Source organism: Pelodiscus sinensis, chromosome 2 (genome assembly GCF_049634645.1).
Source record: "Pelodiscus sinensis isolate JC-2024 chromosome 2, ASM4963464v1, whole genome shotgun sequence".
NCBI lineage: Eukaryota > Metazoa > Chordata > Testudines > Trionychidae > Pelodiscus > Pelodiscus sinensis.
The window spans coordinates 193,792,310-194,080,667 of NC_134712.1; the positions used below are offsets into that span (position 1 = coordinate 193,792,310).

The window sequence follows — 288,358 nt, forward strand, 5'->3', positions numbered from 1 at the left end:
TTGGCTCTTCTCTTTTTGGAAGCTGAACTCCTTTCCTGTGATGGGAAGTATTTGCATAGCAATAGCTCCTAATTGCTTTGAAGCCAGATATTCTTCAAATTCAATCTGTGATGTGCAATCTGTGGCATCAGCAACACACTGCCTAGCACCCAGGACCTGGGTTCTGGCGCCATTCATGACCTCACTTGCTTATTATGCTACTGGGAAAGCTGCACTTTCACTCCTTGCTCGCAGATTTAGTGCCTCTTCCCCATATGCTTTAACACCAGTATCAGAAAAACAGCGTAATTACATGGCCCCCTGATGTGACTGCATGCTGCTTTCTCACATAGTCAGAAAGCCAGACAAGCCATTGAGTGGGGGGAAATGATGAGGTACAGAAAGAGACAGAGAGAGGAAATACGCTGCAAATAATAAAGGGAAAACTCTAAGGAGAGAGAAGAACAGAAGGAAGGAGAAAGAGAAGAGGGACCAAAAGACAAGGTAAAGGTAATGGAAAACTTACACGAAAACATACTATACGTGGCTGCTTTATAGTTAAGAATAAGTAAGAGAAGCATTTTATACTATCAGTGTCATCTTTATTCATGTGTATTTGTCCCTGTACTTTAATCTTTTTTATTTTGTGTCTTCTCTACACAATCCCATCATTTAGAATAATGTTTTATATGTTGTTTATATCTCAAACCTTTTGACCCTTGTTTAGCCAACTCTCCGGACTGTGCATCGAGAGCTTGTATTTGGTAAAAAAGCTGTGACTTCTTCACTGGCAATGCTCATAATCATGCTTTAGCACCTGGCAGAAAAGTGGTAGGAGGACAGTTTAGTCTGGAGTTGTATGTGTGACTCGATCTCATGTATGCACATCAGCCTTAAATATTATTAGTATTCTGTAATCACGACCACAATATTGCACCTTATAGTACAGTTACTGCAGTGCTTTCTTTTCACAATAGAGTTTGTTTTCAATATTGGCAACTGGATTCCTGTTCTTTACATATATACTTGCTGTGCTCAAACAGGCAAATTTGCCTTTAAGAAGGCTCAAAGAATGTAGCAAGGAGGAAGGCATTTATTTGTAAGCCTGACTTGGGAAAGACTTCCATTGACATTAAAGGTCAAAGTGGACCAGGATATTTAAAAGTGTGCAGTAGTGTAGTTGAGGGTAACTTGAGTAAAAACCATTTACTGACTTCTCTGGAGGAATATGAAGTTTAGTTCAGGTATATTTAATCACTTCTTTTTTTCACCACTACACTGACTGTGCAGCTTCAAGGTGGGACTAAACTAATAATGGGAGAAGTTCCAGTCCAGACTTTGGCAAGGGAGTTAGACTTCATTGTGATAGGAATGGGGGGGAGGGGGAAGGGAAGTGTTCTAAGGCTGGCATGGAGAGTGGGGTTTGCATCTAATGAAGAGGGGGGCATTTCTAGACTGGCCAAGGTGAGTGGGGTTTCAGTGTGATAAGGAGGTAGTTCTAGAGCAGGCCAAGGGGAACAAGGTTTGAATGTAATTAAGTAATTCAAGAGCAGGCCAATGGGAGCATTGTTGAATGTGATGAAGGGGGCAGTTTTAGAGTCAGTCAAGCAGAGCAAGGTTTGAGTGGGACGAGCAGGAGCAAGTCTAGAGCGAGCCAAGAGAAGCAAGGCTTGAGTATGATGGCGGGAGGCAGTTCCCGATCAATGTTTCATTTGATGATGGGGCATTGGGTAAGTTCTAGAATGTCCACAGACATGATAATAATTGTAGACAAGCCAAAGGGAGCAGGATTTGGGAGCAATGATGGGAAAGGCAGTTGATGAGGCCCAGGAGAGCGGGGATTGGGTGCGATGATGGGAAGAGCAGTTGACAGGGAGGGCAATTGACGGGGCCCAGGGGAGCGGGGGTTGAGTGTGATGACGGGAAGCACAGTTGACGGGGCTGAGGAGAGCGGGGTTTGGGCACGATGACGGGAAGGGCAGCTGACGGGGCCCAGGGGAGCAGGGGTTGGGCACGATGACGGGAAGGGCAGTTGACGGGGCCCAGGGGAGCAGAGGTTGGGCGCGATGACGGGAAGGGCAGTTGACGGAGTCCAGGGGAGCAGGGGTTGGGCGCGATGACGGGAAGGGCAGTTGACGGAGTCCAGGGGAGCAGGGGTTGGGCGCGATGACGGGAAGGGCAGTTGAGGGGGCCCAGGAGAGCAGGGGTTGGGTGCGATGACGGGAAGGGCACTTGACGGGATCCAGGGGAGCAGGGGTTGGCACGATGACAGGAAGGGCAGTTGACGGGGTCCAGGGGAGCAGGGGTTGGGTGCGATGACGGGAAGGGCAGTTGAGGGGGCCCAGGGGAACAGGGGTCGGGTGCGATGACCGGGAGGGCAGCTGACGGGGCCCAGGGGAGCAGGGGTTGGGCGCGATGGCGGGAAGGGCCGCTGACGGGGCTCAAGGGGGCGGGGTGTGGCTGCGAGGCGAAGATGCCGTTCTGGCCCGGGTGGGGGAGCCCTTGGCAGGCAGGCAGGGGGCCGGGGGCCCGTGCGCTCTGGCCGAGGCTGCGGAGCGGGGCCGCGTGTGCCCCCGAGTTGGGAGGAAGAGGAAGTGCAGCGGCTCCGGCTCTGCGGAGCTGCCTGTCCCCGCCGAGGCGCCTCCCAGTCCCCGAAGCGGAGCCTCCCCCGGCCGCCTCCGCTCCCATCTCCCCGGCGGCACAAACTTTCTGCCCTGCCATGAGCCGGGCTGCGAGCGGCGGCGCCCGCGTGTCCCTGCCCGGGCGCTGAGCGGCGGAGCCTGCCGAGCCAGCCAGCTGCAGAGGAGCCCGCCCTAGGTAAGGGGACCGCTACCTCTGCCCGCCCGGCACCGCCCCGCTCGCTCTGCAGGCTCGTCCCCAGGCCCGCTTGGGCTCCCGCCGCGCCCAGGGCGGAGGTGCGAGGGCGCGGGGCGCTGCAGCCCCTGCCCCAGCCAGCGCCCGGGCTGGGGGGTGCGTGCCTGTGGCGGCCGAGGAGCCAGCAGCTCTGGGGGCAGCGGCGCCTTCCCTTCCCTGCCCTGCCTGGGGCGGCGGGGGGCAGCCCCCGAGCGGCGCGCGGCTCCCCCCCCCCTTTCCTCTTGAAGTTTGACAAGGGACCGTCTGCGCCGCCCCCTCCCCCTCTCTGCTGGGCAGGGCGCTGAGTTACAGGCGGCAGCGGTGGCGCGACGGGCTTTGACTGCTCGTTTTCCCCCTCGAGCCGCTGGGTGCCTGCAGTTCCACCGGGACATTTGGGTGCAGGGGGAGGATAGGAACTGGAGCTGGGCAGGAACCCCCCACCCTTCAGCTTCTCCTTTGTTTCCTTGTGCGAGGGCCTGATCCGAAGCCCAAATGAAGACAGCTGGGGTTTTCCAGATACTTTCCTGGGCTTTGCATCAGGCCCCAAAGAAGTAGCCAAGCACGTGCATTGGATTCAGCTCGGACTAGCAGTCCGGCATCACTTAATGGCAATGTTGGGCCTGAACTAGCAGCTCCGAAATACTCTTGGCTGAAAATGTCCACTTCAGTCCATGGCTAGCTTTTCTGAGTCTTTCAGGCTGTATGTCTGTGTTGTCAGGATGCTTCAGTTATAGCTTTATGGCTGGTAAGTCAGGTCACAGTTGTGAACTTGGTGGAGATACTGTATCCAGACCTGAATACACACGATAAAGGCCGAAATGAGGAAGAAATTGGAGAAATTTTTCCCATTAGGTAAACAACATAATGAGCAAAACTAGCTTACACTACAGTGTACATAACCTAAACTCTGTAATACAGCATCTCTCTGGCTTTAAGCAGAGAACTATGCTGTTGTGTGATGCCTGAAGACCAGTGTGATAATGGCTTGTTAGTCCTTCTGGCTAGAAATTCCTCAGTATGTTAATTGGGACTCAAGAACAGTGATACACTGATGTGGTATGGTTCACAGAGATTATGGACATCAGTGATATTTTGGCAGTGTAGGACAACAGTTATTGAATGTGAGTGTGCAGGAATGTGTTTGTGTGGATGTGAACATGAACTTGGGTAATCTAGAAAATGTGAATGCTGTACTTTTTTCTAGCGTTATTTAATATGCATCTTTGTAGGAGCTATTAGTGTTTCTGCTTGTCATTGTCCCAGTAACCCTACATACTCTTGGAAAAGTACAACTAGATGGCATGGGAATAATCTTCGCAATGTGTCCAAAGGATTTCTGTATAAGTCAGTATTCTCTTCCTGTGGCACTAATAGCCTTGATAGGGAAAACAAAAGGGAATGAGAGGTTGCTGAATGGCAAGAGCGAGCACCAACACTAAGCTCTAAATTAGGATGATAGATGTGTTTTATCCCAAACAAATTATTTATTGGGAGTAAAACTGTAAATATTCTATCATCTTGCAGTTTCCAATTTTTATTTGAAAACTTTAAAGGGCACTTTATCTGATTAAAAGAAATTGCCAGTTGTTCCATTTGGAACCCAGTGGTACTCAATTAACTTTTTTTTCCTTAATAGAAACAATAATTAACATTGCCAAGACATAAATGATCTTCATTTTACTAGGGGAAAATGTTGTTAATCTTTTTACATTTCCTTCATAATGCTTTTAATCCATTAGTTTCCATTTTTACATTAGTAATAAATCATGTGAATAATGTATTTTTCACAATATCAGCAGTCACATTTATGACTTTATTTCTGTCTACCTTCCTTGCATTTTTAGAGGAACCTTTACATTGGTATAATACATTTACTGTATCAGATATGGGGAATTCCCATTGGTATTCCCCTGGCCTGAGAATGAAAATGTAGTGCAGAACTGAATATGTGTAAATATTACTAAATATTTACAACAGCCGTGAGTTGTGCTGGGAAACATAGCTAAATAATTTGTGCTTTCAAATCATTTAGAAACCTAAATTTTATAAACCATTGGTTCTCAGTCAGCGATGTATGTAACTCGAGATACTCAGAGGTCTTTCAGGTACATTCACTCATCAAGACATTTGCCTAATTTTACATCAGGCTACATAAAAAGCCTGATGTAAAGTCAGTAGAAACTAAAATTTCATAAAGACAATGCCTTGTTTATATTTCTGTCTATATTATCAGCTGAAATATAAGTACAATATTTATATTGCAACTGATTTTATTTTGTAGTAAAAATGATGAAGAAAGCAATTTTTCAGTAATAGTGTACTATGACATTTTTGTATTTTTGTGTCTCGTTTTGTCAACAAGTAGTTCTTCAGTGAGGTGAAACTTAAGGGTACACAAGACAACTCAGACTCCTAAAAAGGATAGTCTGGAGAGGTTGAGAGCCATTGACATAATGTCCATTGTCTAGCTGTGTGGAACAAAGCTGCTTTTCCTATTATTCTTGTAAACATACTTATAAAACACATATACAGGAGGATCCCTAAGGGGAAGCAGGGCAACGCACCCTCCATCCTAGGCGTAGGGCCGGAGGAAATCCCCCTCACCCCAGAACCCATCCCACCTCTTCCAACTGCTGCCCTGCCTCTACTGCACCCCTTCCTGCCAAGTCCCACCATTGCTCTGCTCCCTCCCTTCCTCTTCTCCACTCTCTTCAGCCCCCATTGTACACCTTACCCAAAGCCTCCTCCCCTGAGCTACATGACCGAAAGGCTTACCTGGGAGACCTGGAGTGGGTCCCACACACTCACTGTGGCGACAGGAGCTAGAACAACTCAGCAGCCTGCTCCGCTTCACCATGATGGTGGCAAGCAGAGTGCCCTAGCCCCAGCCTGCTCTCCTCTGCTCCTCTGAGCCCTGCATCACTTGGGCTGGGGCTGAGTTGCTCCATTTGCCACTGCCACAGTGAAGTGGAGTGATTCAGCTGGGAGATTGGCAGTGGAGTGGAGCAGGCTGCTGGTTCGCTCTGTCTCCTGCCATCGCCGTGAGTGCAGGAGCGAACCCGACCCTCAGCTAATCCCCTGGGCCCTGAAGGTCCTGTCCAGAGGACTGTTGAGGCAGCCATTGCAGGGCCTCACAAAGTGTGGGACCTGAGGCAACCGCCCCAAACCATCTGATGGATGAGATGGCTCTGCACACGTAGATAGTTCAGGACAATTTCACTTTTATCATAGGAAGGACAGTCCTTAAAATTTACAAAGTGTTTTAGAGATTACAAATTGTAAAAGAAGGATGAATTCAAACACTTTGTGAGAACATGGTGGGAGTCAGCTGTTCTTTCTGCAGACCAATTTTCTATATAATGGGCTTCCTGCTTTTGTTGGTTGTTCACTCTATTTCTCAAGTCTGGTGCTGTCCATAATCTTCCCAAGTCTTGGTTCTTTCCCTGATATTTCTTGTCACTTTTCTACTTCACACTTTTGTTTATGGTGGAGAGAGGAATCTGCTTTCAAGCAAATCCTTTCTTCAGGATTTAGCTTTAAAAAAATTGAGTGGGCTTGGGAACTTCTTTACTTTTCTGCAGTCAGTGTAGGTAGAAGAGAACTGAGGCTGTGCCAACCCTCTCCAGGCTGACAGAGACTGAGCTAGGCTAAAACTTTGGCAGAGCCAAGCTGTTTTCACCAGTTTCCTCCATAAGAGCTGTTCTTTAAAACTGAACATCATACTTGGGGAGCAGCTCAGATGCCTCTTCTTCTAATGATGTGTTAGGCTAATGGCTGGCCAAAGCACTGAGCAGGGTCAGAGGCAAAGCCCTTTTTAGTATTGAGTCCAAAATGGGAGGATTAAAATTGTGGAAACTTTAAAAAATGAGTGGTCCCTGTGATTGCACAGCAAAGCTAAAACCCTGCAGTTGTTTTTAAGTCTTCCAACAGCCCTGTAAAGGAGATAAATATTGTCCCTGTCTTACAGAAAGGGAAACTGAGGCAGACAGCTGTGACTTACTCAGAATAGAGAGGGAGACACAGAGACCTGTAAATTGAATGAAGTGACCCTTACACTCACTACTAAAAACAAACTTCTGAGAGATATTATTAAAATATGTATTTCTTGCAACTGTAAGAACTCATAAATAAATCTTCAGTAGTATTCAGCAATCTTCATTAAATTTTGCCATTCAAAATTTTATTGAAGTACTTTTTAGTTTTCAGCTCTGTCCTCAGCAAGGAGCTGCTGCGGTAGCTGAGGGAGAAGTGCCTGTCTCCCAGCCAGGCAGCTCAGTGCAGGAGTCCCTGGCTGGTCAGGACTCATTAAGCAGCTGCAGGGCTGTGCTCCTGCACAGCTTAAGGAACACTGCCTCCTACCCCAGCCTTGAGTCCCCTCCTTCACTCCATACCTTTTTTCCACAGCCCCATATCAATGCCCACACTCCCAGGCTGTAGCCCTCCTCCCTCTCCTGCATCCAAACTCCCTGCCCCAGCTCAGTAAAAGTGAGTGAGAGTGGGAGAGAGCGAGTGAAGGAGGGAGCGGGGCTGGACGGAGTAGTGGCTGGGACCTCAGAAGTGGTGGGGTAGGGTGAGGCCTCAAGAAAAGCACAGGGCAGGGGGCAGGGCAGGAGTGTTTGGTTTTGTGCAATTAGAAAGTTGGCAGCCCTGATGGAACCTGTTTTTTTGTTGTTGTTGCTTATTTATCCTTTAAACTCCTGAGAAAATATCCTGTTTTCATACCTTTAACCCAGACATTTAAAAATACCTAAGAAAAAGAAAGGTGGGGACCATTAAGTCATTAAACTACATGTTAGGCCACCTCATTAGCAACTAAAGTTATAGCCATTGGGAAAACAATTATTCAGTGTGTCAGTATGAAAATAGTTGGCGGCCTCAATCCACTCACAAATACAAAGGTGTCCGCTTTGTAAAACTGTCCATAGCAAATGATTCTTTTGTTGGTGTTCTCAGCAGAGACATCAACATCTGTATGAGCATGAAGCCACAAATGATTGACCTTTGAGAACAAGATTGAGAAACTTTGTCAGGGAACCATGGGGAAGTTTGTGATGCTATACTGTTCTGTGGTAGGATACGGTTTTAATTCTCTAGGGCCTACAAGCCCAAGAAAAAATACAAAATTGTCTGCAATACTGAACAACATTATACAGAATGCATTTTTTCACAAGCTAACAGAGTCTTTAACAACCTCCTCTGCACCCCTTACACACAAGAAAAATCCTATGAATTTTCCTGGGACTTCTCACATGAAGACAAGCTGCAGACTCTGCACTAGTAATACTAACAATTTACATAGCACTTTTCACCCAGAACGCTCTATAAACATTTGCCTAGTTATATGCGCTCTACATAGGGATTATCTCATCCACCACTGAAATACAGCCAAATATTGATTTGCTTGATAAGACTTCTTACGGCCTTTGCCCTGATTCAGCAAGACACCTAAGCATATGCTTAAAGTCAGGCAAGTGAGTAGTTCCATTAAAGTCCATTGAAATACTCATGCTTAAGGTACAGGCAGGCTGCTTTGTCATACTGTTTTAACATATGGTTTTCTTTGAACTAGTTATATTGTCCTAAGATCCTTGTTGTATTGTTAATGGATGTAAAGAAGCAAAGCAAAGCAAAGGAATTCTTATTTGTAAAAGAAAGCTCAGTCATTGCATTACTTTGTTAAATATTTTTGGCTACCAAATATTTTTGCAGTGCTGACTATCATTATTGATCACAGACTCTATGCTATCAAAAATAGAAAAAATGAGCAATACTTAGTACTTAATTCACTAAGTAAAATATCTAATTCCAGCTTTATAGAAGTGATATAAAATAATGAAGTTCATGTAATTATGCCAAAATAAACAGAGAAATGTTATTTTTCCTGTAGGGTAAATGGCAAAAGACTTAAAGCTTGGCACAACTGATAACAAACATTTGTGTAACATTTCTCTTGGACACTTTCATAGCAAAGCTGCAAATCTTCTTTTTAGCACATGTTGATTTCTGTTTCCAATTTGTGCTTCGGCTATCAGCATTCTGCCAGCTTTTATTCTATTTTAAAGTTGGCTATCTAAGATTACTATTCTGTAGCTTACCCTGGAAAAGACCGGAAGGATGGAAGGAACACAGGATTTATTTTTTATCTTAAGTCCCATAAAAGCTGAAACATCTAGTTTCAAATACATGTTTCAATAAAACAGCTTTCAATAAAATAATAGTGTACCCGGTAATTTTATCTTTAAAAAAGTGAGTCATGCATGATGCATATACATAGCCTGTTTAATATCTGAACATTTATTAAATTAGGCTGTTTCATAATGATCTGTGGCTAGCATATTTTTAAAATTATACATAAATAATAAAAGCTTTGGCATATGAAATAGAAAAATGAATGCTGTTACTTTTTTTCTTCACTCTTCCCCTACCTCTTTGAATCAGCAGCTGTTGAAATGGGTTGTGGACTAAACAAATTAGAGAAACGTGATGAAAAACGGCCTGGTAATATCTATTCAACTTTGAAGAGGCCACAGGTGGAAACGAAGATAGATGTTTCATATGAGTATCGTTTCCTGGAGTTCACAACTCTGAATGATGGTAAGTACACAAGTCTTTTTCTTTTCACTTATTTTTGATGACACAGAGATGCCAGTCAGTTCATAATGCTTGTAACCAGCATGGTATATGTGAGTATTTAATCTCTTTAGTGTTAAATACATTAAATACATGAAGTCACAATGATCTTGATTATTTTACCATCTTGACAATATCTTACTCAACATTTTTTCTACTGTGGATTTTAAACCAATGCATAAAAATGTAGCTCTTCAGATTTTAGAAGGGATTCCTTATATTCAGTGTTTTTTTATATAAAGGATATGTTTATATTCTTTTACCTTTTACACTATCCAGATTTTATTTGGTAAAGTGATTCAGAGGTGTTATGTTGGATAATTCTCCATTGTTCCCCTCTCCCACTGCCACCCTTGATAGCTGTTTTAGAGGTTGAATTCAGTATAGCCACATTGCTGAGCTGTCATTCATAAACATCAGGATGTGACTAATGCCTCTGGGCTATCTTTGTTGCATTCATATGCCTGAAAAAATGGAAAATGGCAGAAGCTCACTTAAAAAAACAGTTGAAAGGCACAGAGTTTTGTAGTTTCAGTATGTCTAACAGTCCACGTCTTAATCCAATGGCTGCCTCATGAATATTCCATTTATTTTCCTCTTTTGTTGACATCTATGAACTCAGAAAGTCTTTCAACAATTCAAAGGTGAAGTGATCCATGCCTATTCTTTTTTCAAGATTAGGCTACTATAGTATACTCTTCTTTTGAAGTTGTAGTCAGTGTAGAAGGCTGTGGCCCGCTTCTTAATATACGATGGCTGTGCTTTGCAGATTGGCTATCTGTCGATTTCCAGACAGAGGTTAAAGTCATGGTTCTGACCTGTAAAGTGCTAAATGACTAGGGACCTGACTATCCGAGAGATCACTTCCTTCCTGGTGCAACTATGCCAATGTAGATGCTCAAGCTGGAAGTAACTTACATGTGAAAGGGCATTGCTGACAAGATGTTCTCCTTGATAGCCTCTTGACTTTAGAATTCATTTTTCATCCAAAATAGTATGCATTGTTTAACTTTTAGGACATAAGAACACAAGAATGGCAGCTTAGGTCAGTTAAACAGTCTAGCTAATCTAGTATCTTGTCTTCTGACAGCAGCCAATGCCAGATGCTTCAGAGAGAAGGCATAGAACATGGGCTATTATCAAATGCCTCATTCCCTATCATCCAGTCCCAACCTGTGTCAATCAGACATTTAGAGACTCTCAGCACAGGGAATTGCATCTGTGACCATCCTGATTAATAACCATTGATCAACCTATCCTCCATCCTGTAGAGCCCTTCTGTTTGTCCAGGCATTTGGAAAAAATTAAGGATTTGGATGGGGAATGTGGATTTGATGGAAATGGAGTTTGGTGTCTTGGAGTAGTGAAAATTTGGGCTTTGTGGACTGTTTTCTATTGTCGGAGAAAGGTTGTTGAATTTTTGCAGCTGTTTACATTTTAATTGGAATGTGTTTCTAGTTATTTGTTAAAAACATCCAGAGGCTGGGATAAGCATTCATTTTATATTTGTGTGTTGAAACTGGAGTAAATAAATACAAAACCAAGTCAAACAGCTCATTTTGAAATTCTGAGAGCCTTCCTGTCTGCACTTTGATTGTCTAAGAAATCTTACTTTTATATATTGCTGCTTTAGAGCTAGTGGAAATGAATTAGTATTGAGGCCATCTGTTTATTTATAGGCTTTTCTGTGTCACTCCTCAGCGCCATACCTGAGTGACTAAATATATCCTCCTAACCAGAGCTTAAATTCTCCTCAAGTATTCTCTGGAGCCATCAGACTCGCAGCTTGAGCGTGGTGGGGTTCGTCAAGGGTCCCATGGCTTTGAAAATATTTACTGGGGCTGTGCTCCAGGTGGCTCTGTCTGAATTTAAGCCCTATTCCTAGCACTCTGAGGTTTGGAGATGTTGTTACAGATGGGGAACTGAGGCACTGAATAGGGACGTAAGCAAGTAGTTGAGTCAAATACTCAACTACTTGCTTCCCCCCCACACCTTGCTGCCTCTGTATGAGGCAGCAAGAGAGGGAACAAAAGCCACTGCGGCAGGGAGCCAGCTTAAAGCCAGTTCCCCCCAGCACCATCTCCCCAGTGCTGCCTGCCTCCCAACCCCTCTACTGTCTCTAGTAGAGGCTCACAGTGGGCTGAGGCTTGCTGTGGGCAGAGGCTGCTCTGACAGCAGATACTGTCTTGGAGGGGGGCGTTCCAGCAGGAAGCTGGGCCCACCATGGATGGGGGCTGCTGCCGGAGCAGCCTCTGCCCACAGCCATCCTGGCCACTGCAAACGGGCTGCTGGATCTGGTGTGAGCCAGGGCTGAGCAGTCCTGGCTCGCACTGGTTTGGGACTGCTGCGGCTCTGTCCCGGCTCGTGCCGGTCTGGGAGCTACCTCCACTGTGGCGCTTCAGTTTAAATGTAGTATGAGACAGGCTGCCTGCACACCCAGCTCCTGCTACATTTAAACTTCAGAGCTGCAGCAGAGGTAGCTTCTGGACCAGTGTGAGCCAAGACCGACTAATCATGTAGTCGATACAAATTAACATCCTTAGCATAAAATAATGATGTGACTTGAGAATAGCCACACAGGAACCTATCACAGAGCCAAGAATAGAACTCACATTTTCTGCCTCCTAGTTTCTTAGCCACAAAACCATCCATCCTCTTATACCTTGTCTCTTGCTTAGCAGGTTCACACACTAGATCTTGTATGTAAAAGTCCTGCAACAGGAAAATATACAAGAATATCATGTGTTTCTTTGCAGGATCAGTTCCTTTATAAACACATTGCTGCACAGCTTGTATCCAAAAGAGGACATCAGAAATCTATTTTTTTTTTTTTGCATATTGTTTCACTAATCCCTATCTGGTGTCTGTGTTTGCATGGGAATGTATTCTTTAGTGTAACAGATAATATCTTTATAGTAAAAGAGAGTAGAATAAAAAAGCAAAGAGATAAAACATAGAAAAAGAAAACTGTTGAGTTATCTCCATCCCCTCGCCTTTACCAGTAATATGGTCTTAAAAAAATATTTCTGGTTTCTTACTCACAGGGTATGTCTTTACACAGCAGCGCTATTTCAGGATAATGTCTGTTATCCTGAAATAGCATTCTGTGTGTTTTAACAGCATGCCCATTATTTTGAAATATATTTGAAATAACTGGCTTTCTATTCTGACTTCCTGTAAACCTTGTTGCACAAGGATTAAGGAAGATGCCAGAATAGCGATTTATTTTGAAATTAGCATTGTGTAGACAGTGCCAATTTCAAAATAAGCTATTTTGAAATAAACGACACAATTTGCATAGCTTAAATTGCGTAGTTTATTTCGAGGTATGCACTACTGTGTAGACATACCCATAGTGTGCAATCCATAGTATGTGCATATGTCTTTCTGGATGTTAGATTATAATCTACTCAGAGAATGGACCTGTCTTTGTATATATCTTTAAAACTTGTGATATACTATTGGGAATGAGACCAGTAACATTTTTACATTCAATTACACTGTTCAAACAACAGTTGTTACAGACTTATTGAAGTCAATAGGTTTTTTAAAAAAAATTATGGCATAAATTAGCCTTTACAAGGTCATATTTTATGGTAAAATCAAAAGTTAAGTGAACCTTTACTACTGAAGTATACTTATATTAATATTGCATTTCAGTTATTGTCTTGACAAGGTATTTAATTTACCTGAGCAGGGTGTCACTGTGGAGAATCTAATTGTATTTGTAACTAGGATGTGGAAAGAAAAAGACGCAAATTTTCATCAACAAAAATGTATGTTTTCTGAAGGATATAGCATTTGATATTTACTTCATTGATTATCTTTCTTTGCTACCAGTTATTTTAATATTACATTAAACAGTTGTTTATGCCTGGTCTCTGCCTTCTGTTTCTTTTCACCATTCATTTTAAAAATTGTATTAGAGTATGTGGCTGCACATTTTAAAAAATACTGCAGTTGCAGCTGTTTTTATTTGATTTAAGCCTTGTAAAAACAACTTTTGTCCAGTTTAAGTTATTTTATTACCTACTTTCCTTTTATAAGTAGAAGTATCTAAAGGAAACAAGCATTCTAGTTTTGTATTTCCGCTTTACCAGGTAGGTTACCACCCAGTTTTTCTGGAAAATGATTAAATAAAGTTAATTTGGTAAAATATTATTTGTTCAGAGATGTTTATATATTTCTTCAGTGAGATCTTGCACCATATGTAAAACACAGATAAATTAGAAAGGAAATTACTTCTCATAACCTATTTTCCTTGCAGATAATTATTGAAAGATAAAATCCACAGACTGAGAGCAGTAATATAGGAAACAGAATATAATGACGGATTATTTATCTGAAAAATTTTATCACTCATGTATCTGTGTTTAAATGTTGTGGTTGCTGTAGGCTCTGATCCTGTAAACACATGTGTGCTCAACTTTGTTCATGCATATAAATCACATTGATTTCTTTGGGATTACATACATACGTCAAATTAAGCATTACTCTGTTTCCATTAATGAAATCACAATAAAATATGAAAGCAAATATTCTACTTTTTTGTCTTCTGACAATCATATCAAAATTTACCTCAAATGAATTATAGCTGCTCAAAGCAATCTGCAGTAGAAGGAGGTCTGCAGTAGAAGGAGGTCTTATCATTATTGGTCAAAGTAGCATCAAATTATCAGATTGGAGTAGTGCATGAAAAAAGTGCACCAAAAAGTCAAAAATAAAATTTTAAGCTAGCCATGTAGGAGAAAGATTGAAGGGCTAAATATGATTCATGGCAGTTGCTAACTGTTAGCCCTCCAATCTTTCTCCTACATGGCTAGCTTAAAACTTTATTTTTGACTTTTTGGTGCACTTTTTATTATTTTTAGTCTTTTGGTGCGCTTTTAGAAAGATCATTTTTTTAAAAAGTGTCAGTCCCTGCACCCCTCGTCCTGCCCGCATGGGCAGCCCTCTCCCCCAGCTTGCAGGCATGCATGGCAGCCTCCTTTGCAGGCCTTGTTTGGGGCTCTGTCTGCACCAAGGGCAGGGGGCTGCCTGTCTCAGTCGCAGTGGTGCTCGCAAACCTGGGCTGCAGGGGCATGGGCTGGACAGGATTAAGGGGGCACTTCGGGAGCTCGGGGGGTGAGGGTTGGATACTCCTGCTCCTCTACAGTCTCCCATTCCCCTTTGATCTGTGCCAGCACAGCTGCCATTGGCTGCCTGCTTGTGATGTGCGGGGACGTGGTTGCCCCATGTAGCAGCGCTGGGTTCAGTTGGTGTCCCTTTAAAGGCACCAGGATTGCGGGGGGGGCGGGGCAGCGGCAGAGCATTCCTGCTGTGTTGGCCAAAGTGGCAGCACCTCCCCGTGAGTGGAGTGCGCAGCATGGCACTGAGGCAGGCCGTGCTGGCGCATGCGTGCGAGCTACCGGCCAGCAGAGGTGGGCGGGCGGCAAGAGGCCGTGGCAGAGACTCTTGCTACGTTGGCCACTGCGGCAGTGCCTCCCCGTGAGTGGAGCTGTGTGGTGTTGCACTGAGCCAGGCCGTGTTGGCACGTGTGCAGGAGTGTGTGTGAAAGTTGAAAATCCCATGACAGACAGACAAGAATGGTGGCCGTTTAATAGAAAGAATATATGCAAACATTAGGGCTACGTCTACACTGGCATGATTTTTCGGAAATGCTTTTAACAGAAAAGGTTTTTCGTTAAAAGTATTTCTGGAAAAGCGTCCTGCCAATCTAGACGCGCTTTTCCGCAAAAAAGCCCCGATCGTCATTATTGCGATCGGGGCTGTTTTGAGGAAAACACTACTGTGCTGTCTACACTGGCCCTTTTCTGGAACAGTTTTCCGGAAAAAGACTTTTGCCCAAACGGGAGCAGCATAGTTTTTTCGGAAGATCACTGATGATTTTACATTAGATCGTCAGTGCTTTTCCGGAAATTCAAGCGGCCAGTGTAGACAGCTGGCAAGTTTTTCCGGAAAAGCGGCTGATTTTCCGGAATAACTTGCCAGTGTAGACACAGCCTAGAAGACTTGGTGTTGCCTGGGTTTGGGGCCAGCCCGGGATGGTGGGGGATGTGTGGCATGGTAGGCGACTGCTCCCAGCTGCTCCTAGGGGCTGTCCCAGAGAGTGGCATAGTGGGCAGCTTTTCCCTGGGGCCAGCTCGGGGTGGGACCATAAAGGCCACCCTCCGACTTCTCCTGGGTTCCATTTTGGAGCAGTGAGGGTCATTTGGCCCGGTGGGCAGCTACTTCCGGCTGCTTCCTGGGACTGGGCTGGAGCATCAGGGGCCACATGGCGTGGTAGGCAGCTGCTCCAAAGGCTGCAGGGGCTGTGCTGCCAGCCAACGGCTGCTACCCTGCACTGGGGTATTTGCTGCCCCCTTGTGCTCATTTGTGAGGATGACTGACCCCACTATCACACCTTTTTCTTTCCATTTGATGTGAAACAATCACATTCTGCTCACATCGCGTTGTCCTGACACAACCAAACCCTGACTTTGCTTTAAGTTATGGTAAGAGGAAGCTGCAAACCAAATTTGGAGGTCCTAGCTCTTACTGTTTAGGAGGAGTTCTTGAATAAACAAACTCATGGACGGACAGACACACAAACAAATGCACAAACTCACTTATATAATATTAATTCTGTTCTTTTGTTCTATTCAAATGTTTCTGATTGATAATAATCAGTGGGGTCTTCAAAGTCCTGTTTGTTGGGTTTTGATTTTTTATATCTACTTAGTTCCCTGTTTGAATTCTCATACCTCTTGACAAGGTATATTTTATTGATGATATATGCTAAGTATTCCAACAACATATGTCTTAAATAATTTCATCATTTTGTCTTTTCTTCTGATATTTTTCATGTATATAGCAGCTTTCATGCAAGGAGCTCTAAGCACTTTATGAACATCAATTAATAAACTATCTTAACAGATGAGGAAACTGAGTTATATGAGTAGCAAAGCTAGGAATAGAATCCTAAACTGATATCCAGTCCTGTATTTGACCTACGAGGTCATGTTCTTATCCACATATATGTTCATCAATGGAACTGAAGTAAGAAGTAGGTTAGACTTGACTTCTTACTCTGTATGCTATAAAACTTCTGTACTCAAGTCTTATTAATAATATGAAAATGCCCTGACATTTAAAAATAATTTGTGCACTCAACACCAAACTGCTCTGCAGAAATACTGTGTTGTAACAGGAGTTTTTTTGGAGAGCAGATGGAAACCAAACTATGATTTGGTGACTTCTTGTGAAGCTACCAATTGCTGATAAAAAATGTGTAAATATGCAGTTAATGATTATAAACTTTTGGTGTATATATTTGAGATCAGTGTTTCCAAAATTTAGGTCTATGACCCCTAGTGCTTTGCAAAGCGCTTGCTTCCTCCTGTCTGTGGGGAACTTTCTGGTCACATAGGTCTAATTTTCTTCTGTTTTCTATTTGTTAAATCATACTACATGATGCTAAAAATACATCAAGTAAGAGTGAGATTTTTCAGAAGTTCCTAAGGAAGTTAGTGTCCAGCTTCACTGAGAGTGAACTGATCTCTTAGGTGCTTTTGTACACTCCCAATCTAAATATTTCACTAATATTTTCAAGGTAAGCAATAGCTGTTGTTGCTGCAGGGATGCTACAAAATGACGCGTGGATGGGGTTGATCTGTACAAATGCATATGAAAGAGGAAGAAATAGCAGTAGGCAGATAGGACTCTCCTACCTTTTCTGATTCGTTGCTTCATATCTACAGTGAGAACTGAGCCTTTTTTAAAGCTGTAGTTTAACTCCTATTCAACTTTCTTAAAATTTCAACCTATTCAACCTTTCTTAAGAACGATCTGTTTCCCATACTGGAAAAGCAGTTACAAATCTATCTACAATGGAAGTTTTGTTTTTCTAAGAAACCTTCTTACCCTGTTAATAATTCAAGTATTGCATCCAATCTTCTTTGCTTTTTCGTCTGTTCGTCACTTTTATAATTTTTTCCAATCTTCATGAGGGTTACTGTCATGCTCCTCATGTTGATCAGAAGTCAAAGAATTGGCTGTCAATGGTAGAATGGTAGAAAATTCTGGTTTCTTATAAAATGATGAAAATTCCTCAACCGCTACAAGCCAAAAGGGCCTTGTCCTGTTTCTGTTCAGGTTAGTAGCAAGATGTCCACTGATTTAAACTGGAGTAGAATCAGACCTCAGAGTTGCTTGTAATTTGTTATGGATTAAATAACAAATCTATAATGGCTTGCTTTATCATGGAGCTGGGCTAAATGGGAAGGAACTCTGAGGTAAAATGTTAGCTTTTTCCACCCATAATTTTTACCTGAATATTTAGAGAAAAATATCCATTTTAATGGAGAAGTTCTGGATAGTTCACTTTGAGAACAAAGTTAGTTGATATTTGGCTGAAAATCTGTGCAAGTGTAGCCTGATGGATGGAAGGTTGAAATCAACTAATACTGAATAGTGACAGCCTCCCTGCTAAGAGAAAACAGAAAATCTTGGTGTCACCTTGTTCTTCACTAAGTCACTTGTCTTAATTGTACTGAAAAGAAAACCCTGGGGAGATATAAAAATTCTTTTAATTTGCATTGTAAACCCACCAACTAAAGGGGAAGTGAAAACCTCTCCATGAGAAAAACAACTTGGACCTTTAGCTGTTATACATGACAAGCCCATGAGAAAAAAACATAATTGCTTTTGAATGTGTGGGTGAACATTTTAGTCTTAAGTTCACAGGCTGCATGTGGTCTAGTGTCATCGTGTTGATGCCAGACCTTGTTCCTAAAACAGAATGGCATAGGAGCAAAATAATCCTACCTGTAACAATCTGTATACGTATAGCCATAGTCAAACAACTTGATATCCTGTATAGGCATAGTAAGCAAAAAGTTTTTTTTTTTTTACTCCATTGACAAATAAGGAACTCCACCATTTTAGTAATAAAAAGGAAGTGTTTAAGTGACTGCACAATAATTCTGTAGAACTTCTTGTTGGCATCTCTGAGAGTTCTGCTGGTGCAGTGGTTCTCAACTCGTTTCAGTCCATGGACCACTAGGCCAATCAAAAAATTTGTGTGGACCACCTCTTTTTTGAGACGTGATAAAAAAGAGCAGACAACGAACATTTTGGTTTGAAATTTATTTCTTACTAACAGATTTTTGGATTCTCTTCTCACTGACAAGCTTTTCAATGTTTGGAGTGGTACTTGCACAACGAATATCACTTTCCACTGCAAGCCAATTCCTCTGTTTGGACTTACTGTGCAACAAACACGAAAATCCAGTCTCACGCATATAAGTTGATGCAAATGGAAAAAGAAATCTGACTGCGTGTGCTGACAGATTTGGATAACCCCCGGTCACGCTGGCCCCAAATTTCTCTATGGTAGACGTGCTGGTACACGTCTTGAGCCACAAAAACATTTTTCAGATCCAAGCATTCCTCCTGCAGGTGACGCTATGGATGACGCGCCATGTGCTTGTGAACATGGCGTAAAACAGCCTAATGGTGGTACCTGCTCACGCCATGTGACTTTGGACAATGTTCCTGTGGACCACCGAAAAAGTCACCGTGAACCACCAGTGGTCCATGTACCACCAGTTGAGAACCACAGTGCTAGTGGATCACAGCATAGGCTGTAGAGATGTGAATGTTTAACTGGAAGCCCCACTGTTAATGGGAAGAATTACCAATTAAGGTTAACTGGTAGGAGTTTCAGCAGTTCCCTGCCTGCTGTGGACAGGGGGTTGCTCCAGCCGCACAGGGGGCCCACTGCGGGCAGTGGTTGCTCCAGCTGGGCCAGTGCAGTCCTTGCCTGAGGCTGGGCAGGGGAGGGTTGCTCCAGCCCACCTGACCCTTTAATCAGTTAACCGGTTAAACAATATGTTTAACAGGATTTTACATCTCTAATAGGTTACATTGACAGTTGCAGTGTTACGGTCAAAAGTGAAATGACTTCTCCAATACAATACAAGCTATCTGTGGTTTCAAATTCTTTTTCTAATATGATGTGCAGTTTTGAAATGAAAACCCCCCAAAAGTTAAGCAGCATAAAGTCTATTTTGATCCCATAAATGGAAAAATGACATTAAATTAAAATAAACATTGAAACATAAAATGAGAATTTTCTTTAACTAATTTAAATGTTGCTACTGTCACCCATTTTGCCTAGATAGTCACTTATGGGGCTGATAATGCAAGTTAGTGAGATTTTTTTGCTTGGGTAAAGAGTAGATTGGGCACCATAGTTTATATTAAGATGACCAGAAATATTATACAAAGCAAGTTATATATCATATTTGCATATTTAGTCTGAAGTGTTAACTCCACATTTAATGTAATCGAATATTTAATTTTTCAGGCTGTTCATTATTTTTTCCTTCACTTTTAGATATTTTAGGGTACTAGATAATTAGATAGTAGAATGTATTTAGGAATCTGAGAAATGTACATGAGAAGTCTGATGTATCCTCTGTGAATCAAATGTTTTGACATACATTTGCTTTTTATTAAACTATGGATTAAAAGTGACTGGAGTTAATAAATCTTGTGATTATGAATTTATTTTCTTTCAAGTTCTCTTCATATCCCAGTTGTGGGCACTAAATTTGCAAAACGTGGCTTCTGTTCTAGATGGCCACACTTCCATTACTTTGAACAGGACTGCAACCACAGACTGCCTTTGCTCACCATTTTCCTACAGCACTGACATGTGAAAGTGAGCCCTAGTAACAATGATCACCATTGTCTATTGCCTCCAATGGGACTGCAGATTAACTTCACACTAGGAGAGCATAAGTAACTGGTACCTTCCCAATTCGCCAGCCTTTCCCCACCCACACTCTGCCCCCAAAATGCATACCTTAGGCGTATTGGGAGTGGAGTGTTGCTGCCCCAAGCGCCTGCCTTCCTGGTACTGGAGATGCTAGGGTGGGCCCGGGGCACCCTCCTCCATTTCCTGGTGCTCTGGGGCTGGAGAGGCTGGACTAGGCCACGTGGCACACCCTTTACCCTCTCGCCAGTGCTCTGGGCTTGGAGAGGCTGGGCCAGGCCGTGCTGAGTGGTGCATCTTCCTCTGGGGCTGGGGATAGTGCTCAACTGCCCGCTCTCCTCCCTGTGGTTGGAATGGAGGAACACATGTGTAACACACCGCCCCGCCTCCCCATTTTGGGGAGGGACAGGAAAGGGGCAGGGCCTCAGCAGAAAGGGAGGGACTGGAGGTGGGTCTGGGGGCTTGCCTCCACCAGCCCTGCCTTCATCAACTGCCCATGCAGGAGAGTACTTGCCTCCTTGTTTTGTGGGGAAAGTATGTGGTGACAGGAGAATATAGTGGTAGAACATGTTGAGGGCAGGAGGATACTGAGGGAGTGGCAGAAGTCAGTGGAGTTAGAAATGGAGAACATGAGGAGAAAGGGAGGCACAATAATGGGACCACATGAATGTAAGGAGCAAGTGAGAGACAGGATTGCATAGGGGAAAACAGGGAGAATATGAGCGAGGTAAAAAAAGAGGAGAGAAGTGGGCAGTGCTGGGCCCAATTGTTTAGGCCCCTGAACAGTTCAAGGAGGGCCTCCTATTTGCTTTTATAGTAAGAGTTGAGTGTCCCCCCCAAATATTCTTGCTTAGGGTCCCCAGTGGACTAGTACTTCCTCCTGGAGTGGGTGACAAGATAGTGATGAGTATTGAGAGAGAATATCATCTACCCTCTTACCAGAGACAAGGAGAAGCTGAGTAATGTTCTGCTCCAGACAGTCAACAGGAAGGCACATAGCCTTGTTTGTGTTTTCAAAGTTGAATTTTGAACTGAAATGGTCACTCAAAAAATTAGACTTGATTGGTTTCCCTGTCTGGCTTAAAAAATTAAGACAAACTCAAACCCCTGCATTGTATTTTTTAATATTTTATCATTTTTAATTGATTACGTGAATTTGGGGGGGGGGGGTTTGATATATATATTTATGAATGTTTAAAGTTTTCAATGGAGAATAAAAATGAATTGCAGCACATGCTCCAGGGAAAATATTTTACTAGGAGGGATTAAATATCATTTTCTAATTTTACTGTATAATTTATACAAATTTTATGGACTTTTTTGAATTCTTTAATAAGATTTTCCATTTTATTCTTCAGTTAACATGTACTGATGCTAAAGCTTCACTCTAAATGGGACTTTCCAGTGCAGACTGCTAAGCCCACGGAGGTCTCAAAGACTCATAAGAGTCCATGATTTCAGATCATCACATTCCATGAGTGGAGCCCAAATGAAGAGACCATTGCTTGACATTGCTAAGTGTCTCATTTGTTCTTACAAGTGTTTAGCTCATCTACACATCAAAGCATTTGGCAGCTACTTTGGCATGCTCACATGCTTACATAAATGTACTCTGGGAAATGTGAGGCACTGTCGTGTGGGGTACATACAAGAAGACTTGTTGAACCAAAGCTGCAGTATTTGTAAATCTATCTACATGATGGAAAAATCTGTTGGAAACTCTTACAAGTGTAGCTGGACCTAAGGCTCTCCCAGCCATCACAACCAGCTGGTACAATCAACTTTCATAAACAGTTGAGCATGGCTGTTGTGTTAAGAAGTAATACATTGTACTGAAGCTACAAGTCAAGGCATTCCTACCAATAGTTTGTAAACCCTCTTTACCTAGTATGAGCAGACCTTTCTGTATAGTTAAAATAAATATTTTTTTTAAGAAATGCATGCATCAACTGTAGACTTTTCTTGAAAGAAACAATATCTTCAAGGGGAAAAAATTCTCATTAAGTCTTTGCTATGAACTGCAGCTCTTGATCATTGCACTAAAGACAAGCTTGACAGTCATCAGCTGCATTAAAAATGGCAGAAGTTCTACTTCTCTCTTAACCAGTCATTGCATAAAAGAATTCATCTCAACTGTGGAAATACAGAGCCCCTTTACATGGTATGTGCTACATAAAAAATTCAAGACATCAAGGACACGAGGAGTCCTAAAGATGCCATGTGTTTTTAAATGAAATGATAAAAGCCTTGATCTGAAAGGGAATCAGGTATGAGGTTTACAAATTAAATAGAATTTTGAAAAAGTTAAGAGAACAGTCAAGACATAGTTACTCTTGAAATATAAATAAACATCAGTTTGCTGTTGTTATTCTTTGGTTGCTAAGTTCTATATTGGTTCTCTTTTATTTAAACAATTGTTTGCTGAATTTCTAAACAACTGACACAAGAATTGACAAATGGTGCTAAATTGCATGGGTTAATTCATCACCACTTATTGTAGATTTTATTGAAAAGCAAAAAATTAGCATCTACTTGTATCTAACAACACAAAACGAAAGAACGAAAAGAGAGACCGACAAAATAAATGGTCTTTTGTTAAGTTATTGTTGTGTAAAGTTTGGAACTGTGTCAGAATCTTTTTTGTTTTGTTTTTGTTATTTATTTACTTAGGAATGCTAAGCTCAGATGCAGCATCTGTCTTTCTCTGTGGTCCTGCTTCTACCCATTTTTTTCCAGCTGGGTTGACTGCCTTGATGAAGCCTTTCAAATGATCAAATAGATAAAATTGTACATATTCTGCAGGATTGTTTTCATTGTTCTTCACCGCATGTGCACTGAATAAAATACTTTATAATTGTCAGACTTTTTGTTATCAAGCTGCACCCTTATAATATTTGTCAGTTTTTTGTTTTTGTTTTAGTAAATTTGAGGGAGAAAAATGGTCTGCTCAGCAGCCCATACTTCAAGAAGAAGCCTTTCCAGAACCAGTGGTAGAAGCTCAAATCCATCTTTCCTTTGAGTTTGGTTAATTACTCAGAGTGCACTATTTAGAAATCCTAACCAGATAGGAATATTTCTATACTTGTGGAATTCCATTATTGGGTAATGGAAGAATGTGTACTACTTAGAATCTGGTAGTTTTCTATACACATTGGGAGCAAATCTCTATTCCCATAGATGTTCACTCAGGTCAGGAATGAAGAGGAGGAAAAGTGGCATTTAAGCCACCTTTGCAGCATCTGGTTTGCTAAGAGACTTCTCCTCCTCCCTGCTTCCTGTGGAATTTAGAGAAGCTTTAGGGATGCTTTTCATTTGTGCCTGGGTTTCATGTGACCTGCTAAGGAATAGCCAAGACTAGTCAGAGCACAGTGTCACTCCTTCCCTGTTTAGTGTGCTTCCTTTCCTTATTTCTAGTATGTTCCTGTTATGCATTCCATGCTGGCGGCTAATGTTCAGTTGTTGTATTGCTTCTGCCATTGGCTGGGGAGACCCCTTATGCTGTTGTATCCTGCTGTCTGGAAAGCTCCTTTAACTTGAATCTGACCTTTATTTTTTAAGTAATGATATGCAAGTAGTGGGGTTATAAGATTAATTTCAATTCTAGTAATTGTCATAAAGGATGGTCAGAGCCTGAACATTTCATGGGGTGAGGAAGAGATTTATATTCTATTAAGATGGACTGCATGATGCTTCATGTTGACCATCTTCATAGTGCAGTAGAATCCTATGGGACATCCGTTATGTCTTTATTATGTGCATTTATTACTTTAGGATAAGATTATTATTATACATCTAGTAACTGATTCTCTGGCATTTTTATTTCCACCAAGTATTTTTACACATTGCATTGTTTTTGAAGGATCACGTAGACTCTTGACTGTACAAAGCAATGATGTTAAACTTCTTTTTTCTCATCACATATTTTGGGGAAATGCTCTATTATTCTTAGTTATTAAAAATAGTCCGGATTTCTGTTTTTGGTCTGCTAGCACTGATGTTTTCTTTGTTTCTGCAGTTCAGTTCTGTTCTCTGATTCCGAAGTTTATTACCATACTCCTATGACCCATATTTAGGGTTTATGAGGTGGTTTTCTAAGATACTTGCAAACTACTAACATAACTCTCTGAGAATTATTCACACACAAATTAATCTGGCTACATTTTTGTGCAGAAAGGGAGTAGAAGTTCAACTGCTGGAGGGCAACAGCAATGTTTGCGTTAAAGAAAAAAGAAAATAAATTTTTTGCCAACAAAAAAAAATATTTTTCCTTAGTGAATCCATCATCCTTGCTCTGGCTGGCTTGCTTAAAACCAAAATGGTACTCTTGGGAAGCACTTTGCTAACATTTCATAGAATACTAGAACTGGAAGGAACCTCGAGAGGTCATCGAGTCCAGTCCCCTGCCCCCCATTTAAATGCCTTATCTATTCTCTGGCTCCCAAGCAAGTTCCCCTGCCTACTTTGATATGATGTGGTACATTGGTGATGACATATCTCTCTCAGCCGGGCCACGGCCTCTTCCCCAATTATCATTTTCAGGATACTAAGAAAACCTTATCCCTGATAAATTGCAGTGCTAAAGAGTAAAATCGTGGAGACCTTTTTCCATGAATTAGAGATGTAATTGTGTAATAAGTTTATTTTTAAGTAATTATTTGGGAAGAAAGTGCTGAATAAAATAGGTAGTAGGCATCTTAAAAGGTTTATTTGTTTCAACATAGCCTAACTATTTTACCTAATAAGTTACATAATATATTTAACCAACATCTATCCTAAAAAGGGTAGGCACATGCAGCGTTGCCACTTTGGGTTGAATGTATTCTTGGAGACTTCATCACATGACACTTTTAATTAAAGATTAAGCTTTAATTAAATTCTTGGAGACTCCAGGACAATCCTGGAGGGCTGGCAACTCTAGGCACATCCAAGAGCATGTGTTTCTAATGTAGCTATTGTCCTTTATGGATTTTGCCTGCCCCTGCCATGATTCTAAAGGAAATAACTTAGTTTTAGTCCTAAATGTGTTGAATCCATTTTTTTCCTCTAGCTTGATGTTTTCTGGAATTAATTAATTAGCATTTGTGCTGCCATCATAGTAATCCAGGGCTGTGTTTCCCCCACTACATTTACATGTCAAACCCATCAAAAACTGCTGGGGGAGTGGCATCATAGGAATTATTACCACTGTGTGTTTTTTGCCTGTTCCTACACAATCTCACTTCTGCATGAGTCCACCTTGGGGGTCAGGGTTCTATGAGGATTTGTAGATAGAAGGAACTGGATGAGGGGAGCAACCATTTCATGACAAGTTTTCCTGCAAATATCTGATCAGCATTTACTTGGGTTGGGTCACTTCCTTCTGTGCTGCTGTGTAGCCACAGGGAAGACTATAGTTAATAGCTCCTAATGGTGTTAGGAGGCAATCACAGCCATTGTGGCAATGTCTACACTACGCAGAAAATTGATGCTGCCGGGGTCAATCTTCTGGGGTTTGATTTAGCGGATCTAGTGAAGATCTTTTAATTCAAATGGAGAGGGTGCCCCCGATGCCACAAGGAGTAAGGGAAGCTGACAGGAGCGTTTTCTCCCATCAACCTCCCGCTGTGTAGACAGTGATTTAAGATATGTCAACACCAGCTACGTAATTAATATAGCTGGAATTGCGTATCATCAGTTGACCTTCTCCTTTAGTGTATACCAGGCTTGTGTGAAGATGGTGGGTCTGCATGCGCCAAGATCTGCTGACAGAGTGGAAGTAAACCCTGCTCCTCTGACATTACAATAAGAATGAAACTCCAAAATGAAACTCACATCCTACCCCAACATGGGTGTTCCCAGCTATGGAAGAATACACCCATTAATAGTGCAGCTAGTCAGAAAAAGGGATAGAGATAAAAGGGAAATTACAAACAAATAAAAACATTTTGAGAAACTTCATTTGTTTTTCATCACAACTTTCCAATCAGCTGGAATTACTATAAAAGGGGGAAAAAAAACCTAACTTATCTTTCACTTGTTTATGCTGTTTATTTCACTTATTTTGCATTTCACTCTGGAAAATTGTATGAAACTAGATAGATCTGTTTTACTTTGTTTATAATTTACTTTATACTCTGGTTTGCATGCACAAGGCCATGATGTTGTTCATGGTCATATAACTTCAAGGGATCATTTTTAAAAAAAACAAAACACTGCCAACCTTAGTTTTCTCTAAGTGTAATTCCCTCCCCCTATGAACATGTTGATATTAGATGTCGTCATGACCCAGCCCCTCTTCCTTTTGCAAACAAAACCTAATTTGGACAAGTCTAGTATATGGTGATTTTAAATAAAACTTTGTTCTTAATTGTACAATGCTGAATGCATGCTCTATCTAAGTATTGCTGGCTGCATAGCCTATGACTATTTAATATAGCTACTAAAGCTGAAGCAAGATCATTTTCTTTTATGAGAAATCAAACAAAATTGCCCTAATAAAATAATCTGATTTGAAATCACATCTGCAAACATTTTATTCAAAATATTACTTTCTATCAAATGAAAATGTGAATAAATGTTAAAATAAAGAAGTTATCTAAAATTTGAAATATTTTAAACCAAGTAAAATAAAAGGAACTGCTATGCTTTATTTGATCTCATTAAACTATTAAGTGGTTGCTAAGTACAATTGCCTACACAGATAAAGCTCTTCACAGGTACAAAATTTGTATCCACCTCTGCAAAAATGAGTCACAGATATCTGCATCCATAACTACATATGTAGCTACCTGTGGATATAAAGTGGATATCCACAAATTTAAAGTGTTCTAGATATGAAATTTGTACCCACAAATATAAAGTATATATCAGTGGTTTTGCAGGGCACTGTTTATAGAAGAAAGAATGCTATAAATACATGCAATTGGGAACCTACATTTGAAACAGAGAAATGAACTGATAGTTGTAATAGGATTGGATTTAAAAAAACATTAAAAATATTCTGAACTTAGTACACAGTACCAGTATCATCCTAAATAATTTCTAAATTGCATTGAAAGATAACAATAAAAACGGAGAAATATATATAACAAACTGCTGATTTTTTATGAAAGGAAACATAAACCAGCAGGTAACATTTGTATGAACTCCTCAAACATTTATACAGCCATTTGTCCCTTTCTCTCTATGTAACACTTTGTAATACATATGAAATATATAGCCATAATGTGCCAAGAAGATTGTGGTTTCCCTGGAGGCTGTTGCACAAGTCGGCTTAAGGCCGCATTTCTCAAACTGTGGGTCCCAACCCTCCGGGGGGTCATGAGCAACTTAGAGGGGGGTTGCAGCAACTTAGAGAGGGGGGTCATGGTATCACAAAGTTTGAGAACCTCTGGTTTAAGGGATAAAGAGTATGTTGATAAATCCAAAGCTCTCTTCCAAGGGTGAGTGGGTGTGCTGTTTAAGAATGCAAACCATTATATTGGAGCCTGCATTAATTTAATGTATTGGCCAAGCCTTGTTCTCAGCTTTCATTTTAAGTGTACCATGAAAACTGTAACATCAATAAATGTCCTTTCTAAACATAAAGGCTCAAATCCTGCTGCTTCCTCAATCAAAACTATTGTTGACTTCACTCTCTGTTTCTCCATTTTTCATAAATTATTTGAAATTCTCTTGTCACCTTTTGAAACCGCCCCTGAAGCTTTGGTGAGATTTCTATGTACTAATTATCTTGTGAATATGGAAAACCCTCATAATATAATGCATATAACCTACTTAGTTCCTTTATGCTTGATTAAGAAAAAACAATAATACCAAGATTACACTCTGTTGGTTTGGATGAAATTTTTAGTCTGTTCTTTGTGCCTGTGCTTTTTAACTCCTCAAACAGTTACCAGATATCACCAAACCCTATTGTCATGAAAATGTGCTAATACATAAGAAGATCTCAAAAACTGTACATTTCCTTTTGGAAATTTTGTTTTCATTTGCTAGAGAATGCAATATGATGTATAAGGTCTGTATGGCTTACAATGTATTTCAAGCTGTAGTATGTGCACACTTGGTACAAATTTGCTTGTGACATTGCAAACATCTGTCTTGAGCCGAACTTCTTTAATTTAGATTTGGCAGAGATTCTTAATTTGTTTCTCTGTTGTCTTCACTAGAATTAGAATGTGGAGTAAAAACTTCCCAGGTACATGGTAGGAATGTAAGCAACTAGTTGACTACCCGATAAGCATATGCTTATCACGTAGTCGAGTAGTGACTTGACTAGTCGCTTCCCTCCCTTGATGCCTGTCAGAGAGAAGCAGCAAGGGGGGGAGTAGGAGATGGTGCTGGGGGGGAACCAGCACAGTCTCTGTAGTGGAATGGGGCAGGGGATGCAGAGGCATAGCTGGGAAATGGCGTGAGCAAAGACTGAAACAGTCCCTGGGGACTCTTGTTACATTTCAAAGGCAGAAGCACAGAGGGGGAAAATGGGGCCAGCGGGGACTCAAGCAGTCCACCCTGTGCTTCTGCCTTTGAAATGTAGCAAGAGCCTGCTTGAGTCCCTGCTCGGCCCATGTTCCCTGCTGCTCTTCTGCGTTTTAAATGTAGTAAGAGCCCTGGGTAGCTCTTACTTCATTTAAAAGGCAGAGATGCAGTTGGGATAGCAAGCATCCTACCTCCTCCTTATGGACTAATCAAGTAGTCGTTGGAAATTTCTTCAACTACTCGATCAGCTGATTGATTAAAATTTAGCATCTCTAGAACACGGAAAGCCCATTTGAAAAGGAGCCAGACAACAACAAAAATCATATGCCCAGATGAAAATTTGTGATCTGCACAAACAGGACAAGTGGTCTGAGGTAAATAGGATGAAATTCAATAAGGACAAATGCAAAGTACTCCACTTAGGAAGGAACAATCACTTGCAGACATACAAAATGGAAAATGACTTCTTAGGGCTACTGTGGAAAAGGATCAATAGTGTATCACCAGCTAAATATGAGTCAGCAGTGTAACACTCTTGTGACAGGATATGACTAACTGAATTATTGGTGTGAACCAATATGACAATTCCTAGATTTCTTTCTAAAGATGTTTAAAATCTTGAATGAGGTATATTGGTTGAAAGTAGGCTTACGTAACTTTAAGTAACATGACCAGTACACACCTCATAAGTCAGCCATTTACACACTTTCTCCTGTTTATATGGATCATATTTATATGTGGATGAAATGTTGTAAAATAGAACAGATTTTTCAGTTAAAACATAATTAGACTTCCATTTAACATAGAATTGTAAAATCATGGGACTGAAAGGAATGTCAAAAGTCATGCCCTGCACTCATGGCAGGACTAAGCACCATCTAGATGAGGGGTGGGCAGTCGTTTTTTCAAGGATGAATTTTGGTAAGTGGTCATGAATTGGTTTCAAACTCCCATCCCTTCCGGGGGGCCTGGTTGGGGTTGGGGACCCAGAACAGAAATAAAGAGACTCTCTGTGTGAGACAGACTTTGTGACACAGATTGAGTTTGTGTGGAACAGAGACTGGGAGATTGTGTGTGTGTGTGACAGTGATTGTATGTGGCACTCATATACCTAGCTTGATATCATCTATAAACTTCTAAGTGTACTGTCTATATTAGGGGTGGACATTAAGGCTATGTCTAGACTGCAAGCCTCTTTCGAAAGAGAGCGTCTAGACTGCACGCGGAACTTTCGAAAGAGCAAGCCGCTTTTTCGAAAGAAAGCACCCAGTGAGTCTGGATGCTCTCTTTCAAAGAAGCCCTATTTACATTCAAGAACGCCTTCTTTCGAAAGAAGCACTTTCGAAAGAAGGCGTTCTTCCTCGTGAAATGAGGTTTACCGCTGTCGAAAGAAAAGCCGCGTTCTTTCGATTTAATTTCGAAAGAACGTGGCTGCAGTCTAGATGCAGGTGAAGTTTTTTCGGAAAAAGGCTACTTTTCCCGAAAAAACCCCTGAGTCTGGACACAGCCTAAGATACCATTTCCACATTTTCTGTTATTTTCTCCTTTTCATCAAGTTGAGCCTGCCCTATCCTTGGTCTTCCTCTTGCTTCTAATCTATTTGTAGAATATTTTCTTGTTACCCTTTGTGTGTCTAGCTAATCTGATCTAATTTTTTGCCTTGGTTTTTATAATTCTTTCTCTACATGCTTTTTTTGGTTTTGTTTATATTCATCCTTTGTAATTTGACCTAGTTTCCACTTTTTGCAGGATTCTTTTTGTTTTTTAGATTATTCAAGATCTCCTGGTGTGGCATATAAATGTTTTACATGTGGCATGTAAATTAGCTTTCTGCCTCTACACGTCTTTTTCTATAGTCCTTATATGAGGAAAAACTCCCTATCAACATGGGCAATGGCAGCAAATCATCCCCTTCTTCAGGCTGTTATGTGGGAAGGGACACAACCACAGAATTCCCTTCACAGAGCTTCCTGTGAATTTTACTATTTAAAAGAATATAGTTGGACTATTCCTAACCTGTAGAACTGAGCAGGGTCATCTGAACTGGGGTACTATGCCTGTGCACCTGGCCTGGGTGACCCCGATTCTTCCAGATTCATGGGACATGAAGGTTAAATGCAATTCAGTACTGAATTTATCTCCAGCTCCTAGGCATAGAGATGGTCACAGAGTCTCTACAAGTGGCCCCTGCCTGCAGAGCCAGCTCAGCAGCTCCCATCGGCCAAGAACTGTGGCCAGTGGGAGCTGAGTGGGTGGTGGGGCTGTACACGCAGGCAGCGCACACAGCCACATTATCACATCTCCAACTAGGAGCGGAAGGGAGGTGCTGGCAGCTTCCTGGGAATCCATGCTACCACCCCATGCCCTGGTCCTGAGCCCCCTCCTTGATTCTGAACCCCTTGGTGTCAGCTGGGAGCCATCTCCTGCACCTCAAAACCCTTATCTCAGCCCCCCCAAGAGCCCATATCCCCAGTGAGAGCCCTCACTTGCATCCTGACCATCTGCCCCAGCCCAGTGAAAATGGGAGAGCCAGGATGGGAGAAAGCGAGCAACACATGGAGAGGGGAGAGATTGAGTGAACTCATCTGAAGAAGTGGGCTGTGCCCACTAAAGCTCATGATACCATCTATATGTTTTGTTAGTCTACAAAGTGCTATCAGACCATTTGTTGTTTTTTTAAATTTATCCTGCACAGACTAACTCAGTTACCCCCTGAACCTTCAGCAAAGGGGTAGGGCAATGATGTTTGGTTTTCTGCAGTAGAAAGTTGGTAACCCTAAGAGGCAACAGCTTTTTCAGTTGTGGAAATAGTGGCGTATTGGTAGGCAGGGCTGAAATAATCCTATCTTCTACTTCCTATGATGGGTCCAAAGAAGTTTGATTTACTATTAATTATTGGAGGCAGTTGCGTGATAGGATGCTGTTCTCAGGGTAGAGCAGGCATTGAAAAAATGTTATTTTTACTCATACCCATTGTCCTACACCTTTTTGCTTCTCCCTTCCTTAGCCTGTTCTGGTCTATTAAACTTGTGTATACTTTGCCTTCCAGCTTTCTCTGTGCCCCTGCTAGCTGGCATCAGATGAAGATACGAGACATACTAGCATAATTAGTGGGCCATGTAAATTAAATAGAAGCTGTAACAAGTTGTGGATAGTTGCAGGTAGAAGCATCAGATGAATTCCTCAGTGTCTCTTAAAAAAGCAAAACCAGCCCAGTCAGTGTGTGGTCACATATTTTTAATATTTTTTAGAGAACCTACTATGTCCCTGATAAACTCATCCTGCTAGACAGAGACTGTAAGAACAGGAGCTAGGGAGAGAGAAAAAATGCAGAAATTATGCACTTTTATAAGCTAAGTCCCATACCAACAAGAGTACATACATTCTTCTGATGTGGTACTTTATTATCTTATCTAATTAAATTTTGATAGGTAATCGGAACACATTCTAGATTTGACTAATAATGATGTCTCTGTTATTTCCTGGAGGTAACAGAAGAATGAATATATATTTATTTTAAAAGTGACCTTTATACTCAGTTTTTGCCTTCCTGAGATACTATGATTTTGCCTTTCAATGCTTTTGTTTAATTTTAACATTTATTAGATGTCATAAAAGTAAGCCTGCAGAGCTTATTGAGCATTCTAGCTTGTTTAAATTCCAGATTTCTCTTGCATATTCATCGCTGTTTTCTTTGATGGGAATATGTATTATACTGTCCTTCAAAGTCAAAAGAAAAACTACTCAGAATGTCACTTAACATAAATCAAGAAAACAGCATGAAATATTAACAACCAGTCTCTTGCCTGACTATGACGGAGCCTGAACTCTGCTTTGAGATTATTTTGCTTTGTGCGTCTTTAGAATTTTGGAATCTCCTTTCCCTCCATTTTCATCTCTTTAAAATAATAATAATTACTAATAAATAAGTCAGTAATGTATTTTATTGCATATTACTTTAAAACCATTGGGCTCATCTCATAGCAAGCTGCATTTTAATATTAAATGTCTGAAATGATTAAATCCGAGCAACGTAGTGTCAGAAACATATTATTTTCTTCTGTAAGTCTAATTAGTTTAGCATTTTGGACAGGGATGTTTACCTTCCCTTCAGTTCAAGAATTTGTAGGAATTTTTTTATTATTATTTTATAGTGCTGTCGAGACACAAGTACTCATGGGAAACGTGCTTACTGCTTTGTGTTTTCTCCTAGTTGGACTAACAATGTTATTGTTACTTAGCTATGAAGGAAATTCCTTGGCATATTGTGATTCTTGGATGACACTTTCAGTGCTGTTGACAGGAACCTTTTTGAAGCCTTAATGAGGAAATGCTTATAACAATTAAGATCAATTTGAGCATATGGCAAAACAATGCAAACTGCTCTTGTGCCAAAGAAAGATCAGCTCTGTAAAATGGGATAAAACTTTTTTTGCAATGGGTAATTGTTTTTTTCCTTATTCTTAGAATTAGTATTTAGAGCTTGCCCTACTGATGTCAGTGACAAAGCTCTCAATGGCTTTAATCATGTGGGTTCATGGCGTCAGAGAATACCAATATTTTGATCATGTTCAAATATAACTTTTGTAACCAGTCCTCTTCAGAATAACTAATTAGACTTATTGAAGGTTAATTGTTGGCAGGAGTGGATAAATGTTCAAAACTTACTATTAAATTAATCTGTGAAAAATACATCCTGATCGCATTACAAAACATTTAAATTTTCTGATTTATTAGAGGGAAAATGGACCCTTTTGGACCTATGCTGTATTATTACACCAGGCTATTACTGCTGGGACGGTCAATTTTCTATCACGTTGGCTTTCAACCTTTTTTCATTTGCAGACCCTTTAAAAATTTCAAATGGAGCACAGATTGAAAAGCACTTCTCAATCACTCCCCACCTTAATCCTGCAGAATGAGGTTAGGGCCTATGTGAAGTAGAAGTGATCCTCTGAGAGTTGTTTCTTCATGAAACTGCTAATGTCCTGACTGCAGAAACTCTATGTGAGTGTTGGGCAGAAAAAGGGGGAATGGGTAGGGAACAATGGGGAGAAGTCAGGAAGTAGTGAACCACATGTTTTTCTCCTAGGCTATGTCTAGACTGCAAGCCTCTTTCGAAAGAGGCTCTTTCGAAAGAGGCTCTTTCGAAAGAGAGCGTCTAGACTGCACGTTGAACTTTCGAAAAAGCGGCTTGCTTTTTCGAAAGAAAGCATCCAGTGAGTCTGGATGCTCTCTTTCGAAGAAGCCCTATTTACATTCAAGAACGCCTTCTTTCGAAAGAGGAACTTTCGAAAGAAGGCATTCTTCCTCGTAAATTGAGGTTTACCGCCATCGAAAGAAAAGCCGCGTTCTTTCGATTTAATTTCGAAAGAACGCGGCTTGAGTCTGGACGCAGGTGAAGTTTTTTCGAAAAAAGGCTACTTTTTTCGAAAAAACCCCTGAGTCTGGACACAGCCCTAATGTGGCTCTTGTCGGCATTCAAAACAATGTTGCTCAGAACCCATTAACTCCTTCTTTCAGGCCTGTGTTCACTGTTATTCACACGGAAGTGTCACTGAACACAGCTGTACCTTCGGAATGAATGACTATGGCAAAATTGCTGTTCAGGCTTAGGGGTGATTGAGAGGAACATAGAGGATAACCTCAGCTTCTTCTCAGGGATCAGTGGGTTTGGCCCTTAATAACTTGTGGCCCTTAGGAACACCTTCTGCCCCACCCACATTGCCTCTAGCATTGTAGTGCAAGGGAGGATACAGTGATGCTACTCACCCTCTTTTATGGCAGTTTTTCATGAAAGTGTTCCACTCTTGTACATTTTTACACAGGAGGGGAAATTAAGAGTCTAAAGCAGAAATCCTTGCTGAGAGAAACAACATGGCCCCCTTCACAAAATGGAAAACTGAAACAGTGTCCAGTAAAATCGTCTTTGTAAATTTTTAAATAATATTTACCAGGACAAGTTTTTTAATCTAATGCATTGCGAGTAATCACTGGAATTTGCCTTTAAAACCAAGCTGGACAGGTGATTTGGCTCACAGAGAAAAAAAAACTGTGATCCCCCCCGATCTCAATAAAGATTTTCAAGATTCTTTTGCTGAAATATGGGTTTTTCTGCAAAGAACAATTTCTCCCCCAGTTCTAGCATCGTCAGCCTGTGCTGACTTCATGTGGACTACACACTGCTAAAAGGCCGTATTAGCAAAATGCACCCTCAATACTTGTGGATAATTATCTACCAGACTTTCCATTCTGTGCGCAAATTAGAGCTGGTCGGAAACTAAATTTCTGTTTCATAGGAATTGCTGATGAATTTTTGTTTGATGCTTTGTTCTGAAACCGAGCAAAACAGCCAACATTTTGAAACTTCCCATGGAACAAAAGTTCTCCTAAGTTTCTAATTGGAACATTTAATTTCAATAATGGAACATTTCAATTTAATAATGTTGAATCATTTTGATAATGTCATTATCTTATAATATTTAGTAAAATAGTTAAAACAAAAAGAATCAAATTGATAAACTAGAAATATTTTGACAATATCAAAGCAGAAGTCTAAACAAAAGTTCTAGATTTTGTCCCATCTTTTTTGTTGAAATTAGCAAATTTCTGTCAAACATTTAGATTTTGATGAAACTGCCTTTTCTGTAAAAAATAGTAAGTATTGCAAATAAAGATTTTTTTGCACATACACATGGATATGCCCTCAATTATTGGAAGTGCTTGTTCAGAACTTGGACTCAAGGAAACTAAAGACTAGTTATTAGTAATATTTATTTAAATTAAGCAAAAGCGTGTGTGTGTGTATATGTGAGAGGGAGAGAGAGGAGTAAATATCAAATACAAGTACTCATCCTCATGCGAAGGTCTGGTCAAAGAGTTTGCAGGGCCAAAGGTAGCAGGCTGACAGCAGGGCCTGGCCAGTGGATTTTCTAGTTTAAGTCAAACCCAGTTGAGGGGTTAGAGTCCAGCCCGGGTATCACAAGTTGCTCACTGGATATATTCCACAACACATTGGCCAAGTCAGATTCTCTGCTGATCTGTGTGACTGTCCCCTCCATACAGATAATCTGCAGTAGATGGGGAGAAAGGTGAGTGGCTCGGGGCTCTATCCCAGCTCACTAGGACCAAACATAATCTAGAGCTTTCAACACACATGTGAGCCGAGCCAGCTCCTGCAGCCTTGCCAGTGCAGCTGGGTTGGAGCCCAGACACCCGCAGGGCAAGGCAGCAGGACCCCAGCCGGGATAGTGGCAGGACTCCAGGTTTCGGGGCTGTCTGGGTGGATACCTATGGAGATCTCCTGTGTGAAGGCCAGTGAGATGAGAAGCATCGGCGGCCCCACGGCGACACAGATGACCAGCTTGTCCAGCTGCAGCTCCTTGTACTTGGGCTTAGTGCAGAGCAAGGTCCTATAGGTGCAGACCCCCCCAGGCAATCGCCTTGCTTGGCTTGCCCTATGGCTGGGCCCGCTCATGCTAACTAAAGATCATGTGCTTTTCTCTGTGGCTCTACATATAGAAGATAGATAATTACATGGAAAAGTGTCATTCACCATATCTGCCTATTTTTCCCATACAACTTATGGGTTGTTACCAGAGATAGTGAATATGGCCGGGAATTCACACATAGGCCCAGGGTTTGTAAATAAAAAATGTCAGAAACCCTGGTAACATAGGGCTAATTTGTTCATTGTCCATGTCTGTACTCAGTTGTAACCCTCCCTGATCCTGGCCCTGGACTCTCTGCTGACTTCTGGATGTGCCACATTAGCTTTCTTTCAGCAGATGTGCAGTTGTGACCCCGTTAATGAGATTCACAGGATGCTAATGCAAACTGATGCTGACTTAGACTCTAGTCCTATATAACCCTGAGAGGCAGAACCAAACCTGGGACCTTTGGAGCTTAGTGCATGAGCTAGAAGTCAGCTGGCTCTCAGCTAAGACTGTAGAGCAGACTCATTCTTTCTCTCTGTAAGTGGTCTAAGTGCCATTTGATTGGACAGTACACTGCACCCCGTAGATGTGTGAGTTACACCTGTAATCAGCTCCTTGTAAGTACAGGAGTCAGATCTCCTCCTTTTTAAAACCCTGCAGAATGTCCATTGATGTGGCACGGTACACAGCAGCTTTCCTTGTGGATCATTGCCTTTGCCTGCCTTTATTCTCCAAGTGTGCGCCATGTTTTAGACATATGCTACTACCGACGGCTTGCCTTTGTACCACATAACAGAGAGATTTTTTGCCTGTCTGTCATAAAAAATTCTAAATAAACCACTTAATATTACACCACACTGCTCACTATGCAGCCATCTAGATCTTTAAGGATTTCATAATAATTGCCTAACAATGAGAAGGATTGCTGTAGGCATAAAAACTTCTGTACAAGGGATCATAAGTGAATTAAAGTGGGTCCAAAAAATAAACATGGATTTTATGCAACAATTTTATCAGCAGTGCTACTGTTACTAAAGGGTAAATTAGCCTCTCGCAGCTGTGAATGACTGTGACCAAGGGCTAAATAGGTTAATCAGAGAAGTATTTAAAAAGTGAACACTCAAAAGTTATATTAAGTAAATATTTAAGTAAATATATTTTAAAGAAAAATCCCATAATATAGGTTATTAAAACTTGTAGTGAAGCATTATGCACATTCTCCTTTTTAATTTTTTAAGTGACAGTTCTCAGAATTTGAGGCTGTAAATTTTGCTTATCTTAAAAATGTGATAACCTTGTTTAGGGGTTTCCTCTGATTTCCTAACAATCTTAAAAATATTTAAAAAATACTCTGCTAGTGTGGAGAGATTAAATAATTACATGTGCAGATAACTGATGAGTGTTGTTCCAGGGCTATGTCGAATCCCTTTATTATGTCATTCCACATGTAGAAAGAAAGAAAGAAAATGTTTACTTTAGCTGTGTTGGAAACAAGGTATGGAAAGGGGATATCACTCTTTGTCAGATGGGAAAGGTTAAAATTCATACAAAGACCAAACCAACCTAATAGCTTTCTTTGATAGGATAACAAATCTCGTAGATAAGAGCAAGTCATAGGTGTGCTATATCTTGACTTTAGTAAGGCTTTTGATTCAGTCTCAAATGACCTTCTCATATATAAACAAGGGAAATACAACCTAGATGAGCTAAAAATAGCAAACTCAGAACGATGTTTGCTATTTTTTGGCACTAGTGTTACACTCTTGGCATACATAAGGTTGGTGCATAACTAGTTGAAAAACCATTCCAGAGAGTAGCTGTCAGTACTTTACTGGTAGGGCATATCAAGTATGCCAAGAGTGTAACACTGGTGACAAAAAAATAGCAAACATCATTCTGAGTTGTACTAACAGGAGTATTGTGAGCAAGACAAAACAAGTAATTCTTCCGCTTCTGTTTCATGCCGATTACAGGAGTATTGCATCCACTTCTGGGTGCCACATATTAGGAAAGAAGTAGACAATTTGGAAAAAGTCCAGAGAAGAGTAAAAAAATGAATAGAAAACATGACCTGTGAGGGAAGACTGAAAGAATTGGGGTTGTTTAGTCTGAAGAAGAGAACCTGAGAGGGGACATGATAATACATTTTCCAAGTACATAAATGGTTGTTGCAAGGAGAAGGGAGAAAATTATTCTCCGTTAACATCTGATAAGACCATTGATGGTCTTAAATTGTAGCAAGGGTGGCTGAGGTTGGACATTAGGAAAAACTTCCTTTTAGGGTGGTGAAGCAATGGAATAAATTGCCTAGGGAGGGTTGTGGAATCTCCATCATTGGAGATTTTCAAGATCAGATTAGACAAACACCTTTCGGAGATTATCTAGTCTAGAATACTTAGTCCTGCCATGCGTACAGGAGACTGGAGTAGCAGACCTCTCAAAGTCCATTCCAGTCCTATGAATCTATGATTCTGTTATTATTTGCAGAATATGTTAAGATATTTGTATAATATGAGAAGTTTAATATAGCTATATAATTGTCCTGTTCATCATGGGTGAGAACTGGTATATTATTTCACAGAATTTCCTTATAATTCTTTTTTGTGAAAAGTGTAGATTGCAGCTTCCCAGAATTATTGTTTGATGCAGGTGGAACAGCCCACAGCATTTGTAATATTTTTCTCTCTTAATATGTGATGAAGGATGCATCTGTTTATCTCAACATTGACCCCTTGCACAGTTGCTAGAGATCATCTGTGGATGTTTTGGCTTAATTCCATGGCATTCTTAAGGGAATTGAAGTATTTATTAACATTGGTCAAGAGCTACAAAAAGACTCGAGAGTCTGTCACATTGAGCTCCATAATCCAACATTCAAATCTACACTCATCTACTCCCTAATTCTCTATGTGCCTAAAGTCCCTTGGCATCTCAGTTTCCACCATTAATGTTTCCTAGGCAAAGCCTACATCCTTTTTGTAGATTTAGCCAGTTGTCCTTTGGGACAGATTGTCTTGTGGTTCAGGGATAAGATTTGGGATAGCGTTAAGTAGGTGAAAACTGGGGAATTTTGGACATCACTAGTGCCATTTTCTAAGCTAATCGGGAGAGAGTATGACCAAATTAAATAATCTTCATGTCTTTCCATGGCTTCTGGAAGGATCGCTTTGGATAAGGCTAACCCAAAAAACAAAACAAAACAAAACAAAAAAACTAACCCTAAACCCTTGTTAGAAATCCATTTGCGGGCACGAGGCTTTGCAAGCTTTGGGGGGAAGAAGGTGAGGGAGTTGGGTACTGATCACTCTCTCTGGCACAATTCCATGCTAGCCTTTCAGAGTTTTGTTTCAAATTCCAGACAGAAGATAATGCTATTGGAAGCAGTGTTGGTTTTTGTGGATTCTCCTGCCCAGCTGCTAGTTTGCAGCCAAGAGGGGTTCACTAAATAGTAGCCTTATTCTAGAACGAACTCTACTGTCAGGAGATGAGGCCATCAGAACAGCTCTAAGGAGCTTAACTGTAGCCACCTCTTCATTTGTGAATCTCAGTTTTTGTTTCCAACAGCCTTTGCTCCACCAGAGGATCTGTACCTTCACCTTGAGCTGCCGCTCGGATAGGCGCAAGCTGAGGGGACAATGTCTTTTAAATTTTTAACAGTTCACCCTCTTGTGTCCACTCTGCCTCCCCTTGTTTCTCTGCAGGAGAGAGAAAATCTAAGATCTCTCCTATTAGCCATAGAGAATTTATGGGCTAACCCCAGACTTATAGACCCCAGGAAGCTCATGGCCTTCTGGATGCCAGATGGTTCATGAGGGAATGTTCTTTTCTTTCCATAGGGTCTGTAAGATACTGTTTAATCTGTCTGTAATGAATATTGCTGGAAATATTTGCAGCTTCAATTATCAGCCAAACAGCAATCTAATTTGCCTGGGAATCAGTTCCAAACACACCCACACTTCTGTTTCTACTTCCAACTTTAGCTAAATTGAAAAACATAGCATCTGTCATTTACAAGCTTCTCACATACTCATCTAAACCTAGACAGAATAAACAGAGAAATCACTGAGGTCAGGATGTGAAGTGTAACAAACACAGAAATGTGGAGCAGAATTTGCAAAAATGTTAGTAGAGTCACAGTCACTTTAAAATCAAGATTGATAAAAAAAAAAGAAAAACCTGTTCAGAATTTGAATGTTCCTTTGGCAGAATCCACAGGTTTGCCTTGCGTAATTATGATAAATATTGGAATTTTGGAAAGGTTTGCTCTGCTACCAACCTTCTGTGTGACCTTGGGAAGTCCCTTTACTTCACAGCTTCAGTTTTCCCACCATTAAAATGTGGATAAATCAGATGTCCCTTCCTTTGTAAAATGTTTAGAGATGTACAAGTAAAAAATGCTATCTGATATTGACAGCAGTTGGAATTTTCCCATTGACTTTAATTGGGGGTTGGATGTGGCTCTATGAGAATGTTAAAATAGATAAAAATAATATTAAGGTTGTAAAGTGCTTGTCTTGCGGCACCAATATGTTTGCTTTGACATTTTCCCATCATATATGGCTTTTGGGAGGAAGTAATTAGGCAACTGTCTGCTATGTATGTGCTGACCTTACACTAGACCCCCAAATCTTTCTTTTAGACTGTACGCAAAATAATCCATATACATAATGAAAGACACATTCGGTGTCCATGCCCAAGGCAAGCATGAGCCCTCAAAAAAAAACAACCCCTAAAATAAAAAAAATGGAGACCAGCAAACAAAATAAACATACTTAAATAGTATTCAAATCTCAGGCAAATTTAGAAAAGATTACAGGGTGCACCAAAAGATAAGTATGAATAGTTAAAGGTATGATGGTGCCATTTCTTGCATGTTTGTTTCTGAATAAGGTCCAAGACAAGAAGTGAGTTACTGCAGGGTAGAGCAACATTCTGGTCCTCCCACACAACATATTTCAAGATTTACATTCTGTTTTTTTAAAGTGTAGTCCTTGTAGAAGCAAACATAATAATTTTTCCAAATAGGAGCTGATACAGTATTGTCCTCCTGAATCTGCAAATTGCAATAAACAATAGCTTTCAGAAGAGAAATCACCCCTATTCATTACTTTAGCTTATTAACCCTGAAGCCCACAGAAGACACATCAATGTCAACATTAATTGTCAGCATTTTAACAGAAATGTTCTTCTAGTTAATTTGATATTTCAAAATAAAGTAGTGGAATAGATAACCTAGCTCCTTACTATCTGCTGGCTAGTATGCCATTGTTCTGTACTGCATATACTCCAGTGGTTTGTCTAGGTCAATTCTGAATTTCTCCACAGTAGGGCTCCCCCCATTCCCTTTGGGAAACTGGTCCACAATCTTGATAGAGCTCACTGTTAGAAAGATACTTGATCTTATATTTTCTTTTTATTAGTATCATTACTCTTGGCATGCTCCGAGGCGCACAGTGAGTAATCATTAGAAGTAGTAGAAGGGAGAGCCCTCCAGAGGAGGCATGACTTTTGAACATATAAGTTGAGTTTGGACACTGGGGCTTTTCCCTCCACTTTATTCCCTAACAGACCAATAAAATTACCAGTCTAGTTGATTATTTAAGTTTATTATAAATTATGTATTGGATAGCTCTTTTTATGAGTCCCAAATGATCTATGTGCTGTTACAGAACTTGGAGAGCTGAAATATCTATTGCCTTATACATTTCTTAGGTTTTACTCTTTATTTACATAATAAACTATGCCATATAGCCTTCAGTCTAAAGCTTCATTATCCTTTGTTGAAACATGTTCTTATATGCCACGTACAGTTTTTCTTAACACATAAGGCACAAACTATCCTATTATTATTTAAAGTATTCCTCACTATTATTGGTTTTGCATATTTATTAGTTTTTTTATAACTTCTTTCGTTATTCAGAAAGGGTACACACACACAATCTGATGGGAAATGCAAAACAATAAAACTTTATTTTGCATAAACAGCATCTTTCAACAAACTCTGTTCTGGTGTGATTTACAGCAAGAGTCCAGTCCTGCGGGGAGCAGAACATTTCCTGCAAATGTCTCAATACTCTTAATTCCCATTGATTTCAGTGGGTGTTGAGGGCACCATGGACCTTACCTCACAAAACTAGGGTTAGGTAAGGGATAAGCAAATTCCGACCTCTAGGCCAGATGTGGCTTCCCTAGGGTTAGTCCCTGGTTGGCCACCACTACTATATATTACCTGTGCCTCCACAATACAGGCAATTGCAGTTCCCATTGGCTGCAGATCACTGTCCCCGGCCAATGGGAGCTGTAGGAAGCTCAGTCCTGGTCTATGCTGTTTGCTACTGCTCCCATTGGCTAGGAATAGCAATTCATGGCCAATGGGAGCTGAAAGGTCCCATGCCTGCGGAGGCACAGGTAAATATAGCAGTGGTGGCCCATCAGGGGCTAATCCTGGTGAACCGCTGCCATTTTATTTCTCATCCCTGGTTTGGTTGTAGATAGCTGAAAAGATGATAGACAAGGGAGAGAGGAATTAAGCAGCAAAGCCAAGAAAGAAAGATGTATTTGCAGAACAGTGAGCTGCAAGTGGCTATACCTGTGCACACACAAATAAATAAAGTATTTGGCAGCCTGTCAGGGGTGAACCCTGCTGACCTGTGTTTGGTCTATAGGCCGCTTATTGCCCACCCTTGTCATAGTGGGATATAATAATGCCTCCTGAAACTTGGAATGGTGCTTGCTGCTGCATGTTTAATAAGCCTCCCTCCCCACACTATCCACCCAAAATCTAACAAACTTTGTGTTTTAATAGTAATAGATGTGAGTCTGACCCTCTTGCTGAGACCTGACATTTATGCAGTAATTAAACCTTTTGCAAAGCAATCTTTAAGAATTCTGGAATCAAGTAAACCTCAGTTAACAACAGATAAATCAGCTGTAATGGTGCACATCAGTGTGAAGTGTGCTTACCTCCAAAGAGGCTGGAATACAAAAAACGATAGTTTAATTTAGGATTACTGATCAATTTTTGTTTTTGTTCCCAGCTGAGCTACCAAGATCCTCTGCAATCAGGCTCTCTTCCTGGCGTGATCTTCCATCTCAGCTTCAAGAACTGTATCAGCAGGGTTTCATCTTGGCTGCTGTCCACCCTTTTGTGCAGCCAACTAATGAAAAAGAAAGGACTCCGCAGGAACAAATCTTCAGGGCTGTGCTGATCAGGAAAACAGAAAGGTAAAACACTTCCAGTGAGCTGGGATAAAAATAGACAATGAGATTTCCTGCTGAGTTTTGACCTAGATCAGGAAATTGTAGCAATGTCATTGCTAATGTTTGCTGCGCAAGGCTTGGATATTTACTCGTAGGCTTGAATAGGTTTGACATGTTCTTCGTGTTTATAATCCATCTACATTTTGTCAGCAAAGACAGAAAACAGCAAGTTGATATGTGCTTTACATTTTGGAATGTTATCATAAAAAAGCAAACAAACTCTGAGCCTTATAATTTGTGAAGGCAGTCCATGTCATGACCTTTCTTCTAATAATTTATTGTATTAAATTCAATTAGAAAAATATTTACTTTAAAGAAACATACAGCCAGTGGATAACACAATTAATCTGAAAATTGTAAAACAATGTGCATTTTTCTTATCTACAAACGTTACCCGCAAAACTATGAAAATACTTTTAATTTTTCAACGTAGTACAGCTCATTTTAAACCTATAGAAAATGAATCTGTTTGCTTTGTTCTGTGTTTTAAAGTGTATTGAATACCTTCATGAAACACAGTCAGAAGCTGGAGAAGAATAAATGAATGGGAGCACAGTTCTTCCTATATTTTCATCTCCCAATTGAATAAAAATCAGTAGATTGTTTTGTTTAGTCATACTAAAAAAAGAGAGAAATTGAGAACAGACATTCATAATAAAAGGGCACAGACTTTTAAAAAAAATAGAAATTTTAGTAAATAGTTGTAAAAAATAAATTTAGACTCATAAATGGTAAGGCCAGAAGGGACCATCATGATTATCTGACCTGCTCTCTTGCATGTTGCAGACCACAGAACCTCACCCACCCACTGCTGTGGTAGGCCTATAACCTCTGTCCAAGTTACTGACGTGCTCAAATTTTGATTTAACAACTTCAAAAGAATCAATTTAAAGCTTACTGTGGGCATTGCTGTCCATAGGCATATGAAGCTAACTGTCCATATGGGCAACAAAGCCAGCACATCCTGGTTCCTCGCTGATGGCCTGCCATTAGACTCAGTACTCAAGCCGAGTCTACGTGAGCAACATGTCACCAGTGAAGTCTTACAGATTTGTATATGCGGATGACCTTGGTTAGGCAATGGCAAGCAACCACCTTTAATGATATCAAGTCAACCTTGAAGGAGGACCTAAACACCATGGAGGAGTATCTCTGGAAATGGAAGCTCAGGCCAAATCCCCACACAATCTCAGTCACTTAATTCCATCCTGATAAGCTCACCCTGAAAGTGACCTTTGCAGCAACATTGGTCAACATGGCCCCTCTCTAGCTTTGTTTGCCATGAAGCTGGACTGCAATGCTAACCTTACATGACCAGCTGAAGAAGGGAGCCACCAAGATGAAGACAAAAGTCAACCTGGTCCAGAAACTGGCAAGTATAAGCTGAAAAGCATCCGTGCAGTGAACATAAATGATGGCCCCTGCGTATTCTGTAGCTGAGTACTGTGCACCAGTATGAACAGAAGTAGCCACACTCGAATTGTAGATGTCCAACTGAACATGCAATGTGGTGCATCATTGGAACCCTCAAGTTGATCCCAATACCCTGGCTGCCCATGCTATAGCACATTGCTTTCCTTTCCATATACTGCAATGCCACACCCCTCCAGGAAGACCAGCAAATCAAGAAAAATGAATGTTTCTTCATTCACTTGGACCTCAACCATGTCCCTTATCATCTCATTTCTGGTAGCCTACAAAATGATCATCAGATGGTAGTGACTTGACATCCCTACTAATTGCAAATAACTACTAACGGCAAATAAGGCCAAATTTGAGCCAGTGGCCTAAGGGAGAAAGGCTCCATGTTTCATTATTGTAGGCATTAAGCATCCCAGGAAGATTAACTTTTGAAAATAATTGTCAACTGATCTGTTTTGATTTCATAATTAAGGAACTTCATGCTGTTTTGCAGTCTACCACTACTCTTGGCAAAGGGGCCTGCAGTTTTGTGACTGAGACACGAGACCAGGAATAAGGAGTTAAGGAGTCTGCTCCTGTCTCTTCCACGTATGATTGGCTCTACCAAATTCACTGTTATGAAAAGCATGTCATAGATTGTGAAATCTGGTCTGCTCCATGAAACCTGGTGCTTTGTGAACTCTTAACCTATATTAAAATCTCACCAGGGAAACCAGCATTTCTCAAACTGGGAGGAGCAGACCCAAAAGGATGTTGAAGGGGAGCTGGATGGCCAGACAGTGACAGCTGATGACTAAGGGTCCAGCTGTGCAGTCAGCAGTGCAGAAGTAAAGGTGACAGTACCATACTAGAGATGTGAAAGTGTAACCTTGTACATTGTTAATCAATGAGCATGGGCTCATCAGTGCAGGTTATTTGCAGCCCCTTCCCGACACTGCTGCCTCTCTAGCAGAGGCAGCAGTACAGGGGAAGAGCAGGCGGTAGCTGGTATGTGTGGAGAGCCAGCTTTTAAGCTGGCTCCCTGCACGTACAGGCTTCCATGGAGCAAACTGCCCCACCCCGCACACTGCTGCCTCTGTTGAGTATCAGTATTACAATGCCCCCTACAATAGCCTTGCAACCCTCCACGAATCCTTTTTGGATCAGGACCCCCACAATTAGAACCAGGTGAATTTCAGATTTAAATAGCTGACATTATGAAATTTGCTATTTTTAAATTCCTATGAACATGAAATTGGCCCAAATGGCCTGTGAATTCGGTAAGGAAGGGAGGGCTGTGACAGCAGGGACAATTATACTCCCAAATGACCACAGGGGGCCATCGAGCATGAGAAAGTAGTCATAGTGCAGAATGACCATATGGAGGCAGCAAGCACCCCAGCCATGGGGAGCAGCCACTGCCTGGCCAGTGTAGCCCCCGCCATCCCAGGCCAGCCTAGGGAGCGGCTTCTGACTAGGCTGCACAGCTCCTAGTGCCCCAGGCACCAACAGGCAGACCACACAGCCCCCAATGTCCTTGGCCAGCCCCAGGGAGCAGCTGGCTAGGGGGCTGCATGGCTCCTGCTGCTCCATGCCAGCCCTGGGTAATAGCCATTGGCTTCTCCCTTCCCCCCCTTAACTCACACTCTGAGCTCCCCCCACATCTGAACCGCCTGCCCTGACTCCAGCACCCTGTGTGATGACTCCTGCATCCCCTACGCTCTGCTCTGAGCTCCTCCTCACCCCCCAACTCTGACTCCACACCCTTCAAGCCCCCCTCCTCCTGCCCTGAGCTTCCCACATTCCCGAGCTCCTGCACTGACTCTGACACCCCACACCTCCAGCCTCCTGTCCTGGGTAAATCTTCTAGTTTCCAATAAATAGAAGGTTCTGACTAACCAGAATTAGAATAATAGGGGTAAGATCAGTTATCTCTATGAATGACACAGAGGGAACAAAAGCTTAAATGAAGAGACTGTTAGTGGTCCGTATGTGGGAACTAACTATTCTTCTTTGGTATTTTATTTTCTGACTCTAATATTTCATCTCAGATCTTTTGTTTGGGTGTTCAGCACATTCTTAGGTCTGAGAATCTACTGCTGTTGTGTCAAACCTACTCCTAATAGAACAATCCTAACACTGGATTTTGAATGAATTTTCTGTATCAGCTCCATAGCACTGGATTAATGTTGTTTGTTCCCTGTTTTGCTCTCCTAACTACCTTTGGTGTGGCATGCCTGTCTAGTGTTCAGTAATTTTAAAATGAAATGTTATTTATGATATTTGCACTTCCCACACACTGACTAGTACGTGCCAAAAAGGAAGACATATTCCCCTCCGTTAAGAGAGATCTATATCACAGGCTCATGGGTAATTTGCTTAGAATAATTTGCTTAGTATCAAAAAGATTGGGAACCACTGGGTTAGAGGACTATCCTGGAAAGCAATGACTCTGACAAAGATCTGGGAGTCAAGGTAGATAATCAGCTGAACATAAGCTCTCAGTGCAACACTATAGCCAAAAAGACCAATGCAATCCTTGGGTGCATAAGCAGAGGAATCTCATGTAGGTGTAAAGAAGCTATTTACTTCTGTATTTGGCACTGGTGTAATTGCTGATAGAATACTGTGTCCAATTCTGGTGCTCCCTGTGTTTATGCATGCTCTTTACAGTAGTTAAGTGAGGTAGGTAGTCATAAATTGGACTCTAGTGAGGTCTTCTTTTGTCATACTGCTGAAAATCTTTAAGATCTGTCCTTATGCAGCTTTCAGCTTTAATAATTAAAACAATAATTAAGGAAAAAATTGCAATGAGGTTTAGAATCAGTGGTTTTATTATTTGAGGGGTACGTTTTCAAAGCAGAGCACTGGGTTTATCTCAAACTTTACACATTCTCCTTTTCAGTTAAAATAATGAAATCTGTTGTACAGTGACACACTTGATGAAATCACGCTACTTTGTTCTTCTTATTTCCCCACATTCCAAAACACAAGTATTCACAGTTTGGATTATATCAATTTTATTTACCTGCAAAGGAATCTCAAAGACATTGAGTTCACACTTCAAATAAAGAAGAATTTCATTCATTGTATGACTTGTGATTTATTAAGAAACAACAAAATAGCTCCAGATGAATCCAACTAACAGTCCATTGCTTGGTGTAATCAAGACTCTCTGGAAAGCTGGACCTAAGGTCTGTGGAATCTGTAGCAGATTTGAAATTTTGCTGTATCTTCATTTGAAGGTGGAAGTTTTTGTATGATTTACGTGAGCACATAAATAATGCAATTAATACAATAGTCACTGTTTATTGGTGGTGTTCCCACACTTTCCATTTTCAATATACACTAGAGATCCAGTCATAATGAGGAGTATATTGTATAAGTGGCTGAGGATGGGAAACACAGTTTGGACAGTTAAAGACAGGAGATTTGAGACTTTTCACATTTAGAAAGTCATGGACGGAAATATGAAGTTATGGATAAAACACATAAATTAAACGTTCTCTGTATGACTAGCTGTGAAATATTCCATGACTCTGACACCTATGTTTCATATTTGATAAAAATAGAGTAGATCACACCTTTCAGGAACATTGTCTATATACTCAAGAATATTTACACTGTGTTTACATGTTAAGGTTATTATCATAACTATGATGGCTAGAATCAACATTTTTAATGAGAGTTTGCATTCTAGAGCTCAGTTCTGTTGCAGGGAATAGAAAACCTGGCAAATTCTAGTTGTGGAATCCTAATCCTAGTATATATGGAACCTTGGGTAAATTCTTCAGATTACTTGGTACTTTAAATCTTCAGTTCATTTTAGTTACTTAACCTCTGAACCCGTTCTATGAGTTCAGTATGTATAATCCTGTCACAGGATTGTCTGAACTTGTGGAGCATCTCACGAGAAAAACTCCTTTTAATTTTTCAGCAGTCAATGAATATGCAATGTAAGATGGTCATCTGGGCTTTAAATTTTACAATGTGGAATCTGGATTGATTTTTTTTGCATTAAAATAGGGAAAATCCTTCCCCCCCTGTCCACCATCACCCAGAATTGTGCCTTACAAGATACAACAAACTACTTTTAGCTTTCTTGATGGGCTCCAGTTGTTGGCTTCTGTCTGTTGTGGCTTTTCTAAAAGCTAGAGAACTAATTCTTAATGGTCATGCTAGAATTTGATCCAGGGTGGACTTTTTAGGCAGCTCTTGCAGTTGTAAACTTTCAGCTCTTTTCCTGGAAAAGGACACCTTTGGTCAGGGAGTGCCAGAAAGTGGGGCTTCCAGCAGGGGACATCAGAAACTGATTCAACTCATGATGAGTCCCCATTTTACAGATGGGTAAATTGAAGCAGAGCAAGTCATAGATTCCAAGCCAGAAGGGGTCATTCTGGTCATCTAGTCTGATTTCCTGTATAACATGGGCCATAGAACTCAGCAAAATAATGTCTAGAACAGATCCTTTAGAAAACATCCAATCTTGATTTAAATGTTTGCCAATGATAGAGAATCTGCCATAAGCCTTAGTAAATTTTTCCAATGGTTAGTTACCATCACTATAAAAAATGTATGCCTTATTTCTGCCTGAATTTGTGTAGCTTTGACATCCAACTTTTGTTTTTTAGGCTGATAAGTCTGTGTCAAATATTTGTTCCCCGTTTAGGTAGTTATACCATGTGATCAAGGGCATGTCTGTACTACCAAGTTTTGCCAACAAAAAATGCCTTTTGGTGACAAAGTGAGAGAGTATATGCTGCAGTGGTACTTTTGTTGGAAAAAATGCAGTTTTGGTGAAAACTTTCCCACATGACAGACTTCTTTCTTTTCCCCTCCCTTTATTATCAACAAAGAGCCAGTGTGGACATGGCTGTTTGTTTTGTCTGCAGAACTGACTTTTGCCAGTATCCCACAATGCCTGTCCTGATAGCTCTGCACAGTGTTTTGATCTCTGCTGCCCTGCAGGCATGTGCCCCTCCCCTTTCAAAGATCTGTGCAGAATCTGATAGCTGAGCATACTGGGCCATTTCCGTCTATTGTGGGGGAGGAGATAATGCCTCTTGTGGTAAACTAGTATTTTACACTTGGTAATGCTTCTTCCCTTACTGTGGGTTTACAGACTTAGCAAATGTTTGTATAGTTACAGAGCAAACACTTATTTTATAAGGTGAGATGTAGACATTATAAGTAAGATTAATACTTGCCACATCCTACAAGCATTTCATAAAGTTTAAATACTAAACATATTCTTACAACTCTAATATCTATTTTAGCAATATTAACATACAGGTGACCCAGACTAGTTTCATTTATCAGGTCTTAGTGAGGCCTAGAAGGCTTGGCATAATCTGGCACTTGGTCTGCCAACATCACAGGGAGCACCAGAATTGGACACAGTATTCCATCAGCAATTACACCAGTGCCAAATACAGAAGTAAATAGCTTCTTTACACCTACATGAGATTCCTCTGCTTATGGACCCAAGGATTGCATTGGTCTTTTTGGCTATAGTGTTGCACTGAGAGCTTATGTTCAGCTGATTATCTACCTTGACTCCCAGATCTTTGTCAGAGTCATTGCTTTCCAGGATAGTCCTCTAACCCAGTGGTTCCCAATCTTTTTGATACTGGGGACCAGTAAACCCATTCACAAGCTTTTGGAGGTAACATTTATTTGCATATTCATTAAGCAAATGATGAATAGGCAAATAACTTGTGTCACTGGTCTTACCTGTCCAGTGGGTTGTTCTGCTCCCCCTCCTGGCCCCAATCCCAGCCGCTTTATGGGCTGGCGCCGGCTCCCCTCGCTGCATCCGGCGTTCTGCATCGGTGTGCATGGTGCCTGGCGGGTTGTTCCTCCCCATCTCCTGGCCCCAATCCCAGCTGCTTTATCGGTTGGTGCCAGCTCTCCTGGCTGTGTCCGGCACCGGGTGTTCTGTGTTGGTGCACATGGCATCCGGCCTTTTCCCTGGGTCCTAGTGCCCGCCGGGTCTAGCCCCGCCACCCAGGAGCATGCCTGGCAGAGATGCCGTGGTGGTGGGCTCTCTCCCAAGAGGGCTGCTGCTACCCCGTCACACAAATGAATCGGCTCGTACGTGATAATTTTTCTAAGGACCGGTATTTTTTTTCTAAGGACTGGTACTGGGCCACGGACCACACTTTAGGAAACGCTGCTCTAATCCATAAGTGTGGCTTACATTCTTTGTTCCCAGATGCATACATCTACATGTAGTCATATTAAAATGTATTTGCTTGTGCCCAGCTTATGAAGCAATCCAAATCAATCTGTATCAGTGACCCCTCTTCTTCATTATTTACCACTCTCCTGATTTGTGTGCCATCTGCAGACTTTGTCAGTGATGATTTTGCTTTCTTCCAGGAAACTGACAAGAATTTTAAACAGCATAGAGCCAAGATTTGATTCCACTAAAAACACACCTGCTTAGTATTGTTTCTTGTTTCCAATTGCATTTATCAATTAACTATCTTTTAATCTATTTAATGTGTGCAAAGTTGATTTTATATCATTCTAGTTTTTAAATCATAATGTCACGAGCTACCAAGTCAAATGTCTTTCAGAATTTTAAGTATGTTATATCAAAACCATTGTTATGATCAACCAAACTTGTAATTTCATTAAATATATTGAGTTGATTTCACAGAATCTGTTTTTGTAAACCTATGTTGATTGGCATTAATTATATTAGTCTCCTTTAATTATTTATTAGTTATGTCCCATATCAACTGCTCTACTTTCTTGCATGAGATCAGTGTCAGGCTGACAGGCCTATAATTACCTTGTGCTTCTCATTGCCTCATTTTAAATATTGGTACAAGAGTAGCTTTCTTTCAGGTTTTTTTTTTATTTCACTAGTGTTGAAAGGTTAACTGAAAATCAATATGAATACTCCAGCGAGCTCCTGGGCCATCTCTTTTAAAACTCTTGGATGCCAGATATCTAGTCCTGCTAATTAAAAAAATGTATATTTTTAGTAGATAATAGCCTGTGTTTTGGGGAGCCGTGGAATTATTGTTTTTATAAAGTTTAAAAACAAGGTTACTGTGATGAAATATGCAAACTTTTGCCAAAAAATGGTATTCTTTCATCAGTAACTTCAAAATAGAAATGCTGCATACAAGATTTCTAAAAAAAAAAAAAATCTAAATAGCCATATAAATATATGTCTAGCTATAGATGTAGATTTTCCATAGATTAATAAATTTAAACAGTTCCTATTAAATTCCTTATACAGCAATATTTTCAAGAAGCAGAGGTTATACATTCTACTGATATAACAGATGAAATGTCCTATATAACGGTGACCATTAAAAGAAAATATTTAGATACTGAAGTCAAGATTACAAAAAGACATAAAAATCCAACAATGTTTGAGTAAGAACTAATGCTGGTGTGAAATATCTTGCTTTCTATCTAAATATAGCTATTTACTTTATGAAAATGTGTGGGTTTAATATGCAGGAAGTGCAAGATTCATGATATTCTCAAATAAAAGGAGTAGTCCTGTAACACATGAAGGACTAACAGGCAGAAGCTTTTATGGGTCACAGCCACTTTGTCAGATGCAGATACAAAATTACTCAAAATAGTTAAGTCCTAGATAGACTGTGAAGCGTTACAAAGGGATCTCACAAAACTGGGAGTCTGAGCAACAAAATTGCAGATGAAATTAAATGTTGATAAATGCAAAGTAATTCACATTGGAAAACATAATCCTTAGGTGGGTTGAATTTTCTTTTGTGTACCACTAATATTGAGGTAGTGTGTTGATGTACACCACCAATGCAAACAAAACACACACACACACCATATGTACATTTTTTTAAGCAGTCCATATGTGTGGAATAAAATATATTAAAACAAGACACCTGTGACTATTTGCTGTGAGGTACACTTAGTGACTACAAAGGTGTTGTACAAAGGTAGGGAATTAGCCTTCTTCCACTGGAGGAAGAGTAGAAACCCCAGAACAAATTAACACCTGGTTTCAGGGTTTGTAGACAGATGCATGTTCCAAAGCACTTGCAAAGGAGGTTTCATCCTACAAAATAACTAGCATCACACCTAGTACTCGCTACTTCTAACTCATAAAAACTAGAACTCTTCCAGATAGCAAAGATCTGACCTTAATGCAACACAATTTACCATGTATTAATTAGTAACACAGCATTTTAAAAAATCATTAAGTTCAGAGTTTAAATAACTGCAACACTCCACAAAATTCTGTTAAAATTGAATGAATAGTCCTGCAGCACCTTAGGACTATTCACTATTTATTAATATTTTTTCAGCTACAGACTAACGTGGCTACTCCTCTGAAACTGTTACAAGAATCTTTTCTTTCTTATCTTAAGCCATTTACACCCTATATGCAAACTTTGTTTGAAATGTAATCATGTAAGTGTCCTCCTAGCAAACACACACACACTCCAGGCTTTTTCCCCTCCCTCCAAACCAGCCTGAGAGGATTACAGTGAGTCAGACACCCCAAACAAACTGTCCCCTACAGTCACCTCACTGCACAGTTGCCAGCCCTCAATCACTCCCTCTTTCCCCCACCTACCCCATGCAGTCAGCCCCTTTGACTCCCCCTTCCCAGGAGGATTGAAGAGACTGCTGGATTTCTGCCTCTGCCCCCCCCCCCCCCCGGCATCTTGGGGGGATTTCCCCCAAGCCAATTAATTACCCCTCCCCCCAGCCACTCATTCCCTGCTTATCTCAGCTGATTGACTTCCATTTGAAGCATGTGGCAGTTTAGCTGCAGTTTAGGGAGGTCCCATCCCTACCATTCAGCTGATTTCCCTGTCTGTGCAGGGAGCTTTGAGCCTCTGCATGGAGCTCAGAATATAGCAGCATGGCTGCTCCGCCACGCAGCTGAGAGGGAACTTTGGCTCCTGTCAGAAAACAGGATACTTAGCTAGGTGGACCTTTGGTCTGATCTAGTATGGTTGTTCTTCTGTTCTGTTGATTTAAGTAACATTCTTGGAGTAAGAGTTACAAAACTAGGGTCTCTGTGACTGTTTAACCATCTGTAAAAATGAGATATTAGTAACTACTTCAGAAGGGTATTATGAGACTTCTTTGATGTTTATAAAATGCTGTGAGATCCAGGGATGAAAAGTTTTGTGTGTTATTTATTTGTTATGTTGTGTGAGCTGGAAAATACCTACCCAGATCGACTCCATGATTTTCTCACAAAAATGGCACATTTTATATCCCTTATTCACTACAATCAACCACCATTCTTTTTGTATATGTGGAATGTCTTGGATAATGGGACAAATTAATAAACTTTTGACTCTTACCAAAAGGAGGCAAAAACTCTTCTTTTAAAAAAATCTGGCTCTTGGAGCCAGATAGGTGATGACAGAAGGGATTTCGCTTCTTTCACCTACAAATAAATCATTGTCCATAAAACACTCGCTCCTTTTGACTCTGTTCTTCTGTTAGATCTCTGTGATGTTTGGCTCTCTCACTTAGCTTGGGACATTATACTTGCAGAGAAGGGGGAGCTCATCCATCAAAGTGGTAACGCAGGCCTATTGTGCTTGTCCAGGTGAGGCCAGATCCACTGTCAATCCACTGGGGTAGAACCTGCCCCTTTCAAAGTTCAAGAGGCACTTGCCGGCTCTTACCTCCCCAGTATCATCCTGCGGACCGTAGTAGAGGCATAATACCTTGGTCAGATGAAGGGGTTAGGTGGCCACTCAGACATAACTCAACAATCATTTGGGGATAGCCTTGCATAATACATTGGTCTCTGCAGTTGTGGGCTCTCCTGAGCTATAAAGCTACATTGAATTCTGTGTAATAAGTGTGCTGCAACCCAAGGTTTGACTGAATGCTAGTTCTGCATGGAACCAATCTTTATTAAGGGCTAGTGCCTATAGATACTTTGGAATCTAATTTTAAAAGCTGTCTGTGTATTTTTCTGTCTCTTCAGATCTGTGAAAAGTGATGTTCAAAGTGAAGGATACACACTGGAGATAGAATCCTGCTTCTCCTCAGACCAACTCATGGACAAAAAAAAGATACCAGATTTTATTGAGAAAGTAAGTATAAGGAATAGGGATGTTAAAATGCATCTATTTTGGTAAACATGTAAGCTCTGAAAACTTGAGTAATTACAGGTCAGTGGGGGGAGGCACCTCTCTGGGAGCTGGTGCATGCAGGGAGTTTGCTGTTATGCCGGCTCCCCATGTATACTGGCTCTTGCCTGCTCCTCCTCCCCCCATGCTGATGCCTCTGTTTCAGAGGCAGCAGCACAGGGGGGAGTGGAGTGGGCTGTGTGTGACTGTGAAGGTTAATTGATGAACCTAAGCTCATCGGTTAACCATGTACACGTTTACACTTTCATATTCCTAATAAGAAAGCAAACTGGAAAGGACACAACACACCTAATGACTACTGCTAGCTGTGTCTGTCAGCCACTGCAAGTTCATCTTTCCTCTGCCTCCTCCCCACATTTTGAATATTTCAAACATTAACAAGGCTTCAGTTAATAGTTTGCTACTCTTTTATGAGTCTATATCTGGATAGCATCTCCTTGAGCAGTTACAGTGTTTGGTGAATCAGGTCATTGACTACTCTGTTATGAAAAAATTACTTTCAGTACCGCAGGGAGAGTGATCTCAAGCAGATGTTAATTAACTCATTTTACCACTGTACAATCTATCCCTGCACTGCTGTGCACAGTCTCAGCTAAAAGAATATATATTTCCACTGTAGTGCTAATTGTTTGGAATTATTTGAGTTTCACCCTTGGATAATACTGTAGATAAAGAGGCTCACAGCGTCTCAGAGTCATCCCTAGATAAAATTATTTTAAGTCAGAGGTGTTCAAACTTTTTCAGTTGTGCCTCCCCTCCCTTACCAGTAACAGAGTCTGTCTGTGTCCTCACTCCCTGCACTGCACAACCAAGGCTTGCTCAGGGTTGAACTACAGGTGGAGGAGGAGCTGAGGATAGAGCCAGAGCTGGTCTGGGGACAGGGAGAGAAAGAGGGTAGAGCTGGCTGGAGGCAGGGTCTGGAGGCAGAGAGGAAATGAGGGCAGAGTGGGCCCTGGAGGTGGAGAAAGACTGGGGGCTGAATGGGGTGTTGAGGGAGGAGCAAGGCTCCCTCCTCCATGGTCTTTGGCTCTGTGGCACATGGCTTGAATGTCCCTGCATGCCCCTCTCAAGGGTGCACCCCACAGTTTAGGGACTATTGTTTTAAGATACAGGTTGGACCTCCCTGGTCCAGCATAGCCCACACCTGACTGGTCCTGGGTGAGGGATTTTGCCAGACCAGGGCAGGTCATTTTTGGACCCCTGCCTTGGCCCCCTGGCTCAGCTACAGGCCTCCTAGCTGGTTCCCTACCTCCTGCTGGCCCCATTGCCCTGCTGGGCAGCCATCACTACCATGGCTCACCAGGCAGCCAGGTGCTGGGGCTCCAGGCAGCCGTGCACACTGTGGGCTGGGGCTCCAGACAGCCACAGATGCTGGGGGCTCCCTAGGCAGCCCTGCGCTCTAGGGCTTCTTGAGCAGCCACACACACTGCGCCCACCAGGTCTCCCAACCCCACTGGGCAGCCCCTTTGTCACATGCTGGATGGGCTTTCTGTCAGCTCCCTGTGGGCAGCCCACTGTCCTGCTGGCCCCGCAGTCCCTCTGGCCCTCCACCGGGACTCTCTGTTCCTGCACTATCCATGCTGGACCATGGGTTGTGCCAGACCGGAGCATCCTGGTTAAGAGAGTTTCAACCTGTATAAACATCAAGTAAGATTAGCACTTCCAGATAGGTCAATCATATCATTTGCCAGCCAGAAAAGTACTGGTTTCCACAAACTCTGATTCATGCTGAGGAATGTACAGAGAATAATTCTCTTGTGTGATTTGTTGCCTTTTTCCTACTACTTGTAATAGAATATATAATATAATTTAATTAATTTGTAAATTGATCAGATTGAATTCAATTTAGGGTACGTCTATACTTGCTCCCTATCTCAAGATAGGGATGCAAATGTAGCCGACCAAAATTGCTAATGAAGAGGGGATTTAAATATCTTGCACTTCATTAGCATAATCTCACCCGCGCGCTATTCTGATCTCCAGCTGATTCGAACTAGGAAGTGTGCTGCGGACTGCGTTAGTTCGAATCAAACCCCACAAACATACGTGCCCCCGGGAGTACACTTCCTGGTTCGAATCAGTTGGCCATTGGAATAGTGTGTGGGCAAAATTATGCTAATGAAGCGCAGGATATTTAAATTCCCACTTCATTAGCAATTTCGGTCGGCTACATTTGCATTCCTATCTTGAGATAGGGAGCAAGTGTAGACGTACCCTTAGTGAACACCATTTCATTGTTCATGATTGAGAGTCTACATCCTTTCTTATATTAGCCCTATACTCATCTGGAATCCAGATCTAACCGGAGTGATTTCTAGGAGTGTTTCTAACATTCTGAAAGAGTAAAGCTAAGAGAGAATGACTGCTCATCTTGTCATATATGCCTGGTTATACGTTTTAGATATTGGCTCAAACCAAAATCTAAACACAATTTATTTTGGGAAAATTTGGATCTGAATCGGAATTTTTTGTGTTGGAAGTTTTACATTTTTTCAGAAGTAACTTCTGTTATTTTAATCACACTTACGTAAACCAGAAGTATGTCAGTGGTGAATCAGTCTCAGTATGTTTAAATTTGTTCTTCAGTTCTATGAGCTGGGCTACCTACAAGACTGGTGCTCTGTGACCTGTTACCACTAGTAGTAATATATCAATGCACCCAATTCCAGTAAAGAAGTGTGCCTACCATGAAAGCAAACTGATGGTGCGCACACATATGCCACAAATAAAAAAGTTGTGACTCTCTCAAATGCTTTTTCCATGCTGTTCTCAGAAATTGTTCTTAATTATTGGGTTAAAATCTTAACACTTCCATGTATAACTAGCCCAGGAGGACGAGATGAAAATTATTTGTTTGAGAGTAGGAATTGATAGTCATGTTAACCATGTTAACAACAAAAAGGTCTTTTGCTTTTCAGAATGAAAAATAGATTTTAAACATTAAACAATAAAAAAAATAATATTTCTCATATAAAGGAATCAGGACAAAATGTAAACAATTGATGGTGGGGTTTGTGATGGATCCGTGGAACTGAGGTAAAATTGAGTTCCGTTTTACCAACCTGGGTTTCTTTTCACGCTGTGATGTTATGACAAGCTGCAAAGGCCTTGAAGCTTGCACTAACATCAGCTTCCACAGGCAGGGACCATACCTATGTGTTCACGAATGCTCTGCCAGCTACTGCCAGAAAGGCTCCAGCCAAAATATCCCCAGGTCTTCTAGAACTGTACTCTCCTGTCCTGATCAAAATTTGACCAGTATGAATTTATAACCCAATCTGTCCCTCCTTCAATGTGAAGAAGATAATGCACATGCCCTGGTAAACTGAGCTGAGATTTTTCCCCAAACAACTCACTCAAAAAACAAACTGGTAAAGAGAAAACATAATACAGATTTATTAACTACAGATGAATGTTATGGTAATCTACTTTGATCTATTTGCTATCATTTATAATCACTTAAAATCTAAGACTTGTTAGGATTTGAATCAAGCAGTATCTCATCCAGTTAGATAGTATAAGCAGCATAGCTTTTGCATGCACAGGCAGGCTTTCTTCTTTGCTGCCTGGGACCAGACTGAGCCTTCCCTTCCTTCCCAGTTTAGTCTTTTTTCCCCTCTGGAATTTTCGGGTGTTATGATGAAGGGAGGGTGAGGTCCAGTCATGATGTCCCTTTTCTGTCTTATTCCAACTTCCTGGAAAGGTCTCTTCCTGTGACCTGGGTCAAACAGCACCCATTTGTATAGTGCTGTCTCACAGAGGTTTCTATTGAACACAGTTCCTGGGATAATCCTTGTACTTGTGTGTTTCATCAATAAGCCATCAACAGTGTTTGGCCTATTCACTGTTATACCTGAAAGGCTGCTTGTGAGTGTTCTTAGCCTCACATGTTTCAATTCCACATACACAACCGAACTTCCGAACTTCACATACAATAACAACACATACAGTCTAATGCAATGGTGGGCAATCTGTGGTCTATGGGCCGCATGTGCCCCACTGGTGTTCCACCCGTGGCCCATGCACTCTCTATTGGCCTCCTCCCCCACACACCTCTCATGAATTGGTGCATTGGAGCCCCAGATTTCCTATTCCTCCCTCTGCCTCCCAGTGCTTTTGGAGCTCCAGGAATCTTCTGATTCATGCTCTGTCCTCCCTCCTCCCCAGAGCTTGAACGCCATTCATGGCACTTGGCAAGAGGTGGGCAGACAGGTGGTGCACGAGCCACAGGTGGAACCCCAGTAGCCTGCAGGTGGCAGTTTGCCTACCACAGGATCATGCAGCCTACTGAGCCAAAGGAGCCTACTCATGCAGCCCACTCACTAGTCTTGATTGCCCATCGCTGGTCTAATGAGATACTAATATATAGGATATCAAGACTTTTAGAATTATACCTCACAATGCATATCATTATATTATAGTGGTGAATGTAAGTTCCATGACCATGAAATGCAATACAGATTATTTAATTTATGATTATTGAATATTCAGATCTTCAGTCATGTGAATTCCTACTACCCCTTGTCTTAACAGTGACTTTTCTTGGAGTGGAGATTTTTTTCCAGTAATGCAATGATCTGTTTCAGTTTTATTATGCAATGCTCACTGCGGGTGATTAACTCTGACTTTAAGCAAAGGAACATCTTTGGTATTGTCTATGCTCAGTTGACATTCTGCTTCACTCCAGACACTAGCCATCACATTGCACACAACTGAACTATTTGCTACTGGAAAATGCAGGGGAAATTCCACTTTGTATAGCCATAGATCTTAAATAAGCATTGGTTGTTATAAAACGAAAACAAGTTTTGATTGATTGAAGAAAAACAGGATGTTTCACTTGAAAGACACTCCAAAGAGACTGAGATATAATGTTCTGTTGAAAACAAAACCAGAAGCTCAAGAAAATCCTTCAATCAAATCTATATTCTAGGTATATCTTGTATTGTGAATCCTCTATAATAGGACCTTCCTCCAGCCTCTCACTTTTCCTTATATCTTGGTTCCTCCTAAAATGATCTGGTTTGGCCAGATGCATGGAGGAAGTGTTATGGAGACAAGTGTTGAAGGAAATGTTGTGGAGTTATGTGGCAACAGAGGTGTAGGGAAGGGGAAACTAAGAAAGAAGACAGTTATTTTGGAAATGTCTGTGTGAATGCCAAAGTTTGCAAAATAGATATGCTGCTCTCAGAACTTTTGCTTTACACATCAATCTGTAATCCTCTAGAAGTTCAGTAACAGACATTGAGGTTTATACATTCCAGGTAGATTCTGGAAAGGAGTAAGGCATTCACTTGGCAATTGTGATTCATTTTTCTGCACCGTTGTTCTGTCAAAATTGCTAATGCACATCATTCTGCACCTTTGTCTCCTAGCCAAATAAGGTTCTAATTTGCAGAAATTTTTCACTTTTGATCCCACTGCAGAGGTTGGACAGCCTGCTTCTCTCTCTTGCCGCCTCTGAAATCAGTGTCCTTCACTGTTCCAATTATAACTGGTCTGGGGAAGGTTAAAGCAAAAACTGAAATATTAAACCCAGCAGTGGGCATCTTCTTTGGATCTTTCCAACCACACCTGAGTCTTACTCCATTGCTTTGTCCTCTTGAGCTGAAGTGGTTTATTCAGTGGCTACGTCTACACAGTTTTCCGTTAAAAGCATATTCTGAAAAGTTTTCCGTTAAAAGCATTTTCTACAGTTTTCCGTTAAAAGCATATTCTGAAAAGAGCATCTAGATTGGCAGGACGCTTTTCCGCAAAAGCACTTTTTGCGGAAAAGCGTCCGTGACCAATCTAGACATGCTTTTCTGCAAAAAAGCCCCGATCGACATTTTTGCGATCGGGACTTTTTTGTGGAAAACAGTACTGTGCTGTCTACACTGGCCCTTTTGCGCAAAAGTCTTTCGGAAAAAGACTTTTGCCTGAACGGGAGCAGCATAGTATTTCCGGAAAAGCACTGACAATCTTACATGAGATCGTCAGTGCTTTTGCGGAAATTCAAGCGGCCAGTGTAGACAGCTGGCAAGTTTTTCCGGAAAAGTGGCTGATTTTCCGGAAAAACTTGCCAGTCTAGACACAGCCAATATGTTTGGTCTTCAGCAAACCAAGCACTATATACTAGGGATGTTAAATATCAGTTAATTGAATAGTTGATTAACCTCGTGAATTCTTATTGGTTATTCAACTAGTCAATAGTCCCCGGTGGTGGGGCTGGCAGCCAGTACGCTCCAGCCCCACTCCTAAAAAGCTCCCTGCCACTCCGTGCTGCTGCCTCTGTATCAGAGGCAGCAGCGTAGGGTGCAAAGCAGGAGCTGGTCTGCGAGCTGTCTGCCTCTCGCCCCACGCTGCTGCCTTTGTTTCAGAGGCGGTAGCATGGGGTGGCAACAGCCCCTGTCTGGAGCGGGGGGGGGACTGAGCTCCTGGACCCCGCACAAGCCAGAACTGAGCCAGCCTGTCTGCCCACCTGGCTCCTAATACACTTTAAATGTGGAGCTGCAGCAGGGATAGGTCCCAAACCTGGCATGAGCCAGGACTGAGCCGGGCTACTGGTCAGCCTGCTAAAAAATTTACTGGCAAGGAGTGAGACAGAAACACGTGTAGTCTATAGCATTAGCCGATACGTTTTTGCTTATTCGACTACACTATTATATCCCTATTATATACAGGTTGGACCTCTCTCATCTGGCATCCTTGGCACCTGACTGGTCCCAAATGAAGGATTTTGCTGGACCATGGGAGGTCAGTTCTAGACCCCCTGCCACCAGCTCCCTCCAGCCTTGATCCCACTGCTGGACTCCCAGCCAGCTTCCCCCTCTTGCTGGTCCTCTGCCCTGACAGCTCCGCCACCTCTGCGCACACTGGGCTCTCGCTGCAGTGCCTGGCAGCCCCACCACCTCCATGTGCACCAAGCTCTCACTGCAGTGCCTGGCTCCTGCTGTCGTGCCTGGCAGCCCCAGAGCTTCTGCACACTCAGCTCCCGCTGCCCTGTTGTCACGTGTGGAACTCCCATTGCTCTGCTGGAAAGCCCTGTTGGGTGCTCGTCAGGTTCCCGCTGCCCTGCCAGCCTGCACAGCTCCCAATGCTAGCTCTCCACCACGACTCTCTGGTCCTGGAACATCCCCGGTTCTGCCGGACCATGGAAATTGCCTAACAAAAGAATCCCGGTTAAGGGAGTTACAACCCGATCATGGCTGTAACTCATGATTTAAATTCACTAGGTATTACTGAAATCTGGCTGGATGACACTGGTGGACCTGTACAAATAACTGGTGCCAAGTGATAACTTTGTGATGATTGACTCTAGAGGGGTCAAGGAAGAGGTAGTGTAACCACCACCTGGTGGATTTTAACCTGGGACCTTTGGAGCTTAGTATAGGAGCCTCTACCCTTTGAGCTAAAAGCCAGCTGGCTTTTAGCCTAGGTTGTAGAGGGCTCTTGATCTTCTCTGTTGCTGCAGTCTAGGTGCCACTGTATGAGACAGTGAAGCATACTAGGTGTGTGGATTACAGTAGCAGCTATAGTTTTGCACTCTCAACAGTGGACTACTTCAAACATGTTTGCCTGGTTAAAGTCAGAGTAGCCATATACTAGTTGTATATAACCACATTTCTGTAGATTTCCTGCTGTAAATAATCAAGCTGCAACCAAGCCTGTTATTAGCATTCCCCTGTAATCATGGTCTTGGGTCATTTCAGTGACCACACAGATAACATTTCCAACACTAGCTCAGAATTTATCCATGTTCAGTATGGGGTTCTTCTATTTGGTCTCCTGAGCAATACAGAGCCAGACGCATAATGTCTAAGTGCTAATTATACACTGTAAATTAATGCATGTTGTAACTCAAGTTTAGAAACTCAGGCTGAACTTTCCCATCTGTGTTGTTGAGAGGTGATGTACATCACTTCTAAGTTAGTCTGCTCTTCTCTGCTTTACCTGACTTCACTCCATCGGAGAGTGGCTGCTGGAAGAGCAGCTACACAATTTGGTACATAACAAGTGTGCAGCTCATACATAACGAGGTAGGTCTCCTGTAGTTCCCTTGGCAACAAGATTTTTTTTTCCAGGTCTTTTTTTTTTTTTCAAGCTTTCAATATATTTCTTTCTTTGCTTGACTTCATCCATGGCTGCTTTGCACCAGCTGAGAAAATTGCTATAGTCAGGATCTTGTTCTTTGTGCATCTATTCCTGGATTATCATCTCTAAGTGTTTTGGATCTTTAGTATGTGTTGAATTTTTGCATTACCGGGCCTGTTAGGCAAAGAAAAAAATGATCTTTGCTCTCTATGTTTCCTTAACTTTCTAGATAAAACCACAATTGGAGGATTTAGAAGGACATTGTCTTCTTCCCTGTGGTAATTTCAGAGCATCAACAGACAGAATTTAAGAGACTGATTCTATAGACATTTCTCTCAAAAGAGCAACTTCAGTAAAGGGTTTGGTTTCCTTAACCTATTTTGGTGCATGTTTTCAAGTATCAGAATGGGGATTTGTATTCCCACCAATGTTTTATTTGGTCAAAAATATGAATTATCTTATCATCATATACTGTTTGAAAATAAATAGTATGTTAACCTAGACTTTCAACCCCTTCTGGTGCTATGAGCACCTTTCTCCTTAAAGACATGAAAGGGGAAGGTAGATGGGAAAGACTGCAACTGTGTCATAGGTCACATGTGGATTTAGATAAGATACATGTATATTTACTGGAGAGGAGAAAAGGCTAAAGAGTTGCACTCAGTACTACATTTAAAACAACTTTGTTTTTAAGTACAAAGTACTCAAAGATTTTGATTTCTAATAAATTATGTATATAAAGTCTATAAAAACAATCTTCCAGGCAATTTCATTAGTTAGATGACTGTCCCTGATTTCTTCCAGTTTTGGGTCCTTTTATTCCATATCTCTAATTTGTCATTGCTAGTACTTTGGTTTGCACTTTAAGTTTCTTTTCTGCAGTCAGGAATAGAGTCTATTAATGCTGTTGCTGGGCTGGTTGATGGTTTGCTGCATATTGGTACAAAGAGCTCTTCTCAGTAGTCTCTGAATACATTGTCTCTGTTGCTGGCAAAGTTCAGTAGAATAATATTTTGTAAAACAAAAAATCAAATATTATAATGTAATTTAAACTAGCACTATTGATATGTTTTTGTTTAGAAATTCACTACAGAGCCTACCAGGTGATAGGCAGAACAGGTGGAAATAAAAGCTAGAAAGGAGGAAGAATTTGGACTGTGAATATCAATTGGAGGGGTCATTCTTCAAATAAATAAACAGTCTGAATTTACTTGGACAGCTGGGAAATGACCCCTCTAGAATATCATTTATCACCCATAGGATTTACGTATCTAGATGTGATCTGAAACTCTTTCAAATCATTTCCATCCTTCGGAAAAAAACTTCCCTTAGTTCTCAAGTGTATATACAAGAGAACAATACAACATTTATTTCTTTAGCACATTATAATGAAAACCATCTCAAAGTACTTTGTTTTCTGCATGCTTTTAGTGCAGAGTAACGTTTAATTTTTTTAAATGTGGGTTCCTGGTGTAGATATAATCTAGAAGCAAGGGTTAAAACTGGACAGCAATGGACCAGCTGTGTGCTGTCTGCTGCAATAATGATATTTGTTGAAGTGTGTTTTGTTAACATTTTGAAAGAATATGTAAAACAAAGTATGGTGAAAAATCACATATACTGTATGTTAAGCAGTATAGTGTGAAAGGAAACATCTGTTCCTGGTTAAACTTCTTTCACTGTGAGTTCTTTTGACTCAGCCATTTAACTGTAGTGTTGAGATATAAGCTCCATGAATGTCACAAAACTATTTTCATAGTGTTCCCAGGGGCCTTGATGTGCTTTTGGAATCTTTTGCCCAAGCAGATTTTGAGGTCATCCTCTTGACCAGTGTAAAAATAGATGGTGTAAAATATACAGTCTATAACTTCATCTGGAAAAAAAGGAAAATATTTGGTAACAATTGAACTGTTTGTATTTGATCTTGTCCTGAAGGGAGGTAAGGGCAAATTGTTCAGTGTTTTGAACTGCAGTTTCTGCTATAGATACTATATGGTTGCTAGGAGAACGCAAGGATGATTTTAGAGGGATAGTCTCAAGTTAAAAATAATGCTTATTTCCTGCAAATAACAATGTAGATCCCTACAACAAAGACAACTTTTAATATCTGATTTATGTCCATTACCCTTTATATTTTGAATTTTTCTCAGGTTGGACAATGAAGATACACTAAGCCAGTGTTTAGTATTGTGTTAACTGACTATAAGTAAATCCAGCATAAAACATAGTTTGTCATAATCTGCACTGACCACTGAATCATATTCCACCAGCTGACATAATGTTGCAAGCAGTGTTCAGACTTGTATTTGCATAAATCTTTATTTGTTCCCTCTTTATATTCGCCCATAAAAGCCTGAGCTTTTTAACAGAAGATTTAGATTCAATATGGTGTTTAAACTTCTAAATTACAATGTGTAATCTATACCAAACTATTAACAAGCCTTTAGTCACTAGTAAAATTTGATCTGTTATTATTAAGTATATGCAGAGGTTTCTGGGGACTAAGGAGAAGGGTGGTTAAAGCCTGGAGGACTCAGTAAGGCTGTGGCTACACTGAGGTTGTTTTCTGAAGTTTTCTGAAGTTCTAGCATTCATGCTAGCCGTAGAATACAGTAGCCACCGGAATTCTTATGTCATCCAACACTGCTCTAATGACATGGGTGTAAATACACTTCTGGAAAGTCTCCACTAGTTATCCTAAAATTGCTAGCTCTAATGGACTTTGCACGGCTGCCAAGACCAAACATTTCAGAAGAATCTTATTTCAGACAAAGTCGTAGACAGTACAGCTAGAGTGGTTGAGCGATATTGAGATGGGTAAATCTCTGAGCTCTGTTGCTGTACCACAATCTTAACTTTCAACTCCTGTTGCTATGTCAGTGCTTATTTAAACAAATCTTCTTTTACTTCAGTGGGAGTTTTGCTTGACAGGGCAGTGAGTTATTTGGGGCTCCTAATGCTGGAGCTTTTGCTGAGCAGAAATTGACAGTCATACTAAACTGTTTGATAAATTTGTGAAGTGAAAAATTCCTGTTTTCAGAGATTCTATTGCCATGAACCAACACCACGCATTCATATCTGAGAGCAGAATTTCAGTCCTAATGTGAAATCATCAGACTTGATTTGAGGTGGATGTAAAATAGACAGTAAAATGAAAGGTACTCATACACTGCCACCAGCAAGCTCTGTTTTGTAGTGCCATTTCATTGATCTTGGAGACATTGAACAAGTTGATAGGGAATTTGTAGTGCATTCATCACTCATTCCTTTTTGGGCACTGGTAGCTGGACACCAGTTGGTTGGTTAGTTGGTTGATTGGTTGGTTTTACAGCATTCTGCAGAGATACACATTAAAGAGCATTTATTTTACTTTATTTCAAAGTTCATTAGCATAAAAAATTCAAACTTAGATTTTAACTGCAAGCATAGAAGGAAGTTAGCTATTCCTGTGTAAACAGAGGAACTTGTCAACACAAGGCCAGAAATCGCTCTTATGTTTTGATGTTACGTGCATTGTTGCATGCAATTCGTCCTTCCAGTGTTTTGCTCTTGGTACCCTCTGCTGCTGTAGTTCAGACAGAAAGCAACTGTAGCTTTGATATCTGATTCCCCTGATTAAAACAATACAGAATCTAATGGGTGAATGTAAAGAGGGAAAATAAAGATGTATGGTGATGCAGGTTCTATAACAGAAAAAAAGAACATCAGCCAGGGTGGATGAGAGACTTTGCTGGGCCCGGGAGTGGGGGAGGGAGCTGACTCCGTACCTTGGAAAGGGCAGTGCCTCAAGCAGAAAGGTTGGGGCTGGGGGCTAGTCTCCCTAAGCCTGCCCTGCAGCAACACTGGGCTGCAGGGTCCGTGCTGCAGGAAGTTCTGGCAGCAATTTAAAAGGCCCAGGGCTCCTGGCTGCTGCTGCAGTGTCCCAAGCCCTTTGAAGTCCGTGGGGCCTGGGGCAGTTGTCCCTTTAGACCCTATCCCTGCCCCTGTTGGCGGCCCTGACTTCAGCCATGAAACATCCCCATCAGAAATGCACCCTATATGGGGCATCTAGAAAACCGGATAGAGCATTTAAAATTAATATAAACTATTGAGTTGGGGGGGGGGGGTCTCTTTGCCATTTGATAAATGTACCAGGGTGGCTCTCTGGTATTTCAGACTGTTGGTGAAATCCACACCTTCACAGTCCTGTACTGCAGTTCTATCACCAGTGTCTTCTCTACTGTCAGCCCCTCTACCGTCTCCCAGGACCTGGCAGAAACAGAGGGTCCTCGCCAGAGCTTCATCAGCCTAGGCTCAGCTAGCCCTGTTTACCTCCCCAGTGCTTCCTTCCTTTCTATCTGTCCCCAACTCATGGGCTAATTAATTATTTAGCTCACCTACTAGGTCAGCCTGATTTGCTAATTACATTGCATTCTCCAGTCAGACCACCTGGGAAAAACTAATTAGTGTCTCGGTGATCAAAGAATACTGGTTCACCTGCTAATTCCCAGATTGTAGATGGACACAATCCGATCCACCTCCAGAACTCAATAGGGGCTAGCTCCCAGCACTTGGTCACAGTGAGATTTCCCTTTCTGCATCTCATCATTCAAGATGCAAAAGTTTAATAGTGTTTCTGAGTGGCTATAGGAGTAACTAAAACTCTTCCTTTAGACCAGTGGCTGTGCTTAGCCTGGTTTATAATGAGCCTTAAAACCTGACTTATTGTTTCTGTTTTGGATGTGAGCATAAGGAGAGCAGACTTAGAAAATGTCCAAGAGTAACTAAAAGCTGCTTTTCATTTTAAACACCTCTTTCCTGAAAAAAGCACAGAAACCAAGATGACAAAAATGGAGCAGTTTGATATTGATGATAAAATATGCACCAATAAATCCTAATGAGAAATGATATAGCTGTAATTCTGTAGCCTTGAACAGCTTTTTCATACCAGTTCTTGATAATACAGTACATAATATCCTCCTTGCTTTCCACCAGCATACACTTTTTGCCTCAAGACCTTTGATGGTATGTCAGTTATCAGAGTACATTTTGTATGACTTGTGGGAAGGACTTGAGAGGTGACCGTGATCTTGCCTCTTTATATACATTAGATGTATGAGCAACAAAAATGATTAAAGGTCTAGAAAACATGACCTATGAGGGAAGACTGAAAGAATTGGGTTTGTTTAGTTTGGAAAAGAGAAGACTGAGAGGGGACATGATAACAGCTTTCACATACCTAAAAGGGTGTCACAAGGAGGAGGGAGAAAAATTATTCCTCTTAATCTCTGATGATAGGACAAGAAGCAATGGGCTTAAACAGGGCTGGCCTTAGGCCGATTCGACCGATTTGGTCGAATCGGGCCCCACGCCTAAGGGGGCCCCGCGCCCTGCACCCAGAAGTGCCAACCTGCCGGGGTCGACGTTACATTTCAGAGCCGGAGCCCTGCTCCACCACTATATGGAGCTGGGTCTCTCCCCCGGCTCTGCCCAGAGCAGGCCCTGAACCCCCCTGCCGGTCCCCCGCACGTCCCCCCACCCTCTGGACCCAGACCTGGACCCAGACCGTCCCGTCCCGTCCCATCCTGTCCCATCCCATGAGCAGCTCTGGGTGGCTTCCCTTCGCTGCCTGCTGCTGCCCATGCACGGCGTTGCAGGTGGGCAGGGCTCAGGCGTGACGTCACATCACGTCATGCCTGGGATTTTCAAAGTGCCCGGAGGCAGGCCGCGTGGCTGGCTCTGGGTTCCGACTGCGAGGCCTGAGTGCAGACTCTGGCTCCGCAACACGGAAGGTAGGGAAGGGGCTTTTGCAGCGGGGAAGGGGCTGGGGAAGAGGCTTGTGGGGAGGGGAAGGGGAAGAAAGGGGAAGGCACCAAGAGACAAACAGTAGGGGGCCATGTGCACTGCAGACAATGAGGGAAAGGGCAGGAGGGGAGGTGTCAGTGGGAGGGGGGACAGGGTGATGTGTGGAGAGGAGAGGAGAGGGGAAGGGCATTGGGGGCTAGCGGAGGAAGTGCTGGGAGAAGGCTTGAAAGAAGGGGTGCGCATGAGAAAGGTGGGGATGGAGCAAGTCATGTGTGAGGGCACAGGGGCATGAGGGAAATAGAGGGCAGAGGGTGGTGAGGGGGTGGCCATCAGGGAAAGTGGGCAAAGGGGAGCAGGAGCAGTAAGGGAAGGGGGAGGCACCAGGAGGGTGCAGGGCTAAGGGAAGGTGCATGTGCCAGGGGATTCTTGGGTGAAGCAGAAGGGCAGACACCTGCAGGGAAGGGACCAGCACCAGAGGAGAGAGGCAGGAGAGGTGTGTAGATGGAGGTGTTGGAAGAGGGGATGAGGAGGCATAGCTCACTTGATCAGAGCGGGGCTACTGGAGGAGTGGGCACAGGGGGGAGTGAAGGGCTGGTGGAGGGGGGCAGGTTGCAGGAGGGCTGAGGGCAGTGAGAAGGGCAGGAGTCAAGACAGTAGAAGAGGGTGAGGAGTTGGGGGGCAGCAGGCACCAGGGGAGATGATGGAGCAAGGAGAGGAGACATGGCAGCAGAGAGAAAAGGTAAAGGTTTAAAAATATTTATTAACGTGGTATGCTGCCCACGGCCAGTTTGTTTGTGCCCCATGGAGCAGTTTGGGTTTATGTGGGGATCAACACGTGGCCAGCGAGTGGGAGCCAAAACCAAAAAGTAGTCAGTGTAATGATCTTCTGTTGATATGTGTTTTAGTAGTTAAATTCTTGGACTGTCATAGCTCATGAAAAGTGCTGTCACATGGGTAGAAATTGGGTAAATATTGCGTTTTATTATCAGCAGAACTGACTTAAATGAGGCCTGTGTTTTGTGTTGTGTAGTCTTGCCTTAATCTTTTATATTCACGCCTGTCAGTGTGAGAGAAGCTATTTGTATATATTTGCTTGCATATGCAGCCACACTTAAGTTGAGGCCCTCAGCATGTTCTATAAGTATCAGTGTGGCCCCTGGGGCTTCCAAAGTTGAGTTGCCCTAGCTCATCCCTGACAGGTGTCTGTCTCACCTGGTCTTAAATATCTGTAGTTTAAGCCCATTGCTTCTCAGCTTAACCTCAGAGGCCAAGCAGAACAATTTTTCTTCCTCTTCCTTATGATACTCTTAAATACTTGAAAGCTGCTCTCATGTCCCTTTTTGGTCTTCTCTTTTCCAAGGTAAACAAGGCCAATTTCCTCAGCCTTGCCTCATATCTCTCATTCTCTAGACCTTTCATCATTCGTGTTGATCTTCTCTGGAGTTTCTCCATGTTTCCTGAAATGGGGCACCCAGAACTGGACATGATACTCCAGCTGGGGCCTAATGTAGATGGCTCATTCCCTGCCTAGGGGACGTGAGACTGGGAGGGTTAATTTTCCAATCCTCCTGTTTATTCTTTTCCTAAGCCAGGAGGGCACCGTAGTTCTGATGGGGGGCTCTGCAGGAAGGCTGCCCGCACTGCCCCTGCCTGAAACCTTGTGCAGGTGTTAAACAGCTGTCCAGCCCACCCTAGAGGTGACTGCATTTCAGCGTGCCTGAAGCAACACTGCACCAGCAATGGACAGGAGAATGGCTCCCGGGCATGGCTTGCTCGTGACTGCTTCAGTCCTGTTGATGGGCCGCAGCCTCTTTCCTTCCACTCCCCCGCTTTGCAATGGGGCTGTAGACTCTGGGGGAGAGGGGGAGAGGCAGGCAGAGGTGTCTCCCTGCGGCAGATGTAGACATGTCTCTGTATTAATCATTCTCTCATTGAAGTTTTTAGCTTTGTAGTGAGTCCTTTTACATGGAAACTTTGTATTACGTCTTGGTAAAAAGTCCCTAGGACAAGTGAGGCAGAGACTGTCCCTGTGGGGTGAATGAGGTGGGAATGGAGAAGGCGGAAGGTGAGCACCTCTGAGCAGTTGCAAAGGTTGGAGAGGGGATGGAAGCCAGATCCAAGATCAATGAGCCCTGGGAAGTGGGCCCATTGAAAGGAGACCGGACCTGTGGATGCTTTGGGGGTCTGCAACAAGGTCCTGCTTTGGGAAGCCCCCTCTTTGGAGGTGAATGTGGCAGCATTGAGACACCACCCAAAAGCAGGCGCCACAGACACTAACTGCAGATTCATGGGACGGCTCTCACAGATCTTGCACTTGCATAAGATGATAGATCTGCGGGGGAGGGGGCAGTGGCATAGTGAGGGGGCTGGAGGGGTCAGTTGTCCCTGGGAGAAAATAATATAAGATGGATCAAAATTATAGGTGCTTTGTGAATATGCTGACTTGAGAGTGGAAAGATTTCATATTGTCATGTATGATTCCTGGTAACTCATCTCAAATATGAAAAACTAGGTTGATACTTGTTCATATCAGGAGCTGTTGAATCCAGTTCACCATTTGCAGTATCTCATTAGGATGTTTAGTGGAGAAGATATTGTTGTTGTTTTTTTTTATTTATACTGTGGGCAAAGCATGGGCTCACAAGAATTCCTCCATTGTTTTACCATGAGTCTCAAAACATTTGGTGTTTTTCTAAAGGCCTGGAGTCAGTTGATTATGTAGGAATCTCAGCTTTCATTTAAAAAAAGTTCTCTATACTTCTGGGCTTTACAGATAAGGAGGAAAGCTTTAAAACATAACCCTAAATACTCAAGAAACAAAAGGCCAATAAAATTCCAACATGTTTTATTTTTAAAATATCTTATGATTTGTAGACCATTCTTATAACTGTGTAGGCGTTCCTTGTGATTTTTGGTTTGGCAATACTGCTCTTTGATTGATGAATTTAGAGAGGTCTCTCCTTTCAGTTTCTCTTTTCACCCTCCTTTTTTGTCACAGGTCATCAGAGAATCATAGAGACAATGGAGAGTAGGGTGAGTCCATGACTATGGTTAGTGACTGGTCAGGGTGACTAACTATTATCAGCCAGTGATCTGAATGAGCTATCTACTGCCATCTGTTAATCAACTGTAGGAAAAGGCTTCAGGAGCAGACCTTATTTATATAGACAACTTACTTTGCCACAGAGATCAGTAGACACACTTGCTGTGTCAAGGTGATCAATTTTGGCTCTTTTGGGTTGATATTCACTTAAGACTTGAATCTGGGAGAATGAAATGTTGTTATCCATATTGTATGATTAAAAGACCTGAACTTAATATGACCTGGCTTAGGGTCTACCATAACTTGAACACTAAGCAGAGGATAGTGAGTCACATCTAAGTGAAAGTCACAGAAGATGGAAACAGGTTTTATTTCTGGTGGTGTAGAGTCTATTTGGGAGTTCTCAATTATAACTGACACTTTACATCCAGTGTTTAAAGGCAGAGCGGACTAGAATCAATTGAGAGTCCTTGTCTTCTCTCCATAATCACTTGAGCAAAAAACATTGATAAAATCTTGTCTAGACTGACCTTGGACTCAACATGCAGGCAATGTGTTGAAGGGCAGTGCAAGGAGGCAATGGTGGTGAGGTACCATATTTCCTAGTGAAATCATTGGTGCTGAAATCACTAAGGACTGGAATTTGACCACAGAACTGATACTTTCTTAACAAAGACTCAATTTTTGCTATTTAAAAAGTAAATCAATGTAACAGAAAACTGTAATACTCTCTGGTAACTTTTTAAAAATCAAACTTTAAACTTTATAGAAAAAAATTGATAGTTTGCAATTGAAAATATTTGACCTACACTTAAGGCAACTGATTTAATTTTGTGTAAAATTTTGCATAATAAAGGATGGCATTTTTTTTTGAAAATGTTCAACTACATTTTGATCAGATCTACTTCTGATGTGATATTTGTGTGTGGATGTGATTTGTTGTGTGGGTGCATGTTTGGGTTTTTTGTTTTTGTTTTTTGCTCAACAAAAAATCCAGGGTGGGGGAGAGGGAGCCCCACCAAAGTGGTTCGAATTAGGCCCCGCACTTCCTAAAGCAGGCCCTGGGATTAAATTGCGGCAAGGGAGGTTTAGGTTGGACGTTAGAAAAAACTTCTTAACTGTCAGGGTGGTTAAGCACTGGAATAAATTGCCTAGGGAGGCTATGGAATATCCATCACTGGAGATATTTAAGACTAAGTTAGACAGACAGCTATTAGGGATGATCTACGGTTCTTGTTCCTGCTATGCAGGCAGGGAACTGGACTTGATGACCTCTTGAGATTCTTGCCTGTTCTAGTATTTTATGATTCTCTGATACATGATGCTGCACTGAAGTGTTATAAAAAGTTAGAAATATGTATTTTATTAAGTGGGACAGCCTAGACTTAATTTTGAAGTATCTGTTGACCAATTTGGCCAACCCATTGTTTCTAGTGCAGCATATTTTTTCATTAGCAGCACCAAGTAGCAATTTTCTATTTCTGAACTTCTAAGGGTACGTCTACACAGCAGTGTTATTTCGGAATAACTGACGTAATTCTGAAATAATATAGTTCACGTAATTCTGAAATAACATAATGTCAAAATAATGCTGAGCTGGAGGACTTCTTTCTCTAGCTCCTGTAACCCTCATTTTACGAGGAATAAGAGAAGTAGAAGGAAGAGTGGTCTTTCTCAGACTTCCTGCTGTGTAGACAGCACCAAAAACCGAAATAACTTATTGTAACTTAAGCTATGCAATTGATGTAACTGAAGTTGCATAGCTTAATTTTGCTTTAGCCCTGCTGTGTAGACGTGCCCCTAGAGACCTAACCTAAAGCATCTGGCTTCTGGAAAATTGGTTGGTTGTTACTAGGGAGTGACTTTTTTCCTCTGTCCAAATAGAGTTCTGCTTCATCTGTTCTCGGTAAATGTTTTCTCTTGTTTGTTTTGGATTAGCAAGAGTCCCCTTTCATTAGTTGCTACTACATTCACTGGGCACCCTATTCTAGCATGAATCATACAACAAACTTGTCTAAGAGCATTAATGAAATAACCACTCAGTTGTAATGACTAGTTTCTGAAGAATTATCACCTAAGTCCTCAGGGAGTCTCAACCTCAGAAACACTGTTGGCTGTGACGAATTAGAGTATACTGGCGGCATAGTATATTTTTACTTGGAATGCATGCCAAAAAATTCCAGCTCCTGGCATCAAAAACTTAAGAGGCGTTTAGAATATTAGTCTTATTAAAATCAACTGTGTTTCAAAACCCTTATGCAAGAGATGGACTTTAATTATTAAATTATTCCGTTGTAATTTCCATGCTTGTTGATTTAGATGAAGTACTGTTCTGGACTTGAAAGAAACATTTGACATGTAAATGTCATGGGAGAAATGTACAGCGTGTCATTGTGAACAGTTACAGAAATTGGCAAAAAAATATTATGCTACTCAGTGTTTATATCTGCACTCTTCGTGTTTCTATATTGAAAGCAGTGGTACTCCGTCCATTATGCATCAGAGATTATTTGACAGTTGATAATGGAGTTCTATATAGGCAATCTTAAGTGCATATGCCAGGAGATATCATTTAAATACTTTGAGAAAAATCCATTTATAAAACTATATAAATCCATTTATATAACAATGCCTAGCATTGCGAACTCTCCCGCACCAGACGGACCAGATGCCTTTGTCACAAATGCCATCCAGTCTGTCTAATCAGGAAAGTTGACAACCCTACCAATGCCCCAATCCCTAACATTTGGATTTCTATGATTGTTTTTGGTGATTGTAACTCAAACAGATTATTTTTTGAAAATAGCATTTTGTAAATCAGCTATGCCACTATGAAATGTGATTTTATTAAAGCTTAAAAGCAAAGTTGGGCCAGATCTGTAATAAAATAGGTCTCCACGGAAACCACAGGTGCCACAGGAAGTGATTCAGTATGTAACATTCTGATCTTTTTGCCTCAGCATGGTGTTTGGCCACACTACTCTGTGATGATAAAGATGCCTTTTTTCAGCTAAAGCATAAAACTAGAGTCCCAACCACTTAGGAAATAATACATGATGCTTTTCACAAGTGTTTGGAGGTGTTAGTCAAAGTGCCCTGGCCAAAATCCAAGATAAGTAATTATAGGAGAGATTTGATGGAAGGTCCTGTTCCTGAGTCCATGGGAGATTTACAATTTACTGACAGCAATGGGTAAAGCTGTCTGTTTTATTTTGTTTTGTTTTCCCTCAAGACACAATGCCATTGTTATTAAGCAAAATACACAGGAAACATTACATCCCAAAAATGTGTAGATTGTGGCTATATATGAAATGTGGACGTAGTTAAATGAAATCTATTTTTAGTTGATGTAATTAAATCAGTGCAAGTTCATGAATATAAGTCAGCTGTGAACTAATTTGAAATGTGTTGATATAGGGGTTTACACTGGTTTAGCTAAATTGGTTTGAAAATTCTAATTGAACAGGAATGAGTTGTATATGTAGACCAGTCCATACTATAATGGCCGTTATCAATTAAACAATGCTTTATAAGTTGCTAGAAATGTTTCTGTGTGTATCTAAGGAATGAAACAAGGAATTTCTGTGGGGTTTTTTCCTTATGGGGGTGTCCCTTTGAAAAATTCCAAGAATTAAAGGCTGACTTGCAGATAACAAGTTAAAAACACAACAAATTTTAATAAAAGCCTCAGTCAATCTGGATCATCTATTCTAGGGAAGCTTTTGTTGAGTTCATTCTGCCGCAGCATGATGTGCAGATGCAATTTCTATGTTTTTATGCTCTTGTTGTTTTTCTCATTTAGCAATACAGCATAATGTGAAAAGGACTTTTTACTATTTGTGCTGTGGATTGGCACATAAAGACAACAATTGTAATATTTGTCCAATCTGGAATACTTTCAGCACGAGCCTGCCAAAATGAAATAGTGTTCTTTTCATTCAGTCCAGCTTCACTCTATGTATTTCCCCCACATTGATTAAATTGTGTGTTTGCTGGAATATTTTCCTGAAAGGCTGGTATGTTGGAACAGATTTAATTCTCTGTATGATGCCTTGAAGGGTTAAAAAAAATGTGCATTGCTTTAAAGAATTTTGCAGCTGGCTTACAACCATCCTGTTCTATATAGTCATACAGTTTCTGGGCACAACTTGTCATGGTGTTGAGAAGGTTTTTTGTTGATATGGAGATATACCATAGAACTGGAAGGGACCTTGAAAGGTCATCGAGTCCAGTCTTCTTGCCCTTACATGAGGACCAAGTACCATCCATGACAGATTTGCCCCAGCTCCCTAAATGGCCCCCTCAAGGATTGAGCTCACAACTCTAGATTTAGCAGAGTTCTGTTTTTATAAGCCTCTTCTGTGACTTCTTGTAAGTGCATACTCTCATCATGCACACAGTAGATATGTCTAGACTACATGGCTCCGTCAACAGAGCCATGTAGATGAGTTTACTAGACATAGGAAAATGAAGTGGCGATTTAAATAATCTCCGCTTCATTTACATCAAAATGGCTGCCACACTGTGCCGATCAGCTGTTTGGTGGCACAGCGGGGCAGTCTGGACGCGCCTCATTTCATGAGGCATACCGGATCGGTCGACAAAGGTTTCCCTTGTCGACCGGAGCGCGTCCAGACTGCCCCGCTGTGCCGCCAAACAGCTGATTGGCACAGTGTGGCAGCCATTTTGATGTAAATGAAGTGGCAATTATTTAAATCGCCACTTCATTTTCCTATGACTAGTAATCTCATCTACATGGCTCTGTTGACGGAGCCATGTAGTCTAGACATACCCAGTGAGTTTTCATTTGACCTTTCTCCTGCCTCTGAAGTATAAGGCAGTGGCATGCAATGCTACCCTTTTGCTGTTTCATCTGACCTTTTGTGATAAAGGAAAGTTGCAGCTCTAGTACATGCAGCACTTTTTCTTTTTTCAACATGTATCCATACAAGTAGTTGTCATGGTAGAAATTATTAAGAGATCATATTCCACCTTTTGATAACTTGCTGAGGGGCAATGCTGAAGGCTTGCCCTCAGCCTGCAAGAGAAGCTTATATCTGGCTGTCCTTACAGAACAATTATAAATACAACATTTTACATTTACAACAAGGCCATTTATACTTGCAAAGTAATTTGTTCCAATTACCTACAACAAACTTTGCACATGTTTGCACAAGTTGAAAGCACTTCAGTCACCAGAACAAGTTTCAGGCTTTCCCCCAAGCACTTGCATATGTCCTGTCACCAACTCAAAACACATTTGGTTGGAAACATCAAACTTCAGATTATATTAGCAACCACACTAGCTCCAGTTTATTTCTTACAAAGTTTGGCTTTGTTACCTTCAGCTGTTTCCCAGTCATTCAGTCTAAAATTTGACATTCATGTTTTCAGCCTCAAAAGAAGTAGGGATTGGGGAAGTTGATGACTGTCTATTTTTAAAAACGACAACAAATAAAATTGCAGCTATGCTGCAAATTGCTTGAACGCATAAACATTCAGATTGCGGTGTTAAAAGTGGGTATTTCACTAATCATGTAGTTGATAGAATTTTTATCAACTACACGATTAGTCGATAAAGAAAGGCACTCAGTCCTAACTTGTGCCAGATCCAGGAGCTACCCATTCTGTGGCTATGCATTTAAATGTAGTAAGAGCTGGGTGGGCAGGAGCTGGGACCCCCATGAACAGAGCTGCTGCTGGAGCAGCCTCTACCTGTGGCCAGTCCGGGCCACCATGAATAGGGGCTGCTGTCAGAGCAGCCTCTGCCCACAGCGGGCCCAGACTTGCCATAAGGATAGGCTGCTTTGCGGCAGCCTCCCCTGCCCTCCTCCTCTGGGTGTGAAGGGGGGGTGGGCAGCACAGTGGACATGGTGCTGGGGGGGCTGGCTCTAGAAAAGTTGCACTGAGTTCTATAGGGATTAAAATATATTTTAAAAAAGTATAAAACAACCAATTTTACATGTTGTTATCAAAAACTGTATTGTAAACTATACTTTTGTTTCATTATTCTTAACAAATATGTACAAATTTTTTCCACTTCCAACTCTTGAACACGCAACAGAGTTGTCCATGTGAAAAGCAAGATGTCTCCAAATCAATTCCAACTACTTTAAGTCCTTGCGCTTTGTCAGTCTACATTGTTGAAATATAAGTTGACAGTTGATATAACTGAGGTGAGGAGCCTGAGGGGAGGGAGGGAGAAAGGAGCTGCGCGTCTGCCACCGGCGCCCGAGCCCGCTCTCTGCTTCCTTGTCCCTCCGCTGGCCTTAGTGAGCGACTGGCCCTGCCGCTTCCCCCGGGAAGCCGCTTCTCCCTGGAATGCCAAGCTCCGTGTAACGCCGGGGAGAGGTGTCGGTCTCTCATTTTTTCCCTCCCACAGTTCCTTAAAACCTTCTCCGGGATAAAAGGTTATCACATGCAAAGTTTGATTGCGGTAGCTTTTATAGTGTCCAAGTTATTAGCGCACAAACATACAAACATTCTCCTTTCTATATTAGATAAGTTGGAGGTATTTACATTTGAAAAATAATGATTGAATAAATGCAGTAATAACGTCTCAAAATGTGAGAGAATTCAATAAGTACTAGCTGTTTGAAAATGCAGCAATCAATCATGGCAGAGATGGTAAGACTCTATGCAAATGGATTAAGTTGATTAGTCTATTTAGACAACAAAACCTACATTTTTTATGGGTCTAGGTAGGTTTTTAAAAATAAAATAAAATTCTAAATTTAAAAAATGACTCATTTTGGAAACATAAAATGTTATGCTTAATTCTTTGACTTGTACCAAAGGTCCACATCAGGGCTACTCAACTTTGGAAGCCTGAGGGGCTACAATGATACTCACAGCACAATTGTGCCGAGCACCACAACTTAAGTGTGGTTGCATATACATGCGAATATATATGCAAATATATGTAAATAGCTTCTTTCACATTGATGGGCATGAATACAAAGATTAAGTAAGGCAAGGCTACACAACACACAGGCCCCATTTAAGTCAGTTCTGCTGATATTAATAAAATGCTATATTTACCCGATTTCCACCGATATGACATCACTTTTAATGAGCAATGACAGTCCAGGAATTTAACTACTAAAATGCATAGCAACAGAAGACCATTATATTGACTACTTTTTTGTTTTGGCTCCCACCTGCGGGCTGTGAGTTGAGCCCTGCATAAACCAAAACTGCATTGCAGGCTGCAAATAAACGGGCCGCATGCAGGCCACGTGTTGAGTAGCCCTGGTCTACATGTTTTTTCAGAGAGCAGGGAGCAAGCATGGTTGCAGTAAAATGATACATCTGTTGATGTGTCATACCTTTCATTGCATGGCTAGTGCAACACTTTCAGTTTCCCTGCTTCACTGAAATTAATGAGAAGCTTGCCCCAGGGATTTTATTGGGACCATGCACAATGGAAATTGAAATAAAGTGCTTTATACTTGTTATTGCTTTATCACTCTTTAATTTATTTATAAAGTGCCTTGAAATAAATTTGATATGGACTTTTTCTGTCTCTACCATATGGTTACAGACCTAGGGTTGATCATTATGAGAATATCTATCTTCAGTTCCTCTCTGTTCCTTCTGAAATCAAGAGCAGTTTTCCAAGAACAGATATTTCTAAGAAGAAACACTTTTTTCAGGATTTGCTGAGGCTTTTACACATTGCTGCAGAACCTGTGAATGCTGCTGTAGTTCAGTGCACAGGATGTTAGCCTGCTACGGGGTGACAACCAGTGTTCCAAGACCAGTAAATTATGATACCTGTATATGTGCTCAAACCCTGGCAGCTGACCACTAGTTAAATTATTATACTAGGGGGTCTCAACATTTTTTTTCTGAGGTCCCCGCTGCATGCTGTAAAAACTCCATGGCTCACGTACTGGTTTTTTGTATATAAAAGCCAGGGTAAGCAATGGGTGTATGCAGGACAAATTTCCGGAGCTCCACGCCATGATGCTAATTTGCTCAGGCTTCGATTTCAGTTCTAGATTGTGGGCTCAGGGCCAGGGAGTGGGGCTTCAGCCCCATGTGGTGGGACTTCGGCTTTCTGTTCTGGGCCCCCAAAAGTCTAATGCTAGCTCTGCTTGTCAGCCCCCTGAATCCTGCTCACAGGCCCCAGGAGTCTTGGACCCCTGGTTGAGAATTGCTGTACTACACAAATGCAATTTAGATTAGCACTAGAAGATGAAGAGGCTTTGTAATACTTGCTAATAATGAGTGTATTACAAGTATTTGTAAAATTGTAACAAGTCTGACACATTCAACGTTAGGCCTCTTAGGAATGCATCATAATATCTGCCTCCACTTGGATCAAGTGAGCAAGCCAGTCACACACAGACCGTCTTCTAGCCCAGTACAAATAACATGCTTCAGTTTATTTTTGGAGATCTGTAGTGCTGTCCAGCTTTCTTCTATTACATAGGCTACAGTAATAGCATTTTGACTTTCCTGTTAATTGAGATGAGGTTGCACTGTGGTAATTATCCCATTTTAACAATGAGTCTCACTCCACTCAGCAGCTCTTGTCCATCAGGCCAAACATCTGCAAACACATCCTGCTGACTATCACCCTGTTTCCCGGGGAACCATGCTTCAGTTCCTACCATCACGCTCTGAAGAGTTCATTAAACATTTTTTAAAAAGTGGCTTGAAAGAGGAAGTTCTCTGTGTTGATCAGATGTCACCTGTAGATTGTGTATATATTCAGCACAGCAATGTGACTGCCAGGAAATATATGATTCATTAAAAAAATTCAGGGAGTGGGAGCAAAATGGAGAAGTGAGCTGCTGCTTTTTTTTTTATTTAAGTGTTAAATGGTATTGTTAATGTCTCAAACTTCTTCCCCTACCCACGTCACTTCCCAGTTCCGTGGAACTCATGTGGCAGGTTCAATGCACAATTCATCCTTTCATTTGTAATTGAAAAGCCAGAACTGCTTTTATTTATGTTCATATTAATCAGGACTGGAGAATAACTAGGATGCTCTGACTCTGCTGGATTATTTGCCTTGAAAACACAGTATTAGTGAAAGGCTGAAGAACCCCTTTATTCTGGGGCCATTTCTTGTTATAATTTAGGGTTTTGCCTAAATAAAAATAACTAAGAATAATCACCACAAATCCACTAGTGTCTTTCTTCTCTTGGGGGGGAAGTCTGATGTATGAATCAGCAGCCAGTAACCTCTCCCTGTGACAGTTTAAAAGTCTGGTTTATGCTCCAGATTCTTCTCTCAGTTCAACTGGTGCAAGCAGATTGAAGTCAGTGAGGCTTTGATTCAGTAAGATTGTACCTCGGTACCTGAGAGGGAGAATTTCAACAACCACTTGCTGCTCGGCCATGAACCTTCCATCTGTTACTTGTACAGTCTCATTATCATTCTTGGACTCTTGCAGTTTCATTCCTATACTTTTCTATTACTCAACCTTATCTAAAGTTTTAAGAATTATAAATAAATATTAAATATGATTATTCATTATGCTTCTTTGTTTATGCCAGGGATGGGCAAGATAACCTCCATGAGCCGGATTTGGCCTGCCAGGTCCTTTGATCCGGCCTGCGGCCACGTTGCCACTTGAGACCTGGGGATGGGGGAGCACATGAAGTTTCCACCCCCCTTCCAGAGGTGTGCGGCACCTAGAGGGAACCGCCAGATTTTTGAACAGCTGGCTGTTCTCTCTAGACACCACAGGCCCCTGGCAGGGCGGGGATGAGGGACAAAGACTTCAAGTGCTCCCCTGCCCCCAGGCCAATCAGGGTCTGTGAGTAGGGAGCATGTGAAGTCTTTGACCCCACTCCCCGCCCTGGCCCTTCCGGGGCGGCCCATGACCACTTCTGAAATTCATGGAGTGCCCCCCCCTTCAAAAATTATCGCCCACCCCTGGTTTATGCACACAGACATTTTACTTAAAAAATATCTGTATCCCTAGCTCTAGTTTAAATACTAAAATGATGCAGTAACTTTGTTCTTTGAACTTTCATCATGTAAAGGTTCATCAATTGTTCCTAAATTTAAAATAAGGAGCTAGTAAAGGCATATAAGTGGCAAAGGAAATTTGTGGGACTTTCTCTTGCATATCCGTCAAGTAAACAGTATACGCAGCATTTTGTTTGGAGAAGAATATACAGTGTTGTTCAACTCCAAATGTCATTAAGCTGGCATTATAAAACTTGGGTTAGGAAAAGTTACATCTGCTAATGTGTCATAAATAAAGCCTTTCCAGCCCAGATATTGCTTTCCAATGAAGAAATCCAATGTGCCTGTCATTGCATAGGCCTTCCTCTTTCTCTTTTGATTTTCATGTTTCACAGACCGTTGAAGGCACTTGTGTCCTGTTTCTCTAGAATTTAATATTTTATGTAAAGCTATTTATGAGCATTTCTTATAGTAGCAGATAAAATAGTAAAATGACACATGAGTTCCCTTGAAGTGTTATTTTCAGAATATGTTTAGTCCTATAAGACAACCTGCAAATTAAAACTTAGTCTCCTTTGATTTGTAGATTCAAGAGGCAGCAAGTCAAGGCTTGAAGTTTGTTGGAGTTATACTTCAGTACAGTTCCCAAGTGAGCCTGCAGGCCAGCACCACTGTGGCACCCACTGGTAACAATTCTACACAACCACAGGATGTAAAAAATACATCAAACTCTCCAGAGGATCGTGCTTCACTAGATAGGAAGAAAGTAGATGGCGCAAATGGATGCAGTGCACCAGTCCCAAGTGAGGAAAACGCTGACCAGAGTAAAGAGCCCATTGAGGAAGGAGGAGGGGAAGAACTAGATGCTGGGCATCTGAGCTTAAACTCTGCAGGAGAGAATGGAGAGCAGTTTCAAGGAGAGAGTCCAAGTGTTTCACCAAGTCTCAGAGAAGCAACTGACAAGCAAGAAGGGGTAGCACAAAGTGACGCAGAGGCATTGCGTGCAGAACCACTTACTGAAAGTAAGTACAGCAGTGACCGCTGATATGAATAAGCAAGTTTTAAACTGCCCTTGTTATGTTCACAGCATCTTGAAAAAGTGAATGTAGCATTGCAACAGGGGAAAGGTGCACACTATGAATAAGAAAACCTTTTAACCCACTTTTTAACTTGGCTGCACACTTCGTGATCATTTAAGCATAGGTTTTTAAGCATTCGTAGGAGCAATAGACGATCAGGTGCAACTCCATTGTGACCAGTTAGGTTTTTCCTTCTGTACTCTTTTAGTGGGGGTTGTCATTTTCAGGCAGCAGCTGTCACCTCAGATTTGGACTTCCTTCTTTGGCTTGATTTTTGCCTCTATCATGTGGAAAGTTCATGTGCTTGCTGTTCACCTGGATGTGTTGCTACTGCTCCCTGCTTGTGATCTTAAAGCCCCCATCTTAAAAGGCAGTAATGTGCCTGAGAAGGCTTTATAGGTCTCAGTAATAGATTCATAGAATCATCGGGTTGGAAAAGACCTCGGGAGGTCATCAAGTCCAACTCCCTGCCCCAAAGCAGGATTAACCCCAACTAAATCATCCCAACCAGGGCTTTGTCAAGCCGGGACTTAAAAACCTCTAGGGCTAGAGATTCCACCAGCTCCCTAGGTAACCCATTCCAGTGCCTCATCATCCTCCTAGTAAATAGTTTTTCTTAATATCTAGCCTAGGCCTCCCTCACTGCAACTTGAGACCATTGCTCCTCATTCTGTCATCTGTCACCACTGAGAACAGCCTCTCTCCATCCTCTTTGGAACCTCCCTTCAGGTAGTTAAAGACTGCTATCAAATCCTGCCTTACTCTTCTCTTCTGTCACAAATGGAACAATCCTCAAGTCCGTTCAGTGTATGTCACCACCATGGTAGATGAACAGATAGCGGAAGATAAACCAGTCCAAGAGTTCTGAGAACACAGAGGATCAAGACTCTCGGATGGGTGTGGAGATGGTAGTTGTAGATCTCCATTTGGAACAGATAGCTGTAAGTGGAAAGGTGTTATTCATGGTAAATGTTTATTCTCATAAATTAATGACATTTGATCATTTTCAACTTTTTATTCTCATGTATTTGTTAGTAGAGGGTACTTCATCATAAACTATTTTCCTACATCAGATATGTTGTCCTGCAGTTGCACTCTTGTATTTTAAATGTGTCATTTGCACCACTAAAAACCCCCCACACCTTGGCAAGGAACTGCCCCTAGTATCACTATTTGAACTGTTTACTTCTGCATGAGGTATGCAATTGCTTCACCTGCAACTACAAATAAAGGAACAAGTTAGAACAAGTTAGAAATGCACAGTGTCATTGGAGGGAAGGAAGTGTTGATGCCTACCTTTTCCCAAATTATTCTGAATTGAAACTCATGACTAGCTATTAGACCTTACAATATTTTCCCCTTTCTTAGTTCTTATAAAACAGTTTTACATACTTTCTCATACTGCTTTGCTTAGTTGTCCATTTGGTATTAGTTACAACTTTGTTCAAAGATATTCCACCTAAATTATTTTCAGAACCATCATAATCTTGTTTGTCATTTATTCCACGCTCATCCAAACTGTTCTGTTCCTTTTAGGATTTTGTATGATATGGTGACAGTGACTTCTGAGCCTTTTCTATAGAATATTGGCCTGATTTCTTTTGCATTGGGAGGGTATAGGGAAGTTGCTGAATCAAATTGACCACTTTTTGCTGTACTTTCCTCATTATTTTAGGGTTTATACTAGGGAGTTATTTCAAAATAACTCCCCTTATTTTGAATTAACAAGTGGATCATCCACACTAGCAAGCCATTATTTCAAAACCCCTGCTTTCCATAAAGAATAATGCTAATTTCGAAATAGTTATTTTGAAATATCGGTAGTGTGGATGCTCCGATACCACTGTTTCAAAATAACTACTCCCCAGAGTAATCCAAACTAATTACTCCCCAGTGCTTCCTGTGGTTCTAAGTTGAGGTAGTGCGTCCATATTAACAGAGCCTCTTTAGGACTAATTTCGTGGCATTCCCACAGTGTAGACATGCTATTTTGAAATTATTATTTTGGGAGCTATTATTTCGACACAAGTTATTTTGAAATAATTTCCTAGTGTAGACATACCCCAAAGCAGCCAGTTTTTGCAAAGTGTATCCCAAAATGGTTGCATTTGTCTCTTATCCTCCACTGGCATAATTTATCCATATTTGTGTAAGGCACTTACACATCTCACTATTGTATCTACATTTGCAACTGCTTCTAAATAAGGGATACATCCAGTTCAGCCACCAGATTACTCTCTTGCGTGAGAGTACTTTTGAGAATATTCATTCCCATGTTTTCTTTTTCCTTATGTTTACAGTTTTCTACACTGAATTGTGTGAGCCTCTTACTGCATTTGCCCATTCTTGCAGTCTGTGCAATGTATTGTGAAGTTTATCAGGTCATTGGATACATAGAGTGAGGGAAAAAATGTTCCTGGTTTCCTGAAGGGCACCACTTGTCTGTCTGTCTGTCTGTCACAAACTATTTCCATTTCCTAAATTCCACCTGTCTTTGGACTCAGATAGTTCATCTGTGCTTTTTAAGGCCTTCTTGAAACCCCAGCCCCTGATTCACTAGACAAGATCTTCAGTTTTTCAATCTTTGCTGACATTCTTTAACTTCTTTCCCTGAGTGCTTTTTTATTTGAGAGTACCTCTCAGACAGTAGACAGGATGAGCAATGCTTCCATTATCCAAAAATGGGGATCTGAGAAAACAGTTTTATGAAGTAACTCACCTGTAGCTGGCTTTTTCTAAATATATTGTCCCCACCACATAGCTGATTTCTTTATTACTCTTGGGTGACCTTGAGTAGTTTCAGCACTTCCTTTTCCTTTCATGGAAAATGAATCTCAGTCTTTGGCATCAATCCTGCATCCTCCCTAGTGAACACCAAATCCTTCCATAATTGTTATGTTGTCTCCCTTTTCTTTCACCAGACAATCCTTGTTCTATCTTGGACTGCTTCTCCTGAATTTAGCCTTTTAGAGAAAAGTTGTAGTACTTGTTACAGTTTGTGCAGTCTTCATTTTCTTATTTAATTTAGGATCTGCCTACACTGTTGCTGGAGGTATCATTTCCAGCTTGCATAGTCTTACCCCAGCTAGCTTCAATTGAGCTAGTGTGCTAAAAACAGCACGGTAACTTCAGTGATAAGGGAGACGGGGGAAGCTATCTACTCAAGTACTTGGGTCTTGGTTGGGGTTGTACTCAGGCAGCTAGCTTGTGCCACTTCTGAAGCTTAATCAAAGCTGGCATTTGTATGTCAACTAAGCTGGAATAACATTTGCAGCTACAATATAAATGAACCCTTAGTGTTTCTCATTCTTGCTTTCTTCAGTGTCATTCTGATGCTTGCCAATCTGTGTCTTTGCCTGATATTTTTCTCATTTTTGTATTACTTTTTGCATATCTTTATTTATCCACATTGACCTTCTTCTATTCCCATGTGCATGTATTGCCAAAAATTCTATATATCCCACAGGCGCACAGTGCTTTCTTACAGGATATTCTTCCAAGTGCTTTTCCCACATCTTTGTTTGGTCATCTAGCTAATTTCCCTTTCACGTAGAAGGCTGTCTCTTAACTTTATTATCTGTTTCTATTGTTACATTCTTGAGCCAACATGCCTATTTTTATACCTGTGAAGAGCCAACTCCCAGCTTAGTTACACAATTAATATGTCGTAGTTGAACATCTCTCTCTCCTGATTTTTTTTTTTTTGCTGAATTCTGAATTTCAAAAGAAATGAGACACAGAATTCAGCAAAGAAAAAAAATTTCCCTTCTGTTTGAATACCTGTCAATAATTATGGCTTTCATCAAGGTGTCCTCCAAACCTGGAATAAAAATGATTTTAAATGCACATGTCATCAGGATAAATATTTTGAGTACTGTTTCAGAAAATACCATGCTTTCTGAAATTGTACTGAAGGCAATTTTGACCTTTTTATACTTTGTTACAAGTCATTGTCAACAATGGTCTTTTTCCAAGTGTAGACGGTACTTATTTTGGTATGAGGTTAGTTCTGATTAGTCACATCAAGGGCCTGTCTAATGTCTATTTAGGCTAATGACAGAATCCTCCTGACCACAAATGTGTGTAGCATCAGAGCTGCACAGCTCAAAACCAAATCAGAATAGCTTGCTCCCTACTTCCCCTTTTTACCAAGTTTAATCAATTATCAAATCCACACAAAATCTTCTCCATTTTTTTCTATCTTTAATAATGATGTCTATTATCTCTCAACAGTTAACATCTCTCCTGATTTTATTCATATTCTCTGTTTACAGGATCTTTTTGAGTAATACACTTTTTGAGTCACCTTATCATCACTTTGTTCTTTCTAAACAAATGGTGTGTATTGAGTGAATTCCTGTTAACAGCTCTTTCTCATTGCTGGTATTAACTTTGAGTTATATCTCTTCTCTGCATCTCCTTCCTCCAGGACCTGTTGTTTCCCAGCCTTCCTTTATATAGAGAGAGTACTGACCTCTTCTCTGGTTACATGCTCTATATTTGATTAAACCTTCACTTGCTTTTTGCTTCCCACCATGTTTACTTTAACCAGGCTTTAGTTTAGTCATTGGCATTCATTCTTGTGAAACCCAGCTCCATCATCCTTGTTCATATTGAGTACAGTAGTAACTTATTCTCAATTGTGCCTTTTTGCTTTGTGCTCTTTTAGGGTATGTCTAGACTGCATCCCTCTGTCGGCAGAGAGATGCAGATTAGGTAGGTCGACATTGCAAATGAAGCGGGAATTTAAATATCCCGCACTTAATTTGCATAAAAATGGCCACCACTTTTTGCCGGCTCAGCACTTTGTCAGCAAAAATGGCAGTCTAGGGAATCTGCTGAGAAAGAAAGCTTTTTTCGACAGATCCTGTAAACCTTTCTGCAGAAGGCACAAGGGATCTGTCAAAAAAGGCTTTCTTTCTCGACAGATCCCCCTCTAGACTGCCTCTTTTTGCAGACAAAGTGCTGAGTCTGCAAAAACAGTGGCTATTTTATGCAAATTAAGCGCGGGATATTTAAATCCCCACTTCATTTGCAATGTTGACCTGCCTAATCTGCATCCCTCTGCCGACAGAGGGATGCAATCTAGACATACCCTTAGGGTCCACAATGAGGCCTCCACGAGAGAGACCTATCAGAGTCACTCTCTGTTTAGTAACACCTGGGATTAGAAGATATTACCCTGCCAATATTGCATGAGAGTCTTCCAAGTAAATGGGCTTCCTGAATTTTTTATTATATTTATTTCCTTTGTAAAAATCAGTTCAATTGGGGCTCTTTCCTGCTGTGTTTGAAATCAATGGGAGATGTACCACTGACTTCACTGGGCCATTAATCAGGCTATTAATATGTATAATAACAACAATACATGAATATTTTTAATTTTAGAAATTTTACTGATGAGTTAGTGTTCCTTCCTTCCTGAGAATTTTGATTATATCTTTAATTTCTACTTAGTCCCAATACAGCAGATGTGTGTGATGATTTTGTTGCCTAAAGTGACTTACCTAATGATGAGATTACATTCACCGCTCTTCAGGTGGGATGGAAGCTATATCACATGCACCAATGTATAGCTACTATCCTCAACTTTAAGGATTTTCACAGTTCCACTTTTCTCTACTCAGCTGCTCATCTCTTACTGCTTTGCTTCTTCCCAGACACTGAGTAAATCAACTATATAACCCATTTGGCCTCCCTATTTGTTTGATTCACTGTGCGTTCCTGATTTCTATTTGCCATTTCTATGTGCAACCCATATAACATCAAAATAAGTCATATACTTCTTTAGTTGGAGGTCGCTTCATTGGAAATGCACCTTGCCCTAAATTTGCAGTAAAATCTCAGCTTACACAGAGGCAAACAAGTACAGTATACAGTTTGGGTGAATTTACTAATACTGTAGTATATTAATGCTACAATGATAAATTCTACTAATAAAGCTCATTTGATTTTACTCTGTTATGTATTTATGCTAGTAGACTTGTCCCTCTGAGAGGGAGCTCCATATAACAACTTGTAAATTTTTATATTTATGATAAAGCCACAGTCTGAAGTTGGGACCCCATTGTGCTGGGCATTTTTAAACATGTAAAGGAGATGACCCTGCTCTGAAGGGTTACAATAGAAAGACAAGCAGACAAGAGGGGAAGGATGTGATTCTGATAGCTATAAGAGGGAAGAATAATACTAATATCACAATATGTTTGTTATAGTATTATTGTTTATAAACCCTTTTTTAGCAATGGAAATATTTGCTATCTTCAACAAGCCAAAAACCCAACAAAGATGCTGCCAATACTACAGTGTGATGATACCTATGAAGATCTCCAAAAACGGGCAGATGGTCAACAACTTAGAAGCAAATTGGCTGGAGCACATGACAGATCACTTCAGGAAAGGAGGCTTGCTGGTGAACGCCATCTTCAGCCTTGGAATGGTAAATGGTATGGAATTTCCTGAAAGCACTACTCTGTGACTCTCTTTCTCATTTTCCTTTAAAGGGGCTTGCTATATTTGAAGAGAAGACATTTGGTAGGTGTTTTTAGAGTAAGCCAAAGCAGATTTTGTTTTGGATCAGCCTATTTCAGTGATGGAAATAGCCAAGTTTGGTTATTGACTAAGGAAACCTGAGATCATGCCTGATATTTTATATACATTGTAAAGATGCTTCTGCAATTGCAGAAGTACACAAACACAGATAGCATCAGCTTATTTATATGAGTCACTTTTTGATCCTTAAAATAGCATTTAACAAAGAATAGTCTGTTTTTTAACCACATTCTGGAATCACATGCCATATGTGCAGATTACTTGTATATTCCACCCCCACAGCAGCCTGTGAAAGAGTAGTATCTCAACGCTTTAATGCAGTTGAAATAAACTAAGGGAGGCATTTCTATAAACTGCCCTGCTGTACACTGCTTCTGGTCTGAGTGTAGATCACAGCATATACAGCATTGATTCTGTTTATTCATTATCTAATCAAGCTGGCTAGGTTCTTATGGGCACCCAGTACCTGAGTACAGGCAGTCCCCGGGTTACATGGATCCGACTTACATCGGATCCCTACTTACAAACGGGGTGAGGCAACCCCGCAGTAGCTGCTTCCCCCCAGCAGACTAGGGAGAAGCGAAACTAGCGCCTCCCCCAGCAGACCAGGGAGAAGCGGAGCGGCTTTTCTCAGCAGACACCTCAGCTTGAGAATAAAGGACTGAGAGAAGTGAGGTGTGGGAGAACAAAACTGAGCTCTGGAGAAATGTTTGGCTAGAGTTTCCCCTACAATATGTACCAGTTCCGACTTACATACAAATTCAACTTAAGAACAAACCTACAGTCCCTATCTTGTACGTAACCCGGGGACTGTCTGTACTTCACAAAATTATAAAATTTACATATAAATCTCTCTTTTACTTTGTCTTCTCCAGTCTGGAGTGTGTGATAGAGTGTTTTCTTGATAATACAATGAGAAGAGTAGATTAAAGAAATTGGTGGGGGGTTTTTTCTCAAGATTAAGCATCATGATCAGGATCTGAACCCTAATATCTTGGTACCATAACCAGTTCCTAGAAAAACATGGCTACAATACTTCACTTAAAGTTGGATCCTCAGCCCTGTTACAGAAAAGGACAGTATTGATTTAGGTGTCAGGACCCAGAATGGGTGGGAAGGAAATTATTAATACAAAAAAAGGGTTTCGATGATAGACAACAAACACACACTCTAGGAAGAATATGGTACTAGTCCTCTCCCAACTAGGGATGTTAAATATCGGTTAATTGAATAGTCGAGTAACCTCATAACATTTTATTGGTTAGTCGACTATTCTATAGTCCCCAAAGGCAGGGCCATCAACCACTGTATCAGAGGCAGCAGCATGGGGTACCAGGTGGGATAGGTTTGCAAGGGGAGCCAGTTTAAAAAACAGGTCCCCTCACAGACTGGCTGCCTATCGCCCTGTGTTGCTGCTTCTGAGAAGAAGGCAGCAGTGCGTAATGGCAGCAGTCCTTGTCTAGGGAGGTCGGAGCTCCTGGACATGGCGCAAGCCAGAACTGAGCCTGCCCACCTGGCTCTTAATACACTTGAAATGCAGAGCTGAAACAGGAGTAGGTCCTGGACCTGGCATGAGCCAAGACTGAGCCAGGCTGCCTGCCCACCCAGCTCCTAATACACTTTAAACGCAGAGTCGCAGCAGGGGTAGGTCCCAGACCCCTCGCAATCCAGGACTGAGCCAGGCTGCTGGCCAGCTTGCTAAAAAATTTACTGGCAGGGAGAGAGGGAAATGCGTGTTGTATATAGCATTAACCTATAAGCTTTTGCTAATCAGTTAATGGACTACACTATTACATCCCTACTCCTAACTAGAAAAGTAAGGGCCTGATTCTGTGAATGGTTAGTGCTTTTGTATTCTACTGACTTTGTTGAGTTTGCTTAACCTCTTATCAGTAGCTACTTGGTAACTCACTGGATAGAGCCCTGATTTGGGGGCACAACGTCTGTGGCAAAGTGAGACAAGGGCTGCTGCCAGAAGTTTTTCTTCCTCTTTTGCTGCTGAGAGAAGTCTGTTGGCCAATGATAAAATACAAGAAAATGTAATTTATCCTGTTAAAATTCAATTTGGACGTTAAGAGTCAGTCCTAATTTTTTATTCTGTAGCAAATAGCAGTGAAAAGAAGGTCCAAAGTTCACATGATGGAATGCTTTCTCAGAGCTTCCTGGCAAGTCCTATAACTGCTAGTTAACTTGTTTAGAAACAAATGGTCATTTATTTTGTGTATTTATATAAATTGCAGTTTATAAAGTATGAGTCACTGAACCTGATATGCCCAATTTTGTCTGCTTTTTAATACAAGTATTTATTCCTGGCCCCTCATCGGCGTACTGTTCAATGCCTTACATAAAGAATATGAAAAAAAAAATCTGTTATTTAAACATTAAAAGTGCTTTTACATAATATTGCTGTGCGGGAGGTTCATGCACTCAGAAATCATTGAGGAGTGCTTGGGAAATCCCTGCACATAGAGATGAAGAGGGAGTGGAGGATGAGTCTTAAATGTTGTTTGTTTCCTGAACAAACAGAATAGTAGAGTTATCTTAGAATTGTTTAAAAATGGCCAGACCCAGAGTTAAGCTAGACGCAAGATTGTAAAAACACCATTAATTTATAATATTATTAGAATTGTATAATTGTGAAAGCAAAAAGTTTGAAAATCAAGAAAAAGGTATAGAAATAATGAGTTTAGATCATTATTATCAACTTAATCTAAATGTCACAAGATTTAGAAAATAGTCAAGTGTCAACACCATCCTTAACTCTGCCCTTTATCTTTGATCACTTTCAGTTATGGGCCATAAACCGTAACTGTATAAACTGTGGCTAAACCCAGTAGGTTGCAGCTAGAGGCCTGTCCCTTCACTACTGTCATGGTAAAGTTCAAAGACTACAGCATCTAGGGTGCCCATGCATCACCATCAGATTGACTCTACCCATTTAATCTCACATATTGGTCAGAAACCTCATATTCCAAATACGGGTCAGAAGTCAATTCTTCTATATTTATCCATAACAAATTAGTTGTGTTCTCTTCATATTGTAAATCCCTTCTAAGATCTCCTGTGCCCAAGAAAAGTGGAGTTGGCTCTGGTACGCATTTGGCCTATTATCTTGCAATATTATCAACTAGTGGGGCTGGGATTCTTCTCACTTATGCTGAATTTGTGTGAGAGATTAACCAAAGGCTATGACACAGTTCAGATGCCAGGTAGAGTTTATGCCAATATCTTTCACTCAGTAAGAACAGTTGCAACATAAAGGTTAGCTTCATAGATGAAGTGGCATAATAGTTCTAAGACAGCAGTGGAAAAATTGTTGCCCACTAGTATAGCTGTCATGATAAAATAAGAAATCTTTTTTTCCATACCCTTCATTTAATTCACAAGCAAGAACATTACAACAGCATTTTGCCAACAAAACTGCATTAAATATTTATACGTTCAAGTGAAAATAGCTTTTTGTGCACAGTGGGGGAGAATCTTTACCTTAATAAAAAATGCAGTGATAATGGACCATTTGCTGGTGAAGGAGGGTGATTTAACCTTTGTATTCTGAGCCCTCGCTCTAAGAAAGAATGAAGTTACATGAGTTAGGAGAATGGAAAGAAAAAAATGACACCTTGAATCAGACAGAATTGAAACTGGGTTTGTTTTAATAGCATGACCAGCTATGCAGCCCAAGGAACCGTTGCTAATGGAAATGGCACAGTGTTTAACTGCAGCACCGGGCTTGCTAACTCAGTATTTGTGAACTCACTAATTGAATATAATACACTGACTTCCACGAGATTAATCACACTAATGAAGAGATTATTGAAAGATGAAAATAACACACAGACATGAGGGAGAAGATAAAATTTCTGGCTTGGCAGATGGTGTAACTACTGCAGACTACAGCAGAAATTATAAAAGAGAGTCTTTGTTGTGTGGACTGCTAAGTTTTGGATGGATGATTTTTTAGACTTGAGACATGATGGTTCTCTTCCAGAACATACATGTGTTTGCGCACTAGGGTAAATACTTAAACACATGAGAATGGCCATACTGGGTCAGACCAAAGGTCCATCTATCCCAGTATCCTGTCTTCCAACAGTGGCCGATGGCTGATATATGTACTGTATGTTGAGCTGGATATATAAATTCCAGCTTGAGGAGACATACCCATGCTAGCAGTGACCAAGTTAGTGTGCTAAAAATAGCGTAGCTGTAGCACTGCAAGCTGGAGGCTGGGCTAACCAACCCAGGTATGTAACTGTCCCAGATGCTCAGAATGTACTTGGGGTGTCTAGTTCCTCCTGCTGTCCCTGCTACTATGGCCATGCTCTATTTTTACTTTGCTAGCTCAATTAGAGCTAGTGGGGGTATATCTCCTCAAGTTGGAATTTACAACTCCAGAGCAAAGTGCAGATGTACTGTTAGTAGCTTCAATAGGTGGTGCTCATTGTACTCAGCAAGGGCTCCTTGTATCCCTCCATTTCCCCTGCCCCCAAGCTCCCTGTGTGATTCCCTTCCATCCTGCTTTATTTCAGGGACTCACTTCAGCTTCCTCCACTCCTTCCCCATATGCTGGCAGTATTATGTGTCCTCCATTCCCTTCTCCTCCCACAGCAGTTGCTCTGTGCCCCATGCTTCTTTTTCCTTCCCACCCTATCCCACATCCCCCCTTTCTTTACCCATGCCTGTCTCAGCCATCCTTCCATCACGCACATGCTATTTATCTTCTCCACCTCTGCACAACATGCCATAAGTGGCACATGACCAGGATTTATCACCAAATTTGGTTTGCTAGTTGAATCATTAGCTTCCCTGGGTTGGGCTGGGTACTGACGGGAAGTGCAATGTGAACGCTTATCCATGCCCCTTCCCCCATTTATTTGCATATGTGAGTGCTGTGGATTGTTCATGAAGAGACAGCTGTGCAGTGGAATGGAGCACAGATAATGATTTAAGAGTAGGCTCAGATGTGCATGTGCTGGTTTGTTCTGACCCCTCCAATAGGGGTCGGTGAACAGGTTGAGACCATAGTAATTCAAGATATGAAAAGGTATCTCATTGGATTTTTGTAGGGAATACACATAACCTGCACAAAGCATCTCCCAAATATAACCTTTCTCTTGTATCATTTAGACCAGGATATCATTAGTTCGTTGACAACACTTTGTTTTTTTGGCTATCCCCTCCATTATCATTGCCTGTTTGGCATCAGAACAGAGGGGTGACTAGAACTGTTTCTTTTTGACGGAAGAGGTTTTTCTGCCTTTGTGGTTTCAAAAAGTTGTATCTTTTCAAAAACTTCAATCAAAAACACGTATAATATTAACTCCATGTAAATCTCTTCCCTGCCAAACTTATCAGACTGAGTCATAGGAAAATCCATTTCCAAGGTTTGAGAAGTGAAATAAATCAGGGCCACAGATTTTGGAGCTTTCTTGCTGTGCATTCCATTTTATTTTTTTCCACTCCTCTACATGGCTCTGTTTATCCTGAAGTGTATTTACTGAGCCTCACTTAACCCCCTTCCTCCATTTTTGTTCTGTGCTTTGTTTACAATGTAGTAATCTGGCTAGTGGCTCCCTTTGGATACAGTTCCATTGCCTTTGATACTGTCTTCGGTTGGTGCTTTCTTGAATTCCAATTAGTGTAACTGTTTATAGGTGGCTCCCCATCCAAAAAAAGAGATGTTTTATGCAAAGAAGCTGTGCAGCTTGGCCAAAATGGAATCGAAAAGCTTCTGTTTCCAGTGCCTGGAAGAGGCAATACAATGAGGTTTTCCTAATATTTGCTCTGTGTTGGAGACATATGCCAATGTACAGGCAGATATTTTCCTTATATATACCGCCCCTCTTCTGTCTCACGGTTAAACTAGAATTGTAATAAATATTAAAACCTTGCACATATAGCTTAGAGAGCTTTTGCAGTAGCGTTATTATCCCCATTTTATAGATGGAATAAATGAGAGATTAAGTGGCTTGCCTAAAGTGCAGAGTGAGTCGGTTTGAGAGTGGAAAATAGGTCTTTTATATCTCAACCTTGAACTTTTCCTCGGATCTCTGTCTTGAAAAATTAAAGCATTTATTTATGCTTTGCCATTTATTCTGTTGCCTGATATAGGTTTGGCGTGTGCACTGTCTATACAAATTGGGTGATATTCTGCATCTAAATCTAAGGCCTATAAGTGCCATTTTTGAATGAAATATATATCATACTCCTTGGCCAGCCATGTACATATAGTGTGCGTTTGTCTAAGTCTCCTGTAGCCCAGCACCTTAGTCAAAAATTTCCTTTTTGTTGTTTGAACAGAGTGATCTACTTAAGGCCAAAAAGGAAGAGCCTGTTGGCCAGTCATTGCTTTGCAGTCCAGTTAGTCTAGTTTGCAGCCCTGTGTTTTAAGGACAGAATGAAACTTCTTGGAACCCTTTTTTAATTCTAAAAGGGATTTCAGGAACATTATGGGTGGTGGAAGAAACAGGTAAGTGAGGAAAATGACATGTTTCCCTGATGCTTTTGGCATCCCCAAAGAATCCTAAAAGAAATCACTAACAGGATGTTTACATATTTCTTCTTTAGGCCTAAGCTGACAAAAATAGCTTTTGTTATTCTGGGTGCGAATAATTTGCACCTGCAGTTGCACTCATTTAGAGCCTAATGACTTGATTGAACCTTTAAAAAAGAAAAACGTAAAAAACAAGGAATAGTTTTGCAGCACCTTAAAGACTAACAAAACATGTAGATGGTATCATGAGCTTTCATGGATACAACTCACTTCTTCAGTTGTGTGCCCACAAAGCTTATACTACCATCTACATGTTTTGTTAGTCTTTACGGTGCTGCAAAATTATTTGTTGTTTTTTATGTTTTTCCAATTACAGACTAACTCGGCTACCCCCCAAAGCTTTTAAAAACAGAGTACTGTATTTCAACGTGAAATAGGTGCAAAATAACTGGTGCAAATGCTTACACCTGCAGTTCCAGGACTAAAGAGTCCCAGTGGAGGGCTAGCAGCTGGGAGCCCTGTGGGCCATCTGCTCAGCAAGCTGCCAGCGGGACCAGGAGCCCGGTGCACCCCAGCAGGGCCGTGCCAGCAGGGCTGGGAAGCCTAGTGGGGCCGGCAGGGCAGCAGGGGCCAGTCACAGGCTCCAGCCATGACCAGGCCAACGTGGCGGAGGCGGTGGCAAGGGGACCAGAAATGACCTCCCGTGGTCCAGCAAAATCTCTCGTCCTAAACCAGCTAGGTCCCAAGTATGCTGGACCAGGGAAGTACAACCTGAATCTGAATTATTCTCATTCACTTTAGCTGAACTGTATGGTATGGAAGTCTCTGCACGTGTCTTTTATTATTAACATGCTGAAGGGAAAGATCAGATTTTTATAATTATTGAAGTAGAATGACTTGCTGTATGTAAGATGTCTACTACTAGGCAGCTTACAAAAACCTCTTGTTTTAGCAGATTCCATGCAAGGCTTCACAGATGGAGTGTTTGTCTTTGAAGATCTTTCCATGGAAGATAATAAAACTATACGGGGCTATGATGCTATTGTTGTGGAACAATGGACTGTCCTGGAAGTAAGTATATCATTTACTATATTTTTTCCACCCTCACCATATTGTAATATTTTGCTAAATCAAAACCCAGCGAGATGGTGTAGTAGACTTTTATATATGTCAGAAATACCATATGGTTTACTGAAGTAAAGGAAAGAGGGTCTGAAAATTGAGTGTTGTGGTAAGTTAACCATAAGTGGGATGCATACACAGCTTGATAAGATTATGCATCTCATGTTGCACATTGCAATTGCCAGCTATACTTAGGGGCATGGGTGGTGGTGACAGATAGAACCCGAGCCCCCTCTGTTTCAAAAACATATGCCTCTGCTACATGAACTATAAAGAGTCTCCATCAGTTGTCATGGCAACATAATCACAAATGCTAGCTCAAGTCCTAATATTACGTCCGTTACAGGGGAAGTGGTACTAAAAAGATAGCTGTCTTAGATAGACATAGATGCCAGGAGTACACATAGTGACTAGTAATTAGCTTTCTAGTGGCCAACACAAAAAGAACTGGCCAGACTGATGGTCAGCACACCTAGAGTTCAGTGTTTGCAGAAGGAGAGGAACAGGAATAGAGTGCAGAAAAACTTAGCATGCAGCATATTGCCTTTTTATTATGAAGCCAGTAGAAAGACACTTTGGACCAGGCCCAAAGGTGTAGTTCTCCAGGTACAGGCAAAACTGCATACAAGTATGCTAGTTCAGTTAACCTGAGCCTCCTCTAAAATGAAGGATCAAATGGAACAATGCATTTGTATTATTACTCACGTTTTACTTTAATTTGCCTTTTGTATGTCTGTTTCAGAGGTGCCAGAAAAAATAGCATGTATTTAAAAAGATAATGACTAAGGTTCTAGTTTGATATGCGGAGTAAGAGAGTATAAAATCCTGAGAGCAGCTTAAACAAAGCATGGTTCCACAAAAAGTATGCTTTAGCAAAAAATGTTGCTGGGCAACTACCAGTTTAAATGTGTAAAATTCTTACCAGCTAAAAGTGAAGTACCACTGTTGTTAGCCGTTTTCAAAAGATGAGCTCTGGCTTAGTGGAATGAAATGGCCATACAGTAATGTTCAGAGATCATATCAAAGAATAATGTGGGCATTCTGCTAATGGTTGGCCTTCTTATGGCTAAATATTTTTTGTCTTATGCTCACTCTTAATAAAGAGTCCTTTTTGCATTTGTCTATGACTAAATTGTGGCATTAAGTCAGAGCCCTGTGAAGAGTGTCCATGAGCCATTGCATCTCACAGAGGCATTGCATCCTAATGTGTACAATGCCTCCACATGTTCTTAGCAATTGACATTGCAGAAATTTTTATAGAAGCTGCGCCATCTGCTCCTTTCCAGGTTAAGGAGTTATGTCTGGTTTGAGGTGTCTGCTGCTTGTAACAGTACTACACAGAAGCAGTCCTCATACTAAGGAGCACACAGTAAAACTGTGGTCAGCCCTTATGTTTATGTAAGTGAGAGTCAGGGAGAGGGTTGTTTTTTTCTGACCTCAGTTGTCTTGCTTACTCAACTACAATGTAGCTTGCCTATGCTTTAAGAATGCATTTTAAAACCAAAAGCGACAAGGAGTCCTGTAGCACCTTATAGACTAACAGTTGTATTGGATCATAAGCTTTCGTGGGTAAAGCTTTCGTGTCACATGCATCTGACGAAGTGGGTCTTTGCCCACGAAAACTTATGCTCCAATACAACTGTTAGTCTATAAAGTGCTACAGGACTCCTTGTCGCTTTTGCAGATCCAGACTAACACGGCTACCCCTCTGATACTTTTAAAACCAAGTTATTTTGGCATTTATTTTTGAAAGTGCTTGACTTTTTTCTTGATAAATATTCCTAATATAGAACTCGAATTGTTAAGGAGAGGGTATATAAACAGGTAAAACTCTTGGAAAGGTACAAAGCCTTCCCTGTCTTGCTATAAACAATGCCTTACTTTGGTCTGCATAAATTTTAACTGTTCTGGATGTTAAGTATCAGGGACCTCAGAGAAAACAATAAATACTCATCTTGTGAATTTCCACAGGAAACTTTGGAAGTCTTACTGGTTTCTTTCAAGGTACAAACCTTAAAGCTGTATATTTTCTTTGCTATTATTGCTGTATAAATTTAAACATTTATTGCATTTTCTTTAATTCGATTGCAGCAAATTTGATCATTGATCATATCAGTTGAGTTTGTCTTGATAGATTTTTGGGTTATGTTTTCCTCATTGGATATGGCATGAGAACACTCCCCCCAAACCAACCAAGACTTTGAGAAGTGAAAATTGGAAGTGACTTCTGAAGGACTGGAAAGAATTCAAAAAACTTTTTAAAAAGGAGTAAGAAGGAACACATTTCAGAGGCCAGTGGGCCAACAAGCAAATACAACTCACTTAAAAGAATGCCATGCATATCCATATCCAGGGTGTGCTATTGTTTCAACCCTCACATTCTGCCTTTGTAATTGTCTATCAGACATAGTTGTTTTTCATGGGACTACATTGGGATGGGCTTTGGAGCCAGTGTTAATTGGATAATTTCTTCAAGTCTCTTGAGCACCCTTTTCTAGGGCCAACTTCTTCTCTTGAGCAAACACTTCATCAAAATGTAGAGTAAAATAGGTGCTTTGCATGTGGCATTGTTCAGGATACAGAAGAATATCTAGGCATAACTGTAGTATACCAGGTGTTAAAATCATCAGTATTCATACAGCAGGTAACAGGCATATCTGATGGGAATAACTGTCTGGGCCAAATTAATCCCTGGTGCAATTCCATTGAATTGATTGTAAAATGGGTCATTAATTAGTTAGGATGTGGATTTGAATTGGGAGGATCTAGATATGTATAACTCAGGTGCCATGGTTAGATTATCACCTGATATAACTTGAGATCAGGATGGCCTGGATGCTGTCGGGCAGCTCTGGTCCTCATGTTTATGTTGATCCTAAGAAACTCTTGCATCCAAACTAATTCAAGAAGATTAAGAGCCAATGAATTTATCATTTAAGTGGAAAAGTATCTCAGAGGTTTGCTGGGAAGCCATGTAAACTAGCTGTCCATGACATTCTTTCCCTTAAGAAAGCCCAGCATTGGTGTTCCTATCATTCTGACTGTTTTGCTTAAAATCCCTGACTGAGATTGGGGCTGTACTATGCTAGGTTCAAACATATTAAAAAGGCAGTCCCTTCTCAGAAGAGCATATAGCCTAAACAGACAGGCTACGTCTAGACTGGCATGATTTTCCGGAAATGCTTTTAATGGAAAAGTTTTCCGTTAAAAGCATTTTCGGAAAAGCACATCTAGATTGGCAGGACGCTTTTCTGCAAAAGCACTTTTTGCGGAAAAGCATCCATGGCCAATCTAGACGCGCTTTCCCGCAAAAAAGCCTCGATCGCCATTTTTGCAATTGGGGCTTTTTTGCGGAAAACAAATCTCTGCTGCCTACACTGGCCCTTTTGCGCAAAAGTTTTTCGGAAAAAGACTTTTGCCCGAACGGGAGCAGCATAGTATTTCCGCGAAAACACTAACAATCTTACATGAGATCGTCAGTGCTTTTGCGGAAATTCAAGCGGCCAGTGTAGACAGTTGGCAAGTTTTTCCGGAACAGTGGCTGCTTTTCCGGAAAAAGTGGCCAGTCTAGACACAGCCCCCAGGTAGAGAGTAGAAGTTGGAACAGAGGCAGAGAGAGGTAAAGTGAACGAGTCAGTGGAAAAGATAGTATGGGGCCTGGGACAGGCTGGAAAACAAAAAATCAGTTTGGGAAAAATGTTGAGGTTTTGATTTTGTTTTCGTTCCACATCAGAAGAAACTTTTATGAGAATGAGAGACAACGCCTAGTGTGGTGATTATGATGCTTACTTGGAATATGGGGTATCCAGGTTTAAATCCCTGCACTGTCTGCTTCAAAGCGGAGACATCCATATCCCAAGTACGTGTCCTAATCTTTTGGGCTTTTAGAGTTAATCTCTCACTCTCTTCCCGAGAGTGGTTTGGTAGTTGGTAGTTTGGTAGAGTGGTTTGGTAGTTGAAAATATTCAGTGGTTCAGTGAGATTGACTCTATAGCCTGATGGTGAGGATACTCTGCTAGTATGTGGAAGGATCCCAGTGTAAGTCTGCTAAATTCAGAGCCAAGAATTGAACCTGCCTCTCAGATGAGTGTCAAAGCCAATATTATGTTTCAGTGAATAGGCATTTTCTGACAACAAAAGTTATGTAAAATTTCCCACCTGGCTTTAATTAGAACCTTGGCTGCCTGGCTCCTATGCCTGTCCAGTAGACCAAACTGCCTCTCAACCACACATTTTTAGAATTTACCTCTGTTCTTAGACAAATGCAGAGAAATCAAGTGGCAGAGAAGGATATCTGGAGAGAGAGGGACTTAAGGACAAAGATAACAGAACTCACTCACGCCGTGTCTACGCTGGCATGTTGTGTCGCCAAAACCTGCCTTTTGGCAACAAAACAGTACGGGTGTTTACACTACAGTGCAATGTTTATCAGGAAAAACACTCAGTTTTTTGGCACCAAAATACTTTCATCCCTGGAAGGACTCTACTGTGTTTTGTCAAGAGAACTGGCTTTCGCCAGTATCCCACAATGCCTGTCATGATGGCTGTGCTCAGTGTTTTGTGATCTCTGCTGCCCTGCAGGCTTGTGCCCTTTCCCTTTCAAAGTTTACGTGTGTATCTGACAGCTGAGTGAGCTGCTCCGTTTGGAGAAAAACAAAAAACAAATAATGGGAATGCTTCTGTTTTGCTGCTGCAGGAGGAGGTCTGGAGTGATTGCTGTGCTGCTTTGACATTCCTTAGAACGGAGAGCTCACAGAGCTATGAGGGAATCCCAAGAAGCACAGGGATGAACTCTGCCTTCTCACAACACTGCACTGGGGGAGATTTACACACGTTGCTTTGCTCTCTATCTGTTGATAGGGGAGCTAGCAACATAGCCGCGAAATGTTGACCGTGGGAGGACTTTTGCACGTTGACAGCACTTTTGTCACCAAACCTTCCCAATGTAGACATAACTCCATTATGTATCAGGCTATCTGGAACCCTAATAAGTGATTTGCCTCTCCTACAGATACACCAAAGAATCATCATCAGAGTTTTCCAGAGGGGTGAAGTGTCTGGTTAACCCAAATTTTCTCATCCTAATGCAAACTCATGGTTTGAGCATTGTAGACTATTCTAATCTTTTCTAAAAACCCATCCTGTCAGAACATGTCTGTCTTGTACCAGGCAGGTGGAAGAAACACCACAAACAGTCAGAAATTCATGGATAAATTGACTCCCATTTCGGGCTTATATCAGACCTGTTTATCTTGAAGCCTCAGAATTTTTGGGATGGAATCAGAATTAAAAGTAAATTTCAGAGTAATTTCTGGAGAGCTTATCCAACTTCCGTCCCATGTTAGTGTTTCATCTGTGGATAAGAACTTGTTTATCAAATATGTTGTGTTTTTTTTAAACTGTGCTCCAATTTTAAAAAATCCAGCCACATCTATGAAAGATAAGATGTCATATGTCTTTAGTACAATCAATAATAGTAATAAATAAAAAGAAAATTATAACCTGCTTTTATACAGTGCTTTGCATCAGCAGATCTCAAAGCACTTTACAAAGATAAGTCACTCTATCGAGACTAAATAAAAGGTAAACTTTTTCAATAATCATAAAGGCAAATGGGGGGAATTGGCATGCCTCTCTGCAGAGAAAATGTTGCCTGTTTAATTGCTATTAAACAACAGTAATGCTTCGAAGTGTAATAGTGAGAACAAGCAGAACACTCTGATGCACTTGGTATGTGTGTAAAATGTCAGTTTGCAAGAGGATGTAAAGCTGCAGCTGTCACAGTATGCGGTCCGCCAAGCAACTGACAGGATGTAACAGCTCTGAGTTATTTAACTGTTTCCACTCAGACAAAATAGAACGGTGGTATCTTTGCAAATGTCCAGAGGACTCTTACTGATTAAATGCTTCCCTCAACCCTGTTGCTTTAACCCTAAAAATGTCAGGCCGCATCATTTCCACTACAGTCTGTGAGCTCTAGCATTAAAACTTCTTTGATGGCTTTAATTCTGCTTATGCAGGCAAATGTGGGTAGGCAGCTCTGATTAATCAAAGAATGGATAGCTTCCCTTCGCCCCAACTCTAATCTGTCACCTTCTCTTTCCTGCACCCAAGAAACAGAACATGTTGCCAGATTAACCAGCACTTCATTAAAATGCAGTGCTATAACTAATTATTTCAAATATTTGCATTGTTTCTTACTGGTGAGTAACGTTTATTCTAAAAATATTTTCCATGGCTAAAGTATATTTCCCCACTGTGCATCTTCAGCTCTCACTATCATGTTTTTTTCTTTTATATGTGTGCAGCGTCTTGATTGAAATTAGACTATGACCTTCCAGATATATTGTTATGTTGCACTGTCTGGTAGAATGGAAGTAATGTGATGTAGTATCAGCAGTAGGTGTGGTAAATGTTCATAATGTAGTATCTTCTCCAGTCCACTATTTCTTGCTGCTAAGCCTGGGTGACAAGTTTCCTTAATTCCGTGTTCTTTCTGGGAATTTCTCAGGACGTCTGGCCTTAATTTGGCTTTAAATCTGATTCATGTCAGATTCCAGTCAGTTTGGTGGGCTTGGTCTCCTCACTTTGGCTATACTTGTCGGTTTGTGGTCGTGAGAGAGACGTGGGACTAGAATAGCAGGAGCGTTGAAGGTGATGAGTACTAAATTCAGTCCTGCGAAAGGCCTGTTCCACATAGAAGTGATCTGCTGAGTGGGAAAAGTATTGGTGTTTTGTCCCTTTTTTGCTTCTTTCTTATATATATCTCGCTAAAAAGATTGGGAACAATGATTTTTTAAAAAGCTCTTTAAATCTTTATTTCTTGTCTTGAAAATATAACAAAAATGCCAAGTCTGACTTTCCCCTGGTTTTGCTGGATTTTAGTTGGGAAATCTAGAAATGTGGATTCAGACCTTTTTCAGCCCTTGATTGGAGAGATGGGAATATTAAAGTTCTAACAAAGACAGCGTTTCTTCTATTTATAAAGGGCTTGAGTTAAATAGAACAAGCAGACAAAATACAGAGTTTTAAACAGGCTTAATAATGATTACTTTCCTTCTCATTCATGTTTTGCTTTGGTATCTGTGATCTTGTCATAAACCTATTAGTTGTCCACGCATCCAAAGAGTCTTCAAGGAAAATAGAGAAGGGCAGACACACACCTGAATTTCCAATCTGGAAATGAGCAGGAAAAAAGTTCTTCTAGTCCTTTATTTTTCATAAAGAACCAAAAAGGCCATTGGATGCTGTGCATACCACTTCTCCAGACTAAGGATGCGTCTACACTGCACTGGTTTTCCAGAATAACAGCTGTTATTACGGAAAACAATACTAGTGTCCACATTTTAAAAATTGAAATAACGGTGGGCTTTTTCTGGCATTGCTAAACCTCATTCCAAAAGGAGTGACGCCTCTTCTGAAAAAGCTCTTACGGAAGAGGGTGTGTGTGGACACTCCACTGCTGCTATGTTGAAGTAGCTTGTCACCAGGGCCATTCTAAAGTTATTCCTTCGCAGTGCTTCCTGGGGCTCTAAATCGAGATAGCGCATCCACATTAGGGGACCCTGCCTCGGACTAATTTTGAGGCTTCCCTGTAGCATGGATGCTCTATTTCAAAATAAGCTTTTCCAGAAGATATCTTCCGGAAAAGCTTATTTCGAAAGAAGCTTCCAGTATAGACATACCCTCTGTCTGAATGGGCCAGTATGTTTGTGAGATCTTTGGAAGCAGGCCAGAGGATCCATGACTACACATATCCAGTGGCCCAAACCCTGAATAGAGGAGGGCAATGACTGCTCTTCCATTGAGTGAAATAGTGGTAATGGAATGAAGGGTCAGCTCTTAGCTCTGTGACCTGCCTAAAGAGAGGCTGGGTGGTAAATTTCATACTGGTGGACTTGTCATTACGAAGGCTGATTACTTAGGCTTTGTCAAGGGAGGAGGTTGAATTTCACTTTGGGTGACTTTCAATAGGAAGCTGTGTGGACAACATTGAACAGTGTGTGCTATGAAGTGTGTCTGGCTATCATCAGAGATACAATTTCTTGAGCAATAAATGAGCTAATTTTTTTTCTCAAAAATTTTTGACTGACAGATGATAGAACCAGTACCAAAGTAAAACTACGTGAGAGTCCATTAGTGCCTAATTAAACAGGTGTCACAAAAATGTAGCTACTGAAATACTCCAGATGCATTCTATGGTCTAGACAAATTGGTTTAAAAAAATACACTGATAAAAATTGTTTGATAATATTTCTCATGCCCTTTGGCTAAGAATGTGACAGTTTCCCACAGTACTGACTGTGAGACTTGCCACGGAAATGTTAGTTTAAAATATTTACTAAGACACTTCATAGTGAGAAGCGAACTGTAGTGGTGCATTAGCCACATGGAGCCATATTTACAGCTCTGCTCCACTGTGCAAACTGTATCCCTACATAAACATGCCTGTGCTTTGCAGGTACAAAAGCCAGGTGTGAGTGCTTGAAGAATCCTAGTATGTGTTCATGTATCGAGTTAAAATCTGCATCGACAAAACCTGCCAGGAGAGGAGATTTGCCTTTGACATGCACATAGGTGCTTGGACTGTTTGGCAGCACCGACAGTTTTGGAGTGGAGACATTTGGGTGCATTTATGAGCATGCAATCTGGGCCATTCACAGCGGAGCTGGGGAGTGAAGATATACCTGATACAGCAGAATTTGGCTCATCTTCATTTAGCTAATCTGCAAAGCCAATAATTCTTACAAAACAACTGGCAGTCTCTGATCCCTGATCTCATAGCCATGTGCTGTAGTGATTGGAAGAAGCCTTGTTACTTTCTCAAAATATACGCAGTGTTTATTTTTGTTCCATGAACTAGTGTATAAAACTAAACTACACCTATCTAGCATAATGTACAGAGGCTTCCCTGTGATTTTACTGTGTTTACTCACTGATGCCTAACTCCTGAAAACTCAGCTGCATGGGTAGATATCACTCATGCCAATTGGAAGTCACTGGGTTCTGTATGGATGCAGGGGTTTCTCCAAGCTGATGAATTTGCAGCATCTGTCCTAATTTACAAAGCTGGTAATCCATAGTAAACTTCCCAGTCAGTGCAAATTAGTAATGTTCTGTTGTGCTGTGTACTGAAATTCAGAAAGATCCCAAGATGAGCACAGGATAGTTCAACTTTTATTGCTGTACCATATACAAGCACACAACCTCTCTTTTGCTAATAGTAAATATCTTTTAAAAATAGATCAATAATCTTATAGATCAATAATCTTATATGATTAACACAAATGACTTGATGGGAACAGTGCAAAAATGGAACAGACAGATCATTAACAACTCCATAGAAGGGATTCTTTCACCTCATAATGCACCAAGGACATAAAACATTACCAGCAGACTTTCACCAGGTTATTCTCAGTGAGCCAGACACATTTTCATTCCTCTCTCTTTGTCTGAGGTGCTAGTTCTGCTCTCCCCACTTCCCCTTCCCATGAGGCTATAGAGTAGCATAATTCCAATGTGACTGGGGGTAGGCTGTCTGAATCTGAGACAGGGGTATGTGTTCTGTCTGCGGTTATAAGGCTTCTAGGTACTAGATAATATATATAATAAATAAAAATAATTGACAACCCATTTCCCCACACAGAGCAGGGAACAGTTACAAATTGTCTGCATTTTTTCTCCCCATCCTGATTTCTAAACCCTATAATTCTTCTCAGCACACAGCTCATCCCGATTTGCCTTAAGTGCTTTATTAAAGCTTATTTAATAGGATGCTCCATCTTTTATTCCTTAATCTTGGTCTGTTTTGTCTGCATGTTGCAGGAAAATATACATTAGGCAGTCACCAAAGTTCTCTCACTCGTAACTAAACTACATTTACTTAACGCAAGAAAAATTAATCATTTTGACTGAATTTTTTTTCAGTTGGACAAAAAGACATTTTGTTTCTTTATGTTGCTTGATGGTTAAAACTGCAGCTGTGGAAGAAAATGAGTATTATTAATACAGTATGTTGCACGATTCGCCCTAGATATTATCTTTATCTTATTTAACATCAAGTTTTAGACATTTCTAGTTTTCCTATGAGAGAGACTATTGTTGTGGAAAAGAAATGTTGAAATCAAACAACAAAACTATAAATAAAAATGAAATCTTATTATGTGCTATAAATCAAGGAAAAACACTGCTCAATGTGTCCTAGATTTTTGACACTCAAGGTGTGATCAGAGATTACATATCAGCCACAGGAGAGTGGGAAGTGAGTTAATTACAATTTTGCTCCCTTTCACAGAATGAAATGTCTCCCAGTTTGATACAGGGTATTATTTGTGCACCTTTTTTTTTTTCATTAGATCTCTGTCATGTAATTTCTACTGCTTCTATCTAACTAACCCTGAGCTTCAAAAGCATCCTGATTACAATAGTTTAATTTCGTGCTCTTCTGTGTCTGAAATTAATATAGCTACATTTAATATAAAAATACAAGCTATATTTAAATATAAGATTAAAGACAGTTTTTGGTGTGTGGCAAAATTGTGCTAACTTTTGTTGTGTATTTAGATGTTTTTTGTTTTGGAAAGAACCATAAAAGTGACCCTTCCACTCCACTACCACTTAGTCTTATTATCAAGATATGTATTCGAGTGTGTCTTAGTCAGCTTTGGCTCCTGTCGGAACACAAGGTCCAGCTGTGATAGAATTACACATCATGGCTGCTTCTAGCCCTTCTATATTAGTGCTTCTGTGGCTCTTGGTTCTAAAGCTACTAATGTTTATATTTGCCAATGAGGAGTTTGAGTTCCATTTGGGAAAAATAACCATTTATTTAAGGTGAAAAAAGGCTGCTTTCCTCTCCCCTACCTATCACTACTGAACAGAGCTAGCTGGGATGGGACAGAAAGTGTGTACCTGTAGATCACTGGCCTGGTGACCTAGGAAGAGGTACTTTGGCTGATTCCACAGAGGCATTGGATGATTTCCAACAGAGCTGTTAGGGACATGGAGATGACTCGAGGGCCAGATATGTACCTATTGTTTTTTCATGGGTACTAGAAATGTAGCTGTCGTGTGCACATCAGAAGGAATCATGAGACTAACAAAGAAACAGAAACCACCTTACAACAATTTCTATCCATCCTTTTTCCCTAATTCTTCCCTTTCAATTTTCTTATCTACTTCTGCCTTCTGAACTGATAAATCCCCTCTGCCTGTTTTTTTTTTCAGTTGCGCACTAACCTGTTCTTTTATCTCTCTAAGTATATGTTGAGAAATACAACATCACGTGTTACAGGTGATGTTACATGTCTGACAAGTGAGACAGGTCAAAATCCTGCAGTGGTTTCTTTGTTTTGCCACTGCATGAGCCTTCTGAGAAAACTGGCTGTGGCAGGAGACAGCGCATTGCTGAAATGGTTCGGCTACTGCAGCAGCCAAATGTGATTTGTGTTGTCGTGGTGCTCTTCCTGGTTGCCATAACTACTCTCAGATTTTGACATGTTTGTCACATTTCTTGATGAAACAGGAAGGCTCGCGTTGGTAATCTTAGCCCTCGGGTGCTGAATCTGAAATCTGAATCCTTCCTACACCATCAGACATTGCTTTGGGCACAAACAAGGCTTCGACATCCCTGTCTGTCCTGAGCCACGCTTTGCATGTCCTTTGTTGTTAAGTCCCAAAAGTTCTCCTGCTCATGGTACTGTGTGATAGAGGGCTTTTTTTCTCCCTTTGCATGATCCTCCAGCTGCCCAATGGCATGCCTGCCACAGCAAATGCACTGGTTTCATTCTTTATGTAACTCCTGGATGCTACCATCTTCTTTTCTGGATAACTCTGGAGATAAGGAGCTGTTGAGCTCTCTGACAAATCTCAGATTATATAAGAAATTCATTCCAAAGTACCTCGTATTTTCCCGAGGTACTCGCTTTCAAAGGCACTTGGACATTTGTCTGTAACTTTCATAGATTTTCCTCAGGCCCTGAGCTATTTTAAAAACTGTAAAGAGGAAAAAGTCAGTTTTGGCCGCTTGTGTTGTGAGTGGAGTGTGGGAGGACAAAGAGGATGAGGTTGGTGGTAGGGATGTTAAATTTAGATTAATTAACTAATCGAATGGTTGATGGGATTTCCATTGACTATTCAATTAGTCATTAAGAGTACCTCCCCCACTGGCTCCATGCTCCCTGCAGCACCTGAGCCTTTGAAATGTACAAGACCACACTGGGGCTCTTGTATATTTCAAAAGCAGAATTGCAGAAGAACCAGTGCGAGCGAAGACTGCTTCAGTCCCCGCTTGCACCATTTCCCGCTAGGCCTCTACCTCCCCTGCCCTTTGCAGAGATGGTGCTGAGGGGGAACCGACATTTAAGCTGGCTCCCCCCAGCACAAGCTCCTGCTCTCCCCTTCCTGCTTTTCTCTGATAGAGGCAGCAAGCGGGGCCGGGAGTGACTAGTCGCATCATTAGTCGACTAATCACTTACATCCCTAGTTCGTGGAGTCTCTGATTTGCGTGACTGGGAGGCTCTATAAACATGACATTTTTGCCATCGTGGTAGACTCAAAGAAGTTCTGATAAGCTTCAAAGGAAATGTGTCAGTGACTAAATTAGAATTTATCTTTTCTCTTGAAGACTATCTTCTTCCTTTCCTGTACCTTCCTGTTGTATTATATAAAGTGATGCTGCCTTGCAAATATGCCTTACCTCTGTTACTAGGTATATCATTGTGAGACTCTGACAGCTTTGGTGAAAAAACAAAGCAAGGTTAAAACAAGGTCTGTTCATATAAATATTTTAGGACAGATTTTCAAATCATAGATTCCCTTTCAAGGGGCACAACTTTGTTCCTTCAGTTAGTTGCATATATAGTTTAGATCATGTAAGTGATTAATTGCCCAAATACTCCTTTCAGTCATATAGACCTCTAAGGGTATGTCTACACAGCAGCATTATATTGGAATAACTAACATTATTCTGAAATAACAACTAGCGCGTCTACTGTGTAGAAAGCGCCAAAAGCCGAATTAAACTATTTTGACTTCAGCTATGCAATTGACATAGCTGAAGTTGCGTAGCTTAATTCGACTTTTGCCCTGCTGTGTAGATGTGCCATAAGTGACCTAAATCATATGCACAAAAAGGAAGCCCAGGTAAGACTAAAAATCAGACCTTCTAGTTATAATACTAGAGCAGGATGTAAATTAGGTCTGTTCAAATTATTGTTATTACAATATATACAAATTTTGAATTGAACTAGTGTAGCGAAGTAGAACTTTACTGTTTGACCCTGATAATCGGGGAAACCATTGTGCTTTAACCCTATTTTGAAAATTGGCAAGAAAATGAACACACACACACACACACACACACACACACACACACACACACACGTGTCACAGTATATACTTGTGCATTCATTTTGGCAAGCATATTTTGTAGTTATGAAGTGTAATATTTGTAGTGGCAAGTGTATTAGCATTTTATGATAAGTCAACAAGACTGGTGACACTGAAGAGTAGATGTGCAATAGATTATTTTGTACAACTAGTGAAGTTTAGGTAATTGGACACCTTCCTTTATCAGTTTTTACTGATACTACCGCTTGTTCCTTTTGAGAGAATTATTGGGTTTATAGATTAGCAGAGGGTGCATTGGCAAGAGGCTATTGTACAGTATCTCTGATTGAAGCTAGACTCTTACAGTGAAAGGTAACATTTTGGTCTCGCCCACATATTTCCTGATTCAGAATAACGAATAGGCAATGTTTACTTGCCTGTGGTGACAAAAAGAATAAAACAAATTGTACTCGTATTTTCTTTCTGCTGCTGGATGCAAATAACATGGGTTCATTACCACCATAATGTCATTTGACTCCCCATGAAATGCTTTGAAAGTGGAGGGCCAAATTTTGCTCTCAGCTCCACTGGTGTAAAGTAGAAGTTAACTTACTTGTTTTCAACAGAGTTGCTCATTACACCAGCATCGTCAAAAGCAGAATCTGGATCACACAGTGTAATGCATTTTTGTGTCACATGAAATATGTTTTGTTTACAAAGATGTAATTCTTTTTTTCTATGAAGATTGCAGGAGGCCACTTGTCCAAGGGAGTTCTAATAAAACAAAATGAATTAGTCCTTTTGCTCTGATTCATCAGCTGTCACATGTATGATTAGTAGCCCAAAAAGAAATTACATATTTGCATTGCTTAAACAAATGTATGTAATTGTTCAGCAAGAACTGTAGAATGGTCCTACATGCATTGTGTTTTCAAATATTTTTTTCCTGCTTTGCTTAACTTGCAAAAAGTAGCCAACTTTGTAAAGAAACAACAGAAAACACCCCTTTAAAAAAGCCATTTGTCACACATCGAGTGATAATCCTAACAGTTGATTTTTTTATTCCCCAGGGAGTTGAAGTGCAGACAGATTATATTCCACTGTTGAACTCTCTTGCAGTGTATGGTTGGCAGTTGACTTGCGTGCTCCCTACTCCAATTGTAAAGACAAACAGGTACTGTGGGTACTGCATTTTGGTTAAGAAAGTCTTTGTATAAGCATGATAGTTTGAGCTAACAGTTCATCTTCCTAGCATATAGACTTCTGCATATGTGTATTGCAGCTGCCACTAGGCCAATCTGATCGCTTCTGTCTCCCCCTCAGCTCTGCCACAAATCTTGCTGAGGAGGAAGAGGGTTTGGGGTTTGAATGCTGCTAGACTTGTGTGTGGTGTATTGGGTCAGAGGCGTACATTCTTAGCTCCATTTTTAAAAAATGGTGTTGCTTAATGGTAGAAGGCTTTCATATTGACTTTCATCAGTGGCCATCAGAACAGTGTGTGATGTTACGCATCATTTGCTGCAGTAGCTAGCAAAAGGGGGTAAAATAATACTATTGTATCTTTCAGTTGGAATTTCCTTTGCTGGTGTTTGGTCATTTTTTGATCTACTTTTGCCTCATAACTATATTAATAGCAGTGTGCATAATTTTAAAGCATGTTTAATGGAAGCTGGCTAAAAATAGTCATGTGACAGCATCTGATCATTACTACTTGCATGTTCCAGAACAGCTTTTCAAATAGGTGACTTCATCAGTCACGAATAAAAAAACTCAATATGCCAAGTTGTTGTTCATTAATGGACCAACATTGTGCTCAGTGGTGTATGAGACACAGATGAAGACAATTCCTGCTCTTGAATGCTCACAGTCTATAAAGATCAAAGATGCAAGGAAAACTAGTGGAAGGACTTATTCTAATCTAATGCTTTTCATACACTTTTCAATAAACCAGTGGATGAAAAATCACAAATAAAGATTTTTAAACCCTTTTTGCAATATTGTGCTTTGTCCTGTCTTCCTTCTACTCCTTTCTGTGAACCATTTTATAATTACCTCCATAAAAATGCTTCAGATTGGTCATTAGTGCTGATTAACGCACAGTCTGAGTGATGGAGGCATTTAGCTTTGCCTTGTGCTTCACTACACACTCGAGCTGTGGATTAATCAGTGCTAGAACTATAGGAGGACTCGTCATCTCTTATTGTTTGGCTAGGAAAAGCACACTGCAATCTGTAATTGACATGGTAGTGCACATAGAGATTATAGTGTATGTCACATAGACTTTTTTTTTTTTTACAAAAACTTTTTCTGTGCTGATATTTGAATTCTAAAACATTTAGCAGAAAAAAATGCAGTGATTGAACTGGGATTTGAAGTGCATCACATTAACATGAGGCTGATGGTACCCAACAACATCATTCTGCCCATACACACTTGAGACAATCGATTTTTAGGCCATTTTTGCCTAGTTTAAGTAAATGAATGAGATGTGTCTTGAATTTTGAATCCTATTTTGTATGAGCTTGATTCAATTTCAGGATTATGTTTTACAGGGAGGGGAATTTAGCCACTAAGCAGATTGTCTTTCTTCAGAGACCCTCTCTACCCCAGAAAGCAAAGAAGAAAGAATCTAAGGTAAATGACCTTAAATTCCTGTGTATGTTTATCTTGGCAAGACTCTAATATTCTGATTGAATCTCCACAAAAGTTTCAACATTTCTAATGACTTAGAAGGTTCGCTGAATATTATCAAAACACATTAAAACTATGATGTGGACTATTAAACCAAAGAAATAGCAACACTCGAAATGAAAGTTGCTTTCCTTTACTCTTCCTTGCATTGGAGGGAACTAGAGATTATTTGGTATAGTCAAAACAAAAACACAGCCAGGAATTGGACTGGGACTTTGGAATAGGATGTAGGAGACACAGACTCAATTCCTGGCTCTGCCACAGACTCCATGTGTGATCTTGAGCAAGTCACTTAATCTCTCTCAATGTTTGTTCATGATTTCTAAGATGGGGACAGCAATATTTTCTTTCTTTAGCCCTTTGTATTCCTTCTCTGTTTAGATTATAAACTCTTTGGTGTAGAGGAGAGTCTCTTGCTATCTTTTTGGATGTTCTACTACAGTTGAGTCTTAATCTCAATTGGAGCTTCTAGGTTCTTCTGTAATATGAATAAATACTAATATATGAAAGAGGAAGAATTTCACTAACTTATAAAAAGGAACCAAATCAAGCTAGAGTTAAAGGACCATACAGCTGACAACTGAAGTGGTGTGGAGAGGGTGAATAAAGAAAAGTTATTCATTACTTCCCATAATATAAGGACTAGAGGACACCAAATGAAATTAATGGGTGGCAGGTTTAAAACTAATAAGCGAAAGTTCGTCTTCACACAGCACATTGTCAACCTGTGGAACTCCTTGCCAGAGGAGGCTGTGAAGGCTAGAACTATAACAGAGTTTAAAGAGAAGCTAGATAAATTCATGGAGGTTAGGTCCATAAAAGGCTATTACCCAGGGGGTAGGAATGGTGTCCCTGGCCTCTGTTTGTCAGACGCTGGAGATGGATGGCACGAGACAAATGGCTTGGTCATTGTCTTTGGTCCACCCCCTCCGGGGCACTTGGTGCTGGCCACTGTCAGCAGACAGGTTACTGGGATAGATGGACCTTTGGTCTGACCCAGTACGGCCGTTCTTATATTCTTATGTAATTATCAGTGTATCTTCATTTTATTCCCATTTCCCTGAAGTATTTTATTTCCCTTTATTAAATGAGCAGCGTGCAAAAACCCTGGCCCAAACATGCCATATTTTAAAAAATAGGAGGAAACACAGAGATTTGTACAAGGTAAAAAATGGAAAATTGCTGACCTACAGGTTTCGTTCACATTTGTTTCACCTTTTCCATCCTGCATGCAAGGGCACCATACAAGTGAAGCATGAAAATGAAACACAACCCATCTAGTGAAAGCAAGCCATCAGAGGACAAAGGGGCTACTAGGGATAGATGACTACATAGGATGACACCTTGGGACCATTTAGAAGCTCAACTTAGTGCAAAATGTTGAACCCACTTCTTAAGTTGATTTGGTCAGTAGAGCTGGCCAATCCCCAAGATTTCCATTTCACAGGAAGTTTTGTAGTTTTAAAATTGTGTTCCATTCCAAATGGGAATGAATTCAGATTGGTTTTTATTTCCCATAAACCAGAAATCCTTCCCCAGAAAATGACGCATGGAGTTTCCCAAGTGAAATCTGCTCCCCAGTTCCAGATAGCTGAGGAGAATGAATGCTGGCATGGTGTCCTTTATTTTGGAATTCACTTCTAGTACTTGATCAGCCAGAGACCACATTTATTACTCTTCTAGGCATACCGCAAAGCCTTTCTTTTTCAGACTATTTAGGAGGAGCAGGGCTGAGGGTCAAGGTGTTTATCATCATGAGCAGTGCTTTTGTTTGCTTTGTGTGTTTTTAATTAAGAGGATGGGCAAATATAATAAATGTTAGTGTAAATTCAAATAGATACATCCATAACTAATGAGTTGACGGTAGTGACAGCTGCAAACCAAGAAGTCTGACTGAAAAGATTATTTTTATTTATAGCATTGAAAAGGTTCATTCAAATTTTATAAATCTCAATTGATAAGAGATTATTTACACGCAGGAAGTTTGAAATAATGTTGTACAAAAATACAAGTAATAAAAGATGAAGGTATCAAGTCAAAGGTTCAAGAAAAATATGGGAGAGATAGTCATCCAAATTCATACTAGTTCTATAAAAAGCTGTCATTGTTATTCTGCTGTTGGTAATTGCCTGACATAAACCACCTTACATTTGATTTAGCAGCTAAGCGTTCTGCACAGAATAAAGCAAAGGCTCTAAAATCTGATAGCTTCATTTAATTTTTTGTTATAATATGTCTAAAACTTTTTGTAGGTAAAAATATGAAGGGGTAAAATATGTGTTGCTGATAAGATTAAAATGAAACTGTGGTGGTGGAAACCAAATCCTTCATATGAACTAGTCAGGTGTTGTGCAGTTCATCCAGATGAATAGAAAGAAAATGTACAAGTAATTATAAAAACTGTTGTAAGACACAGATAAGTCTCTCTCTCATTGCCCCCATCACAGGCTGCAGATTTAATCTCATTACTCATAATATTTATCTTTTATGGTTCATTTCAGCAGAAAATAGGTTGGATGGACATTGAACCCTGTAAAGAATGGCCTTAGTTCAGAATAAACATTTTAACATTTTGGGCCTGATATGTAGCCTTTAGTCAGGGAAAGCTCTAAATGATTTAAATGGGAATTGTGGGAGCTCAGCACCTCTGATAATCAGGACACTTTGTTTCAAATGTTTAAATTTGGGCATTCGAGTTAAAAAATTGTGGTGTTCTCTTTAATATATTTATGTATGCAAGATAAGTTTGATGAAAGACTTTATCTAGTTTTAATAAAAGAATATAGGGTAAATCCAGCTACTGATAGGAGATTTTGTGCTTCATCAGAACTTGGGCTGCTGGAGCATTACTTCAGTATCATGAAGCCAGGATCTCTGGAAGGCCCCTGTATGCTTTCAAGCAATTGCATGTGCAGTTAATTGTGGGCATAACATATGGGATATACACAGCTGCCTTATTTGTGAACAAAATATGATCACAAACAGCAGACTTTCTGCTCACAGTAATTTGTGGGCTTAAAACTGTAAGTGTAGAATGGAAAGCTGGTTTTCAACATTTGATTTGGAAAAGTTTTCTTCTAAGATATGGTTTTGGGTGGTCCTCTTGTAACAGGAGTAGATTGCTAAGAAAGGCAAAAAAATTGTCAGTGTGAGCTGTCCTCTTGGTGGTCTCTGGCATAGAATTTTAGTACTGGGGAAATTATTTCTGTACTGCAGCAAAACAGTTGTATGAAAGTGCTAAGGTCCATAGTCTCCCCTATTTTATGCAGTATGGGTGCCAGAAGAACTGCAAATGTGTGGGGCAAAGTACCCCTCACCAGCCCAACCTTCCCAGAGCCCTTGAGGGAGCCCACCCCCAACAGCCTGACACTACGGAAGCTCTCCACGCCACACTGGCCTCACCTTCCTAGACTCCCTCCCTTCTCCCTGGACTTCTTATTTTGCCCTTCTTGCTGCTGAGCCTTCAGGTGATGGTCCATCCACTTCCTGGTTCTGCCAGTACCCAATAGCGACTGCTGCATTTTTTACAGCCGGCAGGTGAGGGCATGCAGCACGATGCAGAACAGGAGCTAGGTGTGGGCAAATTGGTGAGACAATTTGTTTAAATGGTTAAGTAACTAACCTCTTGAAAGTTTAGGCTGACTTTTCTTGGGAAGGTTGATTTCTCCTTCAGGGATGAGGCAGATAAATCCTTTGCCCTCAGACTAATTTTCAGACATTATAAACACGTTACACCAATTAGGGGTAAGGAAGGGATTCTCTCCTCCCTATTTTTTTTCATAGTTCTGAAGCATCAGGGATAGTCACAGCTGAAGATGCAACACTGGATGGAGTTGGCCAGTGAGTGCTCGTAGGTACTTTGTTTGTTGGTTCTTGCTCACATGCTCTGGAGCTAGCTGAGCACCATGTAAGTGGGGGCAGGAAGTAATTTTGATCTGATTAATACATTCTAAGGCTAGAAGGGATCATTATGATTATCTAGTTTGTTCTTGCACCATCCACAGAACTTCCCCAAACTAATTGTTAGAACAACCAGTCTTGATTTAAAACATTGACAGTGATGGTGAATCCACCACAACCCCTTGGTACATTGTTCCAATGGTTAATTACACTCACCATTAAAAATATACACTTTATTTCCAGTCTGAATGTGTCTAGCTCCATCTTTCATCCACTGGATTGCATTATGCCTGTCTCTGCTCAACAACTGAGCCTACTATTAAATACTTGTTCCCTATTTACGTACTTATAGGCTATAATCAAGTCACCTCTTCTTTTTAGACCGAGCTCCTTGAGGCTATCACTATAAGGCATTTTTTCTAATAATTTAATCATTTTTGCTGGGTTGTTTTGTAACCCACTCCAATTTATTAACATCCTTCTTGAATCGTGGGCATTTATAGTAGACACACTACTTCTGCAGTGGGTGCATGAGTATCAAATACAGAGGTAAAATAACGTCTCTACTCCTACTCATGATTCCCCAGTTTAGGTATCCCAGGATCACATTAGCTCTTTTGGCTGAGTGTCACTCTGGGGACTCATGTTCAGCTGCTAATCCAATAGTTTTTGGGGGGTCCTCTTCCTTTGCAGCATGTGGTCCCAAGTTGCCTGCCAGGTTCATCTGGGTACTTCTCAATTAATTTCCTGCCATTCCAAGGCCTTGGTACACGTTGGACCCTCCTGTTCTTTGCCTGTGGTACACAGTAGCCACCTGAGGGCTATAACCTTGATCTAATTTCAGTTGCGGGGTTCAGTGGTGCCAGTAGTAAGTAAGTGGTGATGGTGACCTGTGATATTTTGGAGGTCAGACTAGATAATTTGATGGTCCCTTCTGATCTTAATTGTATGACTATTGCATCAACATTTCAGGAAACCTGAATTACTTCTATTACAAGTCAAAATATAGCCTTCAGCAATAGGCAACATAGATCATCCAAATGCGGAGGGGGAGTGTCATAAGGAGCCCTGTTGTAGGAGTGTGGTCTTGTGCTTTCTTCCGTGGAAACTTTTGTACAATCAGCTCAGGATGCTTTGCTACTTGCGCTGCTTATCATTTAGTCTTTTAAATGCTCAATGTTTAAAACATTATACTGTAAAATCACTTCTGGATTCTACACTGCATATATGGCTGAGCAGAAACAGATCAGATTGTACATTTGGAATTTTTAATTTACAGATTGACTTGGAAAAGTTTCTGAAGGTTTCAGAATGTTGGTTTAATCTTGCAAATGCTGGTCCTGTGGGAACTGTGGGCTTCTGAAAACAAAAACTCTTTAGAGCTATTTTGTGGCATACTCCAAACAGTACCTAAGACTGGATTATGATACTTTTCTGTATGAGAGAGAATATTTGAGTAATATTCTTATAAAACTGTTTGCACAGTTTTTCCACGTTTTGGTTTTATATGAATGTGTACGTAATGCTTGTTTTATACATATCTGAAGACAAAGGATAAATAGTCATAAATGAAACAGTGGAATTCCACCTTAAAAGCTGAATTTCTAAATGTTCGGAGTTGATGTCTTCACACACTTGGTGAATGTGTGTGTTTTGTGTTATCAGTCAGGCTTTGTTACTACTGCCACTAACTTTTTGAAAAACTGGAATATTATTTCAGGCTTTCTTCCTCTGTTTGTCAACATTAGCACAGCTTTCCTTTTTTTTTTTTTCTTTCAGCAGAGTTTGGAATGTTTGCCAGGATGTTGTGGGTTATTACCTCAGCACTGAAATATCCTTCATCAAGAGACTTAGTAGGCATACAAAGCAGTAGAGAATGATAACTAACAAAAATTTTGTAAGTTTCAGGAGGTAGCCGAGTTAGTTTGTACAGGATAACTTAAAAAATAACAAATGGTCTGGTAGCACTTTATAGACTTTCAAAACATGAAGATGGTATCATGAGCTTTCATGGGTACAGCCCACTTCTTCAGATGACCAGAGTTTTGAGTTTAGGATGTGAAGACCCAATAAACATGTAACAATTTTAAGTAGTCTGGTTTACACATACACATATATATTTTGAGGTTGGATCCTTTGAGCAAATCAACCTTAGAACTGAAGTTAAATATTATTTCAGAAAGCAAACTTCTACTTGAGTTTTTATTTATGTTTAAAGTGACCTTTATCTTCCCAATCTTTTATTTATAGTTTCACTGGAGGTTCTCCAAAGAAGAGATGCACAACAAACAAACAAAGAAATCTATCAAGGCTAAACTAAGTTCGAGGGAGAAACAAGCAGCAGGAGAAAAACAGGAGTGTGAAGTTATAGAGAACACAAGAAATTTAGAAGTACAATTGTCAACAATTGAAAATGTTGGGAATTGCAAACCAGTCTTGAATGAACATCTAGATGGTGTCACAGACGAGACATCTGAGATACATGGGGACAAAGAAACATCTATTCATGACAATGAGGAATCAGAAGAAAAAGGGCAACCAAGTCATGACACTGATCAAAATGAAGTGGAAGTGTGTTTGAATCACAATGCTACATTGAACAACTGTGAGGATAAGATAACACATGAAGGAAGCTGTGTTCTAATAACTGACAGTTGTGGTGGGGACTATGGGGCAGGATCCATGGATGTTTCCTGTGATTAGTCACCTTCATCTCAAGATTACTGAAAGAGATGCAGATTTTTTTGTCAAACTAAAGAATAAGTTTTGCTAAATTGTATTAAGCAACAAAGTTAGCGAGGACAATTTTTAATTTGGCTTTATACATGCCCTATACGATTTTATTATCTCCAATGAACATACACACGCATTTTCAAATTCCAACTAACTGTTAGGTCCACTTTTCCTCCCACATAAGTTAATGGCAAGATTTTCTTTGGCTTTACTGAAAATGGAACTGGCTGTACTATTCCTTAGTTTCTAAAGGTACAGATGAAATGTGTTGTGATAACCAAGCAAGGAGTGAAAATAGAGTCATGCTTATTCTGTCACTCAAGAAAAACCACTTGTATTTAAACAACTCAGTGCTGGCTTAACAAAAACAGGTTTGTATCCAATATTTCATATTAGTTTAGGAGAAGCACTGTTGGTCACATGTATTATATAATAATTTTATCAAAGTATCATTGCTGAAACAGTTATTTTGTCATTGTTTTGTGTTGTTGAGAAAGTGGTGTTCGGGCTGGAATTGGGAAGTTTGATAAAGTGGCTGTAGCTGTATTTATCTTCCGTAATATAACTAGTCTTGACTTTAGTTATTGCTTTACAGATCTGCAAGAGTTAAGTAAACCATGAATATTGTAGGCACGTGAGGGGAACCTGATAGGGAAACAAACCTCTTGATGAATTTGTGTTGTGTGTTAAGCAGATGGTTCTAACAGAATGACCGTGATTTCCATTCTCTTATTTTGGTGTACTGGATTTTTAGGTTGCTAATCAGCCCTTTGGCAATACTTGGTGGGGTATCAAGAAAATGAAAACTGCATGTAAAGTGTAACTCATTAATTGTACATATACATATAACACTGGATACACTTGCCATCTGCTAGCACTGCTATTATGTGAGTTTTTATCATTTATCAACTGGAGTAGTATGTTTCACAGGGAAAAAAATTAACCAAATAGCTAGCAGGCAAATATCAGTGAAAGCTGCTGAATGACACTGAAGAATATAACCTAATGACTAAAACCTTTCTTCTACAACAGGTAACCATGTTTTTCAGCTGACATACAAACTTTATGATGTAAAATGGTCAGCATTTTCATGTTTGGAGGTATATTAAAATCTTTAAAGTAAAATATATGTGTAACAGGTTTTTTGGATCATATTTGAATCTACTCTTAAAAATTGCAGTCTGCTTAAACTATAACTTGTAGTAGTTTCTCTTTTCTTAATAAGCAATCCCCCTAAAGTTCTGGTTCACAGTTAAGCATTCCTGTATGGTGTTTTTAAAAATACCTTCTACTTTTCGTTTTCTGTAAACAAACTAATTCAATAAACAACAAAGTTTTTTGACATCTTAAATGACTGCTTCTTGGAGCAAGAATACCTGGAACCCACAAGAGTGGAGGCAATTCTTAATTTAGTCCTAAGTGACGCACAGAATCTGGTCCAAGAGGATAAAGCTGACCGTAGCTAAACTGCTTGGTGATAGTGGCCATAACATAATAAAATGTAGTATCCCTGGGAGGCACCAAATCAGCCCACCATAGTAATATTTAGTTTCATAAAGGGGAACTACACAGAAACAAGGAAGTTCGTTGAACAGACATTAAAAAGGTACTGTGCCAAAAGTGAAACCACTACAAGCTGCACAGAAACTTTTTAAAGACACCATAATAGAATCTATATCACCATAACAGAATATGTGTATACCCCAAATTAAAAACAGTAAAATAGCAAGAAAGTGCCACCATGCCTAAACATCATAGTAAAATATGTCCCTTAAAAAGTGAAAGTTAAATCCTAGTTAGGAAAATAGAAAGGAGCATTAAACTCTGGAAAGTGAAGTATAAGTATAGAACGAGGAAGGCCAAGGAAGAACTTGAAAAACAGTGAGCCAAAGACTCAAAAGTAATAGCAAAATATTTTAAAGTACATCACAAGCAGGGAGATTGTTAAACAAACAGTGGGACCACTGGACAATCGAGATGCTAAAGAAGCCTTCAAGGAAAATAAGGCCATAGTGGAGAAACTAAATTAATTCTCTACATTGGTCTTCACAACTGAGGATGTGAGGCAGATTCCTAAACCTGAGCCATTCTTTTATAAGTGACGAATCTGAGGAATTGTCCCAGCCTGAGGTACCATTAGAGGAGGTTTTGGAACAAACTGATAGACTAATCAGTTATAAATCACCAGGAGCAGAAAGTATTACAAAGGATCACCTATATGAAATTGCAGGATTACTTAATGTAGTCCGTAACCTATCTTTTAAATCCACTTTTGTACCAAATGACTTGAGGCTAGATAATGTGATGTTAATTTTTAAAAAGGGCTTCAGAGGTGATCCCAGCAATTACAGGTTAGTAAGCCTGACTTCAGTACAGCACCAGGTAAACTGGTTCGGACTATGGTAAAGAACAAAATTGTCAGATACACAGATGAACATACTTAGTCAGAGAAAAGTCTACAAGGTTTCTGTAAATGGAAATTATGCCTCACTAATCTACTAGAATTCTTTGAGGAGGTCAACAGCCCCAGGGCTCTGCGAGACATCTCCAGGGGCTCTGTGAGGTTGACAAACTGGAAACATCGATAGGTACAACACATACAATCAGTGGACCGCTGGGGCTCCACATATATTTTTACGCATGGTAAAGGGCTCCGGAGCCCAAAAAGTTTGAGGACCGCTTGACTAGGGGTATGGAATGACTCCTCTGTGAAGAGATGAATAAGACTGGGACTTTTCATCTGGTCAAAGAGATGTCTATGGGTTTCTGGATATAACAGAGGACTATTGGCATGAAGAAAAAAGTCTGAAGGGGAGCTGTGTTAATCTATAACTTTAAAAAAGAAACTTGTAATCCTGTAGAATAGTGATAGAGATGTAGCCGTGTTAGTCTGGGGTAGCTGAAGCAAAATGCAGGACAATGTAGCACTTTAAAGACTAACAAGATGGTTTATTAGATGATGAGCTTTATCCTTTGGTATATATGGTTGTGACTACTTTCTTCCACTATTTGATCTGAGGAAGTGGGTCTGGCCCACGAAAGCTCATCATCTAATAAACCATCTTGTTAGTCTTTAAAGTGCTACATTGTCCTGCATTTTGTAATCCTGTGGCACCTTAGGGTATGTCTACACTACAAAGTTAATTCGAACTAACAGACGTTAGTTCGAATTAACTTTGATAGGCGCTACACATGTGAACCGCTAGTTCGAACTTAATTCGAACTAGCGGAGTGCTTAATTCGAACTAGGAAAACCTCATTCCACGAGGACTAACGCCTAGTTCGAATTAACTAGTTCGAACTAAGGGCTGTGTAGCCACTTAATTCGAACTAGTGGGAGGCTAGCCCTCCCCAGCGTTCCCTGGTGGCCACTCTGGCCAACACCAGGGAAACTCTTCTGCCCCCCCTTCCGGCCCCGGAGCCCTTAAAGGGGCACGGGCTGGCTACAGTGCCCGCGCCAGGTGCAAGCCTGCCAGCACCCAGCCAGCAGACCCTGCACTTGGCACGGCTCGAGCCAGCCACCCGCTGCCACCCAGCCCTCCGCCTCTTCCCGGGACCAGGCTGGCGGCTCCCGGGAGCCTGCCCAGGTCCGCAAGAGGCGAGCGACCGCCTAGTCTAGTGCAGACATCGTGGACCTCATCCACGACCTCCGCACTAGGCACTGGAAAGTGGCTGTCTAGGGCAGGATAGCTGCCAGCCTGGCCACTCAGGAGCAGGTGTGCATGAAAATCAAGGTGGTCCACTGAGACCCCCGACTCTGAGCCCTGAGCTTCGAATGGCCGTACTGGGTCAGACCGAAGGTCCATCTAGACCAGTAGCCTGTCTGCTGACAGTGGCCAACACTAGGGACCCTGGAGGGGATGGACCGAAGACAATGACCTAGCTATTTGTCTCGTGCCATCCATCTCCAGCCTTCCACAAACAGAGGCCAGGGACACCATTTCTACCCCCTGGCTAATACCACTCTATGGACCCAACCTCCATCACTTTATCTCACTTCTCTTTAAACTCTGTTATAGTTCTAGCCTTCACAGCCTCCTGCAACAAGGAGTTCCACAGGTTGACTATTTGCTTTGTGAAGAAGAACTTTCTGTTGTTAGTTTGAAGCCTGCTACCCATTCATTTCATTTGGTGTCCTTTAGTCCTTATATTATGGGAACTAATGAAGAACTTTTCTTTATGCACCCTCTCCACACCACTCATGCTTTTATAGACCTCTATCATATCCCCGCTCAGTCTCTTTTCTAAGCTGAGAAGTCCCAGTCTCTTTAGCCTCTCTTCATATGGGACCTGTTCCAAACCCCTGATCATTTTAGTTGCCCTCCCCTCTCCCACCCTTTCTCGTCCCCCTCCCATCTCCTTTTCCCAGTCTCCCTGAGTTTTGTTCAATAAAGAGAGTTTCTATTTTTAAACACACGTGTCCTTTATTTTGTACATCAGGAAGGGGGGCTAGGGAGGGGTAAGTGGAAGGAGGTGAGGGAGGAATGGTGTATGAGCCCCCGATGGGAAGGACTGGGCTGGCTCTGCGGGCTCCTCGGGGTGGAAGCTCTCCTGAAGCCCCTTGATTGACTCCCCCCTCCGGATGGCAGCCTGCGGCAAGTGCAGCCGGGATGATGGCAGAGTGCTGTGATGTGCCTAGCGTGGGCACTCCAAGCCAGGACTGCTTTGCAAGCGGGGAACCCCTGAGAACTGTCTGTCCGGGGTGGGGGTCAGGTCCCTTTAAGCACAGCCCTCGGCTAGCCTGAGACAGCAGTTCCACTCTCTAAGTCCTAATCTGATGCTGTGCCGGCACTGCTTCTGGCCATCCTTAACCTCGGTTCAGGGTCCACTCAGTGTGGACATGCTAGTTTGAATTAGCAAAATGCTAATTTGAACTAGTTTTTAAGTCTAGATGCGCTAATTTGAATTAGCTTAGTTCGAATTAACTAATTCGAACTAAGTTAGTTCGAATTAGTGCTGTAATGTAGACATACCCTCAGAGACTAACAAAAATATATATAGTATCATGAGGTTTCATGGGCAAAACCCCTTCTTCAGATGAGCTAGATATTGGTGTGGAGAAAGTAAGTAAGGAAGCGTTTTTTACTCCTCCTAATACAAGAACTAGTAGTCCCCACATGAAAACTAATAGGCAGCAGGTTTATCACAAACCAAAGGAGGCATGTTTTCATTCAAATACACAAGCTTTGGAACTCCTTGACAGATGATGTTGTGAAGGCCAAGACTATAACAGGGTTCAAAGAAGAACAAGATCAGTTCATGGAAGATAAGTCCATCAGTGGCTATTAGCCAGGATGGGTAGCGATGCAAAATCATGATCTAAAGTCTCCTTAATCTCTGTTTGCCAGATCCTGGAATGAGCCACAAGAGATGGAGCATTCAATTATTACTCATTCTGTTCATTCCCTCTGAAGCACCTGACAGTCACTATCACAATACATGACACTGTGCTAGATGAACCATTGGTCTGAGCCAATACGGCCCTACTTATGTTCAAACTAGGTTATTTTCATAGGCCTGTTTCTGATTGGTAGGTATGAGGTTTTTCTTTGTACAGTGTTTTGACTCAATAAAATGTTTTCTACATGCACATCATGCATGTTCAAGCTATTTTTTAAACTACAGTCCACATCTAAAAGAATGCAATTTGCCAAGCACTGCCGGAGGGGAATAATCATTCAGCTTCAAATATTCATGTAATTTGGGTAATGATGGCTATCTTTAAATCACTCCATTTCATAGACAGAACACATGTTAATATCTTCCCCAATAACTGAAGATTATTTATTTTGGCTCCAACAGTTTAACTGAATATTAAAACTGTAAATAATTGTAATAACTTATGGTATTTTACAGTGAGTTCATTCTATACCCTGAGGCAAAGATATGGTCCCTTACCCTAAACATTCTTTCATTTATTCACTATTTTGAATACACAAACAGTGCTCTGGCTAGTTAGCAAAATTAGTTTGCAGGTTTTATGGGCACAGTATCTTTCACCGAGTATAAACTGGTTCTTAATACACAAATTGTGTCTTATGTTCACCAAATTAAAAAAAATAAGTCAATCAGCATTCTAGGAAATAGTTATAATGCAGTGAATGTGTATGTTAAACAGTGAATTTCTGCTGGAAAACATTTGTTTGGTTGAACATTATGACCTACTTTGCTCTAACTAGATGCCAAACATTTACAAAGCAAAACAACAACATAAAAAAGGTAGGCATTTTATTTTGCAGGTTACAATCTTGCCATTAGCTTGGTTTAGAAACAAGTACAACTACTCATGATTGTGTGTTATTCAAGCAATATTTTATCAAATTAGCATGAGTTGCTGTTGTAATAAATCTGGTTAACTAGGTCACTGGCTCCTATTTGAAAAAACTAAGGAGACACTAACAAAGTTTAGATCATCATTGATATTTAGGCTCCAAACTTTAATTGATTTTAATGAAAGCTAAAAGCCTAAATATCCATAAGTTTAAATCTGGTGCTAGGCTTAACTAAAGAAATTTAGCCAGATTAAAGGTGTGATTTAAAATTTATTTCATTAAACTAGTGCCATCCCAATGTGGGTGGTCTTATTACAATTTAAACTAGGTGAATGTGGTCTATAGTGAATTAATTAAGAAGCTGTTTAATTTAAACTGCAGTAAACCACTTGGAAACCACAAAGAGTTTGGACCAGATTAACTACATTGTTTTTAAAATTACATCTTCAGTAAATGAAGCCACTTCCTCCATGTAAACAAGGCTGAGGAGATAATGCCTCAATAGGTACAATGCCTTTCCCCCCCCCCCCCCCAATGGATGCACTTTTCAATCACTTGCTGGTTCACAGTGATGATCAGAAAAACAGTTTTTTATGGGTTTGTAATTACTGTACTGAAAATTTTAAAACCCCTTCTCTCAGAATTTTTAACTTCTTCATACCTTCAAGTTTGTGTGTACAGTATTATTTCCAATTCCTCAAGCAGTCCAGTGGTCAGCTATGGCAATGATTTCTGCTCCAAGAAAACAGTCATCGATTTTCCTTACTTACCAGTACCCTAGCCTAGTACAATGATTGAAATTTTTAAAGGCAAGTAGGGATTTAGTCACAAGTTTCATTGAAATGAACAGGACTTGTTTGAGTAAACTGTCAAGTTGACTTTGAAAACTCTCAACCTCTGCCCCAGCTGGCTGAAATGGGGATGGAAAAAGGGGGAGGGCGTGGTTCCAGTGATAAAATCATGCAATTGTTGGATACTGACAGCCTTAGCTCTCCTTGCCATATAGGGGCTTGAAAGAGAACATGACAGAGGTCAAGAAAAAGCTTGCTAGTTTAATAAAAATTGAAACTGACATCCCAGCTGCTATGCTTGAAACCTGGTTAATGGGGGTTGCTGGGCCAGAGAAGAGAACAGGAATTGCTAAGTGAGGAGCCTGACATGCCTCAACAATCAGTCATACTCAGTCTACCCTAAAAATGGTTGGGACTGCCCAGACATGGGTATCCCATCTAAACAAGCATGGTATTTGGGACAAGATAAGGGAGTTGGCTTCCAGCTGCAGGAGATAAGGCCTCTCTGTTGCTTTGTGCAGTGAGAGAGCTCCAGCTCATTTCTCAGCCACAGGAACAAAACCAACTACAAGCACTCAGCATCACAGCAGTGCCCCCACCCCCTTCCACTAGTTCTCCCCAAACCAATTCGCAAAGGTAAGAGGCAGGGAGAGAAGCTAGTTCGCATTCCTTCTCCCCTCCCCAATTCCTTGTTGTGCTGGGATAGGCCTGTGTGCTTCCCACCCCTAGGTATTACGCTCATCCCTTGGACCAGAACTCAAGGGAAGGCCAAGGTTGAACAACCTGGAGGCCTGCTTCATGCCAGAGGTTGAGTTGTGAGCCTTGTAAAGGGCTGATCTCACAACCATGGGGACAGGTTGCACAGTTAATAAAGGCTCCCAGCTGAGTTAAAACCCAGCCTGTTTGCTAGAAGCAATGAAAACTGGGCCAAAGGGAGTGCAAGAACCACAGCATGCCAGTGATGCACAGGGCTGATGGGACTATTTTTACATTACATTTACTTTTTATTAAACCAGCAAGCTTTCTACAGATTTTATGCAGAGTTTAATTGATTTGTCAAGTGCTGCTAATGGTGACATGAGTCCCATGTATGTGGGGCTAATGATCATGGCACAAAATTTTCATCAGCAAGAGTGTATTTGTGCTGTTCACTTAAGTCAACTGAAAGTTGAACTTCCCTGGTCTGGCACCCTTGAGACCCAACCGGTCCCAAACCAGGGAATTTGCCAGACCAGCCCCAATCAATGCCAGCGCTTTCTCACTCTGTCACTGGCTCCCAAGGCTCTTCTCCCAGCTGCTGGCCTGCCAGGTCTCCAGCTTACCCAGACTGTGCTGCTGGGAGGCTGGGGCTCCATTCCTGGCTACTGGCCCTTTGGGGCTCTGCTCCCAGCCTCTGGGGCTTTCCTTCCAGTCACCCACCAAGTCTCTGGATCTTGCTCCCCCTGACACTCCTCAGTGCCAGAACTCTGTTCCTGGATACCTGCAACAGAGTTTCCAGGGCTGCGCTACCTACCACCAGCCCCAGGGCTCCACTATTCCTTGGTCCAGCAATGCTCCTGGCCCCAGCCTGCCCGTTTTTCCCAGTGAATGCTCCAGCCCCAGAGCACCCATTGGGTGGCCGATGATGCTGGACCATGTGTGTTGCTGGACTAGGGAAGTCCAGATTACAGAGGTTCAACCTGTACCACGTTCAGCACTTCATCCATATGAGAAAAAAAAACATCATAATGGTTTAAGAGATTTAGTTGTTCCAAAACACCCTGTCAGCCGAGGCAGCGGATAGCTGTGATGTGATAATGGTAACTGGCCATAAACCATTTTCTATTTAATTAATGGCAGGCCCATAGAAGTATCTCATCATTCCCACAATAACAAATGAGCTCATGGTGACTAGTACATTAGGAATACATTTAATGTAATATAGTACCAGCACAAGGGAACTTAAAAACCACTTTCTAAAAAGAGACTATGTAAGAATGTATCAAACTTGTTTTTTCAAATGTCTCATTTTTTCCAGTAATGGCCCATCCCTCTTTACCACCCAAAGATTGCAGAACACTTTTCCAAAATGAAATGTGATGGTTCTTCAACATCATCAGCAGGATGTTTGTTGTTTTCCCTTTACATTGGTGCCCTTCAAATAGGAAACAGGCAGAAGCCTCTGCTATCACTCTGGACTAAATAAACACTATTGCTACTGGCCTGTATGTCTGTACACTGCATGAATAATTCTTCCAATTTCTTCAATTAAAATGGCTTCAGATCAAATGAATTATAAATTACTTCTGTGGTACGAAAATGCTGACATTTTACTATTAAACTAGTAAGATGCAAAAGATGCTAAACTATTCATCAGTAAGGCAGCACCACAAACAACTACTTAGTGTTGAGACTAAAGAATATAACGTACAGGCATCACAGAGATTTGTGGACCTCAAGAAATTTTTTCAGGCAAGTGAGAATTTTTTACAGCCATGATGCGTATGGATCTAAGTTGTTCTTTGGTCCATGTAAGGAAATCTGTGTGCTTGCCAACAGGCTAAAAGTTTGTCAGGTAAGAAAGCATGTATTAGGAATCTGATTTTTTTTCAAATTACATCTGTTAGTTCAGAGCCTACTGGTACAGTTAGTCAAATTGCTACAATTGTTTCTGTGATACTTGAGGTGTACATTACCTCTTACAATGAATAAGACCTGTCCTTTTTTTCTCACGCTACACAAAACATGTCAGGCCAAAGGCGTAATTGGGGAAGGGATAATTACAAGAGCAAAAGGATATGAAATAACTTTTATCAAGTGACTAGCTTGGTTTAACTTTCTGTTCATGTTTAAGTCTGAGGCAGCAGGGTGTGAAAGGGAGATGGTATTTGTGATACAGGGAGAATAAGCCTTATTGATATAGTATAAACCAGTTTAATGGCTTAAGAGTCCTGAGGAAAGTACATGTAAAGATTGACTTTAATGGAAAGCAGGTTGGAAACTGTCCGCTTCTTTCGGGCTCTAGCACTGCCAATATCACAGAAGCTCACTTTTCAGGAAGGTGACGGCTACCCTGTCTCACTCTCGGGTCATGGCTCCCGTCTGAACCCTTGGCTATCTGTTCTCTAGCCAACCTCTCCTACAAAGTGGCTTTCCTGGTAGCTATTTCTTCCACCAGATGAACGGTGGAACAGTGGACTCTTACTTCTGTATAGTTTTCATAAGGATATGGTGCGGCTGTGCCCCCATCCATCCTTTTTGCTGAAGGTGGTGTTGCCTTTTCATATCTATCAGGACATTTTTCTTCCTAAAAAATCCCATGCTACACACAGGGATAGGGTGCTGCATTCCCTGGACATAAGGCATGCCCTTATCTTTTGTACTGAGCACACTAAACTGTTCTGACGGTCAACACAACTTTTAGTCTCAATCATAGAATGTATGAGGGCCTCCTGATTAAGTCACAGCACCTGTCATCCTGGATCACTGTGTGTATCAAGCTGTGCTATGATTTGGCTAAGGTGCTATCTTCACCTATCACAGCGCATTTCACCAGGGCACAAGCCTTTTTGGTGGACTTTCTGGCACAAGTTCTGATTCAGGACATCTGCAGGGCGTGAAGTGGTCCTCCGTGCATACCTTCATTATTCATGATGCAATCACCCAGCAGGCATGGGATCATGCAGTGTTCAGTAGAGCTGTACTGCCCTCGGCAACAAGCTGAGGTCCGACCCCTCCTCCGTACAAACTGCTGATTAGTTGCATATTGGAATGCGCATGAACAATCACTCGAAGAAAAGTTACTTACCTTGTGTGATTGTTGCTCTTTGAGATGTGTTGGTCACGTTCATTCCAGACCCTCCCTGCCTTTGGCAAAAAGGAACTGAAGCAGGAGCCAGGTAGGCCAAGAGGTGTCACCACAGGAAAAAATCTTCCGATCATTATGCAGGCGGCATGTGCACACACATATTGGGTATGGACATGAGTAACGCATCTTGAAGAACAACAATTATAAAAGTAACCAACCATTCTTTCCTTCCCCAGCAAGAGAGGCGGTAGGAGTGCCAGTCATTAAATGGCATTGGAGTTTTGCATGAAGAAACTCATTTTCAATCTAGGGATTTTACTTCTCACATAATGCTCTACAGAGAGGACTGTAGCTTAACATAAGAACATAAGAACATAAGAACGGCCATACTGGGTCATACCAAAGGTCCATCTAGCCCAGTATCCTGTCTACCGACAGTGGCCAGCACCAGGTGCCCCAGAGAGGGTGGACCGAAGACAATGATCAAGCGATTTGTCTCCTGCCATCCCTCTCCAGCCTCTGAAACAGAGGCCAAGGACACCATTTTATCCCCTGGCTAATAGCCTTTTATGGACCTAACCTCCATGAATTTATCCAGCTTCTCTTTAAATAAAAGAGAGCATATGGGCAAAGCACTACCTATATACCTATATGATCTAATCTTTGCAACAATCAACCAAGGTCTCTCCTCACTGGTAATTTTTAAATTGAGCTGTTTTTCTAAGACATTCTCTAGGAATTATTTTGGGGGAGGTTCTATGGCCTGTGTTGTACAGATTCCAAAGCCAGCAGATGGACATGGCAAAGATTTTATATCACTGCTATAGGCAGCAAGAAGGAAATGAAGAACCGTTGGGCCTGCAACACCCTGAATCCCCTTTGTCTTGGAGGTGCAAGGACATTTAGGGCATAGATATGGTCCCCAAAAGAAACTGATAGTCAAAAGCATCTGATCTCAAAAGCATTCAGTGCACAGAGAGCAAGAGTGGAATCCATATGGATAAACACTAAGGATACATCTACACTGCACAGCTATTTTGGGATACCAGAGGAATCCCGAAATAGCTACCCCACGTCTACACAAGCCACCTGTTATTTCGAAATAACGGGCATGCTATTTTGCCATCCTGGTAAACCTTGTTGCATGAAGGATAAGGAATGGCTCGAAATAGCTCATTGCTTATCTTCTTTTGATCTTAGGGTGCTGCGTAGACACACCTTAAATAAGTTATAAGTTCCTCTCCTACATGTGAGGAAGCAAATGCAAGATAGACCGTGGTGATCTCTAGTTCCATGTATTTATCTTTAAGAAGGGATGTGTATATACACTGCAGGAAAAGAAAGTGTGAGTGTAGTCTTTTGCAGAGCTCTGCAAAAATCTTTGGCTATCTGCAGATATGGATGCATATGTTCACAGCTCATTTTTGCAAATATGGATGGAGATGCAGATACACATTTTGTATCTCGAACCCCACACATTTCCAAATATATACATCATCAGATGTGGATATCTATAGCTCACGGTTGTGGAATCAGAAGGGCTCTACAGTCTTATATGACTCCTTTTCTGTATGGATGTTGAGAAAATCAGTTTGCTCATTATTATGAAGACTTCTATTTCTTAAGCAACAGACAAATCACATGCATGTTTAAATATCTTAAATCACACCATAACAGAGTTTCAAACATGTCGGAAATGAGCAGAAACAACACTATGGTTGTTCTTTCAAAAGTTTACAGACAAAGACTGACTTAATGCAGCTTTGAAACTACCATGCCAAAACAAAACAAAAACCAACAATGCTTTCCTGTGGGTTTTTTTTTTTTAAGTAATTTACATTTAATCCAAGTGCTGTAATATAGTTGGTGCTTTTGGGGCACGAGGGGGATCTCTGCTACTTCTTGATTATGAACTTCTAGTTCCAAATGCGGTTGACTGGTCAGTTCATAACTCTGGTGTTCTATTATATGATGTGATTTATGTAGCACTTTGTTAGCCTCAAAACATTTCACATAATTAACAATTTATATTCATACCGGAGTATACTGCTCTTTCACTTACCACCAATACAGCTGGCAGTAGTATACAGAAACCCATCTAAATGGCTTTTTCCCCCTTATATAACAGAAAGTGAATAAGTAAATGATCCAATTAATTAAAAGGAAGTTTAGATAGCAGAATACAATTCAGAATTAGTCCAAGAGGCGGTGAAACAGTCTTTTGAAAATAGTTATAGGATCTTTAATACCCAGAACTGGTCAATAACTGTTTTAAATCTCATTCAAAGAACTGTAATCTCAGAAGAACAGCACCCTTCGCAGGCTACAGCATCAAAATAAGACTCTGGGGATTGTGCCAATATTGGTACTTGGTCAATATCACTATCTGCAGCAGCCAGGAGATGAGATCCTCAGGAATTCGTGACTCAGTCGGACCTTGCTTAGCTTACAAAATTATGGTCTGAATTAATATGTTACAGACTAAATCTGGTCATTTTTACACAGTTAATTACATGTTAACTTTTAGCCATAAAAATAGTATTTGAATATTTAAAAGCTGCCTTATTAACAAAGTATTATATAAAAATCAATAGCAAATGACTGAAATACAAAAATCAAATGGCTCGTGTCTTTAATATAAAATACATTATGCTTTTCTTCCAAAAGCAATAAAACAATAATAACCCAAATCAGAGTGCATTATAGAATAACTTAGGAACTGTTATGAAATACAAGAAGATTTCGTGTGCATATAGTGAATCTTGCAGTCAGTGAGATCATAGTAGAATCTATCTTCTGTGTATTTCAGGCATTTTTTATTTCTCAAAATACATAGATTAGTTTTTTTCAGTTTTTATTTTCTACTAAGTAGCCATTGCTACCACCACTTTTCAAAGTAAATGCAGTCTGTAGGAACACCAAAGTTTTCTAGTAGTTTGGATATAGATTCTATCATTGGAGGTGGACCACAGATGTACCATAAAGTATCCTTAGACACATGTTTTTCTAGTTCCTTTTCAGATATTCTTCCCTCTACCAAAGAGAATACACATAGATAAGAACAGAAAATTAATATGAAAATAGATATTTATATAGTCAAAAGGCAGTGGCTTAAAAGTTTCAAACATAATTTAGTGGTTCTGCACTCCAACACCCGTCCTCTGTTTAAGGTTGCTCAAGTTAGGAAACCACACACAGAAGTATACAAAACCACTTAGTTACCTGAAAGCTAACATCAGTTTTTAAAAAAACCCAGTGTTAATTTGCAAGACATTTGTTGTTCAATTACTAATAATAACAGTCATAATACTGTACAATTAAAATATCCCATATTTAATTGAGAATAGATCTCTTTCTCCCTCTGTGACAAGGACAGTGGAAATGATGATCCAACATCACTTAATAGCTGTGGATTTATCCTGCTTTGTCATTACAGCTTTGAGCAAAATAATATAAGCACTTAACACGCAGAGGAGAGGACTGGGTATGAAGTTTAAAAAGGACCAAAAAGTACATACAATTAGATTATTCATGTTTCTCAGGTACACATTTTCCCACTTATCCACTGGGCTCCTCCCCATTTTGTATGATAATTTGTTAGATAATATAAAACATTGGATTATGTACAAACATCTGTAAGAGTACTAAAATTCACTTCAGTATAGGCTGAACAACACTACAGTCATAATTCCCTCCAAACCAATTGCTTTAACATCTCTAGGCAACACCACAGTACATACCAGTGATATAGGGCTGAAGTTCTTCACTGATTTGTGAACTCTGTTGGGTAACATGGAAACTGCATGTGATCTTTCCAGGAAATTCATTCATCAAACCAAAGATATTATTCTGGAATATTAGACATACTTGGTCATACCACAGAGTCCATTAAATCAAAGCAGATGTGTGCACAGAATCCCAGAACACGGTTGACTGTACTATAGTATATATGCTATGATTCTGTACTGCAAATTCTCTTAATTTAAGAATTTGATTATTTGAGTTTAACAAGACAGAACTTTAAGCACTTTCGACTTCTTTATCTGGAATCTGAATATACTACCAATTATATTGCTGATGTTTTTCTCTGTTTCTGCAACTGTAATTTGTAATTAAACCACACTTGCATCTTATAACTATTTCCGCTCTTTTGTGGCTTCTCCTATTGCAGCTGTGAAGCTGTCAAAAAGGCAAACTGGTCTCCATTTCCTCCCTCCATTTTCCAGAAACCTGATGTTTTTACTTAAAAATGAACAAGTTGTGCATTTCAATTGTCCTTTTGGTACAAGTCTGGAACCACCTCCCCTTGATAATATACTGGCCTATATTTCAAGAAAAATTAAAACTACCCACAGGCTAAATTTTTAACCCTATTAAGGTTCTGAGTAGAAACTCATTAATTCTCAATTCTATAATCCACAAATTTGCTCATTCTCACCTAAATCCCAGTGGCCTCGTGTCAATGCTCAGTGAAAATTACTAGACTAGCACTGTAATGAAGTTTCACAACTACGACTTCATTAGTTTCTGATTTAAGCAACTTGGGACTTCTATAACTAAAGGTAACAGGCAAAGCTCCACAAATTAATTTTAAAGAAAGTAGATTATAGGATATTTGCTAGATTATGATGTAAATCCAAACTATATTCTGTAATGCAGTATCCTGTAGCTTGTTTACCCTCTAGTCTGAGTAATCTGTCATGGGCTTCCCGGTCAATGAGAACAAGCCTGGATTTAGAATAGATACAGAAATATATAGAGATGTCCTTTAACTCACTTTGAAGACTTTGGGCGAACTCTAGTGCTCATGAAAATAAGAGACCCTCAAATAGGACAAGGTATACAGATAGACAATGCTGCAAACAGCTCTGCCAATACCCTTGATACAGACCCAATTTTACTTCCATATTATTGCCAACTTCCGTTCACAAGATACTCGGGGAACTGTGCAGAGTTCTGTGATTTTTTTAGTCAAATCTTCTTCAAAAGATGAGAGATATCTGGTCCAGGCTAAGCAGGTTCATAAGCAAATTCACAGGCTGCCCCCTTGCTTATCAGGCCCAATGCAGCAGTGGCCAGAGCTCCAGGCCCCTTTGAACTGCCACCAGAGTGCTGCTCTGAGCAGCTTGCAGGGTTGGAGGAAGGGGGAGACTGTGGCCCGAGCAGTGCTGAGAGCTGGCTGCCCTCAGCCTTTCCCCTTTCGCCCCAGGCCTTGCCTCTTCTGGAGGCAAAGAGCTGCCTCTCCCCACCCCCACCTTGGCTCAGGGCCAGTAGTGGATGTTGACCTCGCTGCTGGCTATACATTCACTCTCAAGGAGTGCAGGCCATGATTCTTCACACACCTCAGTGCTAACAATGGGTGCTGACTGAGAAAGGCAGCGCTTCCCCAGCATCCTTGGGTCAGAGATGTTTTTTTCCTCTGTCTGTCTGAATCCGCCAGTTGACAACGAATGTACAAAATGGATATGGCAGCTGGACAAAAGACCTCTCTTCTCATAGTGACTGGAAGGTGGGAAGGGAAGAACAGTCACATTCACATTTAATGAAACTTGAGACAGCTATTTAAGCAGCAACTGGAAAAACACTACATTAATATGGTATAATTATATAGTGGGTAATATACCATAGAGCTACATTTTCAATGGGAGTTGAAGAATAGTAACTGCCTATGAAGTTGCTGAAGAGAATGCACAAGGGAAAATGTCAGAGCAATGAACTATTCTAGCATGAGAAGGTGATAAAGGAAGGCCTGCTTCACAAGCAATTTTTTCTTTGGGGTTAAAGGGTCCACCATATTCTTGCTGAAGCACTAAAGGTTTCCTGGGACGTTTAATATGGAGTAATCTCATAACAAGGAACACCAAGCCCCATATCCTGATTTACAAATCGATCAATGAATTTTTAGTATATTCTGAAAGCTAAATTTCAAGAGATCATGAAGAACACAGATAATAATTCATTAAAATATGGCAATGTAACCTGTAGTCATCTTATCAAACAGTTATTTTCCAAAATGCTGTAATATAAAGACTATTCTCTCACAAAATTGTAGAAGTAGATTTTCTAGAAAGTACAGGCATCCCCATCCTCATTAAAAACTGCATATATTTATTTATCAAGCACACAGGAACCTTTGCTGTTGCACTACTGCATGAAGCTATTGATGCAAGTGTGTTATTCTGCCCCCAGAAGCAAAGAACATGGGATGCGTTAGCAGAAGCAAATATCTTCTTTTACCCTGAAGGATGTATCTGACTTAATTATGCAATTCTGCAAGTAGAAAGAAAATTCTTTACTGAGTTGTGCAGACAATACACCTTTCATAATGCATAATGTTTGATTAATTTTGACTTGCCTAGCAAAATTGAGAAACAAGGATCATATAATTGCCACTTCCCCCAATTTATTTATTGTTTACATTACAATAAACTCTACAGTCCCCAGTGAGGGGGCCCTGCTGTGTTAGATACTACACAGATCCATTGCGAGAGAGAGTCTGCATCCCAAAAAACTTGTAATTTAGACATGACAAACTGAGGGCTGACTGGCAAGTATCACAGCATTTACAGATTTTTTTACTGAAAGAAACTGTAAGAAACGTTACCTTTTAATTTCATTAAGTGTCATAGCCATACTATACAATAGGGTTTTTGTAACTAAGAGGGGGAAACTCATCAATTCTTTGCCTAGTTTACGGTATCATGCCCATAATTCCTATCTCCGATACACGAAACAATATCACTATGCAATCAGTGGATGAAAGTAGCCCTGATTTTCCACTACCTATCTTCCTTGCCTTTGTAATCGTATCACAAAAGTGCTATGGTCAAACACAAAGACCTTCCATTAGATGAGGGCAAATCATTGCCAACTGTCACAACAACTTCTGCATTATTTTATTAATGTCATATGCAAGACATTATTTTATTTTAATTTGTCTCTGCAATGCGTGACTTGCGCAGATTGACTTTTTCTCGCTCAGGAGAATAACAGAAGTCAGAACCTATTGGCAGATACAAGCACTTTAGACAACGTTATACTAACAGGCTTCCCCTTATGTTTTATCTTGGATAATCTGTACAGCAGCCATCTTGCAGCTCAATCCCTTAATGTGTTTAAATACACCAGAGTTTCCTAAACTTGGTTTGCAAATCATAAATATTGTTTCACTGGAAGTTTTCACCCATTTACAGTCTACTTCCTTCAAGTAGCTTATTTTGAGCTAAGGGTGCTGTGTAGATGCACCCTAACAAGTTACATCAGTGACCTTACACCCAAATGCTGCAATACCTGATCCTTAAACTGTCACAAACATTCAGATGATGGCAAAGTATGATTACAAACTATAAACAATCCACATAGTAGTATGAGATGATGTTACAGCAACATGATGAAAACTAGTTCTGGGCAAGAAACACCGTACTAAAATCCCCACCTCCCACATCTATGTTTTCACACTTTTGAGCTAGAAAACAGAAGTAATTTTTAAAAATGCTTTTTAAAGAAAATTGATATAGGTACTTACACTTCTAGGATTAGCAAATTCTGAACACATCATAATTGCTAATATTTTTATCCTTAGCAACCCTTATGTTACAAGGACGCATAGCTTCCAGCTCTGTGCTACAATTTCTACATCTTCATTTTGTCTAATCTCTTCAGTAGAAATTTGACCAAACCCAGCATTTTAAATTCAAAATTGCAAAATTTCATGCCAAAAAAAGTGACTTCGCATTTTCAAATTATACAAGAAATTCTCAGTCAGGCCCTTGACATTTTAGGGTGTGAAATTTATATAACCAATTAAAAAATTGAAATTGAAATTTATAACTTTTAAACTTATTTTATCCAGCCATAATCAAAACACAGATGTCAATCTTGTTCTGAGACTTTTAGGGATTTTTTTTTTTAAACAATTAGGGAAGTTGGACTTCTCTCTACACCAACCTTCCCTTTCCCTCCACCTCAAGAAACCAAGACCTTTGACTATGGTCAAAGTCAGTAGTGGGGAAGAGGAAAGATGCCTGCCTATGCCACTTTATGGCCTTAATTATCTTGGTCAGTCCTCAGCCTGGACCTCCCTCACAGAATGATGCTCTTCTTCCCTTTCCTCTTTCAGTTCCCTCTCTCCTTTTCTACTATCACTGCCTCCTCCGGCCACTCTGGCTTCTTCTCTTCTGCAGACTCCATGGTAAGAGTTTAATAGGAGACAAGCTGCCGTGACTATTAATAAGGCCACTGCATAGGCTGTGTGTTGTACTCTAATTGCCCAATGTGGACCTTCCTGGAATACTCTAGATCGGGGTGGGCTAAAGGGCCTCCGTGGGCCGGATTCGGCCAGCCAAACAGGTTGATCTGGCCCATGGAGGTCCTGCTGCACCCCTGCGCCCAAGGCCTCGGTTCTGGGGGAAAAAGGGAATGCGCGAAGTCTCCTCCCACCCTTCTCCCACACTGCAAGGAGTGCACAGTGCTTAGAAGCTCTGCACGCTTCTTGCAGGACAGGAGGTGACTTCATGTGCTCCTCTTGCCCACAAGCCCTGATTAACCAGGAGATATGGGGAATGCGTGAAGTCTCCTCCCACACTGCAAGGGGTTCGGCACTTAGAGTCAATTGACAGCTGCTGCTCAGCTCGCGGGTGACTAAGTGCAGTGCTCTCTTGCAGGGCAGGGGCAGACTTTGCATGCTGCCCTTGCCCCAGGCCCTGACTGACCTGAGGGCAGGGTAGGGCAGGGTAGCGTGCGAAGTCTCTTCCCACTACCAGGGGTGTGGGCAACTAGAGGGGACAGACAGCTGTTCAGAACAGCTGGTGGTTCTCTTGGGGGTGGGAGGAGACTTCACACGCTCCTCCATGCCCAAACCAATGAGGGTCTGTGGGCCAGAAAGCACAGAAGTGTCCTGGCCCTGCCCCTTCTGGACAGCCAGATTTCTGAATTGGCCCCTTGTCAAAAATTATTGCCCACCCCTGCTTTAGGTACTTACAGCACATTAACATAGTCCAGCAGGCTACATGTGTGCCAGAGAGGGCATAATACAGCCTCTGGTTTGGGCAGTTGATTCAGCAGTTCTCCAACCTGTTCAAAACCATCACAACTTGCCTCCTATCAGACTCAGTGTCAGTCTGCAAATGTGCACTAGAGATGGTGATGGTGAATATCCATGCCCCCCAACTACAATGTTACTTGCTATATTCATTGGACCTGAGTGGTGGTTAGTAACACAGGCACACACTTCTTTTTAATATATATATCCCTGTGTGCGCACTTGCAAAATTGATAAATTTAAGCCTGAAATAATAATTTAAGTACGTATAAAAAAAATCAAGAGATTACTGAAAATAAGGGAGGGTTGGCATCTTTGACATAAAAGGTCACCAAAGTCATGACTATGAGAGAGCTGTTTAGTGGCATATGTTTAATATATTTCAATTCCTAGTGCATGTGTCCACATCACAAAAAACAGCAGCAGATTTACTGCCACCTCTGTTGGGAGGCCAAGAACTAAATGAAGAGAAACCAAGTGACCCTTTCAGCTCTGAATCAGGATTCTGACACACACTTGGGGGACATTATTGGCAACCTTGTGCTGCTGTTGCACACAGGTGCACACACTTGCACTAGGGATGTTAAAGACCAGTCGATTTCCCCACCCCCACTTGTTGCCTCTATGAGATAGAGGCAGCAAAGAGGGGGAAAGAGGTATTTCAAAGTGGCATTTCAGAGAAGCAGCCATGGAGCCCAAGGTCAGCTGGGGACTCCCCAACTGATCCCAGGTTCTGTGGAAATGCCATGCAGAGCCCGGGATCAGTTGGGGACTCCCCAGCTGACCCCAGGCTCCTCTGCCCCTTTGAAACATGCAGAGGTGGCATTTCAAAGGGGCAGCCGTGGAGCCCGGGGTCAGCTGGGAGTCCCCAGCTGGCTCCATGGCAGCCCCCAGCTGGCTCCATGGCAGCTGCCCCTTTGAAATGCCAGGGGTGGTGTTTTAAAGGGGCAGCCGCTGTACAGATAATCCTCAACTGTGGGGTGGCTGCCCCTTTAAAACACCGCCTCTGGCATTTCAAAAAGGCAGCTGCCGTGGAGCCCGGGGTCAGCTAGGGACTCCCAGCTCATCCTGGGCTCCATGCAGCAGTGGGAGCCCCTTTGAAACACACGGAGGTGGCATTTCAAAGGACAGTGGAGCCCAGGGTCAGCTGGAGAGTCCCAGCTGACCCAGTGCTCCATGTCTTTAAAATGCACAAGAGCCCCTGCTGGGGTCTCTTGTACATTTCAAAGAAGGCACCAGAGTGTAGCCCCGAGTCAGCAGGACTTCCTGCTGGCCCCAGGCTGTATGTGGAGTTCTGCATTCCTCCTTTGAAATGTGCAAGAGCCCCAGTGGGGGCTCTCGTACATTTCAAAGGAGGAATGTGGAAGTGCCTATTGACTAGTTGAATAACCAGTCAATTAACCACATTTTAACATTCCTAACTTGAACCTCTTCTGCATACTGAAAAATAATGCTGCATAACACATACTGCTGTTCTGTGCAGAAAAGATGTCAATATCCAGGGTTAACCATCTTAACAACAGTCATCAGCACGACATTTACTAAATCTTTTGAAACAATACCAATACATATGTTCAGCCATTTGATGTGCACAGATACACTCAATAGGATGTAATACTTCACTATTCAGTTTTGCTTTACATGGAGAAAAAATATTTTGAAGCAACAGTATTATCAGTTTAATTCTTATTCTATAAGCCAAGACTGTAAATCACATGATCGGAAAAAAGCTAAATCCTAGCTTCTCTGAAATTCCATCAGTAACTATCTGGTTCATTTTCAAAAGTAATCTCTAGCTTCATCTAGGGAGTTTTTAATAGCAAGGGTCTGATGATAGGTGTGATCAGCACCCAAAATTCCAGCTGAAGTTAATGAGTGCTCTTGAAAAAAAAATCAGTGTCTTAAGAAGAGTACTCAGAAATAGAGGCATCAAAATTTAGATGTGACTTTTGAAAAACTGGCTAATTGTCTTTAAGGAGCTAATTAGTATAAGCAGCATAGGTTTTTGAATAGAAATGTAGAAGGCTTATTTTGGAAATATTTGAGCTTTAACTGCAGCTGTGGTTAATGCCACAATACTATATTTCTTTAGATGTTCCTCCTCATGTACTGATATTGCTTCCTGACTATGCAATCTTTGTAAATGTGGGCACCTTGAAGATGCATGAAAATGTAATATAGGCCTTTGTGTAATTTTAGAAAGAATTTTTCAGAAGACATTTTCCATTAGAATTGCTTTTACAGATTGACTTGACAACCTGTGACTAGCTTTCAATTGTCTCTTTGGCAACCATTACACTGGATCATTAGGTCAGATGTTCCCAAACAGAAAGCAAATCAAAGATATTTAAGGTCAGTAAAACAGGAACAAGGGGGGATATGCAGAGAATTATAACAAAATTTACAATATAAGGCCTGATTTTGTACCATAGAAATCAACAGGAGCAAGAAAAAGGGTATACAAACTTCCTGGGGAATGGATAGTCTTTGTTCTGTGTTTGTAAAGCACTTAGCCCAAGAGGGGCCTGGTCTATGAGTAGCACTCCTTCTCACTACACTAATATAAACAAAAAGAACAATAAACCTTATGAAAAGGACAAAGAATTCAAGGAAATTCTAGTTTCCTTTTACTTACCTTAAATAAGAGTTCATTAGTGTTTTTTGCACTATAGTACAGCTTCACTGTTTCCATTTTATACCCATTTCCTTCACTCTCTTGATTCCTAAGAAAATCTGCTACATGTAGCAGTATAGAGAACAATGGGTTGATTCCTACGCCCCCTGCTATTAGCACAAGGTTTACAGAGGAGTCAGCAGGTTGAGGATCAAAGAAGAAATTGCCTCCCACTCGCAGAGCCACTTCTGAGTCAAGAGTGCACTAGGGATAGAAAATAAAATATTTTAGATTTAACTAAAAGCAAAGGACAAAAGCACAAGACATTTTTACATGGCTAAATCATAAGACAAGCTGGGTTTTAGGATAAGATAAGCATTGTTAGTTTTTACATATTTTACCAGTGAGGGAAAGCTCAAGTATTCTAAAACACACACTCAAAATTAACCCAGTTATCTGAAGTCAGTTGGTTGACTGCCCTGAAGAGGCCAGGTTTTTGTCCTCAGGCCAAGGCACAGCTGTAATAAAGAAAGACTGATGACATTTCCCCCTGAGGGCTAATGCAGAATATTTCAACTAAGGAGGGATTCATGCTAGAATTTTTACACAATAAAAACGTGTGCTGCTGTGAAGACCCAAGGTTAAAGTCTGAGATTTCCACTAAGTCCAGAGCTCTAATTCTCAGAAAGGCTCTTCTAAGAGAAAAGGAAGCAGGCCACTGGAAGAAGTCATGCTGCAGTAGTGTGGACCAAAAAAAGGACTTCCCCACTACCACTTCAAAAAAGGAGAGAAACCACAAAAAGAAACAGGGATATTTCTACCTGTTTTCTTAAAGTACTGCAAAAGCCACAAGGTTTGCTTTTCCCTTTCAAAATCAAAATTCAGTCATATATGAATAGAGGGTAGTTTCTGAGAACAACTCTGGAAATAAAATTTAATACGTGGAAAAATGAAACTGCCCTGAATATATCATACTTGAGGAATGCCCTCTTGGAATATGAGAAAGCTGTTTCAGTTCTAGACTGACACCCTTGCGTAAAGGAGGAACTGAGACCATGAGTTAGTAGCAGAACCTGGAAGAGAAGACAGAATTCCTGACCAGAACTGTATGTTCTCACTCTACAGTACACCACACAGAGGGGGCAGGACAAACCCAAAAAGCAAGAAAGGTAAAAAACAGAGAAGAAAAAAAAATCACTAGGAATGGCAATTCATCACAGATCAAAAAAGTGCTGCCTCTCAAAAGTCTCTTTTATTATCAGGAAATAGCAATTGAAACAGACTAGGCCAAATCACTTCACTTTAAGGTGAAGAAAAACAAAACAAAATATTGAGACAGGATGTTGAAAGACTAATTCTTATTTGCCATTTTGGTAGGATGCTATTACTATAATACCATTTAGGAAGTGAACCCGAAGACTAAGCTAGTCACTTGTCAGGCTCCAACAGACTGAGAAATTACAGTCTTAAGTGCTTTACAAAACAATAAGTAAAGCACGATCAAAAAGGTAACTCTTGGGCTTATAGTTAAGTGACAATGTCTCAAACAGGTCTACCACAAACAGATTTTCCATCAGCATCAGGCATGTATAATTAAGCAATGCTCCAAGCCCCAAGAGACTACCAGTAGAAAGATGAAGGAAAGAAAATTCTTTGAAGCAGAGATATTACACAGAACTGGGATTGTAAGGAAGCAAGCAAGCCTATAAAGTAAATAGCATCATTACCCTAAAACCCAAAATATTTCTTTCTTTGCTAACAACTGCAGTGTGTAACGTGGACAACTAGGTGAGTCCCTCTTATCCACCTGTCTAATAGTATTAGACAACCTTTGTGTGTGATTTTTGAGCCTAGTTCTTCATCCTCTTTCTAGCACACAGGCAGGCTCATTCCATTTTTCCATGCCTCACTGAGGCACCTTCTTCCTTCCAGGCCTCAGAAGAGGACAAGTACCACCTGGAACAGGGGAAGACAAACTTTCTCACAGAAAATTAAATTAAAAAAAAAAATAGGAAGGGACAAAAATACCCTCCCAGTTCACTTTGTAACCCTCATCACCGTGGTCTCTAGAAGAAAGTTTGGGTTTGGGACACACTGAGTTAGACACCAATGTTTTACACCAGCAGCCCCTCTATACAGTTCAGGGAGCAGTGGAATAATCTTAATGACAGATGAGGAAGACACACCTATGTATCTATCTACATGAGAAAAGAAGATTATTATTTTAAGAGTCATCATGTTAGTGAAGACTATTAATTATGGGGTGATCTGGTGAGGAAGCATCACTCTGTACCATATAACTAGCACACTCTACTAGTAGTAAATTGCCAACATTACACTGAAATGACACAGAGAAAAACAGAAAAGATGGATTCAACAGAAAAAAACCTACACTACAACTTTACCCGTAGAAGCATGTCTTCTTGAAGTTGTTAAAATTAAACAGGAAAACTCTATTTAAAAAATAAATCAGGTGCAGTAAGAAAATAAGTAATATTTAGCATTTCTACAGCATCCTTTATTCTGGAATCTCAACATGCATTCCAAATTAATTTTAATCAATTAAGTCTCTCAGCTTCCCTACCTAATAAATATCACAGGATTAAAAGAGGTCACTACATTTTCCCTTCCCCTTTCCTCATTACAGAAACAAAGCACTAGCTTAATAGGAAACTCAGCTCATATCCTCTTTAGCCTCATCTTTTGAACTAGTTTACACATGAACTGAGTATTTTCCTGTGATTTAATTGAGAAAATTCAATAGCAGTGTTAAGAAGGGAGCTATCAAAAATCTTCAGAGATGCCTCAGAGATAAAATATTAAGTTAGGCTTTCAATAATATGTAGTGAGCAATACCAAAGAAATAGGAAACCTCCATGCATACTCGCATTAAACGTGCAGCTCAGTGACACTGGTCCTACATTTTCTACACAGCCTTTCAAAACAAGTCATTTCATTTGAAGTCCAGTGATGCATGAAACTACAATGATTTAACAGCCACAGAAGTACAGTTCAAGGTCACACAGAAACTACTGGGTTAGGATCAACCTGGAGATTCCTGCTTAATTTTTATTGTCAATCTTCTGTGAATCTTGCAAACAGCTATTTTCTGAAAACACAATTTATGAAAAAATTAACAGTCCAGCAGCACAGCAGGGCTTAGGCAGGCTGCCTGCATGCAATGGCCCCTCACCACACCTGGAAGCAAGTGGTTGCCGGTACATCTCTGTACACCCCAGAGAGGAGACTGATGGGAGTGGAATGGCTCTGTATGTTGCCCCTGCCCCCAGCACCATCCTCACAGCTCCCATTGACCAGTTCCCAGCCAATGGGAGCTGTGGGAGCAGTGCTTAGGAGCATGGCAGTGCATGGGAGACCTGCTGCTCCTCTACCCCCAAGGAGAGTGCTAAGACCTGCCAGCAGCCAGCTGCTTCTGGGAGCAGGCATGAGGCCTTGGCATGTAGGCAGCCTGCCTGACCCCATCTGCACATCTGGCCAGGAGCCACCTATGGTAAGCTCCTCCTGGCTAGAGCCTGCATCTCACACCCCCTTCTGCACCAGGACAGAACCTCTTCCTGCACCCAAACCCCCTCCCAGACCTTGCACTCAATCCTGCACTTCAATCAGCTGACCCAGCCTGGGGCCCCCCCTCCTGCACCACACTGCCTTCCACAGCCCACACACCGATCCCTCTCCTGCACCCCAACAGTCTGCACAAGCCTGGAGCTCTCTTCTGAACCATATTCCCTCCTACAGCTCACATCCTCTGATGAGAGCTCTGATGAGGTAGAGCAAGGACAAGTGCAGAGTCCTGCACTTGAGATGGAAGAATCCCAAGCATTGCTACAGGCTGAGGATCGACTGGCTAAGCAGTTCTGCAGAAAAGGACCTGGGGATTACAGTGGATGAGAAGCTGGAGATGAGTTAACACTGTGTCTTTGTTACCTAGAAGGCTAATGGCATATCGGGGTGCATTAGTAAGAGCATTGCCAGCCGATCTAGGAAAGTGATTATTCCCCTTTATTTGGCACTGGTGAGTCTGGACATGATTGCTGGAAAGTTTCAGATACAGGAGGTTAGATATAGTTATGTAATATTACAAAGCTGTATCTAACAACTGACTTCAAGTTCTAAGTGACAAATAACGTGATCAGTATGTAATCATGTGCAAATATCATTTACCTGAGTGTGAATCCAGTGAGCAGGAGGATGGACAGTATGTTTTACTGCCAGTTCCAATACTCCCTCTTCTTCTAGTAGACCAGGGCTTGAACATATTGAGAATCCACCAACTACGGCAACATCAGGAATAAAGAAATCTACCCTAAGAAATAAACAAAAGAAACTTTAAAAACAAAGCCAGGAATGCTCAAATTTCCCCCAACACAGGAAATGTTGGTATCAGCTATTCTGAATTTACCAAAACATATATTCTGATTTCTATAAGGTTCAGAATCCAACAGAAATAGTGCAATAACAGGTTTTTGTATTTTTATGTTTCGATAATAAAGCTCAACAAAACTTTTTACAAAGTTGTATAACCATTTTTACTAGGTTAATAATAATAAGAATTTGTATCTGAACACACAGCTTGAGTAATGCCCTCAAATCAGAATTATTTTCACCTACGACTGTAAAGAGACGGGATTATTTCTTTTTATTTCCAGATCACCAGGAAGTAAAATACATCTATATTATATTGCCCTATTTTTAGATTGTTTTGGGGGCTTAAGTGCATTGCATAAAGAAGGGGCACTACACTTTTACATTAGTCATTTACTTGAGTTTAGCTATGTACTTAAAAAGTCACCAAGCTCCAAAGTGGAGGACTCAGTTCCCACCATTATCAACATCGCAGTTACTCCTTTTTATTTTTGAACTACTGTATCTTACTGGGAAATGATTTGGAAAACTAAATTAGGAAAACAGATTTAAATTACACATGCTCTCTTCTGGGGGTAAGAAACATGACTGTTAAAAATTATATACCTATTTAAGAAGGTATTTTTATACAAGAAGACGTATCTAGTATTACTTGGGTCCTTCAGGGCTGGAGGATGAAGAGGGGCTCAAGGCAGTGGGCTGAGAGTGTGTAGGTGTCAAGGTTGGGGTGAGGAGAGGCTCAAAGCAGGACTTGGAGGGCACAGGAGTCAGAACAGGGGGTTGGGAGAAGTGGGGGGCTCAAAGGATGGGGAGCAGATGGGGAGGCTGCTCCCCCCAAGAGTGGTGGGGGCCACATGCATCACCCCTGGCTGCTCTCCTGAGCTAAGGTGCTTGCTGCCCCCACCCATAGTCATTCTGGGGTATAACTGTCCTTCATGCTTGCTGTCCCCTGGCCATTTGTGAGTATAACTGTCCCTGCTCTCACATCCCTCTATTTCCGTTGGATGAGAAACAATCGCATTCCACTCACAACCCATTGTTCTAGCACCACCAAATTTGGACTTTGTTTTAAATTATGATAAGAAAGAAGCTGCATACCAAATTGGTGGTCCTACTTTTTACTGTTTAGGAGGTGTTCTTGAACAAATGGACTCAGATGGACAGACAGAAAGACACACAAACGCTCTCAAATATATAGTAGATGTTGAAAAATCAAAGCCACTAAAATAAGTGGTTCTGCTTTACGTTCTAAACTGCAGCACCCTCTAGTGACATACATTTTGATAATGTACAAGCACCATTTTTATAAAAGTGTGTTGGTGTAAACTAACTTTAGAACACACACACTTAAGAACTTAAAGATCAGAAATTAACATGCTGTAAAAAACTAGGTATATGAGTGGCTGGAAAGTTACAAAACAAGCCTTTGACATCAGATGCTCTCTGTGCATGTGGATCAGTCTCAAATAATGCTAGTGAAGCTACAGAACAGGACTTCTTGTTGTTTTTGCAGATTCAGACTAACATAGCTACCCCTCTGATTCACATTACTTAGGCTTATCACCAATACATTTTTTACAGTAAATGTAAGGTAATCATGATGTCTGGGCTGTCAACCTGAAAAGATTGTGAAACTGCTTTACAAGACTGAAGGCTTAAGGAAACTGCCTAATCTAGAAAAATTAAGGGTCTGAATTTCAGATGTACTCAGCACCTGCAGTCTCTACTGCAGGGCTACGCAACACACAGCCTGTGGGCTGCATGAGACCTGTGGCCTATTTGTTTGCAGCCCGTGGGGCGGTTTGGGCTTATGCAGGGCTCAACATGTGGCCTGGGGATGGGATCTTTTGAACATGGCCTCCACTGCGAACATGCTCCCCAACAGCGAGTCAATATAATGTTCTTCTGTTGATGCGTGTTTTAGTAGTGAAATTCCTGCACTGTCATTGCTCATTAAAAGTGCTGTCATATGGGTGGAAATCAGGTAAATATTGCATTTTATTAATATCAGGAGAACTGACTTAAATGGGCCTACGTGTTGCATTAATTATTGTATTCATGCCCATCAGTGTGAAAGAAGCTAATTGCATATATATTTGCATGTACATGCAACTACGCTTAAGTTGTGGCCCTTGGCATGTGCTGTGAGTATCTTTGTGGCCCACGGGGCTTCTAAAGTTAAGTAGCCCTGCTCTACACCCTTAAAATGGAACTGTCAGTACTCAGCACCACGGGTAAACAGACACTGGTAAATTGAGTAAAGGTGATCCAATTCTGCTGCAGTGCTTAGTGTACCAAAGAATACTTCAAGGGAGGCTAATTAAGCTCTGTACCACCCTATGCAGGAAAATAAACAAACTAGAATGCTCAAACTAGAATGGACAGCACTTAACCACAAATCATGGCCCACAATCATGCCAAAGTAAGTGTGGTTTCCTTTAAGAAAGCCCACCAAATTAAAATAAAAATTATTAATAGCATGAATTTTGTGTAAAGATTTTGCCTTCTAAAGTACTATTTATGCAGGAATGTTATTTTAAAAATTATATATATTTTCTAAAAATCTTTGATCATTATGGACAGTAGAAGTTTTAATGGGCTGTAATAAAATATGTTGAACTGACTGCTGCTTCTGAAGGCTTGCTTTACTTTTACACGGCGTGAGAAAACATGGGAAGACTTCCAAAGTAATATTATTAGCAACAGTTTAAGTGGCATAATTATAGAAAAATATATTTGATCAACAAGGGAAAGTCAAGATAAGGGAAAATGCTGCATTTAAAAAGAGGAAAGAGAATTTGTAAACGGATGGGCATGTCTCAGTTGCATACCTCCTTTCTTAAGGTTTTTAAAGCCAAAGATTCAGGAAAAAAAAGATACATATCTAATATATGATAGAAGAAGTCAGAAATACTAAGATAAGCTTAAAGTTACTGGTCCTTTGTCCTCCAGCCCTCCATGGTACTTAGAAACAATAAGTATTTTCTACATAAATAAGTGTTTACAAGGGGGAAGAAGAAAAATTGTTCTCCTTGTCCTCTGATGATAGGACAAGAAGCAATGGGTTTAAATTGCAGTAAGGGAGGTTTAGGTTGGACATTAGGAAAACTTCCTGTAAGGGTGGTTAAACACTGGAATAAACTGCCTAGGAAGATTGTGGAATCTCCATCTCTGGAGAGATTTAAAGCAGGTTGGATAGATCTTTATGAGGAATCATCTAGACAGTCTTTGGTCCAGCTGTGAGGGAAGGGAACTGGATTCAATGACCTATCTACACCTACACCTACACCTACACACACACACACTCTGTCACATTCAAAATGCCTTATTATAGCAACAAATCTCTTCTTGATCATTTTAATTATTACTTGTAACTTGACAGACAGCAGAAATCTATTAGGCCTTGGGACAACAAATCTTTTTTTTTTTTTTTTTTGCTTATGTAAACCAAGATTATGAAAGCTGCATTTTCTGTGTTTATACTGTGAAGACAAACTTTATCTCCGGCATCTCACTATAGCATCTGATATGTTAAGACTTTTCTATTCAATAAATTGTTGATTCTTGGCACTGTTCCTCAGAAAACATGACCAGTTTATAGCTTCAAGTACAGAGAAGCTGCCATACTAAAAGAACAGCCTGAGAATACTCAGGCAGTAATTATAATTAAAGCTTTCATTTTTCAGAGTGATAATTGCTAAAACATTTTTGATGGATAAATGTGTTTTTTGAAGAAGTGGTAAGCAAGAACTTAATATGCGTCACTCCACATGTGCAAAAACTGTAACAAATTGCTCCACAAACAAAAATTATTGCAATCAACATCTTGTTTTTCTGATTCTAAATTTATGAGTCTGGCTATTAAGACTACATTGGTAACACATGCAGTTATCACCCTAGCAATTAAACTTTGATTCCACCAAAAGTAGTTTCCAGCTGGACTAAGCCAAAAAAAGTTAAAAAAAAAAAGTTAAAGGAACCACTGGGAAGAGTTGTTTGCACTGCTGGTTTCAGGATATCACAAATACAAAGTGGGTGGGGTAATATCTTTTATACAGCCAACTTCTGTAGGTGACAAAAGGAAGCTTTCAAACTTCTGAAGAAGAGATCTGTGTAAGTTCAAACGCTTGTCTGTTACCAATATATATTACCTCACCCACCTTGTCTCCCAACGTCAAGAGTCAGAGGTCCAGATTATAACATCCTACAAAATAATAGTTGAATTGAAACATGAAATTCCTCCTGATCCTGAAAAATCTGCCACTCCCACACAGAAAAACTTGAAAAACAGACAGAGAAAAACTGCTGGGTTGGAATTCATATGCAAATTTGACACACTGAACCAAGGTCTAATCTAAACAAACACATGGATTGTTGTTATACCTTGGGATGCAAGCAAACTCCCTGGTCCTTCAAGGAAGGAAAAGGCAAGCTGATAGCATACTTATCTCACATTGCAATAGGTAATTTCCCAATCAGATATTCTCGCCTTCTCACCACTGTTGGAGACGCATTACATCCATTCTGATTTTGATCTTTTTCTCTTCAGCATCCGAGGAAGTGAGTCGTAGCTAAGCTTAGACACTAATTTGTTAGTCTTTAAAAGTGCCACCAAACTGTCTAATACTCCTAAAACTAGTATGGTTTAAAAAGCAATTGTGTTCCAGATACTTCTTGGTGTCAGCCGCCAGAGAGTACACAGTTTTTTTTTTTTACAGGTATCTCTCAGATGTAGGCAGAATAGATCATTGAAGGGTAGCACATGAGGACCATACAATTAATTGGTAGTCCATTGGTCATCATATTTACTGTGAAATGTACATACACCGATAATATTTAAGGAGTTGTGTGTCTATACTAAAAATTATGTTCTTGAGGTCTTGACTTAAAGCCAGGTCACTATGAGATGACATAACCTCAGAAAGGTTTCATTCAGGCAGGAGATAATATACACCTGTGTTCCTGCCTGGTCTTCTGTGCATGCCTCAGAATGGATGCCTATTTGCTTACAGAGCCACAGCTAAGAGATTGCAAAAATCTACAAAAAAGGAAACCCCAAGGATTAAACAAAAACCTGGACGTAGTATGTATATGCACGCTCTGGTTTAGGAATAAATATAAAGGATTGTTCTTTTACACCTTGGGATGCAAGCAAACTCCCTGGTCCTTCACATGAAAAACAAGCTGACAGCATGCTTATCTCGTGCATGGTGGATCATAGCCAGCCTAGCTGCAAATCACTGCAAGGATTTTTGGATTAACAGAATTTACACTTAAGAATATCTTGTTAATTAAGTTGAGGGGCTAGCATGTGTGTTTGGATTTTATTTTATATGTAACCATTTTTGTTGCTAATACATCTCCATGCTTTGTTAAAGAAATTTATCCTTGATTTCACTGTAAATATATCTAAGAGCTTCACGTTAAGCAGAACAGCAATCTGAGGTGGAATTGGTAAATTGGGATGTACTATTTCTTTGGAAGACGCAAACTCATTAACACTGTAAGCATCCAGTTCACCAAGGGTTGGTCACTCTAGTGAGATGACTGAAGAGCTAGCGGATTGGATGTGCCAATTGCTACCTGTAGAATAACAGCAGATCTTGCAAGGCTTAGAGGACAGTACTTGTGCTGTACATCACCAGTGGAATTGGGGAGCTGATCTCCTAAAATGCATAGATGAGACAGATGGTAGCAAGGAACCTTAAAGCCCTGGGCATCACCATACCACAGAGTTGCCTAAGCAGTGAATTGAACTTGTTTTCACATACCTACCTAGATTAATTTTAGATAGGGAATTTTTAGGTGGCGAAGGTCAAATTTGGGGCTTTCAGGTTTTTAATTATAAAACCAAATTAAAGTTAACTTTGAAATTTGTGGCATTCAGTCTCTGCTCCACTGTGCAGGTAGCTATCAGAATAAAGGAATATAAGGAGTGTGTTAAGGTATTCATGTAGCAATAAGCTAATTGGTAGAAAGCACAGACCATCACTGAAGGATAGGGTTGCCAGGTGTCCAGTTTTGAACCGGATAGTCCAGTATTTGAGCTTTCTGTTTGGGAAACAAATTGAGAAAATATATAGGAGAAAATATTTTCTAAATAAGATGTAATATAGATTGTGATGTAATGTCAAGTGTGTCCGATATTTTTGTTGAAGCCATCTGGCAACCGTATAAAGGAATCAAAATGAAAACTGGAAATATGTTCTTTTTTATTTTTTATTTGTATAAACAGGAGTATATTTAATAAAGCATAGTTTACAGTTATGAGGTTGCATGTTATACAGCATTTCTGACTAAAATAGTATATTATATAAATAACAGGGGGCTAAGCCCACTGCTCGCTTCACTTGCCAGCCCCCTCTCTCGGACTGCTTTTGCAGCCAGAGAGCATGAGAGCATGAAGACATCATTTTGTTGCCCAGCAGGAAAAACTTTTAAAAATATAAAGAGAGATAATGGAGCTCCATTATATCAGTATCTTTCTTTTAACGTATGATCTGAGTTTTCTGTAACCAATTTTTTTTGCACAAAAACAGAGAGAAGTCTTACCATTGTCCTGCTTTAAAAGTAAAATCCTTATTTGAGACAGCCAAGCGAAGCCTTTTAACTGTTTCAGATTCATTGGTAATGCCACACACTTTTGCTGGAGAAATAACCTAGAGAATGGAGAATGATCATTATATTACACTGGTGTCATTTTCAGCAAATGTGCTTGAGGCCCTCCATGGAAATTATTCATCATTACCTACAGAATTTCATAACTTACAACATTAACAGGCATCCACCACAGTGGGAAAATAATTTTAAAAAACCCAGAAACCACACCTCGTTGAATCTATACAAGATGGAACTATTCATGTGCTTGTTAAATGGGATCTTCAGTAATCTTTGGTGAAATTGGAGCAACCATTAGCGGTTCCCAAATTTTTTCTGTGTGTGATAGGAAACTTCACACTAGAACTGAAGAAGTTCTGTGCTCTGATAACCCTGCCCAACTGCACCTACACAGTATGCTCTAGATGGAAGTGGAGCTTAAAAGGAAGCCAAACAGCCAGTCATCTCAAGAAGTGGGCTGTGCCCACGAAAGCTCATGATACCATCTACATATTTTGTTAGTCTTTGAAGTGCTACCAGACTATTTATTGTTTAAATTCAGAAGGGGTTTTACAAGACAGGGAAAAGGCCTTCTGAAGAAGGGTGCTGCAGAAGCTAACTCTTAGGCTATGTCTACTCTGGCGGGTTATTGCGCAACAATGGCCGTTCTTCCACAGAGCGTCCACACTGCCCACCTGCTCTTGCGCAAGAAGATTTACAGTAAAGCGTGGTAGGAGAGGGCTTCTTGTACAAGATCTACGCTCTTTTCTAACAAGTGTAAGCTCTCTTGCGCAAGAGCTCTTGTACAAGAGGGCAGTGTGGACGCATGGCAGGGGTTTCTTGCACAAGAAAGCCCTATGGTTAAAATGGCCATCAGAGCTTTCTTGCACAAAAAGCACATCTTGCACATGGCAGTGTGGACATATTCTTGCACAAGAGTTCTTGCACAATAACCCTTGCACAAGATGTTTTTGCGCAAGAAGCCGCTGGTGTAGACTTAGCCTTGGAGACGATAAGTCTATGAGCTGAACTCAGACAAACTAAAGGCACAGTTAAGTATCAGAGGAGTAGCCGTGTTAGTCTGAATTTGCAAAAGCGGCGAGGAGTCCTGTGGCACCTTATAGACTAACAGAAAGTAGTTGTATCTGTTAGTAGTAGTAAAGGCACAGTTAGTATCTTTTTCTATTACTTTTTTAATAACAAAGATCAAAACCTAGATGATAGAGTGGGTAGCAGAAAGCGTCGCAGTAAGGGCAGCCTTAAAGTGGCTCCTGGGTGCTAAGCCCTCACAAGCCTGATGGAGTGGGATGGTCTGGGCTCCCCTATCATTTCCCTCTACAATAAGAACAACTAAGTAATGCTTCCAAAAACCACTGACCATCACACTCTACGCGGCACCATTTTCAAATGTACTGCTGTCCATGACTCCAGACAGCATGAAGAACACAGTGTGAAGGTGACATTTTGTGCTATAAAATGGCATTTTGCACCCAACCTGTCCTTGCACAAAAGGTACATGCGAAGTCATGCTGTGTGAAGAATGCCATTTTGTTTGGAAACTGCTGGGTAACCCTCTAATTATGTAAAATTGTTTCACTAACAAAATCAGAAATATACTTAAAATCAGTTCAGAATGGTATATTTGAAGGAGGGATCTCTCAATGGAAGCCATGAGGTTGTTCATAGAATAAACATTTTCTCTTCAGTCTAGTAAATTTAACAAATACAATGTGATCTTTACATCTTGCTTGTTCTCAATTCCTTACCTATAATCCTTCCTCCCCTCAGTTTAACTTTTAGTTTAACAATATGAGGCAGTAAAACTTAGCTTCTCTGTTTCAAATAGGCACTAAGCACACAGGAAAACAGAGCCCTTTACCATGTCAAGATGAGCACACAGAATGACTAGTCACTTTAGAAAACACTGGCCCAGCTATGTAAAAATATTTTGATCAAAGCCAAGTAAAACGTAGTTTATTTTTGGTTCTGAGGATAGAAAATCTTCACAGAGAAAATGTTGACAAAGTCAACCTTTAAAACAGAGGTTCTCAAAGTGGGGTCCACAGTAGGGATGTAAAATTTCGATTAATTAGCTAATCAAATAGTTGATGCAATTTGCATCGACTATTCGATTAGTCAATAAGAATGCCTCCACCTCTGAAGTGCAACAACAGCCCCGAGGCTGTTGCTACACTTCAAAGTGAAAGCACTGTGGGGAGCATGGGAGCTGCTTGAGTCCCCTGCCAGCCCCGGGCTCCCCGCAGTGTTTCAAAGTGTCAGTACTGCATGGAGGCTGGGGTCTGGCCTTGGGCTCCATGCGGTGCTGCTGCTTTGAAGCACCCCCACCTTCTTCCCCTTTCCCCCCTCCACTTGCTGCCTCTTTCTGATAGAGGCAGCAAGGGGAAGGGTCGGAGGGACTAGTCGACTAGTCATTCACATTCCTAGTCCACAGACCATGCTTTGCAGGTGGTCTGCAGCTCAAGCTAACCCCTCTTCTTCCTCCTGCAGTGGGGAGCCTGCACTGGTGCTCCATCCTTGTGACCCCTCCTGGTTCCTGCTGGGGGATGGGAGGCGAAAACTCAGAGCTGCACAATCCGGCTTGTGAGGAAGAAGCGGCTCCTTGTGCTGTTGCTCCACTCCCCTTTCCCCTTCCCCTCCCCTTCCCCAGATTCTGGTCAGTGGGAAGCCGTGTTACAGTGTGCCTGGAAGCATCAGGGGATGCAAAGGCAGGTAAGTGCCCCCCCTTGCTTCTATATATTCAAACTCTCATCTATATCTGGTTCTGGCAGAAACTAACCTCATTCTAGGGTTATGTATTTATACTTTAGCTGCCCCAGTACCTCCTAAAATTAAAGATTTCTTCAAACAACCAAAAATCTAAGATATTTACCATTTGGGAAAGAGGTTTTATCCCATCATGAGATAAATGGCTGAACACTTAAGGAATTTATTATAAATAATGAACTTCCATGTTTTGAATAGCCCACTTGTGACATAATTCCATTTTGCCCAAGGCCTAATATGTCACTGAAAATGGAGGAAAACTTTTATACATGCATATGGTTTCTTGCTAGCAGGAAATGAAGACTCTGGTTGTCAGTGGGAAACCTCAGACCCATACTTTTGGCTTACTAAATATTACAGCTATAAAACTAACAACAAGAATTATGAAGAATATATTAAACAAAAGGCCAAATTGTACAATGAACCCTGTTGACTTCAATTGGCCAGGGTCCATGCAAGTTGATCCTGATGCAAGATCATAAATGCTTTCTCCACAAATACACTCTTCCAAATTCTGCCCTCAGTTACATTCATGCAACAACTTGACCTTCAACAGGGCTGCAAGGATGCAATTTATAAGAGCATTTGGCCTACTATGAAACAGATTTATACTTACTGTGAAGAATACATCTATCATATTAAAATGTTAAATATTTCAGAGATACAAACTGAGACTGTCAGCAATTCTTGTTTTACAACAGCTAACTTGCATGATACCTGTCCATCCTCCTTCCTCACCAATTCCCAACCCTCAACTTTTAGTTATTGTTGAAAATTCAGCAAAACACAATTACTATAACTATTTTTGTAAATATACCAGTCTAAGTTTTATGCTATAAAGCATTTTAAAATGTTTGATGCCATCTACTTATATTAACTCTCCCAGTCTGATATTTTCTACAACACATGATTGTGCCATTTCTCATCTGTACAAGATCAAAGAGCTCTAACAAATGAAACTTTAACCAGCTTTGTTCTAATTTGTAACACATGGCAGGAAATTATTTTCTCCATAAAACAACATTTGAACATGTCTACTGTCCAGTAAAACAGAAACTTGTCAACTTAAAGTTAAGAGTAGTGTACTTTTCTTTTCCACTTTAATAGACAATATTAAACAGGAAATGCAGTCATACTGGTTAACAAGACAAGTGACAGTAGGCTATCTAATTGTTTCTCTTGATGTGCAGGAAATGTGCATATAGTTTAGACATCCCCTCCCCCACCACCATCCCAAAGTGGTTTTTTGACCTGAATTTTTGACAAAACACTGGAATTTTAATTACTACTCAGTGGAAAGTTAGTTTTCTGCATAAAGTTTGATATAAAGTGATCAAGGACCTTCAAAGAAGATTCTGACCAACCATAAGAGTAACCATATGGCTCAGATCAATATTTGGAACGAGTTTAAAAAAAAAAAAAAGATGGAGTCTTTTAATCTGGATTTCACTGTAGAAGGCCCACATTTCAGCCCTTCTTTCCTGCCTTTGTTAATTATACTACATCCTTGAGCATGTGATATGGTTAGTCTACTCGGCCACATTACTGAAACAGAAATATCGTCCACTATTTTTTCCAAAGGATTACAAAAACAAGGCAAGGTAATGTGGAGAAGAGGGAAACTAATTACATAGGATTTAAACTACAGTCCAAGTCTAAAGAATTTAGACCGATCAATTTCTAACTGGACACAAATAAAGTGAAAATGTGTAACAATTAAGAATAAAATAACGGGAAAAATAATGTAAGTTCCCAGATGTTCCAGAAAACTGAGGTAGCAGCACTGCACTCTCCTTCTTTTACTTGACCTGAATAGCTTTCTATAGCCTCTGCAAGCTACTCAATCCCTATTAAGGACGTGAACAAGTGATGCTTAGCAGGTAATAGTTAATTGGTAGCCCAGGAGTAGCCCCTGCTGCAGGCAGAGGGTGGTTCCAGCTCTGCCCAGCCCCTAGGCAGAACCAGGAGCCAGCAGTCCAGCCTGGCATCACACTTTGTCAGTTAACAAGTTACACGTTGGGTTAACTAATTAACAGATTAATTGGGATTTTACATCCCTAATTCCTATCCCTTAATATCCTTCCACTTCCCAGCCACAATGAAATTCAAAAGATGTACAATCACTTTATTACTGAAACCTTGTTAAAGGAGAAAGCATGTTATTTATATTCAGAATACTTACAACTCCTGTTAACTTATTTAAACTAATTCATTACAAAGAGAAGAAAGAAATTATATGCTAAAGATGCAGCACTTTCACCCCTTAAATCAAAGAGCAGGGAAGTTCACAATACGTACTGGATACCTCTAGCAGATGGTCTCTGGTTTTGATGAAGGACAAGACTTGACATTCCTTATATTTGTAACCTAACACAAGCAAAGAAAAATCCTCTTTTAAAAAACCAGTTTCCCTGACCAAATGAAATCTGACCTTTTCAGACCATCTTTGTACGTAAAATAAAAAAGGCATGAAGTTATTTTTCTTTTGTAGGCAATCTTTAAAACACTAGAAAAATAAAATAAAAAACAAGGAAAATGCCATGATGGTATTATTTATATGATTCCTTAAAAGCCTACAAATCAGTGATGGTAATACAATTAATAAATACCTAAGATTCATGAACTAGAGAACAATCTAAACTGAACTAGACTACTAATTCCCGATAAAACATGTTGAAAAAGAATGACAGCCATTCATCCTTTTATTTCACTCATCCAAAAGAAAACTAACCATCCTTTCACAACAGAGTCTTCGGAATATAAATGCAAAAATGAAAAAATGACAAAAGACACAAAATCTCATATAGAAAAGAAAGAAACCTAATCACCACCAAACAGGATTATCCATTCTCTTCACAATACAAAGAAAAACATTTTAGTTCTGTAGGACAGAACACTAACCTCCTGTCGAAAGTTATTTGCTGTTCTCTCCAGATGATCAGTTTTCTTTTTGGATTTCATTGTGCTTCAACAAAAAGCAAATCAAGATTAACATCATTACTGCAATTGCAAAGAATTAGTGCTTTGCTTAATGGTAACAATTTCTACTGACAAGACAATTTAATCACTTTAATCGGTCTGCCATTCTAGACCACGTTAATTTAAACAAAAATTAAATGAAGACAGACACTCATCTCACCTCATATTTAATCTCAGAATGCTAATACTAGATCTGGTTGGGAATTTTTCAACAGAAAATACTGGTTTGCCAAAAACAGAAGTGTTCATAAAACATTCATTTTGACAAAACATTCACTACACAACTTTACCTAGTCCAGGTTACAAATTCTGGTAAAAAAAAAAAAAAAAAAACCCAGAGAAAGAGAAAGAACACTTCCCCCCTCTCCTCCGCCCCACAACAATAGCCAAGCCTGGGAATTGGGTCGCTCATCAGTGATTTGGGTAAATACAGTGGCTCTCAATCTTCCCAGAGTTACTATACCCCCTTTAAGGAGACTGAATTGTTTCAACTCACTTCAAAAACTACTTGCTTAGAAAAATCAGACATAAGTGTCACAGCACACACTATTGCTGAAAAATTACTCACTTTTTCATTTTGACCATATAATTATAACAAATAAACTGGAATATAAATATTATACTTACATGTCAGAGTATAGCAAATAGAGCAGAATAAACAAGTCAATGTATGAAATTTTAATTTGACTGACTTACACTGTTTTTAATCTAACTTGTTGTAAAACTAGGCAAAAACCCTGAGAACCCCTAATGGGTATGTGTATCTCTGGTTGGGAACCAATGGACTGTAGAAATTCTCCCCCCGTCAATATACAGCTGGTCCCCGAGTTATGAACGCATCGACTTATGACCGTTTGTTTTTACGGCCAGCCTCCTATACAGCCAGAACCCGAGTTACGAACGAAATCTGCACTTACGAACAGCACGGCCGTATGTAAGTGAATGTAATCCAATTTACGAACAGATCAAGTTACGACCCACTGTTTGGTAGAGATAGACAGAGAAAGACTAACTCTATAGCCAGGTAGCATGGGTTCTCATCTGAGTCAGGCAGAGCAGGGACTTAGGGTTTCAGTAACTGCCCTAAGCATTAGTTACGTGATGTCTAACCAGTTCTGAAGCAGTAGCCACTATAGTGGTTACTGCTATAGCAAACTAGCCACACTCAACTGGCCAAATTGCCATATGTGGCTAGTGGCTAGTTTGTTGGGCACCGCAGGACTAGGCTATTCCGGTGATCCTCTCTAATGTTTTATCACAGAAATTGTTGAAAGATTTCATTCTAGTGTTGAACCATTTCAAAGATCAATTAGAACATCTCAACATCTTTTGTAAATCTAATTCTTATTTGCCACTCTGCCATACTTACTACTGTCTTTAAAAACATAACCAGATGATTGGTAGAATATTTCTATAGTTCTTTAACATTTGTTCAGTTTCTGACACTCATTACATTTCTCACAAACTTTTTAAAAGCAATATATTTAGTCATGTTTGCAAACTGATAACCTACCCATTCATTGTGCAGTAACACAAAGCAGAGTACTTCAACCGTAACAATGCAGGAGGAGTGGGGAAAATTCGAGCAGTACCTCTCAGTAATTGAGGAATAGCAGTGTGGGCCATGGTGTTCCCTGCTCAATGTCCCCAGCTCCTAAAAATTAAATTTAAAAGAATTATTCAACGACTTCTTACTGTTAAACTGGACTGCTTTAATTTGTAAATCAACAGGCATCAGGTTGGAACAGAGTTCAAATCCTTCAATATACAGAACATCTCTCCTTTATCCTAAACTACAAAACAGGAGTGGGGAATTTTCAGCATGCTGACTGGATGCAGTTCACCAAGGTTTGCCAGGCCATGCAACTGCTTCCCAGAGCTCTCACTGGTCAGGAACAGCAAGCCACAGCCAGTGGGAAATGTGAGTGGTCGTGCGTATGGATGTTCAGAAAAACAAACCTTCTGACATCCCACCAGGGGCTAACCCTGACAAACAATATCTGGCCCACAGACCAGAAGTTCCCAACCCCGCCTATAAAACATAGCTATTTTTGATTATATATTGTATCTATATCAAGTACTAGTTGACATTAGCTATCGCTCTTCATGTCAAATGAAATGACAATTTTCCCAAAAAGTTAGAACTGACAAAAAGAAGTGAAAAGAAAATAAGACATGTATTTTATGCATATATTCTACAGTTCAAGGGATTTCTACCTAAATTTGCAAAGACTTAGAAGAACAATATTTGTGGCTGGTTCTGGGACTTGATTTAAATTGCATAGAGAAGACTAAACTAGGTGGGTTCTTTTCAATACCTATTACAACAGCAGGTAACCCTATTATTGGCAAATAACTGTAACATCATGTGACAACATCACAATAGCAAGAACGCCGACTACATTTTAAAAAAAGACAACTGTAAACAAGATAGCAATAATATCTATATTTTTTACATAATCTACAAAATTATAGAACAAGTATTGATTCTTTTCAGCAACACTTTTTGTTTAATCCTCCCTATTCTTAAAAACCAGTTCTACTTACTATCATAGTGACATCTGCTGGCTTAACTTCAGAATCATCTGAAGAACTGGGTTGTACCCACAAAAGCTCAGGATACCATCTACATGTTTTGTTATTCTTTAAAGTGATGCTAGACTATTAGTTGTTTACGTTTTTTCAGAATCCCAATGCAACTTGGGGATTAACTTTTCTGGTTTATTTCAAACAATCTCAGTGGGGTAGCTGTGTTAGTCTGTAACTTCAAAAATAATGAGTAGTCCTGTGACACCTGAAATACTAACAAAAATATAGTTGCTCATCATCTGATTAAGTGGATTTTGCCCGTGAAAACTCATGATATTATATATTTTTGTTGGTCTCTAACGTGCCGCAGGGACTACTTGCTGTTTTAAACAGTTGTTCTGAATGTGTTTGCTTCCTTCAGTAGCTTGATAAAGTTGAAGCTAACCTTCTTTCCATTTTTCTTTGACAGTGCCATTTCCTTCAGGAGGGGAGTGGTTTTTAATCTTTAAATTAAGACTTTAAAAATGGGGGAAGATGAGACAAAAATATGAGCTGAATAGTAAAAATTATAATACTAGACACAAGAAAGACTGAGTTTTACTGTAAGAGTTGCAATACTCAAGTCAGGGCAAGAATGTTTCGCTTAATGCACAATAATCACCTAAAGACTAAGGACAACTGTACTCAAGTAGCTGCATTACTATAAGATCACTTGTGTGGCCATTGCACGACATCAACGGGAAGAGAGCTCTCCCTTCAACATAATAAAACCACCTCAATGAAAGCTCTCCCACCAACACAGCTACCACTGCATACTACCACGTATGCTGGCAAAACATGTCACTCAGAGTTTTGGTTTTTTTCCATACCTCTGAATAACAAAAGTTTTGCCAGCTTTATTGACAATGTAAACACGACGTTAGGGATTGTCTACTCTTACAGCACAGCTGTAAGCATCTTCATGAAGCACATCTACACTGACAGGAAAGCTCCTTCTGTCAGCACAGGTACTTCCCGAAGAAGCAGTAGCTATGCTCTCTCACTGACATAGTGCTGTCTACACTTGATGCTGGGACAGTATAACTGCATGGCTCTGGGATGTGGATTTTCCACACCTGTGAGCAAAATAGTTATGGTGACATAAGGAGGTTGTTTAGACCAGGACTAAGCCTACGAGTTAGTGAAAAAATCCACTAAGCATGCTCCCTCAAAGCTATTCCTATATAACTTAGAGCCATATAATCACTTCCTCCCTCAACAAATTCAATCCTAACACACCACTCTATAATTAATAAATTCCAAGCTCTCCTATAAAAGAATTCTGAATTCCTTCTCCCTAAGTTAATGAATTACGTACTATCCCACACTCCCCCTACAAAATGACTTCTGGATATTTTCCCCTTCTCATTAATTAATTAAGGACAATCACTCCCACTTATTAATAAACTCTAGGCCCTCTCTCTTTGCAAAGCATGTTCTTAAACAGGTTATGAAATTATTTGATAATAAATACTGTGTAACATACATTATTTGGGAGCTACTGCCCTTCTATATGTGCATGAAGGCTTTTATTTGCCTAGCTCCTCTTCATGTGAAGTGTTCCATTCCTTATTCCCATTTCCTCCTCTCTCCAAGAAAAGCAGCAGCAATTCCAGTCACTTTACTCAAGAGATGTTCTGCTCCTGGTCTGTACCTAAGGCTAAAATTCTTTGACTGTGGTAAGAATGTTCTTTCCAACTGGTACTTAAATTTCTCCAAGATAAAAAGCCGCTTTAGAAAATAACCATAAAATATGTTTGCAGACTGCACTATTGTAAATTTCAATCCATTCATGTTGTAATCCATTAATGAACCATAAGCAGGCAAAAAGGCAGCAGTACAGAGACAAAAAATACAATACTGTTAAATGTAAACTACTAAAAAAGGAAGTTTAAAAAAACTGACATGGCAAGGGAACTGTTTCTGTGCTTGTTCCATTTAAAATAAGATAGTTAAAAACAATATTTTTTCTATAAAGTTTCAATGCCATATTATGTTGATGTTCAGTTATGAACTTTTGAAAGAACTGTAACCTTCTGTTCAGTTTGAACATTTCAGAGTTATATACAGCCTCCGTTAGTGAGGTGTCCATAACTGAAGTCAGGCCCTCTCAGAGGTCCAGAGAGGTCTAGGCCAATTCCAGCTTTTGAGGTCCCTAACCATGATAAAAATAAAAAATTATGACATTAACCCAGCACCAGCCACTAGTAGTAGGTTTGTTTATATAATCAGCTGATCTGAGAGACACATTCATCACAGTGTAATCTTGTGCCATCAGAACAGACATTTTATTAATATTTATGAACATTTTAACTCTTTAATATAACAATATACATCAGTTAACCACAAAAAAAATCATCTACCAAACTTATTTGCTTAAGTTTGCAGCTCTAAACTGAGGAAGTGTGTCACATTTGGTCCACTAGGGGAGTGCATAAAAACAAGCTGTGAAACTTATCAAATACAAACAAACAAACAAACAAGTGTCTATGCTACAGGCCCAGGCCAAATGGCTCTCCTGGCACTCCCTCTAATTGGTCCTTACTAAGGTCCTACTGCATCTACAAAAAGGCACTATGCTGTTAAGGGGGGGGGAGGAGGGAAGAAACTAAAAGGAAAACCTTATAAAGATGTTATTGCTTCTATAGAAGACTCAGAATTGCAGACTTCATTTTGAAAGTATCCTAAAACTAGTTGTTGCTAGTGCTAAGGAGCACATGAAGTAGCAGGTGTGGGCGTGTGTGTTTTTAACAGAAGAAGTGGCTGTGCTCAGGAAAGCTCATGACACCATCTACATGTTTCCTTAGTCTATAAAGTGCTACCAGACCATTTGTTGTTGTTTTTTTTTTTGGGGGGGGGGGGGGGTTAGGTTGTAAGGGATCCGCGCTGCTAGATGACATCTTAGCACCGCCTGGGAACATTTGCTCCCAGCGACTCAGCCCCACCCCCCGTGATGTCACTTTTTGATCCGATATTGCCTTTGTCAGATCTCTGTCATGTTTGGCTGAAGCCCGAACCCCAGGAAACCTGAGGCCAGGGACCAACGTATCTCCACAGCCACCCCGCGGAATCCAGGCCAGAGACGCGGGCAGGGGCGCTGGGCACACAGAGCGCGCGTGGCCGCGCCAGGCTTCGGGGGAAGGGAGTAAAGTGCCGGGTCACTCCCCCCGGACACCGCCATCCGACAGGGCCCAGCCCCGTTGCCCCGCAGCGCTAGTGCCGGGCGCATCCCCCCGACCGGGAAAGGCGCAGAGGCGCCTCAACCGCCGCCCCCGGAAAACAAAAGGCGGGGCTGGGAACTTACTTGTCCGCGCGCCCGCTAAGTGACAGTTCAGCTCGCGCGCAGGGGCAACGCTCTCATTCTCCCCTACACGTGCACCCAGCACCCCCGCTAGCCTATCGGTGCCGCATCCGCATCATGTGACGAGGGCGCGTGCGCCTACCGGGAAGCCAGCGTCATAATCACGTGAAAAAGGCCTCTCGCTGACAGGTAGCCCCACAAAGCCGCCCAAGTACCTAGGCGCCGGGGGAGAGGTGTGAAGCGCAAGCGCACTAGTGCCTGCCCTGTCAGGAGCTCTGCTCCAGGGCGAGCGAGAGGGAAAAACTAGCCGCTGGTACAGCCGCGCTGCTAGGTGACCAACACCTTTCGCCCACGGTTCTGAGGCAAGCAATGCTGCCTCCTCATTGGCGCCCCGCGGGCTGTGACACATAAGGCAGAGCCTATCAGAGAAACGTGCGACGGCCTGCCGGAAAATGGATGACGGCGCACGAGCAGTGCTTTGCTGGCCTTCCGGCTTGACAGGCGATTGGCGCACACGGAAGAGCCGCGCCGGAAGTAGGCGGGTGACGTACTAGATGTGAGTCCAGGGGCAGGCAGGCTGGCGCATGCGCAGTTGAGAGCCGGCGGCGCGAAGTGACGATGTCGGTGTTCCACGATGAGGTGGAGATCGAGGACTTCGAGTACGACGAGGAGACCGAGACCTACAGCTACCCGTGCCCGTGCGGGGACCGCTTCCTCATCACCCGGGTGCGGAGCGCGCGCGCAGGGCCTGGCCTCTCCCGGCCGGTGCTGGGGAAACGCTACCAACGGCCGCCGGGGTCCGCGCCAGCCGGTCCGGGGAGCGGCCTGTGCTCGGCTGCGGCGCCTCACAGGCTGGGGGGGTGAGCGCGTAACCTCACCGCCTGGTGCCGGCCGGGAAGGAGTAACCCGCGCCTGGGAGTAGCCCTCCCGCGGCCTGCCGGGAGCTGGCAGCAGCCCCACCCAGGGGCCACTGGGGCTGGGCTGGAGTAGTCCCCTGCCTGGAACCCCTTCGTCCGTTCGCCGGTTAAATGTTGGGTAGAACTTGTGTTTAACCAGTTAATGGGTTAATCGGGATTTTGCGTGGGGGGCTGCTCGGGTTCCCCCGTAGCCGCGGAGGGAGACAGTTTGCAGCCGGCCGGAGTCAGTCTTACATCTGGCCAAGCTAAACAACCAGGTATTCTTGTAACTTGGGAAAGTGCCAGCAGAGTTACCCGCGGGGCTGTTATACATAAAACTCAAGGGGAAGGTTCTGTATGTCGTCTTAGCCTCTTTCCACTGCATCTTAGGCCACAGCGTCTGTGGTAAAAGAACCTTTGTACCAAACACACCAAAAATAGCATAAAGCGTTGTGAACAGGACTGGGATTGCTTGTGAATGCCTTTCAAACACCTGCTGTTAGGCTGAAAAATCTACCCTGGCTCTTTATCCAGCTGCCTCCTTGCAACCCTGTTATCGGTGTTACACACATTGAATTTGCACTTCTGTACTTTAGCATAAGTGAATGATTGTGTTGCCTCTGATTAATACTAGAAATGTTATGAGATGTGATTGCTGAAGATACAAGCAATTATTCATGTTTTCACTATACCAACTAAGTAACAGCGTTACATACGTCTGCACAATGTTAACATAGGTACATGTACTAACCATAATAATATTTCAAAGTAAATCATTTAAAGGAGTTGATCATTCACGGAATGATACTTATAATCCACTGTAAATGTAGAAAAAGGCAGTCCAATTCCAATAATCAGAACAGGAGCTAAAATAATCTGAACTGCTGTGAGGCTGCATGCAGATATATGTATTCATATTGCATTCTTTTAAACACTAAAAACTTAATCATAATTTGTGGAGGAGACATATGGAAAAACTTTCACTCCTTTAGCAGATCAATACCTCCTATCCACTAGGAAGATATGCCTTGTCTAAGCATTAGGATGTCTTCATTGTCCTTTTAAATACAAAATCTGGGGAGCGGGTGCTTAGTTGTACAGGTAGGACTTCCCTGGTCCAGCACCGTTGGGACCTGCGTGATCCCCAACCACAGAGTTTGCTGGAGCAGGGGAGATCAAGGCTCCCTTCCCAGCTGTTGACCCTGCTCTCCCATTGGCCCCACTGCCCCTCCATCTGGGGATGCACTTCCATCTGGGGATGAGGCTGTGCTCTAGGGATGTTAAGAGGTGAATAATTGATTAATCATGTAGCTGATACAAATTGTACACGATTAGTCAATAAGGGAAGGTGTGAGCTCAAGCTACCCCGGCTTCAGCTCTGCAGTTTAGACGTAGTAAGAGCTGGACACACAAACAGCCCAGCTCCTACTACATTTAAACTGAAGAGCTGCAGCGGGGCAGGTCCCAGACTGGCGCAAGCCAGGACAGCACCAGGACCACTGCAACACTGTATTTTAAATTGAGTAAGAGCTGGGTGGCTTTTACTACATTTAAAATGCAGAGGAGCGGGGTCCTGGAGCAGCATGAGCTGAGACTGCTCAGTTCTGATTTGCACTGGGTCCAGCAGCCCCAGTTCGTGGTAGCCCAAGCTGGATGTGGGCAGAGGCTGCTGCTGGAGTAGCCTCTGTCTGCGGTGAGCCTCATCCCACAATGGGCAGAGACTGCTTCATGGCAGACTCCCCTACTCCCTCCCCACTGTCTCTGATAGGTAGCAGCATGGGTGGGGGGCAGGGGGCACTGTGGAGACAGTGCTTGGGGCAACTGGCTTTTGAGCTGGCTCCCTCTAGCACCAGTTCCTGTTTCTCCTGCTTGCTGCTTCTGATACAGATGTGGGTGGAGGAGTGAGGGAGTACCAGATCCCGCTGCCTCCAGCCTGGCCTAAGCTGCACATCCTGCTGCCCCTAGCCCTGACAGAGCTGTGGTCCTCACTACACTGTGTCTGGGCTGCACTTCCGTGTGCTACGGACCCTGCTGCCTCAAGCCTGGCCAGGACTGCATTCCCCATTGTGCCGACTCAGCTGGGGCTGCGCTCCCTGCTCTGCTCGCTTGGCCAGGGCTATGCTCCTGGGCACTGGTACCACTGCCCACAACCTCCATGGGGCTGCAAGCCCCCAGCCTGCTTCCTGCCTGCTGGCCTGCTGCTGCAGGGCTGTGCTACCCATCACTAGCCCAGCCCTTGAACCTGGCTAGTCAGGGCTCTCGGGTCCAGCAATATTCATGGCCTGCCAGACCAGAGGGTCCTGGATTTTAGAGGTTTAACCTATGCTCTTTTGTGATGAGGGAGCAGCAACTCCCTCTTGTGGTGGTGTTTGGTGTGGGGATTCTTGGGGGGGGGGAGGTGGAGGGGGTTTGCTTTTTTTTTTTTTTTTTTTTTTTTTTTTTTGCAATTCATGCAATTGGTTCCTCTCCCCCATAGGGATGTTAAGTTGCGCTTAATCAGCGAATTGAGTAGTCAGCGGAATTTCTGGGCAGCTCTTACTCCATTTAAAAAGCAGAGGCACAGCCTGGGACTGCTCGTGCCCATCTCCCGCTGTGCCACTGCCTTCCCTGCCCCTTCCTTTCTCCCCCTCCCGTGTGGAGACAGTGCTTTAGGGAGCTGGCTTAAAAGCCAGTTCCCACCAGCTCCTGCTCCCTCTTCTTGCTGCCTTTGGTAGAAGCAGCAAAGGGTGGAGAGCAACTATTCAAGTAGTGACTCAACTACCCAATAAGCATATGCGTATTGGGTAGTCGATTACTAGTTGCTTACTCCCCCATTCTATTCCAGAGCTTTCCTCTATCCCTATCTGGCAGTCACGCACTGTAGTTCTTGCACCCTGACCTTGATTTTGCTCTTCAGCTATTCTCCTTCCCTTGCATCCAGCTGTTTAATCCGCCTGTGTAGTCAGTTTCCTCCTCTGCCCTCATGGATTCCTCCCATCTCTCCCCTCTAATTTGTTCCTGTTAGTCCTTGTGAACAGCAGGGTGTTGTAATCCCCTGTAAGGGCAGAATGAGGGTAACAGTTATTAGTGAGTGCTCTCACTGACATGAGCTTGCTCATAACAGCTAAGTAGCATATTGGGTAAATGGGGTGGAATGTAACCTTAAACCAGCAGTGCAGCATGGCTACAGAGAAATGACTGTGTACCTGGCTCTGTTGCAGGAGGATTTGGAGAATGGGGAGGATGTGGCCACCTGCCCCAGCTGCTCCTTGATTATAAGGGTGATCTATGACCAGGTGAGAATGGGGCCCAGCCTGGGGGTGAGTAGGAGCCTGGTGATGCAAGTATCTCCCTCTCTTCGTGGCTTTGTGGTAGTGGATAATACTATCATGAGGCAAGCGTCTGGCACATCTTTAAACTCTAATGTATTTAGAGTTTAGTGCTTTAACAACCTGATGGCTTCTCCAGAGGACTTCAGGCTCTGGCTAGCGTCAGCTGTGACTGTAAAACACTTGTGAAGGTGTTGAACCTCCACACTAGTTTTAAAACATGTTAATTATGACATGTTGGTTGACACATTGTTCTAGTCTGGATGTGTTCTGAGCGAGGACATCTGACTGCAGGTATGCAGCTGCTACTGCTTGTTATAAATGGCTCATTCTGGTAGGTCACTTTTGCCAGAGAAATTGCACTCGGGCCCTGTCTAAACTAGGACATTTCTTACCTGTATTTCAACAACTATAAGGTTGCACTAGTACTGCTCACAATGTGTTAGTACAGATGGCTGCAGGTAGTCTTACCCTCATGTGCTTATTTCTGTTCCAGACGGTTATGTGATATACAATTGGTAGTGCCAACGGCCAGTTTTACATTTATGCTGCTGCCAGCTAATCGAGTAGTCGATGGAACTTCCATTGACTACTCAATTAGTTGATAAGGGGGAAACTGCAGAGCCACAGTGGGGTTAGCTCCCAGCCACTGGAGCTAACCCCACTGTGGCTCTGCCTTTTAAATGTATTAAGAGCTGCCCGGTCCCCTGCTATGCCTCCTTTAAGCCAGTTCCCCCCTAGCACTGGCTCCTGCCCCTTGCTGCCTCTCTCTGATAGAAGCAGCAAAGTGGTGGGGGAGCAGCTAGTTAAGTCACTGCTCAACTACCTGATATGTTCATCGGGTAGTTGACTAGTTGCTTACATCCCTACTGTAGATGCATCTTTTGGGGCTTTTTTTATAAAATAAAGGGGCACTCTAAGGATAAAGTTATATTTTGTAAATAAGTTGTATTCTGTTATGGTGTCACACTTCATTGCTCCAGCAGTCCGTCGACAGAGCTTTGAAGTTTGTAAAGATAATTAATGTCTAATGGTATATGCATATGTTCAAAATCCCAGTGTGAATAAACATTTCAATCTAGCAGAAACAATCTTATTTGCTGATTAGATCATGTCAAGGATCTCTCAGATAAATCAAATGTGACACTTCTATGTTACATACAGGGCTTAGTTGTTGTTCAACTATTTTTTGAATATTACAAATAAATTGTGAATTTTGGAAAAAATTCAATATGACTGTTTTTCCCCAATGCTCTCTTATCCCTGTACATACCTTAAAAGAAACTCCTTTTTGATAGGATAGGTGAAATGAAGAATACATACAAATGTAACCAGCTTCCTATTATAAGAACAACCTTAAATGTAGCACTTCTATAATCCAAATGAGCAATGATGTTAGCCAAATGACACGCCTGTTTAAACATACTTGTCTGTTGTCAGTAACTGCATATTTTTATATGGAAGTTTAATATTAGGCTTCTATTTCATCATCTATGCCTATAATAAATTTGTTTTTCCATATGACAAAATTAGCTTACTTTGTACTGTTCGTTGGGGGCAGCAGTGGAAATCAGTTATAACACTTATTTTTTTTGTTTTCTTTTGTTTTTCAGGAACAGTTTGTGTGTGGTGAAGTAGTCTCAGCACCTACAAGCAAGGAGTTGGTTAAATGCTGACGAATGCAATATAGACTCTGTTCTTCTATAACAGAAAAAATATGCGATGTCAATGTGGAAAAGACTCACAAAGTTCTATACTTCTAGAGATATTTGCTCCTCGGATACCAATGCAGTGATTGGCTATTATCAGCTCCCTCTGGTAGTTATGAAATAACCTAAAACATAAGTTGCTTTCTGCCTGAAAGCATATAATTCTTAAATTACTGTAAAATGTTTTAAGACTTTGAGAAGCTCTTTAGGATAGGAATGCAAATCAGAGAAAGCTTTTTCCAGTCCATTGTGTGTAAGGTTGTGGAATTTTTATGCCAAATCTAGCTAAGGAATAGTTGTTCTCCAGTCTCTGGACCAGGAGACACTCTTTGGTGCTACACTGAATGAAATACTTGGATCATTGACCACTGAAGGCTTAAGAACAGGTTGTCTCTCTGTTAATGAGATCTGTAACAAAATGATTCACCACTTGGAAAAGTTGGACTGTTAGGATGATAGAAGAACTTTTATGGTTTGAGCAATAGAAAGTGTTTGGTTAGAAACAAACACAGCTGCGGTTTCAGTCTCCAGTAGGTACAACTTATTTGTTGAACCTGTCATATCTGTTGTTCACTGCATTAAAGTAAACATCTTGCATCCTAGGATATTAAGCAATGGTTTAACTGGAAATGGCTGCCAAGCTAAACTTACTTAAAATAAACTAAATAACTTCCAATTCTCTTGTTTACATTGTGAGAAGTGAGACCTGGTGGGTTCCGTTCAGTAATACTCATGCAGGCCTGGTAACTTCCCATGAATGTACATTCACTCCTATTGTGATGAATAGATGTAACTGGAGGCAGCATTTGATCCAGTTTTTTCTGAACAACTTTGATTAACTCATCTGACCCTACAGCATCAAATAGTAAATAGTACTGAGAATAGCTCGCAGCCTGTTTGTCAGTGTATGAAAAGTGTAGTTCTGTTTTATTGTATTTCTCAACATTTATATTGGGCTTTACCAATGTGGACTTTGATCCAATACGTACTTTCCCAGCAAGAATGTCCATGTAGGGATATGAGAGGTTAATCGGTGAGGGTTGGAGCAGCTCCCCACTTGCCCTAGGGCAGGGCTCTGGGGACAGAATGCATTGCAGGCAGGGGCTGCTCCAGTCATCCAGAGCAGCCCCTGCCTATTGCAGGGTGAGGCTGCTCCAGCCCTGCTGCAGCAGGCTTCCCCCACCCCCGTTAATTGTTTAATTGATTAACCGTTACAGTGTAATGTTTAACCATTTAAACAAGATTTTTACATCCTTATTTTCATGTGCGGACTTGCACATGACTAAATGGTGGCTTTAAGATAGAGAGAACTTTGAAAGAACACTCCAAAATACTCTTCTTTTTGAGCTTAACAACACCTACGTGGTGTGTTTACTACTCCAGTTGCTCCATTTGGGCACTTAATATAAAAGTCAGTTTCACTATTTCTAGCTTTCCTGTGCTAACTGAATCCTACGATAAGTGAGTTGTACATGAGGGTATAACTAAATCCAAACAAAATCATAGAGAAAAATGTTATGACACTTAGTAAAATCTTGATTTTGCAAAATGTAGGTGGTTCAAAAATGTGTCCGTTCACTACAAATTCTCAATCTGAGCTGGTGATAACCATAACTTTTGTTTCAGTGGTTGGCCATGAGGTGGTGCTCACACCACTGGATTCCTATGTTTTAAAACTACTTTGGTCTTGATTTATTTAAAATATATTTTTACAAATATTTATTTTGTTTATTTAAATAAAAAAATTTAAATGACTAATTGTAATGGACCATTATTTATTCTAATTTTTTAGCACCTAGAACAATGGGGCCCTCTTGTATTGATACTGATTTGGCATAAGGAGTTAAAGGTCTTTGAATTCTTTTACTGTCCAATATTAAATAGTGATAGTCTAGGTTACTTTTTACAGAAATCTTTGCAGACTCGCAAAAACATTCATTTAGGTTGAAAGCTTATTGATTAAACATAAAGAGAAAAAGGAGTTTAAAATAAGCATTTATATTGAAACGGTGGTTGAATGATTATATCAAACTTAGACTATATCAGTATAAACATCATTAATAATTTTTTATTTCAAAGAAAGTTAAATTTACACTTGCTCTTGATGTGTGGAGGTCATTCACTTATCACTTAACAAATAGACCGATACAAGGTAGCACAGAAACAGGATAGAAAAAAATAGGTCACACACATTTAGTTGATATTTTTTGGAAAACTGGACTGCTGGTTCACTGTAAGTAAATGTTTTAGCTGGCATGTCAACCATGACACCTGCTGCTTAGACCTTGGTTCAGGCTCTGGTCAGGGACGTCATCTGATTGGATCCTTTCTCCTTAAACGTGGAAGGATGAATGCTGTAGAGTTGATTTCAGCATTCAATGAAAAGCTCAGAGAATTGAGAAGAACAAAAACAAGAGAGATTGAAAATAGCACAACAAGGGAAAGTCAACTAGATATTTCCCCACCCGGGGGTAAGGACCAGATGTCACCATGATTGTTGACTTTCAGTGCACTAAGATGAAAATAAAATTCCTTAAGCAGGAACAAAGCCAGCTGGTTTTCCTCTTGAGAAGGAAGTCCCTTAGCCTTGTCTGCTCTTTCTGCCTTGAGGTTGAGGAAGCTCAGATGAGTCCCATTATTACAGAGGAATGTATCAGGATTAATGAGTTGGGAGAGAAGCTGGGGGGAGTCACTTCTTTTTCATGTCTGAAAGAGAAACCGTGGGTGCTGAATTTTATCCTATTATTTTGTAAACTAATTAAATTTATTTCTGTAAAGCCAAATGTGGCAGAGGTTGTTCCCACCTTTTCTTGTTTACTAAATATGATCTCGCCACAGTCTTTGACTATTATTTATAGGCCTTTTTTATTTGGACTAATTTAAATTTTCTGATTAGTTTTCATGGACCTGTCTATAACATTCATTTATTGAAAACAACTGCGCTTGTTTTCTGTGATTAATTCCTAGTTAGGCAAGAAGTCTTAGGATGTAGTTACATTTTGTGAACTTGTGTGTACTTCACACAGTGGAACTTAGGCACATTTTTAGGTCTAATAATCATAGTAAGACTGAAAGTGACTGACTGCCCACTATTGTAATATAAGTAAAGCCCTTAATATTGTACTAAACTTGTCAGAAAAATTCCTGTTTTCTAGCTACATTAATCTAATGATGGGAGTGGGTCAATAGTGACTAATACGACTATGTAGTCAAGGAGTCTGTTGTATCATTATGGCTATTTTATTGCTACACATAATGAAGAAATCAAACAGGGATTCTAGACCCCACTGTTGTTTCACAGAATTAACAAGGCTTTTGTATTTTCATCAGGAGTAAAATAAATAATTTTTTCATCTTCAAAGAGATTATAAATACAGAGCTGAAAGGAGTAGCTCATCTGATTGTCTCTATTCTCTGCCAGCCTTGGCTCCAAATCTACTTATTTATGAGAATGTTCTATGTCTGTATTAAACTCAGAAATAAAAAATAATAATGCTGAACATTATCAGGCTGTGGAATTTGCCTAGAACCTATCCCTTCTGCTCCATAATCCAAACTGTCATTTAAAAATATAGCCGTTTAAATTTGTGAAGGGTTTACAAGCCAATGCTACAATGTCTTCTGAGTCTGAACAGCCTGCAATAATTTCTCCTTCTTGGACCCTGAATTAAAAGAGAGCTGCATCTTATGCTATTGTACTGAATGACAGTTCAAATACATAGATAAAGTTTGTGTCTATACACCTGGAAGTAAGAATACTGCATAATAATTATAGGAAATTGCATAAGGACAATAACAGCTAAATATAACTCATCATTGGTATCCGCCCTTGGTAAACTTAATTACTTTTCCTGTAACTTCTGTATTGCCATTGTTTCATGTACATTCGAATAATTCTCTTTTAGTATCTTATTTGCCTCTCTAGACAAGTTCTGTGGTGGTCTTTAATTTATTTTCAGTAATGCTAATGGCAGACATTCAAATTTTACATGTTATCCCTTACCCCCAAAAAAATCATGAAATTGAGATTTTAGAAATTGCAAGTTGAGTTGTTTTTTTATTTGTCTTTTGGTATTGGAGCCTTCAAGATCATATTTTCAAGCTTGTCTTTGCAACTGCCAGGGCTAGGAACTTTTTTTTGAAAAATGATTCAGTTGATTAGGTAAGAATCTCAGCTTTCAAGAGCTGGAGCTCTAAGAAAAACTCCAAATACGGTGAGATTCACAATAAAATTGTGAGAGTTGGTGCTGCTGTGTAACATTTATAATCCATCTTGGTAACTATGATGCCTTTTTGCCTCTCCTCGTATTGTGAAGTGTGATGTTTACTGTTTGGATTCACCCTTAGTATTTTTAGGCAAGCCTGCCAACAGACACATCTTCTATTCCATGCCTAACTTATTCTGTCCACCATAAGGCTAAACAGTTGGAATATTGTGACCATGGACTTTGATGGGTAGGCTCACAGTGTTTACACAAGATAAGTTTCTGGTATAAATAAGCTGTCTCTTATTTTTTTTAAATTGAAATAATTCCTTAAAAGATCTTTCAAATCTCCAGTCTCAGGCCCTGGTCCTGAATGGTGGAATCCTATCAGTCCTCTCAAAAGAGAGCCAGCTGGGGGTGGGGTCCCAACTTCTCATATTACTGTCCCTTCAGGCTAATAGGGAAGGCTCTATGCTCCACAGCGAGCTTGAGATGAAATTCTACAGCGAGAACTAAGTATTCTGCAGTACTCCATTGCAGGAGATCGGAATTTCTTTGGCAGATTCTAATAATCTTAAAATTGAAGTATCTGTTTACTGAAATATGAATCATACAAACCTGACATTATCTAGTTACTCTGCCCCTACATTTTTAAGACACTGGAGAATTTTGTGTTAAGATAGCGTTAAAGAAATTGTTGGGGAACCATCGGCTAAGCCTACACTGCAGGGCTATTTTGGGATACCGGAGTATCCTGAAATAGCTATCCCGTGTCTTAATAGCAAACCTGTTGTTTCAGTCTCACTATTCTGACATCCCTGTAAACTCCATTCCACGAGGAGTAAGGAAGATTTTGGAATAGTAGGTTATTTTGAAATGTGGTGGTGTGTAGACAGTGCCAATTACAAAATAAGCTATTTTGAAATAAGATAATTGGGATTGGTCCTGCCTTGCGTGGGGGGCTGGACTTGATGGCCTTCTGGGGTCTTTCCAGCTCTATGGTACTATGATTCTATGATAAGATTGCAATAAGATAAGCAATTTGCGTAGCTCAAATTGCATCTCTTATTTCAAACTACAGTGCAGTGTAGACATTGCCTGAGTGTCTTGGAAAGCGTTGAACAGCAAGAGCCTTGGGACTGTGAGAAGATACGGGAAGCATTCTGGGTTTGCTGGCTAAGCACATTAGCTGTTAGTTAATACGATCTGGAGTGAAAAAATTAATACTTAAAACAGCTGACATTGATATTTACATAATTAGATTTCAAAGTTAATGGGGCTTGAAAGGGGCCAAAATCTTATTGCAAGCTGAACACAGGCTAGCAGATATTTGCGTCATTGGCTTGTACTCTGTTAGCTTGTATTCCCACTTAAACGGGTGGATTTTTTTTAATTTAAATGACAGTTTGGATTATGGAGCACAATTTCCATGTCTTGATAATCAGATTTAGCATTATTTAAATTTCTGAGTTTAATGTAAGACAGACACAGAACTTCCATAAATAAGGAAATTCGGAGCCAGCGCTGGCTTGAATTTGCTCCTTTTTTTCCCCCTAGGCACTAGAGAAAATAAGGATTTTATTATACGGTCTGTAATCCACACTGACTGCTATGTAGCACAGAACACAAGTTAAGGACTTAATATTGGTTATAAAATAAAAATCCTTCATTATCTAATCGCCTTTCTCCCTTACCATACTCTTTTGCCTGCTACAATCAGTCAGGATAGGGGGCTTTTAGTCTATTTTTACAGTGAGCCCTGTCTGCTCTAGAGCAATCTTAAGCATGTGCTATACTACAACCTTAACATTGATGGAAGCCTCTTTTAATGGACCTAATAAAGTATGTGTTGACACTGTCTGCCCACCTAACAGACCTGTTATGTTGATTTAATTACCTCATCTCCACAAGAGGTGTAGTGCTTAATTTGATGTTGATAGGGCAACAGAGTGGCACTGTAGATGCAATATTAAGTATGTAATCTGAATTGACCTCCAGGAGGTGCCTCACAATGCTCTACTGTGACAATGCTGACAGGAAACAGCCGCTGCCCCTTAAAGTCTGTGTACTTTTGAATTCCAATTTTCTGTTTGATCAGTATGGAGGTACTTGGCAACCTAGCTCATCATTGAGACTGATTGCCCCAAATGCATTGTAGCCTTGAGTACACAGGAGGTGGTGGATCTTACTGGTTTGTAGGGAGAAGAGTCTGTCAGGCACAGCTCTAATTCTGCTGTAGAATCATCCTCATCTACGAAAAGATTGTACAGGGCTACACCAGGGAAACACAGCAGTCCTGCTTGAAAATCAAAGAGCTGCTGCAAGTCTACCAGAGAACAAAGGAGGTGAACAGTTCTGCTTGTTCTGCACCACAGACATGCTGCTTCTACAATGAGCTGTGTGTGATTCTCAGCAGAAACTCCATCACTACCTCCAAGCATAGCATGGATCCCTCATAGGAGTCTGGGTCCCATGCCACTTCAGATAAATAATGAGGACATTATGGAAGAGGAGGGGGAGAAGTGCAGGGGGTCCATTCTCTCTGAGAACCAGGGGCTATTTTTAAACCCCGGCCAGACAGCCAGTCACAAGAAAGCATTGTGACATGGCAGAGGCAGGTCAGGAGGTATGCTGTTATATGGGTCCTTTGTTCCCTAGGGGATGCAAAAAGGTTTCGGGCAGGAGTTTGCAACCTATGGCTCTAGAGCCAAATATGTATCAGTATGGAACCAAATATATCTCTGTTGTCACTCCCAAAATGCATGCAATTTTTTTAATTAAAATGAAAAATGAATTCAAAATTTTAAAAATGTTAACTCATGTCAAGATGAGGGGGTTGGTCTATTTTACTGTTAACTGTTCATTTTAACAACCATCCATCCTCTCCACTCATTGGGGGTCAAGAATATTCTCTTTTTATTTGATTGGTCAAGAAATCTTTCTATCACCATACATGATGGCGAACTCTGTAAACCCCTAACCGTAAAAATGGCGAAGAGAAAGAGATGACGAGTACCAAAATTTTCAAACGGTGTGGACAGACTGGGGTGCATTTGTGGATAGGTCTGGATCTCCACACTATCTCATTGGGGTGAGAGACTGTTTTCAAACAAAACAAAAACCAACACATTTCGTGACAAAACATGCAGCATTTGCTACAAATGCACAAAAAAAGCCTGTGAGGAGCTGCAGCAAAAAATGAGCATTAAGCAAAATAGCCTGCTGGCATGGTCAAAAAAAGGTGGGAGCTTAAACTCCATGGCTATGGCTATAGTCCAGGCTTCTTACGTAAGAACTTTTTGCAAAAGAGATCTTCCGCAAAAAGTTCTTGCGCAAGAGCGTGTCCACGCTGCCAGGTGCTTTGCGCAAGAGATGTGCTTTTGCTCATGGCAGTGTGGACACTCTCTTGCGCAAGAAAACTCTGATGGCCATTTTAGTCATAGGGGTTTCTTGCGCAAAAAAACCCCTGTTGCCTGTCTACACATGCCTTTTTGCACAAGAGCTCTTGTGCAAAAATGCTTATTGCTCATGGGGAGAGGACTAACTCTTGTGCAAAAAGCCCTGTGGTCTTACACTTTACTTTTTCTTGTGCAAGAATGGACTTGTGGTGTGGATGCTCCACAAGTTTTTGCGTAAAAACTCTGCAGTGTAGACATAGTCCATAAGTGTTGCTGGTTCAGACAGCATCATTTGAGAGGGGAAGCCTTTGTCTGATGGAGATTGTGAAGAGACTCATGCTAAAAATTGGTCATGAATTATTTGACAAGTTTCACAACAAGGGCAAAATTTTACAGAAAATTCAAGACATGCCATTATCAGTAAAAACAGTTCTTGACAGAGCTGTGAAAATGGCCTATCAAATCAACAAGGAACAAATGCAAAATTTGGGTACGGCTATTTATATTTCATTTGCTTTGGACAAGAAAACCGACATATGTTAATCAGTTGTATATTCTGGGATGATATATTTGTGGAAATGCTGTGTATGAAGAAATGATTGAGATATCAATGAAAAATCAATCAAGGGGCAAAAACATCCTTAACACTGATATAAACTTTGTAAGTGAGAAATAAATATAGTTGGATAATCTTGTGTCTGTGTGTATGGACAGTGCACCTGGAACGGTTGGCAAATACAGGGATTCCTTACTCTTGTCAGAAGAGCTGAACCAGCCACTTTTGAAATGTCATTGCATTGTGCAGCAGGAGGCATTTTGTGTGCGATCTTGTGGAACTGATTTTGCAAATGTAATGGGACTGGTCATTCACATTGTCAATTGGACTCTTGCCCAAGCCCTTAATCACTGTCAATTTCAGTCACTGCTCGAGGAAGTTGATTCTGAATACCCCGATCTGCTAACGCATAATGTTCACTGGTTATCTCGGGGCAAAGTTTTGTCTCATTTTGCCACTTAGGGTATGTCTAGACTACATGCCTCTGTCGCCAGAGGCATGTAGATTAGGCTACCAGACATAGTAAAATGAAGCAGCGATTTAAATAATCGCCGCTTCATTTAAATTTACAAGGCTGCCGCGCTGAGCCGACAAACAGCTGATCAGCTGTTTGTCGGCTCAGCGCAATAGTCTGGACGCGCGGGTGGCGACATCAAAGGTATTTGTCGACCACCCAGATATGCCTCCTGGGATGAGGTATACCTGGGTGGTTGACAAATACCTTTGATGTCGCCACCTGCGCGTCCAGACTATCGCGCTGAGCCGACAAACAGCTGATCAGCTGTTTGTCGGCTCAGCGCGGCAGCCATGTAAATTTAAATGAAGCGGCGATTATTTAAATCGCCGCTTCATTTTACTACGTCTGGTAGCCTAATCTACATGCCTCTGGTGACAGAGGCATGTAGTCTAGACATATCCTTACATTAATGAGATTGTCATTTTTAAATATGAAAGGTGTCAAACACACTGAGCTTTCAGACTGAATGGTTGCTTAAGTTTTACTATCTCGTCGACATTACTAGTCATTTGAATGCATTGTACTTTAAACTACAAGGGCAGGGAAATACAGGCCTGACTCTGCAGCTGGCAGTGTTTGGATATGAGTCAAAATTGACTGTTCTCATCAAAGATATTGAGACGGGCAGACTGGCACATTTTGAAAGATTACAAATGTTTCGTGATTCATATCAAAGAGAGAATCCAAGTAACAGCCTTGATTTGCAGCAACTTGCTGGGTTTATTTCTGAGCTCCTGATGGCATTCAAGTCTTGTTTTGTTGACTTTTGCAAATACAGTGCTCTGTTTAGGTTTATGATTCCTCCACACAAAGCATCCATTGAAGAACTGGATTTGACAGTCATTCCAGGTATCTCAGTCAGTGATTTGGAAATGGAAATAGCAGATTTTAAGGAGTCGGATATTGGGGTGGAAAAATTCATCAAGCTGAATTCTGATTTAGAATGCCTTGCTTAGCAACGTGCAGAATTGACAAAACTACACAAATGGGCTGCCATGGAGAAACTGGAACATGATAATCTGATTCAGCAATCTTGGAAAGAACTTCCTGTCACATACAACACCACGCAGAAAGTCAGGTTGGCCTTCCTTTCAATGTTTGGCTCCACCTATATGTGTGAGCAGGCTTTCTCTCATTTGAATCTCATAAAATGTAATTTGCACTCAAGATTGACAGCCTGAATGCGTGCATGAAGCTGAATTTGACCAGTTATGATGTAAACATCAAAGAAATGTGTGGAAAAGATGCAGCAGCAGAAGTCCCATTAAATAAAGTCCTCTAGTACAATGTTTCATTTATGCTATTATTAATCATCATGTCAATTATTAGTAATATTAAGTTATATATTTTCAGTCATGCAAATGGGTATTCTTATATTCAGGGCTCACCGAACCGTGGCGAGCCCCGCTCGCCAGCCGTGCTGTCCGGCGATCTGCACATGCGCAGATTGTTCTGCGCATGCGCAGATCGCCTGAACCCAGCTCTTCCGGGTTACAATCTACTTGCCACGGGTATAATTTGTTGAGCCCTGCTTATAGTGGCTCTTTGTTGACTACTTGTTCCTAATTTTGATCTAGTTTACTCTTTGGTCTGAAAAGGTTACCTATCCCTGGTTTGGGGAAACTATTCCAGCTTGTGAGGGAAAGATTCCTCTTCCCGGTACAGCTATTCCTGCAAGGAACTAGGCACAGGATTTTCTCCTTAATTAGTAAAACCTAGTGAGCAGTTCAATTTACTATGCTATGTATCTACCCCAGAAACAGAAAGAGCCTAGATGTGTAATGTATTGATTGTCTTTGAATGATACCTTCATCCTTCATTAGAAATTAGTTTGGTTGATACAGAAGAACTTTGTTAGAATTTAGTATGTTCCCTACAAAAATACTCCTTGGTCCTTTTAAGTCCTTTTTTATTTACTTTCCTGACAATTTTTCAAGTTAGGAAGTTTCCTAGCTAAAAGATATTTCAAAGATATCAGCAATTGGAGAAAACATGAAGAATCTGGTCTGACTCTTTTAAGCTAAGAGGCCCTCTTTCTGGATATTACACATAACAGGCTATGATAGGGTTTTCTCAGCCAGAGAAATTCTGCCGGCATATTTGCCAAATGCAAGCTCATACAAAGAAAAGATTTACCACGTTAAGCCAAGCTCTTCATTCAGAGACAGTGACTGCCAGTCCCACACAGACTGCTGCAAGGCCACCCAAATGTAGAATTTCCACTTAGGCCAAGTTGATTTTTGCAACTGTAATAGGGCTGTGTTCTTGGTTTCTTTCCATGCCAAATAAAGTGTCTGCACATTTTGTCTAGTTTGTTTTTGTACAGTTTAGACAGTCATATCAGAAGCACCTGCAAAAATAAAGTATTCTGGAGCAAGAGTCTCAGGTTTGATGGATTAATCATTCCAAAGAACCATGAAATTATCATGCTAAAATTGTAAACAGCTTTCTAAGTTGCATTGCAAAGGCAGTTTTTTAAGTTTAAGCAGGCAGGGCTATTCTGTGCTCTAGGCAGTAAAGCCCTCTGAGTTACAGTTGATCTAAAACAGTGTTTCTCAACCAGTGGTATAAGTACCCTTAGGGGTACTCGGAAGAAGTCTGGGGGGGAACATCAGCACAACTGAAATTTGGAGAAAACTGAATTTTTGTTTTAAGTTTTACAGCGCTTTATTATTTTTATACTTTTTACACCTAAAGATTTCATCGCTTGCCTGGCTACGTTAAGTTGTTTAAACAAATGTGTTGCAATTGTAGGGAAAAAAATGTGTGTCTCTGAAAACTGGAGGTACTGGAGGTACTTATAGTTTTTTTTTTTAAAGGGGGTACTTATAATTTATTTATTTATTGAAAAAGGGGGTACTTTTTTTTTATAAAGTTGAGAAACACTGATCTAAAATACTTTATAAGTGATGCTTTGGGCCATGCTCTGCAGTTACATTTACATAAATCCTCAGTAACTAAATCTGGAGTAACTCAAGGTATTTTTATCATGTTACGCCAGATCTATACCCATGAAAATAAGAGCAGAATATTGCTCTTTGCCTGTATTTGAAAGTGGATGGTTTCACACCAAGAAATATTTATTAATCCCTCAGCATTGCTCTTAGATATTTGCAGCCATTAGAGTAACTACCCAGGATCAGAGACTGAAGGACAGAAGCAGCAAATAAGGAGATTCTGACCTCCCTGCCTATAGTAACTATTCTTAGGCTGAATCTGAATGTGGCTGCCCATGTGCCAGCTGAAAGGTTGGACATATGGGATCCTTGTGTCACATCTATGATGATGCAGGCTCATGTGCAGGAATTTTTATAGGGGGTGCTTATTTTGTAAATGTGGACTGCAAGGGTGTGAATGCAGCCCCGCTGCTGCCAAGTAAGTGGGGAAATGAGCTCCAGTCTTCCCCGGCTGGCCAAAGTATGGGGGAGGGAGGCTTGGGCAGTGTGTGGCTAGTGCCTTCCCCTGGCCAGCCAGATCATGCTTACTTGGAGGACTATAGGGGGTGCTTTTGCCCCTCCCGCGTACTGTCCTGAGGTAGAAAAGCTCAGATTGCAAGTCGCTTTTGAAGAAGTCTGCTTTATAACACAATGGCTGCATCTAGACTGGCAAGAGTTTGCGCAAAAGCGGCTGCTTTTGTGCAAAATCTTACTGCCTGTCTACACTGGCCACGAGTATTTGCGCAAGAACACTGACCTTGTACTGTACAAAATCAGTGGTTCTTGTGCAAATACTCTGACACTCCCACTCAGGGATAAGCCCCCTTGTGCAAGTATTCTTACGCAAGAGGGCCAATGTAGACAGCAACGTTAATTTCTTGCGCAAGAAAGCCTGATGGCTAAAATGGCCATCAGAGCTTTCTTGCGCAAGAGAGCGTCTACACTGGCGCGGATGCTTTTGCGCAAAATATGTGCTTTTGCGCGAAAGCATCTGTGCCAGTGTAGACGCTCTCTTGTGCAAATACTTTTAATGGAAAAACTTTTCCGTTAAAAGTATTTGCACAAAATCATGCCAGTCTAGATGCAGCCAATGCCATTGTTCTGACTGATGTCTTACCTACATTTAGAGCTCTCTGAAGGCCAGGAGTATTATTGCTTGATAGTGAATGCAATGAGTCATTACAGAGTGATACATCACACCATTTTGTTTAGCAGTCATACAATTCTAGTGTCTGACAATAACCTACAAGTGTCAGTTCTTTTGACAAGAGTCACCATTCCTTGTAATAACTTGCAATAATGGGTCAGACTATTGCCCCTACTGGAGTGGGCAGTACTTGATGTTTAAGAAAAAAGTCACACCTCCTACTGCCTAAACACACACAATTCACTTGGCCAATTGTGCAGTGCTATATGGAAAGGAAAATGTCATACAGAGCATGGTAGGAAATACCTTGGTTAACTTGCTCTTGAAAATTGCATCATTTTTTCATTACCCAACAGTTCAATGCAAGCCAACACAAAACTAAGAGAGCAGGGTTTCTCAGCTATAGCAGAAGTCTTGAGAATCAATTAATGAACTGTTCTGGACTTTTCCACTCTTAGCTTTGTGGAAAGGAACTCTAATAGAAGAGGTTCTCTAGCTCCTTAGAACACGTCACCACCAGCACATCCTGAAAACGAAAAACCCCTTTAAGTTTGTATGTCTAAATGGTTGAAAAAAGGGGGAATAATGGTATCTTTCTGCATCTGCATGGGTTGCATGCCGTCTCTGTAGCTTTTCTTGGATCTGGGCTTGTTGAATATTTACACAAATGCTGTTAACATAGCTTACTAAAAGTAATCTCTTAAACATATTCCTTGTATCTGTTTCCTAAGAATGAGTAGAAAGGCTATATTTTCCTCTTTATCTTTTGTGTAAACATGATGAGAGTACACCTCAAAGTCCATGGAGTGAAATATTGCAGCTGTTCAGAAACAGAATCAATTATTTAGCCTTTAGGTTGTACTATCGACTACCCAGGTTCACACTGGGATAGAATAGAACAGCACTGCTGACACTTCACATCTGTTTTGTACCATCAAAGTTCCTGGGTAACTTTCTACCTCATCCAGAAGGCTGACATAACACAGACTTTTAGTGACTAATACAAATTATAGACCACTTTTTTAAAATGTCAGTTTACATTTTTGAAATAGTATTTTGTTATGGCAGGGGTCACTAGATGGTGCTGTTACACATAATCTCACAAGCACTTTGTGAAGAAATTTTAAACTTGAAAGAAAATGTGTTGGGTTTTGGGCACAGGTTTCTTTTGTGGAAATGTGGCAAGCAGCAAGTGGGTTTTCTCTTAGCTTCATTCTCTAACTACAGGCCATTCTTGAGGTTGAGTTGCTTCTTAGAAAGTGGGCATTGGTGTGGGGGCTGAGAACCTTGGAAAAGGGTGTTGCCCACAGCCTGTCTGTGAGAAGCTCTGTTCCAGGACTACTGTATGTTTGTGCGCTCACACTCTACACCTCTGACTTCTCCTCCACAGGGAAGCTGAACTGCAAGGACTGAAAATTACTGCTTGGCAGAGAGGTAACAGTGTTATACGCAATATCTGCATCCACTTACTCTACAATCATAATGTGAGGAAATGGCTTCTGCACTATAAATGTCTGAGATATCTGGACATTCTGCAAAGTCAAAGTCTCTGAGGTGGCCTTTGGGGCTCTTTCACAGAAGCCAAATGCTGCAGTGCTGTCACAGACCTAGTCACGCTCCCTGTTGCTGGATGCTCACCAGGCTGCTATATTTGGATCCAGGCACTGGATCTGTGTGCTTTTATATTCTCTTGGGTGTAGGTAGGCTCAGGCCTTTCTTTGGCCACTAAGCTCACTGCCTGGGCATAGACTGCCACCTGCTGCTGCTGCTTGTAGTGGGTCCCAGCCAGTTGCCCTAACTTCAAGACAAGTTTTGAACCCATCTCAGTGCACTGCAGGAACTTAAGCATGCTCTCTCCAGAGTTCCACCCTCAGGGGGTACACTAGTTTAGAGTTTAGCCCTTCAGGAAAACGTAATAGTTGAAACCAAAAGGCACAGTCTTTGCAAATGGATTTCTAGAAAAAGCACACTTTATTCATAGACAGCACCAGATATACAGATGTAGGCAACATAGTAAATCAGCTATAAAGCAGTCCACTGTTTGTTTATCACCTTTGAGTGTTCCTTGGGATTTGGTCAGAGTCCTTTCCAAATTCCAGGTCCCATTTCCTGGATTTTGCTCCTCAAGCCCAGGCTTTTCCAGAGGATGGAGTTTCTTTGCTGAGTCCTGAATCAGCTTTGGCTGGTGTGCCCATCAAAAGGTTCTTTTGTGCCCAGAAAACCAGGCCCCTTTGTCTCCACCCTGGATCATCTCAGCCTCTGTGTTTTCAAAGGCCTGCACTAACACCCAGGGTATGTCTACACTACCCTCCTAGTTCGAACTAGGAGGGTAATGTATGCATACCGCATTTGCTAATGAAGCCCGGGATTTGAATTTCCCGGGCTTCATTAGCATAAGCGGGGAGCCGCCATTTTTAAATCCCCGCTGCTTCGAACCCTGTGCAGCGCGGCTACACGGGGCTCGAACTAGGTAGTTTGGACTAGGGTGCCTATTCCGAACTACCGGTACACCTCGTTTCACGAGGAGTAACGGTAGTTCGGAATAGGCACCTAGTCCGAACTACCTAGTTCGAGCCCCGTGTAGCCGCGCTGCACGGGGTTCGAAGCAGCGGGGATTTAAAAATGGCGGCTCCCCGCTTATGCTAATGAAGCCCGGGAAATTCAAATCCCGGGCTTCATTAGCAAGTGCGGTATGCATACATTACCCCGCTAGTTCGAACTAGCGGGGTAGTGTAGACATACCCCCAGATATCCTTGTTCCCCTTTAGAGATTTTCCATTCTCTTTTCTTCCATAGATAATCAGGAGAGGATTGGTTTTACCTAGGGTGCTGCAACCCCATTGCTCCAATTCAGTTGTTAATGGTTGTTTGTGATTATCACATTTGGAGGTAGATGGCCAGATCCCACTTTCATTAGCACAACAAATGTGATGGAAGAATACTGTCAAGGCCACGATAAGGGCTTAATGCTGTATTACCAACACTTGTACTTTTGTGCATGTGATAGCTTTTTAGAAGTGTCTGTAGTTTCTCTCACGATGATGCAAGAAGCTCCAGCTCCCACCCTCCTCCCCCGAAAGTTCAGCCCCACCAGAAGCCAGCAGCATCTCTCCTCTCCACTTGCCATGCTCAAAGGGGGAGAAGGGAGCAAAGAGCTCAACAGCTCCATACAATGCTGCTTCCTCCTCCCTCAGTCCTTCTATGAGGAAAAACAGACAAGGCGGCATTTCTGCTGCTGCTCCTTACCTCGCAGCACCCTTCTCAAGAAGGGGCAGAAGGTGGTAAAAAGCCCCTAGAGCTTACCCTTCATAGTCTCTGAAGTCCACCCAGGCCTGGAACAGCCCTATGAGAAACAGGGGGGCTTGGACTGATGGGGGTGTGGCTGGGTGGTAAGAGACCTAATAGAAGGATTGGGGATAGGATTAACTACTGGCCAAGCGATGGCCAGATGTGAGGGACAGAGCTTCTGACCAGAGTCCCAAATCCTCTTACCTAATACATTTGGGATTGTGGGCAACACTAATTGTTGCATAGGGACTGACGATGGACAAAAGTTCAATAGTAAAAAGGCTAATATAATCTTATTAAACATCTCATGAATTTGTTGGGGTCAATCTCAAGATTTTTTGGAGTCTGAATCGTGGATTTAGGGTTTGAGTTGCTGATAACCATACAGGGAGCACATAATAGCAAACAGAATTCATAGTCTATGCATAGACTGCCAGGTCATCACAGGTGCCTACTCAGACCAAACTTCTATTAACATCAATGAAAGTTATGGTGAAGGACTAGCTGTTAAGTTAATCAGCATCTCAAAGGGAACAGAAATCACCTATAGGTATCTATGTGGCTGCTAGTCAGTTATGATGTGGACACCTTTCTATTAGGAACCTTCCACTGGGACTACTTGCAGAATAATGTACCAGTCAATATAATTAAAGTGGCAGAAACTGGTCCTAAATAACTAAATCATGAATGAGTAGTCCTGTAGCACCTTACTGGTTGTTTTATTAAAGTTACCGACTAACATGGCTACCGCTCTGAGACTTTTCAACTAGCTAAATCATGTCATAAATAATCCCCAGAGGAAAAAAATTCACTGTGCATTGATATACTTCACTCAGGGCAGAATCTGAGGGCTGCAGACTTTCTAGATTTAATTTAAGACCACGAGCCAGTAAATTACCATTGCCAAACACACTGTTTGTCCACTTTCCCATGTGACAATCTGGAACACATTTGTTATTTTAATCAAATTGGCAGAGATAAAATGGGGTATAAAAGGTTGGGTGAAGAAACTAGTGCTGCAGCTCCCACTGCTTCATCCTGCTGTTATAAAATGCAGGCCATCCCTCTTCTCTTTTTGGTTGGCTTAGCCTCTGTCACTCCAGTCTTTGGTCTAATAGAAATTGCCGCTAATGGCACTTTCTCCAACAGAAAGTATTACAGCTCAATAAACGTAACTAACGGAGGACCTTGGGGCTCTTGGACATGGATTGATATGTGCCCAGAACATTACCATGCACTGGGATTTAGTATAAAGGTAAGTACACTTGACCCAAACTTTTATCAGTGCTATAGGTTCTTAGCATTTTAATGTTCTTACTGTATTTCTTTATATTTTAGATGGAGGAGTATGGAGGAGCTAGTGATGACACGGCACTAAATGGGATCCGTTTATTTTGCGTAAAAAACAACAATACGAGTAGTGCTGTCTATACTGTTGAATCTGATTCTGGAAAGTAAGTTTAAGGGTACTTCAAACACTTACAGTTTGTTTGAGTTAGAGTAAATGAGGAAGCTGAGAACTTGCAGCACTGTCAACCAGAATGTAGCCTGTTGTTGGCTGCAGGTTGTTTGTTTTAATATTTTATGCTGAGAATATGAGTGGTTGCCACCTCCGAGGGCGTAAGTGGCCAAGTTGTGGTCTATTTTTTACACCAGTGCAGCCCCATGAACTTGACTCATGTACTAATTACAAACAATTTGTGAAATTCAGAGAAAAGAAGGATACAATTTAAATAGCAGAGATTGCTTTTATTGTGTTTGAATTTTTAGCTTTTGCCCTCCAGCACATCTTTGATGGAATCTAAAGTTAAAACCGACACTTCATCTTCACTTGAATATTTGGCCCTGCAAACAATTTTCTCATAACTATTTGTGTTGTAGAGATACTGTCAACCTGGAATCTAGTCACTTTAAAAATAACTTTAAAGTAATTCTAAGTACCACCCCTGCACCCGAGGCCAATTTTTTGGCAATCACATTTACCTGTTTTTAAATATTTTTTTTCTTTCTCCACCTTGCTGTTTAAAAGTTATGCCCAGACAGGAAAAACTGAGTAACTAAGCCCTGACACTGAATTTACTGGCGTGGACTCTTCTACAGTACTGCAATGGGGTACTGCATAAATGGAGGAGTCTAGCTAACAGCTCTGATTTCAAACCTGGCTGACTACAAAGGGGAAACAGTGAAAGTGACTATACACAGAGTTCTGCCAAAGGCACAAAGGAAAAGACAAAGAAAAAATATATATATCCCCTTAATTTTTGAGTTGTAATAGTCTTTGACATTACTTGTAAAGGTAATAGGTAAATGTTCAGACAGAAATGTGATTATTTTTAAGTTGATGATGTGCCTTTAACAGCTAAATCCTTTGTTTCAACTTTGAATGTCTCATCCCCTTTCATTTAGTTTGTATGTCTTTAAGTAAAGAGGTTGTTTTTTAAATGTAATTTGTGCATAAAAGGATCTGTGGGTCACTTTTTGGACTTATATCACCTGATTTTAGGGACTACCATGCTAAATCATACTCAAGGTCTTTCTAGTGAGGTATTCTCTCCTCTACAGTGGCCAGCATCAGATACTTCAGAAGACCTGCAGTGATACTTCTGTAGACAGACAGGAGACTGGCCAGGTCTAATCCTAATCTCTGAACTTTAGAGATTGGCGTGTCCTGAAGCACCAGGGTTAATAGCCCTTTCAAAATGTTTGCTGATATTAATTATAACCAATATATTGGTTACTCTTAATATCCATGTAAATATCAATGTTTTAAAGTGTGACATAACATAAATCCAAGTTTGAAATGTTTACATCTTTACAATTATTGCAGGCAATAAAGAGTAAACTCCAAGCTATTTTTAATTGATAGTAAGAAACATATTCTTTTCTTACTCCCACTGATATGAATGAATTTACTTTAATGCTTTTCTCTGGTATGCCTGTATCTACAGAGAACCTTTTTTTCCTCAGGTTTTCTTGAGTTTGACACATATACTGTGAACAGGACAGCCACATTTCTTCCGTTTTGTTCCACCCTTTTCCTGCCCTCCAACAAAAAACAAACAACCTCCCTCCCCTCCCAGCTCCTTGCTGCTTTGTGATAAGTTCAGTTTGGGGTAACCTGCTGTCATTGTGCAGTCACTTATTTTTGGAATGTAAGCTCTGGGTCAAAGGAATGGTATCTGCTGTGTACTCTGGAGACTCCAAACACAGCGGGTGTTCAACACAAAATAAATAATACCTGCAAAATCATTCTGAAAAAATCAGGTGTACTTTCCATTTTAAAAATTAATCAAATCTGATTCAAATGACATTTCACTGGCTTTTATACAAGTAGAAAAAATATACTGAAATTCTCTTCTCTCCCTCCCACCCTAGGTTTGGGCAGTGGTCAGGAATCACTTGGTGTCCAACAGGATTCCTCACATCCTTTCAGCTGAAAGTTGAACCTCCACAAGGAATTGTAGATGATACATCTGCTAACGGTATCAAATTCCGCTGCAGCAGTGGTGCTATCATAGAAGGAGCAACCGGTAGCTTTGGTGATTATGGTGGCTGGAGCACTGCCTGTACAAGAGGTGGAATTTGTGGCATTTTAACCAAACAGGACCCATACCATGGTCCTTTTGTGGACGACACAGCGCTCAATGATGTTTGCTTCTTCTGTTGTGACTGATTTCTATTGTGCCAAGCCCCATCACAAAGGCAATTTGTTCTACATCTTAGTAAAAATGACTTTCTCTGTCTCTTAAAAAGTCAGCAACAAATTAGGTTTCAATAGCATTTCGCTCCCCCTTTATTGACTGTATGTATGAAAGCAGTGATTGATTGATATGAAAATGAATTAGGGAGTGGATCTAAAGGAAAGTCAGGGGGTTAGGAGAAGGCTTCATTCTGCAGTTATGTCTATCTTGCCAAGCTTCTCCCTCTCCTATTTTGGTGTCATCCTTGTTTGGTCCTGCCTTGAGGGCGGGGGGCTGGACTCGATGACCTCTTGAGGTCCCTTCCAGTCCTATTATTCTATGATTCTATGATTCTATGATTTCATTCTAATTTAAAGATTCCAGATAAAGTGTTCATGACAAAGAGAGCCTGACACTATATTCTTCAATTATAATAATTGCCATTAAATTCAGTGGGAGACCTTGAGGTCAGAATGACTGAACAATCATGCTCCCAATAAAAGAACCTAGGATAATTACTTTTGAGAATCAATCTAGAGACAACAATGTCAATACTCTTATTCTATTTAGTAACTTCATAGCAGATGCAGGAAAAGGAAGCAGACACCAATATGTTCCTCTTATGTTGCTATGAAGTCTTGTATAGCTAAAGTCCTTCCATTTTCTGCTTTCAGCTGGAAGCTTTACAATTTGAGTGGTACTTTGCTTTAGAACATTAACTTGCCCCAATGTTTTATGAGCCGAAATGGAATGCCTCCAATAAATTCCATGTCAAAATACACATTGTTTGGGAGTTTTTGTCTCCTAAATCTTTCATACGCTCTTCTTGTTGGGAATCCTCCCAAAGTCTACTAATGGAAAGTTTGCTAACAAGGAGTTATTAAAATCCAAAGGAAACTAAAGAATAAATATTGTACATCTATCCATTTCTGTGGTGTCATTTTCCCATACAATTTAGATTGTGGATTAGGCAGAAAGAGACAATGGGCTAAAGGCAGAGATTGTATTCCCATTGACATCAATGGGAATTTTTAACAAGAACAAGATATAGCTCGATTCTGTGCTAATTTGTCCACACCCTGCAATCTCATCAAGAGTGGAGTATTTGGCTCAGTGTATTTGGAAATGAATATATTAACTATTATTTACACAAGTCATGATGTTGTACTTTGATACAGACAAAACCTACTTTGTTTTCTATGGATTGAGTAAATTATACAGCTTGGCTAAACTCTCATCCTAGCAAAGTGGTCTTCCTTTGTGAGAGTTTCTAAAGCTTCATAAAGATTCATCTTCCTGTTTTCTTAAGACTTTCAGAATATGCTAAAGTGAGACCCTTTGGTGAGATGTCTTTAAGTTTCCATAAAATGGCAAACTTCTTAACTTCAGCAGCAGTGGAGCTGCAGAGTCACTACTGATGCTCACAGGACTTTATGCTCTGGTTGAAGAGAACAAATAGTAATTTATAGATTGAATTGGCTAAATCAGGAACCTGCTGCAATTCCTTGAGCAAGACTTTTTAAGCAAGGTCTTTTTGCTTCTTCTGAAGAGTACTGCAGGCACACACAATTTTCTTTTGCATGCAGGAATCTGTGTTTCTTGAACCCCAAATGAAAGTGATCGTGAGGCTTGGAGACAGTCTTTACATAGACCTGTTGGTCATCTCTCATCTAGCACAAGTGAGTGATCAAATTGCCAAAGCTGATTCTCATTCTTGTTACATACATGTAAGGACAAGTCCTTCTCAGCTTCACTCTTCACTGCCATTAGACATTTACCAGAAAGGATGTGGACAATCATTCCACTCTACAAAAAGACAATAAAAGAACAGAAGGAAACGGAGAACAGGTAAGGGACTTTCAATGAAGATCAAAATATATATTTTAAGCTTTTAACAAAGAAATACAATCAGCAGGGATTGGGGATTGTTCATTTGGAATAATACTCTACATTTAATGTTTGCCTTAGGTTTGATCCTGAAAGGTGGTGAGTACCTACAAATCCTATTGAGCCTTCAATGGGAGTTGTCCATACTCAGCACCTGTTAAGATCATCCCTCCTCTCTCCTATTGTGTTCTGTTTTCTAGAGGGTCAATGTTGTTCCCAGGTGACATCATCCACATACTGCAGAAGAAGGTGAAAAAACAAACAAACCCAAGTTCCCACCAATCTGACCTGGTGGGAAATTCTTTCCCGATTCCACACATGGTGATCAGTTAGACCTTGAACACCTGAGAACGAACCAGCTAGCCAAGAACACGAGACAGAGAGCACTTGGTGCCATTTCAGAGCCCTGGCCCACCCTGTCTAGTGTTCAGTCTCCAGCCATAGGCATCTGTGATGCTTTACAGGCAGGAGACAAAAAAACAAAACCAGAATATATTGTCTGCAGTGGAGGAATCCTTTCCTGACTCCTGCAGGCATCCATCTGAAGCCTGGAAGCATGAGCTTTCAGGAACATAAGACATACCTTGAGTCCCAGAGATGCTGAGCCATGCCCCCTACCATGACAAGCACCCATCACACAATCCCACTCATAAATCTGTCCAGCTCTCTTTTAACACTATGTTCCTTATATTGTCCTGAAGCCATAACATTTCCCATGCTGCAGATAATTTCCTAGCTTGCTAGGTGAATTTCACTGAATAATAATGAATTCCTATAGAAAGAGATACTCCTATACTGCAATAGAGGGGGAATTTTAAGGCTTACCCTACTCTCAAAAGAGACACAATTCAATCCATGCAAGGGGTTCACTCTTTTTAATGTGCTCCTAGAATCTGGATTCTCTCCCAGCCTGCATAGGAAAACCACATATGTTCTGTTGCTATAAGGGTCCTTTGTGCTTACAGAAGTGGGAGAGGAAGGGGCTGTCTCAGGGCCCCATGCTTTATGAAAATTGGCATATGAATATGCATAACTGAAAGATGCCTTCTACAAAAGGGGTGATGTGACATGCCATTTTAAAAGTTGTGATCCCCTGAATGTGTATATTCTATTTTTGTGCATGTATCTTTCTTGTATGTGAAGTTAGAAATATAAAGTGGGAACCTGTTTTATTAGGCCTGGTATTCTAGTAAAAGCCATTAGGGATACTTTAAGAATATTGATGGCTCAGTGATCAATTTAATGCCCTGTGAATAGTTGTGTTTTTCCTGTAAGCCCAAACTGTGGCTGGTCCTACAAAGACGTGGTCAGGCCACCTAAGGCTGGAACTTATTTTGGATCTGGTCCTTTTCCCTTCAAGGTGAGAAAAATTTGAACTGAGCACAAATATTTCCTGCCATAGGCAAAATGGATATATAGTGGAGAAACCAAACAACAGGGGGAGTTGCCAGATGCCAGGAAATCCCTACCCCACTTACCACCTCATATGCCCAATGAAAACATCTGAAACGGAACGGGGAAGGACTAGACCCAGCTAAGAGGCTGCTAGCTTGTGAATGAGGTATTTAGAACAACTGTTTAGGGTAGGAATTTGCATGTAATACATTTCTTAGGGTATTAGAATTAGCTGACATGTTTTGTTTATTTTGTCTTAGTAACTTACTTTGATCTGTTTTTCATTTTACATCATTTAAATCCTACTTTTTATACTTAAAAAAACACTTTTGTTTATTATCAAGCCCAGTGTAAATAATTGTTTCCTAGGGAGGAACAACCTCTGTGCGTATCACTCTTTAACTGCTAGAGAGGGTGAACTTGTAAGCTTTCTCAGTGTAAAACTTTTATACAGAGTAAGATGGATTTTTGTGGGGGTTAGATTCTTGGATGCTGTCAATGGCCTTATAACTGAGCCCTCCCAGAGATGAGCTGGTCCAATGTCTGTGTTGCTCTGTTGCAGGGCAGTAACCTCAACTCTGTGCCTTGGCTGGGGAAGACCAGAGTTTCTGGCCCAATAGAGTAGGGGATGGGGAACCCCAGAAGGCAGGGAGGTGGGTGTCAGGGACTTGATCAGCACACCAGGTGACTTGATCAACACACCAATGAGACTTCTTTGATCCAACCCATCACAGGGGAAGTTTGCCCTTAGGTTATTTTCATAAATACTGGTTCATGTATTCAAAGATCCCCTGTAAAATAAGTGGGTTAGTCTAGTACTGCAAAAATCCAGATCATGCAGTTCTACAGCATGGATGCTTTAACTCTTATTTCTAACCAAATTTGTATGAGGAAGTTAGTGTAAATAGACAAATATCTTCACAGTACCTTGGATGCAAAAACTGTGATGCACTGAAGCTACACTCTAAAACTTCTGTTAATGTCTACCCCCCAAAACTTCTGTTAATGTCTGCCACCCCTTTTGGATTGTTTTCAGTTAGCCTCACTTTGTGACAAAATCACTACCCACCTCCTGGACATCCCATTGCTGTAGGCTATTTTCTGCCTCTTGAGTACAGTTTTGAAGGATAACCTTCTCATGTCTGACATCAAAGCAAAACTGCAGAGTGGAACCAAACCGGATTTCCTTCATACTGTTATATTCAAAATGCTAGAAAAGGAAGGGTTTGTTTGCATTAATAGAGTTGAAGAACATTGCAATTCATTTTGAGTTGCCAGTACCCCAAAAAATCTCCTGTTTTGGAACATACAGCTTCAAGATCAATGAAGGATAGGTAGTGGATCTGTTTCTGCAAGCCTATTCCCTGACACGTAGTCCTTTTATAACTACTTTCCTGAGACTGTTTCCATGAATAAAGGTTTTTGGATTGGATAATATGTATAAAATAGATGCAGACCATAACATTTGTAGGCAATTTTTTTCAGTTTTTTTTTTTGGAAAGGTACTTTGGCTGGAGGGACTTTCCTAGACATCAGAATATAGGGAAAAAAATCTCTCTCTGTTATTCTTGATTTGATATATTTGTGCCCTAAATTTTTTCATCTTCCATTTCCCCATATTGAAAATAATAAATAATTACTTTGTATTCATGGACTCAATCCTTCAAGTGCTGAATAGTTTCAACTTCTCCTGAGTTCATTCTTAGCATTCAAAAAGAGAGATGGAATTAAAAGTTCAGGGGGCAAAATCTATCTTTGAGTCAATCAGAAAGCAGAACTTCTACAAACCAACCTGTCTGCAAATATTTGCATATACAATCTCAGGTCCTGGTCTTATATTTCTTGAGCTTCCAAAACTTCCCTTATCTTTAATGGGAGTTTTGGATGTATACAGATCAGAGTATACCAGTCTAGTTGTTCAATATTATTCTAGAACTTAGCATTCTTGACTGACCTCTATGGAGGTAAAAAGTAAAGACCTCATTTTTAGCTTGATGTAAACCAGGCTTTCATTTTGGCATCTGCAAATCTCTGGACAGAAACACTTTAGTTTATGTAGGTGTCTGTGTGTGCCAGTGCAACCAACATGAGGTGGATTTGAACCTGGCTCTCTGGAGCTGAATATAGGAGCCCCTACCCTCCGATCTAAAAGCCAGCTGGGTCCTAGCCCATGCTGTAGAGGTCTCTTGATCTTAACTGTTGCTGTGGTCTAGGTACCACTTGCATTGCTCAGTAACCACACTAGGGCTATGTCTACACTGGCAGCTTCTTGCGCAAGAACATCTTGAGCAAGGGTTCTTGTGCAAGAACTCTTGCACAAGAACACGTCTACACTGCCATGTATGAGATGTGCTTTTGCGCAAGAGCATCCATGGCAGTGTGGACTCTCTCTTGCGCAAGAAAGCTCTGATGGCCATGTTAGCCATAGGGCTTTCTTGCGCAAGAAACCTCTGCCATGCATCCACACTGCCCTCTTGCGCAAGAGCTCTTGTGCAAGAGAACTTACACCTGTTAGAAAAGAATGTAGCTCTTGCACAAGAAGCCCTCTCCTACCACGCTTTACTGTAAATCTTCTTGCGCAATAGTGGGTGGGCAGTGTGGACGCTCTGTGGAAGAACAGCCATTATTGCGCAATAACCTGCCAGTGTAGACATAGCCTACGTGTGTGGGTTACACCAGCAGACCAGATACTTACATTTCTAAATGACCTATAATGTACAAAAAAATATTTTCAGGTGGAAAACCAGAAGCCAGCTTTAGACATCTATCACTGAAAATGAACGGACATAGCTTAGATGTGTTGTTAGTTAAATTACACTTTGCATATTAATTGGTTAAAAGTGAAAGTATTTTTAAAAAGGAGGGTCAGAGGACAGTAAAATTGTCATAATACTGGTTGTATTTTCACTAGACAAAGGTTGCATATTGGGATTTCATTTGAATGAATGAATATTTTAACTGTATTATAAATCATTGCTTTACAGTCCAATTTAAACCAGCGTCCCAAATAACCATTCTGTTGTTTTAACTAAAATATGATTTTTCCTTTTTTAACTTTCCCAAAACTGATTGAAATATAACAGTCAACATCATTGATATCTTGACATTTGGCATTTGCACTAATTCAATATGCTGCAATATTGTTGCATTTCAGACCAGTCACATACATTTATTATTGTTTTTAGAATAGAGAACATTGCAAATACCATAGGGCAATACTGTGGTGAACCTTGGTATTTTAATGGTGTCCAGTTCAAATATGCGGATTCCCAAATGAAAAAAACCCACATATTTTTGATTAGACAAATTCATCAAGACATATTGTTGCAGTAATTGAATGGTTCAGCATTTGCCCCCTAATTGAAGAAGGTACATAAGCATGTATTTAACTTTCAGCACATTGAATGCTCTCATTAAAGTTAATCCTTAAACGTGCAAAATTAAATACTTCCCTGAATTTGGGCCCTAAATTAGATAATATTACACATAAGCTTTAAATATACAATACCTGGTTAATACTGTCACTACAAGGAGATAGCTCAATAGGACCTGCTGCAGCATCCCAAGCAGATCTGTAATCTGCACAGAAGCCAACACCGGTATTGTACAGCTGTAAATAAATATTTATACTGAAACAAAGCACAATCAATTAAAAAGAAATGTTCTTTAATTAACTTTTAATGATGCTTGGGTTGTTGTGGTCCATGTTTTGGCTTTAGAGTCCTTTTACTCCTAAGTAAAATCAAATATTCTCGCATATTGGGCCAAGCTGAGCTTTGTCATTGGAGTGATACAAGAGAACAATTTGGCCCAATGCTATTTGGTAGAGTGATAGATACATATCTCCTGTTTAGAATTCCTTTGTCTGGTTGAACTTTTTTCCAATAAATTTTTTTATGGAAAATTGGGTTTTTGACCAAATTTTTGAAGAATCTGTCCGTGTTTCTTGAAAATGTTTAATGTTTTTGTCAGAAAAATAGAACAGCCCAAAACTGGAATGTTTTTGACCAAAACTCTCCAAATTTGGGGGCAGCAGTTTCAGTTTTCAACAAAAAGTCACAGTTTTTCATAAGAAAAAAATCTGTTTTCCGATGAGCTCTAATAATTGCCCTATTTGTGTATATAGTATAGAATTTAATATAATAGTCACAAGCATGTTTTAATATAATCCCCATTACCTATGCTAGTCTGCTATGACAAACTTTGAATTAAATATCAATCTATACAGTATGAAGATAACTAGCAGTACATTGCATTACTATTTCTGAATCTATCAAGTGGAATGCCACAGCTACATCTCAGAGGGATAGCTGTTAGTCTGTTTCACCAAAAACAACAAGGAATCCTGTGGCACCTTATAGACTAAAGAATTTATTTGGGCATAAGCTTTCGTGAGTAAAACCCACTTTGTCAGATGCTTTGAAGTCAGTTCTAGCCCATGTAAACTTCTTCCCAAATACATCTGTTAGTTTTAGGTGCCACAGGTTTTCTTATTGTTAAAGCTACATCTGTGAACTCAGAATGTGATTCCCTACTTGTGTATCCATACTCTCTCTCTCTCACTCGGAGGTGCAGCTGAGCCATGCCTCTGCTGTCACTACCTGTGTTACTGTGGCTACGCTACTAGTTATACTTGCACTAGCTGCATGAGAGCTAGCACAGGTGTGTGTACAAAAGCAGGGGAACCACATCCCTCACCGGTAAGGTAGATATAATGTAATTTTACCTTTTTGCATTGTGTCAAATTGTGAGATCCTTACACAGTGCTAGGTCTTTTTTCCTGGGCAAACTCTCATTAAAGTCAATAGGAACATTCCTGAGAGGGGACAGCATAGAAACTGAGTAAGGGCTTCACCATCAGTGATCTCTGTAAGCTGTGCATTTATGAAGCTGCTCAGGAGAGATTCAAATTAGCTGAGTACCCACAGGTGGCTGGATGATTCTATTGGTGTTGCACAGTTGCACATGTCTTGGAATACATGGAAAAAATTAATCCGCACGTGGATGGTAAAAATCCACACATGGACGGAAAAGATTAGAGGAAACATTGCTCACAATTTGGCCCACAAAGCAATTATTTTAAATCTGTGTTTTAATAAGTTATAATTATTAAATATGAAACCCTGTAACTTTTGGGGAGGCAGCATAAGCTGGTGAATAGGGCACTAAACTGGGAGTCAGGAGAACAGGGTTCACTTCCTGAGTTAGTCCTTGTTATGTGATATTGGACAAGTCACTTTACTTCCCTTTGTTTTCCCTCCATTTCTTTATCTGTCTTGCCTATTTAGATTGTAAGCTGTCATGACCAGGAACAGTTTCTTACTATACGTTTGTACAGCACAGAGGTGGGCAAATAGCAGCCCACTGGCTGGATTCAGTTCCCCCAGGTTAGCCCCTGGTGGATCAGCACTGCTGTATTTACCTGCGCCCCTGCAGGTACAGGTGATTGCAGCTCCCATTGGCCATGGATCACCATTCACGCCCAATAGGGCTTGCGGGACATGGTGTCCTGGTCCACATTTCTTCCTGCCATTTTATTGCCCACCCCTGGTATAGCACCTAGCGCAATGGAGCTCTGATCTCAGTTGGGGTCTTAAGCTTGTCTAATAATACAAATAATAATAATTTTCCTCTTACCTTGCCAGAGAATCTTAACCTGTACTCTGGTGGGTGGAGTTCGGGGTATACATTTGATATAAACCAGTGAAATTTTCGACAGCCCAGTCTCTTTTGCAGTTGAAGGCGGTTGTTGCAGTCTGGCTTCTCAGCCTTATATAAGAAAGCACAGGGCAATTGAATGGATAGTAAACAAGTGCTAATATATTTGTTTTTGAGAAGCTGGAAAAGAAATATACTGTCTGGGGAGGGCTAAGTTCTGCCACCCCTTATGTACAGCAAGTTGCAACTAGTGTCCTGTCTCCCATATGTGTTGCAAAAAGAAAGAGACTATTTCTACAGGCCCTGTAAATTAATACTAAAATGACATTTAGTCTGGGGCGGACAGGGGAAGAGGAATGAGAGTCTCAAAGATGAGATAATCCATAACAAAAGTGTAATTATCTTGCAAAATCAGTAATTTCCCCCCTCATTTTTATGAAGAAAAAAAAAACAAATTCTACACTAACTGCACTAAAATCAATGGGGTTGTATAAGATGTAAGAATTTGGCTTATTGATTGGCATTTAGTGTCCTGGCTGTAATCAGACCAAAATCTGCTCTCATTTACATCCCCTGTGCAGTGAAAATAAAAGAGCTTAGAATTTGATCTAACATGTGTAGTAATGCTGATTAAATATATATATTTATAAAATCAAGTGCTTGTTGTATTATGTGAATGATCTGGTTCTGCAGAAGCTCTCTAGGGCAGGAACCATCATTTTGTTCTGTGTTTGTGCTGTGCCCAACACAACGGTGTCCTGGTCCGTGACTGGAGTTTCTAAGCTGAATGGTAATATTGGCAATAAATAATAACAATCAATGGTTGAGTGTAACTAGGTACTTTCAGCTGTCATTGAAGTCAGGAAGTTGAGGGCACTCACTACTTCTGAGGCAGCAATGGGCAAATACGAGACTGTAGGCCAGATCCAGTTTGCCAAGTTTAGCCCTGGCAGGCTGCCACCACTGTATTTCCTTCGCCTCTGCATGTACGGACGCTTGCTGCTCCCACTGCCTGCAGATCGCAGATCCTGGCCAATGGCTCACAGTAATCAACTGGAAGCAAAAAATTTTCCCTAAAAAAGGATAGTACTGAATTACTGGGGACTAGCAAGCAGATGTTAGCCAGTGTCATATTGTCATATTAATTATAATTTAGATTTGGTGTGGGGAGCAACACATCACAGTATACTGGAGAATATTGTGAAGCAAGTCAACCTATAGCCAAAACAATCTGAGATGAAATTGTGGTTATAATTTTAAACTGTTTTAAACAATTTATTTGTTAATATTAACATTCATGCCATAGATATCACGGGCAGAATACAGTTCTGATACAAAAAAAAAATTTTGGAATGGAAAAATATATAGGGGGAGGGGGTTACATTTTTATGTCACTTAGTAGAAGTGAAGTTTCTGGTAATATTTTCATAATATTTTTCCAGTGGCCAATAGGTGGCCCTATTTAACTTATTAATTCAACAAATCACTGGGGGACAAGACGATTATGATTTTAAGTAAATGCATTGCAAATTATTTTATATGGATTAAAACATCATGCTATACTGACTCAAAAATCCTTGATGTAGAAGAAGGTAATAGATTAATATTATGTCAGCTGAACATGAATCTCATTTGAGGATACTTCAAATTTGTGAGGTAGTAACAGCAACCTGTACAAAATAAACTTTGAGCTCGAAGACAAAGGTTTTGATAGCAAATAAACTCCAATACTAAGGGCTGAAGGGTTTATTGGCTCAGAATAAAGTTATTACCAAGTTAACGAGAAACACCTTCAGTTAATTATTAAATGAAATAAGAAATAAGAAACCATTGATCTCTGCAGACCTGAGCTCTCATTCTCCTCTCAGTTACACCGCTAGCTCATTGAATCAAAGAGACTGACAGAGTATAAATTAGATAGCAATTTGGCCAATGGTGTTCAAGTCTTGCAATATGAGTAACAAGAGGAAACTCAGACAGAAAAAAAAAAAAAAAGAAAAAAATTAGTTTGCTAGTCTCAAGTTTGTCATAAAATTTAGTGTGATTGGGCAACTAAAGACTGCAGCAATCAGAGCTTGGTATGTCAGGATTGAAATGCAGTGCCAAAATTGCTCGAGGAAACTCATACAGTGCTAAGTGCAAACCCACGCCCTGCCTAGCTTTAGCATTCTCACCAGTCTTCCATTTTTGAAAGCACATCATTTTTAATTTAATGACATCTCTTCATTACCGATTCTACTTCTTTTTCACCTGCTTGCTGAAACAGCTCAAACTTCGGCCCTGCTGGTGAATGGGAAAGGTTGCTGGTATAATGATACCAAAGCCAAAGAAAGAGGTCTAGCAGCAATATTGTCAACAGCTCTGCAGTTGAGATATTAAGAAACACATGTCTGTGTATATATCATGTATTTCAGTCTGAGTGCTGAACCCAGACAGACATGAACCAAACTGTGGTTCTGCAGCATGCTGAGTCACTCCAGTCACTAGGGTTTGTGAGTACAGGTTGAACCTCTCTGGTTCAGCAACATTCGTGGTCTGGCATGATTTTAGTTAGCAGAATGTCCACTTATCATGACTGTGGCCAAGTTGCCTGTGGTCCTATAAAGTTTGTTTATAGCCCCTAGTCCTGGCTCTCAATCTTCTGTGTTATTATTTAGCTCTAATTTACCCCTAAATGTCTTCTAAGAGGCCAATAAGCACTGGAAGTGTTGGTAATGCTGCTAAACAATATTGACCTCCCATGGTTTGACAAATTCTCTGGTTCAACTCCAGTCAGGTCTCAAGGGTGCCAGACTAGAGAGGTTCAACCTGTAGGGAGGCACCCGAACTGCAAGACAGAATGGCAGCTAGTATCCAAATCCCTTTTTTAATGCAGCCTTGTGACTCCTTGAAAGAAAATCTAATTAAGGTATACTACAGTAGTTGGGGTGTCTGTAGCTTTTTGAACCTGACCTTTGTATTATCTTTCTGTATGCTTCACTCTGGTTTTGTGAGAATATAGTCAATTTCTTCTGGCCAATCATGAGCTAAACACACTCTTAGCTTGTCTGTGAACGTAATACCTCAGTAATCACTTTCCTAAACCTGGTGTATTGGAAGTCTGTTCCTCTGCAGACAAAATAATTTTCCTTCTGGAAGTAGCTAGACATTAGGTGGGATGTTAACAGGCAGCATTAGTAATCTGTTTAAAAAAAAAAACCCTCTCTCTCCTCCTTTCTGCCCCCGCCCCATGACAAGGATTTACTTTACTCCCTGCTAAGATGGGCCATCACTTATATTTTTACTTTACTGATTAGGAATGCCACTGTGTCATGCTTGTAGAAAATCTCTTTAAAAGAATCCAGCCAGGTCTCTGCTATTCGGATTTTGTTCCTTACTGCAGCCTCTTTGTTGGAAAAAGTGCGTGGAATATGATTTCGATAGAGGTGCCCCACCCGTGAGCATGGAAGGATTTCAACAGAACCACCGCAGAGCCAGGCCTGTAATACAGAGGAAGACAAAAAGGGTTCTAACATGGTGTAACCACTAGGCAGGCAATAAATCACTATCAACACCCTTTAGCACAGGGTTGGCAAACCTCTGGCCTGTGGGCAATATGCAATTTGTCAGGTTTAACTGGGCCACCGCTTCCCACAGCACCCATTAGCTGGGAACAGTGAACCGTGGCCTCTAAGAGCTGCCACGCCCCGTGACACGCAGATGAACAAACTGTCTGGCATCCCAGCAGTGGCTAACCCTGATGAACCACATGTGACTGGCACTCTAGAGGTTCCCCACCCCGACTTAGCAAATGGTAAGTAACTTAGTTGTGCAAACCAAAGTGAAATAGTCACTGACATGAGTAAAAATCTGGTCTGAGACATGTGGGTTCATTTTACCTGCTAGAAATACTGAGAAGGGCATCAGAAGGAGGAGGAAGTCTAGTACTCCCATAGAGGAGGCAACCATAACTAGGCTGCTTTTATTCTGAGAACTTATCTAAACTAGGATTTAGAAGGTGTTTGTGTTAGCAGCCTAGCGTAGACAAGGCAGTGTGTCTTTAACGTGTTTAACTTGTTGATTGACTTGAGCAGTTTAACATGTGTTAAAAGCAGACTGCTTTGCGCGTTCCATTTGCTAAGATTCTGTAACTAACACTTTCCAAATACTTCAGGAGGTAGCCAAGTTACTTTGAACAGGAAAAACTTTAAAAACAACAAATAGTCTGGTAGCACTTTAAAGACTAACAAAACATGTAGATGGTATCATGAACTTTTGTGGGCACAGCCCACTTCTTCTCATCCAACACTCTCATCATCTGAAAAAGTGGGCAATGCCCACGAAAGCTCATGATACCATCTACATGTTTTGTTAGTCTTTAAAGTACTTTCCAAATACTATGTGTGTGAAAGCTTTCATGTGTAAAATGCAGCTTTCAGAAGGTACTAAAAATGTTCATTCACCAGGCAAAGATCAGTCAATGAGATGTTGTTTTGATAACATACAGCTTCTAACTTAGTGGTTCTGTGCGTTGTCACTTGACATCTCGCTGGAGAATTCTGGGGGTAGATTTCTGTGAGAAAACAGAAATTTCTCTCCACCTCATGCAGTTCTGTACTCAGTTTTATTTCCTAAGTTGCCTCCAAGCTCTTAAATACTGTTCTTGTCAACACGCAATAGTGACTTGATGTTTCAGATTCTTACCCTTAAAGATAATTCTAGGTTTTCTGACCCCCACAGAGTCATGTCGGAATCATAAGCGCCAATATTTTGGAAGTAATGTCGGTCCATTGCCACTACTCCACCAGGCACCACAGGACTTCTAGACAGAGCACAGTTTAAGAGTGAATCTTGCTGCAATTTAGGATGGAGAGTTAAACAGAGAATGCAATTTACTCTGGTCATGGAGAGGTCACTATAAAACAATGCAGAATCACTGACAGGGTAGCAGGGGAATTTTAAGGTGACAGCTGTATTTCATGTTTACATGCGGGTCTGGTGTGGAATGGGTGTGTTGCTTTCCCCTTGCTGAGTGGTTGCAGATTTTTGGACTTTGCATTGAGTCACTTTGCTGTTGGGAAAGAAATGGGGCTCAGGGTATTTCCCAGTGTAACTTATTTATTTTACAGCTGCTGTTTACTTTAAACAGAGACAGCCAAAACTAACTACAGGCATCTCCACTTGCAGACACCACAGGTAAGATACCATGGTGCAGTTATGCAGACTAGAAACTGCTTTCTTCCCTATGATCCACTTGTTCTTAGCACCTTTTCTGTTTTTAGTTCTGCCTCTAGGTCTTCCAACCAAGGATACTCTTTTGCCTAGGTCAGGGACGGGCAAAATGTGGGCCAGCCTGCTGGGACTCTCAGGCACAGAGCAGCCCCACGCCGCTTTGAGTGGCTGGCTTCCCTGTGGCTCTCTGCTCTGGGCACCAGGGCAAAGGGAGGCTTCATGTGCTCCCCTCCCCACCCCCACCCCATAGCAAAATCTCTCAGCTCCTGTTGGCCAGAAACTGACCAATGGGAGCTGAGAGATTTTGCTAGGGAAGGAGGCAGCATATGAAGCCTCATCTTCCCAAGCAGAGAACCTGCTTCAGGGTCCTGCAGTGCTGCTGGCTGGAAGCTGCCTAGGTAAACTCTTCCTGGCCAGAGCCTGCCTCTGGGACTCTAGTCCCTTGCTCCCCACAACTATCTGCCCTATGCTACCACCCAAACCCTCTGCACCCTCTCCTCCTCCTCTGGTCACAACTCTCTCCCAGACCCTACAAACCCTCCTACACTCCTATACCAGGCCAGAATTCTTTCCTGCACCGATATTCCCTCCTGGACATTGCATCCCAATCCCCTGCCCCAGGTCACAATCCCCTCCGTCACCCAAACTCCCTCTCAGACTCCCCACACTCCCAGTCCCCTACCCTAAGCTCCTTTCTGCACCCAACCTTCATCCCAGACCCTGTATCCCCCCACCATAGAAAAGTGCTGCCCTTGACCACTTACCAAAATATTGGAGTGGTTCCCCATCAAAAATATTGTCCACCCCTGGCCTAGATTCTAGGGTTTACCTACACTTTCACAGTGTTTGAACATGGTTAGGAAGACCTGAGTTAGCTGACCTGATGGCCATAAATTTGCGGTCAGCGTGGACCTGCCAAGAGATGTGCCTGGCATTGGGTCAACTAAACTGTGGAATTACTAAAGGCTGCTGCTCCTTTGATCTCTCAATAGCTGAGTTCTGGCTCTCAGATTATTGCCTCATCTCTTCGAACATTTCCCAGCCCTCTGTAACCTCCAGTCCATTCATATCCATGAATGACTTTCTATACTCATCACCCCGCCCCCACCTCCGTTCCCTCTGCTCACTCCTCCGCTTACTCCACTGCAGCTGCCGAATCCCTTCACTTCTCTCCTCCACCACTAACGCTTTTTCCCTCTTGATCCCCATTGTAAACTCTGTCCTGCTAACCCCCAACCCTGGTTCATCTCATTATCTGATTCATCTGCTTGATTGTGTCCCTTGAATGCCTCAGGAATAATTCTCACTGCTGCACAGGCTGCTTCTGCTACAGATTTGTTCTCTCTCCCTTCATGTTGCCATTTTTTTGCCAATTCAGTGCCTTCACTGCGTCCCTCTGTCCTCCCCCCATTCTCTGTCACTACTGGAAACACCATCATCTTCCCTGTCACTCATTAAACTACATCGCATCTTCAGCTTTGACCTGTCCTGACGCTTCTTGGTAATATCCAAATCTTACAGCCTTTTTTCCCCCAATATTTTGAAGCTCTGATCTTTTTCCTCTGTTCACCCAGCTAAAATCTCCCCCAGTTTCTCTTCTCATTGACTTCAGACAGCCCCATCACCTCCTCCGCATCATAAAAATAGAGCAGATAAGATGTTGATTTGATCACATCCTTCCATTTGAAGTCCTCACCTGGCTCTCTGTTGTCTACCCCCATTAAGATCAAACTTCTTGTGGATGCCTTTAAAGCTCTGCACAACTCTGCCCCCCTTAACTTCTCCCTGCTAATCTCTTATGTTGTCCCTGACTCTCTTGCTCCACCTCAGTCATCTGCTTCTTTTACAGCAATTTCCATACTTTCTTCCACGCCATATGAAATCCCTTTGCTTTCAATTTGGAGTTAGGTGCCTAAGTCTCCTTGAGGATCAGAAGTTTCAGAGGGGTAACCACGTCAGTCTGTAACTGAAAAACTTTTCTTGCGGATCAGGGTTTAACTGAATACATCAACTACTAATCTGTTTAGTTTATTTCATAACTGACCTGTTCATCTCGATGGAGGGAAGAAAATAAAGAACTGAAGCTGGAAAGTGGTACAGGAGGAAGAGGCAAGAGTGGAATTGTTAAGAAAGGCTCAAGGGATGGAGAATTCAGCATATTTTTAACTTACACACACAACACATCAGTATGGAATCAATAAGCCCTGTGCCTATCTGTGACAGGGCTAGCCTGCCCCGCACTGAACAGGAGGGAGGAGAGCCCATCTATTGGGTAGAATATGCCCCTTCCCCACAGCCCTGCTGGGCATGCTTGCAGTGCAGCCTCAGTATAAAAGGCTGCCGGGCTGCTCAGTCAGGGCGGACCGCCGGGGAGAAAGGAGCTCCAGCCCAAGCCGCAGAGCCACAGCCAGACCTGCTGTTGGAGCCAGAGCCGTGGGGATTGCCGCCGTTGCTGCTACCGTCCCCGGGTCGAGCACGCCCCCAACGCCGACTCCGGGGGGCCACCCGCCCGCTGCAGTGGACATCCCCTGCGCTACTGCCCCAGACACGGGACCGGCTGACATTGCCGCCGCCGCCAGCCCAGCATCGCCAGGTGGGGTCTCCGTCGGCCACAGGGCTGGGGTAGGAAGCAACCCAGGGCAAGGGGCAGGGAAAACCCCAGTGGGCTCGGCGCATTTCGGAGAGAACCCCCCGCTGAGCCAGTGGCGGGAACCACCCACCACTAATAGGGCCCTGGGTTGGGGTCCGGTGGAGAGGGAGGGCCCGGACCCCCCTACCCCAACCCCTCAGGGCACAGCCTAGGCCTCACCTCAGGGCCTGTGAATTGTGTGGGACTAGGCCTCAGGGCCCGCTTTAATCTCGTGGAGGAGAGGGCGTGGCGGGGGGGCCCCGCCACACTGTCTTTCGCCTAACAACTTTTTATCAGGGGCATAGCCAGGAGTGGGCCTGGATGGGCAAGGGGCCACCCACTTAGCATACAAATCCACCCAGAGCGTAGGAAGCTTGCCCCTCTCCGCCCAGTGCTACCGCTGGGCCAAAAGAGTGGGGCTGGGCGCTTGCCCTGCTCTGCTCACCTGCACTCCTGCCAGGAAGTGGAGCCCTGACCCTGCTCCCCACTGGCAATTCTAGGTGGGCAGAGCTAGGGAAGCCCCAGCATCCTTATCCTGCTCCTAGGCTGGAGCACCAAGCAAGTGGAGCAGGACAAGCCCCACACCCCAGTGCTCCTCCCCCGCAAGAGCACCCGGCAGGCAGAGTGGGGGGAGGGCAAAGTGAGTGGGGAGTGCAGGGCACACATTTTATTGTGGGCTCCCATGTTTACAGGACCCCTCTCCAGAGCATCTATCCTTGCCCCTCTTCCAAGGCCAGCTGGGGAGGAGAGATGGCCCCATCGCTCCTATCCACTCAGTCATTGCCCACTGCTTTATATGTGGCATCTCCCCCACTCCAGTTCCTTATCTCTTCAGTTTGCAAAGGCTCTGGGAACTAGAGGTGCTTCTGCAACCCTGGCTTGGAGTAGATTCCATTATATTGGGGTGGGCAAATACTGGCTCACAGGCCAGCTCTGGTTCCCCAGGGTTGGCCCCTGGTGGGCCACCGCCCCTATATTTACCTGCACCTCCACAGGAATGGGAAATTGCAGCTTCCTTTGGTTGCGGATCGCCTTTCCTGGCCAATGGGAGCTGCCAGCGTGGTGTCCTAGTCCGTGCCACTTCCCACAGCTCCCATTGGCTTGGGTGGGGAGCCAACAAGAGCTACAATCACCTGTACCTGCTGAGGTGCAGGTAAATATAGCGGTGGTGGCCAACCAGGGGCTAACCCTGGGGAACTGCTGTCATTTTATTTCCCACCCCTGCATAACATAAAGGGTTTACAGTTGGTGCTATAGCTCTCCGCACCTCCACTATACAAATTGTTCCAACACCCCGTCAGATTATACACTGTTTGGATCAATGCCTGTGTTTGAAAAGCACATACAATAACATAGGCCCTACTGTAATCTGATAATACTGTTAACAGGCTAAGACCTACTTAATGTAAGTCAATAACCCTCTCTTCAACAGTTCCGAGCCCAAAAACCCTGTTAATGTGTAATCCTGTCTCTTCCCAGCTAGAGGGCATGTTGGATTGGATGACAGTGCTTCTGGGGTGAGAGTAAGTCTGTTGGCTGATGAACTGTTACCTGATGGGGCTGATGGGAGACTGGCGTACCTTCTCTTCGTGCTCTGGCAGCGGCTCCCAATGGAAATCTAATTTCCAATCAAAACCACCTCGTTGCAGGTCTACAGAGCGATAATATTGAAAAGTCTTCCAGTCGATGACATCTATGACAGGGGACACGATGTGATTTCTGAAAAGAATATATTTTGTTTTGAAGGCCAAGTTGGGGAATAAGTGGACAGTATGTCAGTTAGCCCTTTGTTCTAGGATTTAACCCTGTGAGGGGATGAGCACTCTTGGGAGGTACTGATTGCCCTCGACTCCTCTGCTGATGGGAGTTGTGTGCTTTGCCTATTGGAAGTAGGGATGTAAAATCCCGTTTAAGAAGTAAATCCATTAAACAGTATGTGTAATTGGTTAACCAGGTTCCGGCTGGGCTGGAGTGGCGTGCCTGTGGCATGGTGTGCCCATAAGAACATAAGAACGGCCATACTGGGTCAGACCAACGGTCCATCCAGCCCAGTATCCTGGAGTCTGCTAACAGTGGCCAATGCCAGATGTCCCAGAGGGAGGGGACACAACAGGTCATCCTCCTGAGATGCTTCATCTGTCATCCACCTCTGGAAAAACAGAGGCTAGGGATACCATTCCTACCCATCCAGATGGACTGGAGTAGCCCCTCCTCCCAACACACACATACACACAGTGGGCTCGTCTACACTGGCCCCTTTTCCGGAAGGGGCATGTTAATTTCACCTATCGTAGTAGGGAAATCCGCGGGGGATTTAAATATCCCCCGCGGCATTTAAATAAAAATGTCCGCCGCTTTTTTCCGGCTTTTAAAAAAGCCGGAAAAGAGCGTCTACACTGGCCCCGATCCTCCGGAAAAAGCGCCCTTTTCCGGAGGCTCTTATTCCTACTTTGAAGGATCGGGGCCAGTGTAGACGCTCTTTTCCGGCTTTTTTAAAAGCCGGAAAAAAGCGGCGGACATTTTTATTTAAATGCCGCGGGGGATATTTAAATCCCCCGCGGATTTCCCTACTACGATAGGTGAAATTAACATGCCCCTTCCGGAAAAGGGGCCAGTGTAGACGTAGCCAGTGTGGGCTGCTCCAGCCGAAGCCTGCCAGATTGCAGGCAAGGGCTGCTCCAGCTGGACTGGGTCGAGCCTGCCACACCACACAATGGTGAGGGCTACTCCAGCCAGGCTGGGCCGCGGAGTAATAGCTTACCTTAGTAAACATGCCAGTTAACCCTTTACATCCCTAATGGAAGATTGAATGTATGGTGAGTAAACTAGGGAACGCTAATTTATTAAGAATGTACAAATCACAGTCATGTCCCTGTTAATTTGGGTCTTACTTTGGGTGCACCATCAAAATGTACATGTGTACAGAGCAAATAGCATAATAACACCCAGGATCCCCGCTTGGAGACCAGCACAAGGGCAAGACTCAATTGAGATGGTCCTTGCCCCAAAAAGCTTAAAAGCTCTGGATTTTGCACTGGATCTTCTGCACAGCTGGACACATTCTGTCCATGTTCTGGTATCTCTCTCTTCCAATATCTCAGTTGCACGAAGGGTCAAGTTCTGCTTGCACAACCTGACTGGTTTCAACAGGGTTTCATGGTGTGACTAAGGGTCGAACTATTCCTGAAGAGTAGAATTTAGGAGATGTATTTTGCTTATAATTTTCCACAGATTGGTCATGGAAAAAGACCAATTTTTCATTTGATAAGGTCAAATTTAAAACACAAGAATGCAATATTTAGCATATTTATCCTTGTACTGTATTATATTATAGCGGTTTGCTTTGTAAAAACCGGTACAGTTATCACATACTTGTACTATTCTTGCCATTGCACTGTTCCCGTATATTGTCTGTGTATAACCAGAATGGAACTCTGACCCCATGAGCATATATCATTTAGTTTGTTTCTAACATCAATTAAATTGGGGTCTATCTCGAAGAGGGCTATGATCTGTTTTTCCATGTCAGACATCATCTCACAATAACCTGAAAGTATCGGTAATTTAAAAAACATATTCAACAGCAGCAAAACCTCCTGTTTCCTAATCAGTGGTGCATGACATTTGGAAATCACCTTATCAGTTCAACTGCTCCAGCATCACAAATCTGAGAGCTGCAGGAAAAAGTTGTTTGGGAATGCCAAGTAACCCATCTTTGCTCCGTTACACAGGTGCTGCCACCAATAACTACAGTATAAGAGCTTGTGTACATAGGGAAGTTATTCCAAAATAAGGTAGGGCATGCATTTAAAGTGGGAATAGCTGTTGTGGGTTAAAGTAAACAAGAATAGGGCACCTAGGTTCTGCAGTAAGAGTGTCCAGGTAATGCAAAATAATGCCGTATGGAGACAAGCCCCAAGTGAGAGAAGAATCCAGCCTGCTCTCTGCAGGAAACAGATGTATTACCAAAAAGATACCAAGAGCCTCCTTTTTAAATGTTTTAGGACTCTTGGGGTATGTCTAGACTGCATCCCTCTGTTGGCAGTGGGATGCAGATTAGGCAGGTAGACATTGCAAATGAGGCAGGGATTTAAATATCCGGTGCCTAATTTGCATAAAAATGCCTGCCGTGTTTTGCCGACTCAGCACTTTGTCAGCAAAAAGCAGCAGTCTAGAGGGGAATCTGTCGAGAAAGAAAGCCTTTTTCAACAGATCCTGTAAACCTCCTTGCAAGAGGCATAAGGGATCTGTCGAAAAAGGCTTTCTTTCTCGACAGATCCCCCCCTAGACTGCTGCTTTTTGCAAACTAAGTGCGGAGTTGGCAAAACGCTGTGGCCATATTTATGCAAATTAGGCATGGGATATTTAAATCCCTGCCTCATTTGCAATGTCAACCTGCCTAATCTGCATCCCTCTGCTGACAGAGGGATGCAGTCTAGACATACCCTTGGTCTGAGATCATTCTTGAGAAGATGAGTTTAAATACACTCCGGCCAATAATGGAGGGTCAGCATGGTAGTCTTTGGTATCCTGTTATCTGCTCACTGTTTTCCAGGGTACTTGAAATAGAGACTGACAGCTGCTTTGGGAGCTGGCAACTCTGCATGGTGTTTATATAAGGTTGGCATATATATATAGATGTGTGTGTGTGTGCCTCATTTATAATCACTGTAGTGATGGTTTTCAGTGAAAGCAAGAGGGACTCAATCTCTTTTTCTATTACAGTTCTCATTCCCCTAGTGTGGATTTTAGAAATGTGTGGCGTCCAATGGCTAGATGGGAGCTGAAGTATTATGGAGCATACTGCTAAAATTCTTCAGTCTCATATTTGTTCCATGAGAAAATGGGGAGTATCATCTGATGGCTGTGTCTACACTGCACCCCTTTTCCGGAAAAGGGATGCAGATGAGACAAGTTGGAATTGCAAATGCAGCGGGGATTTACATTTTCCCCACAGCATTTGCATGAACATAGCTGCCGCTTTTTTCCGGCTCGGGGCTTTGCCGGAAAAAAGCGCCAGTCTAGACAGGGATCTTTCGGAAAATAAAGCCTTTTCCGAAAGGTCCCTTATTCCTGATTTTAAGAGGAATAAGGGACCTTTCGGAAAAGGCTTTATTTTCCAAAAGGTCTCCGTCTAGACTGGCACTTTTTTCCAGCAAAGCCCCGAGCCGGAAAAAAGCGGCAGCCATGTTCATGCAAATGGAGCGGGGAAAATGTAAATCCCCGCTGCATTTGCAATTCCGACTTGTCTCATCTGCATCCCTTTTCCGGAAAAGGGGTGCAGTGTAGACACAGCCGACGAGTTACAAGCAGGTAAATGCAAAACAAATAAGATAAGATACTTCTTCATAAAGAAGTTTATCAGCCTGTGGAATTCACAATCTTAAGGGCTCAAAGGGTGTGTCTAGACTACAAGGGTCCATTGATGGAGCCATGTAGATGAGTTTACTAGACATAGCAAAATGAAGCGGCAATTTAAATAATTGCCGCTTCATTTACATCAAAATGGCTGTCCCACGCTGTGCCGATCAGCTGTTTGTCAGCACAGCACGGTAGTCTAGACGGGGATCAGCCAACCCCAGAACCCTTTGTCCTCAGATCCTTTATGCCTCGTGAAAACTCATCTACATGGCTCCGTCGAAGGAGCTATGTAGTCTAGACATACCCACAGAGACAAGCACTGGGTTTATAAACTGGATTAGATAACTTTATGACCAAATATAACATTTGTAATCATACAGGGTTAAGACCAAGTAACTCATTGTCATGCTTCAGGGCATCAGTATTTGCATTAGGGTTCAGGAAGGAATCTTTCTATGACAACATTGCACAATGGGCTAGGAATATTCTGAGGTGGTCGGCTAAGGGGCTTCCCTTTCTTTGGAAGCATTATTATACCATATTATAGACTACATATTTGTACAGCACCTAACATAATGGAGTCCTAAACTTGACGGCAGTTTTAGGTTACCACAATACAAACGAGCAAATTCGATCCTTTTGATCCTGAAAGATTTCCTTGAATTCAGGATGACAGCATTCCATTCAAATCAAAGCCAATTGAAGTCTTTCCAATGAAAGCTGGTTTCAAATCTTGAGGCTTCCACTGAGAACACCAGTGAAAACGAAAAAGGCAGAATGAAAAATCGCCAACTTATTCTGGGATGTGCTAAAATTGAACACCGTTTATAGCTGTGTTCACTTAATTGATTCAGTCATGCTTTTTGTTGTTGTTTCCTTTTTACTAAGGAATAGCCAGATGAAGCTAAAAAATGTAATACATCTTGCATGACTAAAATTCAAAACATAAAGAGCATCATATAACTCTAATAAATCAGTTGATAAAACTATAATTTCAGTGCCAAGCAGTAGCAAAGTGTACAACATTTAGAACAAAAATTACTACTGTAGTGCTCCTTCAGCATACATACCTCAAAGCCTCTTGCAGCTGCTTGGGTGAAAATATGATTGATGACTATACTTGGAACTAACACTGTTGCTTCACTTTGCTGGCACTAGGAATCTATTGCTTCTAGTCTAAATATTTTTGCAAGGTAGCTTATTTTAGAATAAGATTTCATTGTAGAGCAATTAGGAAGAGAAGTACAAATGGGAAATTGTTTAGAATAAACAAATTTCAAAGACCCTTGTCTTAGAAGGCCAGAATTTTATCAAATGTCTAGTTGTGTAAATCGGGAGCAATGATTTTAAATCTTTTGGTCATTTGCAGACCTTTAAAAATTTTCCAATGCAGGTGTGGACTCTTTTGGAAATTACAGTCATTGTCTGAGGATACCTACCCTAGAAATCTTAGACTGAAATCTAATCAGAATTCAGCTATACATGTTGCACATGTTCAGCAAAGCATCTGACACAGCATGAGTCACAGTTGTAAACTGTGGGCTTCTCTAGTAACAACAATACTTCCAAGTTTGTCCTGTAGGTAGGAATATTCACATACCCAAGGATTGATCAGAAAAATGGAATGTCTTTTCTGGGATCTGAAATTTTATTTTCATAGTCACCATCTTAACAATAGTCTGTGGACCACCAAGGGTCTGCATACTACGGGTTGAAAACCACTGATCTAGACTAACTGAACAGAAGTCAACAGAAGCGGCGAAGTGGGTCTTTGCCCACAAAAGCTTATGCTCCACTTCAGTTAGTCTATAAGGTGCCACAGGACTCCTCGCCACTTTTGCAGATCCAGACTAACATGGCTACCCCTCTGATAGAAGACAACAGAGTCACTCTGGATTTATACTGGTATAACTGAGATAAAATTCTGGATCTCAAGGTGTGGTATTGGTGTGGTTCTCTTCCTATTATACTTTCCATTCATTTACATTTCATTGTTTTGTGGATCTAGTTCTCTAATTTGTTGCCAATATAAGAGCCCAATCTTCCAATAACACTTTTGACTTTAATGGGATTAAAGCAGTAATGGTTGCAGGGGATGGTCCTTTCTGACGATATGTTGTATATGTATGTGTATGTTTTTAAATATGCATATTGGATCCAGACCCCCAGTGCTATGCAAACAAAACTTCTGCACCACCTGGAATGGGCTTAGCCAATCAGTAAACCAGAACCAAACCAATCATAAACCAGGTATGCTTCCAAAACAACCAAGTATTGTGAACATTTTACACAAGTTAGCCTAATCACTTAAGGCACGTCTACACTGCAGCGTTATTTCAGAATAACTGACGATGTAATGTCAAGTGTGTGCATCTACACAGCAAGCTCTTATTTTGAAATAATTTCAAGATGGAGGACTTCTTACTCTGACTCCTGTAACCCTCATTTCACAAGGAGTAAGGGAAGTTGAAAGAAGAGTGTTCTTCCTTGACTTCCTTCTGTGTTGACAGCACCAAAAGCCAAATTAAGCTATTTTGACTTCAGCTATGCAATTGATGTGCCCTTGTAGATGTGGGCACTTCAACTGTGTCAAGACTGGCCACTTTTTCTGGAAAAGCAGCCGCTTTTGTGGAAAAACTTGCCAGCTGTCTACACTGGCCGCTTGAATTTCCGCAAAAGCACTGACGATCTCATGTAAGATTGTCAGTGCTTTTGCGGAAATACTATGCTGCTCCCGTTCGGGCAAAAGTCTTTTTCTGAAAAACTTTTGCGCAAAAGGACCAGAGTAGACAGCAGAGATTAGTTTTCTGCAAAAAAGCCCCTATCGCGAAAATGGCAATCGGGGCTTTTTTTTGCGGAAAAGCGCGTCTAGATTGGCCATGGACGCTTTTCCGCAAAAAGTGCTTTTGCAGAAAAGCGTCCTGCCAATCTAGATGCTCTTTTCTGAAAATGCTTTTAACGGAAAACTTTTCCGTTAAAAGCATTTCCGGAAAATCATGCCAGTCTAGATGTAGCCTTCATGTGTTAGAAGCAGAGTAAGTGAGGTTGTTTAAAATTTGTTCAACAATGGAAAGGACTAACATAAAACTAAAACAAGCAAGTTTTTAAAAGGGACTTTTGTATTAAATAAAAAGTTTTCACCTGGAAGACACTTGACCATAACTCACTGGATATGACATATTGCACCTTGCCTCAAATTCTTCAGCGAAAACAACCCAGTAACCTGTTTTTCCAAATGCATGATATGAACTACAAATTGATACCGGTGTCTTAAAAATAGAGGGCATAAGTAAGAGTAGCTCTATTGAAACCGGTGGCGCTGCACTGATTTACACCAGCTGAGGATTCAAACTTCAAATTATTAGACAGTCCTTCTGATCATAAACATGGAGTCGAGCAGCTTTAAAGTCAGTGAAATGAATCAATATCCAATTATTTTAATCAAGTGTTGCCTTATCTTTTGTGGGATACAAGTGCATCCTTTTAAAACATCTGTTTTCTGTGTGTTCAATGGTGGATTGAGTGTTTGCATGGTAAGAAATGCACATTTTCAGCCAAAGGTAATCGAAAGTTGGAATATTTTGTTTTGTTCTTAATTCAGTAGCTGGCAGACAGTCAGCACCTTCTCGGAACTTTGAAATGAAATGTTCGTGCTGGCAGACAGCTGCTAATTTTACTCCTTGGAATCTGAAGGAAAAGGGGTGGAGGGGAGAGGAAGGAAACTCAAAAAGAACTGGCAACAGTGCTTTGTCCAGTGACAGTGGGGCATTATTAACTTATGAATATTTCAAATGCCTGAAGCACATGAGACCTACAAGAAAGCAAACAAGCATAGCTTCCTGTTTGACAATTTCTAAACCAAGTACAATTGCAAATGAAATATTTTCCCTCGTGCTTTTTGTAAGTTGTGGACATTGTGTTCTTTTCTTGTAAAAATATGAATAAGAGGAAAAAGAAGAATGAATTAACACATCTGCTTTTAAGTTTAATGTAGGGTACTTTAAGAAGGGCTTTGTATTGATTTGTACCATGTGTTGCTGGGAAGGGAATACAGTAGATTGTTTAAATGAGCACAAGTAATGAAAACAACTGTATTTTTCTCTCTCACAGTGGGTCTTTTCCTACAAAAATGAGATGGCTCAGGAATCCAGGGTAAATTTCAGTTATCTTGTTCAGGTCCAAATTTGGGGCAAGCATCTGCCTTTGGGCACTTTCTGAGCACCTGCATTTCTACTGAAATCACCTTGTAGGATAAACTTAAAAAAATACTGCAGAAGGTTTTAAATGAGGTGGGGCTAATAAGATTGAAAAGACACTTCCGCGAGCAGAAATGGCTAAGGCTGTGGGCTTAGCTTCTAACATGTGCAAACCCGTTTGAAGTCAATGGTTCTATTCACATACTTAAAGTTAAATGCATTGAAGTGCTTTGCTAGATGAAGTCCTAAATCAAAATTTGTTTTTTAAACATTCCAGAAAATCTATTTCCACTGTGGCATACAAGTCTCTGAAGTCAACATTTTCAAATGTGGGTACTAAATATCAAAATCTACATTGATCACTGCTTAAATCAGTGGCCTGATTTTCAGAGGTGCTGAGGTCAGATGGGAGCTGTTTGAGTGCTCTGTTCTTTAAGAATCAGACCTTTTTCATGAGTTATTCCTAACTTTGACCACCCATAGTTGAAAATTTTGGCTTTTGATCTTAACATCTTAAATTGGCTTCAATTTTCCCACCTGTAAAATGGGAGACATATGTATTACACACCTTTGTAAAATGCAGTGAGATCTTCAGATTAACACACTATATAAGTGCAAAACATATTAAGCATTATTCTAGACAAGTAAAGGGCATTAAAAGAGTAGCAGGAAGAAAGACAAACCTGTATGGTCAGCTGCATAGCTTCAGGTGACTAAGTATGTGGAAGGCTTTAAAAGCAAGGTCAGTGTTGGAAAAGTATTCTGAAATGAATGCTGAGCTAGTACCATTGTGTGAGAATGGGAATATAAATTGATGTTTCTTTGTGCATGTGAGAAGGCAAGTAGCAGCTGTGTGTGAATTTTGGAATCTGGAAAGTTGAAATTTGCAGGCCACACAAAAAGAGATTTCTTGATTTTTGTAGAAAATATTTACATCCTACATACTAAATTAGCATAAACCTCTTACACACAAATTTTCTAAACAACAGAACTATTTTACCTTATCCTGCACCCACTGGCAATGTTTCTAACAACAGCAAATAGCCAACAAGGCAACTTTCAGTTGCTGTAATAATTCTTAATTGTATTTAACAACAATTTTTTAAATAATTGGTGAGCCATATTGTAGAGCCAAACTCAAATACTCTACATCTCCTGTTAGGTGGAGCAGGGGTGCAAGAGGAGGAGTAGAGAGTTGGGGGGAGTGAGGGACTGGGGTGCCAAAGGCAGGCTCTGGCTGGGAGGTGCTAATCTAGGCAGCTCCTAGCCAACAACCCAGCAGGTACCACAGGCAGGCTACACTCCCTGCTCCTGCATCCATGTACCCCCTCCCAAACCATGCACCCCAAATCCCTGCCTCCCCACTCTGCACCCCTGCTCCAGATCACAACCTTCTCTCCCAGATCCTGCATGTCAGAATCCTCTCCTGAATCCAAACCCCAGCCCAAACCCTGCACCCCCTCCTACTCCCCGATCTCTTGCCCCAGGTCACAACCCCTTGCTTTATCCAAGCTCCATCCCAGACCCTACACCCCCTTCTACATACCAATTCCCTACCCCAAACTCCCTTCTGCACTGAATCTCCATCCTAGTTCCTGTGCTTTCTCCATTTATATCATGGAAGAGTGCATCCCTTAGCCATGTACCAAATTCTTGGAGTGGCCCCCCTGCAAAAATTATTGCCCAGCTCTGTATTATATTTATATAATTTATTTTGTTCTTTCTTTCTCATCAGATCAGGAAGAACATTGGATCGCTACTGGTTGGAACTTCTGCTAAAGTTCAGGCATCAGAAGTGCTGTATGTAACTTGGGCAGTTGAGTCACTTTCTGTAGCTGATTAAGTGCTACAGCACTTTCTTTTACAGCTAAAGTGAGTGAGAGTGACAGCTTAATTAGTGCTCCAGGAGGAAAAGAAGTGGATGTTTTATGAGTCAGTGAAACCTTGTTTTCTACTTGTTTTTCAGTGCTATTGTATAAGAAGGTGAATATGGATTCTATTTCACAGTTTCTCTCCTGCTTAATTAATTCAAGTTTATTATATTAATGCCTTGCACTTCCATCCAAATACCTCAAAGCATTTTATGAAAATCAATAAGTTAACCCCCTCCCATCAGATAGATGGTGTAGCACCATTGTTGCAGGTGGAAAAAGTAAACTTGCCAACTGTCTTAGCAAGTTAATGCAAAACAAAGCCTGGACCCCAGCTCTCTTGATTGACAGTCTTGTGTTTTAACCACTAGACCATGCTCCCTTGCTTGCAACAGGAATGCTTCTGCTATGGTATTTAAAAGGGGTCATGTGGCATTCCACTGTTTTCCACATAAGGCTATACTTCTATTCATGGGCTGCAAATCCTGAAGCTTTACTCAGGACTAGATCCTGGCTCTCTGCAAAAACTGGAGTAAACGATCAGAACATGGGGTCTGCACAAGGGTTATTGGTCTGCTCCACAGGGGTCGGAATCCTTTCCTGTGGGTCACCAGGCACCAATGATGCTGCACCATGGCCACTATGGGAGCCTTTGGGGCTATGTCTACACTGCAGGTTTCTTGTGCAAGAACTTTTTGCAGAAGAGATCTTCCGCAAAAAGTTCTTGCGCGAGAGCATGTCCACACTGCCATGTGCTTTTGCCCAAGAGAGCATCCACACTGCCATGGACTCTCTTGCGCAAGAAAGCAGTGATGGCCTGTGACGGGGCGAGCCTACTCCGCACTGAGCAGGAGGGAAGGGAGCCCGTTTATTGGGCAGAATACGCCCCTCCTCCACAGCCCTACCGGGCATGCTCGCAGTGCAGCCTCACTATAAAAGGCTGCCGGGCTGCTCAGTTGGGGCAGACTGCCAGGGAGGAAGGAGCTCCAGCCCCAGCCGTAGGGCCACAGCCACAGCCAGACCCGCTGCCAGATTCAGAGCCGGAGGGACCGCCGCTATTGCTGCTACCATTCCTGGGTCAAGCACGGCCCCAACGCCGACTCCGGGGGGCCGCCCGCCCCGCTGCAGTGGACATCCCCTGCGCTGCGGCCCCAGAGATGGGACCAGCTGACGTTGCCGCCGCCGCCAGCCCAGCATCGCCAGGTGGGGTCTCCGTTGGCCACAAGGCTGTGGTAGGAAGCAACCCAGGGCAAGGGGCAGGGAAAACCCCAGTGGGCTCGGCGCGTTTCGGGGAGGACCCCCCGCTGAGCCAGTGGTGGGAACCACCCACCACTATTAGGACCCTGGGTTGGGGTCTGGTGGAGAGGGAGGGCCCGGACCCCCCTACTCCAGCCCCTCAGGGCATGGACTAGGCCTCAGGGCCTGTTGCAGATGCTGGACTGGGCCTCAGGGCCTGTTGTGGCTACTGGACTAGGCCTCAGGGCCTGCTTTAAACCCCCCAGACCAGGCCTCAGGGTCTGCGAGTTGGGTGGGCCTGCTTTAATCTCAGGGAGGAGAGGATGGGGTAGGGGGGACCCTGCCACATGGCCATTCACAGAACAGCCATCAGAGCACCTATGCTTTTTCCGATAGGGGTTTATTGTGCAAGAAACCCCTGTTGTCTGTCTACACATGCACTAAAAGGCTTATTCCTCATAGAAAGAAGAATAACTCTTGTACAAAAAGCCCTGTCTTCTAACTATCTACTGCACTTTTTCTTGCACAAAAACATGCTCATAGTGTGGACACTCCGCATGTTTTTGCACAAAAACTCTGCAGCGTAGACGTAGCCTGGGTGAAGCATTGGTGGTTTCCTCACTCTTTTGTCACATGTAGTTTTTGCTAGTGAATCAATATAGCATGAATTTGTGCCATTGGAGCCATGAGCCATGCATTCTCTCTTGCTCTTGTAGTCCCTCTGTGAAGTGGCATGGAGCACTGCATCCCTGTGACTCTCCTTTAAAGCTTTCTGTAGGGTACATCTACATCAGTGGTTGCCAACCAGTAGATCATGATCTACTGGTAGATCTTGGTGCTTTTGACAGGTGATCCTGACAGTTTGGCCCGGAGGCTATCGAGTGCTGGCACTTCATCTGCCCCTCTCAGCACTCCTGTGCAGCCCTGCCCTCTACTTTGGAGGTGCCCTTCACCCCTGGGAGCCTCCTGCTTGCTGTGCAGGGTATGGAAAGAAGAGGAAAGGGGGGGTGCTGATTTCAGGGTGCCCCTCCCTGCACCCTGTACCCCATCTCTACAGAGCAGAGGGGGGCTTTTGGGAGCTGCATCACCACCCAGAAGCCACCTGTGGTAAGTGGTGCCCAGCTGGAGCCCGGATTTCAAACCCCACCCCAGCCCTGAATCCCTCTTGCACCCCAGACTCCTACCCCCAGCCTGATAAAAGAGAGTGGGGAAGGGAGGATGGAGTGAGCAGGGGAGGGGCCTTGGAGAAGGGGCAAGAAGGAGGCGGGGCAAAGGCGTTTGGGTTTGGGTAGATTCTGGATTGCACTTAAGTTAAAAAAGTGATCTCATGCTTAAAAAGGTTGGAGACCACTGCTCTGCATTATGAATTTTCCGCAGTATGGGCCTCAAATAACCCAGAAGAAGACAAAGTAATCTGCTTTCACAGGGAGACCTTTCTAGAAACGGGCAGACACGGACTATAACAGTATTGCCTCCCACATACTTGCAGCACCTTTTATTTTGCATTTGAACAATGCAATCAACTCTAGCAGCTCACATGAATGAATTTAAAGGCAGTCATTGTCAGCAGTAAAAGCAGCCCATTTCATTGCCTCTGAACAGCCTTGTTTACAGTATCTCACTATGGTTACTTAATGAGCTAGTGTTTTAGAGGAGACATGTTACTTCTCTTTTCAAAATACACTCTCAGCCCCTCAGCAGTTCTTCTACTATAAACAGCCTCAGTGTACCATTAATGTTACAGAATTTGATGGTCAAACATTGACTTTTCAGTGGCTTCAGAATTATTTCTTTATTGAAGAATATGTATTGCCGCATGTGATTCTTGAAGCTCTTCAGTAGTATAATCTCATTGTAGTGCTTGGTGATTGCTGAATTCACAGCCATGCATTATCTGTATTTGGTCTTTGCGAACTTAGGGTTGATGAAATAACTAGGATTTAGGCAGCGGTAAAGCAGTGCAGCCCTTCCCACCCAACCCTTGTCAGTGGGCATCAGCCTGGACCTTGAAGGAGCAGCTCACAGGAGAAGATAATCCAGCCTCTGTATCTATTCAACTCTTGGCCTCAGCATGGAGACAGCCAGCAAGTGCTGCAAATAATGCCAGCTGTTGTAGTGGTTTCTCGGGTGGATACTTGTCATTTGATGCTAGCTGTCTGGGATCACCAACTCATTTCATGTTGGTCACCATATGCACCAATGCTAATGCATTTCAGATACTACAGATGCAGGCTGGATTCCCTGAAGGCAGCCCTAGGGAGAAAGGGTTTGGTAGTGTGTCTTATTACTTGCCTGATCTACCTCCTCCTCTACATTTCAGATTAATGCACATGGAATAAAAGTGAAATAACAGTGTGGATAAAGAGAAGAGAAGACCACGAAAACCCCAGGCAAAAACAAATTTGGAAGGTTATGAGTGCTGTCCTTTTGGCAGGAATTAGAATAAGCGTGTGTATTATAAACAAGCTAAATAGTACAAAGATCATAGTTCTTTGTGGTGACTCGTTCCCTTCTAAAAAGCATCTAATCGTTTTGTACACTAAGCCCAAAGGGATATTTACCTGTCAGTGGCTAGTCTGCCCAACAGGGGTTCTAACCAGCCTGTGTGACACTCACAGTGGGAGTCCATGAAGACCAGCACATCGCCTGTTGCCCTTGCAGCTCCCAGCATACGACCCCGGATGACACCTAGCCTTTTGTTGCTCCTGATCAATTTCACACCATCCAGCTTGGAGATGTATTCGCTCAGGGCAGACTTCAGATGCCCTGCAATAAACATAATAATCATACACATTTCAGCATTGATTCAAATTATCACCAAAATAAAACAAAACAAAACAAACGAAAAATCCACAACCGTTTCTGGTACAAAATTGTACTCCTCAGCTAGCAAAATGATTTCTGGGTTAACTTTGCATTTGTCCTTCTCAGCCATGCAGGGAGTCAAGGAGAGCAGAGCCTCACCTTCAGCTCCTAACCAGCTATGTCAGACTTTTCTAGGTGGCAGTTCTGAACATAGGGGCTATACTGTGTCCCTTTCTGAAGAAATTGGGTAAGGAACAAGGGATCAATTGTTTTGCCTGTCCACAAGTCAGCCAGTGGATCTGGATGGGCATACTGAAAGGAGTGTGCAGGTTCCCGGAAAGAAGTGCAGTAAACTATTCTCCCCACGTGACATCGTTGTGAAAGGAGTTGATAAAGGTAACTGCATGGATGTTATATACTTAGACTTTTGTAAAAAGTTAGTATCACGTGACATTCCCATAAAAAAAATTAGCACGATCCAATATTTTAAAAGCGCACATTAAATTGATTGAGAATTGATTAACGGAGACATTTCAAATAGTAAAATGCAGGACAATGTAGCACTTTAAAGACTAACAACATGGCCTATTAGATGATGAGCTTTCGTGGGCCAGACCCACTTCCTCAGATTCAAATAGTATTCTCGTAAGTGGGGAATCATCATGAAATGTGGATGTCTCCAACAGTGCAGAGATTAGTTTGGGGTCCATGCACCTCCATCACTGATCTTAAAGTAAATATAAAATCACTGGTAATTAAAGTTTGTGGTCCATACAAAGATTGGTGGAATGGGACATAATGACTGGGACATACCTTCCACATCCTATGACTTAACCTCCCAATCAATGGAGGTGCTAATGGTTCTTATCAGCCTCTTGTAACTATTTAGTCTTTAAGGTGTGACAAGACTATTTGTTGTTTTTTACGTTTTTCCTGTTACAGACTAACTGGCTACCCCTCTGAAGCTTATCTACTCACTGTCTCTTTTTTTTCTCCCTCCCCTCCTTTTTTTCCGTCCTTTTCTTTCTCTTTTTTTCTTCTCCTCTCCCCCTTCCTCCTCCCCTTATTTATTCTGGGATCTGCACTTCTAACACTCTGGTCATTTGAAGTGGCTGTGCCCACAAAAGCTCATGATACCATCTACATGTTTTGTTAGTCTTTTAGGTGCTGCTAGACTATTTGTTGTTTTTTAAGTTTTTCCTGTTGCAGACTAACTCAGCTACCCCTCTGAAGCTTTGGGACAGGGCAATCATGCAGATGCACCATGGCTGGTGAGCTGGGCAAATTCAAATAAAATATGTTTTAATACTGCCAAATGCAAGGTCCTATGTCAAGGGGCTGTAGCAGAAAAACAATTGAGCATGAGCTGTTAGTGTGATGCCGTGGCAAAAAGGGCCATTGTGATCAATGGTTCTATGAAGAATGGAATAGTGAATAGAAACAGGAGATTTCACCTCTTTGTAAACAGCCATGGTGAGAGTGATAGAAGAAAACTGTGCTGCTCTGGTGGTTCACATTTTTTAAAAGGAAGTTGAAAAATGGGAGAACGTGCGGCAAAGAGCCACAAAAATGGTTTGCAGGCTGGAGAAAATGCCGGATAGTGAGAGAGTTACAATGCTAAAGCCAGGCTCCACCACAGCTCCTGCCAAGTAGAATGCAATTTATAGTCTAAAAATCAGGCAGTTGTCAAATGCTAAAGAAAGACAAAGCATCAGCTAATCAGAGAGACAAAACATCAGCAACAATCTTCTTGAAGTACAAAAGAGTATTGGATTGAAATTATGGGATATTTCTTGGTTCTGTTTCATCATCACCAGAAGCCTCCCCCGCAAATATCCCAAATAGATGTTATAAAAGAAGTTAGCGAGAGAGAGAGGGAGAATTAGAGAGAGGAAGAGAGGTAGTACGATTGCTAATCTTTTGATACACTCCTGATTTCAATGGTTAATGACTGAAATGCCTCAGCAAACAGACACAGCTGGAATGTCCTCATCTCTCCATGTGCAACAGAACTAGAGTTCATGTTAGAAAGCTAGTAAATTAATCACAATTAATAAATTAATTAAAGAGAAAATACTCTCAGTGAGTCCCACAATAATATAAGAAAATCATGGGGATCAATTGTGTAAGATGCTGACCTACTCCTGTGAGAAGCAATGGGAGCTCCTCTCCCATTGGTTTCAGTGACAGTTTAAAGTACTCAGTAAGTACCTTGCAGCGCATGCTCAGTAACATGCAGAGTGATGATCAGAATGAGTAACTACAGGTATTCACTAAAGCCATAGCTTTGCCAAGTACCTGGGATTACTTTGGCAATTTTGAGTTTTCTATTCCAGGCTTCAGGTAAGGTCTAACTCTGGAAATCATTAGAATGGGACCATACCAGTGGGTAGCTTAAGGTTTGCATATTGTGCTTTCATTTAAAAATAAAGGCCTTAAAACTGTTGGACATGACCGAGGGGAAATTAACACTTTCAAACTTAAGATGAACTTGAATTTTAGGAGAGGAAAAGTAAAATTTGGCAACCATATCTTTTTATATTTAGCTCACATTTGGAGGGTCCTCCTTGTCCCATTCTCTCCAAATCTGTCATGCAGCATTACCACCTCCTTTCTAGAGCTTGAAAATAGAGTTTAGGGAGAGAAAAAAGGGAGCTAGATACCTTGTTGACTGAGGTCATCGACAAGGATAATTTCCTTTAGAGCGGTCTTCGGGGCTGTGTCCATAACACTGTGCACAGTTCTCAAGAGAGTAGACCAGGCTTCATCATGGAAACAGATGATGACACTAGCAGTAGGCAGATTGGGGTCAAAGTCCTGTTGCAGACAGCTGTATGTATAGAAAAAGAGGCATGATAGGGAATGTTGCAATGCTTTTTTTAAAAACTTATTATAAACACATCAATTTCTCTGCGTCTGAAAGCCATGATCTACCCTTACTTCATTGCACACAGCTCCAAATCTTTAAAGTGATTGTTTGAAAAGCAAACAACCTGTTAGGCTGTCTAATGAATAGGATACTGAAAATACTATAATGGCATTATAGAAAACAATGGTTTGCCTTCACCTGGAACATTGTGCTTGGGTTTGGTCATCCTACTTTGAAAAAGACAGCTGACATAGAAAGGGTCCAGGCAGGTAACAAGTATGGATGAGAAATTGAAAGCACTGGACTGTTTAAATTAAAGAGGTGGCAAATAAGGAAAAAAAGATAGAAAGTAATGAATATTATAGAGGTCAGTCAGGTGCTCCTGTTTTCCTAGTCCCACAATACAAGAACATGAGAGCAGCCAAAGAAATTGAAAAGCAACAGTTTTTAAATGGATACAAGAAACTACTCCTTTACACAGTGCATAAAGCCTGTGTAATTTATTGCCATATGATATTATTGAAACTTAGTATGATTAAAGAAAGATCAGACATTTATATGGATAGTAAAAACATTTATAGTTACATTAGATAGGTTTAATATACATAATGTAACTATATGTATATGAGAGAGTCTGTCCATCCGTCCATCTGGGTATGTCTACACTACCCTCCTATTTCAAAATAGGAGGGTAATGTAGGCATACCGCAATTGCAAATGAAGCTCGGGATTTGAATTTCCCGGGCTTCATTTGCATAAGCCGGACGCCGCCATTTTTAAATGAGGAGTAACGGTATGAGGAGTAACGGTAGTTCGAACTAGGAAGCCTAGTTCGATCTACCTAGTTCGTGCCGCGTGTAGCCGCGCAGCACGGGGTTCGAACCAGCCGGGATTTAAAAATGGCGGCGCCCGGCTTATGCAAATGAAGCCTGGGAAATTCAAATCCCGGGCTTCATTTGCAATTGCGGTATGCCTACATTACCCCGCTAGTTTGAAATAGCGGGGTAGTGTAGACATACCCTCTGTGTCTCTCTTCAAGGGCTCTGGTAAGAGCAAAGAGCACCAAATTTGGTATGCAGCTTCCTCTTATCATACCTTAAATCTAGGCAAAGGTTTGGTTGTGCTTGTGCCTGGACAATGGATCAGTCCTAGAATGTGATTGTTTATCATAAAACAGAAAGGGAGAGCTCTGGTAGCAGAGATAGTTGCACTGTATAATGCTCACTGGGGCAATAAAGGGCCGGAGAGAGGGACTGGGATAGCTATCACTCCACTGGGGCAGCAAGGGGCAGGAGTGGAGAAAGGGACAGCTATCTACTATATATTTCAGATAGTTTGTCTGTGTGTCTGTCTGTTCCCCAAGCTGCTGCGGTGAGAGAAGGCTCAGGTAGTCCTATTTCCTCTCGGGGCAGCCTGCATACTAAACCCCCTATCCTGAACCCTGCCCCAGAGCAATTATTTAAATGAAAAAAAAATTTGAGTTAAGGACCTGAGCAGTGCTGGGTAAATCTTCCAGTATATATATTTTTTCTGAAAAGCATATACATTCAAAAAGTGTTATGATTTGGGTTGTAACCCAGCTATTAATGTTAGGTAAGGCTTCCTGAGTGGGCAGGTTATTCCATAATTGTCTACTTCAAGGTTTATTGCTCCTACATTTCAGGTTTTTGGTATTGGCCTGACTGACCAGAGGGCTCACTGTTTTGATCTGGTGCAGCATTCCCCTGGGTGACCTGGGGCATATGCCTGATCCTACTTAAGTCAATGGAAAATTTGATATTGACTTCAATGAGGCCAGAACTTCACTCCTGGAAACCACATAGCTACCACTGCAGTTAATGTAAATTAGATGATTACATCCTCACACAACTCTAAGGGTACGTCTAGACTACATGCCTCTGGCGACAGAGGCATGTAGATTAGACTACCAGGCATAGGAAAATTTAAATAATCGCCGCTTCATTTAAATTTAAATGGCAGCTGCACTGAGCCGATCAGCTTTTTGGCGGCTCAGCGCGGTAGTCTGGACGCTCCGTAGTCAACATCAAAGGCATTTGTCGACCTCCCAGGTATGCCTCATCCCAGTGTGAAAATTTGGCCTAAAATATTCAGTTTTTCATATAGACTCGCTTTAATTTGTCTAGTTAATTTAATCTCTAAGGGCACATCTACACTTCAGGGCAAAAGTTGAATTAAGCTACACAATCTCAGCTACCTCAATTGCATAGCTGACATCGAAATAGCTTAATTTGGCTTTTGGCGCTGTCTACACAGCAAGAAATCGAAGGAAGAACACTCTTCCTTCAACTTCCCTTACTCCCCGTGAAATGAGGGTTACAGAAGTGGGAGTAAGAAGTCCACTATCTCGAAATTATTTCAAAATAACGGCTTGCTGTGTACATGTGCACTTTATTATTTTGAAATAACGTCAGTTCTTTCAAAATAAAGCTGCTGTGTAGACGTACCCTAATAGAAATGAATCCTCATTGGAAGTACCATAGTATTACATAAGGATTATATGGGAACTATATAGTTCTATTGTTCTGCAAACTACTCAAGGCCAATTGTTGGGTCAAACTGATCTCTGATGTAATTTCATTAAAGGCAATTGGATCAATATAGCCCATTTTAAAAAAAAAAATCTTTGCATTGTCATTCAAGCCAGGAGAAAAGGGATAAATCCTGTGTCTTGAAGGGGGGGGGGTTGTGTTTCCAAACAGAAGAATCTGATTTAACAACTGTATCCAGAGACAGGGAAGAGAAAGCAAAGAATTGATGCAGCCCCTGAACCAGGAGTAACAGTACTGCTATAGCTGTCTGTGGATTTTTGCCACAATCCCACAATGCTTTGCAGCTAGTAGTGTTGTCATGGCAAAAAAGTTGATGCTATTTTGGGGATCCTGCTTGGAAAAGGATTGAAAATTATTGTGCTAGACTGAAGCCTAGGTACTGAGCCTTTCAGTTACCATGGTGACTGGCAAGGAACAAAAATACAGATAATTAGACTTCAGTTAAATTAATGGGGCTGTTGGCTCATGCAACTCTTTTTCTATACTTAGGGGTAGCTGCACGGACTGTAATGAAGAACCCCCTTACTGACTGAACATCTCAAACAAGCAAAGATCATGACTGATAAGGGGACGGGAGGTCTAACCTGAGAAGTGAATAATACTGAATTGTGGCCAATGCTACATGAATTCAGACAAGGCAAAGGCACTGCCAAATGAGACTTCCATTCAGCTCCAGAAAAATATCTCATGGAGATTCAATTCCCAGCAGCACTGGGTGGGAGCTGTTGTTTTGTGGGGTAATTTAAAATTAGACATTTTGTATGTTTCCATTTGCCAAGGTTCATAATATTTGACTTCATTCTAAGAGAGAATAACAGTGGTCTGTGGATAGACCCTTGCCAGAAAGTCAAGAGGACAGACTTGACTCACCTCCACTGTCCAAGGGGATGCAAACTGTACCTGGGCAAGCTGAAAGCAGGAATTCTCAAATGTGGCAAAAATATGGGCAGGTTTGGGCCATTTGTACCTTCAGGATCCTGACAAATGAGAGCACCCTGCCCATGCTCCTTCCCCAGCCAGAGAAGTAAATGGGATTACAAGAGGTATGATTTTGTTCTATCAATAAATTTTAGTGAGAGGGTGGAGGGTGTGTTGGCCGAGACCCACAACTTCTATTCATACCCGTTTTGAAAAGTGCCATAGACATCCACCAGGGATAGGCAAGGCATGGTGGCTGTATAGAGCAATGTGAAAGGTTGTGGAGTGTTGAGGTAGAGGTCAAAGGGGCTACACTCCACTTAAGGTCCAGGGCTTTATGGACAGAGCACGTGCGGGCTGCAGTGACCAGCAGGCACTGGTTTCTGTTTCGTTTGAGCTATGTAATCTTTAAATTAAAAGCATGTTGTTGTTCCAGTGCTCTGCTTTAATGCAATGGACAATGCAGCAGTTTGCCCTCTGCTCCAAGGAACAGCATTCTTAGGAGTATGTTCTTAAGACAAATGCCATAAATCCAAATGCTGATTTGTTAGTAGATGAAATATATAGAGGTGGAGGTTATTAATTGTAATTATTTTGCAGTGTGCAAGTGTGTGTAAGGTGCCACACAATAATTAGGTAGCGTCCCTGCCAAAAGACTTTCCCATCTCATTTCAGACAGTCCTCAACAAAGGGGACAAGTTGAGGTAGGGCAGGCTCGATGCTCCTAGAAGGGGCAGGGCTTTGGGCAGGAGTGGTGATGGGGCACCCAGCCCTTAGCATTGCCCCCCTTACAAGGCAGCTGTCAAAGCTATCCAGAGCATGCTACACGGTGCTTCAGCAGCCTGGGATTCTGGCCACCGCCACAGTAGCAGTGGCTGAGAACCCTGGTAAAAATCAAGGTAATCTCAAATGCAAATATATGTTTGATCCTGTGAGATGACAGTAAGTCTTCCTAAAGATGTTCAGTCATTGCATCATTAGCCTGTTAAATTTCATGTTTACTCTTGACGGAATTAACTTTTTTATAGAAATTGGACACTTAAATCCTTCCCCACTGACAATCAGGCCCACCAATGGGCGGGGTGGGGGGGAGAGTGGGAGGCCTGGCAAGTCTGTTGGCCCCTATGAAGACATTTATTGAGCTCTGTGGGAGAAAAAATCAAATAACTCCAATTGTGTCTAAAGGGGGGAGTATGCAGGAAATCAAAACTCTCTAAAAGAAAACTGCTGTAAGGGTTAAAAGTTTTCCAGGCCTCTCTCGCTGTATCAGAGAGAAATCAAATTAACTCTAATCAAGACCCTTACAATGCCTATCTCAAGTTCATGGATACTCCTAGTCTGTCACGATTTGTCATATAAACCCTTATCTTTGTCACAGTTTGCCTTGTAGACTCCTCACTCAGGTTCTCATGTGGCTTTGTGTACTGTGAAACTTGCTTCTAGCACTCCTGGGCTGTGTCCAGACTCAGCGGTTTTTTCGGGAAAAGTAGCCTTTTCCCGAAAAAACTTCCCCTGCGTCCAGACTCAAGCGGCTTTTCTTTCGATGGCGGTAAACCTCAATTTACGAGGAAGAACGCCTTCTTTCGAAAGTTCCTCTTTCGAAAGAAGGCGTTCTTCAATGTAAATAGGGCTTCTTCGAAAGAGAGCATCCAGACTCACTGGATGCTTTCTTTCGAAAAAGCAAGCCGCTTTTTCGAAATTTCTCCGTGCAGTCTAGACGCTCTCTTTCGAAAGAAGCTCTTTCGAAAGATGCTTTCGAAAGAGCCTCTTTTGAAAGAGGCTTGCAGTCTAGACATAGCCCTGGTGTGACCAGAAACATCTCAGAGTACTTCTGCTGAGACTTTGATATGTTAAAGAAAACAATCAACAACTAAACTGTCTGAGCATACTGTATAAAGGATCCCTGAAACTGTCTCTCAATGCTGGCTGCTACTGCTCTCTGGTAGCTGTCAGACTGTATGCATGCATAATAAAGTTTTTCCTTCTAGGTTTCTCTCCTGTCTCACTGATTTGACTTCCAGCCTCGGACCCTTCTGGGGGCTCTGTACCCCAGGGGAGCGAGATTTCCCCTACAGCTGACAAGATATTTATTTGTCACATTGCCAAACAATAATCTTGCTGGGTATATAGATGACAGAAAACGTGCTCTGCACGAAATAATTCCATATAAGTATCATTACAGATTATAGAGAATATACTTAATGGGTTATGGTAAATTATGTAGTTTTTCTAGTAAGATCTTGGAGTAAGGTCTACAAGAGTAATCAAAATGCTTTTTCACATGTAAGTTGAACTCATAATTTATCTGTCAACCATGACATATCCTACTTATGCCACAGATCTGTGCTTAGACATTTACTGTTTTAAAATGTTTAATTAGAGTCAGTTGTGTTTCCTCAGTTTTGAATCACTGGGCCCCAGGGCAACTGTCTCCTTTGCCGATTGGTGAGCCTATACATAACCCATCTCACGTAAGTAGCCAGATGAGAGGAAGGTAGAGCCCTGGTTTTACCTGCTTTGTTTCCCCATTACCCCCATATTCTGGAGTCACACTACCCCAGACAATAATGTATTCTAGGGGGAATTCTGTGTGACTGTATGTGCACAGAATTCATGCCCCCCCCCCCCCGCAGATTTCTTTGCTACCCTGCAGAAAAATGACTTCTGATGAGGAAGCAAAGGGAAGCCACAAGAGCAGCCACATACATGCACGCAGTTTGATTTGGCTGCCAAGGGCAGACAGTAGTGGTGTAAATACCAGGGGGAAGGGAGGCTGGGCGGTCATGTGTATGTGAAAGAGAGAGATGTTCTATCTCTCTTGCTTGCTATTGCAGCACACTCAGCATGGAGGTGAAGGGCATAGGGATGTTTCTGAAGAGGTAAGTATGGGACAGGCTCTGTCCCATCAGGCAGAGCAGAATAAAGCAGCCTGCCTCCTTAGAGAATTGTTCCAATTGTCTTTGTGAAAGCCCCCAGAAGAAATGTTTTAAGGCTCCTCTACGTTGCCAACGTAGTATAAAGGACAGTATGACCTTATAAATACTTATGTTGATTTTATGATTAGACCTAGTCTAACTTTTTGGACTGAAAAAAAATCCTATCAAAATATGATCCATTAAGTGTTTGCTATTTCCTTTTCTGGAGATGGTCAGTAGCCAATTTAAATGTTGAGTCTGAGTTTGATTCCCAGTCCTCAATTGTTCTTCAGCTGTAACACTGAGCATATGACTGCATACATTTGCAGACCTAATAACTAGAAATAAAGGGTGAAAACCTACCTACATTACTATTAGGGAAAGGGAATTGGGGATTTCCTCCAATGCTCTACACTCCCGTTGTATTGTAGTTTAAATACATTACTGAAAGAATTGAAAACAGAATGATTATATTGCATTATTTTGATAAAAGATGCAACATTTTGCAGAATTTAAAATTATTGTGTACATAACATTTTTTGGCACAGAATTCCCGCAGGAGTAATAATGGGAGGAGGAGTGAGTTCTTGAGCTGCTATTCTGCCTAAAGTAATGTGTACAGAAAGGGGCCTCATGCTCCCTCTGTCCTCCACTACCTACCTGGCTAGGCTGAACCTCACCCATCAAGACCAATTGATGCACAGACTAACTGTTCACTACGTCTTCTTAGCAGGGCATAACCCTGTAATCTACCCTGTGCCTCAGCTCTCCATGAGTAAAATGGGAATACTTTTTACCTTTCAGGGGTGTGATGAAATACAATTAATTAATGGCTGGAAGGTATTCAAATACTATGGTGATGAGGGTCATATGAATTCCTTGACATACAGAGGAGAGCTTACAATTTGAACAAACAAGATGAAACATAGGAGGTCCAGAGATTTTTGTTGTTATTCTATATCCTCTTTCCAGTGTTAGTGGTATCATCAGCTCCTTCAGGGTATACACAAAACCATCCCCTTGAGAAGACAGAATATTATAGAAAATAATTGTATTGCTTTATTGAGTGGCAACAAATACCGAACACATCCACACTTGTTTAGCCCCTTGGACATGCATCAAAATGTCCAAGCATTCTGTTCACATCAAGTGTACTACAAAATATTCAGGCACCAAGGAACTAAATTATTTTTGGACCAAGATTCTATCCAGAATGACACCCAAGCCAGCCCACAATAACTATTCACATGTGTGTAATTCAGTGCTGACTTCCGCCTAGGTCTGTGGTCCCCAACACGGTGCCCGCGGGCGCCATTTCAATGCGCCCGCCAGGTGCTCGGGGCTGGCGTGGCCCCGGGCACATGGCGCACGGGCACTTGCGGGGGGAGCGCGCTTGGCGGGGGGAGCGCCGGGCGCGCGGCACTCGGCGGGGGCGGGCGCCGCCCCCGGGCACGCGGCGGGGGGGAGCGCCGCCCCCGGGCGCGCGGCGGGGAGAGCGCCGGCCCCGGGCGCGCGGCACTCGGCGGGAGGGGGGGAGCGCTGGGCGCGCAGCACTCGGCGGGAGGGGGGGAGCGCCGGCCCCGGGCACGCGGCACTTGGTGGGGGGGGGGAGCGCCGGGCGCACGGCACTCGGCGGGAGGAGGGGAGTGCCGGCCCTGGGCGCGCGGCACTCGGCGGGGGGGGGGGGAGCGCCGGCCCCGGGCGCGCGGCACTCGGCGGGGGGGGGGGGAGCGCTGGCCCCGGGCGCGCAGCTGGGGGGGGCCCGCCCCCGGGCATGCGGCAAGGGGGGGGCCCGCCCCCGGGCGCGCTAGTGTCCCCACCCCCTGGTACCGGGTGGGCAAACGGCCACGCCCCCTGGCGCCCGACAACCTCAAAAGGTTGGGGACCACTGGCCTAGGTTGTTTTGTTTACTTTGGTCCCCAAGCAGTCAGCAGAAGGTACAGCAGAATCTGGGCCATTGCCAACATATGAAGCACTCTGAGAACAAAGGATGACATCAGCTGGAAGATGACAGTACACAAATAAGTCTAAGTAGACACAATTCTTTAACAAAAGACTCTTAAATAAGGCCCTTACAGCGCACTTTATACCTAGCACACTTCATCAGTGTGGCTCGCATGCACCAGAGACCAATCAGCCCAGTTGTTCTCACTTACCAGTAGATGGCTAAACAGCACCACTGACTGGCCCTGGCACCTGTTAAATAGACCAGTCACCCGCAACAATTTCTCAGTCTCTCATGTGCCAGCAGAGGCCGCCCCACACCTCATTAAATGAGCAGGCTAATCAAGAAGTGCGCTCACAGGTTTAAAAGTCAGAACTTGTTGGCTGCCCGGGAGAAGCAGGGCAATTACCTCTGCTAGGGAAAGCGAAAGGGCAGGAGCGGTACATAAACGGGACAAAAGAGTTTTACAAATAACATAGCCTTGCACTCTAATGCATTGTGCACCTGTTCTCCCCTCTCTGCTGGGACTGGAACACCCAGAGTGTCTGGTAAATTGGGCTGATGAAAGATATTCCTCACCCAGCTTGTCTCTCTGGCACATTATTTGAAGTCTCCCCACACCCCCGGCCAATAATTTCTATAAGTTGCTATAGTTTTTACCAGACATACAGTTTTCAAGAGCCCCAGAGTCACTTCGTATTTTCACCTTGAGCCTGAGGGTCTAGTTTTAAAAAACAGAAATTCCCACACTGATAGCCTTTAAGAAAGGGAGGAAATGGGACAAGTGTCTCTCATCGCTCCTGCTATGACATTTGCTGTGCTCTCAGTATCCCCAGGGGATGATATAATGAACTACAATGCTGCACCCTAAGTTACCTAAGGAGATGGGAAGAGGAGTGAGGGGGTGAGTCTTACTAGTTTGAGCTCCAATTTCTGAATCCTGTTTCTGGGTCCCAATCTGTAGCATGGAGTTTGGGAAGGGGACATGATTTTGGGGGAAAGGATATATTTCCTCTGGCTGTTTGATCCAGGTGAGGGGGACAATGTGATAGAAAGGGGTTAGGTTTCTCAGGGGTCAAGGGAAAGGTTTTTAGGGGACAACTGAGAAGGGTCAGGTTTCTCATAGGAATTAATTAGGATGTTTTACTTACAAAGGATGCCGTACCTCAGGCAGCTCCCTGCGCAGAGAAATCCGCTCACTGAGCGCTTCATTAAAGCCATGAGTTTCCAGGCCAAAGATTGCCAATTGCTCACCCCCATCAGCCTCTTCTGCATCTTGCAGGGAAAAGGACATGAGCTGGGACTCTTGGTCCCTCCTTGGCTTGACATCAGTCTTTTCCTCCTGCCTTTTCCTCTGCTGTTTTACCATTCGGTATCCTTTCCTAGCCTTGCTGTGGTTTCTCCTGGCTGTGGGTGATTCAATGGCCACTAGCAGCTCGTCTTCTCGGAGGGAGATGAAAGGGGATAACCCCTCCATGGGATAGTACTGCTGGCTCTCCTCCTGAGTCTCCAACATTTCTTGGGTTTCTGGAAATGCCACTTGATACCCTTCTCTGGAGCTGACCTTTAATGGCTGAGATGTCCCCTCTTTGTGCAGGTCCCGGGATGGTGGATTCAGAATTGTGACCATCAGCAGCAGAAAACCCAGCACCAGCAACAACAAGAGAAAATAAACCTTCCGTGGTCCATATCTGCATCTCTTCTTCAATAACATACTGTTGGTAGCAAAACAATACAGATAGGCATGTTAAATACCCCTTGGATATTTCTTACAGCCCAGCTCTCTGGCTTCTTTGCAGCAAAAACCTGGTTACTGCTATCTGCTGAGAAGTTCCTCCCCCCATTTCACTGCTGTTGTTTCATACTTTTCCCTGTAGTTGTAGACAAAAATAAAAAAAGATACCTACTTATAACCAATAACATAGATCCAATTAGGTAAAGGAGGTCCTTTACTATACAGAATCCCAGAAAGTAGGAATCTATGGAAGAATATATTTAGCTGACCAAAAAGCTTATTAAAAGGTGGTTTTTATTTTCATTTTTAATTCTGAGAAAGAATAAAAGTAAAATCCATTTTTATAGTTTCCTTCCAGAATATTTCCTGCCACTGCTAAGTTTCCAATTGCTGCCTGGGCTGCAGGGATATTATCTTTGCAAGCAGCAGAGCTGACAACTTCCCTTGTTTTGACGTTCCAAGTTAACTGTGATCAACAGATGAGAACTAGTCAGTCCTCGACTCTCTTTCACACATAACTACAGCACTTAGGCAGGGAACCCTTTGCCAGACATAACAGAGCAATTCTCTTGGTCCTAATGCCCTCACTGTTCTTGTCCTATCAAATCAAAACTTTGCAGGAAACTGTTGGAGGTGCACTGCAAGGAGGAAAACGCTGTTTTGGAAAATAAATCAAGAACTGCCCATGATTCTAGTTCAGAATATCCTTATTAAGCTGGGGATATCCCTGAATGACAGACTAAACTGAACAAAGTGTTGAATTAATAGATGGTATATTGAATGCTAAATGTTTAACATCTTGCCTCTGGAACATACTGGTATTGTTATTTGCAATAAATATTTATCTCTTTAGTCATTTTAGTGCTGGCAAAATGTGCTGAATTACCAAACCTGCAGTCTGGAGTCCATAAAACAGATATCGCCTGGGCAGCAACAGTACAGGCACTAATGTGCCACACAACCCTGATCTGGAAGGCCCAGCTGTGGAGATGAAAGGGTAGCTGGGTGTCTGTGGTCTCTTTGATGCTACTACTAACAACACCTACCTGGTGTTGATTGGGGCATTTTTTAAATAAGATGAGAATAGGAAATAGGCTGAGACTATCAACGCCACATCCCACAGAATCATGTGCCTCTCAACCTGGAAAGGCCCCAATATGGGCCAAAAATCACCATTTTATAATAAGATTTGTGCTATTTGGTAGTTTTCTTTAAGCCTCAGCTCCTGGAGGCAAGTGATTACAAGATAATTTCTGATTTGGTATTTAAAAACATATACAGCTTATAGTTTTAGAGAAAAGCCTGAAAATTTAAATCAAGTGTACCTTAAAGGTACAGGAACCAGACAGATTTTAAAAAAAAATCTCAAAGTTATTTTAAACAAACACTCTCATGACTTTTCAGCCAATATTATGATATTTGGTACCTCACTCGGGATGTGTGAGCACTTGGGGTTGGCAATGCTGAGATCCTAAATGAAGGGCAAAAAAATATTCCTGAAGGAATCTTAAAATGCCACCAATTCAATCCTTTAATCTAAACAACTCTTTTGTTATAGCTGTTTCATGAGTCTTTGTTTATGATGTAACTAATTTCCAACAATAAAAAGGAGGGGGATACTAAATGAACATGGGATGTAGATAACTGTAGGGCTATATGAGTGCTGTCCCATTAAATGGGAAGATATAATGTAGCATCCTCTACTGGCTGGAGGCTGACACTTTTTAAAAGAGTGTACTATCTGCGACTTCAGAGTGTGCTCCCATAGCACCCTTATACACTAGTATGGTGTATCTTAGCTCCTTTGCTGTCTTAGGTGTGCTTTAAAATCTATACCATAGTTCTAAGCATATATTGGAGAATTGGTACATAGCAAATGTTTAGGGTGCATCACCATTGCATGTCCCTTTCCCACTTTTACTCACAAGCCACTGTTAGTTCAGAGACTGTCTAATGAGAAAATATGGCTCTTTTACTGGCTTTCATAGAAAACACTGTGATGTCTTCAATTCAGCTGGGAGACATTTCCAATTTGCATGAAAAAAAACCCTGAGTTCAAAAGCCCTCATTGGAATAACAAGGCATGTCAGCTACAGAAAGGCAAAATGAACTGTAAATAAAGAGGCTTGTCCGAGGTAATTAGCAAAGAACTGGCACCAGCAACTTGCAGACTGTTTGGTTTCATAAGGTCCCATAATCAGGCATGAGGGAGAACTTGAAGCACGGATTAATGAAGAGGGGAGTGGGTGAAGGGTTGGTTTTTTTCAAGCTGATCTAACAAATGTTTGATTTGCAATGTATTTCTTTAGCAGCTACAGCGTTATAATGTGCTGCTGTAATAGTTTTGGTCAAGATAACTCTGTGCTGGTGGTGAAAATTGGAGCTATCACGTGGCTTTGTTCTCTGAAATGTAGTGTAGGTGCTGACCAGCTGCTATTCATCTTTCTCTCCAGTGATAGTTGCATTTCAATGGTAGGTAAGGGGCTGGTTATTTCAAAATAATAACTCCTGCTTTTCACGAAATAGCGGTAGTGTGGACGTTCCACTGCTGCTATTTCGAAATAACTACTCCCTAGAGTCATGCAAAGTAATTACTCCCCAATGCTTCCTGGGACTCTAAGTTGAGGGAGCACATCCACATTAAGGGAGCCTACCTTGGACTAATTTCAAGGCTTCCCTGTAGTGTGGACCTGCTATTTTGAAATAGTTATTTCAGGAGTTATTTCAAAATAATTTCCTAGTGTAGATATGCCCTTGGAGTCTCTGGGGCCCTTGTAGCCATCGGCACCCAGCCTCTTCTGCGCACTCCGGCAAAGGAAAAAGACTTTCATCCATTGCTGGACAATCTGCTTGTTAGTTATTTAAAGGTAGAACAGATCAAACATAGGACTTAGTATTCATTTGAAAAGTATTATGAAACATACTGGACTTATCCAGGCCTTTCAATCACCATGTTACAATCACTCTTGCTTATCACACACCCCTCCTCTTTTTTGGCATGTATTTTAGTCCCAAACATTCCCCTTTAGTGCCACGTTAAATATTATGTGGCCTGCAGGGGAGCCGACAGCTCCTGGGCAAGGTTGGGGTGGGGGGAGAGCCAGCTCTGCTCTCCTGGAAGGGTTGGGGCTTCTGGTGGAAGAGGAGGGGCCAGGGCATTAAGTGCATTGCACTGGTCCCCCTACAGCCCTCAGCACTGTCTGGAGCACAGAAGAATCTGCCTCTCCTCACCCGCTCTTAGAGCTGCCCGGAGCATGATGTACAGCACTCTGGTGGCAATTTCTCCCTTTTGCCTGTCAGTGGGCCTGGTGGCATGTTATGTGATCCACACCCAAAGAGCCAACCGGTACTTTCAACATAGAATCATAGAATACTAGGACTGGAAGGGACCTCGAGAGGTCATTGATTCCAGTCCCCTGCCCTCATGGCAGGACCAAATACTGTCTAGACCATCCCTGATAGACATTTATCTAACCTACTCTTAAGTATTTCCAGAGATGGGGATTCCACAACCTCCCTGGGCAATTTATTCGAGTGTTTGACCAACATACATAGCTTTTATTTCATACTAGAAGATTTACCCATATGAACAGGGCTCTCCAAGTCACAGCGAGCCCCGCTGGCCAGCCACATGGTTCGGCACGCTGCTCATGTGCAGACTGCGCTGCGCGGCTGTGCCGGCTTGTAATCTATTCGCCACAGATGAGTAGATTACATTAATTGTCAAGCCCTCCATATGAAAATGTACATGCTTCATTTAAGTCATTACTCTGAGGTGGGATGAGGGGTTCAGTACGCAGGCTGCCCCAGGGAGAGAGGACTAAGCCAACGCTTTCTCACTGCAGCAGCTTGGGCCCAGGTAAGAAGCACCTCTCCCTAACCTCTGCAGCTCCAGCAGGCACAGTCTGGGTGAGGGGTGCATATCCCCCAGGCTGAGGCAAGTCCAGGTTCACATGCCCTCTGTGCTTACAAGCTAGAGTGGGGAATTCAGCAAACTGTGCACTTTCCCCTTGCTCCCTGACCAAGGGGAACAGCCATCAATGTTCCCATATGAATTGAGGGAGGGGGAGTTTCAGCCCCCACCACCTCCCCAAAGGGTACCTGTGGAGTAGGAGGCCTGGGGCTGGTGCATTCCTGGAGAGGGGGGGGGGGGCATGGCCCAAGCCAGATCCTTTCATGATTCTGTCTGTCTTCTAGATGGTTTTCTGAGAAGCAATCCCATTCCAGGCACCTCCCATTTTCCTGGCACAACCAAACTCTTACCTTGCTTTAAGTTATGATGAGGGGAAGCTGAACACTGAGTTTGGTGGTCCTGAATCTTACCATTTAGGAGGAGTTCTTAATCAAACAGATGAATAGACAAACTCTCTCAGATATATAGTAGATTGATGAAAATCATTAAAAAAGAAAGAATGAACATACATCTGCATGGGAGAAAGACTGTATGTGCACAGCCATCTTGACTTGATTTCTACCCATGCCCTTGGAGCAGATGATCAGAGAGACTCCTTATATTTAAAGTCATGCATATTTTTTAAAGTCATGTCATATTTTTATGAGACACTCCATCTTATACAATTCTTTTCTGTGTCCTGGGTAGGATAATCAATATTAATTTTCTTGCTACCGTAACATATTTTTGTGTACTTGGCATCATATGGAATATTGTTACTTCAAATGCATTTTCTAATAACATGTTAATAATAAATTAGAACGAAATTGTTTGGAACTTGTCTGAGGTTATCAAAGCTCAATGTTCAAATCCACTAATTATTGGAATAGATTTCTGAACTGAAAATATGATTAAAGGGACGTTTGTAGCCTTTGTGGTGAGGAGAGAATGTGAATTAAGTATTATAGGAATTTCATTTTTATAGAATGGTAGGACTAGATGAGACCTTGAGAGGAAATATAGGAATTATGGCAAGAGACCAACCTGGCTTAATGAAGGGGTCTTCAATTATCAGAAACTCAGAAAAGTGTCCAACAAAAAGTGGAAACTAGGTCAAATTTCAAAGGAGGAATATAAACAAATAACGCAGGGACAAAAGTAGAAAGGTCAAGGCACAGAACGAGATTAATCTAGCTAAAGATGTAAAGAGTAACAAGAAAACATTCTATAAATAAACTAGAAGCAAGAGGAAGATCAAAGACAGAGAATGTCCATTACACAGGGTATGTCTACAGTACACTGAAGAGTTTTTCCGGAAAATGACTGTTTTTCTGGAAAAACAATACTTACATCCACACTGCTATTGCGTTCTTTCAACAGAAAGTCGAAAGAATGGAAGGGTTTTTCTGATGGCTGTAAACCTCATTCTATGAGGAAGAAGCCTTTTTCCGAAAACCTTTTTCAGAAAAAGGCATGTGTGGACGCAGAAGAGTGTTTTTTTGAAAAGAAGAGGCCTCCAGGAAAAAGCACAGGAAAAGTGCCCTAGTGGCCACGCCGTCCACAGTAATCACAACTGAAATGTGAGATAGCGTCCAATGAATGTGGACGCTATCTTTAGAAAAAGCACATCGCTTTTTCATTGTGCTTTTACTGTTTAGATGCTCTCTTTCGAAAGAAGTTTTTTCGGAAGATCTCTTCCAGAAAAGCTTCTTCTGAAAGAAGTCTGCAGTCTAGATGTAGCCTCAATGAGGCAGGAAAACAATAACATGAAATGTGGAAATGGCGCAAGTGTTAAATGACATTTTTGTTTCTGTTTTCGCCAAAAACGTAGGTTGATAGCAATTGGATGCCTAACATAGTGAATGCTAGTGAAAATGGGATAGGTTCAGAACCTAAAATAGGAAAAGAACAAGTTAAAAATTACTTAGATAAGACAAACTTAAAAAACAACAAAGTCTAGTAGCACTTTAAAGTCTCACAAAACATGTAGATGGTATCATGAGCTTTTGTGGGTACAACCCACTTCTTCAGATGACTGGAATGTTGGAAGTCCAGATCCAAGAATAAATAAGGAAAGCGGGGGAGGAGAAGAAAAAAAATTGAAGGGGAAGAAGAAAAAAAGATAGTGAGTAGATAAGCTTCAGAGTGATAGCCAAGTGAGTCTGTAACAGGAAAAACAATTAGTCTAGTAGCATCTCAAAGACTAAATAGTTACAAGAGGCTGATAAGAACTATTAGTTTGCACTTGGAAAGGAAGATGACCAACACCAGATTCTACATAGACATCAAGAACCATTAGCACCTTCATTGTTTGGTTGGCTGATAATGTGCGAGCCATCCGATATCACGATTCAAACCATTGTCATAAGAATTAAACTTGTGAATGAAGTTAAGTTCCAATCCTTCTCTGTGTATTTGGCTTGTGGAATTGGTCTGAAACAAAACAGCAACTTGGAGATCCATTAATGAGTGTCCATGAAGATTAAAGTGTTCTCCAACAGGTTTTTGTGTGTTGCCTTTTCGGATATCTGATTTGTGTCCATTAATTCTTTCCTGTAGAGACTGTCCAGTCTGGCTGATATACATTGCAGTGGGGCATTTCTGGCATTTGATGGCATTAGAGGATATGCAGTTAAATGAGCCTCTGATTTGGTGGCTGATGTGGTTGGGTCTAGTGATGAAAATGCTAGTGTAAATGTGTGGATAGAGATGGCACCAGGGCTGATTGCAGGGGTGGGTTCCGGGATGATTATGATGGAGGTGTGTTGCGTGGTTACTGGAAAGAATGTGTTTCAGGTTAGGGGGGTTGTCTGTAAGCAAGAATTGGCCTTTCCCCCAAGGCCTCTGAGAGTGAGGGGTTATTTTCCAGGATTGGTTGTAGATTTCTGATAATGCGTTGGAGGGGTTTAAGTTGTGGACTGCAGGTGATGACAAGTGGAATTCTGTTGTTTCTCTTTTGGGCCTGTCTTGAAGGAGTTCATGTCTGGGTACTTTTTTGGCTCTGTCAATCTATTTTTTCACTTCTCCAGGTGGGTATTTCAGTTTTAAAAATGCTTATAGATCCTGTAAGTTTTTGTCTCTGTCTATGGGACAGGAGCAAATCCAGTTGTATCTTAGGGCTTGGTTGCATACAATAGATTGAGAAATGTGCCTGGGATGGAAGCTAGAAGCATGAAGGTAAGTGTAGGGTTGGTAGGTTTCCGGTATATGGTGGTGGAAATTTGTCCATCATCAAATTGTATTGTAGTGTCAAGAAGTGGATTTCTTGTGTGGACTGATCCAGGCTGAGATTGATGAGGGGCCGAAGTTGTTGAAATCCTTGTGAAATTCTTCAAGAGTCTCTTTCCCATGGGTCCACATGATGAAGATGTCATCGATGTAGGGTAAGTAGAGCAAAGGTGTTAGGAGGCGAAAGCTGAGGAAAAGTTCAAGGTGGATCTCTCATTCCAGATACTTTCAACACTCCTAGCAACATTGTCAACCTATCCAATCACTCTCTTAGTGCAGCAGAGGAATATGTTCTATCTGGAAGACTCTCCTTCTGCCCCACCACCCTTACGAATATGATTCAGTTCTGTGGAGATATGGAAACCTATTTTCACCACTTCCACCTAAAAGAATATTTCCATACAATTAGCCTTTGTTTGTGAATTTGTTTGCTCTTTTGAAATTGTTCATAATTTTTATGTGGAAATACTTTTACCTACCAGTTACTTGCGGACTTTGCTCTGAGTATTGCATACTTATGAATTAATGTTCAAGCTTTTGACTGGTCACATGGTATTATTCATGTTCCATTGTTATGCTTAAATGAAGCACACAAGATCTTTTATAGGGGAAAAGGCAGTACTCCGCATTTATTGAGAATACAACAGTTGTATATGCTTTTCAATCATTCACACACAAACAACATACACACACACAGTCCCACCAGATGATGTTATAGTTACTAGTCCAGAGTCTGGATCAATCTAGTGGCCAACCAGATTGATCACAGAGGGAGAGCTGGGCCTTTCGTTGGCTGCGATCCGATGCTCATCTGGAGTTGGTGGCAAGACAAACCCAAAGTTCCATAGCAAAGCACCCTGCATGTATAATCCTTTTTCTCTGTTGAAGTCTATGGATTTCACTGTGTCAGTCTGTGACCAGTTACTGTTATCTTGTTGATGTTAATCATTCCCAAAACATCTCCAAAAGGCTTATCCTGTCCTGAATTGTTAATCGGTTGTTTTTAGGGATGCCTTCACCTTTAGAGCCATCAATCTGCCAATCTGATCAATTCTTGACCATGGGTACGCACTGATGGTTTCTCTGACGCCGATATGTCTCTTCGCAGTCTGTCTTTTACAGTTTGTCTTCACCTGCATTCTCCCCCTTCTCTCTTGACTATCTGGCTCTAACGATGACCTTCCCATCGTATCTCATTCATACAGTCTTTCATAGAGATACAAACAGCAACGTTTTATATTGAACAAAAGTAAACAGCATTGTAAATTGCCTTACTAAATTTTGTAATTAAAACAATTCACACTGAAGGATACGGCCTTCAACACTTCTCTAATTTCATTGACATAGACACAATATGAGATCCTGTCTCTTTACTTACTAAACTTTAAAATATATATTATATATATCTTACTAAAGGGCTTAGTTTAATAAAATATTAAATGTGATAATATGTTACCTTACATTGCTACATTATTAATTCTAAAATACAAATATAAAAAGAATAAAACTTTCAATTCCAACACCATGACTTGATAGCCTATCTTTTATACATTGTTACTTCCTAAAATGACTTTAATTACTCACCAAGGTCCAGATTCTGCATACATGTATGAGTAGTTTCCTGTATATGAATAGTTCCAGAAAGGTCAATGAGTGTACTCACAGATGTAAAATTACTTACATGTGCCTGAGTTTGTAAAATTGATATTTAAACTGATTTACAGTACTGATTGAACAAGCTTATTTACATACTTGAAATTTTGCTTTTCGCTTCATTGGGTGAGTTCTATAAAAGTTCTTACTGAGAATGTTGACAACATGGGCGTTCGCCTAAACCCCGCTGAAAGGAAGTTCTAGGAGCACAAATAAACAAAAATGAAAATGTTTGTTAGCAATGGAGAACTAAGCAATAAGGAAAGTGGTTGAAGGTCGTAAGGTCATGACAGGTCATGAAATCATAACAAAGAAGATAAAGAGGACTTTGGAGCAATTAGAAGCTTCACAGCACTAGGAAAGCAAATGATGATTGAAAACATAAGACATGGGCAAAACTTTGAATTGGATTAACATATATGCTTCAGAATTTTGACAAATTGAGTCAAATTCTGCTGGCAGTAACAACCATGCAACCCCAGTGAAATCACTTACTTTATCCCATTGACTTTAAAGGGTATTGTACAGAACAGAATTTAGTCCAAAAATCATATTCCGAACCACAGTCTAACATGATATTGCTGACGGCAGGATTAATTGCTGATGATTTTTTTCTGCTGTCTGATGACACACAAAGCTAGGGAAGCTAGCTAGCAGCTGTGAAGAGGGATTTCTTATAAAGTTGGATAGAGATTGCAGTTTGTAGCCACCAAAGTGTGGTTAATGAACAGCAGCACAGATTCTTCTCTTGGGGATATTTGGAATTATGGCAACAAAGGAGGCTTCAGACACCCATGACATTGTTTTTGTCTTGGCAGCTTTTCTTTGATCTTTACATGAGTGAGCTTGCTCTCTGGAATATCCTATCTTGCGAGACTCAAAGATATTTAATTGGCACCAGTGGGTATCCAAGGTCTTAGCCTCTACCCAGTTAAGTTACTGGTCCAAGAGTTTTGGTTTGTGGCAAGCCATTATAGTAATTATCAAAGGAGAAGCATGCTGTCTTTACTCCAACATATGATGGAGAGTCTAAACTTTAATTTCCTTACGTCATTATATTTGTCCTTTAGCAGAATACATCTTTTATTGTATTTAATTTCATGGAGGTAAGCTGGCTCCTGGTTTGCCTTCTTGTAAAATAAGATGCAGGATTCTGACTGCACAAAGTCTGGCCAGGGGCCTGAGGCTCCAGCCCCCCTTCTACCAGGGCATCTCCATACCAACATAACTAAAAAGAAGATGCTGTTTGGTTGTGGCTGAGTAGCCCTCAGAGTATGTCTAGACTACAGGGTTTTTTCGAAAAAACTTCCCCTGCGTCTAGACTGCTGCTACGTTCTTTCAAAAGTAAATCGAAAGGACACGGCAGTTTTTTCGACTGTGGAAAACCTCGTTTTAAGAGGAATAACACCTTTTCTCGAAAGTGCTCTTTTGAAAAAAGGCGCTATGTATGCAAACTGTGCTTTTTCAAAAGAGAGCATCCAGACTGCCTGGGTGCTCTCTTTCGAAAAAGCGGCTTGCTTTTTCAAAAGTACTGGTTGGAGTCCAGACGTGCTTTTTCGAAAGAGGATTTTTCGAAAGAGGATTTTTCGAAAGTATCTTTCAAAAAAGCCTCTTTCGAAAGAGGCTTGTAGTCTAGGTGTAGTCTGACTGAGATATGTGTTGACTCAGCATATCCCTATAACAATCTCTACCAGCAGGGGAGCCTTATGCAGACTACAGCTATCCTTTCCAAGCACAATCACAACAGAAGGGAGTAGTGGAAATGGCCCCTGCCTTTTTCTAAATACTTTCCTGGGGTATTGTAGACAGTGATTTAAGTCAAAATGTCTAACTAAAAAGCAAAAAAATCCGGTAATACAAAAAAAAATTAATGCCTGGAATGCTTCCAAGCCAACCCAGGGATTTTACAGTGGGAAGGGTATAGTCTGACTATGTAGGCATTGATTAAATTAACTTGTGCAGCAAAGAAGATTATTATAATGTCACATCAGTCCTTGGCCTTTGTGCATTTTATAGTTTAAAGGACTTTTGACACCATTTCTTTTCTTGCATCGTATCCTTAACTGAAAAGCCTTCGGCATTAGTGGGGATTTCAGAAACTAATTTGAAGTGTAATTGTTATTGCCCAAACAATAGATCGGGTTTCTAAAACCTGTGACTTCTTGACACTATCGTCAAGCAGGAGCAGTTGTAGGCAGGACTCATTACTGAGTGCCGAACAAGAGAGCTAAGCTTACAGAAACTAAAGGCAACTAATTAGTTCAGTTTCTGCTCCAGTTGCAGATCACTGATAGCTATAACTAAGCTTTAAAAACTATTCTTGTAAATGTCCTTTGGATTAGAAACTCTTTGAGGCAAGGATCTTGTTGGTGAAAGCAACAGGCCATGTAATACTAATCACCAAGTGCTGTATATGCCTTTGAGCTATACAAGGAGGCTACGTCTAGACTGGCCCCTTCTTCGGAAGAGGCATGCTAATTTCTAACTTTGGAATAGGGAAATCCGCGGGGGATTTAAATATCCCCCGCGGGATTTAAATAAACATGTCCGCCGCTTTTTTTCCGGCTTGGGGAAAAGCCGGAAAAGAGCATCCAGACTGGCGCGATCCTCCGGAATAAAGCCCTTTTCCGGAGGATCTCTTATTCCTACTTGCAAGTGGGTAAGGGATAAGGGATGATGGTGTGGCTGTGCAGTTGGGAGAGAAAGTAGTTTAGAATTTTGAGGACTTTCATTATGCCAAAAAGTAAACTCAATGTTTATATTCAGGATACTTTCTCACATCTGGAAAGTATCACTTAGTAGGTACTGTACATCAGAACAAAATAGTGTGATTTTATATAGTGAAGTTAACAAGCTGCACATTATACCACTTCTCACCTTCAAAGAAGGAAGCCAATTTAGCTTCAGGGTAATTCATCTGAAACCACTGAAGATACACTAGGGGTGTAATTTCTATTTTTAATAATTAGGGTCATGATTTTATAGGGCTAGAAGTGGGGAGGATGGGCTGTAATATAAACTAAGCATGTGAGCAGCAAAGGAGAACCAAATCCTGTGACTACAGAGTTATGGTACAGGCAGTCCCCGGGTTACGTACAAGATAGGGACTGTAGGTTTGTTCTTAAGTTGAATCAGTATGTAAGTCGGAACTGGCGTCCAGATTCAGCCGCTGCTGAAACTGACCAGCGGCTGACTACAGGAAGCCCGAGGCAGAGTTGCTCTGCCCCGGGCTTCCTGGAATCAGCCTCTGATCAGTTTCAACAGGCTGAATCTGGACGCCAGTTCCGACTTACATACAGATTCAACTTAAGAACCCCAGGCGTCCCCAAGTCAGCTGCTGCTGAAACTGATCAGCGGCTGATTCCAGGAAGCCCAGGGCAGAGCAACTCTGCCTTGGGCTTCCTGTAGTCAGCGCTGGTCAGTTTCAGCAGCGGCTGACTTGGGGACACCTGGGGCAGAGCAGCTGGGGTGCTGCTGGGTTGCTCCAGTAGCGCCGCTCCTCGGCGCTACTGGACCAATCCACCAGCACCCCAGCTGCTCTGTCCCAGGCGTCCTGATTCAGCCGTTGCTGAAACTGACCAGCAGCGGCTGAATCAGGACACCTGGTGCAGAGCAGCTGGGGTGCTGCCGGGTTGGTCCAGTAGTGCCCAGAGCGGCGCAGCGGGACCAACCAGCAGCGCCCCAGCTGCTCTACCACAGGTGTCCGGAGAAAAGCCTGGACTGCTGGGGGAGGGCGTACTAGCTGCGCCCCCCCAGCAGACTAGGGAGACGCGGGCGGGGGACCGAGACGCACCACGGTCCCGCCGCCCGGGTCCTCCGCGGCTTTGCTCCGCGTATCCCTGGTCTGCTGGAGACCAGCAGACCAGGGAGACAGGGAGCAAAGCCTCTGAGGATGCCGGCAGCGGGACAGCCGCGGCGCGTCCGGGCTGTCCGCTGCCCGCGTGCTCCCCAGCTTTGCTCCCCGTCTCCCTGGTCTGGGGAGACGTGGAGCAAAGCCGCGGAGCACGTGGGCAGCGGACAGCCCAGACGCGCCGCGGCTGTCCCGCTGCCGGCATCCTCAGAGGTTTTGCTTCCCGTCTCCCTGGTCTGCTGGTCTCCAGCAGACCAGGGAGACGGGCAGCAAACCCCGTTCGTAACTGCGGATCCGACATAAGTCAGATCCACGTAACTCGGGGACTGCCTGTAGTCAAGTATAATATATGTGTATAGCTGCAGTACACTTTTTTTGTTAAGTTTCTGGAAAGAACAGTTAACTAACTGACAGCAGGGATGTGAAATTTATATTCTATGTCACTAATGTCTATTTTTATTCCTACTGCATGTGGCATTAAAAGTTAGTAGCTTAATTTTGATAGTGAACTGTTCTTTATTCTCTTTTGTGTCTTCTTGTAGCATCCCTTTAATTTGTTATGATAAATAGCATTTGGGCTACAAGGTGTAGGGGCAATACTGCTAACAGAAGGGCTGGGTGAAAAGAGGAAGTGTATCTGAAGCTGTTACCAGAACTAAGGCTTCTGGGAAATAATGATGGAGTTACAATTTTCTTCAGACTGCAGACGTAAGAGGGCTTTTATTTTATGAAGTGTTAGTTTTAAATTGCAAAATCAACCACCCTAGCACAGGGGTTCTCAAACTGGGGTGCAGGACAGGCTACTGGGGAGAGGCTGCCTGTGAGAAGCTCTAGATGAAAAAAATGTACCGCACATATTTTACCCACAGCAATGAAAACCAGAAAAGCTGATTACTCCAGACGTATCAGGTCCTCAGAGGGTGCTGTATATTTTTTTGGATGGATTCTCTGTTAAGTTTGTACAAAATTAGATAAAGTTGTTGCCATCTGTAGGTTAATCTGTTTGCAACAGTGCAGTGTGCACATTTAATTGTAAGCATTGACCACAATCGCAGTTTTGCTTTTGCTCTTATTGCAATGGCTTGTTGGCTCTGTCTGAGTTAATGCCTTTCTGTTTGAATATTTAGTGATTTTTTTCTACGTGTGCTTGTGTGATGTTGAGGGTGTTATAGGTTCGCCATTCTTTATGGAAATTGGCTTACGAATATGCATAACTCAAAAATGCTTTATGCAAAATCAGCGATGGCAGACATTTTTAAAGCTATAATCTGTTGAATTGGTATATCCTATTTCTTAGCATGTATCTTTCTTGTATGTGAAGTTAGAAACATTAAGTGGGAACCTGTTTTATTAATCCAGATATTTCAGTAAAAGCTGTTAAGTGATATCTTAGGGACTTAATGGCTGGGTGATCAAGTCAAAGACCTGTGAATGGTTGTGTTTTTCCTGTAAGCCCTAACTGTGGTTGGTCCTGTGACCAGGCCACTTGATGCTAGAACTCATTTTGAATTTGGTACTTTTCCACTCAAGGTGAGAAAAATTTGAACTGAACACAAAGAATTCCTGCCTTGTGCAAAAGAGATATAAAGGGGTGGAGAACTTCTCACATGTCTCATCTACTGATTTATTTATTAAGTTTCAGTCACCTATGCCTGTGCAAACACAGTGACTTCATTGGGTTTTTAAGGTGCCACTGAGGGCTTAATATGAAAACTCTGGCTTATATATGGGTGGGTATAATTTGGTGTACCGAACCTGACAATGTATGAAAAGAAAAGAATTCTTCCTTTCACATCTGAAGTAGTTAGGGGCAAAAGATTCTTGCAATTGAAACACACTTGATAGGGTAATGACAAAAATACGGAGCCTTACAGTGCTATAAGTACAGTTACTTCACATAGTACTTAGGCTGGAAAGACACACCGTGGGTGTAACAGGGATGTGAGCAGGGGAACAAAACCCACACTGGGAGATAAGGAGCAGCTCTGGTCTCAGAAAGTCCTGCCCAGCTGCCCCTGGAAGGCATGCTTATGTTGAAGGCTGAGCTCAAAGGAGAGCAGCTCAGCTCAGTCAGGGTGGTTGGAGCAGGGGAGCAGTTGGATGTTGCAGAATCCTGCCAAGAAGCCATCAAGACCCACATGGCTGAGGTCGAGCCTTTCAATTGAAGAGGCTGATGATGTTGAGATGTGACAGGGAGCAAGAGACCCTTTGGAGCATGAACAGGGACAATTCTGGGAGAGAATCTGAGGTGAACCAGGTATGCCAACAGAAGAATGGAAGCCAGGGAAGGAAGTGGCCCAGGAATCAGGCATAAGGGCGACCACTCTCCATGACACACACTTTTGAACTATTGTTTCATTGGGCCCCAGGTTAGAACCTGGCAGAACACAGAGAACCTATGTTCCCCTACACACAACTACCAACTCCTGCTGCTGGGCAACAAGGCTCTTGTCTCACTCCACTGAGCAACATAGCCTGAAGCGTGGCCACTGTGTGGTACTGCTGGGCTTGAACACCAAACCTGGACCTCTTGATGTGGTGCTGCAGACTGAATATGCTGTATCCAGATTAAGTGGGGAATAGAAAATGACCCATATCTGCCAGATGGTCAGGCAGGGTGACGTCACTAAGGGCTCATCTAGACTACAGGGAATGGTCGAAAGAAGATATGCAAATTCTGTGGGAAAGTGAAAGTAATGAAGATGCAGCTTTTTCGGCGAACCACTCCCTTCATCGAAAAACCGCTCTTCCTCAATTCCCGTGGAATTTGCATATCTTCTTTTGACCATTCCCTGTAGTCTAAATGAGCCCTAAGTGAACCAGCTAGCCCAAAACAATACATTTTGACTGCTGTGTTAGTCAGTCTTCCACCAAACTGTCCATGCTTCCTGTTGAAGTTCTGAACAGTCGTTTACTCTGTTTTAAAGGGCTTTAAGTGTCTTTACGCATGTCAATAGAGAGGAACTTAATAACCATCTCTGCAGAGACAGATTTATTAACTACCACCCTTTTTAAATGTCCATTTTATCTTTCATTCCATTTAGCAGTATTTTATTAAAATCATTTCAAACTGGATTGCTCCATTGAAACACATGCATAAGACTTGCTGCACAATTGTTAAATAGCTTGCTTTGGTTCCCTCAACTTTTTAATAATTTTTACAGCTGAGGTTGTGTTTTGAGAGCGTGTTTTTTTTAAATAATAGATCTGTGGATTTTAAAGACTATTTATGCACAAAAATGAAACCATATCACAGCAGCTGTAGTTCAGCTTAGTAACATGTCTATGTTTAATTACCCTGGCTGCCATATTAACATTCCTTTAATATTTGCACAGAAAGTGCTTGAAGAATGTTGACTGTGTTGAATCCAAGGGCATGCAGCAATGCTAATGCAAGCATATAATGTATGCATACATTAGCATAAAGGATAAAAATTAAGAGCAGGAAAATGTACGCTGAACATCTTTCTGATAGTGAGCCCTGTTAGGCAGTGAAATAGCCTTCCCCAAGGCAGATGGTGAAAGCTTCATCACATGTGGCTGTTAAAACTGGAAAATGTACTGCAGAGAACAATCCTGAACTAGCAGGAGCTTGACTGGATGGTCTAACTTAATTTGATTTGCCAGTGCAATGGCTTCTCTGAAAATAGTCTTTGGTCTTGAATCATGTGGCTAATCTTGAGACTCTTTTCTTTGGGAAGAAGGGCCCAGGAGTATTTGGACTTAACTACACTGGTCCCCTGAAGTCAGAGGTATGTCTCATAAGATACTGGGTCCTGCCTTGAGGGCAGGGGACTGGACTTGATGACCTCTCAAGGTCCCTTCCAGTTCTAGTGTTCTATGATTCTATGAGAAGCAACTTTGCAGCTACAAGACTGGAAGACAACCACAGAATAAGCCCAAGTAGTGTCTGGCAGCTGTGAAAGTGAGCAAAGGTGAGAAGAGTGGGTGTAAGAAGCCTCCACTCTACGTTAGGTCCCTGCCTAGCACAAGATAATCTGTCAGTACTAGTGCCCCCATGGATAAAAGATACAAACTACAATCTGTGCATGGGGAAGAGTTAGCATGTGTCATCATCAAAAGACATGGCTGCTCCCCAAGAGTGCTTTGGATCTCTAGAAGGGTTGCCTCCAAGGCACAATCCTTATCTGGAGTATTGCCCCCATGGTAATGTGGCTCTGCACCATCCTAAGGACAGAGCAGTGTCGTCTACATCTGAGCCCACAGTTTGCATTGGAAGCAACATATGAGAAACAGGGGTGGGGGGGGGGCTGATGCCATATAACTCTCCAACTACAGGTTGAACATCCCTGGCCGGCACCCTTGGGACCTGAGCTGTCCCGGACCAGGGAGTTTGCTGGACCATGGGAGGTCAGTGCTCCCCTGCTGGCTGCCCTGCTCCTGGGCTCCTCTCCCTGGAGCTCCCTGCCCTGCTGCTGGCCCTGCTAAAGTTGGCCTGTCGTGGCTCCTCCCCTTGCTGCCTGCTGTCTCCAAGGGTTTCCAGCAGGGACCGCTTGGCTGCTGCTGACTCCCCTGCTGCAGGGTGTTTTCTGGGGTTCCCAGCTGGGACCACCCAGCTGCCAGAGGCTCTGCTGCCACCGCGGGTTCCCCAGCTGGGGCAGCATGGCCACCACGCCCTGCTGCAAGGGTCACCCCACTGCAACTGGGGATTCTGGCCACCTGTCTCTATCAGCCCCACTTCAGCGGGGGTTCCCTGGCAGAGGCTGCCTGGTCATCCCATCCCCACTGCCACTAGGGGTTTCCTGGAGTTCCTGACCAAAGCTGCCCGGCCGCAGGCAGCTGGGGTTCCTTGGCAGGGGCTGGAACTCCCTGGCCATATGGCCCCACTAATGCCAGGGCCTCCCTGGCCAGGGCTGGGGCTCCCCAGATGCCTCCTGGTTGAGCCGGGACTCCCCAGCCCCTGCATTGCTCCAGGGCTCTTTGGTCCAGCAACATCACTGGCCCTGCCAGACCATGGATGTTGCTGGACCAGAGAGTCCCGGATTTGGGAGGTTCAACCTGTATTCATCAGTTAAAGTCTGCTAGTTGTCATCTGCCATCATTATCCTCCTAAGAGCAATATTAGTCTAACCTCTCTCCAGACAACTCCCATTCCACATCCCGTGCTGCATTTGGGATTTGTATATGGTATTTTGAGAGTCCAGATACAGCATCCTCTTGAGAAATTGCTGCTTTACAAAACTTGCATTCAACTTTAGGTAAATTCTTGTTCCTCCATGGAAAGGTCTTATATGCAGCATCTCTCTATCTTATTCAGTTTGTGTCCATGGCAATAAAAGACAAAGTGCATCACAAATTTTAAATATTATCTGGTCAATTCTTGCAGAAAACTAACAGTGCAATAAATTGCATGACAAGTGAGATCCTAGTATTTCCACAACAGCCAAGCCTTTGAATAACCAAGTCAGACTTATGGAACATTTTTCTGACCCCGGTGAGGGAAATGGTGATGCATTATACAGGCTATGTCTACACTACACTGCTCTTCTGGAAAAAGCAATTTGCGTCGCTTTTCCCGCTTCTTTTTTGGGAAGAGGTTTTTCTGATATTGGGCCCATCTACACTGGGCCAAATGTCGGAAAAAAACTCTTTTTTGGAACATCCCTTATTCCTCATAAAACGAGGTTTACAAGGATGCTGAAAAAGCGTGTCTACTCTTCCTAAGAAAATTTTGGAAGAGCAGACGTGTTCCCTGGACACAGCAGTGTAGACATAGCCATCTGTAACCAGACATTTGAGGAGGGAAAGGAAGAGGAGACTGTAGCAGTAGCATCTAAGCTTTACTTCTGAAGTTAACACTGCACTCAGATAAATGCATTTAAGTTCATGAGTTCACATTTCTCTCTAGAGGGAAAAAAGGTAGAATTTTTTTGCTTCCCTCTGCAACTATTGTTTGGCAAGTTTTTTGTTTTCTAAGGCTGGAACCATGAAAGGTAGGAGCAAGCCACCATATAAGCCACCATCTACCACAAGCCTTTCCCTGACTCCACAAACATTGTGGCCCCTTCTGCAGCTGATTACACCTGGTATCTCCCTCCTCCATCTGGCCAACCTCTCTCCTTTCCTCTGTGGAGCTGTGTTGTATCATGCAAGCAAGGTACTAACAAACTTCAACAGGTCTTTATTTAACAAAGGTGAAACCTCTTTACAAAGCTGCTGCTGCTCCCCTCTGTAGCTCTCACTCAGGCCTGGCCCATCTCCTCCCCCCTCCTTCCTGTTTCCTGTGCTTCCAGATTCCCAACAGCCAGTGCTCCCAGTTCTAATAATTACAAGCAGCATCTAAAACACCACAAGCTGCTAAGCAGGGAAGTGGTTTAGCAGCTGCTGCTGCATTCCTATACTGGCTGTCTAAAGGTGAGTGAACACAGGTGGCCCTCACAACAGAGTGGTGGTCTGAGAGCAGTTATCCTGGTTTGAAATTTCTAGCTCTGTTTTAATGGGAGCGGTGTGGGAATAGGCACAGAAATTCACCAAGCTTTTGAGGCGGGGTATGTAAGTGCATGCAATCACAGAATTGTGGAACAGACTGGGTTCTGTTTCTCCTTGCACAAAGAAACAGATGAGGAAGATGGTGGAGGAAGGCAGAATGGTTGGCTGAGCTGCTAAGATGCAGAAGATTGCATCGCCTCTGCGCCTTCATGCAGCATACACAGGATTTATGTAGCAGCTTGACATAAAGATGAATTATGTGCGGACTTGTGTAATCAAATAATCTCACTAGATGTAAGACACCTGAGAATTTCTTACATCACGGCTAATCCATATTTTCCCCCTCCGAGCATGAAAATATTTGATACTTGAATTCTAGCACGGTTTGCTGCCATAACATCATGTCAGGACACAGCTTTGCCACACCCACTTTATTTTTCAAGTATAAAGAAACACAAAAAGAAAAAGACTTGATCCCAATAGTTCACTGACTTATCTTGGTCCTAATATCTGAGATCTGTAGAATCCAAACATAAGGCATGATAGACATCCATTCCGGTCAGAATGGAAAAGTTTTGGCAGGAGACTATATGGCTAATTAGTGTCTTCAAAAGACTCAGGAGGGTAGTTGTGTTATTCTGTAAGGGTATGTCTTCATTGCATTCCTCTTTCAAGAGAGGAATGCAAATGCAGACGAACGAAATTGCAAATGAAGCGTGGTTTTGAATTTCCCACGCTTCATTTGCATACTCACGTCCAGGCGCTATTTCAAAATACCCTATTTCGAAAAAAGAAACACTCTGTATACGTGGTTATTTCGAAAGAAAACCCTTCTTTTGAAATAACCCTTAAACCTCATTTTATAAGGAGTAAGGGTTATTTCGAAAGAAGGATTTTCTTTCAAAATAACCGCATCTACACAGCGTTTCTTTTTTCGAAATAGGGTGTTTCGAAATAGCGCCCGGATGCGATTATGTAAATGAAGCATGCGAAATTCAAATCCGTGCTTCATTTGTAATTTCATTTGTCTGCATTTGCATTCCTTGCTCCAAAGACAAATGCAATGTAGACATACCCTAGCTGTAAAAACAATGAGCAGTTCTGTGGCACCTTCAGCCAGGTCTACTCTAGGGGATAAGTTTGAATTAAGATATGCAACTAGAGCTACGTTAATTATGTAACTAGAGTCAAAGTATCTTAAATCGCATTTTGGCACCATCCACACTGCGGGAGGTCGAGGGGAGTACACTCTCCCTTCGACTTCCCTTACTCCTCATAAGAGCAGGACTACCAGTGTCAATGGGAGTGCCTTTTCAGTTTGAATTAGTGTGTCTTCACTAGACCCGCTAATTCGAACGCCAGAAGGCCGACTATGGCAGCTTCAATCTTCTCTGTAGTGTAGACATGGCCTTAAAGACTAAGAAATTTATTAGGTCATGAGCTTTCATGGGTAAAACCCATTTCTTTAGATGAGTTGGAGTGAAAATTAGAGAATCTGGGGTATATATAATAGCAAAAGCAGTTACCTGTCAATTGCAGGATCAATTTTAATGAAGCTAAGTTAGGGTAGATGTGTCTGAGTCACAGCATTTGATATGGAGATGTGAATATCAAAGGTGGGGAAATTGCCTCTGTAGTGCATTAACCGGTTAAGATCTTTATTCTAGCCTAAGTTGATAGTATTGAACTTGTAATGTATTCCAAGTTAGCTGTCTCCATCTGTAATGGGGTGATAACATTCTTTTGTAGAGGATGGCTACTTTAATCCATTATTGAATATCTAGGGAGATTAAAATGTTCCTCTACAGCAGGCATGTCAAACAGGCCTCTGGCAGGCCGCATGCGTCCCAATCAAAATTTTTTGTGGCCCACCACTACATTTTTATAAAAGAATAAAGGGCGGCCCACTGGCCTCTTGGAGCACGTGGCCAAGGAAGAACGGCTTTTGCGCAAAAGGATTTGTTTTTTTTAAGGAAGAACGGCTCTTGTGCAAAGGGGGCGTTTTGCGCAAAAAGGAGCCATCTACACAGCTCTTTTTTGAGCAAAAACCTCCTGCGCAAAAGGGATCCGAGGAGGAAATGCAAATGAGAGCACGACATATGCAAATGAGCACTCCATTTGCATTTCCTCTTGCGGAAGAGGCTCATAGTGTAGACATAGCCCTTGTTACGCAACTCAGGACTAGCAATCAACTCAGGGCTAGCAAATTTTAGGTAAAACTGAAAGAACACAAATGGAAAACAAGTCTGTATTCCCTTTCTAAAAGGTGAGAATGCATGTGGCAGGAAAAACAGTGTGACTCAAAAGATCAAAGAATTAGAGAAGAAAAGTGAGGAACAGGGTTCTCTGGAGGAGGGGGAAAGCTTTCTAAAGTATGGGACTAAAGAATGACGACCCTCACCTCATACAACTGTTCTGTGCTACTGTTTGGTAATCTTCACTGCAATGCTGTTTCATGGAGAAACCTGGATTCTGAGCATTACTTTTCTCCCTGGGTGCATTTTTTTTTACTCCTTTGCAAACAAAAGTTCAGAGGAATGGAAAATGGAACTAGTCTCTTATGGAGACATATATTTAATAGCATCTCTCCCTCTGTACACAGCACATCAGTAGGTCACCATGACTTTGGCTTGAATGTATTTAAAATGCCTATTTTCTCAAGTATCAATTTTAGGTTCCCAAAGGAAATAATGACCATGCAGTGCATTCCCAGGGTCAGAGTCTGATTTCAGTTACAGGGAGTTACTCGGGATTCACGTGTAAATGAGAATGGACTGTAACTTCCTCCCGTTCAAAACACAGCCTCACTGCACACACTCGGCAGCGGGATAGAGTGTCAGATTTCTGGCAAGTTAAAAAAGTTCATAGCAAGCTAGGCTACAGAATCATTACAAGTCAAGCTAAAGAAAGTCAGGAACTTACTATAATTTTATTTCCAAAAACATTTAAAAGTCACCCTATAAATAGCAGCCACTATTATTCGTATGTGGATAAACATGAATCTACATCAACATCTTCATTTACCACTCTGAAGGAAAAGACAAAAAAAAAAGCTGGTTCATGTCCAAAAAAGAGGGCAGCAGCAGTAAAAGTTTCTGTAACCAATTAAGTGTGACTCATCTGTACTCCTATCCTCTCCTCACCACCTCAGCCGCAGGCTGATGTTCCCAAAAATACACTGCTTGATGCCCAAAGAAATTATATTTTGGCCTAGAATCAGTTTGTGTAGGTTGTTTGGAAGTTTGAGCACATAAAAACTAAAAAGTAGGCAGCCCGTGCTTACAACAGGGGTGGGCAATAATTTTTAATGGGGGGGGGGGCACTCCAGGATTTTGGTAAGTGGTCAAGGGCCTCACTTCTCTGGAGGGGATGCGGGATCTGGGATGGCAGGTGGGGTGCAGAAGGGAGCTTGGGATAGAGGACTGGGCTGTAGGAGGGAGTGTAGGGTCTGAGGGGGAGTTTGAGTGAAGGGGCGGGTTATGATTTGGAGCGGGGTCTTGGGGTGCAGGATCCAGCAGGGGGTATGGGTGCAGGAGAGAATTCTGGCCTGGGAGAGGAGAGGATGGAGGGGGTGCAGGGTCTGAGAGGGGAGTTGTGACCTGGAGGAGGTGGGGAGAGGAGATACAGAGGGTTTGGGTGGTGACCTGGGGCTGGTGACCTGGGGAAGGTAGTTAGAGGCTCTGGCTGGGAGGCTCTTATCTAGGCAGCTCCCAGCCAGCAGTTCTGCAGGAACCTGAGATAGGCTCCATGCCTAGCTGCTGGGCTGGCTGCTCCATGTGGCTCTGCTCCAGCACAGGTTTTCCCATAGGGAACCACTGATGAAAGCCTTTCTGCTTTGGTGGAATTTTGCATTTCTCTTGGAGGTGAATCCCCCTCAGCACTGCTGTCCAAGATGGGGTAGGAGGCTGCCATTTGAACAAAGAGGCTCTACATCTTCATTACTAATTGTTTAGATGACCAGAACTCTTGCCAATCCAATGTGTTACCAGTGCTACCTTTGGGGAAATAAACCAGCTAATTTAAGGTGAGGAGAATCTTTATACTTTTAATTTCTGCTTCTAGAATGCTCCCATGACTGTATAACTGTATACACCAGGGGTCTCCAAACTTTTCAGCCCGAGGGCTGCATTAACTATCAAACAGCAGTTCGGGGGCCGACTACACACTTGAGGTCCAAATAAAAAACAATCAAAACATGGATGTTGTTTTTAATTATTTATTTAATATTATTTTATTCAGTTATTATTTAATAACACATTGATACACTACACATGAACACCTGTATTAGTGTGAATGGTGAAATTGTTTCCTGGATGCCAAAATAACAGACATTTCTGGCTTTAGATTGTTGTCCCTAACATCAACAGTGACCTGAGATTATCATCGGACAAGTTTGTTCTCAAATTGTTCTTCACGTATTTCATTCTTGAAAATGTTTGTTCACACAGGTATGTTGTTCCAAAGATTGAAAGGTACCTTGATGCAAAAGTTTTGACATTAGGAAAGTCTTCCTTGGGCAAAAACTGGTAAAAACCCACCAGTCCTATTTTGAACTTGTCCCTAAGGAGGTCATTTGCTTGCAACTCAATGACTTCCAGCTGCAGTTCATCTGGGCAACTGGCCACATCTGCTTCAAATGGGTTTTGAAACAATCTCACTTCTTCTGCCTTTGAATCCAAGTCAGAAAACCGCTGCTGAAACTGTAGCTGGAGGTCTTTGAGATCTCGCATGCAAATGACGTGGGGAACTCAGCTGTTGCTTCAGCCATGAAGACCTTGCACTGCTGAAATTTCCGTAATTTTTTTTCCGTAGACAAAAAGGTCTCCACGGGCCGGATGAGAGGGCCTCGCGGGCCGTAGTTTGGAGACCCCTGGTATACACTGAAGCACTACAGCTGTGCCACTCTAGTGTTTTAAATGGAGATATAGCCTAAAGTCCTCTGCTAAGATTGGCATGACTTGCAGGTAGAGCGCATCCAGACTGTTCGGGCACAAATCTGCCTCTTAACCCCTTCTTGCCTGGTGTGGAGGGTTTGCATTCCTTGTTACAATCCTCTGAAATGTAAATCTATCAATCATACAAACAAACCACTGAGTGGAAATAGTATTGCTTAGGGCAATTGGGTGAAGTCTTTTTCATTCTTTAAAACAGCAAAAGAAAGAAAACAGCTTAAAGGAACAGTCACCAACCATGCAATCATCTCTCTGTTGAGGGATTAGACACATGTAAATGGAATTTATTTACAGCAGGTTGGCCACACTCATTCGTTGCTGGTAAGAGCAATGAAGCAAGAAAGTTGTCCAACTGTGGGTGTGTCTTAAATGCACAAGTACAAAAAAACCCATCTTTGGTGTAGGAATGTTTTTAAATGAAAATTGTTCATTACATCAGCTGGCCCTGCCCAAGTTAAGAATTCTGATCTGTGAATGTTTTGAATGGGTGAAACTAGTACATGAGCAAGATTGTAATGAGTTCAACTGTGAGATTTATTTATGAACCTTAGCTGGAAGGTAATATAGCTTTTAAAAGAAGACAGGAAAACCTAATAAAAGCAAAGCCAAAATCAATAAATCCAGCCCAGCTGAGGTCAGAGCTGGCAGGTAAACTATACCTGCTGTGGGGATGCATTAAGTAACTCTCATAAATATTTTATATGATATTGTGTAGAATTACCGTGGGCTTTTAAAGAAATAGCGTAACTCTGTGAACCATTCAGATACAATAAATAATCGTATTACACAGAGTGGGAGCTGGGTGAAAAATGTCACATACAGAACAGAACTGGCCAATTATTGATTTCTTCAAAAAGTGACTCTTTGCCAGTGCAGCATCCCTCATTTTTATAACTTATTTTTGCTCAGTCAGCAGCAAAAATCAGACAGCAGCAGGGAGAGGAAATGGAAATCTAAGCATAGACTTGGCAGGTTCTGGGGCTATGCCAATTTGTACCAGCTGAGGACCTGGTCTACCATGATGAAATGGGATGTCACTAGCTCTGTTTATCGACAGCATTTTTATTTGTATGGCAAGGATGTAAGAAGGGAAGGGAAGAAGTTGGTTAAAAATGTTTTTCCCCTAGGCTTGCTCTGTTTGAAACATCACAGCAAACATTTTCAGGTAAAATATCATGGAAATGGCAAACTGGCCGTATTCTGGTGAGTTTTTCCAAACAACATTGCACGTTTTCAGTACTGGGAGGTGCTGAGTTGCCTTCATTTTTCCTTTGATGTCATTTCAGGTGTTAGAATTCCTGTGAGGTCAGATGATCTTGGCCTTTTGGACCAAAATCCATGAGAAATGTTATGAGATATTAGCATTGTCTCTCCTGATTTGCCTTGGCCTTGAACCTGAACTCTAATCTGAATCTGAACAGGGCATCTTTGAAACTTTCCTAGTTATCATCCAAATGGGTTGCTGCTGTTGAACTGTATGATGTGTGGTGTCTCCAAAAAGACCTTGTCTGCCCTGTAGTCAGAGTGTGTGATTATGGCCTGTGTTGACTTACACAAGCTGACTTTAATCTAGCTAGCTCAGGTTCCAATAGCTGCGTAGTCTTTGGCAGCATGGGCTTCCATGTGGTCTATGCAAACCCACTTGCAATCCTTAGTACCTGCTTTGATGACTAGCCTTAGCTGAAAGCCACTGTGCAACAGTGTGGCTGCTATTGGCACCCAAGCTGGCTGCATTAAAGCTAGCTCAGGTATGTCTAAATACACTGCAGTCACACTTCTCATCACAATGTGAGCACTTAGGGTACGTCTAAACTACAGGCTTTTTTTTGAAAGAGGATATGCAAATTCCTGTGGAATTTGCATATCTTCTTCCGATCGCTTTTTCAAAAGTGGGTCTTTCGAAAGTGAAAGTAGTCTGGACGTAATTTTTTCAGGAAAAAAACCCTTTTTTCGAAAAACTGCGTAAGCCTCCTTTTTTTTTTTTTTTTTTTTTTTTTTTTTTTTTAGGAAGAGCAGTTTTTTCAAAAAAGGGGTTTTTGTCCGAAAAAAAACGCATCCAGACTACTTTCACTTTCGAAAGACCCACTTTCGAAAAAGCGATCGGAAGATATGCAAATTGCCATAGAATTTGCATATCCTCTTTCAAAAAAAACCACTGTAGTTTAGACGTACCCTAAGGGGAGCACTCCCATGGGAACATGCCTAGGTTATGCTTTTGGTGGTATCATTCACATACCTGAACTAGCTTTAATCTAGCTAGTCCTCTAAAAATAGCAATGGAGATGGAACAGCACAGACTGCACAGGCCAGTCTGCCCTCATGGATACAGACTTTCTTGTGAAATCCATCTCACTGAATCCTCTCTGCTATTTTTAGCAAACTAGCTAGATTAAAGCTAGCACCAGTAGCTGCACATCACCTCCCAAGCTGCACTGGCGATGTACCCTAAAGTGCTGTCTACACAGCAGGAGGTTGAAGGAAGAACACTCTTCCTTCAACTTTCCTTACTTCTTGTGAAATGAGGGTGACAGGAGTCGGAGTAAGAAGTCCTCCAGCTCGACAATATTTTGAAGATGCACACTATGTTATTTCAAAATGACATCAGTTATTCCAAAATAACACTGCTGTGTAGATGCACCCAACGTGTGCTTCCCCGGGAGTGCTTCCAGCAAGGTAGTAGGTAGCCACAGAGTACTCTGTTGAGGCATGACACACAGCTAATTATTTCTGGGTTTGCTAGTTAAATTGTCTCATGCTGACATTTCATTTTCTCCTTGCATTTTCATTGCATTTCTCATTGCACAGAAAAGGACCATTCTAATGAAGAATGATGACAGAGAATATCCAGCTATAAAACAATTGCAGAGGGCATGTTGCATGTAACACCAGGTTTACTGAAAACAGAACCCTGGTGTCTGACAACTTTCTTAAGGTGTTGTCCATGTTACTGCTTCTGTCACACATGGGAAGGGGGTACATCTACCCTACAATTAGAGGGTGTGATTTTATGACCCATGCCAGCTTGATTTGGTGCTCTGTCCCTGCTAGTGGCACCTAGACCAGTGGGTCTCCTTTAGCTAAGAACCATGTGGCTTGTAGCTCAGGCAGCAGTGGCTCATACACTAAAGCAGAAGTGCCAATGCAGTGTTTCCTTCAAGCTGTGGGGAAGCACAGCCCCAGCTGCTTAATGAGCCCCACACAGTACCAGCTGAGAGAGACTCGCTGCTTTTATTTGCTATACTGAGGGAGAAGTGCCCCGCACCCGGTAGCTCCCTCCGCAGGTCCTGAGCCTCTGGGTGGACAAGGCTCATTAAGCAGTTGCTGGACTGTGCTGCCATGCAGATTAGAGGGAATACTGCTCCTAGGTCCAATTCTGCACACCAGTGACTAGAGTCTATCAGCATTATAGCTGAAGCTCATGTAGGCATATTTGAGATGGATCTAATGAGCTAGCTAGCTAGATTAAAGCTATGACATGCTTCAGTGAGGGCAAGACCCTCATGGGGTTCCAGGTGGGCTCTGAAAGCCTGTGCTGAAACCCGTGTTGCCACTGATTTGCCCAATACCCAGGCTCATTAGATAAAAGCTAGCTCAGCAAGGGCCCCATTGCGGGGAGAGGGTTAGAGTCTGCCATAAGTTTCCTACCACAGAGGTTGGACACTGTCTCTTACCTCCCCTCAAGCCAGGATTGAGAGCAAAGCAGGCAGCTTTCTTTGGTAACTCTCCTTCCTCTCTCCTCCCCAATTCCTGGGAGTGACAGGAATGCAGGCTCATCAAGCACAACAAAAGACCCAATTAATGCAAACTGCTGGTTGGCTCCTGGCTGAAATTAGGAGCAGCTGGGTTCAGATCAGAGCTCCTGAGATATTGGTTCCATCTCTGCAAGAACAGAACTTCAGCAGCACATGCAAAACACAAAGGTGAGTAGTCCCCTTCCTTGACTTACTCTTCTCCCCTCACCAGCCAGCCAAAAGCTATCTATGCTGCTGTTCCTCTCCAGGCTTTCCTTCTCTTCTACTCCCCCCTGCAACCTCCACCCCATTCCTCAGGATCAGCCACACTGAGGCTGTGTCTATATTGGCATGATTTTGCACAAAAACATGCTGCCTGTTTACATTGGCGGGGAGTTCTTGCGCAAGAACACTGATATTCTAATGTATGAAATTAGTGCTTCTTGTGCAAGAACTATGATGCTCCTGCTTGGAAAAAGCCCTCTTGCATAACTGTTCTTGTGCAAGAGGCCAGTATAGATAGATAACATGAATTTCTTGCACAAGAAAGCCCGATGGCTCAAATGGCCATCAGAGCTTTCTTGCACAAGAGAGTGTCTACACTGGCATGGATGCTTTTGCGCAAAAGCACATCTCTTGCACAAAATCTTGCCAATGTAGACGTAGCCTGATTGAAAAGGTAGTTTTCTCTTCTATTCCCCCTTTCCACCCCCAGGCTGGCTGTTCTTTGTTCTACCCACAGGAATGCAGAGGTGTATCTGGCAGAACCAATAGCAGGACTGGGAGCTTCTGTAGCACTTTTTTCACATTTGTTGAGACAGCAGGCACAGAGAGTGGTGGCTGGGAAAGGAAGCTCAGAAGTTGATGGCAGCAGATTTCATCATGATCTCCGCTCATTCTCACAGGTTGCTCTGTTCCAAAGGCTGGGAGAAACAACCCCTCCTGATTCCAGTAGACACAGGGCTGCTCAGGCAGGGGAAGCTGAGCAGCTATCTGAGGGTATGTCTACACTACAGCGCTAGTTCGAACTAACTTAGTTCGAATTAGTTAATTCGAACTAAGCTAATTCGAACTAACGCGTCTAGAACTAAAAACTAGTTCGAATTAGCATTTTGCTAATTCGAACTAGCAAGTCCACATTGAGTGGACTCTGAACAGGGCTTAAGGATGGCCGGAAGCTGTGCCGGCAGGGCATCAGAGGAGGACTTAGAGCGTGGAGATGCTGTCTCAGGCTAGCCGAGGGCTGTGCTTAAAGGGTCCCGATCCCCACCCCGGACAGACAGTTCTAAGGGGTGCCCCGCTTGCAAAGCAGTCCTGGCTTGGATTGCCCGGAGTACCCACACTGGGCACATCACACCACTCGGCCATCAGCCCGGCTGCACTTGCCGCAGGCTGCCATCTGGGGAGAGGGGGCAATCGGGGGGGCTGCAGGAGAGCTTCCACCCCCAGAAGCCCGCAGAGCCAGCCCAGTCCTCCCCATCGGGGGCTCGTACCCCATTCCTCCCTCACCTCCTTCCACTTACCCTTCCCTAGCCCCCCTTCTTATTGATGTACAAAATAAAGATAATGTTTCTTCCAACATTGACTCTGTCTTTATTGAACAAAACTGGGGGAGACTGGGAAAAGGAGGTGGGAGAGGGGAGGGCAACTAAAATGATCAGGGGTTGGGAACAGGTCCCAGATGAAGAGAGGCTACAGAGACTGGGACTTTTCAGCTTAGAAAAGAGGAGACGGAGGGGGGACAGGATAGAGGTCTCTAAAAGCAGGGGTTGGGTGGAGAGGGTGCATTCAGAAAAGTTCTTCATGAGTTCCCATAAAGAAGGACTAGAGGACACCAAAGGAAAGGAATGGGTAGCAGGCTTCACACTAGTAAGAGAAAGTTGTTGTTCTTCACAAAGCAAATAGTTAACCTGCGGAACTCCTTGTTGCAGGAGGCCGTGAAGGCTACAACTAGAACAGAGTTTAAAGGGAAGTGAGATCAAGTCATGGAGGTTGGGTCCATGGAGTAGTCTTAGCCAGGGGGTAGGAGTGGTGTCCCTGCCCAAAGTTTGTGGAAGGCTAGAGGGGGATGGCACGAGACAAATGGCTTGGTCACTGTCTTCGGTCCATCCCCTCCAGGGTTCCTAGGGTTGGCCGCTGTCGGCAGAGAGGCTACTGGGCTAGATGGACCTTTGGTCTGACCCAGGACGGCCATTGTAAGCTCAGGGCTCAGGGTCGGGGGTCTCAGTGGACCCCCTTGATTTTCATGCACACCTGCTCCTGGGTGGCCAGGCTGGCAGCTCTCCTGCCCTAGACGGCCACTTTCCTGTGCCTAGTGCGGAGATCGTGGACGAGGTCCACGATGTCCGCACTAGCCCAGGAAGGTGCCCGCCTCTTGCGGTCCAGGGCAAGCTCCCGGGAGCCGCCAGCCTGGTCCCGGCAAGAGGGGGTGGGCTGGGGGACATCAGGTGGGTGGCTCTGTGCCATGCCAGGTGCAGGGTCTGCTGGCTGGGTGCTGGCAGGCTTGCACCTGGCATGGGCACCGTAGCCAGCCCGTGCCACTTTAACGGGTCCGGGGCCGGGAGGGGGGCATAGAGTTTCCCTGGTGTTGGCCAGAGTGGCCACCAGGGAAACCTGGGGAGGGCTAGCCTCCCACTAGTTCGAATTAAGGGGCTACACACCCCTTAATTTGAACTAGTAAGTTCGAACTAGGCTTAAGCCTCGTAAAATGAGGTTTTCCTAGTTCGAATTAAGCGCTCCGCTAGTTCGATTCAAATTCGAACTAGCGGAGCGCTAGTGTAGCGGCTATGAATGTTAGTTCGAACTAACGTCCGTTAGTTCGAACTAACATTGTAGTGTAGACATACCCTGAGAGAGCACTGTTACCTACCAGCCCTGGGAGCCAGGGAGTGGCATTCATGGAGAACCATCCCTTCCCCTAGGCCTCTGCTAGAATCAGAAAAAGCAAGGAGAAGGCCAGGGCAGGTACACCTAAACTAATTAAGGAAACATCCCAGCCTCATCTGCATTGAAGATAGAACTCATTTGCATACAGAATGGAGACCAGCTCTTCCAATGCAGGAACTGCAGTGAACTATGGGATATCGAGAGCAGAGAGGCACTGCCTGATGGGAAATCTCTACTCCAGATGCTAATGAACCCAGGCCTGCTCACACCCAAATTAGTCATTATCAGACCAATTCTAGTAAGGATCCTATTGACATCCAAAATACTGAAACTGCCTAGTTGAATTGTGAGCTTGTTCAAGGAACATCACCCATAACCAAGTGTAATTAGTCTCTAGTCTCTCGCCTATTTCTCTTTGAACTATTGTCCTATCCCTATAAAAACTCTTACCTTTGCCCAAGAAAAACTGTTCCGATACCTGGATTTAAACTGCATCAGTTCCATTAAGACTTCTTCATTTCCTCTCTGACTGTGCTGGGGGCTCGGCACTGCTTGTCTCCTGTCCTCTGGACCCCTGGCTACCATCATCATTTGGGAACCCCGATGAGTGCAACCTCCATGGAGTGGCAAGGTCTCTCTCTCTCTCCCCCCCCACCAACTACTTACCTCTAAGCCTAGATTCCTGGCTCTGCCCTTTGTAAACTGTTATATGGTTAGCTAGCTCTCACCTTTATAATCCGTTCCAATTTAGATTTAATATTGTAACTGTTTTGTGTGTTTGGCTCCCTATATATATATATATATATATATATATATATATATATATATATATATAACTTTCATTGTTAAGCTGGTTGCTTCTCTCTTTCTTTCTCTGTCGCTCACTCTTCCTCAAGGGCTGTGTCTAGACTAGCCAGTTTTTCTGGAAAATCAGCCACTTTTCCGGAAAAACTTGCCAGCTGTCTACACTGGCTGCTTGAATTTCTGCAAAAGCACTGACTTCCTACTGTAAGAAATCAATGCTTTCTGCGGAAATACTATGCTGCTCCCATTTGTGCAAAAGTCCCTTTTGCGCAAAAGTTTTGAGCAAAAGGGCCAGTGTAGACAGCTGAGATTTGTTTTTCGCAAAAAAGCCCTGATTGCAAAAATGGCGATCGGGGCTTTTTTGCATAAAAGCGCGTCTAGATTGGCCATGGACGCTTTTCTGCAAAAAGTGCTTTTGCGGAAAAGCGTCCATGCCAATCTAGATGCTCTGTTCCAAAAATGCTTTTAATGGAAAACTTTTCCGTTAAAAGCATTTCCGGAAAATCATGCCAGTCTTGACATAGCCAAGGGGTGTTGTTTTGGCTTCCCCATTCACTCTGCACCAACGCTCCAAGCTAAAGATCCCTGAAGTGCCCAAAATCCTGTGGGGTTTGCTCATCGTGTGGTTTACCAGTGAATGACTGTGTGGTGTGAAAGTGGGAATAGGGTGGTGCTGAACCGGGGGGCATCTGAGGATGGCAGCTTAAAGTGCTGTTTAATCCAGTCCACTGAGTCCAAAGGCACATAAGGGTGCAGTGTGGCATTGCTATTAAACCCAGCCTGCTGAATCCAGACACACATAAGCGGTCAGCTTGTGAGTGCTGATTACCCAGTCCTTTCAGGTGTGCTCTGTTAGTGGGTGTGAGTGTCTGTTGCTAAGGGGGGAAGAACCCCATCCTGAGGAATCTAGTTCCTGCAGGAGAGCTCCAGTGGGAGGGGGAATTGGCAGCAGGGAGAATTCAGCTCCATATGAGAGCACAAGTAAACACAAGCAGCATACTGATAGAATTGTTAACCTTCCCTAGTCCCATAAGAGTAACCCTAATAAATGAGCATACCCCATAGTCTTGGGCAAATCTGGTAACAGCACTGCCCACACTGCCTGAAAGTGATAGGAAGAGACACCCGTTATTTGTTTGGTTGCCTCTTGCAATAGGAAACCGAAGCGTCTCATGGTCTAGTCAGGAGGGCACTGAGCTGGGACTTAATGGACCTAACTTCTATTTCCAGCCTAGTCACTGACTTGCTATGTGCCCTGGGACAAATCAGTTCACCTCCCTGGGCCTCTGTTTTCTTCTAACCCTTTCTCTGTCCTGTGTATTTATATAGTAAGTTCCTTGAGTCATAGGTTGTGTTCATAGAACACTGAGTACAGTGAGCCCCCAAACTTGGTTGGCACCTCACTGTGCTACCAAATTCCAGTTCATCATCTTCTTTAAATTACTCTATTTCATCATAATCAACAATAAGAAGTAAAGTCCTGCAACTTTAAAATGGCCCTTCTGCTGCAAAGAGATTGCCGCTGCTTTAGGAACTCAGTATTAGTCAATGACATTCACTGTGCAAAGCAGGAATCCCCCAAATGAATGGTAGAATGTCTAGACTCCAAGCATGTGTGTGCTTTTTATTTATTTACAGACTGATCTTGATTATGGGCATTGCTGTTTTAAATGTGTAAAATTTGATTTAAAGTTATTATTTTATTTTGTTGTGATAGCAGCTGCATCCTCAGCCCCATTGTACAAGGTGCTATCTATTGTATTTGTATCCTTTGTTGTGCCTGGATTGATTTATAAACCATAGCTCACTGACCTGGCACTTTATTTTCAATTGAATGAATCACATTAAAAAATAGAGAGCAGCAGCCTGTAGTTATGGTGAAATCTGAAAAGTTCACTTCTGAACTCTGACTGGAATATTGAGTGATATTCCACAGTGTTTTTCTGTCCAGAAGAATGTAAGTGGAAATGCCAAAGGGCATTAATTTAAATGTGGAATATACTTCTTGGGGTTTGAAACAAATGAGTGTTGTTTTGGTTCCGATTTAAAGGAATTCTTTCCTTGACTCTCATATGATGTATTCTAGAGAAAAGTAAATATATTGTGGTGAGATGGAAACATAAGCAAGCAACAAAGACTTCAGGGTGGATTAAATAAATTGTAGAAAATGCTGAAATGGCAAATGTTGTGCACATAAAGAACAATAAATCTGACATATTTATTAGCATCTGGATGTTGTTTATGACCAATATTACAGAGGACCTAGGTATTTAATGAGAGAGAATAACTAGAGAGAATGGAGGGGAAAGGAATTATAAATGCACTAAATGGTTCTGTGTCCCTCTGTATACCGTGGCTATGTCTACACTACAGAGTTTTTTCGGAAAAACTACTGTTTTTCTGAAAACCCACCACTTACGTCCACCCTGCAATTGCGTTCTTTCGAAAACAGAGGGTTTTTCCAACATTGGTAAACCTCTTTCTATGAGGAAGAAGCCTTTTTCCAAAAGAGCTCATGTAGATGGAGATGAGGGAGTTCTTTTGAAAGAAGAGGAAAAAGCCCTGGTGGCCACTCTGTCCATAGTAATCACAGCTCAAATGTGAGAGAGCGTCCATGCTGAATGGACGCTATCTGTCAAAAAAGCACATTGCTTTTTCAATGCGCTTTGGCACTGTAGACGCTCTCTTTCAGAAGCAGTTTTATTGGAAGATCTCTTCTGGAAAAACTTCTTCTGAAAGAAGCCTGCAGTCTAGGTAGCCAGTGAGGCAGCTTTTGACCAAGCTGGGGCTTGTTATTCTACCTGAGTCAGAAAATAAGATAACCTGAATATGTACAGTGATGAAGAGGTAAATGGTTCTAGGCTGAATGCTCATTTCTGAGGGATGTGAAACATGTTACTCAGTAAACTGAAGAACCAAACACTATGGCTACGTCTAGATTGCATCCCTTTTTCGTAAAAGGGATGCAAATTAGACCTATCGCAATCGCTAATGAAGCGGGGATTTAAATCTCCCCCACTTCATTAGCATAAAAATGGCTGCCACTTTTTTTCGGCACAGAGCTTTGCCTTTTAAAATAAGGGATAAGGGATCTTTCGGAAAAGGCTTTATTTTCCGCAGGATCCGCGTCTAGACTGGTGCTTTTTTCCGGCAAAGCTCTGTGCCGAAAAAAAGCGGCAGCCATTTTTATGCTAATGAAGTGGGGGAGATTTAAATCCCCGCTTCATTAGCAATTGCGATAGGTCTAATTTGAATCCCTTTTACGAAAAAGGGATGCAATCTAGACATAGCCTATGCAGTATGTCTGATTTGGAGGGGGAGGGAGGACGGGAAGAGGAGAGGGAAACCCATTCCTTTTTAAAAACTTTCGCAAGAACTCTGGATTTTTATTTCACCCAGTGACTCAATGTTCATAGTTTTTGTGTTTGTTTTTTTCCAGTAGCAAAAAGTGTGTGACTTTAAAATAAGCATCTGGAGAACAAGAGGGCAGGTTATTAGAGGCAAAAAAATTTCAATGTTGTCATTGTTGGGATTTTTTAGGCAAGCAAGATGATGCCCAGAGATCTGCAAGCATGTTGACATTTTCAATAGAGAAGCTCATCAGCATGCAAAGGAGAAGGGAGCTGGACAATGCTAAAATCCATTGGGAGTGTTTAATATCAGCTGCTTTTGTTTTTCTACTAGGTGTCAGAAAAGCTTTGACATTTCCTCCCTTCTTGGATAGGGTTTTTTTAAATTAATTTATTTATTATCTGGAGATTTGGTCACACCATCAAAGTTCACAAGAAAACACATGAGATAACAAAGTAGTGGTTTTAGAGACAAAATGTGGCTCTGGATATTCAAGTAGTGACAGACTGTTAGATTATAAAACTGCCACTCAGTAAAGCATTTAAGCACATGGTCAAGTACACAAATAGTCCCATTAGCCCTAAGATTCATCTTGACCAACTAATGTGTTCAAATACAACTTGCACTGTCTATTCTAGAGTTTTTAAATGTCTTTTTAACAATGTGTTAACTATTATGTTTTAAGCAATACCTTTTATTCTAGTCTAGATATATTCTTACAGGATGGATGAAATGCTAGCCCCACTGAAATAAATTACAAATCTCCCCTTGACTTCAATGGGGCCAGGTAGGGTCATATATATATATATTTTTTATACCGAGAAATAACACCCTAATTTTATGCCCAGACACTCTCTATAGATTTGGCCTTCACTGAACTGGTGCTCATGTTTAGTCAAACCAGCAGCTGGAAGGGAAAATGTAATGCACACAAGGAAAATGTTGGAAAAATCTTTAGTCACTCACGCCCACGTTCTTATCTACTGTCCGCCAAATATGCTCTTTGTTAGATCACTATGTCTCAACCACTTCCCTTCCAGGACCCGCCTTCCATCTAGCCGGGATCTAGTTAGGATCCCTTACATTTATCACAATGAAAGGATCAGAATTGTGACTCTTAGAAGCTGGTCACAGGTGTGAACCTTTATTTCAGATTAACAGAAGCAATAAAATAAGAGTGAACAAAATGTAAATCTCCAATTCTGAGCACAATGTATCCCTTCTCTGTACCATGTAGCAATCAGTTCTGTGTCACAAAATGGCAACTGGATGGGCAAACTTTTAAAAGGAAACAGTCATAACCACTAAGTATACCACTGAATCTTACTAGTTGCAGGTCTAAAGGCTTTTGCTCCCATAGTGGAGAGTTTCTAGATTTTACTGGTGTTTTGTTTGGAAAAAGGTGAAGTTTAACCAGTTTCCATGCACTTGATGACTTGCATGGAATTTATTGTATCTACTGAAAAAGAGACAGGCTGTAGTAATCTCTTCTCATCTTCCCAGGGGTTTGAATAGGCCCTACTCATCACATAAGTGTGCATATATTCACTGCTGTTTAGTCACTTATGGTTTTCTTCCCTTTTCCAGTTAGGGTCCCAATTCTCCCTTTCCACAGGATATGAGTAACTTCACTGAAGCTAGGGTGAGCTACCCATATCCTGCAGAGGAAGAAATAGGGCTCCAGATGTTCAAGACACGTTTGTTTGATTACCATTTGGCCACTTGCTTTTCCATACCCTGTCTGACATAGGTGTTGCTGTATATCACTGTGTTGCATATAACTTTTATTGCAACTTTCGCTGTGCAGCACAAGTAGTTTTATACTCAGAGTGAAAGATTAATTCAGGACCATATAAGATTTCAGTACATGTGCTGTGCTCCCACATGAATTATGTCTCTATTGGAATATCATCTGTACATTATGCTCTTATAAAGGGCTTCTTAATAAAGAGCTTTGCTATAGACTGGTCATGTGTTTTAGATTTTGTATTCTGTTAATGTGATTTGAGACAAACAGAGCCCAAAAGGAGCCTGAGAACAAGACGATAACCAGGAATTCAAATTCCACTGCTGGCAGGAGCTCCCTCTGTAGCCTGGGTAAGATTCTGTGTCTTCGTCTCCAGATCTGAAATATGGCCCATCAACAATTCGCTCACCACCTAACGCTTTGTTAAATGTCACTTTGTCCTTTTTAAAAATATCTGTTCATAGATAGCAACTTGTATGCACAAATCACCAAGGAAACAAGCAGGAAAAAGTGAGCTCCATTCTCCACATAGCTATGACTGGGTTTTCTGCCTCAAACTGCTATTTGTATTGCTCATATTCAACATTCATATTCAAATATCTGTTCATGTTTAAATTGATTTGGAGCTTTGCTTGCCAAGGTAGGAACGATTCTGTTGACTGGTACAGACTGTGCATAGTTTTCACAGCAGTATGTGGCAAGAATCCCCTTTGTAACAAACAGAAGTTTGTTGCCAAATAATGTTTTATGACTCAGAATTTGCCATCTGTTACACAGGAATCTGCAAGATTGAAGCTAGCTCTAAAATATTTGCAGTTTTGCCCTTAAAATGTAGGCTGAAGCATTTGCCCAACTGCAGCTCCACCACCACCAGTAAATTCTTTAGCAATTTACTTCAAATTGATTTTTCCATAGTGATAGCCATATCTGTTCTCATATATAGTTCTGATTGATTCTATTTCTTAAATTATTGCTTGATTCATGCAAGTTTAACCTGTATTTATCCAATATTTCCAAAGCAAGTGGAATCCCAGGGTAAATAATTCCTTTTCTCTCTGTTGTTGGGGGTCCGAAACTATATGTGTTGGGCAAGGAACCTTGTGCAACCTACATGGAGACTATACCTACAACGAGCTGTCATGGTCTTTTCTTTGTGGGTCTGACTCTCCACTTGAGTAGTCATTTAGGACTTCCTTATATTAATCTTCCCAACTTCTCTGGTGCTCATATACTGCAACAGATAAAATGTAGAGGAGACAGAGCATAACTAGCAGCAGTAGGGGATGCTTGAATGAACAAAATAGTGGGTTGCATTAAATAAACCATGCAAAAGGCTAGTTTTGCCATTTGAGTCTGTGGCCATCTTGCTGCCCCACGGAGCAAGAGTTCAAAACTAGCACTCATACTTGAGTCTTGGGTTATCATTGACTAGAATCTTGGAAGCCAACTGAATGGTCAACATTGCATACGTTTTGTCATCATTATTGGTAATTGATTTCCAAGTTGAAAACTGAAAATCTAACTTTTGACACAAGGTCCACCTAATAAATGTTGCCACGTATACACAAATGAGACAATATGCTTATCTATGTGTTTGTGTAGATGTTCTATTCCATATTGTGTAACTTCAAGGAAAATAGATGAATAATGGAGGAAATGACATCAATATTATTGATTTTGGGGAGAAATATATATTTATGCACTGAAAGGAAAGCTCAAGAAATTAAGAGGCAACTCACTGACTCAGAGGTCAACCTCAGTGAGGCTATGTCTAGACTGTAGGCTTCTTTTGGAAGAAGCTTTTCCGGAAGGGATCTTCTGCAAAAAACTTCTTCCAAAAGAGAGTGTCCACATTGCGAAAGCGTGTTGAAAAAGCGATCTGCTTTTTTGACAGATAGCATGCACACTGAATGGACGCTATCTCACATGTGAATGTGATTACTATGGGCGGAATGGCCACCAGAGCACCTGTGCTTTTTCTTCTTTCTTCTTCTTGTGAAAGAACTCCCTTTTCCCCATCCACACATGCCTTTTTCTGAAAGAGCTCTTTCCTTGTAGAAAGAGGTTTACCAATGTCAGAAAATCCCCTCGGTTCTTTCAATTTTTTTTCCAAAGAACACAATTGCAGTGTGGACGTAATTGAAGTTTTTGTAGAAAAAACATCGTTTTTCTGAAAAAAAAACCCTCTGTAGTGTAGACATACCCTGATTGCCTTTCCATTTGTTTGTTCTGTAATAGCTCCATTAAGTATAAAGACATCATAGTCCAGAAAAATGTCTTAATGCTTTTGTGTGATTAGGAATAATCTGCACTAACACTGACATACAAGTTTTAGCCAGAAATTGACTTTAAATAACGTAGTACTATTTAGATAAGTATCTTATCAAAAGAATGGATGCATATAAATCTGCTCTGTAAAGGAGAATGGAGGGATTCTGCATGTGATATTAGAGACAAAACAAGGCCTACAGATGAAAAAATTGCACCTGAACACAGATTTTCCCCCTTGGACAACAGTAAATGATTCCTTTACATGACACTCTTTTCAGTTATGCACAATGTGTCACCTTTAATTTAAAAAAAAAAAAGATGTACTGCTCTGAAAATTTATTTACCGTAGTTCACCTGAACGTCTTTGTAGTTCGGACCCACAAGAAGGCATACCTTTTAAAGGAAGAGGATAGCTTGGGGATTTGTTAAGACTCTCTGGGAACATTTCCCTTCTATGGCAGCAATTAAAACCTAAGAGCAAGGTGCAGACATCACTTAGACCCCATTTAGACATAAAAGTGCCAAAGAGCCATGTATCCACTCGGGACTATTTTGCTTCTGCAGACACAATGGAAAACACTCATGCAAGTGAGTAAGGCCTTCCTCCAAGCTAGAGCTAGGAAAGGAAAGGGCAGGGCTAGAAGTGAAAGGGGCAGTTTGGAGGCAGGGCCACAGTGCTATGGAAATCAGAATCATGCTATGTCCCATAGGGTACCCTGAGAGGCTGCAGTAACTTAGGTATGCCCCGTGGCTGACTGTGTTATTCTGGGGGCCTTTCAATGTCCCAGAGAAGCCTGGGATTGGAGGGTGCAAAGGTGGCTTAAAGTCACCATAGCCTTTCTCTCTCTAGATTGCAAGTTCTTTGCTGTGCCTCCTAGAGATGTAGCAAAGAATCTAATCCCAGTGACTGGAAGCCATAATGTCTAAGGGCTGTTTAGAGGATGCAGTCACCAAGTCATTGTTTGATTTTTTTTTTTTTTTTTTTTTTTTAAACCCACGGGTAAAGCATTTCTGGTGCAAGAAGCCAGTACCCACTCCCTGGATTCTTTTTTTCAGTATGTGGAATATATCTTAATAGAGGTAGTTTTGTGACCAATTTTCAAAGTGTAGACCACCTCCTTTCCCGCACATGCTCTCATAACATTCCTGAGCTAGCTACAAACTGTTTACATTAAACATAAATATTAAGCTGTTTCTTATAATTAGCAGCTCAGAACAAGAAGAGGAGCAGTCCCATCTGACAGTCTGTTGGCTGGACCACCAAAAACAGTACCTGTGATGTGGTTACTTGCTACATTTTGGGGATATTTGCCCTGTGTGGGATACTGCTAATATCTTATTTGCCAATAAAAAGAAAGTAACAGCATCCACTTTTTGTGAAATACACATAGTGGGTTTATGCCAGTTCCCGGTGTACATAGGTTCACATCTCACATGACCATGACTGGCCCTTTTTGATAGGTGTTTTCAATACAGAAGACATGGATCTAAATAGTGATGGAGACTGCTGTTTTGCCCTTACAACCTGACATGGCATGGGTGTGGCATAGTAAGGAAGCCCGTAACATTGGTGTAAAAAGATTACTCCAGACTCCTCTCTTGTCAGGGAATACACTCATAAGAACGGCCATACTGGGTCAGACCAAAGGTCAATCTAGCTCAGTATCCTGTCTGCTGACAGTGGCCAATACCAGATGCCCCAAAGGGAAGGATCACAACAGGTAATCCTCATGTGATCCCTCCCCTGTCTCCCACTTCCAGAGAAACAGAGGTCTAGGGTCTAACCATTCCTACCCATCCTGGCTAATAGCCATTGGTGGACCTAACCTACATGAATCAGTCTAGCTCTTTTTTGAACCCTGTTGAAGTTCTAGCCTTCATGGCATCCTCTGGCAAGGAGTTCCACGGGTTGACTATGCGCTGAGTGAAGAAAAACTTCCTTTCATTTGTTTTAAACCTGCTGCCTATTAATTTCATTTGGTGATCCCTAGTTTTATATTGTGGGAACAAGTAAATAACTTTTTCTTATTCACTTTTTCCATGCCAATCGTGATTTTTATAGACCTCTATCATATCCTCCCTTAATCTCCTCTTTTCTAAGATGAGAAGTCCAAGTCTTTTTAATCTCTCTTCATATGGGACCTGTTCCAAACCCCTAATCATTTTGTTGCCCTTTTTGGAACCTTTTCCAATACCAATATATCTTTTTTGAGATGAGGCGACCACATCTGTATGCAGTATTCAAGATGTGGGCGTACCATAGTTTTATATGAAGGCAATAAGATATAGTCTGTTTTATTCTCTATCCCTTTTTTAATAACTCCTAACATTCTATTTGCTTTTTTCACTGCCACTGTACAATGAGTGGATGTTTTCAGAGACTTATCCACAATGACTCTAAGATCTCTCTTGAGTAGTTGTAGCCAAATTACTCCCCACAATATTGTGTATATATAGTTGGGATTGTGTTTTCCAATGTGCATTACTTTACATTTATCAACATTAAATTTCATTTGCCATTTTGTTGCCCAATCACTTAGTTTGGTGAGATCTTTTTGAAGCTCTTCACGATGTGCTTTGTTCTTAACTATCTTGAGCAGTTGGGTATCATCTGCAAATTTAGCCACCTCACTGTTTACCCCTTTCTCTAGATCATTTATAAATAAGTTGAATAGGATGGGTCCCAGGACAGACCCTTGGGGGACACCACTAATTACCTCTCTCCACTCGGAAAACTTACCATTTATTCCTACCCTTTGTTTCCAGTCTTTTAACCAGTTATCAATCCACAAAAGGACCTTCCCTCTTATCCCATGACAACTTACTTTATTTAAGAGCCTTTGGTGGTTAAGGTACAGGACCATGAATGAAGACACTTGGGCTCTATTCCTAGTTTTGCTTCCTTGGGCAAGTCAAATTGACTGCCTGGCAGAAAGCAAGCTGTGGATCCCTAGCACTGGGAAGTCTGCCGAAAATGAGGGCACCACACTACAATTTACCCACCACCCTTGCTCTCCCCGGGGGTTCAGCAGCAGCTGATGTAGCCCCTAACGTGTGTGTGTGTGACTGGTCAAAGAGGAAGTAGGCCTAGAGCTTATGAGAGATGTGTAAATTCAGTTCACTTCCTAAGGCAGGGGTGGCCAATCTGCGGCTCGCGAGCCTCATGCGGCTCTTCCCTCCCGAAAGTACGGCTCGCAAAGCCGACCCTGCGCCCCTAAAAACCACCCCTGCCTCCTGACTCCCTGTGCTCGTTGAGGCAGGGGAGCTGTCTGGCGTGTTCAAGATGGTGGTGGCTGGCAGGAGCCTCGTGGCCGAAGGGCAGTCCTTTTTTTTTTTTTTTTTTTTTCTTTTCTATTTTTCCACTGCTATTTTGAATCTTGATCCGGCATGGGTTGGCCACCCCTGTCCTATGGTGATTACTAGCTGGACTCCTATAGAAGCCCAACTAGAATGATAAGGAATGTCCTTCTAGATCAGGGTGGGCAGTACAACTGGGGCGGTTCACCAGGGTTAGCCCCACTGGGCCCCTGCCGCAATATTTACCTGCCCCTCTGCAGGTATGGGTGATCACAGTTCCCATTAGCTGGAAACAGGTAAACACAGTGGTGTGGGGGCCCTCCAGGGCTAACCCTGGCACACTGGCTGGTATTTGCCCATCCCTGTTCTAAATGAACCTACCTCCCTGAGGGGAAGGCTGTCTGGCACAGCTTCTGGCAAATCACAAAGTGAGGGCTTTGATCCTGCAAGTCTACCTACACAAGTAGTCCCACTGGTGTCAGTGGGACAGCCTGCTCATCTGAATGAGGGTTGCAGGTTTTGCCTGAAAGAGTGAGATTTACGGCATTTGATACTGCATTTGAGCAGTGTGTGGTTACGGAAAACTTCCTCCTTGAGGTTGAGTTGTGCAGCCTCTATTATTTCCTCCCCCACCACGCGCACACACACTTGTTTTTGTTTGCAGTTATAGAAAAACATCTACAAACAATATGTCAGGCTTATTTTACTGAAGTGTTATTAGACTTTGGTGGTGCTTCGGCCTATGAAAATCATAGAAGGCTCACTGCATATACCCATTTGGCACAATTTGGCTGTCTGTGGAAAGACTGAACATTCATATATTACATTCTTTCAGGCACTTTTAGAAAAGTTTTCAGAGAATGATTCAGCCAGATTTAGATTTAGAAATTGCTGCAGAAAACTGTATGATTTTCTTGGATTTATATTGGGTTGAATTACTTGCCTGCTGTTTAAGTATCACATTCAGTGACATGCAGTAAACAAGTGAGCAAATAGCCACAAAATGCTGGTTTCCATGACAGGATGATTTGTTTTAAGAGAAAAGGGTTTGTTTAGTCACAGTCAAATTACTAATATTTTTATAAAATGTTCCTCTAAGCTTGTGTAACATGTTTGGGAATGTGGCAATAAGCAATGTTGAAATGGGGAACAGACTTAGGGGACTAGAAATGGAAAGGAGCCAAGCCAAAATACAGTGAGCCTGAGACAGGTCGGTATTATATGCCATGATCTAAGTGTATTCCCACAAAATGGAAGTTCAGAAGGGAACCATAAGCAATGGAAACTATTACACATTGAGTTCCTCTCAGGGATCTCGATCACTCCATGTGAATAATAGGGGGGGAAAATGACTCTGAAAGTTTTGAAGCCCTTTTTTTTCTCCAGTCCTGTAGTTATGACCTGTGTTCTTTGTTCCTAAATGCATAGTACCCAGTTTACCTAGTAATCCAGATTTCTCTGAATCAATGATCTGGCCTCTTCATTATTTACCATTCCCCACAATTTTTATGCCATGTACAAGAATAATTTTATATTTTCTTCCAGGTCATTGATTTAAAAAAAAGTTAAATTGTGTAGTGCCAAGAATCAATCCCTGCAGGTCTCCACCATAAATACATCAGTTCAGTGATGATTCCCCATTTATAGTTACATTTTGAGATCTATCAGCCAGTTTTTAATCCATTTAATGTGTGCCTTGGTAATTTTACATCATTCTAGTGTAGGGGTGGGGAACCTCAGGCCCGGGGTTATCCAAGCTCAATTAAAATAGGTTCTCCCAGGGAGAAGGTGATTGCAAGGAGTGTCTCAGAAAGAGAACAATCTGAGGGTATGTCTGCACTGCAGAGTTTTTCCAGAAAAATGACCGTTTTTCCAGAAAAAATACACTTATGTTCACACTGCAATTGTGTTCTTTCAATAAAGTCGAAAGAACGCAGGGGTTTTTCCGGCAGCAGTAAACCTCTTTCTATGAGGAAGAAGCCTTTTTCTTCCTGTGAGCTCTTTCATATGCCTAAAAAGTCTATAAGTGAATACATTTAACATTGACAGAATAATGTTGCTATATAAGATTGATCTGACACTCAAGGGCTTGTGTAAAAATACACTAGGCATTTTTTAAATTTTTGTCTGTGTAGATCCCTTCGTAGGAGGCATATGTCTCTTCTACAAGAGACACATGAGATATATAGGTGCACAATGAATGGGATTCACACAGATAAATGTACCAAAACACCACAGTTACTGTCAGATAAGTAACTATTGTATATTAAGTGAAGAAGGGAGGTGAAACATCCCATGCAGGGTAAATGTATTGTAAGTCTGTTTTGTTTTTGTTTGGTTGGTTGGTTGGTTGGTTGGTTGGTTGGTTTTTTTAAAGGAAATTACCTTTGTATACATTTTGGTTTTATTACTTTTTTAAACACCTGTATCCAGCAAGGCAATAATTCACAACTATTAATTAGATTAAAACAAATCTCCAGCAACTGTACAGTTTGTTAACCATAGATGTTTTCAGGGAATTTTTCTGTTGTGGTTTTTCTGACTGATCCTACTCACTGGATCCCAAATCTATTGGCAGCTGTTCCTGTTTCCACTCTGTTGGGTGGCAGCAGGTATCAGTTTACATTAGGAATTATTTCTCATGGCTTTAAAGTCATGCTCCAAACCCCAACGGGGTTTTTTTGCTTCATTTTCCACTCACCTCCCCCGCTCCCCAAAGCAACAACTCTTAGTACATTAAACTGGATATTTTATTTGCTTTTTCATAATAGTAATGTCAAAAGTCTTTTTGCACTACATAGTCATATAACCTTATTTAAAAAAATACCCAAGAGTACCAGAGTGAATTTTTCCCTTGAAAATTTGTACAGACAATAAGAATGAGATTGACTGATTTAGTTAAAATTAGGTCTCCTTGAGAGCCTCTGGCAAAGAACTAAAAACTGTAATTAATGTAGCAGGCTTTCTAATACACCAGGTTTCAATAATGTTGTACAGATACATTGGTAATGTAGATACATGTGGCTGATGTTAGCTGCCTTTATTAATTTCTTCACCCCACCCCCAAAGGAAAACCCTATTTGTTTCAACAAACAATAAAGAAAATCTAAGGGTTCAAGGCCAAAACAGGTGTTCTGGTTTAGCCAACAAATATTGCTGGAAAGCATGTTTTAGTCCAAAAGCAAATAGAAAAGTCCCACAAGCATCAGAATAAGATACAGATTCTTTTCTGAGATATGTGAGCACTGCTTCCTGAAGTCAATAGGCCCATGAATGATGATAAAGACCACAAAATACAAACATCTGGATGGCAGAGGTGCCACGGTTGCTCTGAGATCTGTAGGAATGTGGCTGACCTAAGATGGAAATTTATTATCTCAGTAACCTGAGTAGCCAGGTATATCAGAAGGGGGAAGTGTGCAAGTGAATCCATCAGGGCTTTGAGGAGCAATGTATGGTGTTTTTATGTACTTAAAAAAATGGCCTTTTCTCCAGCTGGCCGTAGGTGAAATCACTCCAGTGCAGAGGCCCACGTAGTCTCACATAAAGCACAAAACTCTGGGGTTGTGTCTACACTGGTCCCTTCTTCGGAATAGCCATGCTAATTTAGAACTTTGGAATAGGGAAATGCGCGGGGGATTTAAATATCCCCTGCGGGATTTAAATAAACATGGCCGCCACTTTTTTTCCGGCTTGGGGAAAAGCCGGAAAAGAGCGTCCAGACTGGCGCGATCCTCCGGAATAAAGCCCTATTCCGGAGGATCTCTTATTCCTACTTGAAGTAGTTTAAGCTTAAACGCCTAGTTCAAATTAAGGGCTGTGTGGCCACTTGATTCGAACTAGTGGGAGGCTAGCCCTCCCCACCTTTCCCTGGTGGCCACTCTGGGCACCACCAGGGAAACTCTTCTGCCCCCCTCCCGGCCCCAGAGCCCTTAGAGGGGCACGGTCTGGCTACAGTGCCCGTGCCAGGTGCAAGCCTGCCAGCACCCAGCCAGCAGACCCTGCACCTGGCACGGCACGAGCCAGCCACCCGCTGCCACCCAGCCCTCCGCCTCTTCCCGAGACCAGGCTGGCGGCTCCCAGGAACCTGTCCGGGGCCGCAAGAGGCGGGCGCCCACCTGGTCTTGTGCGGAGATCGTGGATCTCATCCACAATGTCCGCACTAGGCACAGGAAAGTGGCTGTCTAGGGCAGGATAGCTGCCAGTCTTGCCACCTAGGAGCAGGTTTGCATAAAAATCAGGGTGGTCCAGTGAGACCCCCGACCCTGAGCCCTGAGCTTAGAACATAAGAATGGCCGTACTGGGTCAGACCAAAGGTCCATCTAGCCCAGTAGCCTGTCTGCTGACAGCGGCCAACACCAGCTACCCCGGAGGGGATGGACCGAAGACCATGACCAAGCCATTTGTCTTGTGCCATCCATCTCCAGCCTTCCACAAACAGAGGCCAGGGACACCATTTCTATCCCCTGGCTAATACTACTCCATGGACCCAACCTCCATGACTTTATCTCACTTCTCTTTAAACTCTGTTCTAGTTCTAGCCTTCACAGCCAGGAGTTCCAGAGGTTGACTATTTGCTTTGTGAAGAAGAACTTTCTGTTATTTGTTTGAAGCCATTCATTTCATTTGGTGTCCTCTATTATGGGAACTAATGAAGAACTTTTCTTTATGCACCCTTTCCACACCACTCATGCTTTTATAGACCTCTATCATATTCCTCCTCAGTCTCCTCTTTTCTAAGCTGAAAAGTCCCAGTCTCTTTAGCCTCTCTTCATATGGGACCTGTTCCAAACCCCTGATCATTTTAGTTGCCCTCCCCTCTCCCACCCTCTCTCTTCCCCTCTCCCACCTCCTTTTCCCAGTCTCCTCGAGTTTTGCTCAATAAAGAGAGTTTCTATTTTTGAACACGTGTCCTTTATTTTGTACATCAGGAAGGGGGGCTAGGGAGGGGTAAGTGGAAAGAGGTGAGGGAGGAATGGGGTATGAGCCCCCGATGGGGAGGACTGGGGTGGCTCTGCGGGCTCCTCAGGGTGGAAGCTTGCCTGCAGCCCCCTGATTGCCCTCCCCACCCCCGGATGGCAGCCTGCGGCAAGTGCAGCCGGGCTGATGGCCAAGTGCTGTGATGTGCCGAATGTGGGCACTCAGGGCACTCCAAGCCAGGACTGCTTTGCAAGCGGGGAACCCCTGAGAACTGTCTGTCCGGGGTGGGGGTCGGGTCGCTTTAAGCACAGCCCTCGGCTAGCCTGAGACAGCAGCTCCACGCTCTAAGTCCTAATCTGATGCCCTTCCGGCACTGCTTCCGGCCATCCTTAACCTCGGTTCAGGGTCCACTCAATGTGGACATGCTAGTTCGAATTAGCAAAATGCTAATTTGAACTAGTTTTTAGGTCTAGATGCACTAGTTCGAATTAGCTTAGTTCGCATTAACTAATTCGAATTAAGTTAGTTCGAATTAGTGCTGTAGTGTAGACATACCCACTCTGTGTCAGAATTGAATGTGTGAACTGCAGAGGGCAGAAAGACATCACTGGAAGCTGCTTGCATTGTAGCATGTGTTTGAAAACATTTATACTTAGGAATACATATTTAATGCTTCCCACAAATTTTCCCGCCATCCTTATACGTAATCTTCTCTGAAAGACTAGGGGAGAAAGTAAACTGAGAGGGTTGGCAAAAGGGAAAATGAGTTCCTGCCTGCCAAAATGGGAGTTTCACTCACAGGACGCTAATGAGAGAAGGAGAATGTAGCTAAATCAATTCTCCATCAATTTTTTTCTCAACAGGCCAAGTACATTTCCTTGATGCTGTTAATTCTTGAATTGCACAAGAAAGCAACACATTTTGGGTGAGTGTTTTTAATTTGCTGTCTAATGAATACATTCAAGGAAATCTCAATCTAGTTATGCATGTTCCATGAGAGTGAAAAAAGGCTACATTAAATGAATAAGTGATTTGTTGTGAATTATCTGCTTTAGTTCTGAAGAACTCTATTTCTCCTTCCCTTTCCATCTATGATACGAATGTCAAATAACAGGGACAGTGGATCCATCAACAAACAAGTACAACAAGTTTGCTACATTTCAATATCTTCTCTTGGTTTCATCTTCACCCACATAAGCCCCACCACAGACTCTAAGATGTGTATTTTACTTCTTTGGTCTATGCTGACTGTTAGTTAGTAGCTGTAGAATTTTCATGGAAATTAGTACATAGTTTTCTTGTGAGTGAAATGTTATTTCTCCTTGGACCCCATATGACTTTGACTTTTTATCACAGGAAATTTGTATTCTTTATAGCAGGAGTGGGGAACCTTTTTTGGGATGGGGGCTCCTGATCCACAGAAAAATCATTTGGAGACCACACACAAGTGAGAAGCGAGAAAAAAAAAAAAACCTCAGTGATGTGGCCCCTGCCTGAGAAGGAGAAATACGTTCCCCCACATTCCCCTTGCACACCAGAGCCTAGGAAGGCCCAGGCTGGTAGATTTTGTGTGCTCCAGCCCCGCAGTGGCGGTGGGCTGGAGCGCCAGTACGGAATTCCCAATGCTGGGGAGAAGTCCTGCGCCTCAGGGGCTGGATCCAGGCAAACTAGGGGAGCATCTCACCCCCGGGTCTGAGGCTCCCTACCCTTGCTTTATAATAAGGCAATAAATGCATGGTCAAGGACTCTCAGGGTATGTCTATACTTGCACCCTAATTTGAACTAGGGATGCAAATGTTGGCATTGGAAATAGTCAACGAAGTGGGGATTTAAATATCCCACGCTTCGTTAGCATGATCTCGATTTTTGGAGGAGTAACGCAAGTTCGAACTCACACGTCCCGGCGCACACTTCCTGGTTCGAATCAGCTGTGAGATCGAATCAGCGCGCCGGTGAGATCATGCTAACAAAGCGCGGGATATTTAAATCCCCGCTTCATTGACTATTTCAAATGCCTGCATTTGCATCCCTAGTTTGAACTAGGGTGCAAGTGTAGACATACCCTGTCAGAGATTTAGATGCTGGCTTTTTGCTTGTTTTGCTGCTCACACTATGATTTCCTTATGGAGCCACAACTCACAGCTACAATGAAAGGGCAAAACAAAAAGCTTTTGTCTTGCATGAAGTTTAATGAGATATTTAATCAAAACCACTTCATCTCTGGCAGAATGCTATTAGTGGCTAAAAATCCTGCTCTAGTTTTTTTGCATGCTTTTGTTGTTCAGCAGTTCCTTGCTATTGTATTCTGTAACAGGGTGTAAATCAGGAGTCTCAAACTCCCAGCCCACGGGGCCGGTCCCATCTGGAGCAATTACACAATCCAGCCCAGGACTTCCAGTGGGCTAGGAGGGGGAGGGAACTATCCATTACCAGCCCCCATGCACTGACCCTTACCACTATCACCCTATCCTCTCATCCCCCAAGCATGTGGCTTTGGGGATTACTGGGGAGGGGCCTGGAATGCTTGGCAGCAGTGGTCATGCCCCTCGCTCCCCCGCACTCGCCTACAGCAGCAGGCACTGCGGAGAAGTGGAGTGCAGTGGAGGTAGTGTGCCTGGCTAGAGCACTCTACTTCCCTGCAGAGTCTTTCACTGTGGGGCTTGTGGGGGGTATGGTCTCTGCCACCAGGCCTCCCTGGCGATCCTCAAAGCAGCATGCTTGGGGACAGGGTGCCATAGGAGGAAGAGGACAGGACAATGTCGGAATAAGCCCCTGGCTGCCAAAGGTCCCAAGCCGGATTGCGCAATCACTTCCGTTGGGTCTGGCCTGTAGTCCAGGAGTCTGGGACCCCTGCTGCATTGGGATAAATCAGAGGGAGAGGGGAGAACCAGCTATATTTGCAGAAGTAAAGGCAATGACTGGATGAGAATAACTCAGATAGCCAGAGCTTTTCCTCCTCCTCAATCCTTGTGGGGTTTTTGAGCCCTAGCACTTAAAATTATGGCACTGCAACTTACCCTCCCCCCCAAACCAAAGTAAGTCACTATGGTCCAGCGTCTCATTGGTGTGTAGGCACTTAACGTAGGTGAATTCTGAATAAAAATATAGGACTCTGATGTTATGTCATACTAACAGGTGAAATTTGTTAATTCCAAACAAGACAGAAGAGGGATTGAAACATCCCTTTTATGTTGGAGGCAAAGGAGAAGTAAGGGGACAGTTAAAATGGTGGTTGTTCTTTCTCACCTGTTAATGTTATTTGGTTCCTTAAACTGTTGGAGTGTTGTCTGTTAACCCCCTACCCCTTCCCTGAGTGAGTGCAGAAGAATGTCTGAGGTAAACAGCAGGAGTAAACAACAATGCACACGGCCCCCAGCAGGGTGTGCACACGGCCCCCAGCAGGGTGTGCACACGGCCCCCAGCAGAGAGTGCACACGGCCCCAAGAGGCCTAGACTCAGAGGCTGCATGTGGCTGATCCTTGAAGGAGAGAGGGACAGAGAGGGAGAGAGACACAGTGGTGGTGGACTATCAAGTGAAGCCTCCCAGAACGCCCTCTGCTCGGATCGCCTGGCCAGCGGACCAGCTTAGGAGTCAACTTGGGACGATTAAAGAATATGAACTGCCTTCTGCTCGCCTTATCATCCTGCCTGGGACTGTAAGTGTGATTGAATGTATGAATGAGATTCCCCTCCCCTCCCAGTTTTAGTTGAATAAAAAATCCTTTACACTCCCATGTGGTGATCCCCTCTCCTTAGTATTTAAAGCAGTTGCAATCCTCATCCCCTTGCAACATTTTTGGTGGAGATGCCGGGGAGGAGGGGATAAGTAAAAGTCCTTTCCCCACGGGAAGTTGAGACGGTGAACTTTGGGGGACTGGGGTGCGTTGAAACGTGGTAGGCTAGCAACCCACGGCACACAGTTCAGGTTCCCGACAACAAGATGCCCATTTGGGGTAAAGGAAAGGGAGGTGTAAAGGACTCCCAGAAGGGAGGAGAAGGGTGGAGTGCAGCACCTACGCCCGGACCCCTGAGGGAATGGATCCAAAGTAAAGGGGCTGACCCCTGGACTCAAGGGGCGGTGCTCTCTGGTGCTTCAGTGACTGATTTGGAACTAATGATGGAAAAATATGTGTTGTTGTATAAGCCAGACAAGGGAGGTAAGGAGAGAGCAGCTGCTTGGCTGCTATGGCAGGCAGTACATCAGTGGCAGGCAGCTAAGAGTCAGCTAGCACAGGATGTGGAGCAGTTGAAGGAACAGAAGAAGGAACTGGAGAAAGAACGAGATATGTGGAAAGCTCAGGCGCTTACAGCCAGCGCCCAAGCCTCTTCTCTTTCTGTTGCTGCCATACAAGTGGCAGCTGCAGAAGAAGAACGGGAGCATGTCCAGGAGGAGAATAGAACTTTAAGTGAAAGGGTGCAGTGTCTCAAGGAGTTAGTTTTGGGAGAGAGTAGGCCAGAGGGAAGGCTGCTTTCTAAGGGAAGAGTAGCAGCTTTAGGGCTTCCTAAGAGAAATGATCAATCCCTAGACTGGGGTGAAGATTGGGATGGGGATACTTGGGGTGACCTAGATCGCCCAGATCCAGACCCTGGAGGGCCAGATCTCAGACATAGGGTTGCAGCGATCCGGAGGGTGGTCCGGACTTATGGGCCCACGCCCCAAGGGGGAGGAGAGGCCCCGAATATTGGGCATACAGTGGCAGAGACTGAGTTGACCCCTGCACAGGCGGTGGAGTTGGCCAAAACCTTAGGAGGACCCTCTCGTTCTGGGTTCAGTGGATGGTCCCGAGATCTAGTGACTTTGTGCCTGGATCAGAGCCTAAATATGACAGAGGCTCGGCGGGTACTCAAGGCTGCATCCGGATTGGGAGGGGACTTAGCAGGGGTAGCCCGACAGCAGGCCTGTGATACCACACATAAAGATATATTTGAGATGCTGATGGGAATGACATCAGCTGTGGGACCACGAGCATTGCTGGCGGAACTGGTTTCAGCAGCTGCCACACCGGGGGAAGACCCCACTAGGTTTGTGGAAAGGATGGTTCTCCTGGCATGTCTGTGTGGTCGGGGTGTGCCTGTTGCAGCAAGAAGTGGTACCCCCACATCCATAGCCCAAATAGCTTTACCTGTTGACGAATTAAGGCTAATTGCACAGGGGCTCCCAATGTATATACAGCAGGCAATAGGGAGATGGAGGCCTGGGGAACCTGCAGACGTGGAAGCCTTACTGGATGCCGTCCGACAGGCTGCTCTTGTCACACCAACACCCACAGGCAAGCCCTCTAAGGTGGCAGCGGTAGAGCATAAGTTACAGGACCCCCGTCCAAGGACCCGAAAAGGGCCTTCCCGCCTACGTAACGAATTGTGGCGGGCTTTATTGGAAAAGGGGGAAAATATGGACAATTGGCATGGGAAGCCAACAGAGGAATTGATGCTGAGATGCGTCCATCTAGGAGTTCCCCTTCCCCGGGGAGACCCTAAAAGGGTTTCTTCCCCTGATGACACCCGGTCAGCTGAGAACCACCGGCTGACTCCAACCCCATAGGGAAGCCCACAGGAGGACCGGCGTTCGGAGGGCAGATGGCAATGGATTGCCACTCTGTCCACCGATACAGGGGGACGCCTTATGGTCCAAATGAGGGTGGGAAGGGCGCGAACCCCTTGTGCAGCGCTAGTGGACACTGGAGCCGCTGTGTCCCTTCTTCCCTTCAGACCTCCTGAATGTTTGGTAGTCCAGTCA

General features: G+C 41.9%; 6 protein-coding genes across 24 annotated transcripts in view; 4 read left to right on the forward strand and 2 right to left on the reverse strand.

The window, feature by feature from the left end:
- Window positions 1-2,494: 2,494 nt before the first annotated feature.
- RFTN1 (raftlin, lipid raft linker 1) lies at window positions 2,495-122,539 on the forward strand. Of its 3 annotated transcripts, none has more exons than XM_014578660.3 (10): window positions 2,495-2,796; window positions 9,271-9,426; window positions 43,152-43,338; window positions 54,740-54,848; window positions 82,320-82,755; window positions 89,055-89,258; window positions 96,810-96,928; window positions 111,379-111,482; window positions 112,861-112,942; window positions 119,150-122,539. In XM_014578660.3, exons 2-10 carry the CDS (start codon window positions 9,282-9,284, stop codon window positions 119,600-119,602), a joined length of 1,839 nt encoding a protein of 612 aa, XP_014434146.1. In that variant the 5' UTR covers window positions 2,495-2,796; window positions 9,271-9,281; the 3' UTR covers window positions 119,603-122,539. The 3 variants fall into 3 exon arrangements, with proteins under 3 accessions (XP_014434146.1, XP_006133317.1, XP_075778224.1); XM_006133255.4 differs by having other exon boundaries at window positions 9,274-9,426; window positions 119,150-122,538; XM_075922109.1 differs by having other exon boundaries at window positions 9,274-9,426; window positions 96,813-96,928; window positions 119,150-122,538.
- Window positions 66,194-165,157, reverse strand: OXNAD1 (oxidoreductase NAD binding domain containing 1). Of its 14 annotated transcripts, XM_075922115.1 has the most exons (9): window positions 164,752-164,887; window positions 162,934-163,107; window positions 160,393-160,533; window positions 158,802-158,865; window positions 153,072-153,178; window positions 146,319-146,460; window positions 142,158-142,400; window positions 134,223-134,331; window positions 132,127-133,515 (listed from the first exon to the last, which is right to left on the reverse strand). In XM_075922115.1, the coding sequence occupies exons 3-9, from the start codon at window positions 160,503-160,505 to the stop codon at window positions 133,361-133,363; spliced, it is 933 nt and encodes a 310-aa protein (XP_075778230.1). In that variant the 5' UTR covers window positions 160,506-160,533; window positions 162,934-163,107; window positions 164,752-164,887; the 3' UTR covers window positions 132,127-133,360. The 14 variants fall into 14 exon arrangements, 11 of the variants coding, with proteins under 11 accessions (XP_075778226.1, XP_075778225.1, XP_075778233.1 ...); XM_075922110.1 differs by lacking the exons at window positions 132,127-133,515; window positions 134,223-134,331; window positions 162,934-163,107; window positions 164,752-164,887 and adding exons at window positions 106,708-106,959; window positions 110,922-111,082; window positions 164,891-165,157 and having other exon boundaries at window positions 160,472-160,533; XM_014578661.3 differs by lacking the exons at window positions 162,934-163,107; window positions 164,752-164,887 and adding an exon at window positions 164,891-165,157 and having other exon boundaries at window positions 160,472-160,533.
- Window positions 165,158-165,205: 48 nt separating this feature from the next.
- DPH3 (diphthamide biosynthesis 3) lies at window positions 165,206-172,412 on the forward strand. 2 transcript variants are annotated; one of them, XM_006133246.4, is made up of 3 exons: window positions 165,220-165,474; window positions 168,845-168,919; window positions 170,566-172,412. In XM_006133246.4, exons 1-3 carry the CDS (start codon window positions 165,367-165,369, stop codon window positions 170,626-170,628), a joined length of 246 nt encoding a protein of 81 aa, XP_006133308.1. In that variant the 5' UTR covers window positions 165,220-165,366; the 3' UTR covers window positions 170,629-172,412. The 2 variants fall into 2 exon arrangements, with proteins under 2 accessions (XP_006133309.1, XP_006133308.1); XM_006133247.4 differs by lacking the exon at window positions 168,845-168,919 and having other exon boundaries at window positions 165,206-165,474.
- A 14,681-nt stretch (window positions 172,413-187,093) lies between these two features.
- On the forward strand, window positions 187,094-191,167 carry LOC102459341 (vitelline membrane outer layer protein 1 homolog). Its single transcript, XM_006133243.4, has 3 exons — window positions 187,094-187,963; window positions 188,047-188,162; window positions 190,084-191,167. Exons 1-3 carry the CDS (start codon window positions 187,691-187,693, stop codon window positions 190,379-190,381), a joined length of 687 nt encoding a protein of 228 aa, XP_006133305.2. The 5' UTR covers window positions 187,094-187,690; the 3' UTR covers window positions 190,382-191,167.
- Window positions 188,437-236,113, reverse strand: GALNT15 (polypeptide N-acetylgalactosaminyltransferase 15). Of its 3 annotated transcripts, XM_006133244.4 has the most exons (11): window positions 235,762-236,112; window positions 235,006-235,569; window positions 225,301-225,467; window positions 222,394-222,598; window positions 208,720-208,887; window positions 204,012-204,129; window positions 202,613-202,807; window positions 199,308-199,439; window positions 197,179-197,280; window positions 194,740-194,880; window positions 188,437-192,194 (listed from the first exon to the last, which is right to left on the reverse strand). In XM_006133244.4, exons 2-11 carry the CDS (start codon window positions 235,566-235,568, stop codon window positions 192,048-192,050), a joined length of 1,938 nt encoding a protein of 645 aa, XP_006133306.2. In that variant the 5' UTR covers window position 235,569; window positions 235,762-236,112; the 3' UTR covers window positions 188,437-192,047. The 3 variants fall into 3 exon arrangements, 2 of the variants coding, with proteins under 2 accessions (XP_006133306.2, XP_006133307.2); XM_006133245.4 differs by having other exon boundaries at window positions 202,706-202,807; window positions 235,006-236,113; XR_012901971.1 differs by lacking the exon at window positions 188,437-192,194 and having other exon boundaries at window positions 194,833-194,880; window positions 197,179-198,486; window positions 235,006-236,113.
- Window positions 236,114-285,816: 49,703 nt separating this feature from the next.
- LOC142827307 (uncharacterized) overlaps window positions 285,817-288,358 on the forward strand; it is an 8,757-nt gene continuing 6,215 nt past the window's right edge. The window contains exon 1 of the mRNA XM_075922120.1: window positions 285,817-286,277. Within this exon, the coding sequence (XP_075778235.1) occupies window positions 286,237-286,277 (41 nt within the window). The 5' untranslated portion in view covers window positions 285,817-286,236. The remainder of the gene's footprint in view (window positions 286,278-288,358) is intronic.

What these genes read in the sequence shown, in the direction of transcription:
- OXNAD1 (XM_014578661.3), bottom strand. Translation starts at nt 165,157, where the DNA reads ATGTGTCACAGCCCGCGGGGCGCCAATGAGGAGGCAGCATTGCTTGCC. An exon ending in ATTATGACGCTGGCTTCCCG is followed by an intron (nt 160,534 to 164,890) that starts GTAGGCGCACGC and finishes TTTAATTTTTAG; the next exon opens with GAGCTGGGGACATTGAGCAG. An exon ending in CAAATAACTTTCGACAGGAG is followed by an intron (nt 153,179 to 158,801) that starts GTTAGTGTTCTG and finishes TCCATTCTCTAG; the next exon opens with GTTATTTCTCCAGCAAAAGT.
- RFTN1 (XM_014578660.3), top strand. Translation starts at nt 9,282, where the DNA reads ATGGGTTGTGGACTAAACAAATTAGAGAAACGTGATGAAAAACGGCCT. An exon ending in TACCAGATTTTATTGAGAAA is followed by an intron (nt 54,849 to 82,319) that starts GTAAGTATAAGG and finishes TTTGATTTGTAG; the next exon opens with ATTCAAGAGGCAGCAAGTCA. An exon ending in CAAAGAAGAAAGAATCTAAG is followed by an intron (nt 112,943 to 119,149) that starts GTAAATGACCTT and finishes TTTTATTTATAG; the next exon opens with TTTCACTGGAGGTTCTCCAA.
- GALNT15 (XM_006133244.4), bottom strand. Translation starts at nt 235,568, where the DNA reads ATGTTATTGAAGAAGAGATGCAGATATGGACCACGGAAGGTTTATTTT. An exon ending in TCTCCCATCAGCCCCATCAG is followed by an intron (nt 204,130 to 208,719) that starts GTAACAGTTCAT and finishes TGCTCTGTCTAG; the next exon opens with AAGTCCTGTGGTGCCTGGTG. An exon ending in GTAGTGACAGTATTAACCAG is followed by an intron (nt 194,881 to 197,178) that starts GTATTGTATATT and finishes TTCCTTTTCTAG; the next exon opens with CATTTTGAATATAACAGTAT.
- DPH3 (XM_006133246.4), top strand. Translation starts at nt 165,367, where the DNA reads ATGTCGGTGTTCCACGATGAGGTGGAGATCGAGGACTTCGAGTACGAC. An exon ending in ACCGCTTCCTCATCACCCGG is followed by an intron (nt 165,475 to 168,844) that starts GTGCGGAGCGCG and finishes GCTCTGTTGCAG; the next exon opens with GAGGATTTGGAGAATGGGGA. An exon ending in TAAGGGTGATCTATGACCAG is followed by an intron (nt 168,920 to 170,565) that starts GTGAGAATGGGG and finishes TTTGTTTTTCAG; the next exon opens with GAACAGTTTGTGTGTGGTGA.
- LOC102459341 (XM_006133243.4), top strand. Translation starts at nt 187,691, where the DNA reads ATGGGGTATAAAAGGTTGGGTGAAGAAACTAGTGCTGCAGCTCCCACT. An exon ending in CACTGGGATTTAGTATAAAG is followed by an intron (nt 187,964 to 188,046) that starts GTAAGTACACTT and finishes TTTATATTTTAG; the next exon opens with ATGGAGGAGTATGGAGGAGC. An exon ending in GTTGAATCTGATTCTGGAAA is followed by an intron (nt 188,163 to 190,083) that starts GTAAGTTTAAGG and finishes CTCCCACCCTAG; the next exon opens with GTTTGGGCAGTGGTCAGGAA.